Source organism: Salvelinus namaycush, chromosome 6 (genome assembly GCF_016432855.1).
Source record: "Salvelinus namaycush isolate Seneca chromosome 6, SaNama_1.0, whole genome shotgun sequence".
NCBI lineage: Eukaryota > Metazoa > Chordata > Actinopteri > Salmoniformes > Salmonidae > Salvelinus > Salvelinus namaycush.
Window position 1 is genome coordinate 26342120 of NC_052312.1, and position 280380 is coordinate 26622499.

General features: G+C 42.1%; 2 protein-coding genes across 2 annotated transcripts; both read right to left on the minus strand.

The window, feature by feature from the left end:
* Positions 1-2503: 2503 nt before the first annotated feature.
* sepsecs (Sep (O-phosphoserine) tRNA:Sec (selenocysteine) tRNA synthase) lies at positions 2504-38855 on the minus strand. Its single transcript, XM_038996283.1, has 12 exons — positions 38777-38855; positions 38254-38378; positions 34279-34433; positions 34032-34150; positions 31197-31355; positions 27769-27922; positions 27423-27525; positions 25967-26096; positions 25073-25164; positions 8212-8305; positions 7278-7368; positions 2504-3287 (listed from the first exon to the last, which is right to left on the minus strand). The coding sequence occupies exons 2-12, from the start codon at positions 38365-38367 to the stop codon at positions 3044-3046; spliced, it is 1455 nt and encodes a 484-aa protein (XP_038852211.1). The 5' UTR covers positions 38368-38378; positions 38777-38855; the 3' UTR covers positions 2504-3043.
* Positions 38856-79605: 40750 nt separating this feature from the next.
* Positions 79606-231464, minus strand: LOC120049308 (sodium/potassium/calcium exchanger 2-like). The gene is made up of 13 exons (XM_038995558.1): positions 230562-231464; positions 181686-181695; positions 168958-168983; positions 159384-159401; positions 157242-157350; positions 137529-137543; positions 98639-98737; positions 91089-91174; positions 90179-90190; positions 83550-83684; positions 83127-83216; positions 81750-81916; positions 79606-79855 (listed from the first exon to the last, which is right to left on the minus strand). The coding sequence occupies exons 1-13, from the start codon at positions 231462-231464 to the stop codon at positions 79606-79608; spliced, it is 1920 nt and encodes a 639-aa protein (XP_038851486.1).
* Between the last annotated feature and the right edge of the window lie 48916 nt (positions 231465-280380).

The window sequence follows — 280380 nt, forward strand, 5'->3', positions numbered from 1 at the left end:
GCTCAATGGGATTGAGATCCGGGCTCTTCGCTGGCCATGGCAGAACACTGACATTCCTGTCTTGCAGGAAATCACGCACAGAACAAGCAGTATGGCTGGTGGCATTGTCATGCTGGAGGGTCATGTCAGGATGAGCCTGCAGGAAGGGTACCACTTGAGGGAGGATGTCTTCCCTGTTACGCACAGCGCTGAGATTGCCTGCAATGACAACAAGCTCAGTCCGATGATGCTGTGACACACCGCCCCAGATCATGACGGACCCATCACCTCCAAATCGATCCCGCTCCAGAGTACAGGCCTCGGTCTAACGCTCATTCCTTCAACGATAAACGTGAATCCGACCATCATTATTCACTCGTTAGTGAAGAGCACTTTTTGCCAGTCCTGTCTGGTCCGGCGACGGTGGGCTTGTGCCCATAGGCAACGATGTTGCCGGTGATGTCTGGTGAGGACTTGCCTTACAACACGCCTACAAGCCCTCAGTCCAGCCTCTCTCAGCCTATTGCGGCGGGATTGTGCGTTCCTGTTGTAACTCAGGCAGTTGCTGTTGCAATCCTGTACCTGTCCCGCAGGTGTGATGTTCGGATCCTGTGCAGTTGTTGTTACACGTGGTCTGCCACTGCGAGGATGATCAGCTGTCCGTCCTGTCTCCCTGTAGCACTGTCTTAGGCGTCTCACAGTACTGACATTGCAATATATTGCCCTGGCCACATCTGCAGTCCTCATGCCTCCATGTAGCATGCCTAAGGCATGTTCACACAGATGAGCAGGGACCCTGGGCATCTTTCTTTTGGTGTTTTTCAGAGTCAGTAGATAGGCCTTTTGAGTGTCCTAAGTTTTCATAACTGTGACCTTAATTGCCTACCGTCTGTAAGCTGTTTGTGTCTTAACGACCGTTCCACAGGTGCATGTTCATTAATTGTTTATGATTTATTGAACAAGCACGGGAAACAGTGTTTAAACCCTTTACAATGAAGATCTGTGAAGTAATTTGGATTTTTACGAATTTTCTTTGAAAGACAGGGTCCTGAAAAAGGGACGTTTCTTTTTTTGCTGAGTTTATATATACAAAAGTATGTGGACACCCCTTCAAATGTGTGGATTCAGCTATTTCAGCTACACCCGTTGCTGACAGATGTATAAAATCGAGCACACAGCCATGTAATCTCCATAGACAAACATTGGCAATAGATTGGCCTTATAGTACCGTCATAGCATGCCACCTTTTCAAGAAGTCAGTGTGTCAAATTTCTGCCCTGCCAGAGCTGCACCGGTCAAGTGTAAGTGCTGTTATTGTGAAGTGGAAACGTCTAGGAGCAACAGTGGCTCAGCCGCGAAGTGGTAGGCCACACAAGTTCACAGAACGGGACCGCCGAGTGCTCAAGTGTGTAGTGCATAAAAAACATCTGTCCTCGGTTGCAACACTCACTACCGAGTTCCAAACGGCCTCTGGAAGCAACATCAGCACAATAACTGTTCGTCTGGTTTTCATGGCCGAGCAGCCGTACACAAGCCTAAGATCACCAAATGCAATGCCAAGCGTCAGCTGGAGTGGTGAAAAGCTTTGGAGCAGTGGAAACGCCTTCTCTGGAGTGATGAATCAAGCTTCTCCGTCTGGCAGTCTGACTGATGAATCTGGGTTTGGCGGAAGCCAGGAGAACACTGCCTGCCCCAATGCAAGTGCCAACTGTAAAGTTTGGTGGAGGAGGAATAATGGTCTGGGGCTGTTTTTCATGGTTCGGGCTAGGTCTCTTAGTTCCAGTGAAGGGAAATCTTAATGCTACAGCATACAATGACATTCTAGATGATTCTGTGCTTCCAACTTTGTGGCAACAGTTTGGGGAAGGCCCTTTCCTGTTTCAGCATGACAATGCCCCCGTGCACAAAGCAAGGTCCATACATAAATGGTTTGTCTAGATCAGTTTGGAAGAACTTGACTGGCCTGCACAAAACCTTGACCTCAACCCCATTGAACACCTACGGAATGAATTGGAATGCCGACTGCGAGCCAGGCCTAATCACTCAACATCAGTGCCCGACCTCACTAATGCTCGTGGCTGAATGGAAGCAAGTCCCTTCAGCAATGTTCCAACATCTAGTGGAAAGTCTTCCCAGAAAAGTGCAGGCTGTTATAGCAGAAAAGGGGGACCAACTCCATATTAATGCCCATGATTTTGGAATGAGATGTTCGACAAGCAGGTATCCACATATTTTTGGTTATTTAGTGTAAGTATTCACACCTGAGTCGATATGTTAGAATCACTTTTGGCAGCGATTACAGCTGTGAGTCTTTCTGGGTAAGTATTTAGGCTTGCCCTAACAAAGGGGTTAAACTTATTGGCTCAACCCTTTCATTTTTTATTACATTTGTAAAAAAATGTCTAAAAATATAATTCCACTTTGACATTATGGGGTGTTGTGTGTAGACCAGTGACAAAAAATGTACATCCATATTAAATCCATGCTGTAACAAGATAATGTGGAAAAAGTCAAGAGGTGTGAATACTTTCTGAAGGTACTGTATATAGACCACACTATTGCCTCAATGTCCTTATGATCAGTGGTGTCTTCAATGAATACAACCAATTCATACAAACATTGGATAACATCAGTGTAAATCTGTACAAGCAAATAGCATTAGTCACACAGAACTTGTTTTCCACAGTGCCGCTGGAATGCAGTATTGTCATGTGTTAATAATAATAATGGTGACATTTTAGAAGACCTATACTTCCATGGACCAACAATCTTTATTTCAGGTTTATGCTCATATACAGTGTCTTCACACCACAGGTGTCACATTTATTTCCTCCTGAACTTACTTAGATATGCCACAGCAAGAGGTGTGAAGACCTACGCAATTAATAAATCTTTGTTTTTTTATTAATTTGAGACGATTTCTGTAATTGTAATCCTTCTTAAGATTCAAATTTAAGGCAGCAAAATGTGACAACTGAAAGCAAGGGGTTTGAAGATTTTCACTAGGCATAAAATGTTACTATCTGAAAAAGTACATGAGCACTTTTTCCCTACATCTTTTTATTCACTCTCCAGCATGGTCCTCCAGGCCTGTGAGAGGCACTGGTAAACCACTTATTGCACTGCTTTCCTTCTTGAGGCTCTTCAGGCACTTGTCCAGTCTTTTGATGCACAGTGTCACGTCATTCCGTGTGATGCCAACAGCCGAGGCAGCGTTGAGATAGGGGTGTGGGTACGCCTCCGAGTGGGACATGAAGCCACAGAACATGTGACCGCTCACCATCTGTTTGTTACCAAGGGCAACCACCCTGAAAACAGACATTACCATTACCACACCTTCTGCATGCAGCAATCGTCTTGAAACAAGCAAGTTTAAAAAGCTGCTTGGAAGAAACGCCCACAAAAGAGAAAGAGATAGCAAATTTATCCCATACTACAAAATTGCTTCCTATTTGAACAAACATGCAAAGCTAATTAATTTCTGAAAAGGGGAAAATGTTATTTCAGCTGTACTAGGCTATACAATTATTGTATGAGAGATTCATTTCTTTGAAACATTGAAAATGAATGTGTTCACTTCCAGGAAAATAGGGGGTAACCCTGTGGTAACAGGAGAAGATGCTTTGACACTTGGAAGAAAAAAAACATCACAGCTGAAAGACCAAATTAATCATTTATGAGGATGTTTAAAAATATGTCCACCTTCCTTTTGTCTTCCTTGCTTCATCACAAACTATTAGGTGGGACCAGAAGAAAAAAGAAAATGCATAAAAAGTTGCAATTGAATGTACTCTTGATAAACAACTTAATTCCTCCTTATCCAGGAACTGTATTCTAAACACATACAGTTGAAGTTGGAAGTTTACATATACTTGTTTAAATGACTCCAACGTAAGTGTATCAACCACTCCACAAATTTCTTCTTAACAAACTATAGTTTTGGCAAGTCGGATAGGACATCTACTTTGTGCATGACAGAAGTAATTTTTCCAACAATTGTTTAGACAGACAGATTATTTGATTTATAATTCACTGTATCACAATTCCAGTGGGTCAGAAGTTTACATACACTAAGTTGACTGTGCCTTTAAACGGCTTGGAAAATTCCAGAAAATGATGTCATGGCTTTAGAAGCTTCTGATAGGCTAATTGACATAATTTGAGTCAATTGTAGGTGTACCTGTGAATGTATTTCAAGGCCTACCTTCAAACTCATTGCCTCTTTGCTTGATATCATGGGAAAATCAAAAGAAATCATCCAAGACCTCAGAAAAATAATTGTAGACCTCCACAAGTCTGGTTCATCCTTGGGAGCAATTTACAAACGCCTGAAGGTACCACGTTCATATGTACAAACAATAGTACGCAAGTATAAACACCATGGGACCACGCAGCCGTCATACCACTCAGGAAAGAGACGCGTTCTGTCTTCTAGAGATGAACGTACTTGTGCGAAAAGTGCAAATCAATCCCAGAACAACAGCAAAGGACCTCGTGAAGATGCTGGAGGAAACAGGTACAAAAGTATCTATATCCACAGTAAAACGAGTCCTATATCGACATAACCTGAAAGGCCGCTCAGCAAGGAAGAAACCACTGCTCCAAAACCGCCATAAAAAAAAGCCAGACTATGGTTTGCAACTGCACATGGGGAAAAATATCGTACTTTTTGGAGAAATGTTCTCTGGTCTGATGAAACAAAAATAGAACTGTTTGGCCATAATGACCATCGTTGTGTTTAGAGGAAAAAGGGGGAGGCTTGCAAGCCGAAGACCACCATCCCAACCGTGAAGCACGAGGGTGGCAGCATCATGTGGGGGTGCTTTGTTGCAGGAGGGTCTGGTGCACTTCACAAAATAGATGGAATCATGGAGAAAATGATGTGGATATATTGAGGCAACATCTCAAGACATCAGTCAGGAAGTTAAAGCTTGGTCGTAAATGGGTCTTCCAAGCATACTTCCAAAGTTATGGTAGGGAATTTTTACTAGGATTAAATATCATGAATTGTGAAAAACTGAGTTTAAATGTATTTGGCTAAGGTGTATCTAAACTTCCGACATCAACTGTATCAATCAGGTTTCAGACAGGGACATAGTACCATCTCAGCTGCTTTCTTTGTTGATAATGTTACTGAATGCTCTTTAGATAAAAAAAACTAAAACATAATTGTACTGTGGATTTTACTGCGTAGATTGTCCTCTAGTGGACTTGATCGAAATGCATGTGCATGGTACAAATAACTACCTTACGGATAGATCTTAATGTATAGTTGCTGCCATTTACTTTATGTTTGTATTCTTATATTATTTCATTATATCTTATTGTTGTTGCATTGTCGAGAAGGAACTTGCATGTATACCATGCACACTCCATATGACTAATAACATTTGAAACTTCACTATTCCTAGAGGCCACAAAAGGTGTTCCTCAGGGGTCCATTTTAGGGACAGTTCTGTTCACGTTATATATTACCGATATTGGTTCCTTAATGAAGAACTGTAAGCAACACTTTTATGCTGATGACACTGTGCTTCACTCTTCTGCCCCCTCTGTAAACCAGGATATATTTTACAAAGCTCTCCTGCAGAAACTACCATACTACCTCACATCGCTCATGACATACAGAATAAATACCTCACTCGCGCCCATGAATGGCAATTTTTTTAAACCCTTTTGTCCCTACTGACCTAGGTAAACCGGCTTTTAGTTTTTACATGCCAATAACTGGAATGTATTCAAAAATACCCTAAAATCAGACTCCCAAGTGTTTTTTGATCACTTCAAGACATTAGTAAGAGACATGTTGAGGATTGTATTTTCTTTATTAATTTACAAATATGGCTGTTGTCTTGGTTTATTTGGACTGTTCTATCTACCAGTACTTGTTATTTATATTAATTTTGTATGTTGTATTTTAAACTTGACAAAGTCTGGAAAACGGCACAAGTCCTCCCCCTACACAAAGATCCTTCTGACTTGGATAACTACCGTCCAATTTCCCTCGCTATCTTGCCTTGCCAACTCTCAGCTTATAACTTTTTAACCTTCTCATTCTATTCTTAATGAGCACCAATCTGGGTTTAGCACTGTTTCAGCAGCTACACTTGTCTTAAATTATGTGCTATATTACTTCAACCATAAAAATCATTGTGCAGCCTTATTTATTGACCTGTCAAAGGCGTTTGATACAGTTGACCATTTCATACTTGTTCAATGGTTGTCTGAAATAGGCCTAGATCAGACATCTTGCAATTGGTTCAAAAACAATCTAATGGACAGGACACAATGTGTGCTTACTGATGGTATCAAATGCAGTTTCCTCAATATTACTAAAGGTGTGCCGCAGGGGTTGATTTTGGGCCCTGTTCTCTTCGCTATTTATATAAATAATATTAGTCTATCTGTTAAAACCTGTAACATTAATCTCTATGCGGATGATAGTTATTTACTCCTGTGCCCACTCAGTACAGCAGGCCATTCATGACCGTCATGGTTTTGACTCAATTGTTGTTGTTTTTTTTAAATCGCATACTAATCTTAAACTAGTTCTAAATCCTAATAAAACCACATTTATGTTGTCTCTAGGTCTTGTAATATTGACCCTGAGGACATGTGTATTTGCACATTAAAGGGAGCCCAAATTGAGTAAGTTCTCCATTATAAGTACTTCGGTAATTGGATTTACGATAAACTCTCTTTAAAAAAAAAACTTGTAAAATCTGACAAAAAAAGCAGAGAATTAAGATTGGTTTCTTTTATAGAAATAAATCCTGCCTCACTTTGGAAAGTAGAAGGAAGATTGTTCAAGCAATGCTTCTCCCAGTACTTGATTATGGTGATATAATCTGTTTTAAAACCTTTAGACTTAAGTCTATCACTCAGCACTGCGTTTTATCACTGGGGACAATTTTCTTACACATCACTGCATTTTGTATAGTTCTGTTGGCTGGGAGTCTCTGACTACCAGAAGGGCCCAGCACTGGCTACTTTTTGTATACAAAGAGGTTCTTCAGAGACTCCCCCCACTACCTCAACTCACATATTAAATTGTCCCACTGGTCTCCACTGAGCTGGGGAAAAATACTTTTCGTTTGGCACAGCGGTCTAAGGCACTGCATGTCAGTGCTAGAGGCGCTACAGACTACAGACCCTAGTTCGATTCCAGGCTGTATCACAACCGGCCGTGATTGGGAGTCCCATAGGGCGGCACACAATTGGCCCAGCGTCACCCCGGTTAGGGTTTGGCCGGGGTAGGACATCATTGTAAATAAGAATTTGCCTAGTTAAATAATTACCTGGCCCCCGACACCTGCCTGGTGAACAGCATGGAGCCCAGTTCAGTCACAGACTTGTCGCTCTGTGTCTGGAGGCCATCCAGAGACATGGCTACATGAAAACATGCACAAACAAAACGTCAGTTCAACATTGGAATTTCGAAATGTACATCTTTTACTTTGTCATAAGTCCCCAATTTTACAGACATAGAAGCAATATTCACCCAGCATGTGTCGAGCAGAAAAGTGCTGTGACATGCATACGCTAGCTTGTTTGAACTTTACCGGAGTTAAAGCTTTAGATTAGTTGCAAGCTTACAAGGACTGACTATGGAGAGAAAATAGCTACTAATACACATTTTGAAATATATTACCTTTCACTCTACACACTAAGTTGTAATGTGGAATGAAATTTGCATTGGGGTCAATCAAGCATGTTTAGATTTCGGACGTAGACAGCATTCGTAGAAACTTTCACACCACACAAATTTTGCTCCAATATTCTCATAGGATGCCCCAAACTAAGAATATCGTACGAACATTAAATTTCAGGCGAATATTATGTAATGTGAAAGCAACTTTACTCTGATTTAAGAATTGCAATACCTCAGATCCAGTAATTTAGGGCTAATCTAAAGATCTCTGGAGGAATCTCTGGGCTAATTTCTAATCTCTGGATTAGCCCTAAATTACTGGATCTGAGGTATTGCAATTCTTAAGTGTGATAAGGGTTGTGTAAGAGGCATCTTAACCACTGCTATGGAGTTGTGTGCGCTGTATCTTGCCCAGTGATATGGGGTTGTGTGCGCTGTATCTTGCCCAGTGATATGGGGTTGTGTGCGCTGTATCTTGCCCAGTGATATGGGGTTGTGTGCGCTGTATCTTACCCAGTGATATGGGGTTGTGTGCGCTGTATCTTACCCAGTGATATGGGGTTGTGTGCGCTGTATCTTACCCAGTGATATGGGGTTGTGTGGAGTGTGCAGCAGTCTCTCCCCATGAGCCGCAGCAAGCCTTTTCAGCTCCTGTGCCAGGTAGGTGTACATCTCCTTCAGACCATGCAAACAGAGATAGATATAAATAGCATTACGCTCCCACTCTCTCCCTCAGCCTTATTTTAGCAGAGGGCTGTTTATCTAGCAGTTTTCCTCCACGTAGACCAGTGTTTCTCAACCTCTGGTCTGTGACCACGGTCCCTGGGATGATGCAGACCAGTCCCTCAGATGGTTAAAAGACTGATTTAGTCAGTTCTCAAGTGCTAGTTTTCACTCATTTTAACTCCCGTTCCCAAACTGTGCTAGCATTATAACAATAATACATTTATTTTATATAGCGCTTTTCATTACAAACAGAATCTAAGTTACGTAAAAATAAATACACTAATATACATTTGGGGATCTATGCACCCCGATTAAGACAGTTTAGCTGTCAAAACATTGTTGAATAGATTAATGCATCGGATCTACTAGTGTGCAGCATCGGATCTACTAGTGTGCAGCTTTTCCTTTCTTTATAATGCACGTTCAGTCTTGCCTGGTCTGACATTAAAGACACAATCCAGCTATTTTTTTTACGTTTCCTGTTGAAAAACAATATCCCAAGTATGCAGTGCCTTCGGAAAGTATTCAGACCCCTTGACTTATTCCACATTTTGTTACGTTATTTTGTCCCTACTGCCTCTGATCTGGCGGACTCACTAAACACATATGCTTCGTTTGCAAATTATGTCTTCGTGTTGGAGTGTTCCCCTAGCTATCCATAAATTAACAAAAACAAACTAATTGTGCAGTTCGGTTAATATAAGCAATTTGAAATAATTTATCATTTTACTTTTAAAAGTATATTTTCGCAATTGCATTTACTTTTGATACTAAAGTATATTTAAAAGCAAATACTTGTTTACTCAAGTCTGACAATTGGGTACTTTTTCCACCACTGGTAGTGGCCAGACAGAAGCCACTCCACAGTAAAAGGCACGACAGCCCGCTTAGAGTTTACCAAAAGGCACCTAAAGGACTCTCAGACCATGAGAAACAAGATTGAACTCTTTGGAATGAATAGTGGTGGCAGGATCATGCTGTGGGGATGTTTATCAGCAGCGGGGACTGAGAGACTAGTAAGGATCGAGGGAAAGATGAATGGAGAGATCCTTGATGAAAACCTGCTCCAGAGTGCTCAGGACCTCACAACAGGACTGCGACCCTAAGCACACAGCCTAGACAACGCAGGAGTGGATTTGGGACAAGTGGGTGAATGTCCTTGAGTGGCCCAGCCAAAGCCCGGACTTGAACCCGATCGAACATCTCTGGAGAGACCTGAATATTGCTGTGCAGTGACGCTCCCCATCCAATCTGACAGAGATTGAGAGAATCTGCAGAGAAGAATGGGAGAAACCTCCCAAATACAGGTGTGCCAGGCTTGTAGCGTCATACCCAAGAAGACTCAAAGCTGTAATCGCTACCACAGGTGCTTCAACAAATTACTGAGTAAAGGGTCTGAATACTTATGTAAATGTATTATTTCAGTTTATTTTTAATACATTTGCAAAAATGTGTCATTATGTGGTAATTGTGTATAGATTGATGAGGGAAAAAACAATTTAATCTATTTTAGAATAAGGCTGTAACATAACAAAATGTGGAAAAAGTCAAGGGTTCTGAATACCTTCCGAATGCACTGTATAAGGTCCCACAGTTGACAATGTACGTCAGAGCAAAAACCAAGCCATGAGGTTGAAGGAATTGTCTGTAGAGCTCAGAGACAAAATTAAGAACACCATCAATCTTATACTTTTTAACTATTTGGTATTTTACCTTGCAACATCATTGGAACATCATTCCACCTGCCAATCAACATTGTCTCTCAAAGTTTGGTTGTGGCTGGCTAATCCCTTGTTGTACAGGCAAGCAAGCGATTGTGAGAATGAATTTCATATTATGGAAAAGTTAATGCCTACTTACATGTTTGCATCAATTGCCCGACTCCTTTAAAGTAGTGTAATGATTATATATTGCATTTGCATACGTGATGAATGATGATCGCTGGCAATTAACTGCAGTGATGGATAATTAACACATATCATGGAATACCTGTGTGTACGTCTATAAGGACAAATGGCATGGAATTATATGATATGGATGGTTGAAACAACAGAAAGGTAGGGTGATGTATTTTCATCTGAAAAGTGGGTGAAATTTGGAAGTATACATTTCTCAAGCACATCAAAGTTATCTTTGTTGTGTTGAGATTCACGCCCGGTAAAAACCCTAGGCTATTGCGCAATCTATTCCAGAATTCTAACTAAATACACCAGCGACACCATTTAGGAGATACAGATTGTGAGCATAGTGTTTCTGATCGGTTTGACAATTGTCTTCTAATGTATTTGTCTGGCTAAAATGCAATTTTTTGCACACATTTTGTGCTTGATTTTCAGATAAATTTAGCCTATTGAAAGAGTGAAATGAAAAAATGACAAGGTCAAATAGATCTAACTTATGATGCGTGGATTTGATAGCTTTATTCAATGTATTTTAGCACATGCCTCACTAGGCTACATGACATGAACGAGCGAGTGTCTTGTGCACTAAATGATGCCAGGTAAAAATGTACGGATTCTGTGCCTTTCACCTTTGGGAGAGGACTGCAGATGTTTTATTATGTATGTATGAACCATACATTTATACTTTGAGTCCAAAATAGGATGTAAATAACAGGGTTGTTTGCAATCCTCTGGAACACCTCTAAAAGGCTAGGATCTGATAAAAAACAACAACATTTAAACAAGGCAGAGAATAGTAGATATCCAAGATTTGAAGTTGGCAGTAGTAAACGTGGTGGTCATCCAGTATGTCGAATTTCTATTTTCTTGATCAAAGAAAATAGAGTTGTAACAAATAGTATGAAATTAATTTGTGAGAATGTTTTATCCGCGTTTGAGTTGAAAGTGTACTCTTTTGCTTTAGGATTATGTGTTCGCCATGCATGAATGAGGTTGTAATCAGAGAGTATATGCTGGAGAGCCTTGGTTGCGTGTGGAATGCAGTTGGTCTTATTCGATTTGTCTCGCATGTCCAAAATGGCATTCATGTCTTTCCCAATAACCAGATTAAATTCAGTTAATTCTAACAATATGCTGTTCAGAGAATCAAAATTATATGAATTCGGAGTGTACACACTAGTAAAAGGTCATTTTCTTTACATTATGGATACATTTAAGGATAGTGATTCTGCCTTCTTGGTCTTCGCCTTAACCCAAGATGGTGATTGAGTTTATGTATAATTATGATTACACCTTCCGTTTGGTTTGGGGCTTATGAAAAAGCTGTGGTGTGTTTCTTGGAGCATTACTATATCAATATGGTTCTTGCTAGGATATGAAGACAGCTGGAACGTTTATTAGGAACATTTTGGCCTTTCAAATTCCAAGAGAATAGCATTAGCATTGTTTTTCATAAAGGAACGTTATATTAATTATATAATTGTTATCTTTAGTGTTGATAAGCCCATGGATGTGTAACAAAAAGCAGGGCCCAGGGGAAACATACCTAGTTTAAATAAAGGTTAAAAAAATGGGTAAGTCAGTTAAGAACAAATTCTTATTTGACAATGACGGCCTACCACGACCAAACCCTCCCCTAACCCGGATGATGCTGGGCCTATTGTGCGCCTACAGCTACAGTATCCTATTTGACTGTTTAGGCTTGCATATCTGTTGTTATATTGACTTTTTCAGGGTTTTTTCTTCATTACCCACCCCGACTTATCCAGGTCTGCTAACTAAACTGTAAAGGTCTGACATTTGTTTTGTTATTTTGTTTTTGGTTTATTTTGTAATAACTGCTAAGAGACTCCATTACAGGGAGGGGTCTTCTGGGTGGGGAACGACCAATGGAATAATTTTAATTTAACTTTGAATTTAACTTAGATTTAAGAATTTGTTCTTAACTGACTAGTTAAATAAAGGTTAAATAAATATAAAAGGAGCAATAGCTCTTAATCCATTGTAATTTACTATAAGCAATATGGTTCATGTGACAAAGATACATTTGCCCTCCATTTTTATTAAGCACTTAACATTAGAACCGTCAAAAGCTTAATTTCAATAAAAACCTTGAACCCACCTGTCCCTGACTCTTCCTAAATATGTGTATTTTACACTCTAGCAGCGCTTTGAGACAAATATCATATAACACAAAAACGTTGAGCATTTCATCCTCAAAGCGGCATGAAGTTGGACGGTTCTGACTTAGGTATTTGTAGTTGTCCACATATTCTAGGTGTCTGGTTAGACTGCAAAGTCTCCTTCCAGACTCACATTAAGCATGTCCTATCCCAAAATAAATCTAGAATTGGCTTTCTATTTCACAACAAAGCTCCCTTCACTCATGCTACCAAACATACCCTCGTAAAACTGACTATCCTACCGATCCTTGACTTTTGCGATGTCATCTACAAAATAGCCTCCAACACTCTACTCAGCAAATTGGATGTAGTCTATCACAGTGCCATCCGTTTGTCACCAAAGCCCCATGTGGTCCCGTGTGGCTCAGTTGGTAGAGCATGGCGCTTGCAACGCCAGGGTTGTGGGTTCGATTCCCACGGGGGGCCAGTACAAAAAAAGTATGAATGTATGTACTTGTAAGTCGCTCTGGATAAGAGCGTCTGCTAAATGACTTAAATGTAAATGTAAAATGTAATATACTACCCACCACTGCGACCTGTATGCTCTCGTTGGCTGGCCCTCGCTTCATATTCGTCGCCAAACCCACTGGCCCCAGGTCATCTATAAGTCTCTGCTAGGTATAGCTCTGCCTTATCTCATCTCCCGTCTTTCCTTACAGTTCTCTGCTGCCAATGACTGGAACGAACTGCAAAAATCACTGAAGCTGGAGACATATCTCCCTCACTAACTTTAAGCAGGTTACCAATCACTGCACCTGTATACAGCCCATCTGTAAATAGCCCACCAAACTACCTCATCCCAATATATATATTTTTTTTTAAACTCTTTTGCACCCCAGTATCTCTACTTGCACATCATCATCTGCAAATCTATCACTCCAGTGTTAATGCTAAATTGTAATTACTTTGCCACTATGGCCTATTTATTGCATTACCTCCCTAATTTTACTACATTTGCACACACTGTATACAGATTTTTCTATTGTGTTATTGACCCCATGTTTGTTTATCCCATGTGTAACTCGTGTTGTTTTTGTCGAACTGCTTTGCTTTATCTGGGCCAGGTCGCAGTTGTAAATGAGAACTTGTTCTCAACTGGCCTACCTGGTTAAATAAAAGGTGAAATACAATTTTAAAATGTAAAAAACAAATTGCCAAGAGAGGTTATCTATTTTTTTCGTGGCTGTTTATTTACCACCACAGATGGGCGCTGGCACTAAGACTGCACTGAGTCTGCTGTGTAAGGAAATAAGCAAACAGGAAACCGCACACCTAGAGGCGGCGCTCCTTGTGGCCAGGGACTTTAATGCAGGGAAACTTAAATCAGTGTTAGCAAATTTCTATAAGCATGTTAAATGTGCAACCAGAGGGGGAAAAAATCTATATCACCTTTACTCCACACACAGAGACGCGTACAAAGCTCTCCCTCGCCCTCCACTTGCCAAATCTGACCATAATTATATCCTCCTGATTCCTGCTTGAATGAAAGCAGCAAGCACCAGTGACTCGGGTCTATAAAAAAAAGTGGTCAGATGAAGCAGATGCTAAACCATAGGACTGTTTTGGAATGGCATTGAGGAGTACATCACATCAGTCAATGGCTTCATCAATAAGTGCATCGAGGACATCGTCCCCACAGTCACTGTACGTACATACCCCAACCAGAAGCCATGGATTACAGGCAAACATTCGCACTGAGCTAAAGGGTAGAGCTGCCGCTTTCAAGGTGAGGGACTAACCCGGAAGCTTATTAGAAATCCTGATATGCCCGACAAATCATCAAGCAGGCAAAGCGCCAATACAGGACTAAGACTGAATCGCACTACACTGGCACCGACACTCGTTGAATGTGGTAGAGCCTGCAAACTATTACAGACTACAAAGGGAAGCACAGCCGCAAGCTACCCAGTGACACAAGCCTACCAGACGAGCTAAATCACTTCTATGCTCGCTTCGAGACAAGCAACACTGAGGCATGCATTTGAGCAACAGCTGTTCCGGACGACTGTGTGATTACACTCTCCATAGCCGTCATGAGTAAGACCTTTAAACAGGTCAACATTCACAAGGCCGCTGGGCCAGACGGATTACCAGGACGTGTGCTCCGGGCATGTGCTGACCAACTGGCAGATGTCTTCACTGACATTTTCAATCTGTTCCTGATTGAGTCTGTAATATCAACATGCTTCAAGCAGACCACCATAGTCCCTGTGCCCAAGAACACTAAGGGAACCTGCCTAAATGACTACAGACCCGTAGCACTCACATCCGTAGCCATCGAGTGCTTCGAAAGGCTGGTAATGGCTCACATTAACACCATTATCCCAGAAACCCTAGACCTACTCCAATTTGCATACCGCTCAAACAGATCCACAGATGATGCAATCTCTATTGCACTCCACACTGCCCTTTCCCACCTGGACAAAAGAAACACCTACGTGAGGAATGCTATTCATTGACTACAGCTCGGCGTTCAACACCATAGTGCCCTCAAAGCTCATCACTATGCTAAGGATCCTGGGACTAAACACATCCCTCTGAAACTGGATCCTGGACTTCCTGACGGGCCGCCCCCAGGTGGTAAGAGTAGGTAGCAACACATCTGCCACGCTGATCCTCAACACTGGAGCCCCTCAGGGATGCAAGCTCAGTCCCCTCCTGTACTTCCTGTTCACCTACAACTGCATGGCCAGGCACGACTCCAACACCATCATTAAGTTTGCAGACCACACAACAGTGGTAGGCCTGATCACCGACAACGACGAGACAGCCTATAGAGAGGAGGTCAGAATAACAACCTATCCCTCAATGTAATCAAGACAAAAGGAGATGATTGTGGACTACAGGAAAAAGAGGACTTAGCACGCCCCCATTCTCATCAACGGGGCTGTAGTGGAGAAGGTTGAGAGCTTTAAGTACCTTGGTGTCCACCTCAACAAACTAGAATGGTCCAAACACACCAAGACACTCGTGAAGAGGGCACGGCAAAACCTATTCCCCCTCTGGAGACTGAAAATATTTGGCATAGGTCCTGAGATCCTCAAAAGGTTCTGCAGCTACAACATCGAGACCATCCTGACTAGTTGAATAACTGCCTGGTATGGCAACTGCACGGCCTCCGACCGCAAGGCACAACATAGGGTAGTGCGTACGGCCCAGTACATTACTGGGGCTAAGCTGCCTGCCATCCAGGACCTCTATACCAGGTGGTGTCAGAGGAAGGTCCTAAACATTGTCAAAGACCCCACCCACCCCAGTCATAGACTGTTCTCTCTACTACCACCGCATGGCAAGCGGTACCGGAGCACCAAGTCTAGGACCAAAAGGCTTCTCAACAGCTTTTACCCCCAAGCCATAAGACTCCTGAACAGGTAATAAAATGGCTACCCGGACTATTTGCACTGTGTCCCACCCACCCCCTCTTTTATGCTGCTGCTACTCTCTGTTTATCATCTATTCATATTCACTTTAAATTATACCTACATGTACATATTACCTCAATTAGCCCGACTAACCGGTGCCCCTGCATGTTGACTCTGTACCAGTACCACATGTATATAGCCTCGCTACTGTTATTTTCCCTGTCATTTTACTGTCTTTATTTAATTATCTATTGTTTACCTAATACCTATTTTTTCCTTAGAAATCGCACAGTTGGTTGGGGCTTGTAAGTAAGCATTTCACTGTGAAGTCTACACCTGTTGTATTCGGAGCACGTGACAAATACACTTTGATTTGATGATGTTTGGCAAAACAGGTTCATTAGAAACCTTGGAATCTGCTCTTTTTGATAGGGTATAGCAATCAAAACGTCTGGCCTGCATGGACCTCTGTAGGATGATATGGAAGAAGAGCTTACTTGGAAAGCTCCATTCTTTTCTTTGTCAATGCACACAGCGCTGGTCATCAGTCTCTTCATTCTCAATTTTACAATTGATAATATTGACATTTAATCTCGTCTTTAGGCCGCATCTATTATAATACAGTTCCAGTCAAAGGTTTGGACACACCTACTCATTCAAGAGTTTCTCTTTATTTTTACTATTTTCTACATTGTAGAATAATAGTGAAGAAATCAAAACTATGAAATAGCACATATGGAATCATGAAGTAACCAAAAAAGTGTCAAAGATTATTCAAAGTAGCCACCCTTTGCCTTGACAGTTTTGCACACTTGGCATTCTCTCAACCATTTTCACCGGGAATACTTTTCTAGCAGTCTTGAAAGAGTTCCCACATATGCTGAGAACTTACTGGCTGCTTTTCCTTCACTCTGCGGTCCAACTCATCCCAAACCATCTCAATTGGGTTGAGGTCGGGTGATTTTGGAGGCCAGGTCATCTGATGGAGCACTCCATCACTCTCCTTCTTGGTCAAACTGCCCTTACACAGCCTCGAGGTGTGTTGGGTCATTGTCCTGTTGAAAAACAAATGATAGTCCCACTAAGATGGGATGGTATATCGCTGCAGGATGCTGTGGTAACCATGCTGGTTAAGTGTGCCTTGAATTCTAAATAGATCACAGACAGTGTCACCAGCAAAGCACACCATCACACCTCCTCCTCCATGCTTCACGGTGGGAACCACACATGCGGAGATCATCCGTTCACCTACTCTGCATCTCACAAAGACACGGCGGTTGGAACCAAAAACCTAATTTGGATTCATCAGACCAAAAGGACAGATTTGCACCGGTCTAATGTCCATTGCTCATGTTTCTTGGCCCAAGCAAGTCTCTTCTTATTGGTATCCTTTAGTAGTGGTTTCATTGCATCAATTCGACCATGAAGGCCTGATTCACTTAGTCTCCTGTGAACAGTTGATTTTGCCATATGGCTTGACCACAGAAGGCTGGTGGCACCTTAATTGGAGAGAACGGGCTCGTGGTAATGACTGAAGCGGTATAAGTGGCATGGTATTAAATACATCAAACACATGGTTTCCAGGTGTTTCATGCCATTCGCAACGTTCCGGCCATTATTATGAGCCGTTCTCCCTTCAGCAGCCTCCTGTGGCCTTGACCTCTTTCTCCCCTCTCCCTCCAGATGAAATCCTGCAACTAGTGATGTCTGGCCGCCCGACAACCTGCCCACTTGACTACATCCCCTCCTCCCTTTCCAAACCATCTCTGGAGACCTTCTCCCATTCCTCACTTCGCTCCAACTCATCCCTTGATCACTGGCTACGTCCCTTCTGACTTCAAGTTGGCCCCTCATCAAGAAACCAACTCGACCCCTGACGTCAAACTACAGACCGGTATACCTTCTTTCTTTTCTTTCCAAAACAATTGAATGTGCTGTCTCTGACCAACTCTCTAGTTCTCTCTCAGAACAATCTTTTTGACCCTAACTAGTCCCACTTCAAGGCAGATCACTCAATTGAGACTCCTCTCCTCTGTGTCACAAAGGCTCTCTGCACTGCCAAAGCTGACACTCTCTCCTCTGTTCTTATCCTCCTAGCTCTATCAACTGCTTTCGACACCGTGAACCATCGGATCCTCCTCTCCACCCTCTCAGGGTTGGGTGTCTCAGGCTCTGCACACTCCTGGATTGTATCCTACCTGGCAGGTCATTCCTACCAGGTGGCTTGTAGAGGATCTGTGTCTGCACCACTTGCTCTCTCTACTGGTGTCCCCCAGGGCTCGGTTCTAGACGCTCTCCTCTTTCCACAAAGTCACTCGGCCCTTCATATCCTCACATGGTCTCTCCTATCATTGCTATGCGGATGACACTTAACTATTTTTCTCCTCCCCCCCCTTCTGACACCCAGGTGGCGACACGCATCTGTGTGCCTGGCAGACATCTCAGCTTGCCCAGGACCTAACCATCACAGTTGACGACTCCATGGTGTCCCCCTCAGAGTGCAAAGAAACTTGGTGTGACCCTGAACAATACCCTGTCGTTCTCTGCAAACTTCAAAGCAGTGACTTGTTCCTTCAGGTTCATGCTCTACAACATCCGTAGAGTAAGACCTTTCCTCACACAGGAAGCAGCGTAGGTCCTAATCCAGGTACTTGTCATCGCCCGTCTAAACTACTGGGCTGGGCTCCCCGCTTGTGCCATCAAACCCCTGCAATTTGTCTAGAATGCTGCATCCCGCCTGGTGTTCAACCTTCCTAAGTTCTTCCATGACAACCTGCTCCTCTGCACACTCCACTGGCTTCCAGTCGAAGCTTGCATCATCTTCAAGACCCTGGTGCTTGCCGAGGGAGCAGCAAGGGGAACTGCACACCCTTACCTTCTGGCTATGCTCAAACCCTACATCCCAGCCCAAGCACTCCATTCTGCCACCTCTGGTCTCTTGGCCCTCCCACCCCTATTGGAGGGCAGCTCCCGCTCAGCCCAGTCAAAGCTCTTCTCTGTCCTGGCACCCCAATGGAGGAAGAAACTTCCCCCTAAAGTCAGGACAGCGGAGTCCCTGCCCATCTTTCGAAAACATCTGAAACCCTACCTCATTGAAGAGTATCTTAAATAACTCTCACAGTGCATCCAACGCACAGCTCATCACCATCTAACACCATCCCTACCGTGAAGCATAGTGGTGGCAGCAACATGCCATGGCAATGCTTTTCAGTGGCAGGGACTGGGAGACTGGTAAGGATAGAGGGTACAATGAATGGAGCCAAGTACAGGCAAATCCTTGATGAGAACCTGCTTCAGAATGCAAACAACCTTAGACTGGGGGCGAAGATGTGTGTTCCAACAGGACAATGACCCCAAGCATACAGCCAAAGCAATGCTAGAATGGCTCCAGAACAAGAATGTGAAAGTCATTGAGTGCCCCAGACAAAGCCCAGACTTGAAACCCATTGAAAATCTGTGGAAAGTCTTGAAGATTGCTGTTCACTGCTGATCCTCACCTAACTTAACAGTGCTTGAGAAAATATGCAATGATGAATGGGAGAAAATCCCCAAATCCAGATGTGCAAAGCTGATACAGACATAACAGCTTTGAGTCGTCTTGGGTATCACCGCCAAAAGGTGCTTCTACAAAGTATTGACTTAGGGGTGTGAATACTTATGTAAATAAGATATGGCTGTATTGAATTTTCAATAAATTTGCAGAAATGTCAAAAAACATGTTTTCACTTCGTCATTGTGGGGTGTGTGTGTGTAGATGGGTGTAATCTATTTAATCAATTTTAAATTCAGTCAAGGGTTATGAATACTTTCTGAAGGCACTGTACTTCCTCCAAGTTAGCTAACCGCTGCAGCTAGTATTGACATAATTAAGTCACTATAGATTAGTTTCTATGAAACAGCTGCCTGTGTTAGCCAATAATGTCTATCTGCAGACTGCGGTTACTACATGCCGCACCCACTGCCATTGAGGCTACTAGCGCCGTCTCTGGCCCACACTCCAAGCACAGTAGGTGGCAGTAATGCACCAACGTTGAATGCCAACTGCCGAAAAACCCCACAGAAGGAGGAGGCTGCTAGCTAGCTACACCGGTATACAGTGTCCTTTGCCCCCACCAGCTGAGCACTGCTTTCCCACAGTTCTGTTAATGTTACGGCGAGGGAAGTAGCTAGCTATAGCACGATGCTTGGCATTGCGCATGGTGATCTTAGGCTTGTGTGCGTCTCCTCGGCCATAGAAACCCATTTCATGAAGCTCCCAACGAACAGTTCTTGTGCTGACGTTGCTTCCAGAGGCAGTTTGGAATTCGGTAGTGAGTGTTGCAACCATGGACAGACAATTTTTACACTCTACGGGGTTCAGCATTCAGCAGTCCCATTCTATGAGCTTGTGTGGCCTACCACTTCGTGGCTGCACTTACCACGTCACAATAACAGCACTTACAGTTGACCGGGGCAGTACTACCAGGGCAGAAAGCTCATCAGTACAGGCCATTCTACTACCAATGTTTGTCTATGTAGAATGCATGGCTGTGTGCTCTATTTTATACACCTGTCAGAAACGGGTGTGGCTGAAATAGCCGACTCCACAAATGTGTAGGGGTGTCCATATACTTTTGGCCATGTAGTGTCACTAGCAGCCTCAATGGCAGTGGGCACAGCATGTAGTAAGTGACGTGCGTACTGGGCGCAGCAAGTTGTGGGCACGGCATGTAGTAAACAAGGTCTGCAGATTGACCCTTCTCGTGTTCACTGCCGAGTTAGTTAGCTAAGGACACTGGACTATGTTGTGCTAGCTAGCGAATATGCTAACATTAGCTAGCTAAACATTTGGCTACGGACTGGCGCTGGCAGTATGGGACTATGGCGAGTGAATTAAATTGTTTCTTCATCATCTTGCTAGGTAGTTATCTAGCTGTGGCCATCTGGCTAGTATGAACAAGGGTGTTCTACAAAATAGCAACATTAGCTAGTTAACATTTGAATATAGACCATTAACTAAGCCAGTAATCTGTATATAATGACGAGATGCTCATGTCTCTGCCCTAACAATGGGAGTCGTTGTCCCAAAGGCAGGAAGGCAGGCAACAAGCTTAGGTCCAAAATAAGCCCACATAAACGCATTGGGCATATTTTGTACAGATTTTGGCGAGAATGAAACTTCTCACTTTGCCTCTTCCTCTCTGACTAAGAAACACACGCAGACATGCATTGCCAAACGACGCTACTCACTCCTTCTGGTTTGGAGTATATTAACAATGACTTCAAGGTCTTTGCTGTATGAACACAAAAGAGATTGACTGCTGAGACTCAGGGGGTGCTAAGTATTGTTGGCAGGCAAACGTTTGATAATCTTCCTGGTGTGTCTGATCTTTTATGGTAACGCCTACAGTCTCTGTACTGCCCAATCATATTCATTTATAAAAAGCATTCCAATTACAGCTATGTAGCTGCAAATACACTACCCTATTCTCGGTCACGGCAATAATGCTCCAAAAGACTGGTAATAAAGACATGGTGATAAAAGGGCCTCGAGAGTGGCGCAGCGGTCTAAGGCACTGCATCGCAGTTTTGTGGCTTCACTACATCCTGGGGTTCGATCACAACCGGCCGTGACCAGGAGTCCCATAGGGCGGTGCACAATTGGCCCAGCGTCGTCCGGGTTAGGGGAGGGTTTGGCCGGGGGGCTTTACTTGGCTCATCACGCTCTAGCGACTCCTTGTGGTGGGCCGTGCACCTGCAGGCTGACTTTGGTCGTCAGTTGAACGGTGTTTCCTCTGACAAATTTGTGCGGCTGGCTTCCGGGTTAAGCGAGCAGTGTGTCAAGAAGTAGTGCGGCTTGGCAGGGTCCTGTTTCGGAGGCGCATGTCTCTCGACCTTCGCCTCTCCCGAGTTCGCACGGGAGTTGCAGCGATGGGACAAGACTAACTACCAATTGGATATCACGAAACTAGGGAGAAAAAGGGGTAAATAAGATATTTTGTCAGAGTGAGTCTCATCCAAAACGGAGTTTTGCGAGACTTGTGGTCATGACTGTGTAACAATGTAAATGAAGGTTGGGTTGGTTTCAATCCTGCCCACATGCTGACAGGTGGCAGCACACAAGTAACCAATTCACAGTGCAGCTACACACGACCCGACCATAATACTTCTGGTAAATACGGGTATACTTTGGATATCCCTATGGTGCTAGTTTGGGACAAATCGGTAAATTACACAATGTACATGGGACAATATATTAAAATTCAATAGCTACAAATCTCAATGACTTAACCTTAAACCAACTATACATTTTATAAATTGATATAGAAATATTGAAACATTTAATGAGAAAATTTTCATGTTGCACACCTTTTAGTTTTCTCATTTACATTTTGTAACTTATTGATTGTCCCCAACTAGCCCAGGAGATCCAAAGTCAAACCAACCACTAGCAGGCTGAAGGTAATTGCAACAAAAGTACACCTTCACTTGAGGTTTACAAAATCCCTCTGGTGGCTGAGTTGACCCATTTTAAGAAATGCCATTGACTTGTGGAGAAAAAGTTTAACGTCTTTGATAGGCTGATGAGGAAGTTGTTACAAGAACTGCCACCTGGTGATGTTAGCATAGGGCTAACGTGTGCCAGGTTTTCTGATGGGGTCAGCTACAACATAGCGTTCTATCCCGTGACACTATGCAGACTAATTGGCTAATGCTTAAAGTTAACCTTAATCTTTTTCTAATGTTGTCAAGATGTTTTTTTGAATGTCTTTTCACACCAAATGCTAACCAAGATTGTTGAATCAGCAAAGTCAGCCAACCACTGGGAATGGTGCGGAACACAAACCCTGGGACTGTGGGCGATGGTCTGTTTTTGACCAATCATTAGTCCTGTGTGTCCCCTACTTTACAGTTCTCACTTCCTTAGCTAAATGTATACCAGCTCTTAATGAGAAAGAGTCCTTTTATGACATAAATTATTCAAAGCTGTTGAATCGCAAGGGTATGTTATGAAATCAGTAAGCTGCAGATGGTATTAACAGGCGTGTTCAACATTGCAGCCGACTTTGAAGGAGAGTCCAGACTGACTGATCTACAAAACATCTTGCATCGTAACTACACATTATTATTTGTAGATCAGTCAGTCAGTCACAATTTATCCATGATACGGCTTTGATTAGTTCTAACACGTCCATAATCTGGTTCAGACATAAAAAAATGTATGATCAGGATCAATTGAAATCAATAAACTCTGGCAGTGCCGGGTCATGTGGTGGCAAGAGGTATTTCCTGGGAGGATTTGAGCAAACATTAATCTGATAGCATTTTGGTCATTGTATGGCATACCATAGGAATCAACCTTTCATGGTGACACAGAAGAACCATGTTTGAAGTAACCAAATACTGTCTGGGGACACCAGCGCACCATTTCCAGTGCAAAATACAAGAGCTAAACTCAGCAAAAAAAGAAACGTCCTCTCACTGTCAACTGCATTTATTTTAAGCAAACTTAACATGATTAAAATATTTGTATGAACATAAGATTCAACAACTGAGACAAACTGAACAAGTTCCACAGACATGTGACTAACAGAAATTGAATAATGTGTCCGTGAACAAAGGGGGAGTTCAAAAGTAACAGTCAGTATCTGGTGTGGCCACCAGCTGCATTAAGTACTGCAGTGCATCTGCTCCTCATGGGCTGCACCAGATTTGCCAGTTCTTGCTGTGAGATGTTACTCCACTCTTCCACCAAGGTACCTGCAAGTTCCTGGACATTTCTGGGGGGAATGCCCTCACCCTCCGATCCAACAGGTCCCAGACGTGCTCAATGGATTGAGATCCGGGCTCTTCGCTGGCCATGGCCGAACACTGACATTCTGTCTTGCAAGAAATCACACACAGAACAAGCAATATAGCTGGTGGCATTGTCATGTTAGAGGGTCATGTCAGGATGAGCCTGCAGGAAGGGTACCACATGAGGGAGGAGGATGTCTTCCCTGCAACACACAGCGATGGGATTGCCTGCAATGACAACAAGCTCAGTCCGATGATGCTGTGACATACCGCCCCAGATCATGACGGACCCTCCACCTCCAAATCGATCCCGCTCCAGAGTACAGGCCTCGGTGTAATGCTCATTCCTTCGACGATAAATGCAAATCCGACCATCACCCCTGGTGAGACAAAACTGTGACGCGTCAGTGAAGAACACTTTTTGCCAATCCTGTCTGGTCCAGCGACGGTGGGTTTGTGCCCATAGGCGACGTTGTTGCCGGTGATGTCTGGTGAGGACTTGCCTTACAACAGGCCTACAAGCCCTCAGTCCAGCTTCTCTCAGCCTATTGCGGACAGTCTGAGCACTGATGGAGGGATTGTGCGTTCCTGGTGTAACTCGGGCAGTTGTTGTTGCCATCCTGTACCTGTCCTGCAGTTGTGAGGCAGTTGCAGGTGTTACACGTGGTCTGCCACTGCGAGGACGATCAGCTGTCTGTCCTGTCTCCCTGTAGCGCTGTCTTAGGCGTCTCACAGTACAGACATTGCAATTTATTGCCCTGGCCACATAAGCAGTCCTCATGCCTCCTTGTAGCATGCCTAAGGCACGTTCACGTAGATGAGCAGGGATCCTGGGCATCTTTCTTTTGGTGTTTTTCAGAGACAGTAGAAAGGCCTCTTTAGTGTCCTAAGTTTTCATAACTGTGACCTTAATTGCCCACCGTCTGTAATCTGTTAGTGTCTTAACGACCGTTCCACAAATGCATGTTATTTAATTGTTTATAATTCATTGAACAAGCATGGGAAACAGTGTTTAAACCCTTTACAATGGAGATCTGTGAAGTTATTTCGATTTTTACGAATTATCTTTTAAAGACGGTCCTGAAAAAGGGACGTTTCTTTTTTTGCTGAGTTTATTTTTTATCCCTTTTGCAAGTCTGATTTTCCACATATATTGCCTAGGATTGTCTGGGAATGTTGTAGTACATAATACGTTTTAGTATACTGTATTGTTAGCTCTATTTTAGTAAATGGAACCAACAGGGACTATTTTGGAAACTCCTCTCCTTCACTTGAATGGATTTCTCCTTGCTGTCGCCCTCCCCCTCTACTTAAATTGTATTTTTTTCTCTGGAGTTTACATGTAGAGAACACACAGTGCTGACAATCAGCCAAAAAACGGAGAGCGGCCGACTTACACCCTTGTTGTACTAAGATGTTTCCCTAAATTAAAATACATGCTAATCAGTTTCACTTTATTTCCTAAACTGAATGAATATTGAATTGGGCCCCAACCTTCTGCTCTGCCAGGAGTTTCCTGTAGCCGCTGGCTCCCAGGGTGAGCAGGGTGATGAGCACATCTAGGGAGGGTGAGGCTGATGCGCGACCTGGAAACGGAGGGAAGTCAGTGTCATACTAAAGGGGACAGACAAACACTTTCGAATCTGAATCCTTCCTAGGATTGTATCGATATCGGTATCAATATCAATTCCTCTCAACGATTTGGTTCCTTAATGGTTCCAATTGATACAATAATTTAAATAAGCTCATTATTATGGCTTTGAATGGTTAAAATCTAACTACAATTCAGGGAGAACTTTATTATAGCTAAATGGAAGGAATGTGCTCAAGTCTATATTCTTGCATAAACAGAAAAAGGGTGCTTGAAGTTAACAGTCGATCACAAAGAAAAAAAAGAGGATAAGCACTCACTTGATATAGTTGGAAATGGAAGTCTGTTTCTTTATTCTACTCTCATCTTTTAGGCAACATAACCTACTACAACACATACTAGCCACATGCAGATCTTTATTATAGCCTAGCACAAGCATACCTGATTTCATGACATGTTGATTATTTTAAAAACTGGTGAGTTACTTCTGGGCTGGAATACAATACTGCACAACAAGTAGCTCCCCAGGATTGGAGTTGGATCGAGACCGTGAGCTCCCAAAATTAATGAACTTTCAATATTCCAGAGGGGAAACAGAATTTGTCACCAACATCAGACAGACGTATATATAATACACACAGAAATACAACCACTGATGGCTGGCAGAAGAATTACACTACATGAGCCTCACATGATAACAAACTAGTAACTCATCCAGATAATGGCAACTTTACACAAAAAGGTTGCAGCCCTGGTTCAAACGAATATGGCCCTTAGGAATCTTAAACAGCACTAACCTGGATACATTCTGCTGATCTCCTGAATGAAAGACTCATCGAAACCAGCAATTATGGCACCACCTACTGGAACCATGAAGTTTTTGTCCAGGCTTTGTACAAAGGCATCGATTCTTCCAACACGAGCACCCTAATGAGATTATAGAAATAACCAAACTTTGCTATGTATAAAAATAATATACAGTGCATTTGGAAAGTATTCAAACCCCATCCTTTTTTCCACATTTTGTTACATTACAGCCTTATTCTAAAATGTATTACATAATTTGATTCCCTCAGTAATCTACACACAATACCCCATCATGACAAAGCAAAAACAGTTTTTTATTTATTTATGCAAAGTATTCAGACCCTTTGTCATGTGACTCGAAATTGAGCTCAGGTGCATCCTGTTTCCATTGATCATCCTTAAGATGTTCTTGGAGTCCACCTGTGGTAAATTCAAGTGATTGGAAATGATTTGGAAAGGCACACACCTGTCTATATAAGGTCCCACGGTTGACAGTTCATGTCAAAGCAAAAACCAAGCCATGAGGTCAAAGGAATTGTCTGTAAAGCTCCGAGACAGGATTGTGTGGAGGCACAGATCTGGGGAAGGGTACCAAAAAATTTCTGCAGCATTGAAGGTCCCTAAGCAAACAGCAGTGGCTTCGGGACAAGTCTCTGAATGTATGTCTCTGATGCTCCAGATACTCAACTAGTCTAAAGGAAAGTTGTATTGCTTCTTTAAATCAGAACAACAGTTTCCAGCTGTGCTAACATAATTGCAAAAGGGTTTTCTAATAATCAATTAGCCTTTTAAAATGATAAACTTGGATTAGCTAACACAACGTGCCATTGGAACACAGGAGTGACAGTTGCTAATAAATGGGCCTCTGTACGCCTATTCCGTAAAAAAAAATCTGCCGTTTCCATCTACAATAGTCATTTACAACATTAATGTCTACGCTGTATTTCAGATCAATTTGGTGTTATTTTAATGGACAAAATGTTTTACTTTTCTTTCAAAAACAAGGACATTTCTAAGTGACCCCAAACTTTTGGGACGGGGTGGCAAGTAGCCTTGTGGTTAGAGCATTGGGCCAGTAACCGAAAGGTTGCTAGATCGAAACCCCGAGCTGACAAGAAAAAAAATCTGTCGTTCTGCCCCTGAACAAGGCAGTTAACCCACTGTTCCTAGGCCGTCATTGTAAATAAGAATTTGTTCTTAACTGACTTGCCTAGTTAAATAAAGGTTACATTTTTTTAAAACAGCAGTGTATGTAAATGTGATATCAGTTTTTTATTCTTCATCAATGCGAGAGAAATTTTTTAACATTTGCAAAAATTTCAAAAAATGTCAATTTGGGAGATTGTGTAGAGTAAGGCTGTAACGTAACAAATGTTGAAAAAAATCAAGGGGTCTGAATACTTCCCGAATATATATATTTTGGGGGGGGGGTTTATGAGTTGGTACCTGCTGAATAAGGTGCATACACTTGGATGACTGCACTCCATAAGCATTGTTGACAATATGGGGGATATCATATTTGGCAGACATAGTGGCTAGCTCCTCCAATCTGCAACAGAGAAAAGTCATCAAATAATGCCCTCGTACTCTTGACCTAACATACACTGGAGTAATGTAGAAGTATGTTTGTCAATAATGTCATGAATTAGATATAATAAACAACATGCAGATTACACAAATAACATTTGTTTCCAGTTATACCATTTATTGTAGCACATGATAATTGGACATGCACATCTGCCTTTCACAGCTCTACTGAACCATGATTGGATGGCTTGAGGACAAGGCATACCTGTCGGGAACACGTGGGGCAAAGCAAGAAGTAGTGGAGTGGACGCAAAGGATGTTCTCTGCTCCCAGTTCTTGCACCTTACGTTCCACAGCTTCCATATCTGTTCTCAGCTCATCACCCTCCAAAATGTTCTCAACCACCACTGGTTCAAACCCTGTCCATGGTTACAAGGAGCAAGAGAGTTGTCAATGTTGGGGTTGGACAAGAGTTGCCTCATGGTGAACTACACTGGGGCAGTGCAAAAACAGTAGGTTTTTAGCTGCCACAGTGGATGCATAAATTGAGCAAGAGGAGCAAGATACTTGATCAAGCATTCACAGGCGTGAGCTGTGAGTAGGGTTGCAAAGGGTCGGAAACTTTCCGAAAATTTTCCATGGGAAGTTAAGCCCGGGAACTTTGCTTAAATTCATCAAAAAAGTTTGCTTATAATAGTGAACCTTTTTAGTGGGATATACATAAGGCAATTCTGATTCTCAATATCTTGCACACTAATGAGACGCTATTGAGCTCACACTACTACACTGTCTGAGCCAAGGACTACATACTTACATACTTTCTGGTTTTGATTACAATACTGGGTGGGGTGAATATATTGTATATGACATACATGATTCTTTGTTAACTAGTATATAGTAGCCTACAGTAATGTGTTTAAATCATTTCTAACTTGTTAACAATTTCTGCTAGTTCGTTTTTGATACCATGTGGGTTTTTAGCTTGCTTGAGCCTGCTAACTGAGGAGTGTTAATTCACCTGCTTCCATACATGTTTCATTTTAAAACATTTATCAAACAAAGGAAATCTAACTGCTTAACTGTTAATCTGTACATGGAATTGTATTTGGGGTTTTTTACTCATTTTTTTCTATTTTTTACAGGAAAATGTCACGGGCACTATCTGATGTGTGGAGACATTTCACTGCAGCTAATGTAGAATGAAAAGCTGTGTACATTTGCAAATACTGTGCCAAATCATATGTGAAGAAAGCAACAAAGATGCAAAATCAACTGGCCAAGTGCATAAAGTTCCCTCAGCGCTCACAACCTCTGACAAAAGTCCCTCTACTTCTACTCGAGGTGAAAATGATGAATCAGACACCTTATCGATAGCAACAGCTCATGGTCCTCCTGGAATCATAAGTTTTTTTGACTCAATGGAAGAACATAGTCAGAGAAATGCTGATGAATGTCTTGCTCGGGCTGTGATTGCAACTGGTTCACCTCTGATGCTCACAGGCAATGTGTATTAGAAGAGATTTCTGAATGTTCTTCGCCCAGCATACACCCCTCCAACCAGACATGCTTTATCTACTAATTTGCTGGATGCAGAGTTCAACAGAGTTCAAGTGAAGGTCAAGCAAATCATAGAGAAAGCAGACTGTATTGCAATCATCTCTGATGAGTGGTCAAATGTTTGTGGGCAAGGAATAATTAACTACGTCATCTCCACCCCTCAACCAGTATTCTACAAGAGCACAGACACAAGGGACAACAGACACATCGGTCTCTACATTGCAGATGAGCTGAAGGCTGTCATCAATGACCTTGGACCACAGAAGGTATTTGCACTGGTGACAGACAATGCTGCGAACATGAAGGCTGCTTGGTCTAATGTGGAGGAGTCCTACCCTCACATCACACCCATTGGCTGTGTTGCTCATGCATTGAATCTGCTCCTCAAGGACATCATGGCACTGAAAACAATGCATACACTACAAGAGAGCCAAGGAAATGGTTAGGTATGTGAAGAGTCATCAAGTTACAGTAGCAATCTTCCTCACCAAGCAAAGTGAGAAGAATAAGAGCACCACATTGAAGCTGCCCAGCAACACCCGTTGGGATGGTGTTGTAATCATGTTTGACATTTTTTTCCCCGTTGGGATAGTGTTGTAATCATGTTTGACATGTCTCCTGGAGGGGAAGGAGTCTCTCCAAGAAAAGCCATATCACAGTCGGTCGATATGTACAGCCCCATTAAGAGGATCCTCCTGGATGATGTATTGTGGGAGAGAGTGGTAAGCAGCCTGAAACTCTTGAAACCTATAGCAGTAGCCATTGCACGGATTGAGGGAGACAATGCCATCCTGTCTGATGTTCAGACTCTGCTTCTGAATGTAAGAGAAGAAATCCATACTGCCCTGCCCACTTCACTATTGCTCCAAGCAGAGGAAATACATCAAAAAGCGTGAAGACTTCTGCCTGAAGCCCATACACAACGCAGTGTACATGTTGGACCCCAAGTATGCTGGCAAGAGCATCCTGTCTGGTGCAGAGATCAACAAGGTCTATGGTGTCATCACTACCGTGTCTCGCCACCTTGGCCTGGATGAGGGCAAGGTTCTTGGCAGTCTGGCGAAGTACACTTCCAAGCAAGGGCTTTGGGATGGAGATGCAATATGGCAGTCGTGCCAACATCTCATCAGCCACCTAGTGGAAGGGACTTTGTGGATCTGAGGCTCTTTCCCATGTTGCCTCCATCATCCTCCAATTCCCACCAACATCAGTTGCCTCAGAGCGCAACTAGTCCATGTTTGGAAACACACACACCAAAGCACACAACAGGCTGACCAATACAAGGGTTGAAAAATTGGTGCCCACCCGGGCAAATTTGAGGCTTTTTGAGCCTGACAAGGAGCCATCCTCAACAAGGTTAGAAAATGACAGTGAAGATGAGGCCTCAGAGTCTGATGTTCAAGAAGTGGACATTGAGGTGGTCCAGGGAGAAGACATGGAAGCCTGAGAGGAAGACAACCAAAGCTTTAGTTTCTAGACTATCATTTTACAGCTTTATGTTGAAAATGTTTTTGGGAGATGAGATGGATCATTGGGGATCATTCAATATTCTCTTTCTTTTGTTGTTCAGTGAAATTATCCCATGTGAAGAGTCAACTTTTATTTATATTGGAAGGATTTAATAATTCGCAATTATGTCTACTTATAAGGTAAAAGGTTTATGTTTCTGTCTCCATATGATATGGTAAATATATCCAATGCAAAAAACATCTACATTTAAATGGTATTAATATTAATTTGCATATATTTCCATTAATAACCCATTAATTCCCATATATTCCCACGGAAAGTTTCCACCTCTGAATATTTCCCAAAATGTGCAACCCTAGCCGTGAGACTTATTCTTGAAAAAAGAAACCAAGAGTAATTTTGTGCTGAGCAGGGCGAGCCTCTCATTGACCCATGCTGCTCATGCCCAGGTTTCATTGTAATTAATGGGAGCATGTCACACTCTGCAAAAGTTAGACCCTACAAGCAGCTCTTAGAAAAGAGAAGTCATTTTTTCAAACCCAACTGAACTGATAGGTAAATCTATTGCAAGAATAACAAATCAGAGCATGAATGTAGAGTACAATAAACTCTTGATGGATAGTTTTAAGAGCAGAACATACTTTTATGTTAATGTTAGTGCCTAACCTGCAGTGATCATGGCTTTGAAACAGGACTTCTGGTCAATGCGGGGCCAGATGATGTAGCGCCCCTTTGGTCTCTTGTGGCGAAGTGTTAGGAAGCACAGTGTCAGGCTCATCCCTGTTGCCATTGGAACTACGAAACAACTGGCCACACTTCGCACACCTGCAAACACACACAATTAAGTGATAATGCCCGAGAAGCCGGTGTTGAGGATATATTGGCATGGATTATTTTTGTTGGCCGCCAAACCGTGCCAATATATCCTCCAAACACTGGCTTTGAGGGCATTATTACTTTAATACAACAGGTCTCCAACATATTCAAACAATGATTGACATAACATTATTTTGATGAATTTATTGATACTATTTCATACTTCCACAAGATATAGTCCTGACACAAATCTAGGGTTGCTACCCATGCCGGCTGGTTGTTCGTTCTAGTAGGTTACCAGAGACGAGACAGTCGTTAAGCAACCCAGTCATTCGTTCTAAATTTTCCGTTGCCATGATGGCTGACAACGTTCTTATCCCTTGCTTGCTAGCTAGCCAACTTTGGCTATGACAGTCACGTCAAACAAAACAGCCAGAACAACAGCAAAGGTGCTGCATTCACGTTTAAGCGGTTTTCTATAGATTTTTGGGGGATACCTCCATAACAATGAGCTAATGTGAGATTTTGCCTGGCATAGAATATTTGCTCTCTTAGATCGAGGGAAAGATGAACGGACCAACGTACAGGGAGATCCTTGATGAAAACCTGCTCCGGACATCAGAATGGGGCAAAGTTCACCTTCCAACAGGACAATGACCCTAAGCACACAGCCACAATAATGCATGAGTGGCTTCGGGACAAGTCTCTGAATGTCCTTCAGTGGCCCAGCCAGAGCCCGGACATCTCTGGAGACCTGAAAATAGCTGTGCAGTGACGCTCCCCATCCAACCTGACAGAGCTTGAGAGGATCTTTATTTTATTTAACTGAGGATATGCCGAGAATGGGAAAAACTCCCCAAATAAAGCTGTGCCAAGCTTGTAGCGTCATACCCAAGAAGACTTGAGGCTGTAATCGCTACCAAAGTTGCTTCCACAAAGTAATGAGTAAAGTTTCTGAATACTGTTTTTGCTTTGTCATTATGGGTGGTATGATGTCTAAATTGATGGGGGAAAAAACGATATCATCCATTTTAGAATAAGGCTGTAACGTAACAATGTGGAAAAAGTCAAGGGGTCTGAATACTTTCCGAATGCACTGTAGGTGCAGATAAAATAAAATATTCTATAGATATTTCAAATCGATACTGCAATTTTATTGCGATTTGATGTTCCAAACATATTGATCTGTATATGTCTGCTGCAGCAAGTCATGGAAATAAAAGTGCTGAAAACATGTTTGCTCACTACTTAAAAAGAAGATGGAGAACAAGCTATAGGACGCTAAAGAGGCCTTTCTACTGACTCTGAAAAACACCAAAAGAGAGATGCCCAGGGTCCCTGCTTATCTGCGTGAACGTGCCTTAGGCATGCTGTAAAGATGCATGAGGACTGCAGATGTGGCCAGGGCAATAAATTGCAATGTCCGTACTGTGAGACGCCTAAGACAGCGCTACAGGGAGACAGGATGGACATCTGATCGTCCTCGCAGTGGCAGACCAAGTGTAACAACACCTGCACAGGATCGGTACATCCGAACATGACACCTGCAGGACAGGTACAAGATGGCAACAACAACTGCCCGAGTTACACCAGGAACGCACAATCCCTCCATCAGTGCTCAGACTGTCCCCAATAGGCTGAGAGAGGCTGGACTGAGGGCTTGTAGGCCTGTTGTAAGGCAGGTCCTCACCAGACATCACTGGCAACAACGTTGCCTATGGGCACAAACCCACCATCGCTGGACCAGATAGGACTGGCAAAAAGTGCTCTTCACTGACGAGTCACGGCTTTGTCTCACCAGGGGTGATGGTCGGATTTGCATTTATCGTCGAAGGAATGAGCGTTACACCAAGGCCTGTACTCTGGAGCGGGATTGATTTGGAGGTGATGGGTCCGTCATGGTCTGGGGCGGTGTGTCACAGCATCATCGGACTGAGCTTGTTGTCATTGCAGGCAATCTCAGCGCTGTGTGTTACAGGGAAGACATCCTCCTCCCTCAAGTGGTACCCTTACCACAGGCTCATCCTGACATGACCCTCCAGCATGCACCAGCCATACTGCTTGTTCTGTGCGTGATTTCCTGCAAGACAGGAATGTCAGTGTTCTGCCATGGCCAGCAAAGAGCCTGGATCTCAATCCCATTGAGCACGTCTGGGACCTGTTGGATCAGAGGGTGAGGGCTAGGGCTAGGGCCATTTCCCCCAGAAATGTCCGGGAGTTTGCAGGTGCCTTGGTGGAAGAGTGGGGCAACATCTCACAGCAAGAACTAGCAAATCTGGTGCAGTCCATGAGGAGATGCACTGCAGTACTTAATGCAGCTGGTGGCCACACCAGATACTGACTGTTACTTTTGAGTTTGACCCCACCTTTGTTCAGGGACACATTATTCCATTCCTGTTAGTCACACGTCTGTGGATCTTGTTCAGTTTATGTCTCAGTTGCTTAATCTTGTTATGTTGATACAAATGTTTACACATGTTAAGTCTGCTGAAAATAAACACAGTTGACAGTGCCGAGTTTATAATAATCATACTATTAAAAAATAAATAAACAAATAGATACTTGGGAGTGAAAGTATCGATATAATATTGTCTACAATAATATTGTGATATGTTGGCTTACTATCGATCCCCCCCCCCCCCCCATCAATTTATCAGTAGGCTGAATGGAAACTTAGTTACACACCTGAAAGTTTTAAAATGTCCAGCACAACTGAATTAGTCAGCTTGTTCAGCAGACTGGAACCTGTAGCCTTGGGTTGAATTGCAGCAATGTCACCAGATCGTCCTATCCCATGGATTAACCTGTGTAAAGCAATAAACACAGATCTCATGATCATGACATGTATGACAAAACTGAAGGCTACTTGGAATTTAGCAAAGCTAAAGTAAATTTGTCTATTTTGAAAATGCTACAAGTAACAGCTGATAACCTGTAATGTCGTCGGGCCACCAGACTAGAGGCCACTCTGCCCTCCCTCTCGCCAACGCCACAATTTCCCAAGAAGTTGTTGCTGTCCATCACAGCCAGTTCATTCAGGAAGAGTTCTATTGTGCTCTCGCTCCATCCCTCCTCAGGACATTTGCCCTATAAGGTAGTGAGGATACGCAACAAGGTACATGCTTCAGCCACAACACCTGAATTATGTAGGCTAAATAGAACTGTATACAAATGTATGTGTAGTATCCATCTAAGTTATGGTTGTTGTGCACTCCATCTCCATTCACATCATGGATGTTATCATTAGTCCAAACTGTTGCGTTATGCAATAAAAATGAGTTTATTGGATACATTTAGATAGGTCCCTCATTTGTTTCTGTTTGGTTTCATTACGTCTTGCAACGGAAATCGTTTAAGAACCAAACGGCAGTAAAAAGAATGAAACGGGGAGGGACCTACCTGAATTTGTCCAATACTAGTAGTGCCATCGAACATTCAAGCTGCTGTACATACTATGGAGCTGTAGTCTAGAGGACCCAGTTAAATAGTGTTTGAGAGGATTTTTAAACACTCTACATTTTTTGACAAATAGGTGTAATTGTTGCAATAGCTTGTGAGTGGACAACATATACTATCATCCTAAATTGACATGTTAGATTTTTTTTGTCAGATTATTTTACATTGGCTAATTTCCCTAACGTGGACAGTTTGTGTTACTACCTTACGCAAGCTTGCATTTGTACCACATGAATTGAGTGGAATTACACATCCTTTTAACCTCAGATTGGGGATGTTAATATAAAAAGTTTATAGTCATCAAGATGATACTAAATCGATTGCTTTAAACAGATTCATATATTTAGTTTGGTACCGTTTATTTTATTATACGCGCCGGTCCATCTAACCTAAATGGCAAATTCAAATCAGGTACACAAACAAATACACAGATGACAGTGAAGCTATTACTCAAATGAAAGCCAACCCCATGCCACTATGTAGAACTACCTGTAAGGTGATGATTCGTTGACATTATCCAGTCAAAAAAAAGTGTTTGGTTTCCTTTTTCGCATTGGCCATCTACTATATACATTGGCACAAAGAGAATAGTTGAGATTACTACAGGTTCTCATCAAAGGGATTGGATGCGCGTGTTAAAGAAACACACCTCTAGATTATAATGGAGCGGAATGGACAGCACGTTCTCCGCTGAGTTTATAAATCTGTAAAAACAGCGGCACAGTAGCACTGTTTTATATAAATTGTTGTCAACAAAATTAGGTTGCTGTTACTCCCGTCTCGATTGCAGAATGAAGACTTGACAACATGTTCAAAAAAATTGTTTAACCACACTTGCAATAGTCCCCTCATTTGGTGATTGCCATTTAGGCTGTGCCAATGAAAAAGGCAGCAGACAGACCTACAGTCTGTTTTAGCAGGGACTTTTTCTAGCATGACCTGATTTGAAAATCTTTTTGTAAAAATGTTTTTTTTGTAGTGATTCATATGTTGATGATGTAAAGAATATTTGCTGGTCTGTGGTGTGTAATGAGGAGCAGCCCAAACGCTGCACTTGACGCATTTATGAAACTACTTATTCCAGTTACTAATAAGCACACACCCAATTAAGAAAATGACTGTAAAACTGTTAAATCCCCTTGGATTGATGAGAAATTTAAAATGGTATGGTTGAGAGGGATGAGGCAAAAGGGATGAGGCAAAAGGCAAATGGCAGCCCAACTGATTGGCAAACGTACTGCAAATTAAGAAATCATGTGACTAAACTAAATAAAAATAAACTACACTATGAAACAAAGATAAATCATATAAAGAATGATAGTAAAAGCTTTGGGGAACCTTAAATAAATAAAAAGCCAACTCAGCTCCTTCATTCATTGAATTAGATGGCTCATTCATCACAAAGCCCACTGATATTGCAAACTACTTTAATGACTTTTTCATTGGCAAGATAAGCAAACTTAGGGATGACATGCCAGCAACAAACGCTGACACTACACATCTAAGTATATTGGACCAAATTATGAAAGACAATAATTGTACTTCTGAATTCCATAATGTCAGTGTGGAAGAGGTGAAAAAAGTATTGTTGTCTAGCAACAATGACAATCTGGATGGAAAATGACTGAGGATAATAGCAGACAATATTGCCACATCTTCAATTTAAGCTTACTAGAGAGCGTGAGCCCTCGGGCCTGGAGGGAAGTTAAAGTAATTCAGCTACCCAAGAAGGGTAAAGCCCCGTTTACTGGCTCAAATAGCCGACCAATCAGCCTGTTACCAACCCATCGTAAACTTCTGGAAAAAATTGTGTTTGACCAGATACAATGCTATTCAGAATTTCAGCATGACTGATGATTGGCTGAGAGAAATTGATGATAAAATGATTGTGGGGGATGTCTTGTTAGACTTCAGTGCAGCTTATGACATTATCGATCATAGTCTGCTGCTGGAAAAACGTATGTGTTATGGCTTTACACCCCCTGCTATAATGTGGATAAAGAGTTACTGTCTAACAGAACACAGAGGGTGTTCTTTAATGGAAGCCTCTCAAATATAATCCAGTTGGAATCAGGAATTCCCTAGGGTAGCTGTTTAAGCCCCTTGCTTTTTTCAAATTTTACTAACGACATGCCACTGACTGAGTAAAGCCAGAGTGTCTATGTATACGGATGACTCAACACCATACACGTCAACTGAAATGACTGCAACACTCAAAGAGCTGCAGTTAGTTTCAGAGTGGGTGGCAAGGAATAAATTCAAACTAAAAGTATGTATTTGGAACAAAACAAGCCCTAAACCTCAACTAAATATTGTAATAAATAATGTGGAAATTGAGCAAGTTGAGATGACTAAACTGCTTGGAGTAACACTAGATTGTAAACTGTCATGGCCAAAACATATTGATGCAGTAGTAGCTAAGATGGGGAGAAGTCTGTCTATAATAAAGCGATGCTCTGCCTTCTTAACAGCACTATCAACAAGGCAGGTCCTACAGGCCCTAGTTTTGTCGCAACTTGACTACTGTTCAGTTAGCTTGAGGTAGTCACATCATATATGTACTTGGGAGTATTGCTGGATGGTACACTGTCCATCTCTCAGCACATATCAAAGCTGCAGGCTAAAGTTAAATCTAGACTTGGTTTCCTCTATCGTAATCACTCCTCTTTCACCCCAGCTGCCAAACTAACCCTGATTCAGATTACCATCACCTGCTCTTCACAGTCCCCAAATCCAGAACAGACTATGGGAGGCACACAGTATTACATAGAGCCATGACTACATGGAACTCTATTCCACATCAAGTAACTGACGCAAGCAGTAAAATTAGATTTAAAAAACAGAAAAAAACACCTTATGGAACAGCGGGGACTGTGAAGCAACACAAACATTGGCACAGACACACAATGATAACATACGCACTATACATACACATGGATTTAGTACTGTAAATATGTGGTAGTAGTGGAGTAGGGACCTGAGGGCACACAGTGTGTTGTGAAATCTGTGAAGATATTGTTATGTTTTTGAAATTGTATAAACTGCCTTAATTTTGCTGTACCCCAGGAAGAGTATGGGGATCCATAAAATATACAAATAGAAACACCAATCGGAGGTAAAAAGGATGTGTAATTCCCCCCAATTCGATGTGGTCAAAACGTCCGTTTGTGTAATTTAGTGTCCACATCATGGAAAGTAGAGTAATATACATTAATTAGATATGGTAAAATAATTAAATATCTTAATTTAGGATGATAGTAAATTAAGCAAATTCACACATTTGTTCAATAATCACATACGTCTTAGTATTAACCATTTAAATAGTTTTTTAAAAATGCTCTTAAACAGAATTTAACTAGGCGCTCTAGACTAGGTCGTCAATAGGGTCTGTGCAGCAGGCTGAACGTCGTCCCTATTCAGAGAATTCTAAGGTCTGTAAATCGGATCATACCTGTTCCAAAAGCAGTCTAATCAGTTGCTCATGACTGCGACGTGCCTGTGACCCCTGGCGAATGTATGATGGCGACACAATCTTCTCACTTATGGAAAAGTTTTCACTATTCATCTCAACAATTGCTGTCAAATAGATGGGTAGATTAACATATGCAATTCGTCAGTATAAACTTGTACTTTAGCGAACGTGTTCCTCACGAAACTCAAGTACAAAGTACAACCTGCTTCTAACGTTATGCGACGACTAGCTTCGTCGCGCAACTAGCCATTTAAATGACCATTTACATTAACAATTTAGACTTTACTTTTATGTTACAGATGGCTATCTGTAAGTCAAACTTATTCATATAAATGGTAACTTAAATGGCTAGTAGCGGGACGAAGCTATGCGACGACTAATCCAGAATCTGAGTGTAGTGTGTAGGCTAGAACGACGAATCCAAGTGACGCTCAGCACCGTTATTGAAAATCTTGATTTGGCAACTGGTTATTGTAGCGTTTATCTTTTTAATCTGCCTTACCTTTCTTTCTATTTTCCCTGTCACGAACCAGTCGCTAGAGATCTCCTTCTCTGTCAGCAACACTAAAAAGAAAGTACTTCCGGGTCACAGAATTTCGTTAACGTCCTAAATAAAGTCCCACGTAATAGTAAAAAACATTTATTGTCGGAACATTAACAATGATTCGTATTTGTTCATATTTAAGTGACATTTGCCTTACATGTGATATTTAAAACATGTTCCAATGTCAAATAAATGGCCACAATGCGAATCACTGTATATGGAATACATTGGTTTATAGAGCAAAAACGATTATTGGTGCTTCAGTAAAAGAAATTATATTTAAATATCAATATCGAATCGAAAAAATGCTACTGATATGGACATAGATTTTCCATATCGGTGCCCATCACTAATTTAATGGATTTATTTGATGACAGATTGAAATGACAATGTCAGACCACAAATGTTTTACTGACAAATTTGATGAAATATTTAATTGAAACAAATGAATGTATCCTAGAGTGAGTTTGACCATGAACTTTAACTGACACATTTTACAAAATTGGTGACTTTATCCATAGCCTGGTTGACATTCATTATGTTTAAATTGTAAATAAATGTTTTTTTTGTTTTTTTTACATAAGCCAATATGCCATGTATAGGCCTACAGTGTATTGTATTGTCTCATCGTTGCAACTCCCGTACAGAATCGGGAGAGGCAAAGGTCGAGAGCCATGCGTCCTCCGAAATACAACCCAACCATTCTTGACACAATACCCACTTAACAGAGAAGCACCAATGTGTCGGAGACCGTGTCAGCTAGTGCACAATGGGACAAGGACATCCCTGCCGGCCGAACCCTCCCCTAACCTGGACAATGCTGGGCTGATTGTGTACCACCCCATGGGTCGCCACCAGCTGCGACAGAGCCTGAACTCGAAACCAGTAACTCTCGTGGCACAGCTAGCCCTGCGATGCAGTGCCTTACACCGAACCCAAACCGGCTGCGTGCATTAATTTATTTTGTTCCCCTACACCAAACACGATCTACGACACACAGGTTAAAATAGCAAAACAAACACGATCTACGACACACAGGTTAAAATAGCAAAACAAACTCTGAACCAATGACATTCATTTGGGGACAGGTAGAAAAGCATTAAACATGTATGGCAATTTAGCTAGTTAGCTTGCACTTAATAGCTAATTTGTCATATTTAGCTAGCTTGCTGTTGCTAGCTAATTTGTCAAGGGATATAAACATTGAGTTGTTATTTTACCTGAAATGCACAAACTCATCTACTCCGCCAATTAATCCACACATAAAACGGCCAACCGAATCGTTTCTAGTCATTTCTCCTCCTTCCAGGCTTTTTCATCTTTGGACTTATATGGTGATTGGCATCTACACTTTCATAGTATTACCACGGCTACCGGCAAAACAGTTCGTCTTTCAATCACTCACGTGGGTATAACCAATGAGGAGATGGCACGTGAGTACCTGCTTCTATAAACCAATGAGGAGATGGGAGAGGCAGGACTTGCAGCACGATCTGCGTCAGAAATAGAAAGGAGTTCTATTTTAGCCCTTGGCAACACAGACACTCGTTGGCGCACGTGAGTAGTGTGGGTGCAATAATTTAATAACATGGATTTCAACATTTATTTTGCCACGCTCGCGCACGCGACGTGTCCGGTCTGGTCAGCATGTTAGACCACTGCGCCACTCAGGAGGTCCAAGTCAAATCAAATTCAAATCAAATGTATTTATATAGCCCTTCTTACATCAGCTGATATCTCAAAGTGCTGTACAGAAACCCAGCCTAAAACCCCAAACAGCAAGCAATGCATGTGTAGAAGCACGGTGGCTAGGAAAAACTCCCTAGAAAGGCCAAAACCTAGGAAGAAACCTAGAGAGGAACCAGGCTATGAGCGGTGGCCAGTCCTCTTCTGGCTGTGCCGGGTGGAGATTATAACAGAACATGGCCAAGATGTTCAAATGTTCATAAATGACCAGCATGGTCAAATAATAATAATCACAGTAGTTGTACAGGGTGCAGCAAGTCAGCACCTCAGGAGTAAATGTCAGTTGGCTTTTCATAGCCGATCAGTAAGAGTATCTCTACCGCTCCTGCGGTCTCTAGAGAGTTGAAAACAGCAGGTCTGGGACAGGTAGCACGTCCGGTGAACAGGTCAGGGTTCCATAGCCGCAGCAGAACAGTTGAAACTGGAGCAGCAGCACGGCCAGGTGGACTGGGGACAGCAAGGAGTCATCATGCCAGGTAGTCCTGAGGCATGGTCCTAGGGCTCAGGTCCTCCGAGAGAGAGAAAGAAAAAGAGAAAGAGAGAATTAGAGAGAGCAAACTTAAATTCACACAGGACACCGGATAAGACAGGAGAAGTACTCCAGATATAACAAACTGACCCTAGCCCCCCGACACATAAACTACTGCAGCATAAATACTGGAGGCTGAGACAGGAGGGGTCAGGAGACACTGTGGCCCCATCCGATGATACCACCAGACAGGGCCAAACAGGAAGGATATAACCCCACCCACTTTGCCAAAGCACAGCCCCCACACCACTAGAGGGATATCTTCAACCACCAACTTACCATCCTGAGACAAGGCCGAATATAGCCCACAAAGATCTCCGCCACGGCACAACCCAAGGGGGGGTGCCAACCCAGACAGGAAGATCACGTCAGTGACTCAACCCACTCAAGTGACGCACCCCTCTTAGGGACGGCATGAAAGAGCACCAGTAAGCCAGTGACTCAGCCCCTGTAATAGGGTTAGAGGCAGAGAATCCCAGTGGAGAGAGGGGAACCGGCCAGGCAGAGACAGCAAGGGCGGTTCGTTGCTCCAGAGCCTTTCCGTTCACCTTCACACTCCTGGGCCAGACTACACTCAATCATATGACCCACTGAAGAGATGAGTCTTCAGTAAAGACTTAAAAGTTGAGACCGAGTCTGCATCTCTCACATGGGTAGGCAGACCATTCCATAAAAATGGAGATCTATAGGAGAAAGCCCTGCCTCCAGCTGTTTGCTTAGAAATTCTAGGGACAATTAGGAGATCTGCGTCTTGTGACCATAGCGTACGTGTAGGTATGTACGGCAGGACCAAATCGTAAAGATAGGTAGGAGCAAGCCCATGTAATGCTTTGTAGGTTAGCAGTAAAACCTTGAAATCAGCCCTTGCCTTAACAGGAAGCCAGTGTAGGGAGGCTAGCACTGGAGTAATATGATCCAATTTTTTGGTTCTAGGCAGGATTCGAGCAGCCGTATTTAGCACTAACTGAAGTGTATTTAGTGCTTTATCCGGGTAGCCGGAAAGTAGAGCATTGCAGTAGTCTAACCTAGAAGTAACAAAAGCATGGATTAATTTTTGCTCCGTCATTTTTGGACAGAAAGTTTCAGATTCTTGCAATGTTACGTAGATGGAAAAAAGCTGTCCTTGAAACAGTCTTGATATGTTCGTCAAAAGAGAGATCAGGGTCCAGAGTAACGCCGAGGTCCTTCACAGTTTTATTTGAGACGACTTTACAACCATCAAGATTAATTGTCAGATTCAACAGAAGATCTCTTTGTTTTGTTTCTTGGGACCTAGAACAAGCATCCCTGTTTTGTCCGAGTTTAAAAGTAGAACGTTTTCAGCCATCCACTTCCTTATGTCTGAAACACAGGCTTCTAGCGAGGGCAATTTTGGGGCTTCACCATGTGTCATTGAAATGTACAGCTGTGTGTAATCCGCATAGCAGTGAAAGTTAACATTATGTTTTTGAATGACATCCCCAAGAGGTAAAATATATAGTGAAAACAATAGTGGTCCTAAAACGGAACCTCGAGGAACACCGAAATGTACAGTTGATTTGTCAGAGGACAAACCATTCACAGAGACAAACTGATATCTTCCCAACAGATAAGATTTAAACCAGGCCAGAACTTGTCCGTGTAGACCAATTTTGGTTTCCAATCTCTCCAAAAGAATGTGGTGATCGATGGTATCAAAAGCAGCACTAAGGTCTAGGGGCACGAGGACAGATGCAGAGCCTCGGTCTGACGCCATTAAAAGGTCACTTACCACCTTCACAAGTGCAGTCTCAGTGCTATGATGGGGTCTAAAACCAAACTGAAGCATTTCGTATACATTGTTTGTCTTCAGGAAGGCAGAGAGTTGTGGCACAACAGCTTTTTCTAAAATTTTTGAGAGGAATGGAAGATTCGATATAGGCCAATAGTTTTTTATATTTTCTGGGTCAAGGTTTGGCTTTTTCAAGAGAGGCTTTATTACTGCCACTTTTAGTGAGTTTGGTACACATCCGGTGGATAGAGAGCCGTTTATTATGTTCAACATAGGAGGGCCAAGCACAGGAAGCAGCTCTTTCAGTAGTTTTGTTGGAATAGGGTCCAGTATGGAGCTTGAAGGTTTAGAGGCCATGATTATTTTCATCATTGTGTCAAGAGATATAGTACTAAAACACTTGAGTGTCTCTCTTGATCCTAGGTCCTGGCAGCAGTGAGGGCTCTTCGATACTGCACGGTACTGTCTTTCCTAGCTAGTCGGAAGACTTCCAGTTTGGTGTGGCGCCATTTCCGTTCCAATTTTCTGGAAGCTTGCTTCAGAGCTCGGGTATTTTCTGTATACTAGGGAGCTAGTTTCTTATGACAAATGTTTAAAATTTTTACGGGTGCAACTGCATCTAGGGTATTGCGCAAGGTTAAATTCAGTTCCTCAGTTAGGTGGTTAACTGATTTTTGTCCTCTGACGTCCTTGGGTAGGCAGAGGGAGTCTGGAAGGGCATCAAGGAATCTTTGTGTTGTCTGAGAATTTATAGCACGACTTTTGATGCTCCTTGGTTGGGGACTGAGCAGATTATTTGTTGCGATTGCAAACGTAATAAAATGGTGGTCCGATAGTCCAGGATTATGATGAAAAACATTAAGATCTACAACATTTATTCCATGGGACAAAACTAGGTCCAGAGTATGACTGTGGCAGTGAGTAGGTCCAGAGACATGTTGGACAAAACCCACTGAGTCGATGATGGCTCCGAAAGCCTTTTGGAGTGGGTCTGTGGACTTTTCCATGTGAATATTAAAATCACCAAAAATTGGAATATTATCTGCTATGACTACAAGGTCCGATAGGAATTCAGGGAACTCAGTGAGGAACGCTGTATATGGCCCAGGAGGCCTGTAAACAGTAGCTATAAAAAGTGATTGAGTAGGCTGCATAGATTTCATGACTAGAAGCTCAAAAGACGAAAACTTCATTTTTTGGGGTGTAAATTGAAATGTGCTATCGTAAATGTTAGCAACACCTCCGCCTTTGCGGGATGCACGGGGGATATGGTCACTAGTGTAACCAGGAGGTGAGGCCTCATTTAACATAGTAAATTCATCAGGCTTAAGCCATGTTTCAGTCAGGCCAATCACATCAAGATTATGATCAGTGATTAGTTCATTGACTATAAATGCCTTTGAAGTGAGGGATCTAACATTAAGTAGCCCTATTTTGAGATGTGAGGTATCACGATCTCTTTCAATAATGGCAGGAATGGAGGAGGTCTTTATCCTAGTGAGATTGCTAAGGCGAACACCGCCATGTTTAGTTTTGCCCAACCTAGGTCGAGGCACAGACACGGTCTCAATGGGGATAGCTGAGCTGACTACACTGACTGTGCTAGTGGCAGACTCCACTAAGCTGGCAGGCTGGCTAACAGCTGGCTAACAGCCTGCTGCTGCCTGGCCTGCACCCTATTTCATTGTGGAGCTAGAGGAGTTAGAGCCCTGTCTATGTTGGTAGATAAGATGCAAGTGTATTGCATGAATGAAGTGGATGGAGAAGAAAGTGTTTCTGGGTATTTAGACCTCAGTCCGCCATGACATAACACCATTTATAAATTCCACAGACCCTACTGAGTATTCACAACAATACAAGCTTAATTTCCTCAGTCTGCTGTATCGGTCAAGCTTAAAACCTTGTAAAACCAGTAGGATCTGCAGAATCTATTTAGTGTAATTTCATGGGGGACTGAGGTTAATATGGCCAGCAACACTTTCTACTCCACCCACTCAGAAAGAAGTGGTAGATATTTTAAAAAGTTCTCATTGGTAGGCCTATTTGCACCCAATGTAATGGGCAAAGTAAAAGGCCAGCATTATTCAGAGCCCCCGTGAAATGACACCATAATATAGATTCCACAGACCCTACGGAGTACTCCCCACCCCACTTTTACATTGGCACAAATAATTGTTTATCCTATAGTGTCCAGGCACCCCATTTTAAGCTGTTTGACCACAGTAAAAGGCCAGCAACACTTTGTATTATTCAGAGCCCCATGAAATGACACCATATACTGAGTATTCCCAACCCAACTTTTACATCAACACATAATAGTTTTTTCTCTATAAGCCAATATGTAATGTATTGGTCTACACTGTATTGGATTGGGACAAATGGAATGGGTGGAGTAGAAAGAGCTGCTGGGTATTTAGACCATAGTCCCTCAAGAAATAGCACCATATATCAATAGGGTCTGTAGAATATTATGTTCTTTACATTCATTACCTTAAGCTCCAACCATTTCTCAATGTGCTCCACCTTATATAAAGTAGTAACTTTGGTAACATTATGTACTATGCAAAGCTGCAAAAATTATTGATTCCGTATCATACACATACCGTTCTACCGCATAATTTTATTTTGAAGGCAAAATCAGAAAACCGAAAAGTCTTAATGTTGCTGCCGTGATGTTAATATTGCTGCTGTAATGCTAATTTCTTCTCTCACATTTTTTATAATTCTTAGGCATTTTCTTCTGAGTTTATCAGCAGGTGGGGACTGGGAGCCCAGAAATACAAAATAGCGCTCCCGGCTGCATAAAGTTATACTACAGGGTACAAACCAGTAATAAGGCCACACCAAGCGTTTATACAGTGGTTCCTCCTTTAAAAGTTGCGAGTTTACACCGCGGGACTCAAAGGTACATAGCGTCACGGCTTCATTGCTCCAGACCACCACAAAGGGAAGTTAGAGTACTCATTATGCATTTGGGCCCAAGGTTTTTATATGACCAATCATATCGAGTGGTTCCAATGACGAATTTGACGCGGCCACCCATCCCTGGTGACTTCAGCAAAGAAGGCTGACAAAACATTACGGGGAAGTTAATTTAAGTAATTATAACGTCATAACGAGTCAATCAAAAAATGTAGAATTGAGAGGAATATGTTAGTTAATGTAGAGACAAACGATGGTGTATATTTTTTTGTCATAAAGTTAATTTACGAAATTCGCTATTTAGCAAGCTTATTTTCAGCCATATCCAATACCAGGTGTATCAAACTCATTCGTTATAGCAAGCAGGGAGCAGGTTTCGAACCCTCAACATTCTAGCCCAAAGTCCAGCACGCTATCGACTGTGCCCAAATGTATTAATTGGGGTTGGGGCCGATTGTGGCTAAAAACACTTTATCAATTGGAATCTTTAACGTGGAAAGAGGAAAAAGTATTATTATTATTAATTAATTTAGAATTATATAAAAGCCCCTTAGATATTCTCACAGAGCCTAACGGAAAATGCCCCTTAGATATTAATATAGAGTCCTCCAATTCTCTAAATGTAATCACTGGTGGAGTGTCACATCATATTTTTTTTATATATTTTTTTTTAGATATACTGTTAAAAATTGTGTAGGTCTTATTTATTTAAAGAGCATATTGAAGTTAGAAGCAAAAGCCTACAACTAGTTTAGGACTGTTTCGCGCTGCTGTTCTGAGACAAGCACTACACAGGGATTCTTTACCTAAATAGCCCAGTACTGCACTGCCGGACATCACGTTGTACAGCGCCTTATTTTCGTTCCATCCTAACAGAAACCCGGAGGGTTTTTCATTTTTCATGGAATAGAAACACCATAATATTAATCTAATTAATTAAGCAAGTACCAGTAAAAAGTTTGGACACCTACTCATTCCAGGATTTTTCTTTATTTTTACTATTTTCTACATTGTAGAATAATAATGAAGACATCACACCGGTCTCCCACATTCGTAGTACAGACATGGCCTGCTCTCCCTTATGTAAGGAATTGGGCACTTTCCCATGTTTACTACAGTATTTATTGTAGACTGCACTGTTGCCTAATAAACAAATAAACACATTTCGGTAAAATAATGATAAAAAATACTCTTTCAAAATGCAGATGTTGATTTAGTTATGGATCCATAACGAATTACTACGGGAATAAATATCACTGATTTACAGAAATATTGGAACACAGTTGTTTAATGAAGGCAAACAATTTAGAATCATTCGATCCTGTAGCCTACTCCCGACGTCACGTTGTACAGTGCCATAGAAACCCCCAGGGTTTCGTTTTTTGTTTTTCTCTGAATAGAAACACCATAATATTAATCAAAATAATTAAGCCATATTTCTTAAAATCAATCCCATATTTTAATTTATTTTATTTTACCGTTATTTTACCAGATAAGTTGACTGAGAACACATTCTCATTTACAGCAACGACCTGGGGAATAGTTACAGTGGAGAGGAGGGGGATGAATGAGCCAGTCTTTACTTGATAGCTACCTACACAAATTGCTAGTGTTAATAAATGAAGTGTTAATAAGATAAAAATTAATTTAAAAGATTTCAAAGCAATACAAATAAAACTGGATATGATTAGGTGACCGTATACTATGTTATTACAAAAAAAGTTTTAAATTCTCTGGTAAGGCCAATACGGAATACTATCAAATGTTTCTCAAAGATGCCCTCTGGTGGTCAAACTAGCAATAGCTTGCAGTAACAGAAGAAATGGCTGAGAATTAAATGACGTGCCACAGAATGCTGAGGCAGCAAGCAAGGTGTGCCGCAGTATGACGCAACTTTTAAAGGAGGAACCACTGTACATGCACACTGCCAAAACAGTACACAGTTAGTCTTTCACCCTCCTATATAACTTGAATAACTTGAAACAGTCTAACCAGGTCTTGTATCTTGAAATTGCCTATGGGGGCCATAGACTGACTTACAGTGCCTTCAGAAAGTATTCACACCCCTTGACATGTTCCACATTTTTTGTCTTGCAGCATGAATTTAAAGTGGATTGAATTGAGAGTTTGTGTCACTGGCCTGCACACAATACCCCATAATGTCAAAATGGAATTGTGTTTTTGGAAATGCCGACAAATTAATTTAAAATAAAATGCTGAAATGTCTTGAGCCAATAAGTATTCAACTCCTTTGTTATCACATGCATAAATAAGTTTAGGAGTAAAAATGTGCTTAACAAGTCACATAACAATGTTGGCAATAGTGTTTCACCTCATCTCTGTACCCCAGACATATAATTATCTGTAAGGTCCCTCAATCAAGCAGTGAATTTCAAAAGCAGATTCAACCACAAAGACCAGGGAGGTTTTCCAATGCCTCTCAAAGGGCACCTATTGATAGATGGGTAAGGGAAAAAAAGCAGACATTGAATATCCCTTTGAGCATGGTGAAGTTATTAACTACACTTTGGATGGTGTATCAATACATCCAGTCAATGCTAAGATACAGGCGTCCTTCCTAACGCAGTTGCCGAAGAGGAAGGAAACCACTTAGGGATTTCATCATGAGGCCAATGGTGACTTTAAAACAGTTACAGAGTTGAATGGCTGTGATAGGAGAAAACTGAGGATGGATCAACAACATTGTAGTTAGGCTACAATACTAACCTAAATGACAGAGTAAAAATAAGTTAGCCTGTGCAGAAAAAAAATATTCCAAAACGTTGAGAAAAAAAATATTTAATCCATTTTGAATTCAGGCCGTAACACACAAGGGGTATGAATACTTTCTGAAGGCATAGGGAAAATGTGAAAATGTAGGCGCGCATCTCCTCCTACAACATTTAAGCTATCACCAAACCACTGAGATGTTCAGACTGACCATCAGATTGCTCGGCAAAGGCTTTTTGATACTATTTATACTTTTTAAACTATAACCATTTTAAATCCGCCTAAATTGAAGGAAAAAGGAAACCGCACACTGCTCTTGATAGTATCACCGATATTTAATAAGCTTACGTATTGGCCTCACGGCCTTCGTCAGAACTTTTGTGATTTTTTGAAATTTGCACCCTTATGTAGAAATCCGCCTAAATTAACATGGGTTTAAATGAAAATCATAGAAATACAGTGATAGCTATTCAAAATGCTCCTGCTTCTTGGCCAATTAATTGCAATACCAACTACAATATTCAGGCTATAAATGTGCATAAATTAACCACCAACAGTAACTCTTGAACTGTTCAAGCTAGAGACGCAAAACCACATTTCTCATGTCCCATCCTCAAATTATTAAAAACTTTTATCAATTATAACGATATACATTTGTATAAATTAGCATAAAATTACCCACCAACAGTAACTCTTGAACCACTTAAGCTAGAGACACCTGTAACGTTGACGCAGGGAGTCAGGAAACAGGTGCAATTAGTGAGTTTAATAATAATGATTGTAGAGCGATGCAAAACAAGAGCAATTTCTGACAAGGAACAGGCCAGTGCGGATGGCAAAGGTGTAATTCTCGGATGATGTTGGGATCTAGAATGTCATCCACTGGAACCCAGCACCGCTCCTCTGGACCGTACCCCTCCCAGTCCACCAGGTACTGGAGCCGAACCGCACAACGTCGGAAGTCCAGGAGTGATCTGACGGCATAAGCGGAGCTCCCCTTGATGTCCGAGGGAGGCGGAGGGGTGTCGTGGAGGACGGCATCAGCCGGCGACCAGCAACCACCGACCTGAGGAGGGAAACATGAAAAGATGGTGAGATCCGGTAGTTAGTGCGGAGTTGTAATCTGTAAATTACCTTGTTGACCCTCCGGAGAACCTTGAACAGCCCCACAAACCGGGGACTCAGCTTCTTACAGAGCAGGCGGAGCGGGAGGTTCCTGGTTGTGTGAAATGGGATTGTAACAGGATTACCTAGGCAACGTTATAAAATATATAATATTCTGTCTATTTGCGTGTTTATATGCTTCGCTATGCCAAGTCCCTCACATGCACACAATGTTCCTACGCTTCAATATACCAAGTCCCTCATGTGTACACGCTTCTTCAATGGCCCCCAAGACACCATCCCACCACTGCCACCAATGTAGGGATTTTAGTGAAAGGCGACAGTACTATTCTCCTTGAAGGTCTCAAACCCGGGTCTCCCAGTCCGTTTTAGGAATGTAAAACTGAAATATTAAAGGAAGGTTCAGGACGGCAGCTCAATTCCCTTCAATAAAAAAAAAAAATATCCTATGCCAATTGTGCTGTCCTATTGTCAATCTATTATTTGTTTCAAAAGAGTGGGCCGTGAACCAGGTCTGGGTCAAATACTATGCCAAATACTTTTAAATACTTGAGGTGCTGGTGATTTAGTTTGGAATTTGCACTTTTTCGACTTTTCCATTGTACCAGGCAAACCAAGCACAGTTTATGTATTTGAAATTATTTGACAAAATCTATTTGATTCCTCTACTGTGTGAGCTGTCCCATACTTTTGTAATGTGAACTTTATGTCACAAGAGGGCGTACTTACCCATGATAACTGAAGCATTTAGCCACAAACTAAATCCATGGGCCATCCATAGGGATTAAAGGTATGTGTGAAGACTGGGGTGAAAGCAGGCTCATCAACCACATTTGATGATTAAATTAATTGACCATTGCCATCAAATTTGAGATCCATGGCCTTCCTTTCTTTAAATAAAGCACCAGGCTAGGGCCTAATTTAGAAACTAGACTTCTTTAATCCAAATATTATTTGAGAAAGATATTATATGTAAACCCAGCAGGTGGAGCCATCAAATTTTAAATCCGCTTTTAGAGGCATGCGTTATTTATGGAAAATTTGTCAAGCTCTCAAAACCATAAACATTTCATAATACTGCTCAATACCAGAGGCAGAAAAGCAACCTCACAGCATTAACAAACCTCCCATATTTAATCAACCCAGTCGCTCAAATGGCGTGTATATCACACAGAAATACTTTTCAAACAGTGTGGAATACACACGTCAAAATCACCTTTCACTTGCCCACGGTATGCACTTTACTCCTCATCCACTAGAATAGGATAGGAAAAGACTGTCTAAACTGCATTAGGAACGTCGCCCACACTCTGATATTCCCGATGGGTTCCGGAAATTTTTCTGCGGCCAAACGGGGCTTTCCCTGATGAGTTCCGAAATGTAACAAAGCCTGGATTGCAAGGTTAGCCAAGCACAAATGAGCAAATGCTTACTTTACAGTTTATAACCATATATGATCATTATTAGAATTTTAAGACACAGTTGCAGCATAATGAGTTGATCGTTTCTCAAAATATTTTGTTGGTTCAGCTTGGTTACAATCTTATTTACCACATACTTTACCACTGGAAAGCAGCACCAAACGAATTAGCTAGCTAGGTGCTAGGTGACTAGCTAGCTTGAAGGAGAAGCACATAAACACTGGTCCAAGATCGGTTCTACAGATCAAGAGAACCCTGATAGTGGTTGAGTGTATTAATATGCAGATCTCAGATCTCTTATTAGAGCTTGCAACATTGCTAGCATGTGCTTGCTAGGTAAATGTCTAACTTGTCCTAATACCAGCCAGGCATAAAAGTACAATCTGGGATTTGGGAACAAATAAAGGTACAATCTGGCATCTGGGAGTCATTCCTATTCTTGATGTAGCCTCATTTACCCTTTGATTCTTGAAGAATATAACTGGTAATTGTCACGTTCCTGACCTGTTTTCTGTTATTTTGTATGTGTTTAGTTGGTCAGGGCGTGAGTTGGTGTGGGCATTCTATGTTTTGTGTTTCTATGTTTAGGTCACTTGTAATTAGCCTTATATGGTTCTCAATCAGGGACAGGTGTTTTACGTTTCCTCTGATTGAGAACCATATAAAGGTTGGCTGTTCACACTGTTTGTTTGTGGGTGATTGTCTTCCGTGTCTGTGTATGTTGCACCACACGGGACTGTTTCGGTTTGTTCGTTCGTTAGTTGTAGTCTGTACCTGTTCGTGCGTTCTTCATGTTATGTGTAAGTTCTCATGTTTTAGGTCAGTCTACGTCGTTTTGTTGTTTTGTAATTTTCCAAGTGTTTTTCGTGTTCGTCTTCGTCTTTCAATAAATTCATTATGTATTCACAACCCGCTGCATTTTGGTCCTCCGATCCTTCTCTCCTCTCCTCGTCCGAGGAGGAGGAAGAACTAGACTGTCGTTACAGAACCACCCACCAACCTAGGACCAAGCGGCGTGGGAGAGCGCAACAAAGAAACCAGGACTCGTGGACATGGGAGGAAATATTGGACGGAAAAGGACCCTGGGCTCAGACAGGGGAATATCGCCGCTCTGTTGAAGAGAGGGAGGCAGCTAAAGCCCAGGAGCGGTGGTATGAGGAGGCAGCAAGGAGACGTGGCTGGAAACCCGAAAAGCCTGTGAGTAATCCCCAAAAATTTCTTGGGGGGGGGCTTAAAGGGAGAGTGGCGAAGTCAGGTAGGAGACCTGCGCCCACTCCCTGTACTTACCGTGGAGAGCGAGAGTACGGGCAGACACCGTGTTACGCAGTAGAGCGCATGGTGTCTCCTGTACGTGTGCATAGCCCGGTTCGGTACATTCCAGCTCCACGTATCGGCCGGGCTAGATTGAGCGTTGAGCCGGATGTCATGAAGCCGGCCCAACGCATCTGGCCACCAGTGCGTCTCCTCGGGCCGGCTTACATGGCACCAGCCTTACGCATGGTGTCCCCGGTTCGCCTACATAGCCCGGTGCGGGTTATTCCACCTCCCCGCACTGGTCGGGCGATGGGGAGCATACAACCAGGTAAGGTTGGGCAGGCTCAGTGCTCAAGGGAGCCAGTACGCCTGCATGGTCCGGTATTTCCGGCGCCACCTCCCCGCTCCAGGCCAGTACCACCAGTGCCTACACCCCGCACCAGGCTTCCAGTGCGTCTCCAGAGCCCTGTTCCTCCTCCACGCACTCTCCCTATGGTGCGTGACTCCAGCCCAGTACCACCAGTCCCGGCACCACGCACCAAGCCTCCTGTGCGTCTCCAGAGCCCTGTACGCACTGTTCCTTCTCCCCGTACTCGCCCTGATGTGCGTGCCCTCAGCCCGGTACCACCAGTGCCGGTACCACGCACCAGGCCTATAGTACGCCTTGAGAGTCCAGTGTGCCCTGTTGTTGTTCCCCGCACTAGCCTTGAGGTGCGTGTCTTTAGCCCGGTACCTCCAGTTCCGGTACCACGCACCAGGCCTACAGTGCGTCTCAGCCGGCCAGAGTCTGCCGTCTGCCCAGCGGCGCCTGAACTGCCCGTCTGCCCAACGGCGCCTGAACTGTCCGTCTGCCCAACGCCGTCTGAACTGTCCGTCTGCCAAGCGCCGCATGAACTGCCCGTCTGTATTGAGCCTTCAAAGCCGCCCGGCGGTACTGAGCCTTCAAAGCCGCCCGTCTGCCATGAGCCTACAGAGCCGTCCGCCAGACAGGAGCCGCTAGAGCCTTCCACCAGACAGGAGCCGCTAGAGCCTTCCGCCAGACAGGAGCCGCTAGAGCCTTCCGCCAGACAGGAGCAGCCAAAGCCTTCCGCCAGACAGGATCAGCCAGAGCCTTCCGCCAGACAGGATCAGCCAGAGCCTTCCGCCAGACAGGATCAGCCAGAGCCTTCCGCCAGACAGGATCAGCCAGAGCCGTCAGCGAGCCATGACCAGCCAGAGCCGTCAGCGAGCCATGACCAGCCAGAGCCGTCAGCGAGCCATGACCAGCCAGAGCCGTCAGCGAGCCATGACCAGCCAGAGCCGTCAGCGAGCCATGACCAGCCAGAGCCGTCAGCGAGCCATGACCAGCCAGAGCCGTCAGCGAGCCATGATCAGCCAGAGCCGTCATCCAGCCATGACCAGCCAGAGCCGTCATCCAGCCATGACCAGCCAGAGCCGTCATCCAGCATTAAGCCATCATCCAGCCAGGATCCGCCAGAGCCAGCCAGCCAGGATCCGCCAGAGCCAGCCAGCCAGGATCCGCCAGAGCCAGCCAGCCAGGATCCGCCAGAGCCAGCCAGCCAGGATCCGCCAGTCATTCTGGTGTTGCCCCTCATTCTGGTACTGCCCCTCATTCTGGTACTGCCCCTCATTCTGGTACTGCCCCTCAGTCCGGTGCTGCCCCTTAGTCCGGTGCTGCCCCTTAGTCCGGTGGGATTAATTTGGAGGGTGGCCATTGGGAGGAGGCTACAAAAGCGGGGTTTGACTAAGGTGGGATGGGGACCACGCCCAGAGCCTGAGCCGCCACCGTGGACAGATGCCCACCCAGACCCTCCCCTAGACTTTTGGTGGTGCGTCCGGAGTTCGCACCTTGAGGGGGGGGTTATGTCACGTTCCTGACCTGTTTTCTGTTATTTTGTATGTGTTTAGTTGGTCAGGGCGTGAGTTGGGGTGGGCATTCTATGTTTTGTGTTTCTATGTTTAGGTCACTTGTAATTAGCCTTATATGGTTCTCAATCAGGGACAGGTGTTTTACGTTTCCTCTGATTGAGAACCATATAAAGGTTGGCTGTTTTTCTGTTTGTTGTGGTGGTGTTATTTGTATAGTGGATTTCAGTCCTATTCATGTTGGACAGTATTTTGACGCGCCCGTTGTTTGTGTGGCGTCGCCGCTTCTGAGAATTATTTCTGGGAGAAATAATAAAATCCACTTGATCAAGATTACCCTGCTCTCTGCACCTGACTCCTTCATTTCCACCATCGGAATTGTGACAGTAATTACCATCAGAGGCAAGCACAGTTGTCTTATTCTTTATCACGAATGCTCAAATTGTATGGTATTACTCCATTGTTTAAAAACAACAAGAACTAACACGATTTATGATTTATGTGGGTCATAATTTGTTAAACTTTTATAGTGCATTTCATTACAGAGACAATTTCAAAGCGCTTGTAAAGTAGAAAAAAGTAATTAAAAAATAAATACAGGGTACAACAACAGTAGATAGATCAGCGAATAGAGGTGAATACTTTTTGAGAGCTTCTTAAAGCCATCAGCAGATGATCTGCCACAGTCATGAGAGAACCTTGAAGTTCATAGATGGTCAGTGGAGAAGGTAGTCAGCATGTCCAAGGGCAGGCAGACAGGTAGCTCGATGTCATCAAGCCATCCCCGCCATCTGCAGCTTCTCTATAGCGTTACTAAGATTAAGTTTGAGCTCCCCACAGAATACAACCCGCTCCTTACTTTGGAAGTATCCTAAGCAATGGATAAGCTGGCCCACTGCCTACTCGGCATGCAAAGCCTGTTGGTGAAAAACAACCCAAACACCAGCTAGCATTAAGTGGCAGTTCTAACTGCATCTAGAGCACTGTCAATTAATTAAACGTTGGAGTGTACTGTAGTGGGGTCAGGTTTTTCACAGTGTTGGGGTGATCTGCTCATTAAATGTTGCTTTGTATGGGGATTTGATGGCTTTATATCCATACAGTTAAAGAAGGCAGCATTGCCACTTCACTTTCCATCTGACGTATACACACTACCATACACACTACCCTAAGGTATCTGGAGGCCATTGTTTGTAACAACTTAAGTAATAAGTGTTGAAGAATACACAGTGAATCCATTAGATCTACTGTATTAGATAACATAACCGCTTATGGTGTTCATTTTCAATATTGTTTCCTTCCGCAGGATGGAACCATGTTTCCTTCCGCAGGATGGAACCATGTTTCCGAAGAGGAGGAGACGAGAGATGAGGCAACAGGAGAGATGGAGAGAGGAGGCAGGAGGAGTGCAGAGAGAGGGAGATGCAGGAGAGATGGAAAAAGAGGAGGCAGGAGGAGAGCAGAGAGAGGAGACGGCAGGAGAGATGGAGAGAGAAGAAGCAGGAGAAGAGAATAGACGAGAAGGGGCAGAGATAGCAGTGGCAGGACAAGAGGGTGAAGAAGAAAAGTCAAAAGAGGACCAGAGGGCTTCCAAGAAAGAAATATACTCTGTACTTTGTGACTGAAAGTAAACAAATATTTTTACAAAACCATTTGGCAAGTCATTTGTTAGTGTGGGTCTACTTTTAGAATATCAGCCACAGCCAGTGTGCTCTTAGTCAGACCCCAAAACAAAAGTTACTTTCAATTATCCTGCCTTCTCCCTTATGGGTGTTAGTTCCCTCCCACTATGCTTAAAAAGCATTGGATTGGTACAAAAGGTTTGCTACTTTTTTGAAGTGCTGCTTTTAGTGGCCGGTGTAGTAGTTGTTTCAACTGTGGCTGACAAGTGAAGGATACAGTGTAGCTTCCTAATTACACGATCTAATTGTTTTGAATTACTGAATGGGAGTGAATTAGTGCATAGGGAAAATGATAGCCTTTAAATTCAAACTGAACCATGCAGGTGCATTAGCCTATGCACACATACCGTGATCCCATTGAAATCATAGGCCTAGGCTATGTCTATATCTGTCACGCTCGTGAGGAGAGACGGACCAAGGTGCAGCGTGATTGGAGTTCCACATCTTTATTTTAGTGAAACTTAAACAAAACAAGAAACGAACAACGAAACGTGACCGTCATGGTGCACAAAAACACTCACACAAACAATATCCCACAAAGCAGGTGGGAGATAGGGCTTCCTAAATATGATCCCCAATTAGAAGCAATGATTACCAGCTGCCTCTAATTGGGAACCATACAAACCAGCCAAATAGAAAATAAATGACTAGAACACCCTCCTAGTCACGCTCTGACTTAAACACCATAGAGAACCGAGGGCTCTCTATGGTCAGGGAGTGACAGTACGCCCCCCCCCCCCCCCCCAAAAGGTGCGGACTCCGGCCGCATAACCTGAAACCAAATGGGGAGGTTAGGGGGGGTGACTAGTGTCGGTGGCGGCTCTGGTGCGGGTCTTGGCCCCCGCCCCGACCACGGATCCGGCCATGGAGCTAGGTTGGACGCCGTGCCTGGACTGGGCACCGGCGCAGCGGAAGGCTCCGCCCATGGAGCTGGGTTGGCCGCTGTGCCTGGACTGAGCACCGGCACAGAGGAAGACTCCGGCCATGGAGCTGGACTGGACACCGTGCCTGGACTGGGCGCCGGCGCAGAGGAAGGCTCCTGCCAGGGAGCGGGACTGGACACCGTGCCTGGACTGGTCACCGGCGCATAGGAAGGCTTCGGCCTTGGAGCGGGACTGGATGCCATGCCTGGACTGAGCACCGGTGCAGAGGAAGGCTCCTGCCAGGGAGCGGGACTGGACGCCGTGCCTGGACTGGGCACCGGCGCAGAGGAAGGCTCCGGCCTTGGAGCGGGACTGGACACCGTGCCTGGACTGGTCACCGGCGCAGAGGAAGACTTCGGCCTTGGAGCGGGACTGGACGCCGTGCCTGGACTGGGCACCGGCGCAGAGGAAGGCTCCTGCCAGGGAGAGGGACTGGACACCGTGCCTGGACTGGGCACCGGCGCAGAGGAAGGCTCCTGCCTTGGAGCGGGACTGGATGCCGTGCCTGGACTGGGCAGCGGCGCAGAGGAAGGCTCCTGCCATGGAGCGGGACTGGGCACCGGCGCAGAGGAAGGCTCCGGCCTAGGAGCGGGACTGGGGAGGCGCACTGGAGGCCTGGTGCGGGGAGCCGGCACAGGTGGCACCGGACTGGTGACACGCACTTCAGGGCGGGTGCGGGGAGCCGGCAGCGGACGTACCGGGCTGGGGAGACGCACTGGAGGCCTGGTGCGTGGAGGCGGCACAGGTGGCACCGGACTGGTGACACGCACTTCAGGGCGTGTGCGAGGAGCCGGCACAGGTGGCACTGGACTGCTGACAGGCTCTTCAGGTCGAATGTTGAGCAGAACACACTTGACCAACATCTCTAGCCTCTCTCTCTCCCCCAACTTCTCCATCGCCTCCCTGACGGTCTCTGGCTCTTCCCACTGCTCAGCCGCCAGCTCCATGTGCCCCCCCCCCCCCCCCACAAAATAATCTTGGGGTTTCTGTGGCAGCGGACTGAAGACACGCTCTTCATGGCGAGTGCGAGGCACCGGCACAGGACATACCGGGCTGGGGAGGCGCACTGGTGGCCTGGTGCGTGGGGCCGGCACAGATGGTACCGCGCGCCTGCGCTGCCGCATACTCCTCGCCAAAACTTCTCTCCGGTATCCCTCGTTGAACTCCTCCAGAGTTTGCCATTCGGGCTCTGGCACTCCCCGCTGCTCAGTCAACCACCCCATGTGCCCCCCCCCCCCCAAAAAAGATCTTGGGGTTTCTGTGGCCGCGGCCCCCGGCGCCGTCGCTGTCCCTCCTGATCTTTATGCGACTCTCGCCAAGGAAGGGTCTCGCATCCACTCCTGATCTCCTCCCATGTCCAACTCACCTTCTCCTCCATGGCACGCTGCTTGGTCCTTGCTTGGTGGGATATTCTGTCACGCTCGTGAGGAGAGACGGACCAAGGCGCAGCATGATTGGAGTTCCACATCTTTATTTTAGTGAAACTTAAACAAATCAAGATACGAACAACGAAACGCGACCGTCGTGGAGCACAAGAACAAACAAACAATATCCCACAAGGCAGATGGGAGATAGGGCTTCCTAAATATGATCCCCAATTAGAGACAACGATTACCAGCTGCCTCTAATTGGGAACCATACAAACCAGAACCGATGGCTCTCTATGGTCAGGGCGTGACAATATTGGAAATTGATGGACAATGATGCACTGAATTCATTATCACGCAGATGGCAGTGCCATGATTTGTGTTTTACCTTTTAATCATGTTTGCCAAGAACAAGTCGGGCTCAAGAGATGGACACACGTTCTTCATCATGTGCATAAATTGCCTATAGGCCTATGCAATATGATGCACAAAAGCCTACCAGAGAGAATAAATGTAAGTTCATACTGTTCACTTATTTGCATGTATTTTACATAGGCTATCTTAACATACTGTATAGACCTAGGTCAGTCAGCCTATTTATGGGTATGTAGCCTAGACCTATAGTCCAATGAACATAGCTATGAAGATGTGCGATTGGAGCGTTATGCCTGTCTCTGCATTTGAAAGTTGGCAAGATAAAAATCTTGACTGTTTCCCCTGTTACAATTTAACAAAACAATGTAGGCTAAAAAGTATACCGTTTTTACTAATAGGCTAGGCCAAAATGTAAAGTGGACTAGCGGTGGTTGTAAATTGTTGCTGTTATGGAGTCGCCAATACGGCTTTTATGGAGCTGCACCAATAATGCTGCACCAATAATGCCGCCAATGCAGCAAAACGTGAGCCTGTGCACAGTCAACTTAGAACTGGGCACACGGCTTGAGCTGAGGAGTGGAAGTACCCCGGATACAAAACTAACGCAATCATTGCAAAACCTGTACCCTGGTTGGTAGTAACAATAAGGTCAGGGCCCATTTGAGGGTATGCCCTAGTTGTACTGTCAATGGGATGCTGGTCAACCATGTCCCTTGGTTGGACCCTCAAAGAAAGACACATTACCAATGATAGTTTTGAAATGCCACCTCGGGATTATACTTACTTACTTTGTGTGTCCTCTGTAATGGTGGACATTAGACTTTTGACAGTTTGGACCTATTCCCTCAGGTACTGGCAGTGCTGTCCTATCTCCTTCAGAAGAATTTGCTTCTCCTCTGTCAGACGCATGACCAATATAACATGGTCAAACACTTTCTTTGTTTGGCTGTCGACAGTCCCTGCAATGGTATATTGATGAAAAACATAATATTAAGCCCTTTAATTTTATAGCATTTTAAACAGATCATCACTGACATTTTAGCACTTCACACTCTGAACCTGTGTGAGAGTACAGAGTATGATGTTTTGTTAATTGCTTAGCCCAATGGCTCGTACAGAGACATGCTATACATTTACATTAAAGATGCACTATGCAGAAATCACACCGCCATTTCCTGCTTGCTAAAATTTGAATAGTTTGCCTAATATCAGTTTGTGACAAAACAAGCAGTCATTGTGTAGAGAATCATTCTACCATCTATACTGAACAAAAATATAAACGTAATATTTCAAAGATTTTACTGAGTTACAGTTCATATAAGGAATTGTGTTGTGTGACAAAACTGCACATTTTAAAGTGGCATTTTATTGTCCCCAGCACCTGTGTAATAATCATGCTGTTTAATCAGCTTCTTGATATGCCACACCTGACAAGTGGATGGGTTACCTTGGCAAAGGAGAAATGCTCACTAAGAGGGATGTAAACACATTTTTGAGAAAATAAGCTTTTGGTGCATATGGAACATTACTGGGATTTTCTATTTCAGCTCATGAAACATGGGACCAATACTTTACATGTTGCGTTTATACAGATCTACAGCTTCTTAGACTTGCTTTCAATGGGAATGAAAGATCTATAACTCAGATTTATATGCGACTCCGGGATACTGGCCTTCTAGGCAGAGTTCCTCTGTCCAGTGTCTGTGTTCTTTTTCCCATTTTAATCTTTTATTTTTATTGGCCAGTCTGAGATATGGCTTTTTCTTTGCAACTCTGCCTAGTAGGAAAGCATCCCTGAGTCGCCTCTTCACTGTTGACGTTCAGACTGGTGTTTTGCGGGTACTATTTAATGAAGCTGCCAGATGAGTACTTGTGAGGCGTCTGTTCCTCAATCTAGACAATCTAATCAATCAAATGTATTTATAAAGCCGTTCTTACATCAGCTGATGTCACAAAGTGATGTACAGAAACCCCAAACAGCAAGCAATGCAGGTGTAGAAGCATGGTGGCTAGGAAACCCCCCCTAGAAAGGCCACAACCTAGGAAGAAACCTAGAGAGGAACCAGGATATGAGGGGTGGCCAGTCCTCTTCTGGCTGTGTCGGGTAGAGATTATAACAGAACATGGCCAAGATGTTCAAATGTTCATAGATGACCAGCAGGGTCAAATAATAATAATCACAGTGGTTGTCGAGGGTGCAACAGGTCAGCACCTCAGGAGTAAATGTCAGTTGGCTTTTCATAATCGATCAGTAAGAGTATCTCTACCGCTCCTGCTGTCTCTAGAGTTGAAAACAGCAGGTCTGGGACAGGTAGCACGTCCGGTGAACAGGTCAGGGTTCCATAGCTGCAGGCAGAACAGTTGAAACTGGAGCAGCAGCACGGCCAGGTGGACTGGAGACAGCAAGGAGTCATCAGACCAGGTAGTCCTGAGGCATGGTCGTAGGGCTCAGGTCCTCCGAGAGAGAGAAAGATAGAGAAAGAGAGTGAGAATTAGAGAGAGCATACTTAAATTCACACAGGACACCAGATAAGACAGGAGAAATACTCCAGATATAACAGACTGACCCTAGCCCCCCGACACATAAACTATTGCAGCATAAATACTGGAGGCTGAGACAGGAGTGGTCGGGAGACACTGTAGCCCCGTCCGACAATACCCCCGGACAGGGCCAAACAGGCAGGATATAACCCCACCCACTTTGCCAAAGCACAGCCCCCACACCACTAGAGGGATATCTTCAACCACCAACTTACCATCCTGAGACAAGGCCGAGTATAGACCACGAAGATCTCCACCACGGCACAACCCAAGGGGGGGCGCCAACCTGGACAGGAAGATCACATCAGTGACTCAACCCATTCAAGTGACGCACCCCTCCTAGGGACTGCATGGAAGAGCACCAGTAAGCCAGTGACTCAGCCCCTGTAATAGAGTTAGAGGCAGAGAATCCCAGTGGAGAGAGGGGAACCGGCCATGCGGAGACAGCAAGGGTGGTTCGTTGCTCCAGTGCCTTTCCGTTCACCTTCACACTCCTGGGCCAAACTACACTCAATCATAGGACCTACTGAAGAGATGAGTCTTCAATAAAGACTTAAAGGTTGAGAACGAGTCTGAGTCTCTCACATGGGTAGGCAGACCATTCCATAAAAATGGAGCTCTATAGGAGAAAGCCCTACCTCCAGCTGTTTGCTTAGAAATTCTAGGGACAGTAAGGAGGCCTGCGTCTTGTGACCGTAGCGTACGTGCAGGAATGTGTGGCAGGACCAAATCGGAAAGATAGGTAGGAGCAAGCCCATGTAATGCTTTGTAGGTTAGCAGTAAAACCTTGAAATCAGCCCTTGCCATAACGGGAAGCCAGTGTAGAGAGGCTAGCACTGAAGTAGAGAGGCTAACACTGGAGTAATATGATCACATTTTTGGTTCTAGTCAAGATTCTAGCAGCCGTGTTTAGCACTAACTGAAGTTTATTTAGTGCTTTATCCGGGTAGCCAGAAAGTAGGTCATTGCAGTAATCTAACCTAGAAGTGACAAAAGCATGGAGAAATCTTTCTGCACACTTTTTGGACAGAAAATTTCTGATTTTTGCAATGTTACGTAGATGGAAAAAAGCTTTCCTTGAAACAGTCTTGATATGTTCGTCAAAAGAGAGATCAGGGTCCAGAGTAACGCCGAGGTCCTTCACAGTTTTATTTGAGACGACTGTACAACCATCAAGGTTAATTGTCAGATTCAACAGAAGATCTCTTTCTTTCTTGGGACCTAGAACAAGCATCTCTGTTTTATCTGAGTTTAAAAGTAGAACATTTGCAGGCATCCACTTCCTTATGTCTGAAACACAAGCTTCCAGGGAGGGCAATTTTGGGGCTTCACCATGTTTCATCGAAATGTACAGCTGTGTGTTATCTGCATTTTAGGGGTGCGACTGCATCTTGGCTATTGCGCAAGGTTAAATTCAGTTCCTCAGTTAGGTGGTTAACTGATTTTTGTACTCTGACGTCCTTGGGTAGGCGGAGGGAGTCTGGAAGGGCATCTAGGAATCTTTGGGTTGTCCGAGAATTTATAGCACGACTTTTGATGATCCTTGGTTGGGTCTGAGCAGATTATTTGTTGCGATTGCAAACGTAATAAAATGGTGGTCCGATAGTCCAGGATTATGAGGAAAACACTAAGATCCACACCATTTATTTCCCGGGACAAAACTAGGTCCAGAGTATGACTGTGGCAGTGAGTAGGTCCGGAGACATGTTGGACAAAACCCACTGAGTCGATGATGGCTCCGAAATCCTTTTGGAGTGGGTCTGTGGACTTTTCCATGTGAATATTAAAGTCACCAAAAATTTGAATATTAGAAAGAAGTAGAAAATAATAATAGAAAAAAGTTGAGCGAGGGAAAAACCAAAAATATAAACGGTAATTAAAAAGTAAAAACCTTAAAGTTGGCAGGTAGCAAAGTAAGGTGAGCAACAAAACGCACAGCAGCACACGATACACAGCAGAGAGACTTCTGAAGGTTTCAATGACAGCTGATGTACTTGTCCTCTTGCTCAGTTGTTCCCCGGGGCCTCCCACTCCTCTTTCTATTCTGGTTAGGGCCAGTTTGCGCTGTCCTGTGACGGGAGTAGTACACAGCGTTGTACGAGATCTTCAGTTTCTTGGCAATTTCTCGCATGGAATAGCCTTCATTTCTCAGAACAAGAATAGACTGATGAGTTTCAGAAGAAAGGTCTTTGTTTCTGGCCATTTTGAGCCTGTAATCGAATCCACAAATGCTGATGCTCCAGATACTCAACTAGTCGAAAGGCCAGTTTTATTGCTTCTTTAATCAGAACAACAGTTTTCAGCTGTGCTAACATAATTGCAAAAGGGTTTTCTAATGATCAATTAGCCTTTTAAAATGATAAACTACAAGCTTCAAGTTCCTCGGCGTACACATCACTGAAAATCTCAAATGGCCCACCCACAAAGGCAACTGCACCACCCGCAACCCCAGGGCTCTCCAGAGGGTGGTGCGGTCTGCCAACGCATCACCGGGGGCACAATGCCTGCCCTCCAGGACACCTACAGCACCCGATGTCACAGGAAGGCCAAAAAGATCATCAACGACCTGTTCACCCCGCTACCTTCCAGAAGGCGAGGTCAGTACAGGTGCATCAAAGCTGGGACCGAGAGACAAGCAGCTTCTCTCTCAAGGCCATCAAATAGCCATAACGAGCCGGCTACCACCCAGTTGCTCAACCCTGCACCTTAGAGGCTACTGCCCCATTTACATAGACGCGGAATCACTGGTCTCTTTAATAATGTTTAGATACTGCTTTACTCATTTCATATGTATATACTGTATTCTATTCTACTGTATTTTAGTCAATGCCACTCCGACATTGCTCATCCTAATATTTAAATATTTCTTAATTCCATTATTTAATTTTTCGATGTGTGTGTATTGTTGTGAATTGTTAGATACTACTGCACTGTTGGAGCTAGGAACACAAGCATTTCACTACACCCACAATAACATCTGTTAAATATGTGTATGTGACCAATAAAATTTGATTTGATAACCTTCCTGAAAGATTCATAAAGGATAGTGCTTGTGCCACTGCTAAAATGATAGCGCATATTGTAAACCTTTCTATTAGTAGTGGTACAATTCTCAGTTCCGTTCCACAAGAAGAGCAGTAAAAACAAATGTGGGAAACTACAGGCCTGTGTCGATCCTCAGCACCTTATCCAAAGTCATTGAGAGATTTGTTTTTAATCAACTTGAGGGATACCTTCTCAAGCACAAACTTCTTTATGAACTCCAATCTGGCTTTAGAACAGCTCATTCCACTGATACTTGCCGTATCCACCTTTTTGACCACATCAAGCAGGAACGTGAAGAGGGGAACTATACAGGTATGGTCATGTTAGACTTGCACAAAGCTTTTGACACTGTGCACCATGATATTCTCCTGATGAAACTGAAATGCATGGGTCTAAATGATGAAGCAGTGAATTGGTTTAGGTCTTATCTGACCAACAGAACACAAGTATGTAATGTTGGTGATGTTCTGTCAGAGGTCAAAGAAATATCCTGTGGAGTACCGCAGGGATACATTTTAGAGCCTCTCTTATTTCTTAAATACTTCAATGATATGCCAGATACAGTAAAGTGCAAACTCCTGCTTTATGCTGATGACTTAGCCATATTGGTATCAGGGAAGGATACAGTTTACATAGAGGAGACCCTGAGTAAGGAATTGCATTTTCTTAGAGATTTGTTGACTGACAACAAATTGTTACTACATTTGGGAAAAACTGAATCGATTTTGTTTGGAACAAAATGTAGACAAGAGAAAGCTAAACTGTACAGGAAATGAAATTGAATTAAAAAAAAGTGCAACTTATCTTGTGTCCCTAAATGATGATTCCCTGTCTGGAGACTTGATTGCTGCAAAACGTATTTCTAAAATGCTGAACAAATTGAAATGTTTATATCGTAACACAAGATATTTTAACATTAAATGTAAGAAACTGATTTGTCTTAACCTTGATTCATTGTCATTTGGATTATTCCTGCTCTTCATGGTATAGTGGGCTATCAAAAAACCTGAAAAAGACAATGCAGGTCATGCAAAGTAAAGTTATCAGGTATATGCTTAATGCCCCCCCTAGGACCCACATAGCGGTACAGGAGTTACGGGAGGTGGGCTTGTTGCCTGTGGAGTCCAGAGTGGACCAACTTAAACTTAATCATATTTTTTATATCTTAAATGATCGTGCCCCAGGTTATATGAAAAACTGTATTTATATGGTTTATAACTAACACATTTATAATACCAGAGGCAGTATTATGTCTTGTAAAATCCCAAGAGTAAACAGTACTGCGAGGAGCACGTTGTTCTATGAAGGCATTCTATGGAATAGCTTCCCCTTGGAGATCAAGCAAAGAAAAAGTAGAAATAGCTTTAGAAAGCAGACAAAGTAAGAGAAACCATTCCACTGCCCCTTGTGCTCCCCCGAGAATTGCAGTGAATATTGCCACTTTCTAAGTAGGATGTCCATATAAATAAATATATGTAATTTTGTCTTTCCTTTTAATCATTATACAGTGGCAAGAAATATTATGTGAACCCTTTGGAATTACCTGGACTTCTGCATAAATTGGTCATAAAATTTGATCTGATCTTCATCAGAAACAACAATAGACAAACAGTATACTTAAACTAATAACACACAAACAATTATATGTTTTCATGTCTTTATTGAACACACCGTTTAAACATTCACAGTGCAGGGTGGGAAAAGAATGTGAACCCTTGGATTTAATATTTAAACTTTTATTTAACTAGGCAAGTCAGTTAAGAACAAATTCTTATTTACAATTGACGGCCTACCCCAGCCAAACCCAGGCGACGCTGGGCCAATTGTGCACTGCTCTGTTGGACTCCCAATCACGGCCGGATGCGATTCAGCCTGGATTCAAACCAGGGACTGTAGTGATGCCTCTTGCACTGAGATGCAGGGCCTTAGACTGCTGCGCCACTCGGAAGCCCTACCCTCCTTTGGCAGCAAAACCTCAACCAAACGTTTTCTGTAGTTGTGGATCAGACCTGCACAACGGTCAGGAGGAATTTTGGACCATTCCTCTTTACAAAACTGTTTCAATTCAGCAATATTCTTGGGATGTCTGGTGTGAATCGTTCTCTTGAGGTCATGCCACAGCATCTCTATCAGGTTGAGGTCAGGACTAGGCCACTCCAGAAGGCGTATTTTCTTCTGTTGAAGCCATTCTGTTGTTGATTTACTTCTGTGTTTTGGGTCATTGTCCTGTTACATCACCCTACTTATGTTGAGCTTCAATTGGCGGACAGATAGCCTTACATTCTCCTGCAAAATGTCTTGATAAACTTGGGAATTGATTTTTCCGTCGATGATAGCAAGTTGTCCAGGCCCTGAGGCAGTAAAGCAGCTCCACACCATGATGTTCCCTTCACCATACTTTACATTTGGAATGAGGTTTTGACATTGTTGTGCTGTGACTTTTTTCTCCAACTTAGTGTTGTGTGTTCCTTCCAAACAACTCAACTTTAGTTTAATCTGTCCACAGAATATTTTGCCAGTAGCGCTGTGGAACATCTAGATGCTCTTTGGCAAACTTCAGACGTGCAGCAATGGTTTTTTTGGACAGCAGTGGCTTCTTCTGTGGTGTCCTCCCATGAACACCATTCTTGTTTAGTGTTTTACATATCGTAGACTCGTCAACAGAGCTGTTAGCATGTTCCAGAGATTTCTGTAAGTCTTTAACTGACACTCTATTCTTCTTAACCTCATTGAGCATTCTGCACTGTGCTCTTGCAGTCATCTTTGCAGGACGGCCACTCCTACGGAGAGTAGAGTGGTTCCTCCTTTAAAAGTTGCGAGCTTGCACCGCGGGACTTAGAGGTACCCAGCGTCACGGCTTCATTGCTCCAGACCACCACAAGGGGGAGAGAGCACTCATTATGCATTTGGGTCCCAAGTAACATAGCTAGTGATGCGGTAGCACAAAAAAGGGCTTTGATGACACCTCCTCCACGGGATCCGCCCACACCTCCACCAATGGCTCCGACCAATGGCTCCGACATGAGATACCTCATGTCCAAGCACCCTCCCCAGAGGAGGAAGAAGGCGAGTCATCAACCAAACAGGAGGAAACCAGACCAGTAGTAGAATTTGATTGGGTTAACTTGATGCAAGACTTAGGTTTAGATGACGCATAGACACTGTCACTAGCAATAATTTCATAGTGACATTTCACGCTGACAGTGTCAGCTTGCCACATCCTGTCACAGTATCAAAATGTAATGCAGCGCTCAGGCTGACCTGGTCCCGAGAAAGAGTATATAAGAAGCATGCCTTCATTGGAGAGGGCATGTGCTACTTGACTTATCACTGACAGACTGCTCGTGATACTTCAAACTATCATCAACCTAAAAGGTAATATCTGACTTTCATACTCTAGAACAATTGTATCTTTTGACTGCTGATTCTTGGACGAGACATACTGAGACAACTACCCTATACACTCCTATTGCTTAATACATCCACCCCCTAACCGGAGTTGATAAATAGCATCAGTGGTGTTACAAAGGGTCTTGATCTCGAAAGCAGTCTCTCAACTAATCAGTTAAAAATAGTCCTCGTACAACTTCTAGTAGGAGAAACAGATACTGAGTGATTGGACAAACCTATAGAGAAATTGTGAGTTGAAGAACATACTCTTTGGGAACCAACCAGGTCAGGTAATTAACCGGGTCAGGTAATTACGCTAAGGTAATTAACCGCTTGTTGTAATACATAGATAAGGCATTAATAGTTTAAGTGTTTTGATGATTGTTGATGTTATAGATTAAGGACCAAAAAGAAACTGAAATAACATGTACAACTGTGTGAATTGCAAACATTGAATAAAAAGCAGAAACTAGACCCAAAACCCTAGGGGAGAGAACACCTCTGACACTCCCGAGTTGGGGTTAAAGTCTAGTTTCTACACAAAAGACAATTTAAGGGATCATTTATATTGTAAAAGCAAAAGTTACTCTGTATTAATATTCAAGCAGTATTAACCGACGGGTATAGGCATTACATCGTAGAGGAAAGCGTGTGTCTAGATACAAGAGTATAAAAGGTAAAGGTACAACAAGTAAGAGGTACTCTAAGTCTGATTGATATTATCTAAGATCCCGAAACAATAAACACTAAAGGCAATTCTCCGAACTAAGGGCAGGAATAAACAAACCAGGTCAGTCCGGCGGACCTGTGAATCATCTGTTTGCCGGATGATATAAGAACTCGAGTGATACGACTTGCGTCACTCTTGACGGGGGAACCTGTAAGGTCAACTCAAAATTCCCTACCGCGACACTAGCTAACTATTTACTTGCTTATTGTGTAGTGGAGGATAAAAATAACTGTATGCCTATGGATGTGTAGCTAGCTGCAGTATGTAGCCGATCTGTGTATGGACCCTGAAACATTAGGTTCTGAACTAATATTCATACCAATCTATGAACCTCAGCTATCATAGTTGTTGTATCAACTTCAAGTCTGAATGGCATTAATGAAGCCAATGGATAGAGTAGAATATGATAACTTTATTGTGCCAAGGATGCAAGTCCTATATACATATGTACTGTAGTTATTGTAGCCTGTACATTGAATATATTCACTGATCATGTACTCTTCCTTGGCAAATAAAGGTGTGGTTCAGGTATGAATCTTTGAGACATTCTTTTTCAGTCATATCAAACTCCATTATCCATTATTTGAATTATTACAATGATTACACATTGTAACTATGCAATAGACTAAAAACATGATTGATTTGTAATTTATATATACAGAAAAAAAACTATGCATATCTAACTCCCTTCATCTGCATTAATCTGAGGACACTGGATAGTATTTCAATGAGATACTTAATTTCAACCAGTGGAGAATGTGAAACGCTTTATTGAAAGAAGTTCATTATCCAGGTGTTATAAATACATAAATGCATTATAATTATGATTATTGTAATATTATAAATACAAGTTCAATCAGTACTTCAATGCACACATGGTATGCATTATAAAACGAGGAAGAAAGACGAGGTAGGGAGAGAGGTGTAGAAGACAGAAAGGGAAAGAGGTAAGAACAGCGGCAGACAGCATATGATTCATGAATTACAGTGCTACCAAAATATTCTCTCAGTTCATCACAATTGCAGTGTCTCCTAACCAGCCTTGGGCCCCCAGTTGGCCCGAAGGTTATCTTAAGAGTGGGTGAGGTGGCGATGACGGGACTGGCTCTCACATCAAAACATACCTGCAGACGAGAAAGCATGATTAAGCCTTGTTTCTTTTATTCTAACAGTCAGTCATCTTATATCAGGAGGTGAAATGCAAAACTGACCTTGGATCATTAACTCTGGGACTACTACATCTCTGTCTGTATTTCAATACAAAGAATCTCTTTAATAAGACTTCCCGTTGACCCGACCAAGTGACATCTCATCTATGATCATGCTGTGCCCTCTGTGACAGCCCGTTCAGATGAGGGAGGGGTTCAACAAAACAGCTGATATAACCTAGAGGATTTAGGGGGAAGGGGGAGAGGGATGAAAAAGTGTCTGGACACTTTTGCCAGCAATAAAGCTTCCACGGCAGGTTCCTTAGACAGTGAATCTGGCAATATCTACATTTTCGACCACTTGGTCAGTTCGCTCTCTGAAAGTAAAGAAAACAGCTTATTTTTTATAAATATGAAAACAATTACTGAGATATGATCGTTCAATCTAAATATCATTTTTAGGATACATCAATACAGCCCAGTGCTGCTTACCTGAGATGCCATCTTTGTAGGTGTCTGCTTTGACTTCCTTTGTGTTGGAAAAAAGTTGCTTTCAGAACATTTTTTTTTTTTTTAAAGACACAAATGTACCTCCATAGCATATAACAATTTGCCTGTGAATAACCACACCTTCATACAAACGTGCTACTGTATGCAGAATTATTGACGCACACCCGAAGTGCTGCCATATCCTGCCAGCACGCCCACAAGCGAGCCACTCAGGAGCAGAATGATGATGCATGGAAGAGGGAAAGGAATGAGATGGTTACAGCAATTTGTTGCAAATTGGGGAGGAGGACTAATAGCTGAACAATAGACTATTCAATAGACTAACAATAGACTATAGCAAATTGATGCAATCGAACGTTCGCAGAGCCTGTTTTCCATAAAAAATGTATCCCTTTTTATTTGACCACTACAATCTGTTTTTCGGATGAAACTGGAAAAAAACTACTTGTGTAGAAAGTAAACATGCGGATGTTTACTTTCTACACAAGTAGTTTTTTTCCAGTTTCATCTCGCCTACCTCAATGGTGTCAACTGTGCTTATGTCTGCGTAATGAAAAAGTAGGGAAACATTTTTTACTTATATTTTTGGTCTAGCGATCGATGACAAACGAGTTCGCTGCCCAGACTTACATAATTACAAAGAGGAGATTCTCCTGATTAAAATGGTGCCCGTGTAACAGTTTTGCTTCCGTCCCTCTCCTCGCCCCTACCTGGGCACAAACCAGGAACCCTCTGCACACATAGACAACAGTCACCCTCGAAGCTTCATTACCCATCGCTACCCATTAAAATCAATCACATATACTATGTTATTACAAAAAATGTTTTAAATTCTCTGGTAATGCCAATACTGAATACTATCAAATACTTCTCAAAGATGCCCTCTGATGGTCAAACTAGCAATAACTTGCAGTAACAGAAGAAATGGCTGAGAATTAAGTGACGTGCCACAGAATGGCTAGCTGAAAATCAAATAAAATTGTATTGGTCACATACACATGGTTAGCAGATGTTAATGCAAGTGTAGCAAAATGCTTATGCTTCTAGTTTCGACCATGCAATAATATCTAACAAGTAATCTAACAATTTCACAACAACAAATTAATGAATAAGAATATGCACATATAGATATATGGATGAGCGATGGCCGAACGGCATAGGCCAGATGCAGTAGATGGTATAGAGTACAGTATATACATATGAGATGAGTAATGTAGGGAATGTAAACATTATATAAAGTGGCATTGTTTAAAGTGAATAGTGATACATTTATTACATCCAATTTTTTATTATTAAAGTGGCTAGAGATTTGAGTCAGTATGTTGGCAGCAGCCACTCAATGTTAGTGATAGCTGTTTAACAGTCTGATGGCCTTGAGATAGAAGCTGTTTTTCAGTCTCTCGGTCCCAGCTTTGATGTACCTGTATTGACCTCGCCTTCTGGATGATAGCAGGGTGAACAGGCAGTGGCTCGGGTGGTTGTTGTCCTTGATGATCTTTTTGGCCTTCCTGTGACATCGGGTGGTGTAGGTGTCCTGGAGGGCAGGTAGTTTGCCCCCGGTGATGCGTTGTGCAGACCTCACTACCATCTGGAGAGCCTTGCGGTTGTGGGCGAAGCAGTTGCTGTACCAGGTGGTGATACAGCCCGACAGGATGCTCTCGATTGTGCATCTGTAAAAGTTTATGAGTGTTTTTGGTGACAAGCCAAATTTCTTCAGCCTCCTGAGGTTGAAGAGGCGCTGCTGCGCCTTCTCCACCACGCTGTCTGTGTGGGTGGACCATTTCAGTTTGTCCGTGATGTGTACGTCGAGGAACTTAAAACTTTCCACCTTCTCCACTACTGTCCCGTCGATGTGGATAGGGGGGTGCTCCCTCTGCTGTTTCCTGAAGTCCACGATCATCTCCTTTGTTTTGTTGACGTTAAGTGTGAGGTTATGTTCCTAACACCACACTCCGAGGGCCCTCACCTCCTCCCTGTAGGCCGTCTCGTTGTTGTTGGTAATCAAGCCTACCACTGTAGTGTCATCTGCAAACTTGATGATTGAGTTGGAGGTGTGCATGGCCACGCAGTCATGGATGAACAGGGAGTACAGGAGAGGGCTGAGAACGCACCCTTGTGGGGCCCCAGTGTTAAGGATCAGCAGGGTGGAGATGTTGTTTCCTACCCTCACCACTTGGGGGCGTCCCATCAGAAAGTCCAGGACCCAGTTGCACAGAGTGGGGTCGAGTGGGGCATGCTTATTCAAGATGGTGAGGAAAGCACTTTTAAAGAATAACCAGGCATCCTCTACTGTTGGAATGAGGTCAATATCCTTCCAGGATACCCGGGCCAGGTCGATTAGAAAGGCCTGCTCGCTGAAGTGTTTTAGGGAGCGTTTAACAGTGATGAGGGGTGGTCGTTTGACCGCAGACCCATTACGCACGCAGGCAGTGATCGCTGAGATTCTGGTTGAAGACAGCAGAGGTGTACTTGGAGGGCAGTTTGGTTAGGATGAAATCTATTAGGGTGCCCGTGTTTACGGATTTGGGGTTTTACCTGGTAGGTTCATTGATAATTTGTGTGAGATTGAGGGCATCAAGCTTAGATTGTAGGATTGCTCTTGCTACTTGTGATTCTCTGATCTACCTCTACGCAGACGACACCATTTTGTATACTTCTGGCCCTTCTTTGGACACTGTGTTAACTAACCTCCAGACGAGCTTCAATGCCATACAACTCTCCTTCCGTGGCCTCCAACTTCTCCTAATTGCAAGTAAAACTAAATGCATGCTCTTCAACCGATCGCTGCCCACACCTGCCCGCCCGTCCAGCATCACTACTCTGGACTGTTCTGACTTAGAATATGTGGACAACTACAAATACCTCGGTGTCTGGTTAGACTGTAAACTCTCCTTCCAGACTCACATTAAGCATGTCCAATCCAAAATTAAGTCTAGAATTGGCTTCCTATTTCGCAACAAAGCATCCTTCACTCATGCTGCCAAACATACCCTCTTAAAATTGACTATCCTACCGATCCTTGACTTCGGCGATGTCATTTACAAAATAGCCTCCAACACTCTTCTCAGCAAATTGGATGCAGTCTATCACAGTGCCATCCGTTTTGTCACCAAAGCCCCATATACTACCCACCACTGCGACCTGTACGCTCTCGTTGGCTGGCCTTTTCTTCATATTCATCGCCAAACCCACTGGCTCCAGGTCATCTACAAGTCTTTGCTAGGTAAAGCCCCGCCTTATCACAGCTCACTGGTCACCATAGTAGCACCCACCCGTAGCACGCACTCCAGCAGGTATATCTCACTGGACACCCCCAAAGCCAATTCCTCCTTGGGCCGCCTTTCCTTCCAGTTCTCCAGTTCCAGTTCTCTTGCAGTTCGTTCCAGTCCAATGACTGGAACGAACTGCAAAAATCACTGAACCTGGAGACTCATATCTCCCTCACTAATTTTAATCACCAGCTGTCAGAGCAGCTCACAGATCACAGCCCATCTGTAAACAGCCCATCCAACTACCTCATCCCCCATACTGTTATTTATTTGATTTATTTTGCTCCTTTGCACCCCAGTATCTCTGCTTGCACACTCATCTTCTGCACATCTATCACTCCAGTGTTTAATTGCTATATTGTAATTATTTCGTGACTATGGCCTATTTATTGCCTTACCTCCCATAATCCTTCCTCATTTGCACACACTGTATATAGACTTTTTTTCTATTGTATTATTGACTGCATGTTTGTATATTCCATGTGTAACTCTGTGTTGTTTTTTGTGTCGCACTGCTTTGCTTCATCTTCCCCAGGCCGCAGTTGTAAATGAGAACTTGTTCTCAACTAGCCTACCTGGTTAAATAAAGGTGATTATTTTATTTTTTTAAACAAATGCTGCCGCAGTATGACGCAACTTTTGAAGGAAGAACCATTGTAGAAACAGTGCTGATGTCACGACTTCCGCCGAAGTCGGCCCTTCTCCTTGTTCGGGTGGTGTTCGGCGGTCGACGTCACCGGCTTTCTAGTCACTACCGATCCATTTTTCAGTTTCGTTTTGTTTTGTCTGTATTACACACACCTGGTTTCAATTCCCCTATCATGTTCCCTATTTAACCCTCTGGCATACATTTCTGTTCTGTCCGTGATTGTTTGTTTCGTTAGTGGTTGTTGTTGGTGCATGTGTGTTTGTTATATTCCCTAGGAGGAATTTTTGCTTGTATTTTGAGTAAACGCCGTTGTTTTGCTCAACACCTGTGTCCTGCGCTTGACTCCGCTACATCTCTGCACACAATCCCTGACAGCTGAACTTTCTCCATTTATAGACAATTTGTTTTACCGTGGACTGATAAACATCAAGGCTTTTTAGAGATACTTTTGTATCCCTTTCCAGCTTTATGCAAGTCAACAATTCTTAATCTTGGGTCTTCTGAGATCTCTTTTGTTCGAGGCATGGTTCACATCAGGCAATGCTTCTTGTGAATAGCAAACAACATTTTTGTGAGTGTTTTTTTATAGGGCAGGGCAGCTCTAACCAACATCTCCAATCTCGTCTCAATGATTGTACTCCAGGTTAGCTGTCTCCTCACTCCAATTAGCTTTTGGAGAAGTCATTAGCCTAGGGGTTCACTGTCACGTTAGCTAGGAGTGGTGGGTGTGGAGTCAAGCGCAGAGAGCAAAGTTCCAAATGAGAATGTTTATTCCAAATATGGGTCAAGCCAAAAACCACAGGCACAAATGACCACAAAGACAGGAACGAAAACAAACCGTATAGGAATAAAACACGAACATCCACTGACAGAAAAATATACAAGCCCGCACAAAAGCAGGCGGGCCTTGAAGGCTTAAATAGCCCTGAATTAACGACAGACAAGAAACAGGTGAAAACAATCAAGACAAAACCAACAGAAAAGGGAAAAGGAATCGGTGGCAGCTAGTAGACCGGTGACGACGACCGCCGAGCGCCGCCTGAACAGGGAGAGGGCTTCACCTTCGGTGGAAGTCGTGACATTCACATACTTTTTCCAACCTACACTGTGAATGTTTAAATGATGTATTCAATTTGGACAAGAAAATTACAATAATGTGTGTGTTTTTAGTTGAAGCGGACTGTGTTTGTTTGTTTTTGTGACTTAGATGAAGATCAGATCAAATTGTGTGACCAATTTATGCAGAAATACAGATAATTCCAAAGGGTTCACATACTTTTTCTTGCCACTGTATGTGTTATTGTTTTTACCATAGAGGACCACTTTGGAAACAAGTGATTTAATTAATGCTTTTAAGTGATATCCTCTGGGTCCACATTGTACATTTTGTTGTATATCGCTGTTCCCCAAAATAAAATCTATTCAATTCAATAAAATTAAGTGGAATTACACATCCTTTTACCTGGTGATGTTAGTATAAAAGTTTATAGTCATCACGATGACATCAGATTAATTGCTTAAAACAGATCAATATCTTTGGCTTTGTACCATTGACTTTGTCACATGCTCCGGGATGCGCAGGGGGACCTGTCATATGCCGTATGCCTTAACCGCCAGACCATCTCTAGGGACCCATTTATGAACTTTGAGTGGTTATATTTCTGCAGCCCTATCCCTCAGCTGTTTACCAAAACAAGTGGCAGGGTGGCAGTTTTGTTGTTTTTCTAATCCCAGACTGCAGCTTTAACATAATGGAAAATAAAACAAAACTTCAAGTTTGAATAATTTCCTTGTTACCTTTATTCATTGTATTAGATACTTTGTGTTTTACAGTAGTTTCCATAGTAGTTTTACACATCTAGATTATATGGTTAATTGTCTGTATATATGTACACCTTAAATAAATCTTACATTAACACCAATAAAATAAAAACATTTACAGTGCAAAAATGTGTATTAGTGGTTGACTCATACCCTATAATCTGCAATCAATGTCAGTCTCACATGCTAAACTGGTTGTTTTTGCATTTTTTGCATTCATGCTTGCACACAATATACCATGTAACTTTGGAAACAGTGCCTCTGCTCATACGATATTATTTGACAGTACCTTCGACACCAGACATAAATGTCACTGAGGGAATCTGGAAAAGTGAGGCTGAATGAAAAGTACAAGTGCACTATGAAATGGCAGTTTCACTAAGGTTGGGGAAGTGTGATCTCAAGAAATCAACCCCCACCTAAGAGAAAAAGGGTAAGAACAAGTGGTTTGGTGAGGTAAGACTAATGAGAGTGTGGGTGGGAGGGATTCGATGACAGAATATGCCTGACACATTCATGTACTGTATTTTAGCCACACGAACACAGTTCTCCTTTTCTCTGGATCGTACTACAGGATAAGGCAATGGGCACTATATAGTGAAGATTTAAAAAAAGGTGTGTGTGGAAAACATCTGTTATCTGTTGTCTTAGCTTTCTAACTTGTGTTTTCATGTGTGTGCGTGCGTGCAGGGAAGAGGAAATGGTTCCTTGGCAGTGACAGCCCAATCTGCCCCTTGACTTTTGCACCTACACTTTAAAGACAGGTAGAGTTAAAAGGAAAAAAAAACTAGTGGTATAAATAGTAGTGGTAATAGACAAATAAATATCAGGAGGCAATGTGGTATCTAAAGCCCTAATTTTTATACCAGCAAAACAATACACAAACGTGGTGTACACACAGGTGAAGTATCCAACCAATCAATCATGATATTAGTGAATCCTTGAAGTGTGAGGGTGACTTCATATTTGATTGTTTAAAAAACATACTATGATAATATGAGAACAAGTTTACTATATCAATATTCTGAAAGATAAAAATTTTCTTACCACTGAAACATACTCTTTTTTAACACAATACAAACCTGAACCAAGGAGTTTTGTTCTAGATTGGTTCAAGTAAGGAATCTTATAAAGGCATATTTTCTATTTACATGTATTTTCTATGTATTTTCTTATTTTTGCGTTATGCATAAGGTTAACGTACAGTACATAATTCCATTTCATGTGTGCCGCCCATGGGTAACCAGCCCAAATTCCTCACATGCATTTTTCCTCATACATTCACATTATTTAGTAATTCATATTTTACAGTCAATTCTTGCTAATATACAGAGAGAGAACTGAGGTAATGCAGGTGTGTCTGGCCAGTTTAGATGTCTGAAAATGAGCCACATAGAGACATTTTGGAGGATTTCAGGATAAATAGTTTTTAAATGTATAGGTATAGAGGTCGCAACAAGTACAGCAGTCAAATGGATGGAAATGCAATTATTAATGACACATACCAGGGTTTGGGCCGATTCTGAATTTCTGGATTTATTAAATTACATTTCCATTTGAATTTCATAGAATTTTAATCAATTCAATTCCACTTAATTCAATTCAAATTCTTCTTCCTGTGGGGTGTGGCCAATACAATTCTGGAATTGAATTGGACTGTGTGATCCAATGTTAACACTCCTAGCAGAAAGCATACATGTACAACCCTGACGGTCATTGATTTAACCCCCCCCCCCCCCCCATTAACCTTGCTGACTTCCCTCCTCCTTGCCTGTGTTCCCTATCTAATTCTTCACTGTCTAAATAAAGATTCAGAAGATACTTATGGATAATGGAATTCCACTCTCCTTTAAAACATTTTTTGAATCAGAATTGACCCCAACCCTGACACATACAGTATACAGTATATTGCTGTTAGTTTTGTGATGTCAATGTTCCATGTACTGTAGTTTATGGGTGACTGTGAAAATGACTGCATGAGATTTGCTAACTATATAGATAATTTTAGATTTCTATAATAATACATTTACATTTGCTGCAAAATACTGGTAACCTCCATTCATTTGTTATTACTGTATACCTTTTTGTTAATCAAATGTCAATTTTTACAATGAGTATACAGACTTCCCACATGCAGACAAAAGCACCCTTCAATTGAAAATAAATTGCACAAGGTTGATAGACATTAACCATACACATTGTTGTAATTTTGTACATAGAAGCCTAACACTCTTGCGTCAAAGAAATATTGAAATGCTAAATATTTGATAATTCATAATTTTTTGGGGTAGTGATAATTCTGGCAGGTATAACAAGAAAATGTATCATGCATTTTACTGCTCCTATAAACTTCTCTAGGAGCCTGCATATTAAAGTCTTAATTTCAAGAGTGTGCTAAACGTTCACTAATCTAAGTATAGCATTTTATGACTATTTCAAACATCGAGTGCCAGTTATCTTATCTACTACCGTATTTTGACTTTACATATTGGTTATGAGTGTCCTATCGGAGTCTACACATGCTTTGCTTATTCAGAGTGAAGAATATTTGAAGCTAATATATAGTTTGAGAGGCTGCAGATAAGGCCAATTCAATCAAGTGCAGATTTTTACTATTTTACTTTTTTTAACTACCCTGTGGTTTCACTCATAATTTTTACACTGTGTGTCAGAGTTGTTAAATGTTTGAAAATAGACACAACCCCAATCTCTTGGCGTTATTCCAAATTGAGGTCTGAAAAAATGATTCATACAAAAGTATCAGCTTCATTCGCTTATCTCAATTTTGAATCGTATCTGTAGTCTTTGTATATTGATGTGCAACCACATCTGTCCTTATATTCCAGCTTAAACATTGAGTCATATATGTTACGTTTTTTCATTTGTCTGCAATTGATTGAATTGGGTTTCAAGTTAAACATTTCCAGTAGAGTTTACCTTTCCAATTGGTGTGTGAAGCATGGCAAGCTCTGTACAATATGAACTCTTATGTCCAATGGCGGGTGGAGAAGTGGATAAGATCATAAGTAGGCCTATCAAGACCCAGGAAGAGGCTAGATCCAATGCCTAGAGTACATGTTACTGCTACAGTACAACTGGGCTACTACTATTTTAGTAATTAGAGCTAGTGTGTCAATCCAAAAATAATACATGAATCTTCTGAACAGACATGGTGAGCAATGACATCCAGAAGGGGAGATGGAATATTTGAACTTCAGTCTTTTGGACAAAGCAAAAGATACATTTGCAAAAATCAGTTCCTATCTCTAGCTCTGCATTCAAAACTGTTTGGACAGCTTCGTATTTTGATGCTCTGTCACTAAGTACACAAGAGAGGAGATAATCATGGCTCCAAACCATATTTTAGTCTTGTGTGAATCCACACATTGTGTGGAGTATCAGCAACATCCCTTCATCATCATCAAACTCACTATACAACAAACACTGGAGTGACAAGTCGAGTGAAGTCATCCGGTCAGTCAGTGAAACCAGTTAAAGAGTGTCATCCAAAGTCTTATTCAAAAAGGTTTCTCACAATCTGTCCTGAAGCAGAAAGTATTATTGTTGCACCTCTGGTGTTTCATGCCAGGCTCAGCCACCACAGCTTTGTCAGAAGTCTCTTGTGTACTTCCTTCAGCCTCCTCAATCTACTGAGTAGTCCACTGATCTAGTAAAACAAGTGACATGCATAAGACGGCATAGTTGCTCCTCTACCTGGCTAATACACCCCCATCCCAAAAAACTACATCCCCCGGTCATCTACAACCCCCGCCCCAAAATAATAATCATATTTTGTATTATTATTATTATCATTATGATGATGATTATTATTATTATCTACTTCCGCTCAGGTTTAGCCGTCCAGTGAATCAGCCGAGCCAAATCATGCGCCCTTATTCTGAAAGTTTTTTTGAGTGCATTTCCTCTATCCCATCCCCATGCTTCTTGTATCCTGTAGAAGGAGTGAACATTTTGTGGCAGGAGTGGAGGGGTCTCAGATGGATATAGGGCAGGCGATGATCTTGTCTTCCAGCATAACGCTGAGCACCAGGAAAACTAAGTAGAGCACGAACATGATGAAGCCCAGCAGCTTGCTCATCCGCCACTTGCAGGCAGCAATCGAGATGATGACGAAGATGAGCATGAGAAAGAGCAGCACAATGGCGCAGAACAGCCCGTTAGAGCTCACCGCCACAGGCCGCATGTTGTTGATAATGGACCAGAGGAGCCATGGGAACGGCAGGCTGAAACACACAAAATAAACAAACACACGTGTTACATGGTCTTCAGCCATACTTAAAGTTTATCTTTCAGCATCACATACATCTGTGTAATAAATCTAGATAATAGGTATTGTTCAGTTTAGACCTGAGAATGGACGCCTCTGGGTTGTAATGAATAAAGTCCCTTTGCAAAATGTCCATAGTGGGAACTTCCATGTCACCACCGATGGGCAAACCGTATTCAATCGAATAAATTAGAGAATACAACAGTTCAATTAAGTTCAATTAACTTTTACATCCTATTATAAAGTATCTGGTGTCTACCAAGCATTTATCATAAATCTGGTAATAATTGTTATCAAAATGATGTTATCAAAAAAGTGTGGTTTTAATTAATCCCAATGAAACCGAAAGCTACTTATTGGATAAGAACAAAGTAATACTGTATGACTGTTACTATGTAATATGTAAAAACATCCCCCAGCACTGCAAAAATGCTAATAAGAATAATCTAATAATAAACAATGTTCAAAATGTGAAAGGAACATATATTAAAATAAATTAGTACTGTAAAACTTAAAGCTGCAAAAAGTAACTTTTTGGGCAACCCAACCAAATTCACATAGAAGTGTGATATAGATCTGTCATTGTCATCGAAAGCAAGTCTAAGAACGGTATATCTGTTCTATGTGCACTATTTATATGCTTTCCGTGCTTAAGTTACATTTTTGCGTCTTTTACTTTCGGTTTTGTACACCAGCTTGAAACAGCTGAAAATACAATATTTTTGGTTATGGAAAATATATTTCACAGCGGTTTAGATGGAACAATTATTCTCTACACAATACTTGCTTGTTTTGTCACATAAATTGAAATTAGGCAAACTATTCAAATTTTTGAATAGTGCATCTTTAAATTAAAGGCAGTGTCTCAAATATCCATTGGTATCTTTTTAATAGTCAGGCAACAGCGTTAATTTCAGCAAATAAACAGCTGTTTCAAATAAACGGCAGTTCTTGATGAATTGTATACAAGGTTACCATAAATTACCATGAATTGTTTACAAGGTTTAATGTTTGATTTGTTACATTAAATAATTCAGTAATGACAAAAATAAATTATGTCAATCATCAGTTTTTATTGCCAGTCAACAATTTTGGCGGGTACAGACCCCTAGAAATGGTGAAAGCAAGAACTGCCGAAAGGAGAATAATTGTCACGTTCTGACCATAGTTCTTGTGTGTTTTGTTTGTTTTAGTGTTGGTCAGGACGTGAGCTGGGTGGGCATTCTATGTTGTGTGTCTAGTTTGTCTGTTTCTATGTTTGGCCTAATATGGTTCTCAATCAGAGGCAGGTGTTTTGTGTTGTCTCTGATTGGGAATCATATATAGGTGGCTTGTTTTGTGTTGGGGTTTGTGGGTGGTTGTTTCCTGTCTTTGTGCTTTCTCTGCACCAGATAGGGCTGTATCGGTTTGCCACATTTTGTTATTTTGTATTTGTAAGTGTTCACTGTTTATCGTCTTAATTAAACATGTTGAGCACTGGTGTTGGTCCAATCCCTGCTACACCTCTTCTCGTGAGGAGGAGGAAGGCTGCCGTTACAATAATTATGATTATGTTCTGTAAATTAATTAAATATATTTTTAAATAGAGGCACATTAAGACAAAATAAATGTGAGATAAATGATAACACATTAGTGCAGGAAATCAAAACATTTATTACAATGCTGGAAGTAAAAGCTGTAACTAAACAATTAACTATGCAAATGAGCTAAATCGGTGTGCATTAAAAGCCTGTCTCTAATAAGTGCCTGTTGTGTTCAGTGATTTAAGCAAATAAATACCCTTGCTATTAATTGCAAGTTTATGATAATTCGAAATTAGAGTGATCACAGTACTGATGACAAAAGCGTACCCAACAGTGATGTCAAAGATGTTGGAGCCCACAGAGCTGGACACGGCCATATCCCCCAGCCCCTTCCGTGCAACAATGACACTGGTGATTAGGTCAGGGATGGAGGTACCAGCTGCTAATATAGTCAAGCCCATAATCTCTTCTGTAATCCCAATGGTCTCTCCAACCTGTAAAGAGTAAACAGAAAAAAATGGGGTAAATAAATATTTTAAGTGGAGGTGAGGTTTAAGGAATTAAACAGTCAGCTATACTTTGACATATTTTGGGGTTTTCTTTTTTCATATTCTGCTGAAATCCCTGTATTCAGGGACTCTGACTATTTAATGTTGTCTAGCTTTGATTGAGAGGTGTAGTTACACAGGCCAAAGAGCGGAAGGCTGCTGATAACAATATCACAGTGTTCTAACCCTCTGAATATCCCTCTCCTTTTCTAACTACCTATACGTCCTGCCACTTGCTTGTGAACATGTTTGTGTTCTGTTCTGTGTGAGGTGGTTTAGGGTCTTAACAAAAGGAAACATGATTTCACTAAATGTATACTGGACAAAAATACAAATGCAACAATTTCAAGATTTTACTGAATTGAAGTTAATATAAGGAAATCAGTCAATTGAAATAATCTAATCTATGGATTTCACATGACTGGGCAGGGGCGCACTCATGGGTGGGCCTGGGAGGGCATTTGCCCACCCACTTGGGAGCCAGGCCCAACCAATCAGAATTAGTTTTTCCTCCACAAAAAGGCTTTATTACAGACAGAAATACTGTCAGCTGTCTAGGTGGCTGGTCTCAGACGATCCCGTAGGTAAAGAAGACGGATGTGGAGGGCTGGCGTGGTTACATGTGGTTTGCGGTTTTTAGTCTGGTTGGACATACTGCCGAATTCTCTAAAATGACGTTGGAGGCGCCTTATGGTAGAGAAATGAACATTCAATTATCTTGCAACAACTCTGGTGGGCATTCCTGCAGTCAGCATGCCATTTGCACACTCCCTCAACTTGAGACATTTGTGGCATTGTGTTGTGTGACAAAGGTGCACCTGTGTAATGATCATGCTGTTTAATCAGCTTCTCGATATGCCACACCTGTCAGATGGATGGAGAATATTTGTTTCTTTTTTTTTATAATTTGAGAGAAATAAGCTTTTTTTGCAAATGGAACATTTCTGGTATATTTTATTTCAGCTCATGAAACCAACACTTTACATGTTGCGTTTATATCTTTGTTCAGTATAGTACTGTTCCAATCTCAAATTTTTCAGCAACTATGGTGGATGCAAAACTAGGCCAGCTCAGTACAGCTTGGTTTGGCTTGGCTCAGTAGTGTGAAAAACCCTTAATGGTTAAATTAATTTAGCCCCCAGTGCACCCCACGTACCTGGTGAGCCCACCACACCATTAAGTAGGAGAATCCAGCAATCCAACAGATAGAACCCAGAAATGAGATGGGAAAGAACTTCTTTGCAGTCTGTTAGACAAAGGAGGAAAAGGCTATGATTACTCTAAAGGCGTAAATGACAAATGAAGCCTCAATATTATTGTTCTACAGGTATCTAAAGCAAACAACACATCACACTTATTATTGACCAGTTATAGCTAAATAAGTATAGACAGATACACTTCATACTAAACATGAGTCGTTCTATGTTTGCGTCCCAAATGCACCCTATTCCCTATACTACTTTTGAGCAGGGCCCATAGTGTGTAGAGCACTATATAGGGAATAGGGTTCCATTTGGGCCTATTTCTCTATCTGACAAACTGGAACAGTAAGAGATAGAAATGGAGGGGAATCACTTACTGGTTTTCTGACATCAGGCAGTGTAAGCCATAGAGGGAAGACGATGGGCATGATGATGAGGTAGGTGAAACGCTTGCGCATGGTATCTGGCCAAGACAGGCTCAGAGGCTGGTCCTCTTCCTCCTCATCCTCAGCCTAAGAAAAGAGAGCAAGTGTGGAAAAGAGAGGCTTTCAGTATCGATACAGTTTCAAAATAAAATACAGCACTCGTACATCTGAGTTCTCGTTGCAGGTGCGTCGGAATAATGCAATAACTTCAAAGAAAAGAGAAACCTGCAGTATTGATACAGTTAAATGTGAAATTGGTTTGGAGAAATTGGGAGATCTGTGATCAAAATGTGGTGCAGTCAGGGTCAGCCAGGCCTTTCTGGGGAAAAAAATATGAATACTATGATGATGATAAATAATAATGACAACTAAGGCCTTAGGAAATGATTATAGAGTTGGTTGGCATTCCCTCACTCTCTGTGACCTTGAGATAGGGGCATTTGATGACAGTGGTTTGGAAGATTGCTCCAAGCCTGGATGAGCCTGACACTCTACTCATGTGCTCATACATGGCGCATGATCAAATGTCTGGACTGCTGGACCTTCAGTTTGGTCATCAGAATGCCAAACAAGTGAGATACCTCAACTTCTAAAGATAAGGGTCTGCATCGCTGTGTAGGTGACATGGAAGTAAGCAGTGGCTCACTTTAACACGGAAATCTGTCTCACCGCATGACATTAATCCAAGCAGGCCTCTTCTGGCCAAAATTACAGACCCAGTTGCCTGATATATTGCATTATTGTCACAATATTGAAGCTGATGGGAGACATTTTCCTCTCCATAAAACACGCGGAACAAGCTTAAGAACCTGAGCAATGACGAGTTAGGTATTTTCGTCTCATCTGCAGGTGCATCTGCACAGATCTTGACAACATCTAGCCTACACCAACAAAGGTGGAGCAGAAAATGTTCTGTGTACTTGCGGTACTAGCAAAAGGGATTCCAGACTTATGGAGCCTGTTGGAGTAATTTTCAAATATGAAATTATAGTTTTGACTTTTATAGGTCATTGATTTTGTACTGTAGCTAACTAGCCATTTTTACAAAGTTCGCAATAAGTGATTGTAATGACAGTCCACCAGAACAGAGAGAGCAAGATGTAGTCTGCATTTAAGCTGATCACACAGTAAAAAAAAAAGTATAAATAATGTCATGATATACTGTAGATTATACATAATATATAACATTATGAATGCATTAATTTGAGCTAACTTACCTATCTGGGTATGTGATTTTCGTATTTTATTGTACAACTATAATCAGCAAATTGGAGTTAAAGGACATAGCCATACAAATTAAATAACATTTTATTGGTTACATACACGTGTTTAGCAGATGTCATTGCGGGTGAAGGGAAATGCTTGTGCTTCTAGTTCCGACAGTGCAGCAATATCTAACAAGTAATATCTAACAATTTCACGACAAATACCTAATACACACAAATCTAAGTAAAGGAATGTAATTAAGAATTTATAAATGTATGGATGGCCAATGATTTCAAGTCTGTGTACAGTATATAGGCAGCAGCAGTGAAGGCTATTTAACAGTCTGATGGCCTTGAGATCTAACCTGTTATTCAGTCTCTCGGGTCCCAGCTTTAAAGTGTACCTGAAAGTGTACCTGTACACTTTCTGGATGATAGCGGGGTGAACAGGCAGTGGCTCGGGTGGTTGTTGTCCTTGATGATCTTTTTGGCCTTCCTGTGACATCGGGTGGTGTAGGTGTCCTGGAGGGCAGGTAGTTTGCCCCCGGTGATGCGTTGTGCAGACCACACTACCCTCTGGAGAGCCCTACAGTTGTGGGCGGTACAGTTGCCGTACCAGGCGGTGATACAGCCCGACAGGAAAGCTCTCAATTGTGCATCTGTAAAAGTTTGTGAGGGTTTTAGGTGACAAGCCCAATTTCTTCAGCCTCCTGAGGTTGAAGACGCACTGTTGCGCCTTCTTCACCACACTGCCTGTGTGGGTGGACCATTTTACTTTGTCAGTGATATGTCAGTGATATGTACCATACAGTAATGGGTGAACAGGGAGTACAGGAGGGGGCTAAGCACGCACCCTTGTGGGGCCCTAGTGTTGAGGATCAGCGAAGCGAGATGTTGTTTCCTACCTTCACCACCTGGGGGCGGCCCATCAGGAAGTCCAGGATCCAGTTGCACAGGGCGGGGTTCAGACCCAGGGGCTCGAGCTTAATGATGAGCTTGGAGGGTACTATGGTGTTGAATGCTGAGCTATAGTCAATGAACAGCCTTCTTACATAGGTATTCCTTTTGTCCAGATGGGATAGGATCCAGTGTGATGGTGATTGTGATGGCGATTGCATCGTGTTCGCAATTGCATTGTCTGTGGACCTATTGGGGCAGCAAGGAAATTGAAGTGGGGTCTAGGGTGACAGGTAAGGTGGAGGGGATATGATCCTTGACTAGCCTCTCAAAGCACTTCATGATGACAGAAGTGACTGCTATGGGGCGATAGTAATTTCGTTCCGTTACCTTGGCCTTCTTGGGTACAGGAACAATGGTGGCCATCTTGGAGCATGTGGGGACAGCAGACTTGGATATGGAGATATTGAATATGTCCGTAAACACACCCGCCAGCTAGGGATAGGGATGCCGTCTGGGCCGGTAGCCTTGCGAGGGTTGACACGTTTAAATGTCTTACTCACGTCGGCCACGGAGAAGGAGAGCCCACAATCCTTGGTAGCTGGCAATGTCTGTGGCACTGTGCTATCCACAAAGCAGGCAAAGAATGTGTTTAGCTTGTCCGGAAGCAAAACGTCGGTGTCCGCGACATGGCTGGTTTTCCTTTTGTGGTGTGTGATTGTCTGTAGACCCTGCCACATATGTTTTGTGTCTGAGCCATTGAATTGTGACTCCACTTTGTCTCTATACTGACGTTTTGCCTGTTTGATTGCCTTGCGGAGGGAATGACTACTCTGTTTGTATTCTGCTGTATTCCCAGTCACCTTGCCGTTAAATGTGGTGGATCACGCTTTCAGTTTTACGCAAATGCTGCCATCTATTCACGGTTTCTGATTAGGGCAGGTTTTAATAGTCACAGTGGGTAAAACATCTCCTATACATTTCTTGATAAACTCAGTAACCGTCTCAGTGTACACGTCAATATTATTCTCGGAAGCTACCCGGAACATATCCCAGCATGTGTGATCAAAACAATCTTGAAGCGTCGATTCTAATTGGTCAGACCAGCGTTGAATAGTCCCCAGCATGGGTACTTCCTGTTTGAGTTTCTGCCTATAGGAAGGGAGGAGCAAAATGGAGTCGTGGTCAGATTTTCCAAAAGGAGGGCGGGAGTGGGCCTTGTATGCATCCCGGAAGTTGGAGTAACAATGGTTGAGTGTTTTTACAGTGTGAGTACTACAGTCGATATGCTGATAGAATTTATGTAGCCTTTTCCTCAAATTTGCTTTGTTGAAATCCCCAGCTACAATAAATGCAGCCTCAGGAAATATGGTTTCCAGTTTGCATAAAGTCCAGTGAAGTTCCTTGAGGGCCGTCGTGGTATCGGCTTGAGGGGGATATACACAGCTGTGACAATAACCCTAAAAAATGTAATGGGAGATAATACGGTCGGTATTTGATTGTAAGGTATTCGAGTTTGGGTGAACAAAAGGATTTGAGTTCCTGTATGCTATTACAATTACACCATGAGTCGTTAATTATGAAACATAGACTCCCGCCCTTCTTCTTCCCAGAGAGATGTTTATTCCTGTTGGCACGATGAACTGAGAATCCAGATGGCTGGACCGACTACGACAGTATATTCCGAGAGAGGCCTGTTTCTGTGAAAGAGTATGTTACAACAGATTGTATTTTTATTAATTTATTTCACAGGACAGTCAGGAATGAGAGAGGGCGATAGATAGACCTACATGTAGAGCAGCAGACAGATGCATTGTAAAAAGTAACTGCCTAACTCATTAAAGAAATTGAGTAGTGGCTACTCAAACATCTCCAATGGTCACTAGAACTCAAATCATAAAAGTGGTAACTCAGATGTCAATAAGATTTCTTATCACTGAATGTTTTTCATTACTATTAGCAAATATTAGGTTATTGACTAAATATAACTTTATTTGTGCTCTGCTAATCTAAAGTTATTGAGTTGTTGCAAGTTATGATTATTTAATATTTTACAGTCAATCTAACATTTATTAAATAAGTTGTTTTTACTTGATTACATTATGTTTCACATCTTTACTTTAAAAAAATAAAGTTGTAGTCAGACATTGATATTTGAGTAAAAAACACTTGATTTATTTGTGTTGTGCTGATATAGAATTATTATGATTTTGCAAGCTATGAATAGTGCCATGTTGCTCCGTTTTTGAAAGGATTGCGGGTAATTATTATTTTTTGGACTATATGATACTTTTACACAATGTATGAATGTTTAAATAAAGAAAAGTATATTTCTAAAATCGTATTAAGCGGTTTGTTGTACTATGATGTGTAAAGGATCACGATGAACGGATATTAAAACCAGGGTAAATTGACGTTCAATAATGAGACAACTCAGACAAGCCATTCCTACCATCAACAAGGTCACTCCGCTCTAAATGACAAAGGCTATTGCAGCATTCTGCAATGCTTACAGCTCTACATCCAAATATTGCTAGAGGAATGATCATTGTGCTCAACAATGCTTGCCAAGGTGGGTTAAAATGACAAATCGTCAAATCCATAAAAGAATGTTAAACATTAAGACATGACCACTAAAAATTACTAATCAGAACTACTTCCTACTAACGCTTGAAAAAATAATAATTTAAAGGCCCAGTGCAGTTAAAAACGTGATTTGCCTGTGTTTTATATAATACCGTGAAATTGTGAAAATGTTGATAATGCTCTTTTAGTGTAAGAGCTGTTTGAAAAGACAGCCTGACATTTTTGCCTGTTTTGGTAAATGAGTTTATAGACCAAAAGTCCCAAACCTCTCTGCCAATAACAGCTAGTTTTCTGTTTTCCCCTCCCCACAGACAGTCATATCAATATTCTTGCTTGAGAAATTGCTCTTTGGTAAGAAGCTATTTTAGTTTATTATTTACCATTTAAATTTAAAACAATCAACTGTAAGGTACTTAATTGGTATTAATTTAAGTAAATGGGACCCTACATTTTTATGTTCCCGAGAATAAATATTAAGTAACTTCAATTGATATAGTTCAGAATACATAATGCAATTTAGTGTAAAAAAAAACACAAAACAGCTAAGTATTTACAACTTAAAAAGATAACCAAATTGGTGGTGATGTCAGCATATTACTTTAAGTATTGAACACTGCAATACTTTGAGTTGGGTTACTTGAATGGTTCTGGGCAACAGGTTTCCACCCCAAAAATTAATAAGCAGAACTAATGACCTTTTACAGTGTGGGAAGAGGTGAGACTAAATTCGTACGTACATCACCAAGGGGGATATGTGATCTGGTGTCGGCAGCGCTACCACTAGACCAGACTCCTGCACTCTCGGAATATTGTTATTGGAAATAAACTGTGAACGTAAAAGTTATAGATATATTTTTAATCAACCAGTTAAAGGTGACATTTATGACTGTAGCTGGTATATAAAAACATCTCTATCGTGAATTATGAATTAAGTATTTATTAAGGATCCCAATTAGCTGCTGCCTCTTTCTGGGGTCCAGCAACATTAAGGCAGTTATAAGGTACCATATTAATTTAAAATAAGGAAAGAGCACAAACAAACCCTTTTGAGAGTGGAAAGCAGTCTCAGATTCCCTTGTATCCAATTAAAGAGGAGGACCAGGACCCCATTTGGGACTGCTGGAGAACAGGTCCTCACACGCCAATCAATGTAGAACGCACCAAGAACTATTGCTGTCAGCCAAGTCTGTCCCTTACTCCCTTGCTCTGTGGACAATGATGTATGCAAAAAAACATCAGAGAGGATTGTTTTCAAACCTAGGGGTATGATATCCTGTTCTAATGAGACCAAATGTTCATTCGTTGGGTTTGAAATGTAAAAAAGGTCAAGATGAAGTACCTACGCAGCATATTAAGCGGGTTGGAGCACGATAGAAGATGGACCTGATGACAGCTCAGCCTGCTTAATCTGCCATGACCGTTGGCGCTGACAGAGACTTGCTTGTAACCTTGGCGATGAAACAGCAGTAAAACAAAAGGGCTATTCTCTTCCTCCCTCTCCACATCCAGATGATGGTATTGTTATCAATAGCATGGCGTACACAACCGTGCTATAATCAGGCGAACCAATATATTCTGATGCCATTTTTTGGTTTCCACTTCTGGTCTTTGGAGGTGATATATAATATATATTATAAACTGCGTGGTTCAAGCCCTGAATGCTGATTGGCTGACAGCAATGGTATATCAGACTGTATACCACGCGTATGACAAAACATTTATTGTTATTGCTCTAATTACATTGGTAACCAGTTTATAAAAGCAATAAGGCACATCTGGGGTTTGTGATACTGTATATGGCCAATGTACCACGGCTAAGGGCTGTGTTCAGGCACTTCGCGTTGCGTCGTGCTTAAGAACAGCCCTTAGCGCGGTATATTGGCCATATACCACACCCCCTCGGGCCTTATTGCTTAAGTATATATATGTATATATATATGCCATTTAGCAGACGCTTTTTTCCAAAGTGCTTAAAGTGGGCTTAATCTGTGCTTAAACATTACATTTTATTAATGGTTGGAGACAGGCACAGGAATTCGTAATAGGGGGGTTTAATACTCCACCCAAAATATACAACATGCCATGAAAAGGCACGGGGACGAAGCCCAAAACAAACATGTATACAAAAACACAAGGAGGTAACCCAAACAAAAGAGCGTGGTTAAACCTCTAATATATACCTGCAATACACTACACGGGGCGAGACCCGTAACAACAAATGCACAACAATACACGGGCCGAGACCCGTAATTACAAGTGCACAATACACGCAGCTTGAAAGCCGAAATAACAATGCACAGGTACTCACAGACCAATGGACATGGGAACAATAACCGACAAGACAATGGTGCACAGAGGGCACATATATACAATTACTAATCAGGGGAATTGGAATCAGGTGTGTGTAATGAGGCAGTGCAATGACGCCTAGAGGCCGGTGACATAGACCTCCGGAACTGGTGCACGGAATGAGCAGCAGTACCGGGGGAATCCGTGATATGAGCAAGCAGCATGTGAGTGAAGACCCTATCTGAAGTGTCGTTTTATGCTTCACATGAAAGCAACATTTAAGTTGGTCTGTAACCTACGGTAATTCTGTTTTTTTCCCATTTAATTATTGTTCAGGTCCGGCATTCCATAACTCTAAGGTTCATATCTTTGAGTTTCTAATGTATCTGACTAGTACCTTAGTAAATATGTGCACAAGTGGAGGGATGGGAATTGTTGAGTTGTGTGCCCACTTGTTTGCGGTCGGGTCTATGTTGGTTTGTGTGTGTGTGTGCCCCTAAAATGGGTTTCTTACCGGAGCTTCCCCTTCTTGTCCTGCAGTACCATTCATTGGTGGTGTGACTTCCACCTCGACATTTGAGCTGTTTGGAAGATTTTTATCTGCATATCATAAAAGAGAAAACACGGAGAGCAATTAATGTAATTGTGGTATAGATGGGTTGCAAATTGACTCACAATATTGTAATGAAGATTCTCTTTAGGCACTGCGCCCTCCTCTGAATGTTCTACTCAATTAATTCTGAATTGGCGCTGATGAAGATTTAGTCTAAAGTGCATTATAGTGTCTTGGAAACACGATGACATTTCAAATAGAGACAAATATTTAATAGAAAACCTTTTGTCATCATTGTGATGCAGTATAACATGCAGTATAACTCTAGCTAGCTAGCTAAGATTGAGGAGACAGCACCACATTTTTACTAGCTATAGTTTGCATTGCTAGCTATTTGTAAAGAACCTTGCCATCTGTCTAAAGTACTTTTTTTTTGTCATGGCAAAGTTGTTTCCTACTAATTATTTGCATACTTTAGACACGTCATCATATTTCAAGGCCACTATAGTGTAATTTAGACGAAACGGTCACTAATCAATGTTGACAATGACTGGCTGTCACTCGACTTCGAGCAAAGCTATTGCTGAGGCGTCTGTAGAACTTTCATAACAATGGCATGACCAAGTGACGGAGATGCAACCCATGAATACAGGTAGGAAAAAAGCCAATTCAGTGTAACAAGTTAATCAAATACAGAGTAATATTCGTAAAACAACACTGTAAAATGCTGCTATGATTAATCAAGAGATTTAGTCATTAAGAAATGACTAGCTATAATTGCACATCCATCAATCAAACTATCTACGGTATCCGATGATGATTGCCCTCAGAAAATAAACATTGTACACACTACTTTACGCAAACTTATTTTTTACCACAAACAACAAAACTTTTCTCCCCCCTCACAAAGTGTTGACATGAAAGAAAGGTAAAAAAACAAAACAATACTCAGCTCTGTAGAGCTTCTGCAGGTGTACATGATCTTTTCAAGACACGGATTGAGGAACACTGCATTAGGACATCCAACCTTCACATCTTTCACAGTCATGCCTTACAGCTTCAAACAGTGGCTGCATATATTGGTTTTGGGCTTTTCAAAGCACAATATGTCCCCATAAGCATTGCTAGCAGCACCAAAAATGCTAAGCGATGAGATGCTGGACCTAGGGTGTCTGTGAGTGTGTGTTCCTGTAGTGCAGCTCCCCCTATCTTGTAAGAGGGCTACCTTATGTCGAACTTCATTTAGGGCCCTATTCATTTAAGGCCAGATTTACTTACACTATTCATTAAAATACAAAATGCCGAAAGCTATAAAATCGGGTTGACTATAACATAATTGACATGGAAATTTGTTTAATCCAAGTGTGGTTGTGACATAGCAGGATATTGCCAGGGAGGTAAAGTGATCTGATACTCCTATTGTCTAACAAATGACTTCCCTGGCCCTTTTGGAAGGGATCCTATACACTATTAACTAAACCATAGAACATATTCAAATGAATGATACATTTGATATGTCAATTTGATATACTAGTGGCATATTACATTCTGAGTAAATAAGACATTACACTACACATTTGTATATTAATTACATTTGACATTTTTTGGGACTACAGTACAATATTTTTTAAAGTAGAAACTCGTTTAACCAGCAACATGGACTTCTAATCTTAAATTGATACTTATCATGAATTTGGGTTCTGTTAAGATGTTAATATGTTAATGTAGCACTGTTAGCCTAATTTTGTCTCAGTAATAAATATCCATGTCCCTCTTTGATTTTGTTTGTATGGGAACATTATACACATGAAAGCTCTTTCTATGGCCCCTCTGAGTATCTTTTGGACCATTGCGTCAGAGCTCTTTGAAGTGAAAACACACATGAAATGCACTTGGCAGTGGCTCAATTGAACAAAACATTGCTCTAAGACAACAGTCACAATTGATTTGGCACTTCTAAATGCCATGCTTGCTTGGCTTTAGAACCGAGGCCTCATTAACCCAAAAGATAGCATATTTTTGATCATATCTCAAAGGTGGTTTATTCAATCCTCCCAATTTTTCAGGACTTTGTCAGTCAACTTGTCCCTAATATCAGTCAACTTGTTCCTAATAACTACACAAATATTTTAGATTTTCTGCATCAATATGGACTTATAAAAAAATATTTTGACCCCAGCCAAAAAACATAAAATTCCGCTTTTAGTAATTTGATAAATAGCCAGGACCTTTCTTTGAATCCAGGTTTCTTTTTAGGCATAATGCCAGGTTATACATATCATTGTGGACCTGCGTCAGTGATTTGGACCATAGACATTTCACCTACCAAGATAGAGCTCCCCAATACTCGCCTAAGATTCTAACTTTTCTATACAGATGTGCTATCTTAATTTGATCACTCTGCTGTTGTAGAGAATGTTCATGTGCAGCAGGAAATGCAAATTCTAGTGTATTCAAGGTTTAAAAAGGCTTCTAAAGTTAGTTAATTCCACTTTAAAATCTAAGACTTGATTTATCCTAACACAAATGTACAGTGGTTGCTCAACTAAAAGTTATGTGATTATGCTGCGGGACTTAGATGTAATTTGTGGTTTAGTACCGTACCCCGTGTCACTACTTCATTGCTCCAGACCAGCGCAAGGGGGAGTTAGAGCACTGATTATGCTTTTGAGTCCCAAGGTGCTACTGTCTCTAACTGACAATGAATGGGCAACATAAACCAAATAGAAACTGATAATTGTGCACGACTTTCATTTAACTGAATGATGAGGATGAAGGAGGTGATTGAATTTACAACAATACTCTAAGAATTGCGATTCCTCTGTCCTGTACGCGCACACCTGGAAAAATACACTTATTTTTTTGTTTCTACTCATCAGTATTACTTACTAAAACTGTTTTTTATTCTAAGAGAAACTTAGACTACAATTAGGGTGTGGAAATGTTAGGATTATTTTGCTCTTACTTTAGTACTGTAGGCTACTCCCGACCAGTTACCTTGTACAGCGCCTAAATGGTGCAGCGGTCTAAGACACTGCATTGCAGTGCAAACTGTGTTGCTAAAGATGCTGGTTCAATACCCGTGCTGGTTGTGACCGGGAGACCTATGAGGTGACATTATTTATTTGGTTTCTCCCCCTCTAAAAACAGAAATAAATAATTCTAAAAAACAAACTAGTTTAATTTATATATTTGTAACAATGTCTCACCCCATGTTCAAGAATGGCCTTTTTCTCGCTCACTTTAGGTTATTTGAAAATGAAATAATCTCGAAAATATCATTAGTTTTTAAACAGGCCATAGAAAGTTGTTGCAATTTCAGTTTAATCCACCAGAAAAGACAGAACAAATAATAAACCTAATATTGTGGTTAAACTCAAATATAATTAGTATATTTGAGTTTAACCACAATATTTGTTGTATTATTTGTTCTGTAAAAAAACCTTTTATTAATTGGAACCTTTAACAAGTGGAAGGGAGAAAAACTATTATAATTATTATTAACCCTGTTTTCCACAAGCATAGCAGGCTGAGAATTCCGCAAACAACGTTTCTAGGATGGGAATTAACAGCACAATATATATTGGTCATATTGGTCATGGTTCCTGAGTGGCACTGTGGTCTAAGGCACTGCAACTCAGTGCAAGAGGCATCACTACAGTCCCTGGTTCAAATCCAGGTAGTATCACATCTGACTGTGATTGGGAGTCCCATAGGGTGATGTGCAATTATTATGAATTAGTTTAGAAATATATAAAAGCCCCTTAGATATTCTCACAGATCAGATTTGACCTAACGAAAAATGCCTCTTAGATATAAATTTCGAATTGTCCAATCCTCTAAATGTAATTATTGGCGGAGATTCCCCAGCTAGCACAGTGAATCTGGGCCGATTCCGGCTGAGAGTCGGGGCACTCGGCTGAGAGTCAGACTCGTCTTCGGCAGTATTACTTATGGCTGGGATGTGGGGATTGAGCTCAGGCCGATTCCGGTGTAAATTATCTGGCCCAAATGTATTACTTGGGGCTCGGGCCGATTCCGGTGACAGTTATCTAGCCCAAATGTATTACTTGGGGCTTGGGACGATTGGGGCTACTCTCTGGCAGATGATTACACGGGCTGCTTTATATAATTAACATTTCATTATTTATTTTTCCATATTTTCTCATTGTTTCTGTGATCAAAAAATACAATTAGCATTTAAATGAAATTCTTTAAGAGTCCTGTGTAGTATTTTAGTATTTTGATATTTTGTGCAAGGTAGTTGATAAGCATTAAAAACTTTGTGGATGGAGCCTCCTGAGGTTCGCAGCAGTCTAAGACACTGCATCGCAGTGCAAACTGCGTTGCTACAGATGCTAGTTCGAGACCCATGCCGGCCACGACCGGGAGACCAATGAGGCGACACACAATTGGCCCAGCATCGTCCGAGTTAGGGAAGGGTTTGGCCAGCCGGGATGTCCTTGTCCCATCGTGCTGTAGCGACTCCTGTGGCGGGCCAGGCGCATGCACGCTGACACGGTCACCAGGTGTATTGTCATGCCCTGACCTTAGAGAGCCTTTCTATTTCTCTATTTGGTTAGGTCAGGGTGTGATTTGGGTGGGCAATCTAATTTTCCTATTTCTTTGTTTGGCTTGGTATGGTTCCCAATCAGAGGCAGCTGTGTATCGTTGTCTCTGATTGGGGATCATACTTAGGCAGCCTTTTTTCCCACCTTAGGTTGTGGGATCTTGATTTTGTTAGTTGCTGTATAGCCTGCAGAACTTTACATTCGTTTTGTATTTTTTTGGTTTTTGGTGTTCATTTTAAATAAAAGTAAGATGTTCGCCTACCACGCTGCACCTTGGTCTCATTCCAACAACGGACGTAACATGTATGGTGTTTCCTCTAACACGGAACCCAAACCAGCTGTGCGCGTGCGCCATCGTGCGCTATCGTGCATAAATGTATTTTGCCCCCCCACACCAAACGCGATCACGACACGCAGGTTAAAATATCAAAACAATCTCTGAACCAATGACATTAATTTGGGGACAGGTCGAAAAGCATTAAGTATGGCAATTTAGCTAGTTAGCTTGCACTTGCTAGCTAACGTTAATTTGTCCTATTTAGCTAGCTTGCTGTTGCTAGCTAATTTGTCCTGGGATATAAACATTGAGTTGTTATTTTATCTGAAATGCACAAGGACCTCTACTTCGACAATTAATCCACACATAAAACGGCCAACCGAATCGTTTCTAATCATCGCTCCTCATTCTAGACTTTTTCATCGCTTAACTTATATGGTGATCGCATCTAAACTTTCATAGTATCACCACGGCTACCGGCAAAACAGTTCGTCTTTCAATCACCCACGTGGGTATAACCAATGAGAAGATGGCATGTGGGTACCTGCTTCTATAAACCAATGAGGAGATGGGAGAGGCAGGACTTGCAGCGCGATCTGCGTCAGAAATAGGAATGAGTTCTATTTTAGCCCTTGGCGTCGCAGACGCTCGTTGGCGCGCGCGAGCAGTGTGGGTGCAATAATTGAATAACATGGATTTCTACATTTATTTTGCGACGCTCGCGCACACGACGTGTCCGGTCTGGTCAGCATGTAACACAAAATGTTTTTTTGTGGATGGGTATAATTTGTATGTATAAAATGTATAATAGTAATATTTAAAATTACTAAATTGGGTAATTTTATATTTATTTAAATAAAAATTTGCATCGGCCAGATGCCGGCAAAGTCGGCTGAATTCCGGTAGACGGAAATGGCCCGATGTACTTGGGCCGATTCTGGGCAGTCAATCAATTTGATACCGAGACTGACACCTGAGGCCGGGCCGATTCAATCAGTTCCGGCCCCCCAGAAGAGGGCCACTTCTGGGCCAATTCCTCATTGCTAGCTGGGTCACGTCATTGAAAAAATATTTTGTGATATACTGTAGGCCTACCGTAGGCGACATGAGTCTCACTAGTGTTGAGTAACGTGCTGTTTAAAGTGTTGTAGGTCTTTTTTATTTAGGATTTGAAGCAATAGACTACCCGCGTATGGTCAACTATTTCAGCACCGTTTCACGCCGCTCTGAGACAAGCATGGGGACTGGTCTTGATAAATCAATGAGATGTCTATTTTCACTGAATCTCCATTTGGGTATGGGTTAGACTACAATTAGAGTGTGGAAATGTTATGCTCTAAGTACTGTAGCCTACTCCCGACCGTCACGTTGAACAGTGCCATATTTTCCGTTCCATCCTCACAGAAACCCTGAGGGTTTTGTTTTTTGTTTTTCTTGGAATAGAAACACCATAATATTAATCAAATTAATTAAGCAACATTTCTTCAAATCAATCCCATATACTATGTTCTTACAAAAAAGCTTTTAAATTCTCTAGTACAGCCAGTATTGAATGCTCAAAGATGCCATCTGGTGGTCAAACTTGCACTAACTAGCATTAATGGTAACAATGGCTGACAATTAAATAACGTCCCATAGAATTCTGCGGCAGCCTGCAAGCTGTGCTGCAGTATGACTTAACTTGTAAAGGAAGAACAACTGTATCAACCCCTACAAAAATGTCCATTAATTATAATTCACATAATATTTCACATTTCCTGTTGCTGCAGGATTATTTTCTTGCTGTGAGAAACTGGTCAAATGAAGACAACATATCTGTATCAAGTAGCCCATGACTGTGTACAAAAATGTATATTTGTGCATATGCGAACAAAACAATGGCAATGGTATTTGCGTTTCACAAAAGCTAGTGAGCTGTTTTAGAAAATGCAGGAGAGCAGGCAAAACCTCAAGGAGGTAGCAATCCAGCATCAGGGGTTATGTGAGTAGAGTGTAGGAATGTTAGATTAGTCTGTTAATTTAAGATAAATTAAACTGAAGTTGGTGGTTACTACTGGTTACAGACACAGAGCATGACAAAATGTTCACCATGTTTTTTGTTTTCGTCAGAGCCCGGAGTTGGCGTATTGAGATTGGATGTATCAAGTTACAACTGGCACTCCTTCGACAGAGTGATAATCACTAGATGGGCATGCTAGTAAGGACAGGCATAATGACTTCTGGACTTCTGTACTTTGTAACATGAACTTCTAATGAACTTCTGTACTTTGTAACATGGCCAAATAGTGATGATCTCTGCCTGTGTGGTTATTGGAGATTATTGAATAGCTTCGACCTGCATTTCATCAGATTGCAGATTTTTCAGAACCTGTTATATAATAACAAATATCTAACAATTACATGGTTTCAAAACAATATAGAGCATTGAAGGGATTTATTTCAATATTTAGCCAACTGCCAAACATACAAATGTTAAGCCAACTGCTGTCTGTTTAGCCAACTTCCAAACATACAAATATTTGTGAGAGTTTGTGTATGTGTGTGAGAGAGAAATACATAGAAAAGAAAAAGAGATCACTCTTCAACTTGTTTGTGTTTCTGATATCATTCACTTGTGTTAACACATGGGACTACACTATACCCCCAGAGTAGAGACCACTCACCTGACCGGCTGGCTACTCCATTAGCCTTCTCGCTGTCCTCTACTTGGCATTTCTTTTTGGCAATCTTATGAAGGATGGATGCCTTTTCTCTGAATTTTCCTGCAACATAACCATCATGGAGTTAACTACAGTAGGGGACGTAAGCCCTGTGTCACCTTCACAGGTCCATTGCCTGGACTCAGGGCTCCTCTGCCTTTCTCATGGTTCCAGACCTATCTAAGTTCAAAGGAAAAGAACAGAAGCAAGTTTTCATATCACTATTCAAATTACAGTTTGAAGTCAATGTCATATAATGTACTAATGAGCCAGCAATGTCCTAGATGCATGCCAGTGGGAGAGAACACTTTATGAAGCATAATCGGTCACACCCAATCTATGGCCAGGTCTACTAAGCCTTTATGCTAGTTGAACCTAAATTTGTACACTTTTATTTTCTGGGGGCATAGCATTTAGTCTAAAAGATAGAACAAAACAGTTACATACAATTTAAGAGACTGATTAAGATATTGCACTTGATAATATCCATTTCAGAAAAACATTTTGTTACTAATCTTTCGTGGACAGACTATGTAACATATGGTATCGTAATGTCTCTCAAAAGACTGTGGGATGCAACAATAAACGAGCAACAGTTGTTCCAGTGCGATGGTTGTTCATCACTGATTAGTTGTACAAGTGACGATTTAGCATGTGTGAGCTTCTTTAAAAATGTTACCCATAGACTTCAGAGAAACTTGAAGAGCGAGGGGGGTGGAGCTATCGCCCTTCTTCCGCTCCTCGTTCTAGTATCTTTTCTCATACATCTCCCCTTAGAACATATTTGAGTAGCTGCCGCAAGATATTCCTTCGGGGTTGCCGACTGCCAACTTTCCACCAGGCAAATTCTTAATAAATGTGGCTTGATGAGGTCTATCTATGATCATTAGGAACCTCTTCTTGTCACTGTATTCACATACAATGTACCAAAATATTGTTATACAAAAGACAGTAATGGCATAAACAGAATGCAAAAATAATGACATTCAACATAGAGGTCAACATTTCCTTACTTGACTACTTTAAATAAGAAGGATGTAGATCAGATCATATTGGACAATTTAATAAAGATGGTAACCAACATCATCTGTTTTAAATTGGTGGCTAGCTTACACTACCGGTCAAAAGTTTTAGAACACCTACTCATTCAAGGGTTTTTCTCGATTTTTTTACTATTTTCTACATTGTAGAATAATAGTGAAGACATCAAAACTATGAAATAACAAATATGGAATCCTGTAGTAACCAAGAAAGTGTTAAACAAATCAAAATATATTTTATATTTGAGATTCTTGAAATCGCCACCCTTTCCCTTGATGACAACTTTGCACACTCTTGGCATTCTCTCAACCAGCTTAATAAGGTAGTCACCTGGAATGCATTTCAATTAACAGGTGTGCCTTGTTAAAAGTTAATTTGTGGAATTTCTTTCCTTCTTAATGCTTTTGAGCCAATCAGTTGTGTTGTGACAAGGTATGGGGGTATACATAAGTCCATATTATGGCAAGAACAGCTCAAATAAGCAAAGATAAATGACAGTCCATCATTACTTTAAGACGTTAACATTTCTTCAAGTGCAGTCACAAAAACCATCAAGCGCTATGATGAAACTGGCTCTCATGAGGACCGCCACAGGAATGGAAGACCCAGAGGATAAGTTCATTTGAGTTACTAGCCTCAGAAATAGCAGCCCAAATAAATGCTTCACAGAGTTCAAGTAACAGACACATCTCAACATCAACTTTTCAGAGGAGACTGTGTGAATCAGGCCTTCATGGTCTAATTGTTGCAAAGAAACCACCACTAAAGGACACCAATAATAAGAAGAGACTTGCTTGGGTCAAGAAACATGAGCAATCGACATTAGACGGGTGGAAATTTGTCCTTTGGTCTGATGAGTCCAAATTGGAAATTTTTGGTTCCAACCGCGATGTCTTTGTGAGACGTGGTGTGGGTGAACGGATGATCTCCGCATGTGTATTTCCCACCGTAAAGCATGGAGGAGGAGATGTTATGGTGTGGGGGTGCTTTGCTGTCTGTGATTTATTTAGAATTCAAGTAACACTTAACCAGCATGGCTACCACAGCATTCTGCAGGCGACACGACATCCCATCTTGTTTGGGCTTAGAGGGACTAATTAATTTGTTTTTCAACAGGACAATGTCCCAACACACCTCCAGGCTGTGTAAGGGCTATTTTAACAGGTAGGGGAGTGATGGAGTGCTGCATCAGATGACCTGGCCTCCACAATCACTCAACCTCAACCCAATTGAGATGGTTTAGTATGAGTCGGACCGCAGAGTGAAGGAAAAGCAGCCAACAAGTGCTCAGCATATTTGGGAACTCCTTCAAGACTGTTGGAAAAGCATGAAGCTGGTGAAGCTGGTTGACAAAATGCCAAGAGTGTGCAAAGCTGTCATCAAGGCTAAGGGTGGCTATTTGAAGAATCTCAAATATAAAATATACACTACCGTTCCAAAGTTTGGGGTCACATCCTTGTTTTTGAAAGAAAAGCTATTTTTTTGTCCATTAAAATAACATCACATTTATCAGAAATACAGTGTAGACATTGTTAATGTTGTAAATGTTGTTAATGTTGTTAATGTTGTAAATGACTACTGTAGCTGGAAACGGCAGATTTTTAAAATGGAAAATCTACATAGAGGGCCCATTATCAGCAACCATCACCCCAATGGCACGTTGTGTTAGTTAATCCAAGTTTATAATTTTAAAAGGCTAATTGATCATTAGAAAACCCTTTTGCAATTATATTAGCACAGCTGAAAACTGTGTTCTGGTTAAAGGAGCAATACAACTGGCCTTCCTTAGACTAGTTGAGTATCTGGAGCATCAGCATTTGTGGGTTCGATTACAGGCTCAAAATGGCAAGAAACAAAGACCTTTCTTCTGAAACTCGTCAGTCTATTCTTGTTCTGAGAAATGAAGGTTATTCAATGCTAGAAATTGCCAAGAAACTGAAAATCTCTTACAATGCTTTGTACTACTCCCTTCACAGAACAGCGCAAACTGTCTCTAAGCAGAATAGAAAGAGGAGTGGGAGGCCCAGGTGCACAACTGAGCAAGAGGACAAGTACATTAGAGTGTCTAGTTTGAGAAACAGACACCTCACAAGTCCTCAACTGGCAGCTTCATTAAATAGTAGCCCCAGTCTCAACGTCAACAGTGAAGTTGCGACTCTAGGATGCTGGCCTTCTAGGCAGAGTTGCAAAGAAAAAGCCATATCTCCGACTGGCCAATAAAATTAAACGATTAAGATGGGCAAAAGAATACAGACACTGGACAGAGGAAGATTGGAAAAAAGTGTTATGGACAGACGAATCTAAGTTTGAGGTGTTCGGATCACAAATTAGAACATTCGTAAGACACAGAAAAAATTAAAAGATGCTGGAGAAGTGCTTGACACCATCTGTCAAGCATGGTGAAGGCAATGTGATGGGGGTGCTTTGGTGGTGGTAAAGTGGGAGATTTGTTCAGGGTAAAAGGTATCTTGAAGAAGGAAGGCTATCACTCCATTTTGAGACGCTATGCCATATCCTGTGGACGGTGCTTAATTGGAGACAATTTCCCCCTACAACAGGACAATGACCCAAAGCACAGCTCCAAACTATCCAAGAACTATTTAGGGAAGAAGCAGTCAGCTGGTATTCTGTCTATAATGGAGTGGCCAGCACAGTCACCGTATCTCAACCCTATTGAGCTGTTGTGGGAGCAGCTTGACCGTATGGTACGTAAGAAGTGCCCATCAAGCCATTCCAAATTGTGGGAGGTGCTTCGGGGAGCATGGGGTGAAATCTCTTCAGATTACCTCAACAAATTGACAACTAGAATGCCAAAGGTCTGCAAGGCTGTAACTGCTGCAAATTGAGGATTATTTGACGAAAGCAAAGTTTGAAGGACACAATGATTATTTCAATTAAAAATCATTATTTATAACCTTGTCAACATCTTGACTATATTTCCTATTCATTTTGCAACTATTTTCATATATGTTTTCATGGAAAACAAGGACATTTCTAAGTGACCCCAAACTTTTGAATGGTAGTGTATTTGGATTTATTTCACACTTTTTTGGTTACTACATGATTCCATATATGTTATTTCATAGTTTTGATGTCTTCACTATTATTCTACAATGTAGAAAATAGTACAAATAAAGACAAACCCTTGAATGAGTGGGTGTTCTAAAACTTTTGACCGGTAGTGTATGTAAGCAGCAACGGTTGTCAAAATTGATAAAAGGTCAACAATACAGTTCTGATAAATGTAGCAGCTGCATAATGGTGTAAGATACTCAACGCTTTTAGAATTTTAAAAATCCATCAAATAATGTCTGAATATCACCTTGATGTGTTTAAGCCCCGTCCAAAGGTCGGCTTTGAAATAGATGCATATCAAAAACCACATGTTCCATTGTTGCCATTTTGAATGGACTGCCATGTGTGTTGATAACAGACTTTTTGGCGCAATAATACATTCACAGTGAAAATGTGCTTTGCACAAGAAACAGTTTGAATGTCCATGGCTTTTCTTTAGAAATAACTTACATAGAAATAAGATATACACCCTCTTGATATTCATAATGGTGCTCGCACAGGAAAATTAAACTTCAACATTTCAACATCATCTAATCACCTATGCTTATTCTAATACAGTGACAACTAAAAGATACCAAAAATTATTTAGTCCAATCAATGTAAACTAAATATGATGTGGCTGTCCATGCTACTGATTTCTGTGTGTGTGCATGTAAGTTCATGCAAGTAAAAAAAACATGTTGACTCACCCTACTTGTAGAGTAACGCCATTGCCATCCTCCTCTTTCATGTTGCCTAAAACGGTCTATGACTCTGTCATACATTACACGCTTTTAGTTTTTGTTGTCCTAGGCTACCTGGCGAAGATGCTTGATCGGTAGCCTAACTTCCTTTCATGGGCAATGATGCGCCAGGCCAGCAAGTTAACATTAGCATACTACATCTAGCTACATGTTGAACTTCCATCCTCTCAGGCTACGGGCACAATGAATGAATGTATGGTTGGATCAGAACCGCCGCTATAATTATTGGTCAGTATGGAGAATTAAGTAAAACCATAAGTCAATATCCCTATCTCCATTGTGAGAGAAAAATTACGTATTTACCTGATTAATTTGATATTAATTGTTAACAATTAATACGTAACAAAAAGTAAGACATTTCTGTTCTACTAATGCTGTGTTTTATGGTCTCCACTCTAGGTCCCTGAAGCTAATCTGGGTGTATGGTCAAGAATGGGTTTTACTAGAGATAGCTTAGGTTTAGAACGATCCCTCATTGTCTTATAATCATCCTGGCATCTGGGAAACTTAGCCAGGGTGGGGTTAAGACAACACCACCCGTGCAGATAACGACAGGATGAACCCAGAGTGGCTTATGTTGCCCCAATCTGCTTCGGAGGGGTGGAACCAGCCATGACTAAGCATTCTTGGTGTCAGCTATATAAAGAACTCTGCATTTCTGTGAAGGTTAGACTGCTCAGCCCAACAGTCAAGAGTGTTGGGTTGACTAGTCTCATTATTGCAATAATTAATCAATATTAAATAAAGATAATTGTTTGAAGAAATGGCAAAGTCTCTCATTATGAATTTCCACGACACCATCCATGGCTAATTTAGAAAGGGCTGATTTTAGCTAGCTAGCCACCAGAGGACAACAACACAACGAGATGTAACAATTCAAGATTTTTTCTGTTCATGACGTTTGGCTATTGATGTGATATGATTGGTCTGAAGCCAAATTCAAACTGGCTTCCCTTTACACGTTGTTTTTGGTGCTCAAAGACCAGTCACAGTTGAGCTCACTCAGTTTAGATCACCGCTGATTGGCTAGAAAATTCATACGAGCACCAGGTTAATTTTGACCTGTACATCAACAAAGCTGCGGTATATTAGCAGGTGTAAAAGCTGAGTTTGCTGGAAATCCCCATTATTGCATGAGAATAAATGTATGCTTAATCCGAAAATGTGGTCAGAGGCGCAGTATGGATGGTGTGACGCAATTGTGGAGCCTCCAGAGGCACGCAGAGGCCAAATTGAGCTCCGTACCGCATCGCCATGCACCTCTGAAATGTGGTAACAATACGGAGGGCTCCGTATAGCTCTGCATTGACATGATTGGTTGACGGAAGGTGAGGTTGGGAGACCCTGTATAAACACAAACTCACTTCCTTGAAAACTTCCTTCAGAACAGCTCTGGCAGTAGTCCAGGCAGTGGTGCTGTGTGGCTCAGTCGATAGAGCGTGTTTTTTGCAACACCAAATGTTGTGGGTTCGAATCCTGCTGGGGCAACCCATACGTAAAATGTATGCACACGTGACTATAGTGCGCTTTGTATAAAAGTGTCTGCAAAATGGCATATACAGCGCATTCGGAAAGTATTCAAACCCCTTGACTTTTTCCACATTTTGTTACGTTACAGCCTTACTCTAAAATGTGTTCTAATCGTTTTTTCCCTGATCAATCTACACACAATAACCCGATAATGACAAAGCATTTTGCAAATGTATAAAAATAAACTGAAATATCACATTTACTTAAGTATTCAGACCCTTTACTCAGTAATATGTTCAAGCACCTTTGGCAGTGATTACAGCCTCTGGAGCAGGTTTTCATCAAGGATCTCTCTGTACTTTGCTCCATTCAGCTTTCCCACGATCCTGACTAATCTCCCAGTCCCTGCTGCTGAAAAACATCCCACAGCCATGATGCTTCACCATAGGGATGGTGACAGGTTTCTTCCAGACATGACGCTTGGCATTCAGGCCAAAGAATTCAAGCTTGGTTTCATCAGACCAGAGAATCTTGTTTCTCATGGTCTGAGAGTCCTTTAGGTGCCTTTTGGCAAACTCCAAGCGGGCTGTCATGTGCCTTTTACTGAGAAGTGGCTTCCGTCGAGCCACTCTACCATAAAGGCCTGATTGGTGGAGTGCTGCAGATATGGTTGTCCTTCTGGAAGGTTATCCCATCTCCACAGATGAACTCTGGAGCTCTGTCAGAGTGACCATCGGGTTCTTGGTCACCTCCCTGACCAAGGCCATTCTCCCCCGGTTGCTCAGTTTGGCCGGTCGGCCAGCTCTAGGAAGAGTCTTGGTGGTTCCAAACTTCTTCCATTTAAGAATGATGGAGGCCACTGTGGTCTTGGGGACCATCAATGCTGCATAAATGTTTTGGTACCCTTCCCCAGATCTCTGCCTCGACACAATCCTGTCTCGGAGCTCTACAGGCAACTCCTTTGACCTCATGGCTTGGTTTTTGTTCTGACATGCACTGTCAACTGTAGGACCTTATATAGACAGTTGTGTGCCTTTTCAAATCATGTCCAATCAATTGAATTTACCACAAGTGGACTCAAATCAAGTTTTAGAAACATCTCTAGGATGATCAATGGAAACAGGATGCACCTGAGCCCAATTTCGAGTCTCATAGCAAAGAGTCTGAATGTAAATAAGGTATTTCTGTTTTTTATTTTTAATATATTTGCAAACATATCTAAAAACCTGTTTTTGCTTTGTCATTAAGGGGTATTGTGTGTAGGGGTCAGAACTACATCACACGTGTTACTGAAGTGGTCGTGAATGCATATATGGGCATGCTGCATACATGTGCGCTTGTTATGGGCATGCTGCATGAAAGTCAGTGCACGCATGTTGGTCATACTTTCAATCAGGCTAGTGCATTTCAATCAACATGAAAGCTTCCAAGGTCAGCTAATTCGTCAGGACTGCTGTGGTGAGTCATCGAGATGTACCTTGTCACCATGTGTGACTTTCCAGCGAAATCATTAACTGTCCAACAGCAACCCAGTGCCACAGAGCTCTCCACCCTCTTTCTCTTTCCGCTGTCTGTAGCAATCAACATCCTTGCTCGGCACACACACTCGTTAATACATTCTGACACACTGATATGGATCACACACCCTCCGCGTCTGCTGCCTCTAGCCCGACTCACCATTGGAGGACAGCCCTTTCCCAGTTATCATTATTACATTATCTCTCTTTGGCTACTCGGTTTTCTGACAGTGACGCCTGTTATGCAATTCCTGGGTGGATGAGTCACTCCACTTTGCCAAAATCAGTGACGTAAATCTTACTTGCATACACGGTTCCGTTCTCATTGCAGATTGTGGGGATTCTGAGAGTGTGTGGAGGCATGGCCGATTTTGCGTCTCCAAGATGAAAGAGAGAAAGGACTGATGTGATGTTCCAATGTTTTTTGGGGGAGTCTGTGTGTGTCCTTGCGTATGTTCTTCCAAGCATGTTTGTGTATATCTGTTAACGTGGAAAAGAGTCAGATACCCATACCAATCTTCTATGGTCAATGACAAGGCCCTGGGGCTGAAAGTAACCCCAAACCAGGACAGTGCATATCCACTCACAAGCAGATCTGTAGCTGGAAAATAACTTAGCACGGCCCTTCTGCCTGCTAAATTACAGTTTTTAACCAGAAGATCTAAAAAGAGTGGGTGAAAAATCTCTTACAAACTTTTCAATAACTGTATGGTTGATACTACACATATTAACTTCAGCTTGCCACATTTTTTATATTATTAGACAAACAAAACACAATTATACACGTTAACAAATGCTATCAATCAAGAAACACTAAAACAAACAAGAGTTAAATACCTCTGAGCACGAAGAACAAGAAAATATAATGTAGATGTCCAAACAAAGGGCATTGGAAAATGATTTGCATCAAACAAGCAAAAGCATACATAACAATCACAAAATAATGAAGCATAAGTCAAAGTAATTTGAAAATGCCTGAAGGTACCACATTCAATAGGTACAAACAATAGTACGCAAGTATAAACACCATGGGACCCCGCAGCCGTCATACCGCTCAGGAAGGAGACGCATTCTGTCTCCTAGAGATGAACGTACTTTGGTGCGAAAAGTGCAAATCAATCCCAGAACAACAGCAAAGGACCTTGTGAAGATTCTGGAGGAAACAGGTACAAAAGTATCTATATCCACAGTAAAACGAGTCCTATCCTGAAACCTGAAAGGCCGCTCAGCAAGGAAGAGATGCCCACCCTCTCCGAGTTGGGCATCTCCGGCGCGGCCCACGCTTGGATTGCGTCCTACCTGACAGGTCGCTCCTACCAGGTGGCGTGGCGAGAATCTGTCTCCGCACCACGTGCTCTCACCACTGGTGTCCCCCAGGGCTCTGTTCTAGGCCCTCTCCTATTCTTGCTATACACCAAGTCACTTGGCTCTGTCATATCCTCACATGGTCTCTCCTATCATTGCTATGCAGACGACACACAATTAATCTTCTCCTTTCCCCCTTCTGATAACCTGGTGGCGAATCGCATCTCTGCATGTCTGGCAGACATATCAGTGTGGATGACGGATCACCACCTCAAGCTGAACCTCGGCAAGACGGAGCTGCTCTTCCTCCCGGGGAAGGACTGCCCGTTCCATGATCTCGCCATCACGGTTGACAACTCCATTGTGTCCTCCTCCCAGAGTGCTAAGAACCTTGGCGTGATCCTGGACAACACCCTGTCGTTCTCAACTAACATCAAGGCGGTGACCCGTTCCTGTAGGTTCATGCTCTACAACATTCGCAGAGTACGACCCTGCCTCACACAGGAAGCGGCGCAGGTCCTAATCCAGGCACTTGTCATCTCCCATCTGGATTACTGCAACTCGCTGTTGGCTGGGCTCCCTGCCTGTGCCATTAAACCCCTACAACTCATCCAGAACGCCGCAGCCCGTCTGGTGTTCAACCTTCCCAAGTTCTCTCACGTCACCCCGCTCCTCCGCTCTCTCCACTGGCTTCCAGTTGAAGCTCGCATCCGCTACAAGACCATGGTGCTTGCCTACGGAGCTGTGAGGGGAACGGCACCTCCGTACCTTCAGGCTCTGATCAGGCCCTACACCCAAACAAGGGCACTGCGTTCATCCACCTCTGGCCTGCTCGCCTCCCTACCTCTGAGGAAGTACAGTTCCCGCTCAGCCCAGTCAAAACTGTTCGCTGCTCTGGCACCCCAATGGTGGAACAAACTCCCTCACAACGCCAGGTCAGCGGAGTCAATCACCACCTTCCGGAGACACCTGAAACCCCACCTCTTTAAGGAATACCTAGGATAGGATAAAGTAATCCTTCTAATCCCCCCCCCCCCTTAAAATATTTAGATGCACTATTGTAAAGTGGTTGTTCCACTGGATATCATAAGGTGAATGCACCAATTTGTAAGTCGCTCTGGATAAGAGTGTCTGCTAAATGACTTAAATGTAATGTAAATGTAAGAAGCCACTGCTCCAAAACTGCCATTAAAAAAAGACAGACTACAGTTTGCAACTGCACATGGGGACAAAGATCGTACTTTTTGGAGAAATGTCCTCTGGTCTGATGCACTTCACAAAATAGATGGCATCATGAGGAAGCAAAATTATGTGGATATATTGAAGCAACATCTCAAGACTTCAGTCAGGAAGTTAAAGCTTGGTCGCAATTGGGTCTTCCAAATAGACAATGACCCCAAGCATACTTCCATGCTCGCGCATGCTTTTTCAGTTCTGCCCATACATTTTCTATAGGATTGAGGTCAGGGCTTTGTGATGGCCACTCCAAAACCTTGACTTTGTTGTCCTTAAGCCATTTTGCCACAACTTTGGAAGTATGCTTGGGGTCATTGTCCATTTGGAAGACTCATTTGCGACCAAGCTTTAACTTCCCGACTGATGTCTTGAGATGTTGTTTCTTTAAAATATCCTTGAAATACATCCACAAACACACCTCCAATTGACTCAAATGATGTCAATTAGCCTATCAGAAGCTTCTAAAGCCATGCCATCATTTTCTGGAATTTTCCAAGCTGTTTAAAGGCCCAGTCTACTTAGTGTATGTAAACTGACCCACTGGAACTGTGATACAGTGAATTATAAGTGAAATAATCTGTCTTTAAACAATTGTTGGAAGAATTACTTGTGTCATGCACAAAGTAGATGTCCTAACCGACTTGTGGAAACTATAGTTTGTTAACAAGAAATTTGTGGAGTGGTTGAAACATGTGATTTAATGACTCCTACCTAAGTGTATGTAAACTTCCGACTTCAACTGTATATATATATATATATATATATATATATATATATATACACACAGCAAAGATCAGTTCTCTTTTCTGTAGTGATGAGTACTGAAAAGGGCATTTACAATGAGCATTTGCTTTTTTGAGATCAATCTAGTGAAGTGTTTTGATTCTTATGTATATAGAGAAGAGACACTCTTTTTGATGAATTAGCCAGGAATTAAAAGCTGCAGACACTGCTCAACTGGAAAATCCAGTGTTGAGGACACTGCAATAAATAGAATCTGACACATCAGGATGCTTTGTCTGGAAAATCGTGCTTCTTTCCCTTACTGAAAGTATTCTATCTTACCCAGTCATCAGAATGAATGAGTCAGCTGTCTAAACATATCTGTAACACGTGTAACTATGAGAAACCAAAATAAAACTAAATAAATTACATTTTGGAATGCATATTCAAATGTGCAGGAGGAACCTTTACTAGAAAGGTTCCTATCCAACTGGTGCTGAGTGGATGAGATGGACACTCATCCAAATCAAGAGTTGTATTTGTGTATCTGTGTTTAAAAGTGTTTTGAGAGGCTTCTATAATTTGAAAAGGTTCTGTGGAAATGAGACCTTATGAGTCCATTTGAGTCCTACTTCCAGGAAGTGGAGAGGTGCAGGTGATGGAGTTGTGAAAACAAGGCAGCAGCTAAGTTATATCTGGGTCTATTAAGGCTGGGAAAAGGGAGCTCAGTGTTAAGTTCAAGTTGATAACCTCCCTAATGGTGTTGTCATCCACTGTTGCCACTTACGGAGAAATATACCTTAACAAAATCACCCCCATGTTTGTTTGCCCTTTGTTACAGGACATAATAACTTTCAGCTGTTTATCAAATGGCTTTTTGTCCTTGTGGCATGACCTCTCTGCTGCAGTCTTTTTTTTTTGCGTCATGAAAATTAGTCTGTACTGGAGCAGAAGGCTTTTAACATTGATTCTTTCAGCCACGAGTTGGGGGGGGGGGGGGGGGGGGGGTTACATAACTTTGTCAAGGCCCAATTATTCATCTAACTATTTATGTGTGGGGTAGTAAAGGCCTGGGAGCACTGAATGGCTGTAGCAGCAAGACTCTGCAGTTTTCCTAAAACAAGTATGCGTGGATGGTGGACACTGAACAGGGCTGGGCAGGGGGCACTGATTCAGCTGTGTGATAAATTAGTTCTGGGTCATAACACAGTACAGGTGCGACAACAACCACACACTATGACCGGATACACGCCAGACATGGGCCACAAATGCAATGACTAAGGGTAGTTGCAGACACCATACAGTGGCCAAGGTTAAGAAGACTTTGCCACATTTGACATGGGATTTATATTTAGCATGATTCATGAAAGTTGCATTACTATTGATCTTTCTGGTAGAATATAAAATATTTTATGTGGAATATAGAGTATATAGAACATGTAATCAAATAGTGATCTGTTATATCCCTTTACTCAATTTTGTTTTTATAACCAATTGATTGTTTGTAAAAAATTGCATATTAACAGTTCGAATCAAATCTAGCAGAAAAACCACTCTTTGTTGAAACATTCATTATTTGATTGCGTGACAAGATGTAGTTTTGGTGTATGTGTGTGTGTTGAGTAATGAACCATTCATGGTAAACTAGACAGCCTTGTCCGGTCTGTTCAGCAATGGTCAATGCCATATAGCAATGATAACAGCAACAACATGTCCACACCCCAATGCAGCAACTATCTAGTCTCCTTTTACTATATAATGGGGTATTAAAAAGAAACCAATGAGGAGCCTGTCACTTTATGACCCTATCGCCAGTGGCAGACCATCACTGAAGGAAGGGCTTGTACCGCATACCTACTCAAACTTCTGTTTGGCCTTTGTCCCTCCAAGATAAAGCACCAAATTGTATTGTATTAGGTCATTTATTTTGTCTACTATCATCTTTGAATTTGTGACTAACCAAAGTTGTTGATTTCTAAAGAAATATTCGCTACTCAGCTGCTTCCCAAGTCGTTTCACAGCATGCAGTACCAGCATAGCGTCGCTGTTCTCCATCATATGCTCTGCCAGAGCGTGCTCTGTGATGTATAGCCAACACTGTCATTCACATTGTGTTGCAATGATAACATGACTTATATATTGGCACCCTTGCACTTTTCTTAATTATTTTCCTATTTCTTCTCAAATAAGTAGAACAATATATATATATATACACATATTTGGTCACAACACCTTGTTTTTGATTTTCAACATTGCAGAACCAATTATATCTTTTCATTAAGAAAATAAAAACAAATGGCATGAACAAAAGTATTGGCACCCCGGAGCTAGTACTTGGTTGCAAAGCCCTTGGACAAGACAACTGCAGACAAATGCTTCTTGTAGCCATCAACGAGCCTGTTGAACCTTTCTACTGGAATTTGGCCCACTTTTTAGCAGCCAACTGCTGTTTTCAGATCTCACCATAGCTTTTGGATGTGATTCAGATCTGACTCTTTGCTGGCCACCCAAGAATGGTCAAGCAACTCTTCTTGAACCATTCCTTGGTGCTTTTTGATGTTTGTTGGGGTCGTTGTTCTGCTGGAAGACCCACAACCTTCTATGGAGACCCAGTTTTTGGACACTGAGTTGAAAATTGGACTGCATAACACCTGATAATCTGCTGATTTCATGATGCATTGTGCACATTCAAGGCCCCTTGTACCAGAGGCAGCAAAGCAACCCCACAGCATTATCAAACCTCCCCCATCTTTGATTGTAAGAAGGGTGTTATTTTCATTGAATGCTTAATTCGTTAGTCAGTAAACACAGCGCTGATTGATATTGCCAAAGTGCTTAATTTTGTTTCACTGGTCCACAGAACATTTCCCCCAGGATTTATCTCTGTAGAAGGTTGTGGGTCTTCCAGCAGGACAACAACCCCAAACACACATGTTCTGGTATTTTCTTGAGTGGCCAGCGAAGAGTCCAGGGCTTGGAACATAGACTTACGAGTGTTTTAACGATGGATCTTTCTTACAACGGACAAAGATGTAACATGCGTTTCCCAAAACATCTCATATAGAGATAATACAAATTCACAAAATCACTGATTTGGCACATCATTGCGCACATTTCAGGCTACATATCATGAAGTATATGGAAACAAATTACAAACAGTAGCCTACAAGTAGCAAAATAGAACTCAATTGATTGAACATGAAATATAGCCTACTGTTTATATTTGAAGGCAGTGATCTCGGTTTTCATTTTAATCATATTTTTATAACTTTGTATTTGTACTCAACTTTGTTCTGGAGTTATAGGCAGTCACAGAGAGCCTGATAAACAATGTGATTAAATGTTTAGTGGAGACCTTCTATGGATAAAGGGATGCAGGAGGGGGGGGGGGGGGAGCATCTAACGATGCACTTAGCTGTTCTATGAGTGTTAGATTATGAGTGTCACGTTCTGACCTTTATTTCCTTTGTTGTGTCTTTATTTAGTATGGTCAGGGCGTGAGTTGGGGTGGGCAGTCTAGTTTTGTATTTCTATGTTTTTCCTATTTCTGTGTTTGGCCTGATATGGTTCTCAATCAGAGGTAGGTGTTTTGTGTTGTCTCTGATTGGGAACCATATTTAGGTAGCCTGTTTTGTGTTGGGTTTTGTGGGTGGTTGTCTTCAGTCTTTGTGTGTCTGCACCAGATAGAACTGTTTCGGTTTTCACGTTTGTTTGTTTTGTATTTTGGAAGTGTTCAGTTTATTGTCTTTTATTAAACATGATGAACACTAATCACGCTGCGCTTTGGTCCTCTCCTTCTTCCACAGAAGAAAACCGTTATAATGAGCATTTTCAAGTGCAACGTTAATAATTATGTTTTTGGGAAACAGCTCTGAGATTTAACAACGCTCCTACAAAAGTTCTAACGATAAACTTAGCCTTAAGATGCTTTTGAGAAACCAAAATCTGAATTTAAATAGCCAGACTGCTAAATAGTAAATTAATGGTACCCAAACTATCTTGTTGGATTCTAGCTTGAAATATACTTACCATACTAGAAGTTATTGATTACACGTACAATGAATGTATATGGTGGGGTCAATAGAGGGTGGATAAGAACTAAGGGTATGAAAAATTAATGAGTGAGAATAAAGGCAATCACTGGATGCAGTCACTGATAAGGTTGGATAGCCGTGGATTAGGGAGGAGTGAAGAATTCGGGCCGAGGTCAGATGAAGTGAGAAGGAATAGTCCTATTACACACACACCACTTACATTCCTGCATAGCAACAGAGATGTACTGGATGATTAGATTTGCAAGGAGTTGCCTCCTCCCAGTAGGAGGGTGAGGGAATTAACTTGATTTTAGCTTTTACCATAACCTAACAATCTGCACTGACTCTATCTTGCACTGACCCTAAGCACACTCACTAGCCTTTATACACTGAGTGTACAAAACATTAGGGACACCTGCTCTTTCCATGATATAGACTCAGGTGAATGAGTCTTATTGATGTCACTTGTTAAGTCCACTTCAGTCAGTGTAGATGAAGGGGAAGAGACAATTTAAAGAAGGATTTCTCAGCCTTGAGATAATTGAGACATGGATTGTGTATGTGCCATTCAGAGGGTGAATCGGCAAGACAAAATTTTAAGTAGTAGGTGCCAGGCGCACCGGTTTGTTTCAAGAACTGCAACACTGCTGGGTTTTTCACACTCAACAGTTTCCTGTGTGTTTCAAGAATGGTCAATCACCCAAAGGACATCCAGCCAAGTTGACACAACTGTCGAAAGCATTTTTTCTTTCCAAGATGGCATAGCAGTTCAGACGTCATTTTGTCCTCGTATTGTCGTGTCCTGTATATATATATATTTACACCTTTCTTCGCATATCTTTTATATATTTTATTATCCAAGAACTCAACTACAAAAAGCTTTCCTGCAACCCGCCTCACCAATTACAGAAAAAACAAGTATTATTTACCTCAAATCTGAAAATTCACAATTGAAGCTAGCCAGAAGCTAACCAGAAGCTAGCCAGAAGCTAACCAGAAGCTAGCCAGAAGCTAACCAGAAGCTAGCCAGAAGCTAGCCAGAAGCTAACCAGAAGCTAGCCAGAAGCTAACCAGAAGCTAGCCAGAAGCTAACCAGAAACTAGCCAGAAGCTAACCTGAAACTACCCAGAAGTTAGCCGGTTTACTGGCTAACGTTAGTATTTCAGCTACCCACGTTTTGTGGTCATCAGCTATTCCTTTAGCTCGATAATCTATCGGCACTTTTGTACAACGCGACTCAGACCAGAACATACCGGACCTATTTTTCTCAATATCCCCGGATTTCAACCGCAAGCTCTGGACATTTACACCTTGATTTCGCAGCTAGCTAGCTGCAAACCGTGTGACTATTGGCTTACGTCGATCCCGGAGCAAACTTAAATTATTCCGGAGCTAGCCAGCTGAAGAGTTCCATCAGCCATTCCTGGGCTACAATCACCTATCCGGACCCGTTTTTTTTTTTTACTACAAATGCGGAGCCCCACCGGGCCTTCACGACTGACTACCAACGTTATCTGCCCAAGGGAGTTATCCAACTGGCACCTCCGTCGCGACGTTACCTGAACGCTCATCTGGGGCCCGCTAATCGTTAGCTGTCTTATCGGCTGCTATCTGAATAAGTATATCGGACAATTTTTCTTGGGTCACTATATCTATTTTGCCAATTGGATTGATCCCCTCTACCACACGGAACCCCACTAATCTACCGACGGAAACGCACGAGGTGACTAAAAATAGACCTCCATCCTATGCTATCTTGCTACCGATAGCCAGCTACCCGGCCAGCTGTCTGGATCGCCGTGACCCCAACCAACCTCTACTCACTGGACCCTTATGATCACTCGATTAAGCATGCCTCTCCTTAATGTAAATATGCCTTGTCCATTGCTGTTCTGGTTAGTGTTTATTGGCTTATTTCATTGTAGAGCCTCTAGCCCTGCTCACTATACCATATCCAACCTTTCAGTTCCACCACCCACATATGCGATGACATCACCTGGTTTCAATGATGTTTCTAGAGACAATATCTCTCTCATCATCACTCAATACCTAGGTTTACCTCCACTGTATTCACATCCTACCATACCTTTGTCTGTACATTATTCCTTGAAGCTATTTTATCGCCCCCAGAAACTTCCTTTTACTCTCTGTTCTAGACGACCAATTGTCATAGCTTTAGGCCGTACCCTTATCCTACTCCTCCTCTGTTCCTCTGGTGATGTAGAGGTGAATCCAGGCCCTGCAGTACCTAGCTCCACTCCTATTCCCCAGGTGCTCTCTTTTGATGACTTCTGTAACCGTAATAGCCTTGGTTTCATGCATGTTAACATTAGAAGCCTCCTCCCTAAGTTTGTTTTGTTCACTGCTTTAGCACACTCTGCCAACCCAGATGTTTTAGCCGTGTCTGAATCCTGGCTTAGGAAGACCACCAAAAATTCTGACATTTTCATCCCTAACTACAAGATTTTCAGACAAGATAGAACGGCCAAAGGGGGCGGTGTTGCAATCTACTGCAAAGATTGCCTGCAGAGTTCTGTTTTACTATCCAGGTCTGTTCCCAAACAATTTGAACTTCTACTTTTAAAAATCCACCTCTCTAAAAACAAGTCTCTCACCGTTGCCGCCTGCTATAGACCACCCTCTGCCCCCAGCTGTGCTCTGGACACCATATGTGAACTGATTGCCCCCCATCTATCTTCAGAGCTCGTGCTGCTAGGCGACCTAAATTGGAACATGCTTAACACCCCAGCCATCCTACAATCTAAGCTTGATGCCCTCAATCTCACACAAATTATCAATGAACCTACCAGGTACCACCCCAATTCCGTAAACACGGGTACCCTCATAGATATCATCCTAACCAACTTGCCCTCCAAATACACCTCTGCTGTTTTCAACCAAGATCTCAGCGATCACTGCCTCATTGCCTGCATCCGTAATGGGTCAGCGGTCAAACGACCTCCACTCATCACTGTCAAACGCTCCCTGAAACACTTCAGTGAGCAGGCCTTTCTAATCGACCTGGCCGAGGTATCCTGGAAGGATATTGATCTCATCCCGTCAGTAGAGGATGCCTGGATATTTTTTTTAAATGCCTTCCTCACCATCTTGAATAAGCATGCCCCATTCAAGAAATTTAGAACCAGGAACAGATATAGCCCTTGGTTCTCTCCTGACCTGACTGCCCTTAACCAACAGAAAAACATCCTATGGCGTTCTGCATTAGCATCGAACAGCCCCCGTGATATGCAACTTTTCAGGGAAGCTAGAAACCAATATACACAGGCAGTTAGAAAAGCCAAGGCTAGCTTTTTCAAGCAGAAATTTGCTTCCTGCAACACAAACTCAAAAAAGTTCTGGGACACTGTAAAGTCCATGGAGAATAAGAACACCTCCTCCCAGCTTCCAACTGCACTGAAGATAGGAAACACTGTCACCACCGACAAATCCACTATAATTGAGAATTTCAATAAGCATTTTTCTACGGCTGGCCATGCTTTCCACCTGGCTACCCCTACCCCGGTCAACAGCACTGCCCTCCCCTCTGCTACTCGCCCACGCCTTCCCCATTTCTCTTTCTCCCAAATACAGTCAGCTGATGTTCTGAAAGAGCTGCAAAATCTGGACCCTTACAAATCAGCCGGGCTAGATAATCTGGACCCTTTCTTTCTAAAACTATCTGCTGAAATTGTTGCCACCCCTATTACTAGCCTTTTCAACCTCTCTTTCGTGTCGTCTGAGATTCCCAAAGATTGGAAAGCAGCTGCGGTTATCCCCCTCTTCAAAGGGGGGGACACTCTTGACCCAAACAGCTACAGACCTATATCTATCCTACCCTGCCTTTCTAAGGTCTTCGAAAGCCAAGTCAACAAACAGATTACCGACCATTTCGAATCCCACCATACCTTCTCCGCTATGCAATCTGGTTTCAGTGCTGGTCATGGGTGTACCTCAGCCACGCTCAAGGTCATAAACAATATCTTAACCGCCATCGATAGGAAACAATACTGTGCAGCCGTATTCATTGACCTGGCCAAGGCTTTTGACTCTGTCAATCACCACATCCTCATCGGCAGACTCGACAGCCTTGGTTTCTCTAATGATTGCCTCGCCTGGTTCACCAACTACTTCTCTGATCGAGTTCAGTGTGCCAAATCGGAGGGTCTGTTGTCCGGACCTCTGGCAGTCTCTATGGGGGTGCCACAGGGTTCAATTCTTGGACCGACTCTCTTCTCTGTATACATCAATGATGTCGCTCTTGCTGCTGGTGAGTCTCTGATCCACCTCTACGCAGACGACACTATTCTGTATACTTCTGGCCCTTCTTTTGACACTGTGTTAACAACCCTCCAGGCGAGCTTCAATGCCATACAACTCTCCTTCCGTGGCCTCCAATTGCTCTTAAATACAAGTAAAACTAAATGCATGCTCTTCAACCGATCGCTGCCTGCACCTGCCCGCCTGTCCAACATCACTACTCTGGACGGTTCTGACTTAGAATATGTGGACAACTACAAATACCTAGGTGTCTGGTTAGACTGTAAACTCTCCTTCCAGACTCACATCAAACATCTCCAATCCAAAGTTAAATCTAGAATTGGCTTCCTATTCCGCAACAAAGCATCCTTCACTCATGCTGCCAAACATACCCTTGTAAAACTGACCATCCTACCAATCCTCGACTTCGGTGATGTCATTTACAAAATAGCCTCCAAAACCCTACTCAATAAATTGGATGCAGTCTATCACAGTGCCATCCGTTTTGTCACCAAAGCCCCATATACTACCCACCACTGCGACCTGTACACTCTCGTTGGCTGGCCCTCGCTTCATACTCGTCGCCAAACCCACTGGCTCCAGGTCATCTACAAAACCCTGCTAGGTAAAGTCCCCCCTTATCTCAGCTCGCTGGTCACCATAGCAGCACCTACCTGTAGCACGCGCTCCAGCAGGTATATCTCTCTGGTCACCCCCAAAACCAATTCTTCCTTTGGCCGCCTCTCCTTCCAGTTCTCTGCTGCCAATGACTGGAACGAACTACAAAAATCTCTGAAACTGGAAACACTTATCTCCCTCACTAGCTTTAAGCACCTGCTGTCAGAGCAGCTCATAGATTACTGCACCTGTACATAGCCCTTCTATAATTTAGCCCAAACAACTACCTCTTTACCTACTGTATTTATTTATTTTGCTCCTTTGCACCCCATTATTTCTATCTCTACTTTGCACTTTCTTCCACTGCAAACCAACCATTCCAGTGTTTTTTACTTGCTATATTGTATTTACTTTGCCACCTTGGCCTTTTTTTATATTTTTATTTATATATATATTTTGTTTGCCTTCACCTCCCTTATCTCACCTCACTTGCTCACATTGTATATAGACTTATTTTTCACTGTATTATTGACTGTATGTTTGTTTTACTCCATGTGTAACTATGTGTTGTTGTATGTGTCGAACTGCTTTGCTTTATCTTGGCCAGGTCGCAATTGTAAATGAGAACGTGTTCTCAATTTGCCTACCTGGTTAAATAAAGGTGAAATTAAAAAAAATTAAAACAAAAATTGTAGTCAACATGGTCCAGCATCCCTGTGAAACGCTTTCGACAGCTTGTAGAGTCCATGACCTGATGAACTGAGGCTGTTCACTCAACATTTGCTGATTCTACTCTGTTCTTTATTTTACTTTATTATAATCTATCCGGATGCCTAGTCACTTTACCCTGCCTTCATGTACAGTGCCTTGCAAAAGTATTCACCCCCTTGGTGTTTTTTCTGTTTTGTTGCATTACAACCTGTAATTTAAATGGATTTTTATTTGGATTTCATGTAATGGACATACACAAAATAGTCCAAATTGGTGAAGTGAAATTAAAAAAATAACTAAAAATGTAAATAAATAAATAAATGGAAAAGTGGTGCTTGCATATGTATTCACCCCCTTTGTAATGAAGCCCCTAAATAAGATCTGGTGCAACCAATTACCTTCAGAAGTCACATAATTAGTTAAATAATGTCCACCTGTGTGCAATCTAAGTGTCACATGATCTGTCACATGATCTCATTATATATACACCTGTTCTGAAAGGCCCCAGAGTCTGCAACACCACTAAGCAAGGTGCACAACCAAGCAAGTGGCACTATGAAGACCAAGGAGCTCTCCAAACAGGTCATGTGGTATGACTTAAAGATTGCTGTACACCAGCGGAACCCACCCAACTTGAAGGAGCTAGAGCAGTTTTGCCTTGAAGAATGGGCATAAATCACAGTGGCTAGATGTGCCAAGCTGAATTTTATGGTATTTTATGGTACTCCGTGGGATGGAGAAGTACAGATCAGGGTTGTGTTATGAAAAAATATCCGAAACTTAGAACATCCCAAGGAGTACCATAACATTCATTATTAAAAAATAGAAAGAATATGGCGCCACAACAAACCTGCCAAGAGAGGGCCGCCCACCAAAACTCACCGACCAGGCAAGGAGGGCATTAATCAGAGAGGCAGCAAAGAGGCCAAAGATAACCCTGAAGGAGATGCAAAGCTCCACAGCGGTGATTGGAGTATCTGTCCATAGGACCACTTTAAGCCATACACTCCATAGAGCTGGGCTTTATGGAAGAGTGGTCAGAAAAAAGCCATTGCTTAAAGAAACAAATAAGCAAACACGTTTGGTGTTCACCAAAAGGCATGTGGGAGACTCCCCAAACACATGGAAGAAGGTACTCTGGTCAGATGAGACTAAAATTTAGCTTTTTGGCCATCAAGGAAAATGCTATGTCTGGCGCAAACCCAACACCTCTCATCACCGCGAGAACAACATGTTTTTCATCGGGAGGGACTGGGAAACTGGTCAGAATTGAAGGAATGATGGATGGCGCTAAATACAGGGAAACCTGTTTCAGTCTTCTAGAGATTTGAGACTGGGACGGAGGTTCACCTTCCAGCAGGACAATGAACCTAAGCATACTGCTAACGCAACACTCGAGTGGTTTAAGGCAAAACATTTAAATGTCTTGGAATTGCCTAGTCAAAGCTCAGACCTCAATCCAATTGAGAATCTGTGGTATGACTTAAAGATTGCTGTACACCAGTGGAACCCACCCAACTTGAAGGAGCTGGAGCAGTTTTGCCTTGAAGAATGGGCAAAAATCACAGTTAAGCTTACAGAGACATACCCCACGAGACTTGCAGCTGTAATTGCTGCAAAGGGTGGCTCTACAAAGTATTGACTGGGGGGGTGAATAGTTATGCACGCTCAAGTTTTCCTTTTTTAATCTTATTTCTTGTTTGTTTCAAAATAAAACATATTTTGCATCTTCAAAGTGGTAGGCATGTTGTGTAAATCAAATGATACAAAACCCCAAAAATCTATTTTAATTACTGGTTGTAAGGCAACAAAATAGGAAAAATGCCAAGGGGGTGAATACTTTCGCAAGACACTGTACATATCCAACTCAAGTACCTCGTACCTCTGCACATTGATCTGGTACTGGTACTCCCTGTATATAGCTCTTTTCATGTCTATTTTATTTTAATCCTTGTCTTAGTTAATAAATAATAATACAAAATTAAATAGTAAGTTATTGGGAAAGGTTCATAAGCAAGGATTTCAATGTAAAGTCTGCACTACACCAGTTGTTTTCGGCCCATGTGATAAATGGTTAAAACATGGTTAAAACTATAATGTTGATTTCATGGATGGTCAGTCCTTGCATCCGTAGCTCTGTCTATGAATTTGAGTGGTTACATCTTGTCGTGATGTGAGTTTTTTCCTATATTGTAATTAAATGCATTTACATTTTTATTCCTAGCCCCCGTCCCCGCAGGAGGCCTTTTGCCTTCCCAGTGTGTCCCATGTTCAGGGCAGAATTAAAATGGCAAGCTAAATCGAGATGGGGCACACACATTTAGTTTGATTCAGCCCAAAAAATAGCACAGTAAGCACAGTAAGATCTCAACTATGAATGCTCAACAAAACTCCCCTGATGACAAGACTGTGCCCTGATCAGAGGTCAGACTATCAAGTTATAGTCTGGTTATGGACTCACATGCTGACCACACCGGTTGCATTGCGTGCGCGAGCGTGGCAAAATAAATGTACACATATACAGTGGGGCAAAAAAGTATTTAGTCAGCCACCAATTGTGCAAGTTCTCCCACTTAAAAAGATGAGAGGCCTGTAATTTTCATCATAGGTACACTTCAACTATGACAGACAAAATGAGGAAAAAAAATCCAGAAAATCACATTGTAGGATTTTTAATGAAATTATTTGCAAATTATGGTGGAAAATAAGTATTTGGTCACCTACAAACAAGCAAGATTTCTGGCTCTCACAGACCTTCTTTAAGAGGCTCCTCTGTCCTCCACTCGTTACCTGTATTAATGGCACCTGTTTGAACTTGTTATCAGTATAAAAGACACCTGTCCACAACCTCAAACAGTCACACTCCAAACTCCACTATGGCCAAGACCAAAGAGCTGTCAAAGGACACCCGAAACAAAATTGTAGACCTGCACCAGGCTGGGAAGACTGAATCCGCAATAGGTAAGCAGCTTGGTTTGAAGAAATAAACTGTGGGAGCAATTATTAGGAAATGGAAGACATACAAGACCACTGATAATCTCCCTCGATCTGGGGCTCCACGCAAGATCTCACCCCGTGGGGTCAAAATGATCACAAGAACGGTGAGCAAAAATCCCAGAACCACACGGGGGGACCTAGTGAATGACCTGCAGAGAGCTGGGACCAAAGTAACAAAGCCTACCATCAGTAACACACTACGCCGCCAGGGACTCAAATCTTGCAGTGCCAGACGTGTCCCCCTGCTTAAGCCAGTACATGTCCAGGCCCGTCTGAAGTTTGCTAGAGAGCATTTGGATGATCCAGAAGAAAATTGGGAGAATGTCATATGGTCAGATGAAACCAAAATATAACTTTTTGGTAAAAACTCAACTCGTCGTGTTTGGAGGACAAAGAATGCTGAGTTGCATCCAAAGAACACCATACCTACTGTGAAGCATGGGGGTGGAAACATCATGCTTTGGGGCTGTTTTTCTGCAAAGGGACCAGGACGACTGATCCGTGTAAAGGAAAGAATGAATGGGGCCATGTAGCGTGAGATTTTGAGTGAAAACCTCCTTCCATCAGCAAGGGCATTGAAGATGAAACGTGGCTGGGTCTTTCAGCATGACAATGATCCCAAACACACCGCCCGGGCAACGAAGGAGTGGCTTCGTAAGAAGCATTTCAAGGTCCTGGAGTGGCCTAGCCAGTCTCCAGATCTCAACCCCATAGAAAATCTTTGGAGGGAGTTGAAAGTCCGTGTTGCCCAGCAACAGCCCCAAAACATCACTGCTCTAGAGGAGATCTGCATGGAGGAATGGGCCAAAATACCAGCAACAGTGTGTGAAAACCTTGTGAAGAGGTTCAGAAAACGTTTGACCTCTGTCATTACCAACAAAGGGTATATAACAAAGTATTGAGATAAACTTTTGTTATTGACCAAATACTTATTTTCCACCATTATTTGCAAATAAATTAATTAACAATCCTACAATGTGATTTTCTGGATTTTTTTCTTCTCATTTTGTCTGTCATAGTTGAAGTGTACCTATGATGAAAATTACAGGCCTCTCTCATCTTTTTAAGTGGGAGAACTTGCACAATTGGTGGCTGACTAAATACTTTTTTGCCCCACTGTATGTTATTCAATCATTGCACCCACACTGCTCACAAGTGTCTGCGTTGCCAGGCGCTAAAATAGAAGTTAGATCTATTTGTGTCTCTCCCATCTCCTCATTGGCTATTAGAAGCATGTACCCACGTGCCATCTCCTCATTGGTTAAACCCATGTGGGTGATTGAAAGATGAACTGAGGTCGGTTATGGTAATACACCTTATTATGAAAGTCAGTTGCCAATCGCCATATGAAGTCCAAAGAAGAAAAGGCCTGGAAGGAGGAGAGATGACTAGAAACGATTCGGTTGACCGTTTTATATGTGGAATAATTGTCGGAGTAGAGGACCTTGTGCATTTCAGGTAAAATAACAACTCAATGTATATATCCCAGGACAAATTAGCTAGCAACAGCAAGCTAGCTATCTAAATAGGACAAATTAGTTAGCAACTGCAAGCTAGCTAATGCTTTTCGACCTGTCCCTAAATTAATATAATTGGTTCAGAGTTTGTTTTGATATTTTAACCTGCGTGTCGTGATCGCGTTTGGTGTCCGTTTTGTGCACCAAAACGGACAGTGGCTGAAAGACCCAGCCACGTTTCATCTTCAATGCTCAAGCACACAACCACTATGTTCAATGTAAACAACCCTCCCCCTCCCTCCCGGTTACCTGCAGTTACATTTTTGGTGGAGCTCCTAAGTGAGATTGTTTTTAGCTGAACACTGATGGAAAAATAGATAGAATGTGCTGACAGTTGTGGTGTGTAATAATAGCACAGGGGGCTGGCCAGATTTGAATTCAATAAAACAGGTTGGGCACAATACAATTTAGGAACCCCCCCCAAAAAGACAAAACTCTATAATGACCAAATTACCCATATGTGTAAGTAAGATATTCATTGTTACATTGGAAATTACTGTTTTCTTACAAGTATGTGGAACATTTTCACATCTCTAAGCACAGAAAATACAAACAGGTCATCAAAATGGCTCATGCTTCAAAACTCTAAGCACATATTCAATTGACTGAGTACAACAAATAAATTCTAAAAGTCACTGGTTCACTGCACCAAATCAATCTTTCTCCCAAGTGGCGCAACGGTCTAAGGCACTGCATCTCAGTGCAATAGGTGTCACTACAGTCCCTGGTTCAAATCCAGGCTGTATCACATCCGGCTGGGATTGTGAGTCCCATAGAATGGCGCACAATTTACCCAAGTGGCGCAACGGTCTAAGGCACTGCATCTCAGTGCAATAGGTCTCACTACAGTCCCTGGTTCAAATCCAGGCTGTATCACATCTGGCTGTGATTGGGAGTCCCATAGAATGGCGCACAATTGGCCCAGTGTCGTTATCTGGATTTGCCTGGTGTAGGCTGTCATTGTAAATAATAATTTGTTCTTAAATGACTTCCCTATTTAAATAAAGGTTACATTTAAAAATAATAAATACAAATTGGATACATAAGTATCTGCTTTTCAAATGCAATATTCACATGAATTTTGATATGATTTTCTTGTCATTTGTGAACAATACATGTAACTATAACTCAATCAAACTGCTCAAAACAGAACCAAAGTTATGTAGTGCCTAGATAACTTATATATTTTGATAAATGCTTAACACTGTAAAATTCTATATTACAAAGGTCAAAACAATCTTGTATTTTTCTGTTAACCTTCATTTAGCCTATATTTTAAATAATATATGGATGTGGCTGTAAATACTACATCATCCTCATTCTCCATCAGCCAGTGTGCTTCAGTAAGATGAAGGACCATAGGAAAGAGTCACTCTATGTACTACCTTTCGGTTACTGGCCCAACCTCTTAACCGCTAGGCTACCACTGATCTATACTTTTTTGTGCATAATGTTTCATATGAAACCTATGACCGAAAAGAGCTTCTGGACATCAGAACAGCGATCACTAACCTTGATTTAGATTAAGATTTATACATCAACGGGTCGGCGGCGCAGGATACTGCTCACCCCGGACCAGACCTTAATCCCCGACACTCAGAAGAGAACGAGACGGCCCCGTCGGGGCACCCTGATGTAATTGTGGCGGCAAGTAAATAAACCGCCTCTACCCTCTGTTGTATTGGAGAATGTACAATCACTGGAGAACAAACTGGACAAGCTCCATTCAATACTATCCTGTTAATGGGTACTGAAGAACTGTATTATCCTATGTTTCTATGAAACTTGACTGAACAAAGACATGGATAATATAAGCAGATTTTTTTATGCATCGGCATGACAGAACGGCAGCATCGGGAAAGCTCAAGGGGGTGGTGTGTGTCACTTTGTTAACAGCTGGTGAGCAAATTTTAATATTAAGGCAGTATCAAGGTTCTGCTCGCCTGAGTTAGAATACCTCATGATAAGGTGTACACCATACTATTTTCCAAGATCATTTGTATCTATAATTTTCGTAGCTGTCTATTTACCACCACAAACTGAAGAGCTGTAAAGAGCCATAAGCAAACAAGAAAATGCTCATCCAGAGACGGCGCTCCTAGTGGCTGGTGATTTTAATGCAGGAAAACTGAAATCCGTTTGAACAAATTGATACCAGCATGTCACCTGTGCAACTTGAGGCGAACAAACTCTAGATCACCTTTACTCCACACCACATCAGTCATCAGCTTCATTAATAAGTGCATTTATGACATCATCCCCATAGTGACCGTACGTACAGTTGAAGTCAGAAGTTTACATACACCTTAGCCAAATACATTTAAACTCAGTTTTTCACAATTCCTGACATTTAATCCTAGTAAACATTCCCTGTCTTAGGTCAGTTAGGTCACCACTTTTTTTTAAGAATGTGAAATGTCAGAATAACAGTAGAGAGAAGGATTTATTTGATTTATTTCTTTCATCATATTCCCAGTGGGTCAGAAGTTTACATACACTCAACTAGTATTTGGTAGCATTGCCTTTAAATTGTTTAACTTGGGTCAAAAGTTTTAGGGTAGCCTTCCACAAGCTTCCCACAATAAGTTGGGTGAATTTTGGCCCATTCTACCTGACAGAGCTGGTGTAACTGAGTCAGGTTTGTAAGGCCTCCTTGCTCACACACGCATTTTCAGTTCTGCCCACACACTTTCTATAGGATTGAGGCCAGGGCTTGTGATGGCCACTCCAATACCTTGACTTTGTTGTCCTTAAGTCATTTTGCCACAACTTTGGAAGTATGCTTGGGGTCATTGTCCATTTGGAAGACCCATTTGCGACCAAGCTTTAACTTCCTGACTGATGTCTTGAGATGTTGCTTCAATATATCCACATCATTTTGCCTCCTCCTGATGCCATCTGTTTTGTGAAGTGCACCAGTCCCTTCTGCAGCAAAGCACCCTCACAACATGATGCTGCCACCCCCGTGCTTCATGGTTGGGATGGTGTTCTTTGGCTTAGAAACCTCCCCCTTTTTCGACCAAACAAAACAATGGTCATTATGGCCAACCAGTTATATTTTTGTTTCATCAGACCAGAGGACATTTCTCCAAAAAGTACGATCTTTGTCCCCATGTGCAGCTGTAAACCGTAGTCTGGCTTTTTATGGCGGTTTAGGAGTTTGTGGCTTCTTTCGTTTTGAGCAGCATTTCAGGTTATGTCGATATAGGACTCGTTTAACTGTGAATATAGATACTTTTGTACCTGTTTTCTCCAGCATCTTCACAGGGTCCTTTGCTGTTGTTCTGGGATTGATTTGCACTTTTCGCACCAAAGTACGTTCATCTCTAGGAGACAGAAGGTGTCTCCTTCCTGAGCGGTATGACACCTGCGTGGTCCCATGGTGTTTATACTTGCGTACTATTGTTTGTACATATGAACGTGGTACCTTCAGGCGTTTGGAAATTGCTCCCAAGGATGAACCAGACTTGTGGAGATCTTGGCTGATTTCTTCAGATTTTCCCATGATGTCAAGCAAAGAGGCACTGAGTTTGAAGATAGGCCTTGAAATACATCCACAGGTACACCTCCAATTGACTCAAATTATGTCAATTAGCCTATCAGAAGCTTCTAAAGCCATGACATCATTTTCTGGAATTTTCCAAGCTGAATAACTTCTTTATGATAGGGGGCAGCATTTTCACTTTTGGATGAATTGCGTGCCCATAGTGAACTGCCTCCTACTCTGTCCCAGATGCTAATATATGCATATTTTTACTATTGGATATAAAACACTCTGAAGTTTCTAAAACTGTTTGAATGATGTCTGTGAGTATAACAGAACTCATATGTCAGGCAAAAACCTGAGAAATATTCCAAACAGGAAGTGAGAATTCTGAGGCTGGTCGATGTTCAACTCATCGCCTTTTCAATTCCCTGTAAGATATGGATCTGTTTGCACTTCCTACGCCTTCCACTAGATGTCAACAGTCTGTAGAACGTGGAATGAAGCCTCTGCTGTGATGTTGAGCCGGATGGGAGGTGTTTCAGTCAGTGGTCTGGCAGAATGCCAGTTCCTGGTCATGCACATTACACATGATATCGCCTTGCGTTCCATTTCTTCTAGAGACACGAAGGAATTCTCCGGTTGGAACGTTATTGGATAGTTATGATAACAACATCCTGAAGATTGATTTTCTACTTAGTTTGACCAGTTTATTCAACCTGTTATATAACTTTATGAAGTTTTCGTCCGGGTTCGCCTGTATCTGCGCGAGCGTTTGGACATGTGCACTAAACATGCTAGCAAAAGAAGCTACTTAGACATAAGTAATGGACATTATCGAACAAAACAATGATTTATTGTGGAACTAGGATTCCTGGGAGTGCTTTCTGATGAAGATCATAAAAGGTAAGGGAATATTTATGATGTAATTTCGTATTTCTGTTGACTCCAACATGGCGGAGAAATGTTGTTTTTATCTGAGCGCCGTCTCAGATTATTGCATGGTGTGCTTTTTACGTAAAGTTTTTTTGAAATCTGACAGCGGTTGCATTAAGAACAAGTGTATCTTTAATTCTATGTAAAATATGTGTCTTTCATCAAAGTTTATGATGAGTATTTCTGTTATTTGACGTGGCTCTCTGCAATTTCTCAGGATATTTTGGAGGCATTTCTGAACATGGCGCTAATGTAAACCGAGATTTGTGGATATAAATGTGCACATTATCGAACAAAACATAAATATATTGTGTAACATGATGTCCTATGAGTGTCATCTGATGAAGATCATCAAAGGTTATTGAGGTTATCTGCTTTTTGTGACTACTATATCTTTTGCTGGGAAAATGGCTGTGTTTTTCTGTGGCTATGTACTGAGCTAACATAATTGTTTGGTGTGCTTTCCCTGTAAATCCTTTTTGAAATCAGACATGTTGGCTGGATTCACAACATGTGTAGCTTTAATTTGGTGTCTTTCATGTGTGATTTCATGAAAGATAGATTTTTATAGTAATATAGTTGAATTTGGCGCGCTACATTTTTTCTGGCTTTTGGCCAAGTGGGACGCTACCGTCCCACATATCCCAGAGAAGTTAAAGGCACAGTCAACTTAGTGTATGTAAACTTCTGACCCACTGGAATTGTGATACAGTGAATTATAAGTGAAATAATCTGTCTGTAAACAATTGTTGGAAAAATGACTTGTGTCATGCACAAAGTAGCAAAACTAATAGTTTGTTAACACGACATTTGTGGAGTGGGTGAAAAACTAGTTTTAATGACTCCAACCTAAGTATATGTAAACTTCCAACTTCAACTCTACATAACCCAACCAGAAGCCATGGATTACAAGCAACATCTGCACTGATCTAAAGCTCCAACACTATCATTAAGTTTGCCGACAAGACGTGGTAGGTAGGGCTGATCACCGACAACGATGAGACAGCCTATAGGGAGGAGGTCAGAGACCTGGCAGTGTGGTGCCAAGACAACAATCTTTCCTTCAACGTCAGCAAGACAAAGGAGCTGAACGTGGACTACAGGAAACAGAGGGGCAAGCTCCCACCCTGCCATCCAGGACCTCTATACCAGGCGGTGTCAGACCCTAAATATTGTCAAAAACTCCAGCCACCCAAGTGAAGACTGTTGTCTCTGCTACCGCACAGCAAGTGGTATTGATGCACCAAGTCTGGAACCAACAGGACCCTGAACATATTCTACCCCCAAAACATATGCCTGCTACATAGTCCTATTTGGTTAACTATTGAATTAACTATCTGCATTGACCCTTTTTGCAGTAACTTGTTTGACTCATCACATACGTTGCTGCTACTGTTTACTATCTGTAACTTTATTCCTAGTTATATGTACAGTCGTGGCCAAAAGTCTTGAGAATGACACAAATATTAATTTTCCCAAAGTCTGCTGCCTCAGTTTGTTTGATGGCAATTTGCATATACTCCAGAATGTTATGAAGAGTGATCAGATGAATTGAAAATAATTGCAAAATCCCTATTTGCCATGCAAATGAACTGAATCCCCCAAAAACATTTCCACTGCATTACAGCCCTGCCACTAAAGGACCAGCTGACATCATGTCAGTGATTCTCTCGTTAACACAGGTGTGAGTGTTGACGAGGACAAGGCTGGAGATCACTCTGTCATGCTGATTGAGTTCGAATAACAGACTGGAAGCTTCAAAAGGAGGGTGGTGCTTGGAATCATTGTTCTTCCTCTGTCAACCATGGTTACCTGAAAGGAAACACGTGCCGTCATCATTGCTTTGCACAAAAAGGGCTTCACAGGCAAGGATATTGCTGCCAGTAAGATTGCACCTAAATCAACCATTTATCGGATCTTCAAGAACTTCAAGGAGAGCAGTTCAATTGTTGTGAAGAAGGCTTCAGGGCGCCCAAGAAAGTCCAGCAAGTGCCAGGACCGTCTCCTAAAGTTGATTCAGCTGCGGGATCAGGGCACCACCAGTACAGAGCTTGCTAAGGAATGGCAGCAGGCAGGTGTGAGTGCATCTGCACGCACAGTGAGGCGAAGACTTTTGGAGGATGGCCTGGTGTCAAGAAGGGCAGCAAAGAAGCCACTTCTCTCCAGGAAAAATATCAGGGACAGACTGATATTCTGCAAAAGGTACAGGGATTGGACTGCTGAGGACTGGGTTAAAGTCATTTTCTCTGATGAATCCCCTTTCCGATTGTTTGGGGCATCCGGAAAAAAGCTTGTCCGGAGAAGACAAGGTGAGTGCTACCATCAGTCCTGTGTCATGCCAACAGTAAACCATCCTGAGACCATTCATGTGTGGGGTTGCTTCTCAGCCAAGGGAGTGGGTTCACTCACAATTTTGCCTAAGAACACAGCCATGAATAAAGAATGGTACCAACACATTCTCCGAGAGCAACTTCTCCCAACCATCCAGGAACAGTTTGGTGACAAACAATGCCATTTCCACCATGATAAGGCAAAAGTGATAACTAAGTGGCTCGGGGAACAAAACATCGATATTTTGGGTCCATGGCCAGGAAACTCCCCAGACCTTAATCCCATTGAGAACTTGTGGTCAATCCTCAAGAGGCGGGTGGACAAACAAAAACCCACAAATTCTGACAAACTCCAAGCATTGATTATGCAAGAATGGGCTGCCGTCAGTCAGGATGTGGCCCAGAAGTTAATTGACAGCATGCCAGGGCGGATTGCAGAGGTCTTGAAAAAGAAGGGTCAACACTGCAAATATTGACTTTTTGCATCAACTTCATGTAATTGTCAATAAAAGCCTTTGCCACTTATGAAATGCTTGTAATTATACTTCAGTATTCCATAGTAACATCTGACAAAAATATGTAAAGACACTGAAGCAGCAAACTTTGTGAAAATTCATATTTGTGTCGTTCTCAAAACTTTTGGCAACGACTGTACATATCTACCACAATTACCTCGTACCCATGCACATCGACTCGGTGCTGGTACCCCTTGTATATAGTCAAGTTATCGTTACTCATTGTGTATCTATCATTATTTATCATTATGTGTTTTACTTTTCTATTATTTCTCTATTTTCCTTCTCTCTGCATTGTTGGGAATTGCCCGTAAGTAAGCATTTCACTGTTAGTCCACTCCTATTGTTTATGAAACATGTGACATTTGATTAGATTTTCCATTTGATACAAATTATCTGATAAATTATAGCCAAATGTAGTCAAATACTGTATGGAAAATTATTTTTTATCATCTACTGTCTGTCTATTCAGCATTTCAAAAAGAACAGTTTGAAATTTGTATCTTGGATTTTTTCAATTGCTTTGGTGCAATTTTCACAAGTATGTGGTAAATTTCCACAATGCTTACTTAGTACAAAACTCAAAACAGATCATCAAAAACATAGTTGTTTAAAAACTACAAACACACAAAATCACTTTTTAACTAACCTTAAGAAATGTTTAGGTTCATTCCACCAATTCGGTGGCTTTTGTGAAGTGTAACTTCGTAAAAAAAAAACGTTTTTATTTCACTTAATTTTAACATTTATCACAAAGAGCACATTTTCAACTTCATAAAAAACAAGTTTTCCCATCTCAAGATGTTAAATAAAAAAATACTAGTGCATATTAAGTGCCAAATAAAGTAACAGGGTTGACCATAACAGTGTTGACGATGTAATCATAAATCAGCCATAAGTCCCCTTGTGACATGGGAATAGAAGATTGTTGTGTGCAACAGGGAGTGGCAATTAAATGCAAGCTTCACATTTCTTTTTATTGTTAAAACATGCCTAGGCTGTCAATCTATCGGTAACAGGGTTGATGTGTTACGCTCAACCTGCTCAGTTTTCCACCACAAAACACCAGAAAATGTAAAAAAAGAGTAGAACCAGCTCACTTGCACTATGATTTCACTTGTAGATGTCCATGTTCCTTTTGAAAACAATATTTAAAAAGTAATAGTTTCACCATATTAAAACGAGAATTCAGTTCACGTAACCTTAAAATGATAACAATAATCTTCAGAAATAACTTTCAACGCAACAAAATAACTAGGGCTTTATATTGACATTTTGGGGTTAAGTGGGTTAAACAATCTTCTTAGAGGGGATACAGGGTTGATGGAGGGACATGATGAATTTTGACACTGTAGCAAGACTTTATTCATATAAAACATCGAATTTATTGAATTATCCATGGCTGGATTTAGACAGGCAGCCCAATTCTGATATTTTTTTCACAAATTGGTCTTTTGACCAATCAGATCAGCTGGTCAAAAGACAAATAAGTGGAAAAATATCTGAATTGGGCTGCCTGTGTAAACGCAGCCCATGTGGTCTATATTAAAGGGCACTTCATTTAACATAACAGGCTTTTAAAATTCAATATTGATGCACAATTTCTACTGACATATCAAAGGGACGCAAAAGGCATTTAATCTAGAATTACGTTTCACATTGCAATACATGTTCATATAAAGTAATTGCTTTTCACAATGCAATGCTCACATTTACTTTTGACATGATTGTCTTCTCATTTGTTAAAATACATTTGACTATTACTTAATCTGACTGCTCTTAATTGATAATCACTTAACCATTTGGTAAACCTATAGATTTTAAACTGGTTTGTCTACAACAGATTTTGAGAATTACATAATGAAAATGTATGTTTGTAAAGTATAAACATATGAAGTATGGATGATGTATATTGTAATGTACTATTATGATGGCATGTACTGCATGTAATGCATCCACTATACAGTAAATATGTATCCAAAATGACATTGCTGAGGTCTTTTTGATGTAATAGTTTCACACGGCTTTACAAACATTTTATTGGCCAAAACAGTACTGTAAAACGGTAATATATGTCATTTACATAGCAGGCATTTTTATCCAAAGTGACAAAAGTGAGTCCATACATTTTTGTATGTGACCCCAGTGGGAATAGAACCCACAACTCTATTGTTGCTAGTGCCATGCTCTTACTAACAGAGCCTCACAGGACAGCTACAATGTGTAAGTACAATACTGTAAAATACAATACATGATTACAATACAGGTGGAAGGTGTATGATCGCCACCCCAATGAGCGTGCCACCCTCCTCCAGGCCATGGATGAGGAATGCAATGGCATCAATCCAGACCTACAGTATATCAGGCTTGGATTCACCATGCCAAAAGGTTTTTCCCCAGGTGATTGAACAATGAGGACATTTACTGCAATGTCGATGAGAACCTATGGTCAAATGCAGGCTTGATATACAAATTAGTGCCTACTAAATGTTATGTTTCCTTAATTCATTAAATTTGTTAATTGATTACAGTACACTCATTTTGTGATTATATCTGAACAATAGATTTATTTTTTGCATCAATGATTGGGAAAGATGTTTTCAATGCCTACACCATTGATAATACATGGGATAGAAATGATGAAAATTTTCAGTGAAATTATGGAAATCTTCAGTGAAAGTATGTTGCCTAATGTGAAAAAATGAATGTTCTGTAAATTACAGTACTGTAGCATACAACATTCAAAGGGCAATTTTGAAACATGTATCTTACTTTTTTTAAATATTTGATTAATTGGTTGTTAAAACGACTAAATTCAGAAGATATTGTTTTGGTGATTAAATCAATGTCCTCATGGTATTTCACAGTAATCTTATATTTTGGATCAATGGGTGTGTGGTGAAAAATGTCTCCAAACAAAATGAATGCACAATAATAGGTTTGGAATACAAGACTTGACGCGTTACAAGTGTTACCAGTTTGGAGTTTTTTGTACTGAGAGTTTTGAAAAATCACCACATACTTTTGAAAATAGCACTAAAGCGATTGATAAAAAATGTAAATGGTAGTTAAAATGACTAAGTGGTGAGCCTATCATTATCGGATGTATTGGTGGATAAACTAAATGTTCTCATGGTATTTCACAGAAAACGTACATTTTGCATGAATAACTCAGGGGTGAAAGATGTGTTCAAGTCCAACTCAATGCACAATCAAAGGTTATGAACATAAGTGTTATCTGTTTAGAGTTTTGTATTTAGAGTTGGGAAAAAGTAAACACCAACATAAAGTGACTGAATAGGGTGTTGGGCCACTACGAGCCAGAACAGCTTCAATGCAACTTGGCATAGATTGTACTGGAACTCTATTAGAGGGATGCGACACCATTCTTTTATGAGAAATGTCATAATTTGGTGTTTTGTTAATGGTGGTGAAAAAGCTGTCTCAGTTGCCGCTCCAGAATCTCCCATAAGTGTTCAATTCAGTTGAGTTCTGGTGACTGAGATGGCCATGGAATATGGTTTACACCATTTTCATGCTCATCAAACCATTGTGATCACTCACACCCTGTGGATGGTGCATTGTCATACTATGGGACATAGCCATGGTAACCAAAATAATGGCCTGATAAGAAGCATTCCGATACATGACCCAAAGCATAATGGGATGTTAATTGCTTAATTAACTCAGGTACCACACCTGTTATTTATTCAAGTGTTTCCATTATTTTGGCAGTTACTTGTAGATTCTAGTGTTAAGGTATCAAAGTGGAAAGCAACTGTGCTAACACACCACAGATACAGTGGGTAATGATCGGCCACCAGGGTTGGGTAGGTTACTTTTTAAATGTAATCCGTTAGAGTTACTAGGTACCTGTCCAAAATTGTAATCAGTAACGTTACTTTTGAATTACCCAAACTCAGTAAACGTAATCTGATGACTTTTAGTCCATTTTTGTTCACTTTCCCCTTAAGAGGCATTAGAAGAAGACGAAAAGGATCCATGAAACGCATTTGGTGTGTCATCATAGTGGATTCTGACTTGTCATCAGACTCGCTCAGGTGGAACAAACTTAGACTTGCGCCTTTTTGCAATGCTGAATTTAATGTCAATTGAGAAACAGATATGCGTTACAATGTATTTTTTCTCAAACATCCTTTTTTTTAATTTAATTTAATTTTTTAAGTATTTGTAATCTGATTTTCATATTTTTGCTTACGTTACGTAAGGGATTACAACAATTTTAATTAAATATTATTACATGTAACTGTTTATATGTAATCAGTAACTGATTATATGTAATCAGTTACTCCCCAACCCTGTCGGACACTATCTGTTTTCGGTCGATCGTTGGTCCTGTGTCCTCTATGTCTTTTTCTGTGTGTCAAAGTACAAAACATGTACTCAGCTCTTTCAGTGTTTGGCCCCAATGTATCTCCCAGGCCCATGCATGCAAGATAGTTAGTATAATATGTATTGTTACAATGGTTAGCTTACAAGGGGTAAAAAAGAGGGGAGATGGAAAGGATAATGGAGAAAACAAAAATGGTTACAGAGGTATACATTCACATAAAATAGTAAAAATATGTCTGCATAGAAACTTATATTTGGACATTCATTGACATACCTGTACAGTGCCTTAAGAAAGTATTCCACATTTTGTTGTGTTTCAGCCTGAATTCAAAATTGATTAAATACTTTAAACATTATCACACAATACCCCATAATGACAAAGTAAAAACATGTTTTTTCAAATTTTTGCAAATGTATTGAAAATAAAATACAGAAATATCTCATTCACATAAGTATTCACACCCTTGAGTCAATACTTTGTAGAAGCACATTTTTGCAGCGATTACAGCTGTGAGTCTTTCTGGGTAAGTCTCTAAGAGCTTTACACACCTGGATTGTGCAACATTTGACCATTATTCTGTAAAAAATTATTCAAGCTCTGTCAAATTGGTTGTTGATCATTGCTAGATAACCATTTTTAGGTCTTGCCACAGTACATTTAAGTCAAAACTGTAACTAGGCAACTCAGGAACATTCACTGTCTTCTCGGTAAGCAACTCCAGTGTATATTTGGCTTTGTGCTTTAGGTTATGAAAAGTGAATTAATCTCCCAGTGCCTGGTGGAAAGCAGACTGAACCAGGTTTTGGTCTTGGATTTTGCCTGTGCTTAGCTCCATTCTGTATTTTTTATCCTGAAAAACTCTCCAGTACTTAATGCTTACAAGCAAACCCATAACATGATGCTTGAGAATATGCAGAGTGGTACTCAGTAATGTGTTGTATTGGATTTGCTCCAAAGATAATACTTTGTATTCAGTACAAAAAGTGAATTGCTTTGCCACATTTTTTGCAGTATTACTTTACTGCATGGTTACAACAGGATGCATGTTTTGGAATATTTTTATTCTGTACAGGCTTCCTTCTTTTCATCTGTCAATTCGGTTAGTATTGTGGAGTAACTACAATGTTGTTGATCCATCCTCAGTTTTCTCCTATCACAGCCATTAAACTCACCATTGGCCTCATGGTGAGATCCCTGAGCGGTTTCCTTTCTCTCCGGCAACTGAGTTAGAAAGGACGCCTGTATCTTTGTGGTGACTGGATGTATTGATACACTATCCAAAGTGTAATTCATAAATCCACCATGCTCAAAGGGATATGCAATGTATGTTTAAAAAAATATATACAGTACCAGTCAAAAGTTTGGACACACCTACTCATTCCAGGGTTTTTCTTTATTTTTACTATTTTCTACATTGTAGAATAATAGTGAAGACATCACAACTATGAAATAACACATATGGAATCATGTAGTAACCAAAAAGTGTGTTAAACAAATTAAAATATATTTTATATTTGAGATGCTTCAAAGTAGCTACCCTTTGCCTTGATGACAGCTTTGCACACTCTTGGAAATTAATGAGTATGTGTATCTAAACTTTTGACTGGTACTGTATATTCGTATCTACCAATAGGTGCCCTTCTTTGCGAGGCATTGGAAAACCTCCCTGGTCTTTGTGGTTGAATCTATGTTTGAAATTCACTGCTCGACTGAGGGACCTTACAGATAATTGGTAAAAATGTCGACTTTGACATGATGGGGTATTGTGTGTAGCCCAGTGACAAATAAACAAAATGTTTTGCATTTGAATTCAAGCTGTAACGCAACAAAATGTGGAATAAGTCAAGGGGTGTTTATGCTTTCTGAAAGCAATGTAACTGCAATCAGGGAGCGGTACAATCTAAGAGGAAAGTTTGGCAAAAAGTCCCTTCCAAGCTGTGGAGATGATAATGAACAGCATTTTGGCAAAGATAATTAGAAAAGTAACTCACCAGAATCAGCAAATTCTGAGGAGACAGAGGAAGAAAAAGAGATACAGAGAGATAGAAAGGGAGAGGGAAAAGATCAACCAGATTATGTACAAGTAGATAAAACATGATAAAACATTGGACCTTAAAGCTGAGATCCGCATAAGGTGAAACAGTGCCACTGGTCGCCCCAGGTGCATTTTTTATAGTTTTTGTTTTGTTTATGAAACGGAGAAGAGCATCCAGCATCGTGGTAAAAAAAAAAATACTATATACTAGGCTGTTCTAATGAATTTTATCATTATTTGTGATACACCTGGTTTTATGGTGTTTGAGTCCACACAACATGTCACCCTGTCACCTACAGTAGAACCTGATGAACAACATGGGGGGGAAATTAAGCCACCGACATGCTTTTTTGTCCTACCAGATCCACGATGAGAAGGTTCTAGCTAGTGTATCCCTCTGCCCTTCAACTCTTGTTGGATGTAGATGTCCGGTTTATCATGTCCCAGGCTCCCATGACTGTTATGATTATTTATTTACAAGTTAATTACAATTTACTTTTTGCTTCAGCGCCATCTGTACCTGATAGAGAAGATCTAGTTTCACGTGCGGAAGTAAGCCGTCTGTCACGAGAGACATATTGGGAGGGAGACTAGAGCAGACCCAGAAGTTCTAACCAAATGCAAATTTTTGCACCCCAGGACGGTCCATTGACTTTGTGCTGTTATAATTTATGCTAGCAGTTCCCCCTCATAGCAAATAGCTGCCAGAACAATCCAAGCAATGTTCACATGGCCTAAATGCGCATGTGGAGGTGGAGCTGCTGTTTCTGGCAGTCACTGAGGGGAAGAGTAGTAAGTAACTGAATAGCTTGTTTTGAACCATATATTTCTTTTAACAGGAAAATGTACACATTTAATGCACTTTATGTGCATGTGACTAATGAACTCAATCTAATATAATAATTTAAAACATGAATGATCTAATATATATAGTGCCTTCAGAAAGTATTCATACCCCTTGACTTATTCCAAATTTGTGACCTGTTTCAGGAAACTAGGCGTATGTCGTGGGTCATTACTTCACAGGAGAGCCGTTTGAATGTAAACTTTTTTTTGTACCAAAATGTGTTTTTTGGCAGAAATGCCTTCCGCCTGACTGATGTGCCCAAAGTAAACTGCCTGTTACTCAGGTCCAGACACCAGGATATGCATATAATTGGTACCATTGGATAGAAATCCCTTTGAAGTTTGTAGAAATGTTAAAATAATGTATGAGACTATAACACAATTGATATGGTAGGAGAAAATCCAAAGAAAAACCAACCAGAATTTTATTTTTGGGAGATCCCATGCTCTTACAATGGAAAGCTATGGGTCCTATGCAATTCCAGCTCCCAGATTGCAATTCATATGGCTTCCACTAGATGTCAGCAGTCTTTGTTCAAGGTTTCAGGCTTGGTTCTTCCAAAATGAGGAAGAATTTTGAGTTTTGGTATAGGGAGTCAGAGTTGGAAATCAGTCTGTGGGCGCGCAACAAAGATGACGCGCACTTGCTAATTTTACTTTTTTATTGAACATACTTCTTTCCATATGAAATATTATGGTTTAATTACATTTTAGGGTACCTGAGTATTAGGGGAAAAATAACGTTCCCATTGTAAGCTGCCTATTTCTCAGGTCCGGATGCTAGAATATGCATATAATTGACAGAGTAGGATAGAAAACACTCTAAAATTTTCAAAACTGTTAAAATATTGTCTGTGTGCATAACATAACTGATTTTGCAGGCAAAAACCTGAGGAAATCCAACCCGGAAGTGCCTTTTATTTGGAAAAATCCCTGTTTCATTGCCTGCCTATCCTCCATTTAAAGGGGTGACAACCAGATTCCTTTTCCAATGGCTTCCACAGGTTGTGAACAGGCTTTAGACATAGTTTCAGGCTTTTATTTTGAAAAATGAGCGAGATTTATCAAAACGCGTCAGGTGTCCTTTGATTGGTTCATGCGCACGAGAGTTGTAGCTCAACATTTTCTTTCTCTGTAGTATTGAATAGTTTACCGTCCGGTTGAAATATTATCGATTATGTATGTTAAAAACAACCTGAGGATTGATTATAAAAAACGTTTGACATGTTAATAAGAACATTACGGATACGTTTTGGAATTTTCGTCTGCCCTTCAGGACCGGCACGAGACTGTGGTTTTCTGAACATAACGCGCAAACCAAATGGAGGTTTTTGGTTATAAAACTAATCTTTATCGAACAAAAATAAAAAAAATTGTGTAACTGGGAGTCTCGTGAGTGCAAACATCCGAAGATGTCAAAGGTAAGCGATTCATTTTATTGCTTTTCTGACTTTCGTGACCAAGCTAATTTGCGGCTAGCTGTTCGTAATGTTTTGTCTAGTGATCGATAAACTCACAAACGCTTGGATTGCTTTCGCTGTAAAGCATATTTTCAAAATCTGACACGATAGGTGGATTAACAACAACCTATGCTGTGTTTTGGTATATTTCACTTGTGATTTCATGAAAATAAATATTTTTTGTATTATTTTTTTATTTGGCGCTCTGCAATTCAGCGGTTGTTTGCGAAAATGATCCCGTAAAAGGGATCCGTGCGCCAAGAGGTTAACTTGTTTTAACAATGTTTAGCGGTAGCTTTTTGGATTCCTTTGTCTGCATGTTGAACTCAAATCGATGGCGCCAACTAAACAGACTTTTTGGCATATAAAGAAGGATTTTATCTAACAAAATGACCATGCATGTTGTAGCTGGGACCCTTTGGATTGCAAATCAGAGGAAGATTTTCAAAAAGTAAGTGATTATTTAATCGCTATTTGTGATTTTATGAAGCCTGTGCTGGTTGAAAAATATGTTGTGGGGCGCCGTCCTCAAACAATCGCATGGTATGCTTTCGCTGTAAAGCCTATTGTAAATCGAACAATGCAGTTAGATTAACAAGAATTTTAACCGATATAAGACACTTGTATGTACCCAGATGTTAAATATCCATAATTTTTATGATTATTTATTTCAATTGCATGCCCTCCAATTTCACCGGAAATTGTCGACAGGTGTCCCACTGACGGGACGCCTAGCCCTATTAAGAGGGTGTGAACGATGCTGAAGGACTCTCCAATAGTAGTACCAATCATTCAAAGGCCATGTTCTCAAAAGTGAGTTTACAAGTTTATCAACTTTCAAAGCAAAATGACTTTCCCATTGTTCCTCAACTGTAGTGTATCATATACCATTTTGTAGCTCTGAGTCTCTACTTTTATCCAATGTAAAAAACACAATTTCAAATTTTGCTACATCAGACCGATCGTCACATTTTGTTGTGTTACAGCCTGAATTCAAAATGGATTTAAAAAAAATAATGTTTACCCATCTACACACAATATCCCATAATGACAAAGGGAAAACATATGGTTAGAAATTCTAGCAAATTGAAATAGAGAAATATGTAATTTAGATAATAATGAGAACCCTGAGTCAATAGTTTGTAGAAACACCTTTCTGGGTAAGTCTCTAAGAGCTTTCCACACCTGGATTGTGCAACATTTGCACGTTATTATTTTCAATATTCTTCAAGCTCGATCAAATTGGTTGTTGATCATTGCTAGACAACCATTTTCAAGTCTTGCCATAGATTTTCAAGCTGATTTAAGTCAAAACTCTAACTCGGCCACTGCAACTCCAGTGTAGATTTGGCCTTGTGGTTTAGGTTATTGACCTGCTGAAAGGTCAATTATTCTCTCAGTGTCTGGTGGAAAGTAGACTGAACCAGGTTTCCCTCTAGGAGTTTGCCTGTGCTATGCTCCATTACGTTTCTTTTTTAACCTGAAAAACTCCCCAGTCCTTACTAATTACAAGCATACCAATAACATGAAGCAGCCACCACTATGTTTGAAAATATGCAGAGTTGTTCTCAGTAATGTGTTGTTTTGGATTTGCCCCAAATATGCAGAGTTGTACTCAGTAATGTGTTGTATTGGATTTGCCCTAAATATACTGTAACACTTTGTATTCAGGACAAAAAGTTAATTGCTTTACCACATTTTTTGCAGATTTACTTTAGTGCCTTGTTGCAAACAGGATGCATGTTTAGGAATCGTTTTATTCTGTACAGGCTTCCTTTTTTTCACTCTGTCAATTCGGTAAGTATTGTGGAGTAACTATAATGTTTTTGATCCATTGTCAGAACAGAAATTACAAGATGATGTTATAATACTGTTATTGCATTAAATGGTTGTTTATTACTCTATTGTGTCTGTATGAACTGAAAGTGGGCCTCTAGGAGATTTAACACTGATAGTGGATTTACGATGGATTGGTGATAAACCTAACAAGACTGCATTCCAATGCATGATTAGTGTCTGTGTGCCTGACTGGAAGGTACTAGGGTGAGATGGCTCGGGGCCAGAGCCTGGTTTCCACACAATGAGAAGTTTTTACAGCAGATACTGTCTACTGTGAATTATAAGTATATTTCGTACAAATCTTAACCTTGTGACCCATTCCATGCATCTGATGTTTGTCATGTAGACTGAAGGGGGTGTATCTTGGCTATAAAAGACCTTTGTACCATTGTCTCGGGGCTCTCAACGAATCATCTGAGGGTGATTCGTCGACCAGCCATCATTATTGCAGAGCACTCAATCGATTCACTTTATATGTGTGTGTTGTACTGAGCTGCTCCCTTAATAATAAGTGAATACATATTAAGTTTAAGTATAACTCTGACTTGTGTGATAATTTCTTTACTATCAAATGAGGAGAGACAAACTTAACTACCACACCATCCTCAATTTTCTCCTATCACAGTCATTAAACTCGGTAACGGTTTAAAGTCACCATTGGCCTCATGGTGAAATCCGTGTGTGGTACCCTTCCTCTCTGGCAACTGAGTTGGGAAGGACCCCTGTATCTTTGTAGTGACTGTGTGTATTAATACACCATACAAAGTGTAATTAATAACTTCACCATGCTCTAAGGGATATTCAATGTCTGCTTTATTTTTTTACTCATCTACCAATTATAGGTGCCCTTCCTTGCGAAGCATTGGAAAACATCCCTGGCCTTTGTGGTTGAATCTGTGTTTAATATTCACTGCTCGACTGAGGGACCTTACAGATAATTGTATGTGTGGGGTACAAAGATGAGTCTATGCAACTTATTATGTTGCATTTGTTAAGCAAATTTGTACTCCTGAACTTATTTAGGCTTGCCATAACAAGGGGTTGAATACTTATTTACTCAAGACATTTCAGTTCTTAATTTTGATTTGTAATAAATAAAAAAACATCATTCCCCTTCCACATTATGGGGTATTGTGTGTAGGCCAGTGACAACAAATCTCGATTGAATCCATTTTAAATTCAGGCTGTAACACAACAAAATGAGGGAAAAGTAAAGCTGTGTGAATACATTCTGAAGGCACTGTATATATTTTAGATACAAATATATACACTGCTCAAAAAAATAAAGGGAACACTAAAATAACACATCCTAGATCTGAATGAATGAAATATTCATATTAAATACTTTTTTCTTTACATAGGTGAATGTGCTGACAACAAAATCACACAAAAATTATCAATGGAAATCAAATTTATCAACCCATGGAGGTCTGGATTTGGAGTCACGGTCAAAATTAAAGTGGAAAACCACACTACAGGCTGATCCAACTTTGATGTAATGTCCTTAAAACAAGTCAAAATGAGGCTCAGTAGTGTGTGTGGCCTCCACGTGCCTGTATGACTTCCCTACAACGCCTGGGCATGCTCCTGATGAGGTGGCGGATGGTCTCCTGAGGGATCTCCTCCCAGACCTGGACTAAAGCAGCCACCAACTCCTGGACAGTCTATGGTGCAACGTGGCGTTGGTGGATGGAGCGAGACATGATGTCCCAGATGTGCTCAATTGGATTCAGGTCTGGGGAACGGGCGGGCCAGTCCATAGCATCAATGCCTTCCTCTTGCAGGAACTGCTGACACACTCCAGCCACATGAGGTCTAGCATTGTCTTGCATTAGGAGGAACCCAGGGCCAACCGCACCAGCATATGGTCTCACAAGGGGTCTGAGGATCTCATCTCGGTACCTAATGGCAGTCAGGCTACCTCTGGCGAGCACATGGAGGGCTGTGCGGCCCCCAAAGAAATGCCACCCCACACCATGACTGACCCACCGCCAAATCGGTCATTCTGAAGGATGTTGCAGGCAGCATAACGTTCTCCACTGCGTCTCCAGACTCTGTCACGTCTGTCACGTGCTCAGTGTGAACCTGCTTTCATCTGTGAAGAGCACAGGGCGCCAGTGGCGAATTTGCCAATCTTGGTGTTCTCTGGCAAATGCCAAACGTCCTGCACGGTGTTGGGCTGTAAGCACAACCCCCACCTGTGGACGTCGGGCCCTCATACTACCACCCTCATGGAGTCTGTTTCTGACCGTTTGAGCAGACACATGCACATTTGTGGCCTGCTGGAGGTCATTTTGCAGGGCTCTGGCAGTGCTCCACCTGCTCCTCCTTGCACAAAGGCGGAGGCAGCGGTCCTGCTGCTGGGTTGTTGCTCTCCTACGGCCTCCTCCACATCTCCTGATGTACTGGCCTGTCTCCTGGTAGCGCCTCCATGCTCTGGACACTACGCTGACAGACACAGCAAACCTTCTTGCCACAGCTCGCATTGATGTGCCATCCTGGATGAGCTGCACTACCTGAGCCACTTGTGTGGGTTGTAGACTCCGTCTCATGCTACCACTAGAGTGAAAGCACCGCCAGCATTCAAAAGTGACCAAAACATCAGCCAGGAAGCATAGGAACTGAGAAGTGGTCTGTGGTCACCACCTGCAGAACCACTCCTTTATTGGGGGTGTCTTGCTAATTGCCTATAATTTCCATCTTTTGTCTATTCCATTTGCACAACAGCATGTGAAATTTATTGTCAATCAGTGTTGCTTCCTAAGTGGACAGTTTGATTTCACAAAAGTGTGATTGACTTGGAGTTACATTGTGTTGTTTAAGTGTTCCCTTTATTTTTTTGAGCAGTGTATATATATTTTTTTTTTTACCAATCACGTGTTTGTTTGTTTTTATCACAAGTAGTGTGCCTCCACTAATGCCCTAATGGGTTGGCCGCTGCTGTTAAAAATTTTGCTTAGGAGAAGGCCCAGATGCAGACAGTTTCGAAGTAACAAAAGTTTATTACAAAAACTGGAGGGCACGCAAACGACAGGCAAAGGGCAGGCAGAGGTCAGTAAATGCAGAGCATAGTCCGAAAGGTACAGAACGGCAGGCAGGCTCAGGGTCAGGGCAAGCAGAATGGTCAAAACCGGGAGAACTAGAGAAAACCAGGAGCCCGGGAATAATGCTGGTAGGCTTGATGACACAAAACGAACTGGCAACAAACAGAGAACACAGGTATAACACTGGGGAAGATGGGCAACACCTGGAGAGGGGTGGAGACAAGCACAAAGACAGATGAAACAGATCAGGGTGTGACATACACACAATACCACAATGTCAAAGTGGAATTATGTTTTTCAAAATTTGTACAAATGTATAAAAATGTAAAGCTGTAATGCCTTAAGTCAATAAGTATTTAACACCTTTGTTATGGCAAGCCTTAAATAAGTTCAAGAGTAAAAATGTGCTTAACAAGTCACAAAATAAGTTGCATGGACTCACTCTGTGTGCAATAACAGAGTTTAACATGATTTTTTAATGACTACCTCATATTTGTACCCCACTCAATTTGTGGTTGAATCTCGAGCAGATTCAACCACAAAGACTTTCGAACACAGATTCAACCACAAAGACCAGGGCTTGCAAATATATATAAAAAAAGCAGACATTGAATATCCCTGAGCTTGGTGAAGTAAGTTATTAATTACACATGGTGGATGGTGTATCGATGCACGCAGTCACTACAAAGATAGAGCTGTCCTTCCTAATCAGTTGCCAGAGAGGAAGGAAACCACTCAGGGATTTCACCATGAGGTTGATGGTGACTTTAAAACAGTTACAGAGTTTAATGGCTGTGATAGGAGAAAACTGAGGATGGATCAACAACATTGTAGTTACTCCACAATACTAATCGAATTGACAAAATGAAAAGAAGGAAGCCTGTACAGAATAAAAAATATTCCAAAACATGCAACCTGTTTGGAACAAGGCCCTAAAGTAATACTGAAAAAAATGTGGCAAAGCAATTCACTTTTTGTCCTGAATGCAAAGTGTTCCGTTTGTGGCAAATCCAATACAACACATAAATGAGTACCACTCTCCATATTTTCAAACATAGTGGTGGCTGCATCACGCTATTGGTATGCTTCTAATCGTCAGGGAGTGGGGAGTTAAGGTTAAAAAATAAACTGAATGGAGCTAAGCACAGGCAAAATCCTATAGGAAAATCTCGTTCAGTCTGCTTTCCATCAGACACTGGGAGATGAATTCATCTTTCAGCAGGACAATAACCTAAAACACAAGGCTAAATCTTCACTGGAGTTGCTTACCAAGATGACAATGAATGTTCCTGAGTGGCCGAGTTACAGTTTGGACTTAAATCTACTTGAAAATCTACGGCATGACCTGAAAATGGTTGTCTAGCAATGATCAACAACCAATTGTATAGAGCTTGAAGAATTTTGAAAAGAATAATGAGAAAATGTTGCACAAAGCTCTTAGAGACTTATCCAAAAATAATCACAGCTGTAATCGCTGCAAAAGGTATTTCTACAAAGTATTGACTCAGGGGTGTGAATAAGATATGTCTGTATTTAATTTTCAAAACATTTGCAAAAATTTGTATTAACATGTTTTCACTTTTCATTATAAGGTATTGTGTGATGGGCAAGAAATGTTTTTATCAGTTTTGAATTCAGGCTGTAGCACCACAAAATGTGGAAATAAGTCAAGGGGTATGAATACTTTCTGAAGGCACTGTATTTGTTGATGGTGTTAAGTCTGGTTTCCTTGACATTACAAATGTCACGCCCTGACCTTAGTATTATTTGTTTTCTTTATTATTTTGGTTAGGTCAGGGTGTGACAAGGGGTGGTTTGTTTAGTTTTGTCTTGTCTAGGGTTTTTTGTATGTCTATGGGTTTTTGACTAGTCTAGGTAGTTATATGTCTATGGTTGCCTAGATTGGTTCTCAATTAGAGGCAGCTGTTTATCGTTGTCTCTTATTGGGAACCATATTTAGGCAGCCATATTCCTTGAGCATTTCGTGGGTGATTGTCTATGTGTTAGTTGCCTGTGTCTGCACTTTTCATATATAGCTTCACGTTCGTTTTGTTGTTTTGTAAGTTTGTTTAAGTGTTCTTTGTTTCATTAAATGAGAAGATGTATTCATCTCACGCTGCGCCTTGGTCTCATCCATACAACGAACGTGACAGAATCACCCACCAAACAAGGACCAAGCAGCGTGAATGGGAAGAACAGCGCTTGGTGGAAAAATGGACCCGGGAGAAGGATGAGTGGGTAACAACCTGGGAGGAGATAGAGAGGTGGTCGATCGATCCAGAGAGAGTGCCAGTGCCCGCCTGGGATTCTATGGAACAGTGCGAGGAGGGATACAGGAGAATGGAGGAACGGCAACGATATAAGGGCACACGGCTAGCACGGAAGCCCGAGAGGCAGCCCCAATAATTTTTGGGGTGGGGGCATACGAGGAGATTGGCTAAGTCAGGTAGGAGACCTGAGCCAACTCCTCGTGCTTACCGTGGGGAGCGTGTTACTGGTCAGGCACCGTGTTATGCGGTGGAACGCACGGTGTCTCCAGTGCGCATTTCTAGCCCGGTGCGCTCTATTTCAGCTCCTCGCATTGGCCGGGCTAGAATGGGCATCCAGCCAGGTAGGAGAGTGCCGGCTCAGCGCTCCTGGTCTCCAGTGTACCTCCTTGGACCAGGATATCCTGCGCCGGCTCTACGTACTGTGAGTCTGCACAGCCCTGTGCGTCCTGTGCCAGCGCCCTGCATTTGCAGGGCAAGTATAAACATCCAGCCAGGACGGGTTGTGTCAGCTCTACACTCCAGACCTCCAGTACGCCTCCACAGCCCAGTACGTCCTGTGCCTGCTCCCCGCACTCGCCCTGAGGTGTGTTTCCCCAGCCCAGTACCACCAGTGCCAACACCACGCACCAGGCTTCCTGTGCGTCTCCAGAGCCCTGTACGCCCTGTTCCTCCTCCCCGCACTTGCCCTGAGGTGCGTGTCCCCAGCCCGGTACCACCAGTTCCGGCACCACGCACCAGGCCTATAGTGCGCCTCGGCAGTCCAGTACGCCCTGTTCCTCCTCCCCGCACTCGCCCTGAGGTGCGTGTCCTCAGCCCGGTACCACCAGTTCTGGCACCACGCACCAGGCCTACAGTGCGCCTCGTCTGTCCTGAGCCGCCTGAGCCGCCCTTCAGTCAGGAGCCGCCTGAGCCGCCCTTCAGTCAGGAGCCGCCTGAGCCGCCCTTCAGTCAGGAGCCGCCTGAGCCGCCCTTCAGTCCAGAGGCGCCTTTCAGTCCGGAGCTGCCCTTCAGTCCGGAGTTGCCCCTCAGTCCGGAGCTGCCCCTCAGTCCGGAGCTGCCCCTCAGTCCGGAGCTGCCCCTCAGTCCGGAGGCGCCCCTCAGTCCAGAAGCGCCCCCCAGTCCAGAAGCGCCCCCCAGTCCAGTGGGGCCCTTTATTAGGGTCCCCAGCCCAAGGTCGGTGGTGAGGTTTCCCGCTCCAGAGACATTATATAAGTGGGCCGAGTCAGAAGTGGAGCGGGGTCCACGTCCCTCACCAGAACCGCCACCGCGGAGTTATACCCACCCAGACCCTTCCATATAGGCTTAGGTGTGCGGCCGTGAGTCCGCATCTTTTGGGGGGGGGGGGGGATGGTACTGTCACGCCCTGACCTTAGTATTATTTGTTTTCTTTATAATTTTGGTTAGGTCAGGGTGTGACAAGGGGTGGTTTGTTTAGTTTTTGTCTTGTCTAGGGGTTTTTGTATGTCTATGGGTTTTTATCTGGTCTAGGTAGTTATATGACTATGGTTGCCTAGATTGGTTCTCAATTAGAGGCAGCTGTTTATCGTTGTCTCTGATTGGGAACCATATTTAGGCAGCCATATTCCTTGAGCATTTCGTGGGTGATTGTCTATGTGTTAGTTGCCTGTGTCTGAACTTTTCATATATAGCTTCACGTTCGTTTTGTTGTTTTGTAAGTTTGTTTAAGTGTTCTTTGTTTCATTAAATGAGAAGATGTATTCATCTCACGCTGCGCCTTGGTCTCATCCATACAACGAACGTGACAACAAAGGGTGTCCAACAGGTCGATTTTAGGTCCTGTGCTATTTAATGTCTATATAAACAATATTATTCTCTCTGCAAATTGTTTTACCATTCACTTGCATGCAGTTGTTGTATATGCTATTGCCCCCACGGTTGAGCAGGCTCTTTCTGAGCTTCAATCTGTCTTTACTTCCCTGCAGAAAGCCTTTGTTGAACTGAAACTGGTTCTCAATGCATGTAAAACCAAGTATATGCTATTTTCTAAATCACATAAAAATCTTTCTGATTATTTATGCATACGTACATTGAATGGTGCACTCATTGATCATGTCCCTGAGTATACATATCTGGGCTTTTCTACAAAAAAACATGTTGATGAGTTAGTTAAGAAAATTAAAATAGGCTTCCTATGCAGGAGCAGATCATGCCTTTCATTAAATAGCAGAAAGAAAACAATTTAGTCAACATTTATTCTGGTTATTGACTATGGCGATATCATCTATATCAGTGGTCGCCAACCGGTCGATCGGCCATCTTTCTAGAGCTCTGACTTTTCGACCTGAAGATCACTGATGTCGTGCTTTGACCTCGTTGACCATCAGATGCAGGTACCATCAGTCCAGTAAAATTAAAAAGCAAATTAACCCAGGCTCAGGGATGGCTAACGTTGGAGATCCCTTCGACCTCCACTGAATTGGGTAGATCTGCTTTAATTTTTCTGCACCTCATGTGGAACAATCTCCAAAACACCCTGAAATTGGAGGAATTGGTGCCGATAGGTCTGTTAGGGGACTTTTTTTTATTGATGAACGTATTTGTTTTTATGATTGTATCGTGTGTATGATTGTTTTGTGTGTATTTTTGTGTATATTTAAGTGCTTTTATTGAATAGATGTGTATATTTTTGTATCTACAGGGCTCACCTGTAAAAGAGACCTTGGTCTCAGCTTGACTTCCCTGTAAAAAATTATAATAATGAAAAAAAAACAGACTTTACTTGAGCTCACAAGCCACACATGTGTTTTCCTTACTGATGCCCCATTGATTTGAGATAGCCAGCAGCTATAGGAAAATAACTGCAATCTAATCCATGGCCAAGACCAATCCTAAACAGAGAATGCCTAAAGCCTTATAAACTGCAAAAAGTTCAATTACATACAGCTAAACCAGCAGGTGTCTTATATGACTCCATCCTCCCCTGCAGATATGAGATAACAGGAAATTAAGACCTCATCTCACAGGGGGGAAGTGAGGTGCCCACAGTTAAAATACCTCGTTTTTTTTTAGACACCATGACTCACAGAGGGTACTGCAGTCAGTGGTGGTTGGTGGAACTTTAAATTGGAGGATGGGCTCATAGTAAAGTCTGGAATGGGATGAATGGAATGTATAAATATAAAGTATAAATCAAATCACATTGTATGTGTCACATGTGCAGAATACAACAGGTGCTTTACAGTGAAATGCTTACTTACAAGCCCTTTCCCATCGATGCAGAGTTAAAAATAAGAACAATTTAAATAATAAGACAAGAGGAATAAAACACACAAGAATGACGCTATATACAGGGAGTAACCAGCACCATTTAAATTTGCAAGGGTCTAAGGTAGTTGAGGAAGATGTGTGTGTGTGTGTGTGTGTGGTGTCAGTATGTGCATATGTCTGTTATGTGCGTGTGCGTATGTAGTGTATGAGTGTGTGTGGGTTTGTGTAAGTGTGTGAGTGTGCATAGAGTCAGTGATCCAAAATGGGGTCAATGCAGATAGTCTGGGTAACCATTTGATTAACTATTTACCAGTTTTATGGCTTGGGGATAGAAGCGGTCTCGGAGTCTGTTGGTCCAAGACCCGATGCTCAGGTGCTGCTTGCCAGATGGTAGCAGAGAGAACAGTCTATGGCTTGGGTGGCTGAAGTCTTTGGCAATTTATCGCGTGATATAGAGGACCTAGATGGCAGAGAGCTCGGCCCTAGTGATGTACTGGGCCGCCTGCACCACCCTCTGTAGTGCTTTGAGGATGAGAGTGGTGCAGTTGCCATACAAAGCGGTGATGCAGACAGTCAAGATTCACTCAATGGTGAAGCTGAATAACTTTTTGAGGATCGGAGGGCCCATGCTAAATCTTTTCAGCCTCCTAAGGGGGAAGAGACACTATTGTGCCCTCTTCACGTCTGTGCAGTGTGTGTGTGGACCATGTTAAAACTTCATAGGGACAGGGGGCAGCATTTCCACTTTGAACAAATTGCGTGCCCAAACGGAATTTACTCCTACTCTGTCCCAGAAGGTAATACATGCATATTATTATTACTATTGTATAGAAAACACTCTGAAGTTTCTAAAACTGTTTGAATTATGTCTGTAAGTAGAACAGAACTCATTTGGCAGACAAATGAGATTGTGCTCTGAGCGCCGTTCTCAGATTATTCTTTTTCCGTAAAGTTTATTTTGAAATCTGACACAGCGGTTGCATAGAGGATAAGTTTATCTTTAATTTTGTGAATAACACTTGCATCTTTTATCAATGTTTATTATGAGTATTTCTGCAAAAATCACCGGATGTTTTGGAATCAAAACTTTACTGCACGTAACGCGCCAATGTAAACTGAGATTTTTTAAATATATATATATGCACATTATCGAACAAAACATAAATGTATTGTGTAACATGATGTCATATGACTCATCTGATGAAGATGTTCAAAGGTTAGTGATTAATTTTATCTCTATTTGTGGGTTTTGTGAAAGCTATCTTTGCTGTGAAAAAATGTCTGTGCTTTTTTGGATTTGGTGGTGAGCTAACATAAATATATGTTGTGTTTTCGCTGTAAAACATTTTTTTTAAATCGGACACGTTGGCTGGATTCAGAAGATGTTTATCTTTCATTTGCTGTATTAAACTTGTTAATGTGTGAAAGTTAAATATTTCAGAAAAATATTTTAGAATTTCGCGCGCTGCCTTTTCAGCGGAATGTTGTGGGTGTTCCGCTAGCGGAACCCCTGGGCGAGAAAGGTTAAACCCTTTGTGATGTCCCCATGTTGAGGGTCAGCGTAATGGAGGTGTTGTTGCCTGCACTCACCACCTGGAGGCGGCCTGTCGGGAAGTCCAAGATCCAGTTGCAGAGGGAGGTGTTCAGTCCCAGGGTCCGAGCTTGCTGATGATAATGCCTAGCTGTAGTCAATGAACAGTGTTCTTACATAGGTATTCCTCTTGTCCAGGTGGGATAGACCAGTGTGAAGTGCAGTTGAGATTGTGTCATCTGTGGATCTGTTGGGGCGCTATATGAATTATTGTGGGTCCAGGGTGTCTGGGGTGATGGTGTTGGTGTGCGCCATGACCAGTCTTTCAAAGTACTTTGTGATTACAGATGTGAGTGCTATGAGACGATAGCCATTTGTGACTGACCGGCTCAAATCTGTCTTATGTTGCAAAATTTGAAATGGTGTTTTTCACATTGGATAAACGTAGAGACTCAGAGATAGAAAATGGTATATCATACACTACAGATGAGGAACAATGGGAAAATAATTCTGCTTTGAAAGTTGATAAACTTGTAAACTCACTTTTGAGTAAATGGCCTTTGAATGTTTTGGTTCTACTACTGGAGAGTATTTCTTTGTCTACACCCATTCAGCATCGTTCACACCCTCTTAAGCTTTAGCCACTCCCATATCTTTACTTCTTATGGCTGCAGGGGCAGTATTGAGTAGCTTGGATGAAAGGTGCACAGAGGTGCCCAGAGTAAACGGCCTGCTCCTCAGTCATAGTTGCTAATATATGCATATATTAGTATTGGATAGAACACACTCTGAGGTTTCTAAAACTGTTTGAATTATGTATGTGAGTATAACAGAACTCATATGGCAGGCAAAAACCTGAGAAGAAATCCAACCAGGAAGTGAGAAATCTAAGGTTGGACGATTTTCAACTCATCGCCTATTGAAAACACAGTAGGATATGGATCTGTTTGCACTTCCTACGGCTTCCACTAGATGTTAACAGTCTGTAGAACCTTGAATGAAGCCTCTACTGTGATGTGGAGCTGGATGAGAGGGGAATTAGTCAGTGGTCTGGCAGAGAGCCAGGTCCTGGTCACGCGCATTCCACATGATATCGACTTGCGTTCCATTACTTCTATAGACAAAGGAATTCTCCGGTTGGAACGTTATTGAATATTTATGATAACAACATCCTAAAGATTGATTCTATACTTAGTTTGACAAGTTTATTCGTTTTCGTCCGACGTTCGGCTGGACCTGCATGAGCGTTTGGATTTGTGTACTAAACGAGCTAACAAAAGTAGCTACTTGGACATAAATGATGGACATTACCGAACAAAACAAACATTTCTTGTGGAAGTGGGAGTCCTGGGAGTGCATTCCGACGAAGATCAGCAAAGGGAAGTGAAGATTTATAATGCTTTTAATGAGTTTTGTTGACTGCACAATTTGGCGGGTAACTGTATGGCTTCCTTTTGTGGCTGAACGCTGTTCTCAGATTATTGAATATTGTGCTTTTGTCGTAAAGATTTTTAAAATCTGACACAGCAGTTGCATTAAGAACAAGTGTATCTTTAATTCTATGTAAAACATGTATCTTTCATCAGAGTTTATGATGAGTATTTATGTTATTTGACGTGGCTCTCTGCAATTTCTCCGGATATTTTGGAAGCATTTCTGAACATGGCGCCAATGTAAACTGAGGTTTTTGGATATAAATATGAACTTAATCGAACAAAACATATATGTATTGTGTAACATGAAGTCCTATGAGTGTCATCTAATGAAGATCATCAAAGGTTAGTGATTAATTTTATCTCTATTTCTGCTTTTTGTGACTCCTGTCTTTGGCTGTAAAAATAGCTGCGTTTTTCTGTGATTTTGCGGTGACCTAACATAATCGTTTGTGGTGCTTTCGCTGTAAAGCCTATTTGAAATCGGACACTTTGGTGGGATTAACAACAAGATTACCTATAAAATGGTATAAGACACATGTATGTTTGAGGAATTTTAATTATGAGATTTCTGTTGTTTGAATTTGGCGCCCTGCACTTTCACTGGCTGTTGTCATATCATCCCATTAACGGGATTGCAGCCATAAGAAGTTTTAAGGTTTGATCCGTGCATTCTGTACTAACAGCAGTCAAGCACCCAAGCTAACTTGTTAGCTACTTCCGGACACAAATGAGAGAACAGGTCACTGAACATTACTTGCCGTGGCAGAGCTGGTTAGGCTGTTATGTTATCCAGAGCATTGGTGACTTTAACTGTCTGTCAGATTGTCCGTTCATAAATTCAGAGCGTTTCGCTTTTGGAGCGTTCAGAGCGCACACTGGACACTCTGCCCGATGAGTAGGGTTGATCCGAACGTTCTGACCTCACAACGACAGTCAAGCCTGCAAGCTAACTGGCTAACATTGACTAGCTTGCTAGCTACTTCCAGACACAAATAAGACAACACCCCACTCTGACCATTTTCCTCACCCTAGCAGAGCTGGTTAGGCTGTTTTCATGTTATCCAGAGTGTTGGTGACTGTAACTGTGCTGCTGGCAACAATTTAATTACACTTTTTTGCCGAAGTTAACTGACACCGGCCATATTCAATAGGTGTTGAGCATTCGTAAATTCATCAGTTATTCTGCACTCTGGCACACTCAGGCAGGTTACCCTGGAGTTCTTGTGAACAATAACAATTAGGGTTAGTTTGAAACGTGTTGGGATTACAGACTGGGACAAGAAGAGGTTGAAAATGTCTGTGAAGAAACTTGCCAGCTGGTCTGCGCATGCTCTGACAATGCGCCCTGGTATTCTGTCTGGCCCAGCGGCCTTGCGAGTAATAACATACTTAAAAGTCTTACTCACATGGGTCATGGAGAGCGAGATCACACAGTCGTCCAGAACAGCAAAAACTCTCCTGCATGACTCAGTGTTGTTTACCTCAAAGCGAGCATGGAAGGCATTTATTTTGCCTGAGAGGCCTGCGTCACTGGGCAAGTCACGGCTGGGTTTCCCTTTGTAATCCGTAATCTTCTACAAGCCCTTCCACATCCGACGAGCGTCAGAGCCGGTGTAGTAGGATTCCATTTTAACCCTATATTTTCATGTTTGATGGTTCGTTGAAAGTCGTAGCAGGATTTCTTGTATGTGTCCCATTAATGTAAAGCAGTAGCTCTATCTAGCGTGGATACTGCCTGTAATCCATGGTTTCTGGTTTGGTACATACGTATGGTCACTGTGGGGACGACATCGTCAATGTACTTATTGATGAAGCCTGTGACGGATGTAGTAAACCCCTCAATGCTATCGGATGAATCCCATATTCCAGTCGGTACTAGTTTAACAGTCTTGTAGCCTCGTGTCCGGTTCATCGGACCAATTCTGTACTGAGTGCTTCACTGGGACTTCCTGTTATAGGTAGGGGCCCTAGCCACAGGTTATATGGTATAGGGCCCTAGGTTGGGTAGGGTCCCCAACCACAGGTTATATCGTATAAGGCACAGGTTTAACAAAGAGATTTGGTGGTTAGATAATGTGGATGCCTGGGAAAGTTATTTACAGCTCTCAGAGCAATAACCCATCCAACAACAAATGTTCCCTCAATGACATTAGGTCATTAACTAATGTTTTCATTGGAATGTTCAACCTGATGTGCAAGGAATGTTTCCAAGAGACCATTCCCTTAATGTCAAATTAAACTTACCAAGAAGGTGGTTACCATGTTCTCAGAATTTCCAATTTCATGGGAACATTGCAAGAACATTAGTGTCCAGTTTTCTGTGGGTTAGGAGAATATTCCATCAACGTCCCACCAAACATACACAGAACATGGTTGCCATGTTCTCAGAACAAAAGATATTCATGTTCTAGACACTGTCACGGAACCCTCCAGAACTGTCAACACGCACACATGTCCCCTATTCCCACTTATTAGTATTTGTATATATGTGCCCTTTGGCTTCCAAGGTCTTGTCGATTATTGGTCCAATGTTCGTGTGAGTACCTGTGCTGTGTGTTTTGGTTTTCGTGCCATTTTCGATTGCTCAGATGATTACGGGTATCGCCCCATGTGTTTATCATCGTGCGCTTAAGTTATTTATTCGAGGTACTTCTCGCTCTTTTGTTTGGGTTTCTACCCTGTGTTCTGTTGCGTGTTTGTTTGGTCTTTGTCCCTGTGCCTTTACACGTCACGTCGTAATTTGGGAATAAAAACCCCTATTATAAAAACCCTGTCTCCTGAATCACTTCATACCAACGTGACAGAATAATCGACCATTAAGGGAGACAGCGGGAATGCCCCGTCCGACGACGCTGCGACTGGTCCGTCGCCGCAACATCGCAGCTGCAACTGGGCCGTCCGACCTCGCCACAATGGGTCCATCCGACAACGCCACTTCAGCAGCCAACAACTGGCCTGTCCGACGATGACGCAACTTCGGCAGCTGCATCGGGTCCTGATCAACCCGCACTGCGTTCCTGTGATCGTCCTCAAGGCCGGTGTCGTTGCGCTGCTTATGCAGCGCGTCGGGGGGATACTGTCATGGATCCCTCCGGAACTTTCACGCACACCTGTCCCCTATTCCCACTAATTAGTATTTGTATATATGTGCCTTTTGTTCACCATAGTGCTGTCGATTATTGTTACAATGTCTGTTAGTGCTTGTGAGTACCTGTGCTGTGTGTTTTGGGCTTTCGTGCCCATGTGGATTGCGCAGACGATTTACGAGTCTTGTGCGCGTGTGTATTTATTCGAGGTACTCCTCGCTCTTTTGTTTGGGTTTCGACCCTGTGTATTTGTATAGTGTTTGTTTCGACCCTGTGTTTTTTTATAGTGTCTTCGTCCCCATGCCTTTACATGGCACGCCATAATTTGGGTACAATAAAAAAATAACTATTACGCATTCCTGCGTCTGTCTCCCGATCCTTCATGCCAATGTGACAGACACGTTTCATGGGAACGTTGCAAGACCATTCATGTGTCCAGTTTTCTGTGTTTTAAGAGAATATTCCCTCAACTTCCCACCAAACATACACAGAACATGGTTACCATGTTCTCAGAATATAGGATATCAAGGTTCTAGACATGTATCATGGAAACGTTGCAGGAACATTTGTGCCCAGTTTTCTGTGGGATGTTGATTGAAGCCTAGCCCTTTCTAGGCTTTATGATGTGTTCCTCATTTCTTTGATAAATAGCTCATGAAGAAGACGATTCTATCAGAATCCATCTAATAGCAAAAACATCCAGTATGTGCAACAACTATCTTCATTGAATGTTGGCCGAGTGGCAGAGAAACGTTAACCTAAAAATGACCAGGATTATGAGCACCAGTTTGCCTCTTAACCTTCCTGTCTCTGTATGGAAGTGGAACCAGGCAAAGATAAACAAAAGCATTCCATGTTGTGTTGCGTAAACACTAGAAAAACAGGGGTAGAGAAACAGTGACCGTTTTGTGTGTTGGATAACTGCTTACCTTCACTGAGAGGGTCCAGTGTGTGGATCATAAGCTGGAAGATACTGTTTCTCATCAGGCTGTTGTGCAGGGAGGCTGAGCTACCACCTCTCTGAAGCCGGGGCCTAGCCTGCAAGAGGAGCACAATGCTGTCACACAAACAATGGCACCATTACACAACTCTTTCTAGTCCTTGGCGGTTCCCCTAAGGAAATACCTGAAGGACACTGTAACACTGTGGTGTTAGCTGTATTTCTCATACAAAATAATGCAGTATCATCATTTTCAAAGCAAAATGCTGAGTGCTGGCCCTCTTCTAAGGTCATTATCTGTATCAGGTCTAAAGTTTTATTGTCCCTGTAGTGGAAATTCCCTGCCCTGGAATTTCCCCTTAATCTAACAGTCAAGATGTTGAGAGACCTGGGTTTAGATCCTGCCTGTGACAATGGCACCCAACTGTAGGACGGTGTCTAATCGGGGATGAGGTCAAAAGGGGGTGAATCTAGTGAACATCAATAGCCCTGCCTGTGACTTCAAAATCAGTGTCACCCTGGGCCCAAGAGGGAATTTCCCCTTGGTCTAACAGTCAAGATGTTTGTTTTTCCTGTGAGAGCCCCAGGTTCAGATCCCACCTGTGACATCCCATTGGTTTAAAAAATGTATGTTGCCTTTAATTGTGTCTTCAGGTGAAACAATGTGCAAGTCCTTTCCATGAAACCAGTCAAATATCTAAGTGACATGTTACTACCTGCTCTCCAGGACACCTACACCACCCGATGTCACAGGAAGGCCAAAAAGATCATCAAGGACAACAACCACCCGAGCCACTGCCTGGTCACCCCGCTATCATCCAGAAGGCGAGGTCAATACAGGTGCATCAAAGCTGGGACCGAGAGACTGAAAAACAGCTTCCATCTCAAGGCCATCAGACTGTTAAACAGCCATCACTAACATTGAGTGGCTGCTGCCAACATACTGACTCAATCTCTAGCCACTTTAATGAAAAAAAATTGGATGTAATAAATGTATCACTATTCACTTTGTATAATGTTTACATACCCTACACTACTGATCTCATATGTATATACTGTACTCTATACCATCTACTGCATCTTGCAAATGCCGTCCGGCCATCGCTCATCCATATATATTTTTATGTACATATTCTTATTCATTCCTTTACACTTGTGTGTATAAGGTAGTTGTTGTGAAATTGTTAGATTACTTGTTAGATATTACTGCATGGTCGGAACTAGAAGCACTAGCATTTCGCTACACTAACATTAACATCTGCTAACCATGTGTATGTGACAAATCAAATTTGATTTGAACTCAAATATCATGCCCAAATCATATCAACGTAACTTCAACCCAATTCATTGAACTACTGTACACAATCTCATTCAGAGATGACATGGGCATTTAAAGCATGCTAACAGGGGACATTTTACTTTTTAAGGAGTTTTGATAAGAAAATGCTAATACTAGTGGTTGGTGGCAGTGACTAGTTTAACCACTAGGCTACCTGGGTTTGAGCGGGCGGGGGGGGACAGACTGTCTGCACTTTGTGAAAGGCCATAAGGATGGCGAGGTACTGTATATTTTCTAAACTTGTTTAATGGGAGCTTTGCAAGACCATACGTGTCCAGTTTTCTGTGTTTTAAGAGAATATTCCCTCAACTTCCCAGCAAACATACACTTTTTTGGTTACTACATGATTCCATATGTGTTATTTCATAGTTTTGATGTCTTCACTATTATTCTAAAATGTAGAAAATAGTAAAAATAAAGAAAAACCCTAGAGGGAGTAGGTGTGTCCAAACCTTTGACTGGTACTGTATAGGTATATATACTGTATATTTGAAAGGAACTATAGCAAAACACTCACTGATCAATAACTTTGTTTTTTTGCATTTTGGATGTATAAACTGTTCTGCAAGCGTTTGAAACTGGAGGCGTCATTGCATGCTAACTCACTAGTGACCTACTGAGAGAGTAATTTTAGAATTGCAAGGACAGACAGAGCTACTACAGGCACACACGGAGGTTGGATCTAGAAAACAGAGAATGCATGGTTCTTGAGTATAGTAGGGAAGGAGAGAAAGAAGTTAGACTAGCTACAGAGACACAAACACAAACATAGACAAGCCAGACAGGACCTACCGACAGCTTGCTCTCATCCTCTGGTGCCCCGGGACTCACAGCCTTCATATCCAAGAAAAGAGAGAAGAAAGAGGGAGAAAGAGAAAGAGCACATAGATGTGAAGCATGTCTTACAAACCAGAGATAGACAGATGAAAAGACAGTAGAGAGACATTCCATTGTCGTATTGATGATGATGTGACATAGACGGATTCAAGAGACTGACACCACCGCTGTGCTGTGTTTACTGTATGTCACTCACTATCTAGCAGACCAAGATAGGCTTATGATAAAAAATGTTCTTCTCATCAGGTTTTTGAGATTCATCAGCCACATGGAAAACCATTCTATTCACAGACCATTTAACTCTGCAGGAACCCAACCGACTCAAACAAACAGAGGAAAAGCTAAACCTAGCATTCATGTAAATGTTCACGTTTTATATCTAAACTAGTACATGTAAAGAAATTACAAGTGTCAACTCCCTCTATCCGGAAGATATTAAAGACTTGCATATTAAACCTACTTATGTGGAATTCCAGTAACTTCAAAGATTGAATTATGTCTCTCAATTGTGTTATTTCTCTTGTTATTTATCCTGTATTGTTTCCTTTGTCTCCACCAATGACATCAGCTTCATCCTAAGCCATGACAAGAATAACTTCTTTGGAGCCTTTTTGTCATCCACATCGATACCTCAGATGCCAACCCAGGCCGGGATTCAAACAAACGCAGATAAACAACCTTTGCATTGCGATCCTGAAGAAAATAACATTTGGAAGTAGGCTTTGAGATATTAAGTTAACGCCTGATGTTACACATACAGTTGAAGTCGGAAGTTTACATACACCTTAGCCAAATACATTTAAACTCAGTTTTTCACAATTTCTGACATGTAATCCTAGTAACAATTCCCTGTCTTAGGTCAGTTAGGATCACAACTTTATTTCAAGATTGTGAAATGTGAGAATAATAGTAGAGAGAGTGATTTATTTCAGCTTTTATTTCTTTCATCACATTCCCAGTGGGTCAGAAGTTTACATACACTCAATTAGTATTTGGCATCATTGCCTTTAAATTGTTTAACTTGGGTCAAACATTTTGGGTAGCCTTCCACAAGCTTCCCACAATAAGTTGGGTGAATTTTGGCCCATTCCTCCTGACAGAGCTGGTGTAACTGACTCAGGTTTGTAAGGCCTCCTTGCTCGCACACACTTTTTCAGTTCTGCCCTCAAATTTTCTATAGGATTGAGGCCAGGGCTTTGTGATGGCCACTCCAATACCTTGACTTTGTTGTCCTTAAGCCATTTTGCCACAACTTTGGAAGTATGCTTGGGGTCATTGTCCATTTGGAAGACCCATTTGCGACCAAGCTTTAACATCCTGACTGATGTCTTGAGATGTTGCTTCAACATATCCACATAATTTTGCTTCCTCCTGATGCCATCTGTTTTGTGAAGTGCACCGGTCCCTCCTGCAGCAAAGCACCCCCACAACATGATGCTGCCACCCCCGTGCTTCACGGTTGGGATGGTGTTCTTCAGCTTGCACGCGTCCCCCTTTTTCCTCCAAACACAATGATGGTCATTATGGCCAAAGAGTTCTATTTTTTATTTCATTACACCAAAGGACATTTCTCCAAAAAGTACGATCTTTGTCCCCATGTGCAGTTGCAAACTGTAGTCTTGCTTTTTTATGCCGGTTTTGGAGCAGTGGCTTCTTCCTTGCTGAGCGGCCTTTCAGGTTATGTCGATATAGGACTCGTTTTACTGTGGATATAGATACTTTTGTTCCTGTTTCCTCCAGCATCTTCACAAGGTCCTTTGCTGTTGTTCTGGGATTGATTTGCACTTTTCGCACCAAAGTACGTTCATCTCTAGGAGACAGAATGCGTCTTCTTCCTGAGTGGTATGACGGCTGCGTGGTCCCATGGTGTTTGTACAGATGAACGTGGTGTCACGCCCTGATCTCAGAGATCCTTTTTATGTCTCTATTTTGGTTTGGTCAGGGTGTGAGTTGGGGTGGGTATTCTATGTTCTATTATTTGTATTTCTATGTTTTGGCCGGGTAGGGTTCTCAATCAGGGACAGCTGTCTATCGTTGTCTCTGATTGAGAACCATACTTAGGTAGCCCTTTTTCCCACCTGTCTTTGTGGGAAGTTGACTTTGTTTATGGCACTTAGCCTTTAGCTACACGGTTTGTTTTGTAGTGTTTATTGTTTTGTTTCGGCGTCTTTTCTAACAAAAATAAAATGTACGCTCACCACGCTGCACCTTGGTCCACTTCATTCAACAGCCGTGACACATGGTACCTTCAGGCATTTGAAAATTGCTCCCAAGGATGAACCAGACTTGTGGAGGTCTACAATTCTTTTTTCTGAGTTCTTGGCTGATTTATTTTGATTTTCCCATGATGTCAAGCAAAGAGGTAGACATTGAAATACATCCACAGCTACACCTCCAATTGACTCAAATTATGTCAATTAGCCTATCAGAAGCTTCTAACGCCATGACATCATTTTCTGGAATTTTCCAAGCTGTTTAAAGGCACAGTCAACTTAGTGTATGTAAACTTCTGACCCACTAGAATTGTGATATATTGAATTATATGTGAAATAATCTGTCTGTAAACAATAGTTGTAAAAATTACTTCTGTCATGCACAAAGTAGATGTCCTAACCGACTTGCCAGAACTATAATTTGTAAACAAGAAATTTAACGAGTTTTAATGATTCCAACCTATGTGTACAGTGGGGAGAACAAGTATTTGATACACTGCCGATTTTTGCAGGTTTTCCTACTTACAAAGAATGTAGAGGTCGGTAATTTTTATCATAGGTAAACTTCAACTGTGAGAGACGGAATCTAAAAATCAAAAATCCAGAAAATCACATTGTATGATTTTTAAGTAATTCATTTGCATCTCCACTACAACTGGAGGTAACAGTGTTTTTAAACACCTGGTATCATGTCTGTACACGATCAAAAAATAAACTAACACCTTTCTCTTCTAGAGGAGATCCTAATAAAAACGTTTGACACAATCTGGTTGCCAACCTTTGTAATTACCACACTGGAAATCGTCACTCTGTTCTGCTCCTCTGAAACAATCTCGTACATTGTCAAAAAGGTGAGTTCCTGAAATTCAATGTGTGAAAAATGCTCATTGGATGTCCAGAGACGCCTGAGTACATTTTCAAAGAAAAACATTCATTTTTGCTGAAGTATAACCTCTGTATGCCCCACCATCTCCAACATTGTGATTTTGGGAAAATGTAACATCCATGTTGACTCATCCAAGTCCACTATGGCTGCTGTCTTCCCTAACTTGCTGGACTGTCAAAACCTTGTGCAACATGTTAATATCCCCACACACAACCGTGGACACACATCGGACCTCATTATCACTGGCGATGACTTGGATGTCCTCAAACTTGGCATATCTGACCACAAGGCTGTGACACTGTCTCTGACTGTGCCCACTCCTCTCCACTGCCCAAAGAGGACAATTAAATTCCGCAACCTAAGGAAATTCAACCCATCCCTCTTCCTGGAACACATACAGCCCACATTTGAGTCTGACTGCACTAAGCTGGCCCTCTGCGACAGGGTCAACCTGTATAACAGCACTCTGAGTACTACCCTGAACATCCTTGCTCCCCCCCAAAAACTTGAAAAGTAACCTTCTAACACTCTTCACCCTGGTTCACTGAAGAACTGCTGTGAATTAAGACTCATGGCCGTAAGCTTTAGAGGCGTTGGAGGAAGGATGGCCTCACTGTTCATCTACTGGCCTACAAAGACCACCAAGCAAGCTGCTATGCTGCACGATCAGCTTTTATTTTTTGTCACCATCCTCACCTGCTGATCGGGGAAGTACCATCACTCTTCAAAACAGCCGCAGTCACGCCCTTACTGAAGAAACCCAACCTTGACCAGGACATCCTATCCAACTACAGACCCATCTCCAACCTCCCTTTTCTATCAAATCCTCAGAGACTATAACATCAACTACGCTGACGATACTGAAGTATATAGTAACACCAAACCAGGCACCATCTCAGCCCTAGGAAAACTTGGCAGCTGCCTTATGACATCAGAGTATGGATGAAAGAAAACTTCCTCCAGCAGAACAGCAGTAAGACTGAGGCTATGCTTATTGGGGCACCCAAGCAGGTTGCCAGTGCTGGAAACATCTGCCCTACAACTGACGGTCAAGCCATCCATCTGTCCTCTGTCATCTCCAACCTGGGAGTCAAGTTTGATTCTTCTCTGTCCTTTGATGCCCATATAAAACACATCTGCAAAAACAAATTTTTCCCTCTGCAAAACATCTCCCGGCTCAAACAATCGCTCTCCTAGCCAGATGCAGAAAAACTTGTCTACGCCTTCATCTTCTCCTGGATCGACTACGGCAATGCTCTGTTCAGGGGCCTTCCAGACAAATCACTTCAGAGGCTACAACTTTTTCAGAATAGTGCTGCCAGAGACCTGACCAGGACCAAGAAGTCAGCCCACATCACCCCCATCCTTGCTGGAGTTCCTGGCTACCTGTCAACTTTAGAATTGACTTTAAAATCCTTCTTCTAGTGTTTAAAGCGTTGACTGGATTGAGTCCTACCTACATCAGCCACCTCATTTCTATCAATGAGCCACCTCACAGGCCTTAAAACACATTTCTACAGACTATCTTTCTTATATTCCTCATCTTAAAAGTGTCACAGGTCAGGGTTTCTTCCTGGAGTGTACTACCTGTGGTTGCCACTGGAGAGCACCCGTGGGTTTCCTCCAGTATCCAGGTGACCCTGATTGGGCTTATTGGGATCACCTTCTGGATGACCATTTTAGGTTCCTCTGTGGACTGGGCCAGTTGCTCAGGTCTCATGTTTTGTTCAGTGTTGTCGTGTGCTCTTGCTTTGTTGTTTTGCTATGTAGACCTTAAGTAAATATTCTGGATTTACCCTTACCTCTGCCTGCTGTGTTTCTCTGCGCCTGGGTCCAAGTTCGTACTAGCACTATTGTCACGGAAAGTCATTTTTGGATGTATTATTGCTATTTCCTGCCTTGATTATAAATGTATGATGTTTATATTGTATTATTTAATTCATTATTTAAATGTTTGCCTATGTACAGCTTTGAGAACACTAATGAAAAGCGCTATACAAATTAAATGTTTTATTATTAGATTTAGTGCAAGGTGTTCACAATGCAGAAATACACATTGTTGAAACTGTGTGGTTGGCACCCCTTTCTGCCTGATGTTACATACAGTGTATATGTAACTTTGCATAACTATTGCTAGGAGTGTTTAAAAAATAATCTCCAGAAATATGTTATTTGCGGTCTCCTTGGGTAGTCGTAATCACTGCTTAATTTTCATGCAAGGAAAACTGGGTCTGGGTTTCTGAGGGTTAAGGCTGCTTCTGCGGTTCCATCCAGACCGAAAACATTCTACAAGTCAAGTGCAGTGCCATGTCGGTTGTCCCCATAGGAGAAACCTTTGAATAACTATTTTTGGTTCCAGGTAGAACCCTTTAAACAGAGGGTTCTACCTGGAACGAAAAAGGGTTCTACCTGGAACCAAAAAGGGTTCTCCTATGAGGACAGCCGAGGAACCCTTTTTTCTAAGAACGTACACATCTCGTTACATACACAGTACATACACTGCACTGTGCTTACACATTCTATCAGTTGCATACTAAGAGAAGCTCTGCGCTTATATATTGCTGTATTTGATTGACATGGGAAATAAGTAAATAAATAGTGATTTGACAGCAGGTATTTTGCCATGGTCCAGCCACTGTGTACATGGTCTGGTTGGCTTATTGTGATTTATTCTCTGCTTGAGATTAGGTAAAGCCCCTGGGCACAGTGAGTCACATCTCCCATGAGTAGGGCCCTGTGTTTTGGAAAATTTCATAAGGCAGTGTGCTTTTACCCGTATTTCCAGTAATATCCCGCTAGTGTCGCTGCAGGTAGAAAATCCTATAAAATGTTCTGTAATTGACACAAGGTATCTCCAATCAAAACAAAGATGAATCATTAATCAAGTGGTGTTAGCCATTTAGAATGTATAGGCCTGAACCAATCCAATTACTCATGAACCAAATTCTCAGCCAATTGTTCTAAGGTTACTACAGGTTTACAAATACACTCAGTGGCCAGTACATACAGTGAGTCACGTGGCCGTGGCTTACTATATAAAGCAGGCAGACAGGCATCGAGGCTTTCAGTTACGGTTTGACTGAATGAGAGAATGGGCAAAACGAGTGACCTAAGCGACTTTGAGCATGGAATGATTGTCGTGCCAGGCACGCCGGTTCCAATAGCTCAGAAACAGCCGGCCTCTCCTGGTCTTCACACGCACGACAGTGTCCAGGGTTTACCGAGAATGGTGCACAATCACATCCAGTCAGCTGCAGTCCTATGGGTGAAAACAGCTCTTTGATGAGAGAGGTCGAAAGAGAATGGCAAGAATCGTGCAAGCTAACAGCTGGGCCACAAACAGGCAAATAACGGTGCAGTACAGCATCTCGGAACGTACAACTTGCCGGTCCTTGTCACGGATGGGCTATTGCAGCACACGACCACACCGGGCTCAACTCCTATCAGCTCTCCCTCCCGGAGGACCTGAGCCCTACGATCATGCCTCAGGACTACCTAGCCTGGTGACTCCTGGCTGTCCCTAGTCCACCTGGTCATGCTGCTGCTCCAGTTGGAACTGTTCTGACTGTGGCTAAGGAACCTGTTCACCGGACGTGCTACCTTGTCCCGGACCTGCTGTTTTCGACTCTCTCTCGCTCTACCGCACCTGCTGTCTCGACCTCTGAAGGCTCGGCTATGAAAAGACAACTGACATTTCTCCTGAGGTGCTGACCTGTTACAACCACTGACTATCATTTGACCTGCTGGTCATCTATGCTATCTATCCTAGCTACCCTGCTTCTACATCTGCATTGCTTGCTGTTTGGGGTTTTAGGCTGGGTTTCTGTATAGCACTTTGACATCTGCTGATGTAAAAAGGGCTTCATAAATACATTTGATTGACTAAAATAAGAAGTGGGTTTCCAGGGGGCATGTGACCACCAACAGTGGACAATTGAGTAGTGGAAAAACATTGCCTGGTCTGACGAATCCTGGTCTCTGTTGCATCATGCTCATGGCAGAGTCAGGATTTGGCATAAGCAGCATGAGTCCATGGCCCCATCCTGCCTTATGTGAAATGGTGTGGCGAATGTTTTCCTGGCACATGTTAGGTCCCTTGATACCAATTGAGCAACGTTTGAACGCCCCACCCTGTAGAATCCATGCCCCGAATAATTCAGGTCAGGTTGTTCTGGAGGAAAAGGGGGGTCCGTCCCGGTACTAGATGGGTGTACCTAATAAACAAACTCATTTTCATTTTCAGAGTACATGTCACTGTTTCTCATAGAATGTTTCACACAGAGCACCATTCCTTCCACAGGTGGCCAGTTTGGGAAATATTTGAGTATATCCACTTCTCCAGGCACCACTACAGCCCTGGAGGTAGCAGAAGTGCATAGGGGATCAAACCTGCCACAGGGGAAAGTATATGGTTCCAGAGGCGATAGTGTTACCCACTCAACCAGACTCCGGTCCAACACCTGAACATTTTATCTATCAAAAGGACCTGGAGCTCCCTTTTAGTCCAGATTTATCAGGACTAAACCGCTAAAACCTTCTTCCGCCATTCCATATCTTTTGAATAATCCCTGATTTGTAATAAATCCATTTAAATTCTTTGTACCTTTCTTAAAGGCAACCCAGAGAGGCAGATAGAACAGGAAAATGTCAGATAATCTGCTTCTCCCATTAAACCAGTGTTAAATATCATGACTAATAATCGCAGGGAGATTAGCACGTCTTCTGGAGTCACTGTGCGTGCTAATCCCAATATCTCTGGTTCCACTTCTTATGTAATGTCACATCAGGATCATTCCAGGAAATGGATCATGGAAACATGAAAGTAAAAGTATTATGTGTAAAACAGACCTCCTGTCCACAACTATCCGTTAAATGGGGACTGAACTCAATCATTTCGCCTCGCTTTTCATTAAGAAATGCTATGAGTTTGAAGTGGGTGTGTAATGTTCTCTACCATTTTGTGTTCCTTGAAATATCTCAAACAGCCACCTGAGCGTGAAGAATAGCTTAGCAATCGCGTGATGCATCATGACAACTTGACTTTATGACCAAAATTATACTATTTACACTTTGTAGTCAATTTTGGCAATAAAATACGTTTCTCACTAATATCGATGCCACATAGGCCATTTTCAACCATAGAAGTTGTTTCTTTGGCTTAGCTCCTCTTAAAAAGTACTGAAAGTAGAGGATTCATAGTGATCTGAATTCCACATCTACTCAATGGCTTTTTAATATCCTCTTTCTCTACGCAAATGTATTGGAATAAACTTTGTAGTTGCCAAGAATATTGTATTTTTAAGAAACATATTTGTTATGCAAGTGTCAATCATCTTATAGCAAATTACATGGTTGATGAGAAATTGATGTCAAAGTAACATGGTTGAAGAGACAATTGCCAGAAGTGACTATAAAAGTGACATAACAGGGTTGAGGATTTAATCTTAAATCAGCCATAACTCCTCATGTGACAAGGGGACGGGGAATGAAAGCTTGTTGCGTGCAACGGGGGAGGGGGGATTGAATGCAAGCTTAACAACAATATTTGTACTTGTTAAAACATTTCTAGCCGATCTATCAATGGGTTATGCTCGATGCATTCCGTTTTCCACCATATAACACTAGAAAATGTCCGAAAAGAGTAGAAGCAGCTCCCCTGTTTTTGCACTTTGATTTGACTTTTATATATTGAATGTTTTTTTGTTTTTTGAATTTAATTTTACTATATTAAAACGGAAGTTCAGTTCAAGTTACAGGGCTGACCTTAAACCTGGGGGACAAATTTCAATTAATCACTAATCATATTAAATAACTAAATCTCCAGACTTTCCCAAACAAACTAAATAACTAGGGCTTCGCAATAATGGTGACGACTTTGGGAAATCCTTGGGTTAAGTGGATTAAAATCTTCATAGAATTTGGATAAAATATTAAGTGGGACAACGCCAACATTGGGATTTGGTTTACAGTAGTTAGAGCATACTGTAAATGTATGTAATCCAAGTGTTATATGTAGTGTTTTAACACAATTTACACACAATGTCTGACGGACATAAAAGAATGTGGAATGGCCTAGATAACTACTTAAGCTAATTAGTCATTTTAGTATTCAAGATGATTAGAAAAAGGTCTGCAACATTGGAATATCTCAGAATTGTCTGAAATGTTTTGAATAATACCTGGAACTGGAAGTAGGGCCTAAGTGCAAAAATCAACGCTCTTACTGCACACAAACTACCTCTAGTTAGGGACTAATTTAGACCTGGCACACCAGGTGGGTACAATTAATTATCAGATAGAACAGAAAACTAGCAGGCTCCGGACCTCGTAGGACTAGAGTTGAATAACCCTGCTCTAGAGGTTTCGAGAAAATACCCTCGGCTAGAACTTTTACTGTAATGTAAACTTGCAGACTTGTCACTTCTCCTACGCCACTGCCGGAGGTCGCAGGGCGAGCTTTGCTTGAGAGTCACCCCCTCTGAGGCATTGGCTGTAAACAGAATTGTCTCGTGCAGCCAAATGCTCCTACAGTAAAAATCTTAATAGCAGAGCAATGTTTTTGAAACAGCTGAAAAGTATAGATATTTTCCTTATATTTGAGACTTGTTTTATTGAATCTTTATCTGAAATCAGTGGTGGAAAAAGTACCCAATTGTCCTACTTAAGTAAAGGTACTGTAAATAAACAGTGCCAATCAAAAATATTTTTACTATTTTCTACATTGTAGAATAAAAGTAAAGATATCAAAACTATGTAGCAACCAAAAAAGTGTTAAAGAAAAATATATGCAGCCACCCTTTGCCTTGATGACAGCGTTGCGCACTCTTGGCATTCTCTCAACCAGCTTCACATTAAATGCTTTTCCAGCAGTCTTGAAGGAGTTCCCACATATGCTGAGCACTTGTTGGCTGCTTTTCCTTCACTCTGCGGTCCAACTCATCCTAAACCATCTCAATTGGGTTGAGGTAGTGTGATTGTGGAGGCCAGGTCATCTGATGCAGCACTCCATCACTCTCCTTCTTGGTCAAATAGCACTAACAGTGGTTCCTCCTTTAAAAATTGCAGCACACCTTGCAGGCTGCCGCATAATTCTATGGAGCATTATTTAATTGTCAGCCATTGTTACCATTAATGCTAGTTAGTGCTAGTTTGACCACCAGAGGGCATCTTTGAGAAGTATTTGATAGCCTTCAATAGTGGCTGTACTAGAGAATTTAAAACCTTTTTTGTAAGAACATCGTATATGAGATTAATTTTAAGAATTTTTTCTTAATTAATTTGATTAATATTATGGTGTTTCCGTTAGGATGAAAAAAAAAACACAGGGTTTCCGTTAGGATGGAATGGAAAATATGGCACTGTACAACTTGATGGTCGGGAGTAGGCTACAGTACTAAGAGCATAACATTTCCATACCCTAATTGTAGTCTAACCAATACCCAAACGGAGATTCAGTGAAAATAAAAATCTCATTGATTTATCAAGACCAGTCCCCATGCTTGTCTCAGAGCAGTGCGAAACATTGCTGAAATAGTTGACCACAGCGGGTAGGCTATTGCTTAAAATCCTATTGCTTCTAACTTCAGTATGCTTTTTAAATAAATAAGACCTACACCACTTTTAACAGCACATTACTCAACACTAGTGATACCTACTGTAGATCTACAGTATATAATTCTATATACTATAATTCTATATACTTTTTTTCAAGGACGTGACTCTCCACCAATAATTCCATTTTGAGGATTGGAGAATTCTAAATTAATTTCTAAGGGGCATTTTTCATTAGGGCAAATCTGATCTGTGAGAATATCTAAGGGGCTTTTATATAATTCTAAATTAATGAATAATAATAATAATAATCGCTTTGTTTAAAAAATAACAATATTTTGGGGGTTATTTTGTTTTCATTCAACCTAGAGTGAGCGAGAAAAAAAACATTCTTGAACACGGGGTGAGACATTCTCACTAATTTGTAAATAAAGCCAGTTTGTTATTGTTGTTGTCTTAGGTCTCTCTTTATGTAGTGTTGTGTTGTCTCTCTTTTCGGGATGTGTGTTTTGTCTTATATTTTTCATTTAATTTATTTATGTTTTTAATCCCAGTCCCCAACCCCGCAGGAGGCCTTTTGCCTTTTGGTAGGCCGTCATTGTAAATAAGAATTTGTTCTTAACTGACTTGCCTAGTTAAATAAAAAATACAAATAAAAGTATTTATTTTAATCCAAAGCCATGAATGAGTGAGTCACTCAGCTTTACGTAGGTGCCGAGGATATATGACTGTGCCAAAAACTTGATTATTTAGCAGACATCACTTGATTATATTCAGTCAACACATACATCTTAAGAATATCATGGAATATAATTGAACAATTTAATTTCTCCATGCTTGTCTCAGAGCAGCGTGAAACAGTGGTGAAATAGTTGACCATAGTGGGTAGGCTATATATAACGATATTTTTGAGCCAATTGTGCACCGCCCTCTGGTACTCCCAATCACAGTCAGATGTGATACAGCCTGGTTTTGAACCAGGGACTTTTGCACTGAGATGCACTGCCTTAGACCACTGCGCCACTTGGGAGCAATGACCAATATGACTAATATATATTGTCCTGCTAATAGCCCATCCTAGAAACGTTGTTTGCAGAATTCACAGCCTGCTACGCTTGTGATAAACATGGTTAATAATAATAATACTTTTTCCCCCTTCCACATGTTAAAGGTTCCAATTGAAAAAAGTTTTTTTTTATCAACTAGTATATTTGAGTTTAACCACAATATTTGTTGTATTATTTGTATTCTCTTTCTTGTGGATTAAACTGAAATTGCAAGCAATCACGGCCGGTTGTGAAACAGCCAAACAAACTAAGAAATACATTTGAAAATAGAATTCTCCCCCTACCCTCCTTCTAGGCAAGTCTATTGTCCAGCTAATAGCCCTCCTAAAAGCCATAATGGCGATGTACAACATGACTGTGTGTGTGTTTTAAAGAGTATTTTTCAGTAAGCAACTATTTGTTTACTAGCCTACTTTGTTCCAATATTTCTGTCATTGTGATATTTATTCCCATAGTAATTCGTTATGGATCCATAACTAAATAAATATCTGCATTTTGAAAGAGTATTTTTATCATTATTTTATTAACGAAAGCATACAGATGCTGATTACGAAATACAGTACTGTACAGTATATGCTTTATCTGACATTTTGTGGTTGCATGAGGTTGCCCACACGCACTTTATACATTTGGATAATAAAGCATTTAGAAGATAGAAGCCGCCTGCATGTGTTTATTAGGCTACTGTGCAGTCTGACAAGTAAACATAGCCTACAGTACATACTGTAGTAAACATGGTAAAGTGTTAATTCCTTACATAAGGGAGAGCAGGCCATGTCCAGACATTCTCGGTGACCTCAAGTACTCATTAACTCTGTCTTTAATGCTTTTTTGGGTTGCATCAGTCATGGACAGAAACTTCTGAGACACAGTATTAATGATGAACACCCAGAGGTTCATTGGTAAGCCACATTTGCCTCGGGATCCATCCCAGTTGGTATTCTGTGTCCACTCATGGTATATCTCTTCAGTTACACATCCTTGGGACAGCAGAACAGCATAACGTTTCAGAAGGCCCTTGCTGTGCCTGGTGAGCAGTTGGACAAGTTTTGTTGTCAGAAGAGGAATGGAAATGTCAGGGTGAACCGACGACCTGTCGAAACCGCCAAGTATGTTGCTCTGCCTGTCGGAGGTGGAGTTCCAGAGCTCACAGGTGTGCCTGGTATGGATTGTGACTCCATCTCGTTCCTCGCACTCTTCAATACGTCATTCTCTGCCTGACTCTCTGCCAATGACGAGTGACTCTCTGCCAATACTGCCTGGCTCTGGACCAATGCATCAGCTGTCGCCCGTATCTCTTCCCTCAGATAATGTTTCTCTTTCTGCTGGTCTGCCTTCAATGACTCAATCTCGGTCTTCAAAGTTTGAATCTGATCCATGTGCACCTTCATCAGATAACCGGAATGGTACCGCCCTGAGCCCCCATCGATTACAGTCTTTATTGTAACCACAATGTCACAAATAATTTGTATCTACAATTCCAATTACCTTTAGAGTTAGGGATTTACAAATGTGCGCTTTTCATGTCCTTTTTCGTTAAATCCAGTTCGGATTTAAGTATACATTTTGATTGACGCCTTTAGTGAGAGGTCTAATGCTATAATATTTAATCATTTCTGCCCTCCGAATTCATATCTAATGGGCATTTTTCGCGCCATTATTTTTACATTGTTTTAGTTTGAACGTGCAGACAGTCACTGAGAACAGCGGGAACGTTTCCCTAGTCAGCGCCATTATTAGTGCAATGCCCCTTAAAGTGTTGCTCTGTGCTACCCAGTGGGGCAGGGGTCCATCCCCCCTCCCCTTCCTTCCCCATGGGCTAGGTCCGTCTTCTGTGCGCTGCTCTGCGGCCCATCCCGTGCCCCCTGCACTCGTGCCATAAACCCGGTGCGCCCATCGCTATCTCAGTGGATAAAGCTGGAGAACTGCAAGGTAATCCCATTGTGCGCCACTCGGGATACATGACCAATATGACCAAAATATAATGTCCTACTGACAGCCCATCCTGGAAATGTTGTTAGCAGAATTCACAACCTGCTACGCTTGTAAAAAACAGGATTAATAATATATCTGTGAGAATATCTAATATATAAAAATAATAGCTTTGTTTAAAAATATAAATATTTTGGAGATTTATTTTTCAAATAACGTAAAGTGAGAGAAAAATGCCATTCTTGAACATGGGGTGAGACATTGTTACTAAATTGTAAATAAAGCCAGTTTATTTCTGTTTTTAGAGGGAGAGAAACCAAAAGCTTACAGTCGCCTCATGGGTCGACCCAGTCACGGACAGCACAGGTATTGAATCAGCATCTGTAGCAATGCAGATGCAATGCAGTGTCTTAGACCACTGCACCACTTGGTAGCTGCACAACATCACCGGTCGGGAGTAGGCTACAGTACTACAGTATATACTAACATTTCCACACCCTAATTGTAGTCTAAGTGTCTCTTAGAATAAAAACGTTAGTGTAACAACAGTAGAAAGTAAGTACGTAATACTGAAGTTGTGCACAATTATCAGTTTCTATTTGGTTTATGTCACCCATTCATTGCCAGAGACACAGTAGCGCCTTGGGACCCAAAAGCATAATCAGTGCTCTAACACCCCTTGCGCTGGTCTGTAGCAATGAAGTAGTGACACAGGGTACCATACTAAACCACAAATTACATCTAAGTTCTGCAGCATAAACGCAAAACTTTTAGTTGAGAAACCACTGTACACAGCCCGTTGGGTCATTATCCTGTTGAAAAACAAATGATAGTCCCAACTTAAGCAGAAACCCGATGGGATGGCGTATAACTGCAGAATGCTGTGGTAGCCATGCTGGTTAAGTGTGCCTTGAATTCTAAATAAATCACAGACAGTGTAACCAGCAAAGCACCATCACACCTCCTCCTCCATGCTTCATTGTGGGAACCACACATGCGGAGATCATCCGCTCACCTACTCTACGTCTCACAAAGACACGGCGGTTAAAACCAAAAATCTCAAGTTTGGACTCATCAGTCCAAAGGACAGATTTCCACCGGTCTAATGTCCATTGCTTGTGTTTCTTGGCCCAAGCAAGTCTCTTATTGGTGTCCTTTAGTAGTGGTTTCTTTGCAGCAATATGACCATGAAGGCCTGATTAACGCAGTCTACTCTGAACAGCTGATGTTGAGATATGTCTGTTACTTAAACTCTGTGAAGCATTTATTTGGGCTGTAATTTCTGAGGCTGGTACTCTAATAAACATATCCTCTGCAGCAGAGGTAACTCTGGGTCTTCCTTTCCTGTGGCGGTTCTCATGAGATCCAGTTTCATCATAGCACTTGAGGGTTTTTGCGACTGCACTTGGTGCGACTGCACTTGATGGTTTTTGTGACTGCACATTTTCTGTATTGACTGACCTTCATGTCTTAAAGTAATGATGGACATTCGTTTCTCTTTGCTTATTTGAGCTGCTCTTGCCATAATATGGACTTGGTCTTTCACCAAATAAGGCTATCTTCTGTATACCACCGCTACCTTGTCACAACACAACTGATTGGCTCAAACGCATTAAAAAGGAAAGAAATTCCACAAATTAACTTTTAACAAGGAACAGCTGTTAATCGAAATGCATTCCAGGTGACAACCTCATGAAGCTGGTTGAGAGAATGCCAAGAGTGTGCAAAGCTGTCATCAAGGCAAAGGGTGGCTAATTTGAAGAATCTCAAATATATTGTGGACTACAGGAAAGGGAGGACCGAGCACGCCCCCATTCTCATCTACGGGGCTGTAGTGGAACAGGTTGAGAGCTTCAAGTTCCTTGGTGTTCACATCACCAACAAACTATCATGGTCCAAACACACTAAGACAGTCGTGAAGAGGGCACGACAAAACCTATTCCCCCTCAGGAGACTGAAAAGATTTGTCATGGGTCCTGAGATCCTCAAAAGGATCTACAGCTGCACCATCGAGATCATCCTTACTGGTTGCATCACTGCCTGGTATGGCAACTGCTCGGACTCTGACCGCAAGGCACTACAGAGGGTAGTGCGTAAAGCCCAGTACATCACTGAGGCCAAGCTGCCTGCCATCCAGGACCTCTATATCAGGCGGTATCAGAGGAAGGCCCTAAAAATTGTCAAAGACCCCAGCTACCCTAGTCATAGACTGTCCTCTCTGCTACCGCACGGCAAGTGGTACCGGAGTGCCAAGTCGAGGTCCAAAAGGCTTCTTAACAGCTTCTACCCTCAAACAATAAGACTCCTGAACAGCTAATCAAATGGCTACACAGACCCCTCTTTTACACTGCTGCTTCTATTTTCTACTTAACAATTTTTTTTTTCTTAACTTCTTAAAGTATTGTTGGTTAAGGGCTTGTAAGTAAGCATTTCACTGTAAGATCTACACCTGTTGTATTTGGAGCATGTGACAAATAAAATTAGATGAAAAAAAAGTATAATTATGGCAACAGCCTGTTCAATTCTGAAATTGTTGCCGTAGCAACAAAAAAAGTCAACGGTGTAGTTGGAGCCACGGACATTTGCTCAGCAAGCAGCTGTTCAACACCCCTGTGAATTACCCACATTTTCAGTCACAATTTGCTTTACCACATATTGATAAAAAGTACACCTGGTTTGTTCGAAGGTAACTTTGAAAGAAAATCTGGTGGATTCTTGTTCAATTTCATTTCCATTTCCACCAATTGAGATTCTGGCTCTTTTTCTAAAAACATTTGTAATTTTTTATATTTCTTATTCTTACTAGTACATTCAATAAAGTTGCATTTTTAACATTTAAAATTTTTAATATTTGTTTATTTGTAACCATTCAGAAAATGTGGACATTCCTGAATTAATTAGTGAATCAAAGTTATTGTGTTATAAAACCAAAGTGGTATCATCAGCAAAGAGAATGGGAAGTACGGTAGAAGATACAGCAGCAAGGTCATTGATATGGATTAGGAAAAACAAAGGTCCAATTATCAAACACTTTGGGACGCCACAGGATATCTTGGCCCTGGTAGATGCACAGCCGTTGCATAAACAAATTGTTCTCTATCATAAACATAACTATATTACCAATTATATTTATTATCATGAAAACCATAATAATACAATTTAAAAAGTAATATTTCATGATCAACCGTGTCAAACGCTTTGGATGAATCTAAAAAGATGCCAAGAGAGTATTTATTAATGTTAAGGTCTGTAAATATTTCCTCCACAAGTTGCAAAAGAGCCATGTCGTGGAGTAGATTTTACGAAAACAATATTGGTGCTCATATAGAATACAGTGTTGATTTAAATGTTTCAACATTATACACCAATATTTCTAGGATTTTAGAAAACATAGTACAGATATTGGGCGATAATTTGTAAAAGATATTGGATCCCCAGATTTATAGAGGCGGATAACTTTGGCAATTTTAAAATCTTTAGAAACAATACCAGTTTGCATAGATTAGGTGAAGATATACAGTACCAGTCAAAAGTTTGGACACAGCTACTTATTCAAGGGAAAAACATTATTCCATGAAGCTGGTTGAGAGAATGCCAAGAGTGTGCAAAGCTGTCATCAGGGCAAAGGGTGGGTACTTTGAAGAATCTAATATATTAAATATATTTTGGTTTTGGTTTTTGGTTACGACATAATTCCATATGTCTTATTTCATAGTTTTGATATCTTCACTATTATTCTACAATGTAGAACATTGGCTACATTTTAAAAATAAAGAAAAACCCTTAAATTAGAACAGTGCCTTCGGAAAGTATTCAGACCCCTTGACTTTTTTCACATTTTGTTATGTTAACAGCTGTATTCTAACACATCGATATATAGCCTAATAAGCAACTAATTCTAAAACACAGAAATATTGTCATTTTATCAATCAGAAATTACAGTCCCTGCCGCTGAAAAACATCCCAACAGCATGATGCTGCTACCACCATGCTTCACCGTAGGGATGGTGCCAGGTTTCCTCCAGATGTGATGCTTGGCAAACAGTTTAATCTTGGTTTAATTAGACCAGAGAATCTTGTTTCTAATGGTCTGTGAGTCTTTAGGTGCCTTTTGGCAAACTCCAAGAGCGCTGTCATGTGCCTTTTACTGAGGAGTGGCTTCTGTCTGGCCTCTCCACCATAAAGGCCTGATTGGTGGAGTGCTGCAGAGATGGTTGTCTGCAGCACTCCACCAATCAGATGAACAGATGAACTCTGGAGCTCTGTCATAGTGACCATCGGGTTCTTGGTCACCTTCCTGACCAAGTCCCTTCTGCCCGGATTGCTCAATTTGGCTGGGCGCCCAGCTCTAGGAAGAGTCTTGGTGGTTCCAAAATTATTCCATTTAAGAATGATGGAGGCCACTGTGTTCCTGGGGACCTACAATACTGCAGACATTTTTTGGTACCCTTCCCCAGATCTGTGCCTCGACACAATCCTGTCTCGGAGCTCTATGGACAATTCCTTCGACCTCATGGCTTGGTTTTTGCTCTGACATACACTGCCAACTGTGGGAACTTATAAAGACAGGTGTGTGCCTTTCCAAATCATGTCCAATCAATTGAATTGACCACAGGTAGACTCCAATCAAGTTGTAGAAACATCTCAAGGATGATCAATAAAAACAGGATGCACCTGAGCTCATTTTCTTTGTCTCATACCAAAGGGTCTCAATACTTATGTAAATAAGGTTTCAGTTTTTTAAAATAGTTTTGCAAACATTTCTAAAAACCTGTTTTTGCGTTGTCATTAAGGTTTTAATAAATTTTTGTTTAAGTCTGTAACGTAACAAAATGTGGAAAAAGTCAAGGGATCTGAATACTTTCCGAAGGCACTGTAGGCAACTATAAATGACAAAACCTGCCATTTTCAACCGTATACAAGATGACCGGGGCTGTGAGTGGAAAGGTCTACATCTCGTAGATCGATCAAACTTTCGCCGTACTTCACTTCATTGTCAAATTAGACATACAGTACAAGTCAACAAACGCGATCACAGGGATGGCTAAATCTAGAGGTCCCGTTGATCTCTACGTTATTAGGTAAATCTGCGTTTTTTTTGTGCCCTGTGTATGCAATGATCTGCAGAGCTCTCTGCACCTTGATGCTCTGTTAACTCTAAGGCAGTTCAGGTTGTGAATGGAAGACCTCCTTGTTGAGGAATGGGATTGCTTTTCTTACAATATTTACAAGAAATGTATGTTTTTATTACATTGTATTTGTAAATGTTGTATAATTTGTGCACATGTAGGGCTCCCTAGCCAGAGAGGCCTTGGTCTCAATGGGATTTCCCTGATAAAATAAAGGTTAAATAACATTTTATAAAAAAAACAAATTACCAATACTGTATGTACATTTGAAGTCGGAAGTTTACATACACTTAGGTTTTCAACCTCTCCACAAATTTCTTGTTAACAAACTATAGTTTTGGCAAGTTGGTTAGGACATCTGCTTTTTGCATGACACAAGTATTTTTTCCAACAATTGTTTACAGACAGATTATTTCACCTTTAATTCGCTGTATCACAATTCCAGTGGGTCAGAAGTTTACATACACTATGTTGACTGTGTCTTTAAACAGCTTGGAAAATTCCAGAAAATTATGTCATGGCTTTAGAAGCTTCTGATAGGCTAATTGACATCATTTGAGTCAATTGGAGGTGTACCTGTGGATGTATTTCAAGGCCTACCTTCAAACTCAGTGCCTCTTTGCTTGACATCATGGGAAAATCATGGGGAAATCAGCCAAAACCTCAGAAAAAGAATTGTAGACCTCCACAAGTCTGGTTCATCCTTGAAAGCAATTTCCAAATGCCTGTCTCACAGCAGTCGGTTGGTGATGCTTCTATTGTACAACATTACAATAGAAGGATGCCCGCGCCCCGTAGACCTCCCGGGTGGCGCAGTGGTCTAGGGCACTGCATCGCAGTGCTAGCTGCGCCACCAGAGTCTCTGGGTTCGCACCCAGGCTGGGCTGGGTTCGCGCCCAGGCTCTGTCGCAGCCGGCCACAACCGGGAGGTCCGTGGGGCGACGCACAATTGGCATAGCGTTGTCCGGGTTAGGGAGGGTTTGGCCGGTAGGGATATCCTTGTCTCAGTATGTAAAAATGTAATAAAATGTATGCACTCTACTGTAGGTCGCTCTGGATAAGAGCGTCTGCTAAATGACTAAAATGTAAAATGTAAATGTAAATAGCCAGCAGTTGACCAGTACGTGCGTACAGTGCGGCAGTATGTCACAGGCTGTCAGTCACCCCTTTGAGAACTGTCTGTCTAGATGCACCGATTCAACATTAATTTGTTGAGCAGCAAAACTGAGCTGTTTTTCGCCTCTGCCATACGGCTTCTTAGATTTACCTAGAGAAGATAATAATAATGATCTTCAAGGAAGGAGGGGGGGAAGGAACAACAAGTCAAGAAGCCAGCCACTTGCAAATTAGTACCCCTTCATTTTTCTAACAAGCAGAACTAATTACAGGAGCTGCCAAATCATTGATTTCCCACAAGGCAATGTTCCACATGCCCAACAAAACTGAGCCAAAATTGCTCTCCCTGAAACAGGCTGCTCTTGTTGGTGGGAGGCAAGTGGAGAAATAATGCTGTGTCATTTTCACAAATGCATGCATAAAGCAAACATATTTATTGATCAGTATGAACTGCATTATTACAATATTACCAAGCTCACAGGCAATAAATTCTGCTGCAAAACCTACTTCCCCCTGAGGGATAGTAACACTTATTAGTACTACAACTACTACTACTATTACCACTGTTGCTGCGGCTAATACTACAACAACTTCAAAAGAGATTGAGCTACATGGGAATGACAGTGATTTCAATACATAAACAAAGTCAATGGGAGAGAAGAAAACAAGTGTGACCACAGTAGTTCTCCTAAGATTTAGTGTATTATGTGTAACATAAACTGAAACGCTAACCCTCTCTCACAGCAGTCGGTTGGTGCTGCTTCTATTGTACAACATTACAATAGAAGGATGCCCGCGCCCCGCAGAGATCATTGCGGCGGGGTCAGGATGTTTCATGCTGCAGGCGGGAGCGGGTGGTCAGACAGACAACTTTGGGATGAAAATATTTTTGTTGTCCTGCAGATTATTTAGAAACGGTCATCTTTCTGCTTTGTATGTGTTAGCCTACCTATTGTACTAAAAGTACGGATTTTAGACATTATTCACACAAGGAATCCGCTGCTTAAACTTTAGTAGCCTACCTCTCCTCTCCTAGTTGGGCGTGCGAGTTCAAGTGCGCCTATGTGTGGTCTCATTGAAATAGAGTTGGCTGCCTACATGGGCGGAGAATCCCGTGGCATTTAACTTAAATATGAAATTAAATATGTTTAGACTGTAGTTTACAAGTGTCTGTAAATAAATATTGATAATGGAAAGAAGTGGAGGGCGCTCAACCAACGTGAGTCGAGGTGCAATCAACATTTTTATCATCAGTGAAAAAGAAAAGGCACAACGCGCATAGGTTAGGCTACTATAGTGAGCAAGCATTGTGCCTTTTCATTTTCAATAAGTATTGATTACCCATTTATTTGTTTCTGCCTGCAAATCGTCCTCCTAAAAGATGGGCAAAATTATATATGCAAAATGTAGCAAGTGTCGCTGTCATAATTTTTGCTGCTTCAAGTTAAGTAGCCATACATGTGAGATCAGGTGCGTGTGGTCTCAAATAAATAGAGTAGGCTATAGCCTATGCTTGGATGGAAAAGCACGGGGCAGTTATCTTTCCAAAGAAATGTACTTCCTAATTAAGCAATAAGCCCGAGGGGGTGTGGTATATGCCCAATATACCACGGCTAAGGGCTGTTCTGTGCACGACGCAACACGGAGGGCCTGGAAGCAGCCCTTAACAATGGTATATTGGCAATGTACCACAAACACCCAAGGTGGCTTATTGCTTTTATAAACTGGTTACCAAAATAAATAGAGCAGCAGTTTTGTCATACCCGTGGTATATGGTCTGATATACCACGGCTTTCAGGCAATCAGCATTCAAGGCTCGAACCAACCAGTCAATAAATATGATTAGGCTATAGTTTACTACATTGCCTAGAAATAAGTATTGATCACCAATATTTCTCCGTCTGAAAATCTTCCCACTCCTAAAAAGTAAGCTATAAAAATAGCTCAAGAGAAAGTGCAAGTCTCTCCAACTGCTTTCTTCAAACCACATTTTGCATATAGCCCAGTAATACAGATAACATAATATAACGGGACACGTGCTAAACTTTTTTTGTAACACATTGTTTATTGCCCCTAGGGCGCAAAATTGCTGGGACCATGGCTGGCAAGTGAGCTGCGTCACATACGCCTAAAATAACATTGTGGAACTGCGGTTGCGTTTGGGACCAGCTGCTGGTGCAGACGGGAGTGGGATGAAGAAATCAGTCCTGCTCAGACCTCTACATTACAGCACAAAGTCCCCTCGGGATGAACACTGAGGATACCAGTGCCCTTCAAGCGATGCTTTTACAGTGGCTACATTAGCTTTCAAAATAGCCAGTATCGATTGAGCTTCCAGTTTCTCCTTTGTCTCAGTTCTTCACCTTGAGTATCCTTGCCACGTGTGACGTTGAAGCTTGAAAAAGTACCAAGGCCAGCAGAATTGCTTTACATGTGTCCAAGAGGCAAGTGCAACCAAATAGGGATGGATGGATGTTATGACCTATTTGACATGGGAGGGGCCCATTTCATTCTAAATAAAATTATCAAAGAGAGAATTGCTCCTCTGTATTGCATTGTATCGTCTTGTGTCTTAGACCTGATGAAGATTAAACATTTTGAGGCTATTCTGAGATGAGGTGCTCAAATAGGCATCTGTATCAGCCTGGTCCTGTGTTTGGATATACATTGTGATACCATGACAACCAGAACACCTGCACAATTAAAGCTAAATTATTGTGTAGACACAGAATTGAATAGAGCATTATAAATTGTTTATGAAGGAGAACTGGCTGCAATCCAGGATTTCTCCAGTCTAGTTATTGCTAGACCTGCAAACAGCTAAACGTATCATTTCAAGGCGTTGATACAATGCTATTGAAATTATACTGTGAACCATTTTTACGATTATCGAAGTATCTAACAATATCCTGAAAGCGAGACAAATGTTTCAAAGATACTGAAAACCATCTGCACACCTCAGTCCTCAGGGCCTAAAACAACAGTGGGACAAACAATGGTCAAATCAATTGAAAAGGCCACTTCAGAACACATGCTCATTAAGCATCAAAGGGAGAGAAGCGGCTCACAGTCTATTCAGATTTTCTTCTCTGCAAGAGCCTGGAGTCCGGCAGACCATCCTTATGGTTGCCTTACGGGCCAAATGGTTTGAACTGTTTAAACAGTCCTCGCATTGCCTTAATAAGGACCATGTAGCATTTAAACAGATCAACTCTTGCATGGAGGGAAATTGTATAGGCAGTAAAATAGCTTTCCCAATGGGGCAGGGGCTGCTGTCTAAGGTGCTTTTTTTTGTGTTGCTTGTAAATCGTTGTATTTTTTTGTATTTGCATTTATTAGGGATCCCCATTAGCCCCATTCCCCATTAGATCCCCAAGACAGTAGCTACTCTTCCTAGGGTCCAAACACACCAAAGCACCCACATTCCATATAAAACAAAAGATAAAACAGTGAACTATGTTTGTACTGAATGAGCTAAAGATAAAACAATACATCATATAACATCCCTACACCACCACATATCCACAACACAAAATGTTCAATACCACCATACAACAATATCACAATTTGTGAGCATGCATGTTTCTGTACTTTTGCATGTCTCTTCAGAGTCCCCTCTGTTCCATAAGGTGTATCTTTACCTGCTTTTTAAATCTGAATCTACTGCTTGCATCAGTTACCTGATGTGGAATAGAGTTCCATGTAGTCATGGCTCTATGTAGTACTGTGCGCCTCCCATAGTCTGTTCTGGACTTGGGGACTGTGAAGAGACCTCCGGTGTCATGTCTTGTGGGGTATGCATGGGTGTCCGAGCTGTGTGCTAGTATTTTAATCAGACAGATTGGTACATTCAGCTTGTCAACACCTCTTACAAAAACAAGTAATGATGAAGTCAATCTCTCCTCCACTTTGAGACATGAGAGATTGACATGCATGTCATCAACGTTAGCTCTCCATGCACTTTTAAGGGCCAGCCATGCTGCCCTGTTCTGAGCCAACTGCAATTGTCCTAAGTCCCTCTTTGTGGCACCTGACCACACTACTGAACAGTAGTATAGGTGCGACAAAACCAGGGCCTGTAGGACCAGCCTTGTTGATAGTGTTGTTAAGAAGGCAGAGCAGCACCTTTTTATGGACATACTTCTCCCCATCTTAGCTACTGTTGTATCAATATGTTTTGACCATGACAGTTTACAATCCAGGGTTACTCCAAGCAGTTTAGTCACCTCAACTTGCTCAATTTCCACATTATTCATTACAAGATGTAAACTCAGCAAAAAAAGAAACGTCCTCTCACTGTCAACTGCGTTTATTTTCAGCAAACTTAACATGTGTAAATATATGTATGAACATAAGTTTCAACAACTGAGACATAAACTGAACAAGTTCCACAGACATGTGACTAACAGAAATGGAATAATGTGTCCCTGAACAAAAGGGGGGGGGGGGGGGGGTCTAAATCAAAAGTAACAGCCAGTATCTGGTGTGGCCACCAGCTGCATTAAGTACTGCAGTTTATCTCCTCCTCATGGACTGCACCAGATTTGCCAGTTCTTGCTGTGAGATGTTACCCCACTCTTCCACCAAGAGACCTGCAAGTTCCCGGACATTTCTGGGGGAATGGCCCTAGCCCTCACCCGCCGATACAACAGGTCCCAGACGTGCTCAATGGGATTGAGATCCGGGCTCTTCGCTGGCCATGGCAGAACACTAACATTCTTGTCTTGCAGGAAATCATGCACAGAACGAGCAGTATGGCTGGTGGCATTGTCATGCTGGAGGGTCATGTCAGGATGAGCATGCAGGAAGGGTACCACATGAGGGAGGAGGATGTCTTCCCTGTAATGCACAGCGTTGAGATTGCCTGCAATGACAACAAGCTCAGTCCGATGATGATGTGACACACCGCCCCAGACCATGACGGACCCTCCACCTCCAAATCAATCCCACTCCAGAGGTCAGGCCTCGGTGTAACACTCATTCCTTCGACGATAAACGCGAATCCGACCATCACCCCTGGTGTGACAAAACCGGGACTCGTCAGTGAAGAGCACTTTTTGCCAGTCCTGACTGGTCCAGCGACGGTGGGTTTTTGCCTAAACAGCTACCCTGGGGAATTCCTGATTCTACCTGGATTAAATTTGAGAGGCTTCCATTAAAGAACACCCTCTGTGTGCTGTTAGACAAGTAACTCTTTATCCACATTATAGCAGGGGGTGTATAGCCAGAACACATACGTTTTTCTAGCAGCAGACTATGATCGATAATGTCAAAAACTGCACTGAAGTCTAACAACAGCCCCCACAATCATTATCAGCCCCCACAATCATTATCATACATTTCTCTCAGCCAATCATCAGTCATTTGTGTAAGTGTCCTTCCCTATATGCGTGCTGAAAGTCTGTTGTCAATTTGTTTACTGTGAAATAGTATTGTGTCGCTTATTTGGGCCAGTAAAGGGGGCTTTACTATTATTGAGTAGTGGAATGACCTGAGTGCACACACTTTCTAGTGGGCTTAAATTGAAGATGTGGCAAATAGGAGTGGCAATATTGTCTCTTATTATCCTCAGTAATTTTCCATCTAGATTTTCAGACTCTGCTGGCTTGTCATTGTTGATAGACAACAATACTTTTTTCACCTCTTCCACACTGACTTTAAGGAATTCAAAAGTACAATTATTGTCTTTCATAATTTGGTCAGATATACTTGGATGTATAGTGTCACTGTTTGTTGCTGGCATGTCATCCCTAAGTTTGCTTATCTTGCCAATGAAAAGGTAATTAAAGTAGTTGGCAATATCAGTGGGTTTTGTGATAAATGAGCCATCTGATTCAATGAATGATGGAGCCGAGTAGGCTTTTCCCCCCAAAATGTCATTTATGTCACACCCTGATCTGTTTCACCTGTCTTTGTGCTTGTCTTCACCCCCCTCCAGGTGTCGACCATCTTCCCCATTATCCCCAGTGTATTTATACCTGTGTTCTCTGTTTGACTGTTGCCAGTTCGTTTTGTTCATCAAGCCTACCAGCGTTTTCCATTGCTCGTGTCTGTTTCTAGTTCCTATTTTTCCCGGTTTTGACCATTCTGCCTCCCCTGACCCTGAGCCTGCCTGCCGTTCTGTACCTTGTCACTTCACACTGGATTTTGTGATTTTGTTTTGCCTGCTTCTGTTCTAGTAATAAACTTTTGTTACTTTGACGTGACAATTTAAGGTGCTCCAAAGCTTTTTACTATCATTCTTTATATAATTTATCTTTGTTTCATAGTGTAGTTACTTTTTATTTAGCTTAGTCATGTGATTTCTTAATTTGCAGTACGTTTGCCAATCAGTTGGGCTGCCATACTTATTTGCCATACCTTTTTCCTCATCCCTCTCAACCATACAATTTTTCAATTCCTCATCAATCCAAGGGGATTAACAGTTTTTACAGTCATTTTCTTAATGGTGTCATGCCTTGATCTGTTTCACCTGTCTTTGTGCTTGTCTCCACCCCCCTCCAGGTGTTGCCCATCTTCCCCATTACCACCTGGGTATTTATACCTGTGTTTTCTGTCTGTCTGTTGCCAGTGCATCTTGTTTGTCAAGCTTACCAGCATTTGTCCTGTCAGCTCCTTTCTTTTTCCCTGCCTCTTTTTTTCTCGTCCTCCTGGTTTTTGACCCTTGCCTGTCCTGACCTTGTACCCTCCTGCCTGACTACCCTGCCCGTCCCAGAACCTGAGCCTGCCTGCCGTCCTGTACCTTTGTCCCATCTCTGGATTACTGAATTACCCTGACCCTGAGCATGCCTGCCTTGACCTGCCGTTGGCCTGCCCCTGGTGTTACATTAAACATTGTTACTGCACACGGTCTGCACTTGGGTCTCACCTTGATTCCTGATAGTACGAACTGGCCATGACTGACCCAGCAGACCCGGGCCAGCTGCGCGACGCCATCTCCTCCCAAGGAGCCGCCATCGGGAGGCACGAGGAACTGCTTCGTGGCCTTATAGAGGTGGTCTAAACGTTGGCTGAACGCCATGACCGGCCATTGAACAGTTTGCTAGAGCAATTCTGTGGTTGTCTGGGAGGCAGCCTACCACGGTGGTAGCCCCACAGCTCCTCAGCTGCTAGCAGCGCCGTCTCATCGGCCACTCCACCTTCTCGGGAGCCCCGTGTACCCCCCCACCAACGCTTCAATTGAGAGTCGAGCACCTGTCGGGCATTTCTAGCTCAATATGACCTCATTTTCGTGCTTCAGCCCTCCTCCTTCTCTCGGATCGCTCCAAGGTAGCCTATCTCATCACGTTGATGTCCAGGAGGGCTCTCACCTGGGCTACTGCTGTATGGGAACAGCAGCCGGCCATATGCGTTAGTCTGGAGGGGTTCGTGGAAGAGGTGAAGAAGTTTTTTTCCGCCCCGTTCTCCAGGAGAGAAGCTGCCCGGAAGCTTTGGCAGGACTCCTGTAGTGTGGCTGACCATGCAGTGGATTTCCGCACGTTGGCAGCAGAGAGCGCTTGAAACCAGGAAGCACTGTTCAATATGTTCCTGCATGACGTCTCGGAGGAGGTCAAGGACGAGCTTGCTGCTCGGGAGTTACCTATGGATCTCGATTCCCACATCGCTTTGACCATCCGCATCGATGGGCGACTATGGGAACAACGGAGGGAGAGGAAATTCAAATTCGTTCCCATGGGATTCCACGGTACCTCTGAGTCATCCCAGAAGTCCCCGACCATCCCGTTGCTGAGAGAACCCGAGGCTTCCCAACCTGCCCCGAGATTCGCTGAGTCGCCGCTTCCCGAGCATATGCAAATAGGTAGAGCTGGGTTATCGCCAGCGGAACGGCAATACAGGATCAACACGTAGAGGCGTCTGTATTGAAGGACTCTTGGTCATTTTGTGTCCTCTTGTCCTTAAAAGAGATCAGGCTCACTGGTAGGAGCGAGAATTCTGGTGGGCCATATGGAGAACTTTCCTGCTTCCCTTGCTCGCACCCCTGTTCCTGCCTTTCTGTTGTGGGGTAGCCAGTCTAAATCTCTCCGGGTCCTCATTGACTCTGGAGCCGATGAGAGTTTTTTGGATGCTACCCTGGCTTCCGAGCATATGAATCACTACAACACTTATTGTATGACCTCTTATACACTATATTAGGCCCAGTCTTTGAAACTTTGGTTTTCCTAGATATGGCTATTATATTGTGATCACTATATCCTATGGATTTGGATACTGCTTTAAAGGAAATGTCTGCAGCATTAGCAAAGATGTGATCAATGCATATTGATGATTTCATTCCTGTGCTGTTTGTAAATACCCTAGTAGGTTGACTAACAACCTGAAACAGTTTGCAGGCACTGATTACACTTTGAAGTTTTTTCTTGATAGGGCAGCTTGATGAGAGGAAGTCGATATTTAAATCACCCAGAAAATATACTTATCTGTTGATATCATATACATTATCAAGCATTTCACACATATTATCCAGATACTGACTGTTAGCACTTGGTGGTCTATAGCAATAATTGGATTTAGGTGAATGTGGTTCTTTATATAGACCGCAACACCGCCCCGTTGGAATTTCTGTCTTTTCGGTAGTCAGAATATGAATATCATCTGTTACAAGCAGTTATTAACTTCATGGACCTTCTCAGGCTGCATATGTTAATATGAAATATTTTTAGCACTTTTCTGGGTTGCTTGATTATTTTTAATGAATTACTGGGAAGCTTATCAGAAGTAGACTTGCTCATGTTATTTATATTGGAGCTGATAGTGCAGGGTGAGCTGCACAAAGTGGTCTTCCTACTAGGGCACACCTAGTGTTAACAGTGTAACTCTGGTTCATAGGCTCATGATTACTGTATACAATAGCTGTAGGATCAACAGAGGTATTCAGGTCAATTAGTGGGACATAAATTAAGTTACTTACATTGTGTCTGCCAACGCCCCTAGGATAATGTACATGTGATGCAGCATTATGAAGACTCATTGTCACAATGGTAGGGATTAACTGAGCCCGTCTTGGGTCATTGATAAGTCATTGCTTCAACGCAGACTTGAAATATGTGGACAGTCCTCTAGGACTCTGTCCTTGTCTATCAATGTTTTGTTACAGTACTTGTCATGTTTTGTGTTTTTTTGTGGACCCCAGGAAGAATAGCTTCTGCTTCGGCAACATCTAATGAGGATCCGAATAAATTTATGATTAACGAGACGTGGTGTGATCATAACAACATACAGGAACTCAAGTCCTTTTGTTCAAAAGACCTAGAATTCCTTACAATCAAATGCCGACCGCATTATCTACCAAGAGAATTCTCTTCGATTATAATCACAGTCGTGTATATCCCCCCCAAGCAGACACATCGACGGCCCTGAAAGAACTTCATTGGACTCTATGTAAACAGGAAACCACATATCCTGAGACTGCATTTATTGTAGCTGGGGATTTTAACAAGGCTAATCTGAAAACAAGGCTCCCTAAATTTTATCAGCATATCGAACGCGCGACCCGGGCTGGCAAAACCCTGGATCATTGTTACTCTAACTTCCGTGACGCATACAAAGCCCTCCCCCGCCCTCCTTTCGGAAAATCTGACCACGACTTAATTTTGTTGCTCCCAGCCTATAGACAGAAACTAAAACAGGAAACGCCCATGCTCAGGTCTGTTCAACGCTGGTCCGACCAATCGGATTCCACGCTTCAAGATTGCTTCAATCACGTGGACTGGGATATGTTCCGCATAGCGTCGGACAATAACATTGATGAATACGCTGATTCGGTGAGCTAGTTTATTAGTAAGTGCATCGGTGATGTTGTACCCACAGTGACAATTAAAACCTTCCCCAACCAGAAACCGTGGATTGATGGCAGCATTCGTGCAAAACTGAAAGCGCAAACCACTGCTTTTAATCAGGGCAAGGCGACCGGAAACATGACCGAATACAAACAGTGTAGCTATTCCCTCCGCAAGGCAATCAAACAAGCTAAGCGTCAGTATAGAGACAAAGTAGAGTTGCAATTCAACAGCTCAGACACGAGAGGTATGTGGCAGGGTCTACAGTCAATCATGGACTACAAAAAGAAAACCAGCCCCGTCGTGGACCACGATGTCTTGCTCCCAGACAAACTAAACAACTTTTTTGCTCGCTTTGAGGACAATACAGTGCCACTGACACGGTCGGCTACCAAAACCTGCGGGCTCTCCTTCACTGCAGCCAACGTGAGTAAAACATTTAATTGTGTTAACCCTCGCAAGGCTGCTGGCAAAGACGGCATCCCTAGCCAAGTCCTCAGAGCAATTGGCAGACCAGCTGGCTGGTGTGTTACGGACATATTCAATCGCTCCCTATCCCAGTCTGCTGTCCCCACATGCTTCAAGATGGCCACCATTGTTCCTGTACCAAAGAAGGCAACGATAACTGAACTAAATGACTACCGCCCCAAAGCACTCATCATGTAGTGCTTTGAGAGACTAGTCAAGGATCATATCACCTCCACCTTACCGGCCACCCTAGACCCACTTCAGTTTGCATACCGCCACAACAGGTCCACAGACGATGCAATCGCCATCACACTGCACACTGTAATAATACAAGCAAAGCCAGGCTGCCTGTTGTTACCAAGATTCAAAAGAGTTGCAGGCGCCTTGATGCTGTGTTGAACCTCCTCAGCAGTCTCTCGTTCCACTCCCCACATAATTTGCTTGCAAGATCCCTCTCAAATGCCAGTTGAATCAGCTGTGTTTCCTCCTGTGCAACATGCTTCGTCTGTGCTCACTGAATAAGTTTTTCAATGTTGAAAAATAGTTCTCGCAAGTTGCCGTGGATGCTCCAATGTTAATCCCAGCTTCAATGCCATCATCACAGTAGGCATTGCTGTTAGAGGCCCGGAGTATCTATCCACAATGCTCTGCCTTTGTCCATTTTCCTTCTGAAGAAAGAAGTCTGAAGAAACTGGCGTGCAACAGTAAACTCAGCTTCCACAAAGTCCCCTGAAATTAAGTCTAGCAGTGGTTTCACCTTTTCCACACCCATAAAGGTTTCATTATCTGGGTGCAAGGCACACTGGGCCTCAACAAGTTGGTTGTTTCGTTCGTTAAATTTCTCCCAGTACAGCATCTATCCAGATTGCTGAAAAACAGTCTCCCTCTCATTATCCTCTTCTTGCTGGCCCATTGTTGTTTCAACCACATATTCTTTCAGATTACTACTCACTACTCTTTTCCGTTTACTTGGAGCGGGGGTGTCCGTGTGCTTGTATTTCTCCCATAACTCATCATACTTACTGTCATGTCGCAGTTTTTCCACGCAATTGTGGGCACTGCAGACACCTCGGATGCCAGTGTACAGATCAGTTGCTTCAGCCTGAAGTAACTTGTTATATTTTATAATGACACTCAACGTGGCCAGATGACCAGTCCATCGCTGCTCAAGCAGCCGTTTCAGTTTCTCTCCCGTATATTGCGCAGCCACAGTTGGTTTCCTGAAAAACTTGTAAAGGGAATTACATACATTAAAAAAGTAATCCAATGCACACTCAGAGGACATAGCGTGCACTATGACTAAATGCAGCTGGTGGTTAAAGCAATGCACATACGGCACTTCCCGATTTAGCTTGTCCTGCACTACCTTTTCCCCCATGTTTACCAGACATCACACTGGCCCCATCATAACATTGACTGAGAATCTTCTCAGTGCTAAGGCCAAAATGTGTTAGCTCTGACAGGACCAAGTTAGTCAGCGATAAAGCATCACATTCTTTACTCGTTGCCATTAACAGTAGCTGCTCACAAACACGGTTGTTTTTGCCCACGTTACAGAGTACAATTGAAACATTCTCGCACCCGGTTAGGTCTTTAGTCCCATACCATTTAAGTGTGTATCATGAATCACCTACTTCCTTCACAATGTCCTCTGTGACTACCTCACTCATGAGTCCAATTATTTTGTTCTGGATGTCATGAGATGTGTTTGTGGCATTGCAGGGTATTGTGCTAAAAGCACTAGCAAGTTCCTTGTCTTTCCTGAGCGTATAATCTAACATAGCCAGGAATAGTCCACCGCCCCCCTCCCGTCTTGCATCCAAAGTTCCCCTGAGAGGAAGGTTGTTGACAGCAAGAAATTACACAATCGATGACACATATGATTTCTTGCAAGCTGTGCAGAATTCACAAGTGTTGAAATCTCTGCTCCCTGTGCATTCCTAGATTGTCTTTCTGGCCAAAGAACCATACATTTCAAATGTTCTTTGCTTGATGCGTGCCTCCCCAGGCCCTTGTTGCTATCAATGGCATGTCACCAGTTATTATATCCAGTTTGGGTGAATGCCTTATTGGCATTAGCATTGAAGCCGATGTTAAATTTTCGACATGGACAGCAGAAAGCTGCATCTGCCTTGCAGGAATATTTTAGCCACTCTCTGCCTTTGAACCACACGCTACAAAATGCCCATTTTCTCCCACAGTACTGGCGTGTTGGGTATTTCCCCAGACAAACCTGCACTGGCTCCTCATCACCGAGGGTGTCAGGCACTAACGGAGGCGTCGGTTGTTGTAATATCCTGGCGGTGCCGCTGCTAGGTTCGGTCTTGGCAGCTGCAGGCCCCTCCTCGGGTTGGTTACCTCCTATGTCACCAGGCTGCTGGTGAATAGCGTCGGCTCAGCGGTCTTGGCCTCTGTGGCAGGCTTCTCCCCCTCCCCGCCACTTTGATCCGATGCTGCCGTTGTGCCCTGGCGAAGCCACTTTCTAATATCCATCAGGCTATCAGCTACCTACCTAACTGTTAACAGCTAAATTCCATCCAGCAGCATGGTGAAATTTTTATTTCATTGTACTTAACTAACAAATTGACCCAGCCCTTCTACTGTGAAGGCCAATCAAAATGTTATTTTTTTCAACTGGTAAAATGTGTATGACGTACGTATGATGCGTGCAAGGGAGTTGCATGAATGAAGCATACACAACAAATCGGTTGGGTCATGACGGCAGATTGTGGAACAGATTAGGGATAAAAAACTGAGGGGGCACAATATTCCAACTAAGGGGGCATTGTGGCTTGGGCCTGCTGGACGGGTTCCGAAATTAAATTAATTTCTAAACTACATTAACTCTTGAGTACAATCAATTTCCTTCACAAAGGAAAATAACATCAACTCTATACATTTCTTAGATGTACTTGTTAAAGGGACAATCACTAAGTACTACAGTCTACAAAAAACCTACAGATAAAAATACTATATTGACAGCTGATAGTTATCCCCATCTCCCCATAAAAAGAGGTTTACCAGTAAGCCAATTTCATAGACTGCATCACATCTGTGACACAGAGAAAGGACACGATAGAAAATCAAATTCTCTCCTTGAGCGTTTTCGCTTGAGAGGATACCCCAATAAGCTCAAAAACAAGTTTAAAGCTTGAACAGAAGCAAGTTACTTAATAAAATCCCAACAAAAACAGAATAAATAGTTTTCTGTAAACTATATACTTACTTTCAATGATAGCCGTAATGGCATCAAGTCTATTGTCAATAAACACTGGCACATTATCATCAGACTCCTCTTTAAATTCTGCTTCTTTTTTTTCTTCACCTATGAACGAGAAATCTATCAAAGATATTGGTTAAATTGATGTGGTCAGGATGCTTCCCATGTAGATCTTGTACCTTTTGTAGCACCATAAGGAAATTCTAACTTTGTATGCCCTCAGACTTCTAGGACCTGTGAGATAAAGTCATGTTTAACGTGCACTTCTAAAGGAGTTATTTATATGTTACAGTGTTCTTGAGCCCCTCTTTCAGTGTCTGCACAGCCCACTCCGCTAATCCATTCGAGGCCAGCAGAAACGGAGAGCTGCGAACATGGCGAATCCCGTTTCTCTGCATGAATTCTTGAAACAAGTCACAGGTGAAGGTTGTCACATTGTCTGACACAAGAGAATCAGGCAGACCAAATCCACTATTAGACGTCAAGATATTACCTCGCCAGGTGCGAGACACTTTTAAAAAGTATTTCTATTCATGAATTGCGTTGCGTCGCGATCGAAAAAGTTTTCTACGACGTCGAGGAGGTGACTATGACAACAAATTACTCCAAAGATAAGCCATGTTGACATATAAATTTGAGCCAGATCCTGCTGGAACAGAATCCGGCACCTCTCAGTTTTGGACTGTTTTGCTGGAACCCATTTGCCAGGATCTGGTACCTCTCGTGGCACGACTAATTATTGCAATGTAAAAATTCTAATAAAGCAATCAGGGTTAATTCAAGTTGACTACTCTGTAATTCTCCTGGCTTCCCCCTAAAAAATCTAATGTGAAAACGTGACTGATATTGCAATAATTGGTTTGTGTATGGCCTGCCCGGGTTAATGGTTTGCACAACATTGTAGCCTACTGAATATAGACCAACGCGTGGCTATTGCTGTAGTGAGAGAGAGAAGCAAACCTGTATCTCTCACAGAACTAGAATGAGATTCAATTTATGATCTCTTTCTCTGCTCTGATAGCCATGAGCCTGCAACTCTCATCTCTCGAGCATTGCACTTCATCATTTGTTTCCTTATAAATGCTGCAGCACCCCTGATAAATTGAAATACATTTGCGCAAGTTATAGAATTACTGCTGTCTGTTCAGAAATAAATTAAATAATTCTGAATACTACAATAGAAGTAGGCCTATAATTTAGCATATCAACAGCGTATTTAAGAAATCAATAGCTTATTTTAGAAAATTGCCTAGCTGTGGATTGTGTCTATCCCAATCACAAGGCATACCTACAGTTGGGAACATGCAGCAAATCTGTCAGTGAACAGCATGCATCCAAAATAGGTATTTCACAATATTTCAAATGTACTGAATAAAAATAAAGGCAACATGCAACAATTTCTAAGATTTTATTTACTGAGTTACTGTTCATATAAGGAAATCAGTCACTTGAAATAAATACATTAGGCCCTAATCTATGGATTTCACATGACTGAGTCCGGTTGGATGTACTGCCAAATTCTCTAAAATGACGGAGGCAGCTTATGGTAGAGAAATCTCTCGCAACAGCTCTGGTGGACATTCGTGCAGTCAGCATGCCAATTGCACGCTCCCTCAAAACTTGAGACATCTGTGGCATTGTGTTGTTTGACAAAAATTGATATTTTAGAGTGACATTGCATTGTGCCCAGCACAAGGTGCACCTGTGTAATGATCATGCTGTTTAATCACCTTCTTGATATGCCACACCTGTCAGGTGGATGGATTATCTTGGTAAAGGAGAAATTCTCACTAACAGGGATGTAAACAAATTTGTACAAAACATTTGAGAGAAATAAGCTTTTTGTGCGTATGGAACATTTCTGGGATCTTTTATTTCAGCTCATGGGACCAACACTTTACATGTTGCATTTATATTTTTGTTCAGTGTACAATCGCAGGAAAACACAGGTTGGAAAGACTAATCTGTCTGTAGGCTACCAAGTTATCAACTTCCAAATAGGCCTATTGAGCGAACAACATTGTTTTGCAAAGTAAAACAAGAGAGAGATAAGCTTTTGGCACAAGCGTATCGGCCATTGGCGGTGAGTGAACTCCACACCATTGGGTGAGTCAGTGAAAACGGAAAGCTTTTTTAGGAATAGCATTTCCTTCTCATATTATACAATATGTGTGTCTCCACACACCTAGCCCTAGGTTATTGATGAATTCAAGACAAGGTTGTTCTTATTGATCTCAGTGTCAAAGTAGCCTGTAATTTAAAACATTTGTGAAGTATTAAAAAAAAGATTCTGCTAAAGTCTCCAGTCATCTAGCATGATGTAGAATTGCATGAAATGCGTTTATAAAGGCCACATTTTTCCCAGAACCTAGGTTACAAAAAGAATTTCCCCATGTGTGCAACTTCTGCAAGCGCCTCTACTCTACTGCTCTATGCCAGTACACAAAAGCGATGATAATGCATGCAATGATTTATTATAAAAGGTGATTGTAAAGGTGGTTCCAGTACCTCAGAGCCTCCCAGGGCACCCCACCTCTTGGGCTCACTTTTTGTTCCAGCCCCTCCCAATTAACAAATTAAGCACTGGAAGCACAAACATTAAGCAACACACACACACACACACACACACACACACACACACACACACACACACACACACACACACACACACACACACACACACACACACACACACACACACTTCTAAGATGGGAATTCAACTGGATTTAGCAAAAATATTACTGACTAGCATCTCCTGAATACCTTGCATTAGCTTTTTATAAGTGGGACTTAAACAACATCAACACCAGTACCCATATGTTTAAATCTGCAGGAGGGAACTGCAGTGCTCTGTGCTTGCACACAATCCTGTTTGTAACTAATCTTTGAAGTGCATCCTGATGGTGGATATTGCCTCTGTGCCTCTATTTATAGATTGGTAATGCATTGGAGGTTGCACCTTCCATCTCTGCACCAACATCTGCCTCAGCACACCGGCTTATCAAACATGGAGGACACAGCCATCTAATATTGTGGATGGGCACGGAATCCTACAGATTTTTTTCACCCTTATTTGCCTATTTCCTATGTACCTTCCATCTTATTCATAAAAGCTTTGATGTTTCTTGCCCTACATGCGCTAATGATTTTTTGTCCCCACTCAACTTGCCTTTACTTTTTAATGCAGCGTTTCGGGACCCCAAGGGGTGCACATTTTGTTTTTGCCCTAACACTACACTCAAAGCTTGATGATTATTTGAATCAGCTGTGTAGTGCAAGAGCAAAAACCAAAACGTGCATCCCTTGAGGTCCAGAGGCTTTGAACGGCATTTTAGCCAATCAGATTGCAGATTTTCTCCAAGCCTGTCTATATTTTAATTTGAGAGAAGTCATTTTTATATTTTATCAAGATTTCCACATATTGCAAATTGCCTGACTTTATATATGACATATCGTTTTCCATGTCTTGTTGGAAGAAATGCTATATCCTTCATTTATATAAAAAAAATCATAGTATTTCAATTAACCTAGCTAGTTAAGCTAACTAACTAGATTGTAGGACTTAATATAATTTTCCATTTTAAATCAATGGATGAATCCTAATGTTGTTTTAGAACAAAAGTTATCTGATAAAGACAAAATCAATTGTCCTACTGTAATATGTGCAATCCATATGCAGCTACTTTTACCAGCCTTCATCATCATGTAAAGCCCAGTTTCACGGTCAATTTAAATCATGCACCAACATGTCTTAATATAAACATTGTGACATAAAATGTATGTGCTGTATTGTTTAGACTTTTGGTATATCAACCTTCACACAAAAAGGTCAGGCTTACCAACTTTCCAAAACGGTACTCTCTGTCTTTCATAAAACCATCATGAGCAAAGTGCTAGCTAATCTACCAGAACCAGTATTTGTTTGCATATTTCTGAGTGTAACATTTAACTCTTTATGACAATACAAACATCATAAGGCCTTTCTTTGAGGTCCTAGTTACACCCTAATGCAGGGGTTTGAAACTCAGGCCACATCAGGCCTTCAACTCACATTACGCTGGCTTGCAAAGTGATGTGCAATTCCTATCCAGCTAGTGTGAGGATATCCAACAATTGGAACTTTTAATCACCCACAACCTACATTGAGAATGATTGCCAGGGTAGGGAAGACTGATTATTGAAGCTACCTAAATCATATAAACTGGAACAGCCATCCTAGTAACGGTTGCAACAAGTCCAACTACTGACAGATTGGATTAGTTTAGAAACATTTTATTTATGTTTGTGCAGCATAAGATTAATCAACCAATCAATGTTCATGGAAAAAACACAGGCATTTAGACAAACAATTCTGAAAACCTATGTGCAATAGAGCATGCTGGAAAACATGATAATGATTGGTATGGTTTTGAGCAAACATACATTTGTAGCTTGTTCAAATTCAACATACAATTATTAGGCAACCAGCTGCAATAGGATTGTGAATTTGCTCAACATTTGGGCATATAGCTGGACCTTCCAAAGACAAACATGAATTTGTAATTCAACTCAACAAGTTGTTATACATTCAGCTCACTGTGAGCAAAGTTTGTTAAGTGAACAAATGTTCACATATTAGCTCAATTTCTTGTCCTTCTGAAGTCCAACCAACTCACAGAATAATACTGATTAAGCAATTGGTTAAGTTGGCTTTTTTTTTGCAAAGACACTCTTTTAAAGAGAGTTGTTATTGACAATATTGATGGATGCCACAACATGACAACAAGGTATGACATTCTACAAATATGACTGTAACAACTGCAACTAAAACCCTGAATACAAGCTACGACTTTCACTATTTTAGTCTCTAGTTTTGCAGAAACTATAGTTATGGGATATTTACACACAATGTTTTTATATGAGGGTGGTTAATGTATCGCCAAGCAATGTCCATATGAAATGTATAGTCAGTCAGGTGTTGTGAGAAATGCAGCAAGGAATGGAAAAAGTAAGAAGTGAGCAATAAAAAATATGGCATTGAGAATCACAAAGACTAGTCCTTGAAAACATGGGAATACATGGTCTTGTAAAGCTGCCAATATTTAATTGGTACATTGGGCAATGTAAAGTGGAATTAACATTCTGCCATGTTTCTTTCACATATCTAGTCATTCCATATCTCTGAAAACCAAGGGACAAGGGTAATGGGCTAGTGACCAAAATTAAAACTATGAACTTGCCAACATATCACATCGCTATGCTTGGCAGAGAAGATGGTCAAGCATTGATTGACTTGTAGAGTAGGGGCACATTCTAAAAATGTGGGCCTGGAATACTAATAATGGGGAGGATGTGGATCAGTGATTGCCTCGAGGTGGTCTCTGCATCTGCTGCCTCACCAATGGGAGTGAAGGACAAGGAGAGAAAGGTAGATAGGAGGAAATTATACTGTAGTTCCACAGGAACACTCAAACTAGATAGTGCAGCTGGCTTGTAAGCCACTGACATGTCTTGCCATGAGGCCAATGAGGCTAGCCATAAAATGACCTTGGACTGTGATATTATCATGCTTTGGTCAAGTGCCTGTTCCACATTCTATCACGTGTGTGCACTTGTGTCAGTAGTAATGTATGAGGTAGTGGTAGTATCTGGAATGTGTACTCTGATATGTGTGAAATGTCCTTTTTTGATGCCATTTACCCACAATGTGTATGGTGGGTGACCCCATGAGCCACAGTCAGACCTCTGCGGGGGCAAAAGTCAACCATGTCCCCTTAAACTGCACAGCTATCAGATTAAGGGGATTAATTGAAAGAGATGACCTTGAAAGTTTTAACTCAGCCTGTTGAGCTATGACCCCTACGGCTAGTGTTGCCAAGCCTTGACATCTGGGTCAAAACAATTACTGACTTGTGCTGCTGCCTATTCATAGACCATTGAGTGCAAAATAGAAACCCCTCTTAATCAAGCAAACCCTTGGATCTAATGAGTGGGGTTGGCTTGCTATAGATGTGTTACTGTACATGTGCCTACAGTAGCAAAATAAAATATTCAACTAACAACAGCCTTTCTACACTTTATGCATATTCCTGTTTTCTAAGCTGACATTACTGCTGTAACCAGATGGGATAATACTGGTTAATAGTGCATTTATAATTAGCATAATCACAGGCTCATTATATACAACTCGAGCACAGTTCCCAACTCCACCTTAACATGACTGGCGACATGACTTCTAGGTCTCAGGAAGGCGATGCATTGAGCCATATGCTACATCCACATCCCTTTGATCTCCTTCTCCAGCAGCAACCCCAGCAGCTGGGTAATCCAAGCCATGGTGTTACGAATCCCTTTGGCCCGACAGTCTAGGGGGGATGGTAATGGGACCCGTAACACAACTCGTGCAAATTATAGTAGTGAAAACGTAACAGTGAGAACAAATAACACAGACAACTTAATTACCGTCAAACACTAAATGTTTATTTATAAACACACGGTAAGTGGGGGGGGGAAGCAGGAAAAGGGGCTGAGCGGGACCCAAGGAATGAAAGAATAATAATTCAAAAACACCCCTAAGCTAGACTAGCCTACTTCACAAACAGCTAACTAACTAACCAAAAATACAGGGGGTGGTCCGCCCAGTTCCATTGTTTTATATCAGGTTGCATCACTCCTATGCGGCCCTCCCTCAACCGACCTGTCTTGTAGGTCGATGAACTCATATTCAAAATGGAATATTAGAAAGCACCCGCCATAGAACATTTTTACGTAGTTCCTAATTTCTGAAATTACCGTGCTCTCGTATGACTCTCTATGAAACAGGCAGAGAAGCTACCTAAATTACTACGCACGTTGTGACAGTAATTTTATAATTTGCAATTTTGAGAAAATAAAACAAAATGGTGGCTCTATACTTTAATATACTATTTATATTTTTGACAACTTTTACTCCACATACTGAAGAAAATATGAACTTGGGCCGTAGGCAGACCTGGCTCTCACAGGAAACTTAAATGCTTTTTGTCAATTTGTCAACTCCGGATAATTTCTGGTCACAACTTGCAGACTTGTTTACGTGCTGCTTTGCGTTTTGTTGCTAACCTTACTTTGCTACCTGACAACTTTATGGTTTTTACTTTTTAATTAAAGTTTATATTTTTAGTTTTTCCCTCAATCAACTTTTTTTCATTCAACTTTTTCACTCCGGATGCTTTATCTGGACATGGTTCGTCAGGACTTCCAACAGCCGAAGCTAAGTAGTAACATTAACATGATGGCTTCTAATTGCAGTCGCTGTACTCATAATATACAGGAGAACGATAGCTGTACAGCAAGCCCAGCTTCAGACGCAATCGTTAGGCAAGGGTAATTTCGGTGTAGGAAAGGATGAAACAGTGTCTGTGCTACCAGTAAGTACAGATAGTAGTATAAATCCCCTCGCACGGTCCCCGCAGCCGGACAGCTTTCTCATGGCTTCTGGAGGGAAATGCTGTAGGAATGCTCAACCAGTGTCGCTCATTCAGCCGACAGAAACTTTCAACCGGTTCTCCCCATTAAGCAGCGAGTCGGAGTCAGAGGCCGACCCTTCTCTGGTCTCTACTCCTCCCGTTAGCTCTGACAAATTGAAAACCCTAGTCCATTACCCGCAGTATTAGACTTAAAACGAATCATCCAGCTATCATACACTGTTTACCAGGGGGCGGGGCTACCGACGTTAAGGCTAATCTGAAAATGGTGAGTGTAGAGGTAAAGGGATATTGTTATCCATGTCGGCACCAACGATGTTAGGATGAAACAGTCAGAGGTCACCAAGCGCAACATAGCTTAAGCGTGTAAATCAGCTAGAAAGATGTGTCGGCATCAAGTAATTATCTCTGGCCCCCTCCCAGTTGATGAGCTCTACAGCAGAGTCTCACAACTCAATCGCTGGTTGAAAACTGTTTTCTGCCCCTCCCAAAAGATAGAATTTGTAGATAATTGGCCCTCTTTCTGAGACTCACCCACAAACAGGACCAAGCCTGGCCTGTTGAGGAGTGACGGACTCCATCCTAGCTGGAGGGGTGCTCTCATCTTATCTACGAACATAGACAGGGCTCTAACTCCCTTAGCTCCACAATGAAATAGGGTCCAGGCCAGGCAGCAGGCTGTTAGCCAGCTTGCCAGCTTAGTGGAGTCTGCCACTAGCACAGTCAGTGTAGTCAGCTCAGCTATCCCCATTGAGACCGTGTCTGTGCCTCGACCTAGGTTGGGCAAAACTAAACATGGCAGTGTTCGCCTTAGCCATCTCACTAGAATAAAGACCTCCTCCATTCCTGCCATTATTGAAAGAGATCGTGATACCTCACATCTCAAAATAGGGCTACTTAATCTTAGATCCCTCACTTCCAAGGCAGTTATAGTCAATGAACTAATCACTGATCATAATCTTGATGTGATTGGCCTGACTGAAACATGGATTAAGCCTGATGAATTTACTGTTTTAAATGAGGCATCACCTCCGGGTTACACTAATGACCATATCCCCCGCGCATCCCGAAAAGGCGGAGGTGTTGCTAACATTTACAATAGCACATTTCAATTTACGAAAAAAAACGACGTTTTCGTCTTTTGAGCTTCTAGTCATGAAATCTATGCAGCCTACTCAGTCATTTTTTATAGCTACTATTTACAGGTCACCTGGGCCATATAGAGTGTTCCTAACTGAGTTCCCTGAATTCCTATCGGACCTTGTAGTCATAGCAGATAATATTCACATTTTTCACATTCACATGGAAAAGTCCACAGACCAACTCCAAAAGGCTTTCGGAGCCATCATCGACTCAGTTTTTGTCCAACATGTCTCCGGACCTACTCAATGCCACAGTCATACTAGGGACCTAGTTTTGTCCCATGGAATAAATGTTGTGGATCTTAATGTTTTTCCTCATAATCCTGGACTATCGGACCACCATTTTATTAAGTTTGCAATCGCAACAAATAATCTGCTCAGACCCCAACCAAGGACCATAAAAGGTTGTGCTATAAATTCTCAGACAACCCAAAGATTCCTTGATGCCCTTCCAGACTCCCTCTGCCTACCCAAGGACATCAGAGGACAAAAATCAGTTAACCACCTAACTGAGGAACTCAATTTAACCTTGCGCAATACTCTAGATGCAGTTGCACCCCTAAAAACAAAAAACCTTTGTCATAAGAAACTAGCTCCCTGGTATACAGAAAATACCCGAGCTCTGAAGCAAGCTTCCAGAAAATTGGAACGGAAATGGCGCCACACCAAACTGGAAGTCTTCCGACTAGCTTGGAAAGACAGTACCGTGCAGTATCGAAGAGCCCTCACTGCTGCTCGATCATCCTATTTTTTCCAACTTAATTGAGGAAAATAAGAGCAATCTGAAATGTATTTTTGATACTGTCGCAAAGCTAACTAAAAAGCAACATTCCCCAAGAGAGGATGGCTTTCACTTCAGCTTTAATAAATTCATGAACTTCTTTGAGGAAAAGATCATGATCATTAGAAAGCAAATTACGGACTCCTCTTTAAATCTGCGTATTCCTTCAAAGCTCAGTTGTCCTGAGTCTGCACAACTCTGCCAGGACCTAGGATCCAGGGAGACACTCAAGTGTTTTAGTACTATATCTCCTGACATAATGATGAAAATAATCATGGCCTCTAAACCTTCAAGCTGCATACTGGACTCTATTCCAACTAAAATACTGAAAGAGCTGCTTCATGTGCTTGGCCCTCCTATGTTGAACATAATAAACGGCTCTTTATCCACCGGATGTGTACCAAACTCACTAAGAGTGGCAGTAATAAAGCCTCTCTTGAAAAAGCCAAACCTTGAACCAGAAAATATAAAAAACGATCGGCCTATATCGAATCTCCCATTCCTCTCAAAAAAAATTGAAAAAGCTGTTGCGCAGCAACTCACTGCCTTCCTGAAGACAAACAATGTATACGAAATGCTTCAGTCTGGTTTTAGACCCCATCATAGCACTAAGACTGCACTTGTGAAGGTGGTAAATGACCTTTTAATGAGGTCAGACCGAGGCTCTGCATCTGTACTCGTGCTCCTAGACCTTAGTGCTGCTTTTGATACCATCGATCACCACATTCTTTTGGAGAGATTGGAAACCAAAATTGGTCTTCACGGACAAGTTCTGGCCTGGTTTAGATCTTATCTGTTGGAAAGATATTAGTTTGTCTCTGTGAATGGTTTGTCCTCTGACAAATCAACTGTACATTTCGGTGTTCCTCAAGGTTCCGTTTTAGGACCACTATTGTTTTCACTATATATTTTGACCTCTTTGGGATGTTATTCGAAAACATAATGTTAACCTTCACTGCTATGCGGATGAAACACTGTACATTTTAATGAAACATAGTGAAGCACCAAAATTGCCCTCGCTGGAAGCCTGTGTTTCAGACATAAGGAAGTGGATGGTGAACTTTCTACTTTTAAACTCGGAAAAAACAGAGATACTTGTCCTAGGTCCCAAGAAACAAAGAGATCTTCTGTTGAATCTGACAATTAATCTTGATGGTTGTACAGTCGTCTCAAATAAAACTGTGAAGGACCTCGGCGTTACTCTGGACCCTGATCTCTCTTTTGACGAACATATCAAGACTGTTTCAAGGACAGCTTTTTCCATTTACGTAACATTGCAAAAATCAGACATTTTCTGTCCAAAAATGATGCAGAAAAATTAATCCATGCTTTTGTCACTTCTAGGTTAGACTACTGCAATGCTCTACTTTCTGGCTACCCGGATAAAGCACTAAATAAACTTCAGTTAGTGCTAAATACGGCTGCTAGAATCCTGACTAGAACCAAAAATTTGATCATATTACTCCAGTGCTAGCCTCCCTACACTGGCTTCCTGTTAAGCGATGGCTGATTTCAAGGTTTCACTGCTAACCTACAAAGCATTACATGGGCTTGCTCCTACCTATCTTTCCAATTTGGTCCTACCGTACATACCTACACGTACGCTACTGTCACAAGACGCAGGCCTCCTAATTGTCCCTAGAATTTCTAAGCAAACAGCTGGAGGCAGGGCTTTCTCCTATAGAACTCCATTTTTATGGAATGGTCTGCCTACCCATGTGAGAGACGCAGACTCGGTCTAAACTTTTAAGTCTTTACTGAAGACTCATCTCTTCAGTAGGTCCTATGATTGAGTGTAGTCTGGCCCAGGAGTGTAAAGTCGAACGGAAAGGCACTGGAGCAACGCACCGCCCTTGCTGTCTCTGCCTGGCCTGTTCCCCTCTCTCCACTGGGATTCTCTGCCTCTAACCCTATTATAGGGGCTGAGTCACTGGCTTACTGGTGCTCTTCCAGGCCGTCCCTAGGAGGGGTGCATAGGAGGGGTTGAGTCACTGACGTGGTCTTCCTGTCTGGGTTGGCGCCCCCCTTGGGTTGTGCCGTGGCGGAGATCTTTGTGGGCTATACTTGGCCTTGTCTCAGGATGGTAATTTGGTGGTTGAAGGTATCCCTCTAGTGGTGTGGGGGCTGTGCTTTGGCAAAGTGGGTGGGGTTATATCCTGCTTGTTTGGCCCTGTCCGGCGGTATCATCGGATGGGGCCACAGTGTCTCCTGACTCCTCCTGTCTCAGCCTCCAGTATTTATGCTGCAGTAGTTTATGTGTCGGGGGCTAGGGTCAGTCTGTTATAACTGGAATATTTCTCCTGTCTTATCCAGTGTCCTGTTTGAATTTAAGTATGCTCTAATTCTCTCTTTCTCACTTTCTTTCTTTCTCTCTCTCGGAGGACCTGAGCCCTAGGGCCATGCCTCAGGACTACCTGGCATGACGACTCCTTGCTGTCCCCAGTCCACCTGGCCGTGCTGCTGCTCCAGTTTCAACTGTTCTGCCTGCGGCTATGGAACCCTGACCTGTTCACTGGGATTACTACTATTTGACCATGCTGGTCATTTATGAACATTTGAACATCTTGGCCATGTTCTGTTATAATCTCCACCCGGCACAGCCAGAAGAGGACTGGCCACCCCTCATAGCCTGGTTCCTCTCTAGGTTTCTTCCTAGGTTTTGGCCTTTCAAGGGAGTTTTTCCTAGCCACCGTGCTTCTACACATGCATTGCTTGCTGTTTGGGGTTTTAGGCTGGGTTTCTGTACAGCGCTTTGATATATCAGCTGATGTAAGAAGGGCTATATAAATACATTTGATTTGATTTGATTTACTCCCATACATTTTCCTTGACAACCAAAATGACTCATTACATTTCAAATGCTCAGGCAGGACAACAATATGGTCCAATTAACACACCCATCAATATAACGTGTTGTCATACGGACTCACTAAACACAAATACTGCGTAGGTTAATGTTGTGACTAAACAAAATAAAAAGAAAAGCTTTGGGGCACCTTAAATGACATTTTGGGGAAAAAAGCCAACTCGGCTCCTTCATTCATTGAATCAGATGGCTCATTCATAACAAAGCCCACTGATATTGCAAACTACATTAATGACTTTTCCTTTGGCAAGATAAGCACAAATCAAATCAATGTTTATTTGTCACGTGCGCCGAATACAACAGGTGCAGTAGACCTTACAGTGAAATGCTTACTTACTTTTTTGCTCTAACCAATAGTGCAAAAAAGGTATTAGGTGAACAATATGAAAGTAAAGAAATAAAACAACAGTAAAAAGACAGGCTACATACAGTAGCGAGGCTATAAAAGTAGCGAGGCTACATACAGACACTGGTTAGTCAGGCTGATTGAGGTAGTATGTACATGTAGATATGGTTGAAGTGACTATGCATATATGATGAACAAAGAGTAGCAGTAGCATAAAAGAGGGGTTGGCGGGTGGTGGGTGGCAGGTGGCGGGACACAATGCAGATAGCCTGGTTAGCCAATCTGCGGGAGCACTGGTTGGTCGGCCCAATTGAGGTAGTATGTACATGAATGTATAGTTAAAGTGACTATGCATATATGATAAACAGAGAGTAGCACCAGCGTAAAAGAAGGGTGTCACGCCCTGACCATAGTTTGCATTGCATGTTTCTATGTTTTGTTTGGTCAGGGTGTGATCTGAGTGGGCATTCTATGTTGTTTGTCTAGTTTGTCTATTTCTATGTGTTTGGCCTGATATGGTTCTCAATCAGAGGCAGGTGTTTGTCGTTGTCTCTGATTGGGAGCCATATTTAGGTAGCCTGTTTTGTATTGTGGGTTGTGGGTGATTGGGTGTTCGTGTGTTCCTGTGTTTAGTGTTCACTATTTTCGGGACTGTTGCGTCTTCGTTTATTTTGTCAGTTTATTGTTTTTGTTCTTTATTGAAAGTATTCTAATAAATATGAATACTCACCACGCTGCGTATTGGTCCGATATCTCCTACTCCTCCTCAGACGAGGAGGACGAAGAACGTGACAAAGGGGGGGACACACAATGAAAATAGTCCAGGTATCCATTTGAATACCTGTTCAGGAGTCTTATGGCTTGGGGGTAAAAACTGTTGAGAAGCCTTTTTGTCCGAGACTTGGCACTCCGGTACCACTTACCATGCGGTAGTAGAGAGAACAGTCTAAGGACTGGGGTGGCTGGGGTCTTTGACAATTTTTAGGGCCTTCCTCTGACATCGCCTGGTGTAGAGGTCCTGGATGGCAGGCAGCTTAGCCCCAGTGATGTACTGGGCCGTATGCACTACCCTCTGTAGTGCCTTGCGGTCAGAGGCCGAGCAATTGCTGTACCAGGCAGTGATACAACCAGTCAGGATGCTCTCGATGTTGCAGCTGTAGAACCTTTTGAGGATCTCAGGACCCATACCAAATCTTTTTAGTTTCCTGAGGGGGAATAGGCTTTGTCGTGCCCTCTTCACAACTGTCTTGGTGTGTTTGGACCATTCCACACTTAGGGATGACATGCCAGCAACAAACACTGACACTACACATCCAAGTATATCGGACCAAATTATGAAAGACAAGAATTGTACTTTTGAATTCTGTAAAGTCAGTGAAGAAGAGGTGAAAAAATGATTGTCGTCTATCAACAATGACAAGCCACCGGGGTCTGACAATCTAGATGGAAAATTACTGAGGATAATAGACGACGATAATGCCACTCTTATTTGTCACATCTTCAATTTAAGGAGGGAAGCTGGAGGGCCTGGAGGGAAGCTAAAGTCATTCTGCTTCCCAAGAATAGTAAAGTCCTTTACTGGCTCAAATTGCTGACCAATCAGCCTGTTACCAACCCTTGGTAAACTTCTGGAAAAAAATGTGTTTGACCAGATACAATGCTATTTTACAGAAAACAAATTAACAACAGAATGTCAGCATGCTTATAGGGACACTCAACAAGCACAGCACTTACACAAATGACTAATGATTGGCTGAGAGAAAGGTATGATAAAATGATTGTTGGGGCTGTCTTGTTAGACTTCAGTGGAGCTTTTGACATTATCGATCATAGTCTGCTGCTGGAAAAACGTATGTGTTATGGCTTTACACCGCCTGCTATAATGTGGTTGAAGAGTTACTTGTCTAACAGAACAGAGAGGGTGTTCTTTAATGGAAGCCTCTCAAAAATAATCCAGTTAGAATTAGGAATTCCCCAGGGTAGCTGTTTAGACCCCTTCTTTTTTTCAATGTTTACTAAGGACATGCCACAAACTTTGAGTAAAGCCAGTGTCTATGTATGCGGATGACTCAACACTATACATGTCAGCTAATACAGCGACTGAAATGACTGCAACACTCAACAAAGAGCTGCAGTTAGTTTCAGAGTGGGTGGCAAGGAATAAGTTAGCCCAAATATTTCTAAAACTAAAAGTATTGTATTTGGAACAAAACACTCACTTAACCCTAAACCTCAACTAAATCTTGTAAAAAATAATGTGGAAATTGAGCAAGTTGAGATGACTAAATTGCTTGGAGTAACCCTAGATTGTAAACTGTCATGGTCAAAACATATTGATGCAGTAGTAGCTAAGATGAGGAGAAGTCTGTCTACAATACAGCGATGCTCTGCTTTCTTAACAACACTATCAACAAGGCAGGTCCTACAGGCCCTAGTTTTATCATACCTTGACTACTGTTCAGTCGTGTGGTCAGGTGCCACAAAAAAGGACTTAGGAAAATTGCAATTGGCTCAGAACAGGGCAGCCCGGCTGGCCCTTGGATGTACACAGAGAAGCTAATATTAATAATATGCATGTCAAACTCTCCTGACTCAAAGTGGAGGAGAGATTGACTTCATCACTACTTTTATTTATAAGAGGTATTGACATGTTGAATGCACCGAGCTGTCTGTCTAAACTACTGGCACACAGCTCGGACACCCATGCATACCCCACAAGACATGCCACAAGAGGTCTCTTCATAGTCCCCAAGTCCAGAACAGACTATGGGAGGCACACAGTACTACATAGAGCCATGACTACATGGAACTCTATTCCACATCAAGTAACTGACGCAAGCAGTAAAATTAGATTTTTTAAAAACAGATTTAAAAAAACGTATGGAACAGCAGGGACTGTGAAGCAACACAAACATTGGCACAGACACACACTCACACACGATAATATATGCACTATACATACACATGGATTTAGTACTGTAGATATGTGGTAGTGGTGGAGTAGGGGCCTGAGGGCACACAGTGTGTTGTGAAATCTGTATATGTTTTAAAATTGTATGAACTGCCTTAATGTTGCCAGACCCCAGGAAGAGTAGCTGCTGAATGGGGATGACTACATGGAACTCTATTCCACATCAAGTAACTGACGCAAGCAGTAAAATTAGATTTTTTAAAAACAGATTTAAAAAAACGTATGGAACAGCAGGGACTGTGAAGCAACACAAACATTGGCACAGACACACACTCACACACGATAATATATGCACTATACATACACATGGATTTAGTACTGTAGATATGTGGTAGTGGTGGAGTAGGGGCCTGAGGGCACACAGTGTGTTGTGAAATCTGTATATGTTTTAAAATTGTATGAACTGCCTTAATGTTGCCAGACCCCAGGAAGAGTAGCTGCTGAATGGGGATCCATAACACATACAAATACAAATGTCTGAGTGTTGGAGTGTGACCCAGGCCGTCTGTAAATTAAATAAAAACTAGCTAATCATGCAGTCTGGTTTGCTTAAAATAAGGAATTTGTTGTCTAGCATTTACTTTTTACTTTTGACAATTTAGTACTTTTTCCACCAATGTACTTAAGTACATTTAAAACCACATACCTTTTGACTTTTACTCAAGTAGTATTTTACTGGGCGACTTTTACTTGAGTCATTTTCTATTCAGGCATCTTTACTTTTACGCATATGACAATTTAACACTTTTTCTACCACTGTTCCTGCAAAAATGATGTGCAAGCACGTCAGTGACTTGATCAGTTGCTTAGCTGACTTGTGGATACTGACATAGCTTACTAGCTTAGTAGCTATATCTTTACTGACATACATGCATGCATAGCTTGTTTAATTACCCTGACGTTGTAGACATGCTGTTCCAAAATTAAGAGGGACCGGTATCAGAAATCAGTCCTGTTATCTAATGAGGTTGTGCATCAGGGTATGTATTGTCATGAGAACGTTCAGATAAATGGTTTAACTGAATTCCTGTCTCATCATTACTGAATTGTTATAAAGATGTGGTTATGAAACTCACGAGACATAACAAAAGATAGGCGACGAGTAAGTCACTATTCTGGCCCCCCAAAAAATATATAATAATGTTTAAAACTGTTATTTTCTGTGGTACAGTCTAGGCTAATGTTAGCACAGTGTATTGCTAGCAGAGACAAGTGCATATCCGACCTAGCTAAAAGAGATTTAGCATCGTCAAGGATGGCAGAAAAGGATTTGAGGCAGGCGTCAGAGTGGGAAAACAATGTGGTTTCAAAGGGAGGAATATGAATATACAGTGTGTAAAGGAAAGGACATTTATTCAACTGTGAAGACGTAACTTTGGAATTAACTGCTTAATAAGCAATCTTGAGGTGAAATGTCAGTGAGTGAAGTGAATGAAGATCACGTGACTGAGGAAAATATTCCCTTGCTAGAGGGGCAGCCAGCCCATACGGAGATTGACAATGGGGCAGCTGTATCTCGTGTCAGACTGAGTCTACAAAAAGGCATTGAAACACTTTCCACTTCAGCCAGCACACACAGGTGAATCAGTCATCGTGAGAGGCCTCACTGAGGTCACAGTTCAGTTAAATGAACAAACTGAAAAGCTGATACTCTACATCATGAAAGGAGACTATCCATCACTACTGGGACGTTCGTAGCTAGAGAAAATCACACTGGACTGGCCATCATTGTGTACAATGACACATGGAGACACAGGCCTACCCGCCATCTTAAAGAAACATGGAGGAGTCTTTAATGGAGAGCTGGGTAGCATGAAAGTTAGCTTAGCAGTAAGCAATGGAGACGGTCAGCGTGAGTGAATGGGCTACACCCATCATTCCAGTCCTTAAAAGAAGTATGGTGGAATCAGGATATGTGGAGACTTTAAGCAGTATCTGCTACCATACATCAACAACCTTTTCGTGGGCTTAGCTGGGGGTCAAAAGTTCAGCAAAATCTACCTCTACCTCGTACTTGCAGATGCACATGGATGAAAAGTCAAAGGAGCTGCTGACCGCCATGACACAGACAGGTACTGTCGTCTACCGTTTGGAATCACAAGTGCGCCAACACTGTTGCAGAGGGCGATGGACCAAATCTTGAGTCGATTTCCAGGAGTACAATGCTACCTGGATAACATCCTCCAGAACTTGGATGTGACCTTAAAGAGATTGAAGGACTATGGACAGCAAGTTTGTAAGGACTTGCAGTCTGTAGTTGAATACCTCGGATACATAATTGATAATACGGCTTTCATAAGTCTTCTGTCCAAGGTCAAGGCTATCTTGGACGCTCCAGCTCCTCAGAACGTCAGTTAACTACGTTCTTTCTGGTGGTTACTGAATGATTTTGAACGCTTTATCCTGTGCTTAGCAACAAAACTGAAGCCACTGCATCAGTTGCTTTGTCAGGACAAAACATGGAAATGGACAGAACAATGCGAGGAAACTTTGTGAGGAACACCAAGTAAACACTGCTGAAATTTGAGGCACTAACGTATTTCGACCTGTCGTTGCCCATCCAACTGGCGTGTGGAGCTAGTCCATATGGTGTGGGAGCAGTCATGTCCCATATTATGCCTTCCGGTCAAGAGAAGCCGATCGCTTTCGCATCGAAGACATTGAACAATCTGAAAGTAACTACGTACACACAGAACGGGAATTCCTAGGCATCAATTTTGGAGTGCGTAAGTTTCACCTGTATCAGTATGATTATCATCCACTAATGAGCATCTTTGGTCCGCATACTGGGATTCTGTCACTTGCTGCAAGCAGAATGAAAAGGTGGTCTTTGTTGTTCTCAGCACAAACCTATGACATCAAGTACCGCAAGTCAGAACCGCACTGCAACACAGATGGCCTTTCCAAAGTGCCACTACCTGCGGTCAAGCCAAAGTCAGCCGAAGTAGACATCTTCTCTGTCAGATGAGTGGAAGTGATATCTGAAGTGATGTACATCATCATCAAAGGTAGAGCCAAAGGAATTGCTCTGGAACTGAGACCTTACCTTTCGAGGAGAACTGAGCTGTCGATACAGTCCGGTTGTCTGCTGTGGGGGAGGAGAGTTATCATTCCGCCTTCACAGAGGAAACCAGTGTTGCAACAGCTACACCTAAGGTCATTGTGGAATTGTTCGCAAGAAGGAAATCGCACAAAGCCACTTCTGGTGGCCTGAACTAGACGGAAGCATTGAGGAGAAAGCAAAAACATGTTCCTCATGATTGTCAGAAGGTTCGCAATGTACCTCAACTTGCACCTCAATCTGTGGGATTGGCCGGAGGTGGAGTGGAAACGTATACACATCGACTTAGCAGGTCCAATCGAAAACAAAATGTTTCTGGTGGTCGTGGATACTCATGGCATGTGGGCAGAGATTGCCATCCTCATGAGGTCTACTACTGCTGAGAAGAACATTGAGAAGCTTGGGTAAATGTTTAGTCGGTTCAGATCGCCACTCCAAATTGTTAGTGACAAAGGACCTCAGCTAGTGTCCCAAGAAATGGCGACGTTCCTACTGGTGAATTATTGATGTTTAATCCGTTCCTACGGATTATCCATCAACCAACGGGCTGGTGGAGAGGTTCGTACCGACCATAAAACATGCCTTAAAACTGTCTCAGGGTCAAGGGACACTGCACCAACGCTTGAACAGCTTCCTGCTATCCTACAGGAACACACCTCCTGCAACCACCAAGGCCTGCATCGCTACTCATGAAGAGACAGATACGTACAAGCTTCAACCTACTCAAACCTCAGAACACAAAGGAGAGTCAAGTCAAACGTTGTGAACTGAGTCAAAGGACAGCACTTTCAATCATGGAGAAACTGTCTTAGCTAGGAACTACCTCAACGGACCAAAGTGGGTTCCTGCTACAGTCATCGCTCATACTGGTCCTATGTCCTACACTGTCCAGACTGCAGAGGACACCATCTGGAAAAGGGACACAGAAAAACTACTATTGAGTAAAGCAACACAGACAGAACCACCAGTATTGAATGGTCCAGAACTGTTACTGGGTGACACCCTGACTCAGCCGTCATCACCTAGGGGCTCACCACGGAATTATAAGCAAATCTTGTCTGCTAAATGAACTAGTGTAGCCCAAAGCCATTTGGCATAGCCACATCAAGACATCTCAGAGTATGCTATTCTTTTCTTCTGAAATAGACTACATTTTCTTCATATGATGCTTCTTTAGACCTATCTAAAATAAATTATGGATTTATTGTGAAGGTATAGGCAATATTACATGGATTTATTATACTTTTTAAAATGGCTTGTAGGCAATGTGTGGAAGCCAGGAGATGCTAAATGTGTTTGTTATTTTGTGGTCAATTATCGTGAGACAGACCAGTTATTTGCTTGACAATCACCAGCTGATGAAATTTCGTGACCGCCACAGCCCTAGGCAGGGCTGCAGTTTTGTTGTTTTTTTCAAATCCCAGAATGTAACTTTAACGAAGCATTCATAAACCCTTTAGTTTAAAAGACCTGCATAGATGCTTCACAAATCAACAATAAACCAAGGTCATACTATATAAGGGTGATATCATCCGGTCATTAAATCTGGTGCTTTGCAGATTGTGACAATCTTTTTGCCACTCTTTATAGTATGACATTTTACTTAAAAAAATTATGTAAATATTTGATGTAGGCCGTATAAAGGGCTTATGAAAACTTTGTATATTATTAAGATTTACTTCTTACTGAATCTGAAAATTAGTCCGAGATGTATTTTAGATGTTCTTTTTACCATTTTTTTATCTCCAAGTTCGTAATATCGAATTGGTAGTTAGTCTTGTCCCATCGCTGCAACTCCCGTACGGACTAGGGAGAGGCGAAGTTTGAGAGCCAAGCGTCCTCCGAAACACGACGCAACATTTTAAGTAAGTATTTTATGCCCTATTGTGTAAAGTGAGGAAGTCCAGTGTTCATTTAACACCACAATTTTGTTTGTTTGTTTCTATGTCTTCCCTCTTTCTAGAACACAATGACATTCTGTCACTTTGCATCTGGCAAAGAGTGCACATTGCTGTAGGTCTGGGACATGAAATGGAGAAAACTGGCGGCCGTTGTCGATTACTAGATGAGTCAGATATGCAACTCAATTTAACCCTGGGGGTAGTGCATAACACCATCAATACTTCAAACTGAAACTGTCTGTCCCCACTTACGTTTCGTGCTTGCCTCTGGAAAGCCCTCCATTAGTCATCAGTTGGGCCCCCTGCAGTGTATTAACCAACTAAAGGTTCTATTCACACGTACTGTATCAGTATTATTGGCAGCTCACTGGGTGACAGTATACTGTTTCCTTGCTTCATCCAGTGGTGGGCCGTCAGGGCCTGCAAGGCCTTCTCTGCTGGCCTAAACATCATCAGAATATAATTTTTTTTTAAATATATTTTCCCACAAATATGTATTAAATTATTCCCCAGAGTAAGAGTTATACTCTTCATTTCATAGCTTTCCTCTTGGTTGCACTGCTTCTAGCCCCAGGTTGAGATTTGGAGGGCTGGTCTTTACGTTAGATCTTTTATCCAATCATATTCAGCCATCATGTGTTGCCAGGGGTCTAAAATCTGCCCTCAGGCCTTCAGAATCAACAGTGCGGGCGCTTGTCGCTTATAGTGAATGGAAATGAAAATTTAGTGTCAACCAATCAGCTTTAGAGTTGGCTATTGTACGCCTGCTGGCTGGCTCCAGTGTTACACAGGAGCCAGCTAGCAGGCGTAGTGCGTGCACGTCTTTTGATTGGATTACCAATATTGAGAGGCAGGTCCTATGGAGATCTAGGAAACTGAATTTGATAAACGAATTAATTCGTGTACTACTAAGCTGTTTTTTCAACCCACAATGGCGGAAGGAGGAGAAGATATCGATTTGGTCGAGGATATAATTATAACGCCATTCTCAAGACGAACTTTTCAAGAAAAGTTAGACATTGTAAGGAGAGGTCGCCCGACGCCACAAAGCCTGTCACAAGCGGGAAAGGGCTTCGTTCGCTCGCCACTTTCAAAGTTTCAACTACGAGCGCTGTCAATGGCTCCTTGGCTCCGAGAAGCACTGCAAACTGTACTGCTGGGAATGCCTATTATTTGCAAGTGATCGATTTGGTGTTTGGAGCCACACTGGCTTTGCAAACTTGAGTTGTCTAACCAAGGCAGCAACGAGACACCAAAGTACGGCTGGGCACTAACAAGCAATGGTGCTTTTGAAAACTTTTGGGGACACCGGAGTGGATCTACAGCTCAAAGAACACGCGCGCAGGGCAACGGAGCTGCACAATGAAAAGGTGAAGGGAAATATTGAAAAGACTCATTGATTGTGTCATGTTTTTGGGTAAACACTGTTTACCCAAAAATGTCAATTTGTCAATTTCAAGGTGACGCAACGCCTGGTTATACTGCGTTTCTGTCTAAATGTATAGTGTCTAGAGCCATGGCATCATAATGAGGTGGATTAATTCGGGTGGGACTGTGTAATACCTCACTGAAGGCCCAGGCCCCAGGCCCACGGCACGCCACTGGCTTCATCAAATGTATTCCATGATACAGCATCAATCCAATTAACAAAACATAGATGTGCTGTACATTTTAATGGCTTTAAAATTGAAACCACTTGTGTGCCAGTAGGTGTACTCCCGTCTGGACACTCTGGTATTGAATGTAAAGTAGATTGATGAACGTTTGAGGAAAGCAATAGTAAATCAAGGGCTCGAGTTGCATAGGAGATAAAAAAAAATTGGACATTGAATGCTTTTTCTAGGCCTTTGTGAGCACATTTCAATCTTAAAAAATATATATATATATATAATATTTTTTATTCACAATGAATGAAAAATTACATGTAAAGACATTGTACATTTTTCCCCTTTTTGTCCCACTTTGACCTCCCCTAGAATGCCTCCAAACACATTTACAAAGAAAGGCAAAGTCATTGAGTTACATATCAGAAAACAAAACATAAGTATACAACAATGCTACTTCAATACAAGCAAAAATGTAATAGCTTAACTATTTTAGGTGATTTGGTGATCCTATAGCAGTAATCTCAATGGGTGGAGGTGGGGCCAAGAGTACTAATCTGGGGGAAGTGTTTGGAGCTGTTCAAAATAGGATATCATCGGGACCCAGGTGGAATAAAATTAGTTGGTTGACCCTCGAATGGTATACTTCATTTTCTCTAATTTTAGGAACAGCATCAGAGCTTTGAGCCAAAGAGAGGCTAAGGGAGGATTGATAGATTTCCAATCCAATAAAATCCTTCTGCGGGCCAACAGGGAGGCAAAAGCAATGGCATCCAGCTGTCTATTGGTCAAAGAACGATTGTTGTTTGGTACTCCAAAAATAGCCATTTCTGCACTAGGCTGCAACTTTATATCAAATGCTTCAGAAAGGGTTTTAAATATAGCGGACCAAGAGCATGTGGGTCAAGTCCGCCAAGGAGCCTTTACACCTGTCACATGTACCATCAATATTTGGGTAGAATTAGGATAATCTGGCCTTGCTGAAATGGATACGGTGAAGTACCTTAAACTGTATAAGGCTGAGCCGGGCACAAGAGGAACTTCCATTTACCCTAAGTAAGGGACCATTCCAGACATCATGTCACGATCGTCTTCGGGTGAAAGAGAGGACCAAGGCGCAGCGTGATATAAATACATCATGTATTTATTTAAGAAAGACGAATAACACTAAAACAACAAACAGACGACCGTGAAACTATACAAACAAATAAGTGCAGACACTGGCAACTTACACATAGACAATCACCCACAACCTACCTAATGACTATGGCTGCCTAAATATGGCTCTCAATCAGAGACAACGATAGACAGCTGTCTCTAATTGAGAACCAATCTAGGCAACCATAGACTTACATAAACACCTACAATGAACACAACCCCATGAACTCTACAAACACCCCCTAGACAATACAAACACCCTAGACGAGACAAAAACACACAAACATCCCCCATGTCACACCCTGACCTAACTAAAACAATAAAGAAAAAAAAGATAACTAAGGCCAGGACGTGACACATCATCAGTGATCTCTCCACCAAGGTTCCTTTCCTACTCAGATCGGATTTTATTGAGTGACAGGTTATCAAGGGACATGATTATCTAAAAAATACGGGATATGAGTCCCTTTAGTTGAAAAGGTGTTTTCAAAAGGGCATCCAGACCTGATCCGGGTGATAGAATTGGAAAGGTTGGGCTTTGAGTGTGAATAAACTGGCGGATTTGGAAATACCCATATAAACTTGAATGGGGTAGATTACATTTGATAGTGAGGTCTTCGAAATTCGCAAAGGTGCAAAGGTGCAAAAAACAAGTACAGAAATCTGGACAATACATTCATCTTGATAGAATTCTCTTTAACAGCTAAAGTAAAATGGAGAATACCCCATCTCTGAAAGTCCAGCTTAAGTTTGTTAATTAGGGGAGTAAAGTTCTCATCATGGAGGGAGGTACGGGTGATATTGATCCCTAAATATTTAAAGCCAGTCTTGGACATACGAAATGGAATAGTATCCCGTGGAATTTGTAATGCTAATTCATTAATAGGAAAGCATTCACTTTTTGAGAAATTCAATTTATAGCCCGAAAACACACCAAACCTACGCATTACTTCCACTACCTCAGGGACACACACTCGGGGTCTGAGATATACAAAAGCAAGACATCTGCATACAAGGTAAACTTGTGTTCCAGTCCCCATCTGTAGATACCATGTGTTGAGGGTGTGGCCTTCAGTTTAATAGAAAAGGGTTATATTGCCAGGGCAAATAACAGAGGTGACATTGGACATCCCTGGCGTGTGGCCCTTGATAATGGGAAATACTGTGAACAAAGTTTGTTTGTAAATACTGATGCCTTGGGTGGTGAGTACAACAGTCGGACCCAGGAAATGAAGTTTGCACCAAAGCCACATTTTCCCAGTACAGAGAATAAATATTCCAATTCTACCCTGTCAATGCCTTCTACGCATCTACAGAGATAACTGCTTCAGGAATGTCCAAAGGCGCAGGAGAGTGTATGACATTAAGCAGATGCCGAATGTCATTATTTTATAGTATGAAAAACACAATTGAACAAAGATGAATAAAATATAAATACTTTCTCCAAACAATGAGGGAGTCCGCACATGCAGCTATTCTGTGTTGAATGGTTAACAAAAAAATTGGTATTCATATATGCTTATTTTAGAGTTATTAATGTAACTTTAGTTGTTTTTCAAACATTGGGCTATATGTTAAGATTTTTAATACATTGTTAGGCTGCATGATGAGACTCTAATGATGATTTGAAAAAAGTCGCTTGAAGGGCATAAGAACTGCTTTCATTTTTGCGCAGGCTGTACACACTCTAATAGTCTCTCATTCACAATTTGACAAGCACTTGATAATGCTTTGAATTGGTGATGCACCGATATTACATTTTTGTCCGATACCGATATCCAATAGTTTCCGTGCCCAAAGAAAACGACACCGATAACCGATATTTACCTTTTTGGCGACCTTTTAAGCATTCTAGTACAGTTAAAAACACACACACATGGACACAGCGGTCTAAGGCACTGCATCTCAGTGCAAGAGGCGCCACTACAGTCCCTGGTTCGAATCCAAGCTGTAGCACATCCGGCTGTGGTTGGGAGTCCCATAGGCCGTCATTGTAAATAAGAATGATGCTCGTAAAGTTGTTTCGCGCACCTATAGTGCTGGTTATAAAAAAAGCTAGCGCATGGATGCAAACAATGTTATTTTCCAAAAACATATCGAAATGACATCTTTTTCAGTAGCTATAGTTAGCTAGCTAGGTCTTTTTCACAGGCTAAGTTAAGACAGACACATCGGGGAGCGTTCTTATCCAATTTCGAGGTGCATATTGAAGATATTGGATGAACTGTTCACATTTACTTTTTGTCAGCCAACAAGATGAGTAGACCTAACGAACAGCAAAAGCACAAACCTATGTCAATCTACTATCTCCCATAGTACAAAAGTCGACCAATTCTATTCTGCGTGAGAGAAAAAATATTCCAAACAGTCTGGGGACAGTTGTGGCATGGAATAGATTCCAAATTAATACAACCACTAGCATCAGACATTTTTTTAATGCAATGTGGCTGACGCAACAAATCAGAATGTTTAGCTTAAAATGCTAATAAACTATTAGGCTATTTCGTCACTTTATAAGCGCAGCAATGCACACATGGTAGTAGGCTATAAGCGCGAATGTTCCATTAGTGGAAAACACCATTATCAAATGTGACCGCAAATGCAATTATGCATGTAATGCTTTTATTATAAAAGTGAATTTTTATGGTGAAAATTATCTTCCCCAAAAATGAAACTCACAGACTGCTTATATATGCCAGTGAGGCTCTACACCCCTTGTAAAGTGGATTAATGTGCTTAAGTTATTTGGACACTTTAGTTATGATGCAAACCTTATGAAAACATATAGGGCTATGGGCTAAGCTACATGAGGTGCGTGACTATGATTCGAACAAGTCGCAAAAACAAGACACTGTTTCTTATGCTGGGCATCATTCACAAGTGATAGGCTAATATTGTCACCCATCAGACTATTCTTGATTTAATCTTGTCTTTACATATACTAAATAATATGTGTGAAATTTGTTTTGATTTAGACCATTATCATGCACCTGTATCTAAACAGGGGCAGCGGGGAAAAAATGCATGTCATCTATGCACTTAAATAGTGAATGGAGGATGCTTTTCCTTGTGGTTTATATTTACTCCTGTTGTAAATATAAGCAATGTGCTAAATTTTTGGAAAGTTAAAAAAATTAATATAGTAGGCCTAGCCTATAGAAAGCTCACGGGATCCTCCTCTTTTTATTAGTAGCCATCACTCTGTTTTCTGCCGCAATTGCATAGCCTATAGAAATATTGCGCAACATGAGCTCATGGGCTCTCATGAAGTGTTTTATTAGATTTTCGAATACATTTGCATTGATGTCAGAGTGATTAGAGGGACAATAGAGTGGTGAGTTCCAGGCAGTTAGCAAGTTCGGTAGGCTACTAATGACCAGCAGCAGCATCAGAGCTTGGAGAAGCCTAATTACCATGACTAAACGGTCATGTGGAATTTGACTGCCTTCATGACTCATGACTGCTGGTGAGGCGGAATACAGTCACCGCAACAGCCCTTAAGATGGGACAAAAGGGAATGATACACCCTCTCAAATTCATAGACAGCTCTAGATGCAAGGACTGTCAGTCCATGACATCAACATGATAGTTTTAAACATATGTAAAACCTTATATTTTAAGTTATGATAAAGACATTTGCCCTAAGGTCATGAGGAAGTTATAACATTTTCAAGAATCAAATGGTTAAATATCACGAATTGAAATTGGACAGATTCCTGGATCCCAAGCTGTGACCAAAAGCACTAATTCCTTCAAACCTTGATGCCTACAACAGGGTGAAGTCAATTCCAATTGAATGCAGTCAATTCAGTGCCTCGCTTGACGTTTTTATCCAAGTTTTCTGTTGGACTGCCCAATGTAAATTTAGCTAAACCCATTGCATTCAACTAACCATGTCCAATGCATCGCTTTCATTGAAAACTAAGACTGATGATTCAAAATTTTCACTGGTTTTGAAATACCCATAGATTAGTTACGATTAGTTACGAATGCTCAGTTTATAAGATCAACCATAGCACTCCCAGGTTCTTCTGCTCTTACACTCTCTGTGGCACACAATGTTCTCATTAGCATCCAGCTTTTTCCAAACCTCATGATCACAGCACAAGTCGCCTCGCCTGAGCCTGTCTCATCGCCATGGCGATGGCAGAATGCCAATCACCAACTGAAGGCTCAGTTCTGTCTGAGTTTTCACCATGTGCCCCCCTCCTGCTCTCCCTGTTTGTTTTATGCTTATGGCAGCACTGTGTGAGACAGTATGGAGACAACACACTGTCATGCTATTGCTTCAGGGATTACTCACCCCATTCCTCACCCTATTATTACCAGATGTTCGTGTTACTGCATGTCAAAGGTAATTGACCTTGTGCTACAAGAGAGGATGCCTTAATCCTTCCCCACTAGATATTTGTCTAGTTACTGGGCTAAGGCCTACAGTCCTACCTCTGATAAATGCTTGAGGGGATTTATGCTCTTATGCAAATGTTGTTTAAAAGGATGTCTAAGACAAAGACAAAGTTCAGTAAGACTTTACATAAGGAATACAAGCACAATCATATCAGCGCGAAGTAAAGTTCCAGAAGCTTCTGGCATGTGCAGATCACATTCTGAGCATGTGTGGATCATTTACATTTAACATTTAAGTCATTTAGCAGACGCTCTTATCCAGAGCGACTTACATTTTAACCTTTATTTAACTAGGCAAGTCAGTTAAGAACAAACTCTTATTTTCAATGACGGCCTAGGAACAGTGGGTTAACTGCCTTGTTCAGGGGCAGAACGACAGATTTGTACCTTGTCAGCTCGGGGATTTGAACTTGAAACCTTTCGGTTACTAGCCCAACACTCTAACCACTAGGCTACCCTGCCGCCCGGATCATGTTCTTTGCATGCTACTCAGGATAATGGTGCTTGTTTAATTAAGTTAGATCAATGTCTGCAAGATCACATATGATAGTATTCTACATAACTACATAACAGAACCTAATATAATAGTTTAGTTACTGTAAGACAAAAACACACCGCATTTTTCACTCATGTGGCCTAAACTCAACAGTGCGCCACTAGGCAAAATACAGAGACTACAGTTTGTTGGCACCATCTGCTCTAAAAATTGTTTATTGTACATAATTGAAAACAACACTGTATAACTCGAGAAGATCTCGAGCATATCCCCATGAAACTGACTGAGATCAAATGGTTGGTATGCAGATGCCGCATAGAAACTAAACTATGCTATTAGTGCCCTCCACTAATATTGGCACCCTTGGTAAATATGAGCAAAAATGTCTTTGCTGTTTATCCTCTTGGTCTCTCATTCAAAATATTCACAAAAACGAACCTTGAATTGAAGTAAAATGATCGAAAGAAATAAAGGACCGTGTTCCACAATTTTTGGCACCCCTAGAAATTCTTATGAATAAAATCTAACTGAAGTATATTCTCATTCATATTGTACGTTCTTAATTTAACGTGAGCGATTAGGAACACTTAAGTAGTAATTCATGACATCCTGTTTCACTGGGGTATAAATATGAGGTGACACACAGGCCGAGTTCCCATAGTCATCCATCACTATGGGAAAGACACGAGAATTCCAGTAATGATGTGAGACAAAAGGTTGTTGAGCTGCACAAATCAGGAAATGGCTATAAGAAAATAGCTCAATGGTTGAAAATGCCCATTTCCACTATCAGGGCAATAATTAAGAAGTCTAAAGCAACTGGAGATGTTAACAATCGGCCTGGAAGAGGACGTGTGTCTATATTGACCCCACGCACAGTGAGGAGGATGGTTAGAGTGGCCAAAAAATCTCCAAGCATCCCAGCTGGAGAATTGCAGACGTTAGTTGGGTCTTGGGGTCAGAAAGTCTCCAAAACTATGATCAGACGCCACCTACATAACCACAAGTTGTTTGGGAGGGTTGCCATAAAAAAGCCTTTACAACAAACTGTGTAATGGTAATGCTGTTTAATCAGCTTCTTGATATGCCACACCTGTCAGGAGGATGGATTATCGTGGCAAAGGAGAAATGCTCACTAACAGGGATGTAAATAAATCTGTGCAAAACATTTTAGAGAAAGAAGCTTTTTGTACATATGGAAAATTTTACACTCTACATGTTGTGCTTATCTTTTTGCTTGGTGATACACACACACACACACACACACACACACACACACACACACACACACACACACACACACACACACACACACACACACACACACACACACACAACCGTTCAAAAGTTTGGGGTCACTTAGAAATGTCCTTGTTTTTTTGAAAGAAAAGCAAAAACAATGGTCCATTAAAATAGCATCAAATTAATCAGAAACACTGTGTAGACATTGTTAATGCTGTAAATGACTATTGTAGCTGGAAACGGCTGATTTTTTATGGAATATCTACATAGGCGTACAGAGGCCCATTATCAGCAACCATCACTCCTGTGTTCCAATGGCACGTTGTGTTAGCTAATCCAAGTTTATCATTTTTAAAGGCTAATTGATCATTAGAAAACCCTTTTGCAATTATGCTAGCACAGCTGAAAACTGTTGTTCTAATTAAAGAAGCAATAAAACTGGCCTTCTTTAGACTAGTTGAGTATCTGGAGCATCAGCATTTATGGGTTCGATTACAGGCTCGAAATGGCCAGAAACAAAGACCTTTCTTCTGAAACTCGCCAATCTATTCTTGTTCTGAGAAATTAAGGCTATTTCATTCGAGAAATTGCCAAGAAACGGAAGATCTGGTACAACGCTGTGTACTACTCCCTTCACAGAACTGCGCAAACTGGCTCTAACCAGAATAGAAAGAGGAGTGGGAGGCCCAGGTGCACAACTGAGCAAGAAGACAAGTACATTAGAGTGTCTAGTTTGAGAAACAGATGCCTAACAAGTCCTCAACTGGCAGCTTCATTAAATAGTACCCGCAAAACACCAGTCTCAACGTCAACAGTGAAGAGGTGACTCCGAGATGCTGGCCTTCTAGGCAGAGTTGCAAAGAAAAAGCCATATCTCAGACTTGCCAATAAAAAGAAAGGATTAAGATGGGCAAAAGAACACAGTAACTGGACAGAGGAACTCTGCCTAGAAGGCCAGCACCCCGGAGTCGCCTCTTCACTATTGACGTGTTTTGCGGGTACTATTTAATGAAGCTCCCAGTTGAGGAATTGAATTTAAAATGGGTTGAATTGTGATATTTCTTGTCACCTGCCCACTACATGTTAAAGTGGAATTATGTTTTCCTGAGTATTTACAGATGAATTACAAATGAAAAACTGAAATATGTTTGAGTAAATAAGCATTCAGCCCCTCTGTTATGGAAAGTCTAAGATCAGTGCTTAACAAGTCATATAATAAGTTGCATGGACTCACTCTGTGTGCATATAAAATATATGTTTGGGGAAAATCCAATACAACACATTACTGAGTACCACACTCCATATTTTAAAGCTTAGTGGTGGCTGCATCATTATGGGTATGCTTGTAATCATTAAGAACTGAGGAGTATTTTTGTTAAAAAAATTAATGGAATGGTGCTAAGCACAAGCAAAATCCTAAAGGAAAAAATTGTTCAGTCTGCTTCTACCACACATTGGAAGATTAATTCACTTTTCAGCAGGACGATAACCTAAAACACAAAGCCAAATCTACACTGGAGTTGACAGTGAATGTTCGTGAGTGGCTGAGTTACAGTTTTGACTTAAACCTACTTGAAAATCGATGGCAAGACCTGAAAATGGTTATCTACCAATAATCAACAACCAATTTGATAGAGCTTGAAGAATTTTTAAAAGAATAATGGTCACAATCCAGGTGTAGAAAGCTCATAGAGACTTAACCAGAAAGAATTACAGCTGTATAGCCTGCCAAAGGTGCTTCTACAAAGTATTGACTCAGGGGTGTGAATACTTACAGTACAAGTCAAAAGTTTGCACACACTTTTTCTTTATTTGTACTATTTTCTACATTGTAGAATAATAGTGAAGTCGTCAAAACTATGAAATAACACATATGGAATCATGTAGTAACCAAAAAAGTGTTAAACAAATCAAAATATATTTTAGATTTTTTCTACAATGTAGAAAATAGTTTTAACAAATGGAATGAGTAGGTGTGTACAAACGTTTGACTGGTACTCTATGTATGTAAATGAGATATTACTGTATTTAATTTTCATTTTACTGTAAAACATTTCCATTATGGGGTACTGTGTACAGATGGGTGACATTACAAAAAAATATTTGATCCATTTCGAATGCAGGGTGTAACACAACAAAATGTGGAATAAGTCAAGGGGTATGAATACTTTCTGAAGGCACTGTATACATAATTCTGCAAAGAATAAGAACTCTCAAGTGTAAAATCATTGACATAAAGATATTTAGTGATAATGTCAGAATCTAACAGCTCAGCGTCCAACACAATTTGGTCTGTAGCTAACAGGGCAGTGGTGGAGGCATTCCTCAGCCGGCCATGATAGGAGAGACTCAAATATTCCATAAGTGATAATTGAGCTGTGGGGATGAGAAAAGAGACAAGCATGGTTGGTCGACTCATCTGTGTATCCACCTTTTTGGACTTGTTTTTCTGTTATTTTCTCCAGTTCGTCTCATGCATTGCATCTCAAGGTCAACTGAATCTCCTCTTTGCTCTGGCACTCCCTGTTGCATTCTTATTAGGTTTATTTCACTCACTAGTAGCAGCCAGAAGCCAAAATACATCACTATAGACACAACACACTCATTTTCAATACCTTATATTTTAAAAGCTTTACTAGATTCTCACTTGGGAATGAACATATCAAGCACCTAGCCAACCTTGAATGTATGTGAATTCTAGAGTCTATTTGATGTTTGATTCCCAGTATTGTGTTGTGTGACCTCCAATGAAATATCCTTTATCTACTTAAAGTAAATCCTGATGTATTTAAAGCTTTACAGTACAGCTTTCTGGGATCATATCTCAAAAACAAATTTTCATCTCGTGTCACAAAGTAACCTAAATCCATCCGGATAACCTCAACAACAGTATCAAATTGCAATGGAATATATTCCCTTTGCCCTCCAGTGTCATTGAAGATAGCATTCTATGCTCTGTGAAGTCAATGGATTCCTATAGATATACATGTATCACAAGGAAGATACCAGTCATCATTTGTGAATAAACGAAAAATATTTTACAGCATAATTTAACCTGAGGGAGTATTTCAAGATTCTTTGAATTTCTTAATGAGAGCAACTGAAAGACAGATGGAGTAAGACCATTGTACCACAGTGGCAATTTTGTGTACAGAAACTGTTTCTCCTTGCAATGAGGCAATCATACTAATAATCATACTTTAAGGACTGAGATCTAACATCTTTTGGATATCTTCATTTTTATATATATTTAAACCCTTATATATATTTAAACCCATTTCAAAACAGACCTTCCTTTGACATTGTCAAATTAAATTTGGTTTGTAGAGTTTCTGTATATTTCAAGGGATTGTTTGTCAAACCGGGACACAATTTGTCCAGCTTAACCTAGAATGACACTGTCATTTTTATTAATCCCACAGAGGAATAATGTGAGGCAGCTTGGGTGACACAGGCCAATGCCATTTCAACAGAAGAAAACTAAGTCTGAAAATATCTGAGAAACTTTGATTTGTAGTGTAATGTCACTAGTGGAATGAAGAAAAAAACTGCTTTATTTTGTTGTATAAAAATATTAAATAAATGGTGACTATGTTGGGCAATTTGTGTGAAAATAAATTCAAAAATGTACATGAAATGTGTTTTCATCAGACATTGTACAAAGAAAACAAACAAACAATCTCCATTTTCCATTTCCCTTTTTTTATTAGTAGGATATATTTTTGACGTTGGTACCAACATTTATGTGATTACTACAGTGTGCATTTCTAGGATATACAATGCCTTCAGAAAGTATTCATATCCCTTGACTTATTCCACATTTTGTTGTGCTACAGCCTAAATTCAAAATTGATTAAAATAATAAGAATAATTCTCACCCATCTACACACAACACACCATATTGGCAAACTGAAAACAATAAGCCATAATGGCAAGCCATTTTCAAGTCTTGCCATAGATGTTATGTCAAATCTGTAACTAGGTACTAAGGAACATTCAATGCATCTTGATACTGTAAGCAACTCCAGCATATATTTGACTTTGTTTTTTAGGTTAAAGTACTGCTGAAAGGTGAATTTGTCTGCCTGTGTCTGCTGTAAATGCTTTGCTCTATTTCATTTATTTTTATCCTAAAAAATTCCCAGTCCTTGCCGATGACAAGCATACATACCCATAACATGATGCAGCCACCACCATGCTGGTACTCAGTGATGTGTTGTATTGGATTTAACCCAAACATAACACTTTGTATTCAGGACAGAAAGTTAATTTCTTTGCCAATTTCTTTTTTCAGTTTTACATTAGTGCCTTATTGTAAACAGGAAGCATGTTTAGGATTTTTTTTATTCTGTACAGGCTTCCTCCTTTTCACTTTTCATTTAGGTAAGTATTGTGGAGTAACTACAATGTTGTTGATCCATCCTCAGTTTTACTCCCATCACTGCCATTAAACTCTGTAACTGTTTTAAAGTCACCATCAACCTCATGGTGAAATCCCTAAGCGGTTTCCTTCCTCTCCAGCAACTGAGTTAGGAAGGATGCCTGTATCATTGTAGTGACTGGGTGTAGTGATAGGGCAGAAATGTACAGATAACTGTATTGATACACCATCCAAAGTGTAATTAATAGGTTCACCATGCTCCAAGGTATATTAAATGTCTGCTTCTTTTTTTTTTTTACCCATCTACTAATATGTGCCCTTCTTTACGAGGCATTGGAAAACCTCTCTGCTCTTTGTGGTTGAATCTGTGTTTGAAATTCACTGCTCGACTGAGGAACCTTACAGATAACTGTATGTGTGGGGTACAGAGATAAGGTAGTCGTTCAAAAATAATGTTTTATTTCCCAAAGAGTGAGTGATTTGTTAAGAAATATTTACTCCTGAACTTACACAATATATACAAAAGTATGTGGACACCCCTTCAAATTTGTGGATTTGGCTATTTCAGCCACACCGTTGCTGACAGGTGTATAAAATTGAGTAAACAGCAATGCAATCTCCATAGACAAACATTGGCAGTAGAATTGTCCATACTGAAGAGCTCAGTGACTTTCAACATGGCACCGTCATAGGATGCCACCTTTCCAACAAGTCAGTTCGTCAAATTTCTGCCCTGCTAGAGCTGCCCTGGTCAACTGTAAGTGCTGTTATTGTGAAGTCGAAATGTCTAGGAGCAACAATGGCTCAGCTGCAAAGTGGTAGGCCACACAAGCTCACAGAACGGAACCGCCGAGTGCTGAAGCGCGTAGGGCGTAAAAATCTAGTGTCCTCGGTTGCAACACTCCCTACCGAGTTCCAAACTGCCTCTGGAAGCAACGTCAGCACCAGAACTGTCTGGGTTTTCATGGCTGAGCAGCCACACACAAGCCTAACATCACCATGTGCAAAGCCAAGCGTCGGCTGGAGTGGTGTAAAACTCACTGCCATTGGACTCTGGAGCAGTGAAAACGTGTTCTCTGGAGTGATGAATCACGCTTGACCATCTGGCATTCTGATGGACAAATCTGGGTTTGGCGGATGCCAGGGGAGCCAACTGTAAACTTTGTTGGAAGAGGAATAATGGTCTGGGGCTGTTTTCATGGTTTGGGCTAGGCCCCTTAGTTCCAGTGAAGGGAAATCTTAACGCTAATGACATTCTAGTCAATTCTGCGCTTCCAACTTTGGCAACAGTTTGGGGAAGGACCTTTCCTGTTTCAGCATGACAATTTCCCCGTGCACAAAGCGAGGTCCATACAGAAATAGTTTGTCGATCGTTGTGGAAGAACTTGACTGGCCTGCACAGAGCCCCAACGTCAACCCCATCGAACACCATTGGGATGAATTGGAACACTGACTGCGAGCCAGGCCTAATCACCCAACATCAGTGCCCGACCTCACTTATGCTCTTGTGGCTGAATGGAAGCAAGTCTCACAGGTGTGTTCCATTATCTAGTGGAAAGCCTTCCCAAAAGAGTGGAGGCTGTTATAGCAACAAAGGGAGGGGACCAACTCCATATTAATGCCCAGGATTTTGCAATGAGATGTTCGACGAGCAGGTGTCCACATAACTTTGGTCATGTAGTGTATTTAGACTTGCCATAACAAAACGGTTGAATACTTATTGACTCCGAACATTTTAGCTTTCATTTTTAATGACACTGAACAAAAATATAAACACAATTTTCAAGATTTTACTGAGTTACAGTTCATCTAAGTGGCCTGTGTTGTCCCACTCCTCTTCAGTGGCTGTGCGAAGTTCCTGGAAATTGGTGGGAACTGGAACACGCTGTTGTACATGTCGATCCAGAGCATCTCAGACATACTCAATGGGTTATATCTCTGGTGAGTATGCAGGCCATGGAAGAACTGGGACATTGTCCGCTTCCAGGACGCCATACACGCTGTCTGCCATCTGCCCGGTACAGTTGAAACCGGGATTCATCCTTGAAGTGTAGACTTCTCCAGTGGCCATCAAAGGCCAGACTGCAGTCAGGTCAAGACTCTGGTGAGGACGACCAGCTTGGTTATGAGCTTGGTTTCTGACACTTTTTGCAGAAATTCTTCGGTTGTGCAAACCCACTTTCATCAACTGTCCGGGTGGCTGGTCTCAGACGATCCCGCAGGTGAAGAAGCCAGAATTGGAAGTCCTGGGCTGGCATAGTTACACGTGGTCTGCAGTTGTGAGGCCAGTTGGACGTACTGCGAAATTCTCTAAAAACGACATTGGAGGCAGCTTATAGATAAATGAACATTCAATTATCTGGCAACAGCTCTGGTGGACATTCCTGCAGTTGGCATGCCAATTCCACGCTCCCTAAAAATTCTAGACATCTGTGACATTGTATTTTGTGACAAAACTGCAAAAAAAATTGTGGCCTTTTATTGTCCCCAGCACAAGGTGCACCTGTGTAATGATCATGCTGTTTAAACTGCTACTTGATATGCCACACCTGTAAAGTGGATGGATTATCTTGGCAAAGGAGAAAGGGATGTAAACAAATTTCTGCACACATTTAGAGAGAAATACTATTTTTGTACATATTCAACATTTCTGGGATCTTTTATTTCAGCTCATGAAACATGGGACCAACACTTTACATTTTCCGTTTATATTTTCAGTGTAACTTGTAATAATTTAGAAAAACCTAATTCCACTGTGACATTATGTGACAGAAAATCTCAATTTAAACCATTTTAAACTCAGGCTGCAGCATAACAAAATGTGGAAAAAGTCATTGGAACCTAAATTGATTGAGAAATTCATCAAAAGCCATATGTTGGCCTTGTTCAGGCTACCTTTAAAACAATCTATAGTGTAGTAGAGGGCTTAGTGTGTTGGAGTATTGTTGTAATTTCAAAACTTGCATTTTGAGGTTTGAGGATTTGTTTTTACTTGCACCATGCATGCACCGTGCATGTCCACCAAATCACCTGTAGAGGGAGTTCTGGGAGCTCTGACTGCATTTTCACAATAATTTATTGGTTGTACTCATAAAATAGGCCGTCATTGTAAATAAGAATTTGTTCTTATCTAACTTGCCTAGTTAAATAAAGGTTAAATAAAATAAAACAATCATCACATTTTTCATTTCAGAGCACAGGGTAAGCATTCAAAGCATTTAAACGACACCTGCAGTCTATAGGTCATAGGCCTAACCAAGTCCAAAATTGAATAAATATTGAAAACAAATTGAAATCTAGTCAGTCAGTCAATTCAGGTCAGTCAGTCAATTCAGGAAGTAACCTGATATTCTAATAGAAAAAAGGGTATCACTTCCTCAATTGACTGATTTATTATGAATTGATCCATCCCTTCATAGGCTGTGTGTGTGAGCATGTGCGTGTGTGTAGTGGGTTGGTGGCTGGGGATGGGGCTCCCGAGTGGCGTAGCGGTCTAAGGCACTGCATCTCAGTGCTAGAGGCGTCACAACAGACCCTGGTTTGATTCCAAGCTGTATTACAACCAGCCGTGATTTGGAGTCCCATAGGGTGGCGCACATTTGGCCCAGCATCATCCGCGTTAGTGTTTGGCAGGGGTAGGCAGTCATTGTAAATAAGAATTTGTTCTTAACTTACTTGCCTAGTTAAATTAAGGTTAAACATTTTTTTAATTAAATGGGGGGGAGGGGTGTTTTATCCCATAAAAGGTCAAGTCTATCCGTTACCTGGTAACGTCACAGAGCCAACTTTTTATTGTTGCATTTGTCTATTGTTCTTTTGTACAATACTGTGATCTGAGATTCTAACCGCTAGATTCAAATGGTCACATTCATTTGAAAGATAGAGAGGCAGAGGAAATGGTGATGAAGCTCTGTCGGGAAAGAGAGATAAAGAAAAATAGGGAAATAGATTAACAGACTCACCTTGGGCTGCACTTCCACCTCCACCACTTGATTCTTGTTCATGCAGCCTTTCACGAAGCCCTCCACGTTGCTGTTGAACTTCATAAAGATCACATAGGCGGCATAGGCTGAAAGTAGCACAATACTTTCCCAATAGGAGATGTAGTTATCCAGGAAGAAACAGATGAGCATGATCAGGTCCATGATGTAGAAGGAGACGTCACGGAAGAGGGGCCACCAGGTCAGATTGAGGATCTCCCTGGAGAAGATGGCGCACATTCCAATGACAAAGAGAATGTTGAAGACAGCTGAGCCCACAATGGTCCCGATGCCCACATTGCTGTGGGAGACGAATACACCAATGACTGAAGTGAAGAGCTCCGGCGCCGACCCGCCTGCCGCCATGAAGGTGGCCCCCGCCACATCATCAGAGATGGCCAGCTTCTCTGTGATGACTGTCAGAGCGGGCACAAAGAACTCATCACACACAATGGCTAAAGAGATGAACATGTACAGCATCCCAAACATGTGGAGCACCACAGCGCCCTGGCGCCTCTCCTCCAGGGTGAACAGGTCCGTGGGGTAGTCCCCCTGGCTCTCGTTGCCGTCTGCCGAAGACCTCATTGCCACGGGAATGTCGGCTGAGACATTGGGGTCCCTCTGGTGCTGTGTGGAAAGTAGAGTCCTGTGTGGAGTTGGGCCAGACTGAAGGATGGCCTCCTGGGGCCGGAGCGGCTCTGAGTAGGTCCCTGAGCTCCAGGTCAAGGCACTGAAGGAAAAGGAGATAGCGCTTATGGCTACCAGGCTGAATACAAAACCCAGGATTCGTATGGGCCTCATCTTTCTGCGCAGGTTCTGGTGGCGGTGCCTATTACATGTTGCACCCAGAAAGGGCCTTTGCACCACCATATCCAAGCAGGGCTGGTCCAAACCCATCTCTGTGGTGTGTGTGTGTGTGTGTGTGTGTGTGTGTGTGTGTGTGTGTGTGTGTGTGTGTGTGTGTGTGTGTGTGTGTGTGTGTGTGTGTGTGTGTGTGTGTGTGTGTGTGTGTGTGTGTGTGTGTGTGTGTGTGTGTCTTCACTGTCAATGGTTTGGTCCTGCCTTAGGCTTCAAACAACATGGGAGGATTCCAGAAGCTTTCCAGGGTCCGGCTTGCCCATTGATGTCTTCATATTAGCCTCTAAAAACAAGATTTTGATAGAAATGAAAGAGAAAAAGAAAAGGAGGAAGCGTCAACATGTAGAACTCACACACAGCAACAAACTATTAGCTGTCACATGCCTACCTCAATTCTGTAGTGATTTTAACACCCCAACGTAGTCCTGACCAGTGGTTATCCAGTTATCCATACATGGGTTCAGAGGCAATAGTTATATCCAACTTTATCTTTTCAGAACTAAGCATATAACATTGGGGGAAAAATCTGCAAATGTTTGAATTCATAACATACTAGGGTTCATAATATAATATTTATAAAAATAAATCAACCCTACTAATGGCATGGTATCCAGGTAAAATTTATGCAAATAGCAGAATTCCACAAAATTATAGGCTTACTCGCAATGTGATACACCAAATGACCTTGAAATAAAACGAACTTCAGTGATACCTTTATAAAGGTTATAGTTACAGACTAGCCCACTATACAATTGGATTGCGGTGTTGAAACCAGATCATCTATGTTATGTATTAGGGTTGTACCATTTGCACCTCCATACCGTAGTTGTGATGCAGAGCATTATGGCTAATGTGTGTTGAGATGATCACATTCTGGATAAATGGTTGAACTGAACATAATTACAAAGAGGAAATTCTCCTGATTAAAATGGTGCCCGATTTGATTTTTTTTTTAAAATATACACATTGTGAGATATTTGGCGAAATAGACAGGCATGCCTTTCCATAGGAAAACAACGTGGGGATCTCAGCGTTCCAAGGGCAAAAAGTATTTTGGGGCTAGCATTTGATGACAACCAAGCTCGCTGCCCAGACTTACATAATTAGAAAGAGGAGATTGTCATGATTAAAATGACGTCCGAATAATCTAAATATACACATTGCGAGATATTTGGCCTATAGGAAACAATGGGACGAACTCCATTATTTGTTGTTGTTAACATTTTAACTATAAACAACGTGAGCAGGTCTCATTGCCAACAATAGCGAAGCAGGCATTGTGACGTAGAACAATAGGCTGGGAATAGAATGTTCGGAAGGCGAGTTGGTGCCACGGTGGTCAATAGAACTAATAGGAGCTGGCAGTGTGAAAAATGCCCTAAAATAAGGCCTGTTTTTTTTGTGACTACTTCAAAACAACGGCAAGCAGCTGGGAAATATGGTCATACGGCGGATGCAATGAACTCGTTTTTATCAGAAAAAAGCGTTGTTAAAAATTTCATGTGTCCAGCATACAATTGAGAAATTAAAAATAATGTCTGGAACTGTTGAACAGTTTAATGAAAGTACTGAGCAGTGGAGCTCCATATACTGTACGTACAGAGCGGTTAGAATATTTTGTTATTGCAAATTACATTCTATAGATTTCTAACCATTTTGCGACCGATATTCAAGTGAATATAAAAAAATTAAAACGCATAAAGAAAATCTGCGCATTTTCCCACCAGTGGTGTGTTTCCTCCAAACAGACTTGTTGTGGATAAAAATCACTGCATTGTGACATAAGCGGAAAAATACATTTTGTGTGCACTAAGTTTTCATGTACCAAATAAAAATCTAAAGTTCAATACGTTTCCATTGCATTTTCAACTCTACCGATAGTTTTGTCACAACAACAGTTGCATTAAATAGCAAGTGTGCCTACTATGGTCTTGGCACGTGCGCTCTAGCCAACAGCTCGCAGATACAGTTCGAGTAGGTTGAAATCGGGACATACATGTTGGTGTAGACATGGAATGCGGAGCCTGTGGTAAAAAGGACCACATTGAACGAGCCTGCAGAAATAAAAATAGCTCGGAGCATGGAGGGCACTTCCCAAATGCGTACTCCGTTTGTACATATTTTGAAGCATGCATCGATGCAAGCTTCAACGGAAAGTTTGCAAAGAAATATGACGCAATCACATACAAATTACGCAAATGGTGCCATTATTTGAGCTGAAGCGAGAGCAAATACACTGAAATGTTGCCTATTCACATCTCATATGTTGCCTGACTACAATATTTTACCTTGATATGTTAATAAATACAGTTGAAGTAGGAAGGTTACATACACTTAGGTTGGAGTCATTAAAACTATTTTTCCAACCCCTCCACAAATTTCTTGTATATATACTATAGTTTTGGCAAGTTGGTTAGGACATCTACTTTGTGCATGACACAAGTCATTTTTCAAACAATTGTTTACAGACAGATTATTTCACTTATAATTCACTGTATCACAATTCCAGTGGGTCAGAAGTTTACATACACTAAGTTGACCATGCCTTTAAACAGCTTTGAAAATACCAGAAAATTATGTCATGCCTTTAGAAGCTTCTGATAGGCGAATTGACATAATTTGAGTCAATTGGAGGTGTACCTGTGGATGTATTTCAAGGCACTATCTTCAAACTCAGTGCCTCTTTGCTTGACATCATGGGAAAATCAAAAGAAATCAGCCAAGACCTCAGAAAAAAATTTGTAGACCTCCACAAGTCTGGTTCATCCTTGGGAGCAATTTCCAAACGCCTGAAGGTACCACGTTCATCTGTACAAACAATAGTACGCAAGTATGAACACCATGGGACCACGCAGCCGTCATACCACTCAGGAAGGAGACACGTTCTGTCTCCTAGAGAAGTGCAAATCAATCCCAGAACAACAGCAAAGGACCTAAAACTAGTCCTATAGAGACATAATCTGAAAGGCCACTCAGCAAGAAAGAAGCCACTGTTCCAGAACCGCCATAAAAAAGCAGATTACGGTTAAAGCAGACTACGGTTTGCAACAGCACATGGGGACAAAGATGGTACATTTTGGAGAAATGTCCTCTGGTCTGATGAAACAAAAAAACAACTGTTTGGCCATAATGACCATCATTATGTTTGGAGGAAAAAGGGGGAGGCTTGCAAGCCAAAGAACACCATCCCAACCGTGAAGCACGGGGGTGGCAGCTTTGCTGTAGGAGGGACTGGTGCACATCACAAAATAGATGGCGTCATGAGGAAAGAAAATTATGTGGATATATTGAAGCAACATCTCAAGATATCAGTCAGGAAGTTAAAGCTTGGTCGCAAATGGGTCTTCCAAATGGACAATGACCCCAAGCATACTTCCAAAGTTGTGGCAAAATGGCTTAAGGACAACAAAGTCAAGGTATTGGAGTGGCCATCACAAAGCCCTGACCTCAATCCTATAGAACATTTGTGGGGAGAACTGAAAAAGCGTGTGTGAGCAAGGAGGCCTACAAACCTGACTCAGTTACACCAGCTCTGTCTGGAGGAATGGGCCAAAATTCACCCAACTTATTGTGGGAAGCTTGTGGAAGGCTACCCAAATTGTTTGACCCAAGTTAAACAATTTAAAGGCAATGCTACCAAATACTAATTGAGTTTAGGTAAACTTCTGACCCAATGGGAATGTGATGAAAGAAATAAAAGCTGAAATAAATCATTCCCCTTACTATTATTCTGACATTTCACATTCTTAAAATAAAGTGGTGATCCTAACTGACCTAAGACAGGGAATTGTTACTTGGATTAAATGTCAGGAATTGTGAAAAACTGAGTTTAAATTTATTTGGCTGAGGTGTATGTAAACTTCCGACTTCAACTGTACATGCTGTGTTAATTTTGGCATGGTTACCTGGCTACAATACCCACTGTAGTGTGAGTACGTATGTCGTAAAGTCAATAGAGCTAACTGGCTAGCTACTACTGTTAGCTAGCCAGATAGTCACAAAGAATTGTTAGCTAGCTACCCACAAAGAATTGACATCTATCTACCTTGGATAAAATTGGTTTTAGGTCATTTTAGCTTGTTATACTATCTGGCTAGCTACATGATTATGATTCACATATAGCTAGCTCATAGTTATGAAGTAAACCGTTTGCTTTGTGTGTATCTTATGTCTCTATTGCCATTTTGCTGGCTAGAAGAAGAACGGTTCAGTGAATGGGTAAGTCAATCGGGCTAACTGGCTAGACATGAAGAATTCTTAGCTAGCCACCCACAAAGAATTGACATCTACCTTGCATAACATCAGCTTTAGATAATTTTTGCCTGTTAACTAGATAGTTTACGATTCACATATGAACAAAAAAAGAAACGTCCCTTTTTCAGGACCCTGTTGTAAAAATCCAAATAACTTCAGAGATCTTCATTGTAAAGGGGTTAAACACTGTTTCCCATGCTTGTTCAATGAAGCATAAACAATGAATATGCACCTGTGGAACAGTCGTTAAGACACTAACAGCTTACAGGCGGTAGGCAATTAAGGTCACAGTTATGAAAACTTAGGACACTAAAGAGGCCTTTCTACTGACTCTGAAAAACACCAAAAGAAAGATGCCCAGGGTCCCTGCTCATCTGCATGAACGTGCCTTAGGCATGCTGCAATGAGGCATGAGGACTGCAGATGTGGCCAGGGCAATAAATTGCAATGTCCGTACTGTGAAACGCCTAAGACAGTGCTACAGGGAGACAGGACGGATAGCCGATCGTCCTCGCAGTGGCAGACCACGTGTAACAACACCTGCACAGGATCGGTACATCCGAACATCACACCTGCGGGACTGGTACAGGATGGCAACAACAACTGCCCGAGTTACACCAGGAACGCACAATCCCTCCATCAGTGCTCAGACTGTCCGCAATAGGCTGAGAGAGGCTGGACTGAGGGCTTGTAGGCCTGTTGTGAGGCAGGTCCTCACCAGACATCACCGGCAACAACATCGCCTATGGGCACAAACCCACCGTCGCTGGACCAGACTGGACTGGCGATTTTGTCTTACATGGGGTGATGGTCGGATTCGCGTTTATCGTCAAAGGAATGAGCGTTACACTAAGGCCTGTACTCTGGAGCAGGATCGATTTGGAGGTGGAGGGTGTGTCATGGTCTGGGAAGATGTGTCACAGCATCATCGGACTGAGCTTGTTGTCATTGCAGGCAATCTCAACGCTGTGCATTACAGGGAAGACATCCTCCTCCCTCATGTGGTACCCTTCCTGCAGGCTCATCCTGACATGAACCTCCAGCATGACAATGCCACCAGCCATACTGCTCGTTCTGTGCATGATTTCCTGCAAGACAGGAATGTCAGTGTTCTGCCATGGCCAGCGAAGAGCCTGGATTTCAATCCCATTGAGCCCGTCTGGGACTTGTTGGATCGGAGGGTGAGGGCTAGGACCATTCCCCCAAAAAATATCCGGGAACTTGCAGGTGCCCTGGTGGAAGAGTGGGGTAACATCTCACAGCAAGAACTGGCAAATCTGGTGCAGTCCATGAGGAGGAGATGCACTGCAGTACTTAATGCAGCTACCAGATACTGACTGTTTCTTTTGATTTTGACCCCCCCCCCCCCCCCCCCCCTTTGTTCAGGGACACATTATTATATTTCTGTTAGTCCCATGTCTGTCTGTGGAACTTGTTCAGTTTATGTCTCAGTTGTTGAATCGTGTTATGTTCATACAAATATTTACACATGTTAAGTTTGCTGAAAATAAACGCAGTAGACAGTGAGAGGACGTATCTTTTTTTGGCTTAGATTATCTAGCTGATAATAAAGTATAATGTTTGCTTTCTTGTTTCGTCTCTATTGAGGCATTGTCCTGGCTGGAAGAAGGGTCAGTGAATGGGGAGATGCAGCGTGAGGTAATACAGTAGGGGGAGTGCTTGTCAAATTAAATAATTTATGCGTTCTCCACACTCTCGTCCTCACAAGAACGTACTCAAGAGAACGTCCTCGAAGAATGCACTTGGAGCATGAGAGTGTGGCGCACGGTAGTATACATATTCAGAAACACACACAGTTAACCCTGTGTTGTCCGCTGAGCAGTATCTGCTACCACACATCGACAACCTTTTTGCAGGCTTAGCTGAGGGTCAAAAGTTGAGCAAAATCGACTTCTGGAAATCCTGCTCGCAGATGTATGTGTATGAAAAGTAAAAAGAGCTGCTGACCGTCGTGACACACAAGTGGATCTTCAGATACTGTCGTCAACCGTTTGGTAGTGCACCCGCGCTGTTCCAGAGGGCGATGAGTCAGATCTTGAGTGGATTGCCAGGAGTGCAATGCTACCTGGATGACATCCTCATCACTGGAAAAGATGAAGAGGACCATCATCAGAACTTGGATGCAACCTTACAGAGATTGAAGAACTACGGCCTGCGAGTTCTTAAGGTCAAATGTGCATTCTTCCAATCATCAGTTGAATATAGGGGTGTGAACATTTAAACGTTTAAACGAGATTGGGATCCTTAACTTTAAGAAAAATCTATAACTTCACCCAACAAAATTAAAATCACAGTGCAGTTATCACAAAACATATTATTTTCTGTGTTATAGCCTAACTATATATACTATGGGCTTTTGAGACCTGGGAAAGTTGTATAATTTAAATAATACCAGAGAGGTGAACTTTAGGAACAGGCGAACTTTAGGCTACTTTGGTGAATTTGCGAGGCATGCAAGACGAGACATTGCAAGGTTCAGATTACCAAAACATATGCGCACCATGTTTTTTTCTGCCTACAACATCCTCTCTCTCCCTCGCGCTGGCTCGCCTGTGGCATATTCATTACACCAATTCCATTGCAAAAAGTTTAGGAACAGAAGCAAACATAACAAAACTGGGAGGGATCTACCTGAATTTGTCTAATAGAAACTCTTGTTTTAGTTGCAAACTGTTTGGACTAATGATTGCAACCCTGCTCTCTCTCTTTGTGAGTGTGTGTTCATTATTCGGTGTGTTGCGTGTAAAATATCTTAGCCTAATCATTGATGATAGGCCTTGCTTTACTGAAGTTGTGAGACATTGCAAGCCAAGAAATTGTAAGATACAGTATTCCATTGTGATAGATAGGCCGAGTGCACGGTTCTGACTGTCTGCCTGGTGGCCAACCTGCCTATACTGTGCCCCTCCCCTCTCTCTCTGTCCCTCGCTAGCTCGCTATGAAAGATGCAAGTGTTTGTGTTCTTGGAAGTACGGAAACTAATCAGTCTCCTCCATTCCAAAAACACTTAACTTCTTATTGCTGGGGGCAGTATTGAGTAGCTTGGATGAATAAGGTGCCCAGAGGTGCCCAGAGTAAACTGCCTGCTACTCAGTCCCAGTTGCTAATATATGCATATTATTAGTATATTTGGATAGAAAACACTCTGAAGTTTCTAAAACTGTTTGAATGATGTCTGTGAGTATAACATAACTCATATGGCAGGCAAAAACCTGAGAAAAAATCAAACCAGGAAGTGGGAAATCTGAGGTTGGTCGTTTTTCAACTCATTCCCTATTGAAGATACAGTGGGATATTGGTCATGTTGCACTTCCTAAGGCTTCCACTAGATGTCAACAGTCTTTAGAACATTGTTTGATGCTTCTAATGTGATGGGGGGCCGAATGAGAGGGGATTGAGTAAGGTCTCTCCCAGAGTGCCACGAGGTCACATGCGTGTTCATGTGAAAGTTAGCTTGAGTTCCATTGCATTTCTGAAGACAAAGGAATTCTCCGGTTGGAACATTATTGAAGATTTATGTTAAAAACATCCTAAAGATTGATTCTATACTTCGTTTGACATGTTTCTACGGACTGTATCGGAACTTTTTGACTTTTCGTCTGCTCCTAGTGGACGCGCTTCGTGAATTTGGATTTGTTTACCAAACGCGCTAACAAAAGGAGCAATTTGGACATCAATGATGGACATTATCGAACAAAACAAACATTTCTTGTGGAACTGGGATTCCTGGGAGTGCATTCTGATGAAGATCATCAAAGGTAAGTGAATATTTATAATGTTATTTCTGACTTCTGTTGACTGCACAATATGGCGGATATCTTTTTGGCTTGTTTGGGCTCTGAGCGCTGTACTGAGATTATTGCATGGTTGGCTTTTTCCGTAAAGCTTTTTTGAAATCTGACACAGCGGTTGCATTAAGGAGAAGTGTATCTAAAGTTCCATGTATAACACTTGTATCTTTTATCAATGTTTATTATGAGTATTTCTGTAAATTGATGTGGCTCTCTGCAAAATCACAGGATGTTTTTGGAACTACTGAACATAACGCGCCAATGTAAACTGAGATTTTTTTATATGAACTTTATCGAACAAAACATACATGTATTGTGTAACATGAAGTCCTATGAGTGTCATCTGATGAAGATCATCAAAGGTTAGTGATTAATTCTATCTATATTTCTGATTTTTGTGACTCCTGTCTTTGGCTGGAAAAATGGCTGTGTTTTTCTGTGACTTGGCTCTGACCTCTCATAATCGTTTGTGGTGCTTTCGCCAAAAAGCCTATTTGAAATCGGACACTGTGGTGGTATTAACAAGAAGTGTATCTTTAAAATAGTGTGAAATCCTTGTATGTTTGAGGAATTTTAATTACGAGATTTCTGTTGTTTGAATTTGGCGCCCTGCACCTTCCCTGGCTGTTGTCATATCGATCCTGTTAGCGCGATCTCAGCCCTAAGTTAATCTTAAGAGTCGATAACAAGCAGAATTGAATCTTGACACTCAGAAATGTGACACCGGGAATCGATATGCAAGAAATCGAGGAATAAATTATTTTCGGCATTGTCGCTAACAGTTGGAGAAATGTGGCAATAGGGTGACAAGTTAAATGATAAGGAAGTGAAAACTTTGAGAGGTGGAATTGAGGTACAATAATGGTAGTACATGTGCAATGCTTAATTAACCATCTGAAAGGGACCCAAACCGTGTGTGAAACCAAAATCATTGCTGGCAGCATCACAGCTGTATTGTGAATTCACGTAGAATTGTATGAATTTGTATTATCTTTTTAACGGAAAACCGATATTAAAAAATTGCTGTTTAAACGTTAAGAAAATTTGTCCATTTGTCACATCCCTAGTTGAATACCTCAGACAAGTCGTCGATGCTACGGGCCTTCACAAGGCTCTGTCTAAGGTCAAGGCCATCTTGGACGTCCCAGCTCCTCAGAAAGTCAGTGTTCTTTCCTGGGGTTACTGAATTACTATGTACACTTTTATATGTAGTATGCATCAGTTGCTTTGTTAGGACAAAACATGGAAATGGACAGAACAATGCTAGGAAGCATTCGTGAAAACCAAGCAAACATTCCTGAAATGAGGCACTTAAAACACTTTGACCGGTCATTGCCAATACAACTAGCTTGTGATCCTAGTCCATATGGTGTGGGAGCAGTCATTACTAGGGATGGGTACCGAAACCCGATATTAAACAGGCCCCGGGGATAAATTATGAAAGACCGTAGTATCGATAAGCTCCGACGTTATCGGTTATGTTTTCAGTACTGGAGAAATTAAGAAAATACATTTCCTATTTATTATTACTACATAAACATTATCTTGCACATTTTACCTCATCAACTGTTTCTAATTTGCAATAGGATGAAAACATTTGTCTATGATGCATTTTCGCTATTCCCAATCCAGATCTCTCTCGCGTGGAGCCTGTGTCTCTCACACGCTACAGCACACACACACACACACACACACACACACACACACACACACACACACACACACACACACACACACACACACACACACACACACACACACACACACACACACACACACACGAAAGAGCCTGCTCTTAATTAGTGACGATGGCAGAGAGAACTAAACGTTCAAAAGTGTGGTAACACTTCACCAGAGTCGATGCTGACAATGCTCGTTGCCACAAGTGCAACAAGCCTTTTGCTTGTAAGGGCGGAAACACGAGCAATCTGTCCAAACATCTATCGAAAGTGCATCATGTACAGGCAAAGAAATGCACAATTTTTGACTGCCTAGCTCGTAGTTTATCTCTCATTGCCCAATCTACATTAGGTATGTATGCTAGCAGCCTAGAGCCCACACACAGAGTTAACTAAATTATGCGAACATGGGTTCACGATCAAAAGTAATCATTAGCCAGCTAATTGTTTAGCTATGGGTGTGTTCATAAATTCAAACACACATTTAAAGATTTTGCCACTTTTTTGTTAATGTTGCAGCCACAATGAAGCAACCCACTCCTCCCTCTAATACCGCTGGTCCAAGCCAAAGACAAGCCCAAAGCCCCTTCATACTGGCAGCTAGTGGGAGGATGACTGAGGAGAGGGTGAATGAGTGCCACCTAGCCTTAACCAAGTTCATAGTGAAAGGCCTACACCCCTTTGCAACAGTGGAGTCCAAGGGCTTTAGGTAACAGTCTGTCAGTATATTGTTGTATTCATTTTTAGGATATAGTAGTATAAAAGGCTTATATGTTAGTCCCATCACTCCACAATACAATACACAACAACACAATAATTGAATAATGATAGTTTTCATGTGTTGAATTATCTTTTTTTTTACTGTAGGGAGATGAGCAAGGCACTCAACACCAAATATACCCCTCCGTCCAGGAGTTACCTCAGTGACACAATAATTCCTACCTGGTATGGTATAGAAAAGGCCAATGTGATCACTGAGCTGAAGGATGTGCCAAAGCTGGCCATCACATCAGACGGGTGGACCAGCCTCTGTCAGGACCACTATCTCACTGTTACAGTGCACTACACAAGCCAGGGCAGTGTAAAACAGAAGGTCCTCCATACCAGGGCAGTGTACAAATCGCAAACTGGCGAAGTAGTGGCAGAGCAAGATTGTAGCTGTGACTGTTGATAATGCTTGCAATATGAATGTTGCCATCAAAATAGGATGCTTTGCACACACATTGAATCTGGCAGCGAAGAAAATCGACAATATTACTTCCATTGACAAATGGGCAGCCCGAATCAGAGCAGTGGTCGTGGGGTTCAAGAGATCCTCGACAGTCTTGAAGGAAAAGCAGCAGCTCCTTGGTAAGAAGCCAGTTCAATCTATTAAAGTATTATTTTGAAATTCCCACATTTAACAATTTAATTCAATATTCAAGTGTGCGGTAATTAAATGCATGTTGTTTTTTGTTGTCGTTTCAGGCCATCCGCAACACTTACTTATCCTTCAGATGGAACTCGCTCTATCTAATGATAGAGAAATTCATGGATCAGTATCCAGTGATTCAAGCAGCAGCCTTGGACCCACGATTGCGAAAAGCAATGACCAAGGACAACCTTCCATAAGGCTGAGGAGTTTGACAATCCTCTATACATCCACACTGTGTGTGCCATGTGAAAAGAATGCCACCTGTGGACAGATCATACCCATCCTCCAAAAACTGGATGAGCACTTCACTGTGAAGCATGAAGATACAACGTTTGTGACAACCATCAAAGTGAAGGTGTGGGAGAATCTCTCCGAGTGCCATCAGGATGAGGACATTCAAGCCATCCTGCATAAGACCACAGCAATGGACCCCAGAATTAAAGGGAGGCCGGTGAGTGACGCCACCTGGGATAGGCTGAGGAAGGCAACTGTTGAGGCCAATGTGACAGGAGCAACACCAGGGCTGTCAGAGGAGCAGGAGCAGACAGGCACAGAGCACCAGCAACAGGAGGAGTCTGAAGGAAAGGAAATGGAGGAGACAGTCCCTCTGTTGTACAAAACAAGGAGTGCCTTGGAGGAGCTGTTCTCAGAGGAGTACAGGGAGTTGAGGTTGACGATCCAACAGGACACCTCGCCCCTCAGCGAGCGTGTTGACCTAGAGGTCGAGCTCTACAAAGGCCTGCCTCCCATCCCCATGGCTGAAGATCCTGTGACGGTGAGAGAAGAGAGCTACTCTGTCTCTCCTCACAAACATTGCAACAAGCTACCTCTGTGCTCAAGCCTCCTCCACCCCTAGCGAGAGGGTATTTTCGACTGCAGGGGAACATAATAAGCCAGGAGAGGTCCCAACTTCTGCCAGAGAAGGCAAATATGTTGATCTTTCTCCAGAAGAACTGCTAAGGACTGTTAGTTCTTTTGCAGACTACCTGCATACCCCACCCATTTTGCTCTACATGTATAACACTGTACTTTCTTTTGCAGGAAAATATTGTTTATTTCATTTGTTTTACATTTCCATCATCACAACATTAGAGTCTATAATAGTGATTTGTTCAAAACATTGCTGTTTCTTTAACTGTAAATAATTGTTATTTTATTTATTTTACATTTCAGAAAATAAAGCAATGTTAACCTCTCTTGAGCCTATGGGGGGTGCTATTTCGACTTTGGAAAAATGTGTTCCCAAATTAAACTGCCTCGTACTCAATTCTTGCTCGTACAATATGCATATTATTATTACTATTGGATAGAAAACACTCTCTAGTTTCTAAAACCGTTTGAATTATTTCTCTGAGTGAAACAGAACTCATTCTGCAGCACTTTTCCTATCAGGGAATGAGATTTCAGAAATCGAGGTCCCTGTTCTGAGGTCAGTTTATAAGTCCCCATGTAAGCCATCGGGCTACATGCACTGCATACGTCTTCCTCTAGATGTCAGTAAGCGGGGAGAATTTGAATGGAGTGGATTGCGCAATCTGGGACCTTATATAAGACCCTGGAGCGGAAGTACCGTCCTTTTCAACGTTGCGCCTGGCGAGGTAGGGACATCAGAGTGGCCTCCTGCCAAGCTTTCGTTTTGCCAGTTCTATATCTCCGGTCATGTTTTTATTCGTTATAGTTGTTAAAGACATCATAAGGTAGTTAATTTAAACCGACTTATAGCAATTTATATCAGTTTATTGCGATTTTCTGGCATTTCTTTGTGACGCGCTTTCAAGAGTTGGACACCTTTCCGGCACATGCCGAAAGTTAGCGGCTATTTCGACAGGACAAGAGGACAGCTTTCAACCAAAAGACGATTGTTCTGGACAAAGGACACCTTTCCCAAGATTCTGATGGGAGATCATCAAAAAGTAAGAACTATTTATGCTGATAAATCGTTGTTCTGTTGAAAAATGTTAAATGCATAAGCCGCCATTAATTTCAGTGTAGCCTTGCTTTAGCGCACGATGTATTGCGCAATAACGTTAATTTTAAAAATGTTACAAAGCGATTGCATTAAGAACTAATTTGTCTTTCATTTGCTGTTCACCCTGTATTTTTTAGTCAAGTTTATGATTATTTATTGATTAGAATAGGTGACTCTCCAAGATGGCGCCCGACATTTTCTGGGCAGATTGGCAACTTTTCTCATTGTATAACCACGATTTGTGCCGCTAAATATGCACATTTTCGAAAAAACTCTATATGCATTGTGTAATATGATGTTACAGGACTGTCATCTGAAGAATTCTGAGAAGGTTAGTGAAAAAATTTATATATTTTGGTGGTGAATACGTTATCGCTATGTTTGGCTGGAATCAATGCTGTTGTGTGGTTTGCTACTGTGCTAAGTTAATATAACGCTATATTGTGTTTTCGCTGTAAAACACTTAGAAAATCTGAAATATTGTCTGGATTCACAAGATCTGTGTCTTTCAATTGCTGTACGCTGTGTATTTTTAAGAAATGTTTTATGATGAGTAATTAGGTAATACACGTTGCTCTCTGTAGTTATTCTAGTCGAGTTGTGATGGTGGCTGCAATGGTAAACTATGATTTATACCTGAAATATGCAAATTTTTCTAACAAAACATATGCTATACAATAAATATGTTATCAGACTGTCATCTGATGAATTTGTTTCTTGGTTAGTGGCTATTTATATCTTTATTTGGTCGAATTTGTGATAGCTACTGATGGAGTAAAAAACTGGTGGAGTAAAAAAAATGGTGTCTTTTGCTAACGTGGTTAGCTAATAGATTTACATATTGTGTCTTCCCTGTAAAACATTTTAAAAATCAGAAATGATGTCTGGATTCAAAAGATGTGTATCTTTCATCTGGTGTCTTGGACTTGTGATTTAATGATATTTAGATGCTAGTATTTACTTGTGACGCTATGCTAGGCTATGCTAGTCAGCTTTTTTACTGGTGGGGGTGCTCCCGGATCCGGGTTTGGGAGGAACTAGAAGTTAATTCTGTTCTTAATTTGGTTCGGTTTTTTTTTCGTAAAAAATTGCAAAAAGAAACGATAAGAATACCGTTAAAGTACCGGATAGATAAGCAGTATCGGTAAGAGTAGTAATACCGTTAAAATCCTAACGATACCCATTCCTAGTCATTACCATATCATGCCTTCAGATGAAGAGAAGCCGATCGCTTTCGCATCGAGGATATTGAACAAATAACTATGCACAGATAGAACGGGAAACCCTAGGCATCGTTTTTGGAGTGCGTAAGTTTCACCAGTGTCTGTACGGGAGGAAGTTCACCCTTCTTATAGATCATCGTCTGCTGACGAGCATCTTTGGACCGCATACAGGGATTACATCACTTACTGTAAGCAGAATGCAAAGATGGGTTTTGTTGTTGTCAGCACACACCTACGATATCAAGTACTGCAAGTCTGAACTATATTACAACAGTCACGCCAAGTAGACATTTTTTACATCAGAGAAGTGGAAAATGCACCAGTCACTTCAACACAAGTGCGCAGAAACACCAGAAGCGACTCATCATCAAAGGCAGAGCTGCAGGGGATGCCACGGAACTGAAACTTTACCTTTCCAGGAGAACTGAGCTGTCAGTACAGTCCGGTTGTCTGCTGTGGGGGAGGAGAGTTATCATTCCGCCTTTGCTGAGGAAACCCCCTTGTAACGGTCGTCTTGTGGTGAATGAGCAGACCAAGGCGCAGCGGGTGATGAATACATAATGAAAATTTATTAACAGAACGACGAAACACGAAAACTCTTTAACAAACTACAAAACAAATAAACGACGTAGACTGACCTAAAACATGAGAACTTACAAATACACGAAGAACGCACGAACAGGTACAGACTACAAACAAACGCTACAGTCCCGTGTGGTACGAACATACATACAGACACGGAAGACAATCACCCACAAACAAACAGTGAGAACAGCCTACCTTAATATGGTTCTCAATCAGAGGAAACGTCAAACACCTGCCTCTAATTGAGAACCATATCAGGCAACACATTAAACCCAACATAGAAACACAATACATAGAATGCCCACCCCAACTCACGCCCTGACCAACTAAACACATACAAAAACAAGAGAAAACAGGTCAGGAACGTGACATAACCCCCCCCTCAAGGTGCGAACTCCGGGCGCACCACCAAAAGTCTAGGGGAGGGTCTGGGTGGGCATCTGTCCACGGTGGCGGCTCAGGCTCTGGGCGTGGTCCCCATCCCACCATAGTCAATCCCCGCTTTTGTAGCCTCCTCCCAATGACCACCCTCCAAATTAACCCCACTGGATTAAGGGGCAGCACCGGACTAAGGGGCAGCACCGGAATGAGGGGAAGCTCCGGACTAAGGGGCAGCTCCGGACTGAGGGACGGCAGCTCCGGACTGAGGGACGGCAGCTCCGGACTGAGGGACGGCTGCTCATGGCTGGCTGACGGCTCTGGCTGCTCATGGCTGGCTGACGGCTCTCGCTGCTCATGGCTGGCTGACGGCTCTGGCTGCTCATGGCTGGCTGACGGCTCTGGCTGCTCATGGCTGGCTGACGGCTCTGGCTGCTCATGGCTGGCTGACGGCTCTGGCTGCTCATGGCTGGCTGACGGCTCTGGCTGCTCATGGCTGGCTGACGGCTCTGGCGGCTCCTGTCTGGCGGACGGCTCTAGCGGCTCCTGTCTGGCGGACGGCTCTAGCGGCTCCTGTCTGGCGGACGGCTCTGAAGGCTCGGGACAGACGGGCGGCTCTGAAGGCTCGGGACAGACGGGCGGCTCTGAAGGCTCGGGACAGACGGGCGGCTTTGACGGTGCTTGGCAGACGGGCAGCTCTGACAGTGCTTGGCAGACGGGCAGCTCTGACGGTGCTTGGCAGACGGGCAGCTCTGACGGTGCTTGGCAGACGGGCAGCTCTGACGGTGCTTGGCAGACGGGCAGCTCTGACGGCGTTGGGCAGACGGCCGACTCTGACCTGCTGAGGCGCACAGTAGGCCTGGTGCGTGGTGCCGGAACTGGTGGTACCGGACTGGAGACACGCACCTCAAGGCTAGTGCGGGGAGCAGGAACAGGGCATACTGGACCCTGGAGACGCACATTAGGCCTAGTGCGTGGTGCCGGAACTGGTGGTACCGGGCTGGGGACACGCATCTCAGGGCTAGTGCGGGGAGCAGCAACAGGACGTACAGGACTCTGGAGACGCACAGGAGGCTTGGTGCGTAGTGCCGGAACTGGTGGTACCGGGCTGGAGACACGCACCATAGGGCTAGTGCGTGGAGGAGGAACAGGGCTCTGGAGACGCACAGGAAGCCTGGTGCGTGGTGTAGGCACTGGTGGTACTGGGCTGGGGCGGGGAGGTGGCGCCGGAAATACCGGACCGTGCAGGCGTACTGGCTCCCTTGAGCACTGAGCCTGCCCAACCTTACCTGGTTGTATGCTCCCCATCGCCCGACCAGTGCGGGGAGGTGGAATAACCCGCACCGGGCTATGTAGGCGAACCGGGGACACCATGCGTAAGGCTGGTGCCATGTAAGCCGGCCCGAGGAGACGCACTGGAGACCAGACGCGTTGAGCCGGCTTCATGGCACCTGGCTCAATACTCAATCTAGCCCGGCCGATACGAGGAGCTGGTATGTACCGCACCGGGCTATGCACACGTACAGGAGACACCATGCGCTCTACTGCGTAACACGGTGTCTGCCCGTACTCTCGCTCTCCACGGTAAGTACAGGGAGTAGGCGCAGGTCTCCTACCTGACTTCGCCACACTCCCTTTTAGCCCCCCCCAAGAAATTTTTGGGCTTGACTCACAGGCTTCCGTGCTAGTCGCGTACCCTCATAACGCCGGTTCCTCTCTCCGGTTGCTTCTGCTCTCCTAATCGCCTCCAGCTGTTCCCATGGGAGGCGATCCTTTCCAGCCAGGATCTCCTCCCATGTGTAGCAACCCTTGCCGTCCAAAACATCCTCCCATGTCCATTCCTCCTTCGTGCGCTGTTGCTTTCTCCCGTTACACCGCTGCTTGATCCTTTGTTGGTGGGTGATTCTGTAACGGTCGTCTTGTGGTGAATGAGCGGACCAAGGCGCAGCGGGTGATGAATACATAATGAAAATGTATTAACAGAACGACGAAACACAAAAACTCTTTAACAAACTACAAAACAAATAAACGACGTAGGCTGACCTAAAACATGAGAACTTACAAATACACGAAGAACGCACGAACAGGTACAGACTACAAACAAACGCTACAGTCCCGTGTGGTACGAACATACATACAGACACGGAAGACAATCACCCACAAACAAACAGTGAGAACAGCCTACCTTAATATGGTTCTCAATCAGAGGAAACGTCAAACACCTGCCTCTAATTGAGAACCATATCAGGCAACACATTAAACCCAACATAGAAACACAATACATAGAATGCCCACCCCAACTCACGCCCTGACCAACTAAACACATACAAAAACAAGAGAAAACAGGTCAGGAACGTGACACCCCTTTGCAACAGCTACACTCAAGTCATTGTGGAATGGTTCGCATGATGGAAATCACACAAAGCTACTTCTGGTGGCCAGGGGCGGACTTGGTGATTTGGAGGCCCAGGCAGAGGCCAGTCTTTTTGGCCAGACAGCATCAAATACATGGGCTACACATACTGTACATGTCCTCTGATTCTGTCTTGATGACGATGGCAGTATTATCAGCAGAACCTGTCTTTTTACTAAAGAAATGCATTAATTTACTGAATTTTAACAGACAAATTACATTTGAAAAGAACCTCATTGCTGCATCTGGAATAGTTCATTATTATGACCCAGTCCATGGGTGATTAATGACACTTGTTTCTACTATTATCAGGGTTGGGGAGTAACAGATTACATGTAAAGGGCCTCATTGAGGATTACATGTAATCTGTTACATGGAACAGATTACAAAAAAAACTGTAACCCGTTTTACATCACCAGCAAAAATAGTGTAATCAGATTACAGAAACTTTTTAAAAACGAAATGATTACTTGTAGGATTACTTAAAAATGCAGAAACTATGTTTTTGGAGACCTTTCAGTTTTCTCAATGATATTCAAATTGGCATTGAAAAAAAGGCGCAAGTTTAAAGGGCTACTTAGGGATTTTAGCAATGAGGCCCTTTATCTACTTCAGAGACCACTATGATGACACACCAAATGCGTTTGATGGATCGGAAGAAAAGAGCAGGAATGGGCTTTTGTAGGCTACAGTCCAAGCTACAGTGCCTTCAGAAAGTATTCATACCCTCTCCACATTTCGTTGTGTTACTGCCTGAATTCAAAATGGATTAAAAATATGTTTTTTTCTCAACCATCTATACATAATACCCTACAATGACAAATTGAAAACATGTTATTAGAAATTTCAACACATTTCTTGAACATTAATTACAGAAATATCTCATTTACAAAAGTTTTCACACTCCTGAGTCAATACTTTGTAGAAGCACCTTTCGCAGCGATTACAGCTGTGAGTCTTTCTAGGTAAGTCTCTAAGAGCTTTCCACAGCTGAATTGTGCAACATTTGCCCATTATTCTTTTCAAAATTCTTCAAGCTCTGTCAAATTGGTTGTTGATCATTGCTAGACAACCATTTCCAGGTTTTGCCATAGATTTTCAAGTAGATTTAAAACAAAACTGTAACTCGGACCCTCAGGAACATTCACGGACTTCACGGTAAGCAACTCCAGTGTGTTTTAGGTTATTGTCCTGCTGAAAGGTGAATTCATCTCCCAGTGTCTGGTGGAAAGCAGGCTAAACCAGGTTTTTCTCTAGGATTTTGCCTGTGCTTAGCACCATTCAATACTTTTTTCTCCTGGAAAAACTCCCCAGTCCTTAACGATTACAAGCATACCCATAACATGATGCAGCCACCACTAAGCTTTTATTTATTTTTTTACCCATCTACAGTACCAATAGGTGCCTTTCTTTGCTAGGCATTGGAAAACCTTCCTGGTCTTTGTGGTTGAATCTGTGTTTGAAATTCACTGCTTGACTGAGGGACCTTACAGATAATTGTATGTGTGGGGTACAGAGATGAGGTAGTCATTCTAAAATCATGTTAAACACTATTATTGCACACAGCGTGAGTCCATGAAACATATTATGTGACTTGTTAGGCAAATTTGTACTCCTGAACTTATTTAGGCTTGCCATAACAAAGTGGTTGAATACTTATTGACTCAAGGCATTACAGCTTTTCATTTTTAATTAATTTGTAAAGATTTCAAAAAACATAATTCCATTTTGACATTATGGGGTATTGTGTGTAGGCCCGTGACAAAACAACTCCATTTAATACATTTTTATTCAGGCTGTAACAGAACAAAATGTGGAAAAAGTCAAGGGGTGTGAATACTTTCTGAAGGTCTTCCAATTGTGCAACTGCTGTTAGCATCCAAATATTATCCAACTTGAATAAATGCTTGGAGGTAAGGACGACAGCAGTGGTGTAGCCTACAGGCGATACGGGTATCACTTATTATTGATAACTAGGCTACATAGCGCATTGACGTGAATCACACTCCTGCTCTCTGATTTAGCTATTTGCACCTTATAGATTGTGGATGTTGTGGATGGCTGTTAATTTTTTTACCCAATAATGGTTGAATTGAAGAAGTTTAAACTGCTTGTCAATCATTGTTTTTGCTACCAGGGGTGTATTCATGACGGAAAAACCTTTACTGTTTACGAACCAAACAGAAGCTAACAGAGCAAAAGGAGAGTTTATATTAGACAAATTCAGGTAGGTCCCTTCCCGTTTCATTCTGTTTAAGAAATGTTTTGCAACAGAATCAGAAAAATGAATACTCCCCCCAGTGGACAGCCAGTGAAAAATGAACTCTAGCAACAGCCGCATAGTGCGTATCCCAGCCTATGGAATAAAAGTCTGAGTTCCTCCCTTCTAAACTCCCCCATAGTATTGCGCTCCATACTGTATGATTTTATTGCTTAATCTAATTTGTGCTTATTAAAAAAAAAATCCATAGACCTAACGGACAGATGCTCAAACTCCAACTCACACTTTGTTAGACTTAAACAGCTGCAAATTATTGAGATATCAAAGTGTCACCAACAAAAATGTAAACAACAGGCCTATAGCAAATGCAGCATTTGGAATACATTTTTCACATGCAATTAGCACTTTTCGGTAGTGCTCAAAGCATGCCATTCCAAGAGCAGTATTTTTTTCCCCACTCGAAGCAATGAACCTAATCAGTCCTCCGAGACAACAAAATCATAAACAACAGAGTCGGCTAATTAGTCCTTAGTTTTGGGGTTATGCTCAGATAAAACATGTTGGCTAATCTATATTTCCAAGTCCTATTCTTAAAAATCTAGGGGTATTAAATTAATTGGAATTGGATCTGAGCGATTTCGGTTAGATGGGCCATCTGTTTAGGGTTAGCAGTATGGTTAAGGTTCGGGTTAAGGTTAGGTTTAAGAGCAGATTTTATGACTTTGTGGCTGTGCCAGCTACTAACCTGCACCTCTTAAGTGGAAAGTAATCATATTACGTTACTGAGTTTGGGTAATTTAAAAGTTATGTTGGTAATTACAATTTTGGACAGGTAACTAGTAACTCTAACGGATTACATTTAGAAAGTAACCAGCCCAAGCCTGACTATTATGAGAAAAACTTGGATTATATTAATATTGATATGAAATATATGTATATGCATGGAAATAAATGATTGATCTATTATGAATTTGGCTGTATGGATTCAAAAACTTTTTGGGGGGGCTTTTTTGTCAACAATGCGGCCTCATTAACATGGGCACAGTGGCCAGGCAAACCCCCCTCGAGTGGAGCAGGGTGGGCCTCATAAAAAAAAGATTACCAGTATTATTATTTTTTTTAACTATGCCCAGCTCACGAGGCCTCTTGATCATGTGAGGCCTAAAGCAATTGCCCCTCCTGCCTAATGGTAAGTCTGCCACTGCTGGTGGCCTGGACTGGATGGAAGCATTGAAGAGAAAGCAAAAACATGTTCCTCATGTCAGAAGGGTCACAACATACCTCAACTTGCACCTTTTTATCCGTGGGGTTGGTCAGGGGAGGCGTGGCAACGCATACACCAACTTCACAGGTCCATTAGAAGACAGAATGTTTCTCATGGTCGTGCAACCTCATGGCAAAAGGTTGCCATCATGAGGTCTACTACTGCTGACAAAAACATCAAGAAGCTTGGCGAAGTGTTTAGTCGGTTCGGTTCACCACTCATTGGCAACAACAGAATGCAGCTAGTGTCCCAAGAAATCGCCATGTTCCTACATGTGAATGGCATACAACACAACAGGTCCGCGCCGTATCATTCATCTACCAAAGGGCTGGCACAAAGGTTCGTACAGACGATGAAACATGCCTTGAAAGCGTCTCATGGTCAAAGGAGACTGCACCAATGCTTGAACAGCTTCCTGCTATCCTACAGGAACACACCTCACGCAACCACCAAGGCTTCACCTGTATCGCGACTCATGAAGCGAGAGCTACGCACAAGCTTCGACCTACTCAAACCTCAGAACCAAAAGGAGACTGTAGAGTTAAGTCAAACGTTGTGAACTGAGAGCAAAGGACAGAGCTGGAGAAACTGTCTTAGCTAGGAACTGCCTCAAAGAACCAAAGTGGGTTCCTGCTTTGGTCATTGCTCAGACTGGTCCTGTGTCCTACACTGTCCAGACTGCAGAGGACATCATCTGTCAAAGGCACACATATCAGTTACTGTTGAGTAAAGCAACATCGACAGATCCACCAGTCATGAGTGGTCCAGAACTGTTATTAAGTGACACCCTGACTCAGCAGTCGTCAGCTTGGAGCTCACAGTCACATTCTCAGGACACTTACTCAGCCACACCCACAAAAGCACACAACAAGACTGCGACACAGGCTACTCACATGCCTACACCTGTGTCAACGCCACAGTCCAAGGAGGTTGTTGAGAGTCAGGTTGACCGCATTACCATATGAGAAAGAGGCTGGCACCTAGATGCTTGGACTTGTTTGTTTTGTATTAGGGTTGTACCATTAGCACCTCCATATTTGTGCTGCAGAGCATCATGGATAATATGCGTGTTGAGACGATCATTTTCTAGATAAATTATTGTCAGAATGTTACATTTTTTGCTGCGTCGATTTTTTTCGTGACGCAAACGTGGTTAACTAACAGACTCTACTTGCGTCAGAATCTTTATTTTTACAGAAAAATAACAAACATTGCTGGAAATGTACGTTTAAGTCAGTCAGTAACGTTAGGCTATTGGCGTTTAAATGAAATAGCCTGAATGCAAACATACTGGCCTTGTCTTGCGTACGCCTATAGCCTGCATCGTGCAATGAAATAGCAGCATTTTATCTCTTCATTTATACTAGGACCAGCAAACAGCTGTTGCAACGTGCGCCTCTGTCCTTCAATAAAATCGCCCTGCCGGTTAACAATAGCGCTCCAAAGCTGCGTAATTATTAGGCTGTTCGGTTAACATCATCTGTGTAAAATGTATGCGTAAACGCTTATTAACATTGACAAATGTGTGAGTCATTATGAATGTCTTACCTTATATAGAGGTACATAGAACGGCACGTTATCGCACCAGGTCGAAATTCAGTATCCTCTCTCGTGTCCTTGTGCTCTCATTGAGCAAATGTGATGTTACTATCCTATCCGACGATTGATGAGGAGCCCCGACAAACTGGTTGCAAGCTGCGCTCACCTCAGCATCATCCCTCCCATATCACAGAGAAATCCGAAAGTACCTTGCTAATGAAAGAGAAGAGACTGGAACCCAATGTTGGGTCGGTCTAACCACGTGAATAGGGAGGCTATAGCCTACAATATCAGACGGACAAACCATTTGCCTGGTTGACTGGTAGACTACCTACAGTGTAAACCGTCAAATGATACCATATACCACGGAAATACTAGACTTGGATGGAGTTGCCGTGGTTAGAGCAATGGCACCATTTCAACTACACAGATAGGGCTGACATAGATGGATGGATTTGTTTGAAATAACTTCAATGATGTTACTTAGTGGTCTGCACGTGATCCTTCATATATTGATATGAAGGTCACCCTTACGAAAAAAGATTGCAGTCAGAGTGCAGTACTACTGCAAATACTGCGTCCAAAATAACTATTTTTACTGCAGTGATTTTGCAGTGTAACTGCAGTTAGAGTGCAGTAGTAATTCTGCAATTAATGCGTCCAAAATACCCCAATCAACTGCAGTTACTGCACTTTTACTGCAGTTTCAAACTGCAATCTTTTTTTGTATGGCCAATGAAGGGTAGTCACCAAATGGAGCTAAAGCAGAGCCTTATTCACAAAGCAGAGTAAGAGCTATTATCTGTTTTTCCTTTTATCATAATGAATAAGACGGGGGACTTGATCCTAAATCAACACTTTGTGGATATGGGCACAGATGGTTTAGAATATGTGAGTCATCAATGAGTTGAAGTGTTTTGAAATTACATCAATTGATGTGGTATAGCCTACCACATTGGGTAATCTGGATATTATTAATCTGAAACTAGGTTGAAACATCAGGGCATTTTGGGACATGAGATCCATAAAGGAATGCACTGCAGTCATGACTTCAAGGTCAAACAGTGTGTGGGATTTGGTGTTGTAGGATTTGTCTGTTGCTCAGCTCTCAGTTGACGTTACATCCATCTCTACAAACCTGCTTCCCATGTTTACTTTCAGTTCCTCTTACATCAAAACCCCCAGCAGGATTTAGCATTAGCAGACCATCCAAACAAGCCGTGTTAGATAAAGACAGCAATCTCTGCACAGCATGACAAAGTATGTGTGACACTAATGCCCTCGTGGTAGATAATATATCACAATTCACTGACCTAATTGATTACCCTCCCTTCCCACCTGCAATTAACCAAAAATGGGCACAGAGACAGACAGTAACTTGTCTGCATTCCTGTTATCAATATCCACTTACCATTGAAAGACAGATGCGTTCATGCACAATTCACACCGATTGACCCACCCACGGTGTAAGAAGCTCAGACCTACAAATTGAAATGGACGGCTTGCTTTCTCCCCTCAAAGCCTTGTCTACTATTCCAAACAACATATTGTGCACATCCATAGTGGCTTGTTATTTATTTTTTATTCATGCATAGCCTACTAAATACACAACTCTTTTCACATTAACAAAAAAACACCTTTCATAAAGAGAATGCAAATTAAAGAACACTTCAGTAAAATGTTCTATGAAGCTCATATCTATATCAAATCAAATTGTATTTGTCACATGTGCTAAATACAACAAGTGTAAACTTTACCGTAATAATGCTTACGAGCCCTTTCCCAAAAATATAGTTAAAAAGTAAGAAAATTAACAAATAGATCAAAAGATTGTTCATCATCTACTGTATAATGATAATAACGATTGTACATGTTCACGAGCGGCTATAACATACAGTTATGTTATGCATTACATTATATGTAGCATAAGGCATTATGACAATACATTATGAACAGGGTACTCATAGGAGGTGTTACCAAACTATAATTCAACAGTATGACTAACGAGAGTATTGGACTTCATTTGATCAGGTCAAAATGGTGACATGACTGTTCCATGCCCATACTCCTGATACCAGGAGAGATTGAGACTGACGAAAAATCCAAAACAGAGGCTTAAATGCAAAAATAGATACGATCGCGGAATATTCCACTACAGGAAGCACATTTTGTATTTTTGTATTTGTATTTATTAATAAAGGATCCCCATTAGCTACTGCCAAGGCAGCAGCTACTATTCCTGGGGTCCAGCAACATTAAGGCAGTTATATACAATTTAAAATATTACATGACATTACATTTCATAACAATATATCCAATACATTTAGTGTGTTCTCTCAGGCCACTACTCCAGTATCACATATTTACTATACAACATCCATGTGTACATGTGTGTAGAGTGCGTGTAACGTCCTGACCAGAGTTCTTATGTGTTTTGCTTGTTTAGTGTTGGTCAGGACGTGAGCTGGGTGGGAATTCTATGTTGTGTGTCTAGTTAGTCTGTTTCTGTGTCCAGCCTAATATGGTTCTCAATCAGAGACAGCTGTCAATCGTTGTCCCTGATTGAGAATCATATATAGGTGGCTTGTTTTGTGTTGGGGATTGTGGGTGGTTGTTTCTTGTCTTTGTGTTTTGTCTGCACCAGCTAGGACTGTGACGGTTAGTTTGTTTTGTCATTTTGTATAGTGTCTTGTTTTGTGTTAATTAAATAATGGAAAATTACCACGCTGCACATTGGTCCTCAGATCCTTCTCGCCTCTCCTCGTCTGAGGAGGACGACGACTTAGACTGCCGTTACAGAACCACCCACCAACAAAGGATCAAGCAGCGGGGTAACGGGCAGCAGCGACAGCAGCGGCCAATTACACAGGACTCCTGGACATGGGAGGACATTTTGGAGGGAAAAGGACCCTGGGCTAAGGTTGGAGAGAATCGCCGCTCTCGGGAGGAGAAGGAGGCAGCTAAAGCCCAGGAGCGGTGGTATGAGGAGGCAGCACGTAAGCGAGGCTGGAAGCCGGAGAGTCAAGCCCAAAAATGTCTTGGGGGGGGGGGGGCTAAAAGGGAGTGTAGCTGGGTCAAGTAGTAGACTTGAGCCAACTCCCCTTGCTTACCGTAAGGAGCCGGTCAGGGCGGAATTGGAGGTGAGCAACGCAGAGACAGTGAAGGAGTTAATGGGGAAATTGGAGGAGAGAGTTATGAGAGAGGTGCTGGTTTGGTGCATGAGGCACGACATCCGCCCGACTGAACGTGTCGGAGAGTTGATGTCACCGGGAACAGCTCTCCAGACTCGTCCTGAGGTGCGTGCTAGCCGTCTGGTTAAGACTGTGCCAGCCTCACGCACCAGGCCTCCTGTGCGCCTTCCTAGCCCTGCACGTCCTCTGCCAGCTCGCCGCTACAGCTCTCCCAGCCGTGCTTCCAGTGGAGAGAGAGAGCGTCGTCCCGGGCAGGCACCGTGTTATGCGGTGGAGCGCACAGTGTCCCCGGTGCGTGTGCTTAGCCCGGTGCGCAAGATCTCAGTTCCCCACATCTGCCGGGCTAGGGTGAAGATCCAGCCAGGGCGGATGGTGCCAGCCCTGCTCTCAAGACCTCCAGTACGTCTCCAGAGCCCTGTTCCTCCTCCACACACTCTCCCTATGGTGCGTGTCTCCAGCCCAGTACCACCAGTTCCGGCACCACGCACCAAGCCTCCTGTGCATCTCCAGAGCCCTGTACGCACTGTTCCTTCTCCCCGCACTCGCTCTGAGGTGCGTGCCCTCAGTCCGGTACCACCAGTTCCGGCACCACGCACCAGGCCTATAGTGCGCTTTGAGAAACCAGTGTGCCCTGTTCCTGCTCCCCGCACTAGCCTTGAGGTGCGTGTCTCCAGTCCAGTACCATCAGTGCCGACACCACGCACCAAGCCTCCTGTGCGTCTCCAGAGCCCTGTGCGCACTGTTCTTTCTCCCCGCACTCGCCCTGAGGTGCGTGCCCTCAGTCCGGTACCACCAGTTCCGGCACCACGCACCAGGCCTATAGTGCGCTTTGAGAAACCAGTGTGCCCTGTTCCTGCTCCCCGCACTAGCCTTGAGGTGCGTGTCTCCAGTCCGGTACCACCAGTTCCGGCACCACGCACCAGGCCTACTGTGCGCCTCAGCAGGTCAGAGTCGGCCGTCTGCCCAACGCCGCCTGCACTGCTCGTCTGCCCAACGCCGCCTGCACTGCTCGTCTGCCCAGCGCCGTCTGAGCTGCCTGCACTGCTCGTCTGCCCAGCGACGTCTGAGCTGCCTGCCTGCCCAGCACCATCTGAGCCATCTGTCTGCCCAGCGCCATCTGAGCCATCTGTCTGCCCAGCGCCATCTGAGCCATCCGTCTGCCCAGCGCCATCTGAGCCATCCGTCTGCCCAGCGCCATCTGAGCCATCCGTCTGCCCAGCGCCATCTGAGCCATCCGTCTGCCCAGCGCCATCTGAGCCATCCGTCTGCCACGAGCCTTCAGAGCCGCCCGTCTGTCCCGAGCCTTCAGAGCCGCCCGCCAGTCAGGAGCCGCTAGAGCCGTCCGTCAGTCAGGAGCTGCCAGAGCCGCCAGCCAGTCAGGAGCTGCCAGAGCCGCCAACCAGTCAGGAGCTGCCAGAGCCGCCAGCCAGTCAGGAGCTGCCAGAGCCGCCAGCCAGTCAGGAGCTGCCAGAGCCGCCAGCCAGTCAGGAGCTGCCAGAGCCGCCAGCCAGTCAGGAGCTGCCAGAGCCGCCAGCCAGTCAGGAGCTGCCAGAGCCGCCAGCCAGTCAGGAGCTGCGAGAGCCGCCAGCTAGTCAGGAGCTGCCAGAGCCGCCAGCCAGTCAGGAGCTGCCAGAGCCGCCAGCCAGTCAAGAGCCGCCCTCCAGTCATGAGCCGCCCTCCAGTCATGAGCCGCCTTCCAGTCATGAGCCGCCTTCCAGTCATGAGCTGCCCTACAGTCATGAGCTGCCCTACAGTCATGAGCTGCCCTACAGTCATGAGCTGCCCTACAGTCATGAGCTGCCCTCCAGTCATGAGCTGCCCTCCAGTCATGAGCTGCCCTCCAGTCATGAGCTGCCCTCCAGTCATGAGCTGCCCTCCAGTCATGAGCTGCCCTCCAGTCATGAGCTGCCACTCAGTCCGGAGCTGCCACTCAGTCCGGAGCTGCCATTCGTCCTGAGCTGCCTCTCTGTCCGGAGCTACCTCTCTGTCCTGAGCTACCTCTCTGTCCTGAGCTACCTCCTAAATCATGTGGGGGCCTTGGGGAGGATTCTTAGGCCAAGGTCGTGGGCGAGGGTCGCCACTCAAAGGACGCTAAGGAGGGGGACAAAGACAGTGGTGGAGTGGTGTCCTCGTCCTGCGCCGGAGCCGCCACCGCGGACAGATGCCCACCCAGACCCTCCTCTTGAGTTTTAGGGGTGCGTTCGGAGTCCGCACCTCAGGAGGGGGGTACTGTAACGTCCTGACCAGAGTTCTTATGTGTTTTGCTTGTTTAGTGTTGGTCAGGACGTGAGCTGGGTGGGAATTCTATGTTGTGTGTCTAGTTAGTCTGTTTCTGTGTCCAGCCTAATATGGTTCTCAATCAGAGACAGCTGTCAATCGTTGTCCCTGATTGAGAATCATATATAGGTGGCTTGTTTTGTGTTGGGGATTGTGGGTGGTTGTTTCTTGTCTTTGTGTTTTGTCTGCACCAGCTAGGACTGTGACGGTTAGTTTGTTTTGTCATTTTGTATAGTGTCTTGTTTTGTGTTAATTAAATAATGGAAAATTACCACGCTGCACATTGGTCCTCAGATCCTTCTCGCCTCTCCTCGTCTGAGGAGGAGGACGACTTAGACTGCCGTTACAGTGCGTGTCTTTTCATGTGTATGTGTGTCTATTTACAGTCCCCGCTGTTCAATAAGGATTATTTTATCTGTTTTTTAAAATATGATTCTACTGCTTGCATCAGTTACCTGATGCGGAATAGAGTTCCATGCCTCTATGTAGTACTGTGCCTTCCATAGTCTGTTCTTGACTTGGGGATTGTGAAGAGACCTTTGGTGGCATGTCTTGTGGGGTATGCATGTGTATCCGAGCTGTGTGCTAGTAGTTTAAATAGACACCTCGGTGCATTCAGCTTGTCAACACCTTCTTACAAAAACAAGTAGTGATGAAGTCAATCTCTCCTCCACTTTGAGCCATCAGAGATTTACATGCATATTATTAATGTTAGTGTACATTTAAGGGCCAGCCGTGCTGCCCTGTTCTGAGCCAATTGTAATTCTCTGAGGTCCCTCTTTGTGCCACCTGACCACACGACTAATCAGTAGTCCAGGTGCGACAAAACTAAAGCCTGTTGGACCTGCCTTGTTGATTGTGTTGTTAAAATGGCAGAGCAGCACTTTATTATGGACCGACTTCTCCCATCTTAGCTACTGTTGTATCAACATGTTTTCACCATGATAGTTTACAATCCAGGGTTAGTCGAAGCAGTTTAGTCACCTCAACTTGCTCAATTTCCAATTTTTTTATGACAAAATGTAGTTGAGATTTATGGTTTAGTGAATGATTTGTCCCAAATACAATGCTTTAAGTTTGTGAAATATTTAGGACACCCTTAATTTATTCCTTGCCACCCATTCTGAAACTAAATGTACCTCTTTGTTAAGTGTTGCAGTGATTTCACTCGCTGTAGTAGCTGACGTGTATAGTGTTGAGTCATCCGCTTACATAGACACACTGGCTTTACTCAAGGCCAGTGGCATGTCATTAAAGATTGAAAAAAGTAAGGGGTCTAGGCAGCTGCCCTGGGGAATTTCTGATTCTACCTGGATTATGTTGGAGAGGCTTCCATTAAAGAACACCCTCTGTGTTCTGTTAGACAGTTAACTCTTTATCCACAATATAGCAGGTGGTGTAAAGCCATAACACATACATTTTTCCAGCAGCAGACTATGATCAATAATGTCAAAAGCTGCACTGAAGTGTAACAAAACAGCTCCCACAGTCTTTTTATCATACCTTTCTCTCACCCAATCATCAGTCATTTGTGTAAGTGCCGTGCTTGTTGAATGTCCTTCACTATAAGCATGCTGAACGTCTGTTAGCACTGTATCTGGTCAAACACAATTTTTCCCAAAGGTTTACTAAGGGTTGGTAACAGGCTGATTGGTCGGCTATTTGAGCCAGTAAAGGGGGCTTTACTATTTACTAAATTACTTTAGCTTCCCTCCAGGCCTGAGGGCACACACTTTCTAATAGGCTTAGATTGAAGATATGGCTAATAGGAGTGGCAATATCGTCCGCTAATATCCTCAGTAATTTTTCATCCAAGTTGTCAGACCCCAGTGGCTTGTCATTGTTGATAGACAACACTTCTTCCTCACTCACTTTACGGAATTCAAAATTACAATGCTTGTCTTTCATAATTTGATCAGTTGTACTTGGATGTGTGGTGGCAGCATTTATTGCTGGCAAATCATGCCTAATTTGATAATCTGGCTAATAAAAAAAAATGACAAAGGTGCAGTTTTCAAAGAATTGTATAACTTCTCAACATGGTGACCCTACTTTACTCAAAGGTGCAATCTGCAGTTCAAACAACAACAAAGCAGACACCTTGCCACTGTTTTTGTAAACAGCTGAGAAATGTGGCTGGAGTAATGTAAGGACTCTCAAATAGACAGAACTATGGATGCAAGGACATGAAATCAAAATAGTTTTATCTGTAGGCCAGTGCTCTGGACAGCAGACAATGCCATTTTTAAAGGTAATTCCCAATTTATCAGCGTTTACCGTGAATGTGTAAAGGACGTCATGCTGCTTGTTTAGTGAGTACTGCTTCCCCCTGATTCAGCTCATACCGAAGCTCGAACACAAGACTGCCTTCCTGAAAAGTCTTACTAGTCGCGTCACCAAAAAGCTAGCTATTCGGCAGTTCAAGTGGGGATACTTCAGGTTGAGTGGGTTTCACAGATCCTCATCTGTGCAAATGCAAAATCCACAATGCTGGAACATTGCCTTTAAAAGCTTTTTATTTTTTATTTAATCCTGGCTCATGATTTTAGGCTATACAGTGTTTGTTTAGGAGTACATGGTTCACAAACAATGGAGTACAACAAGCTTATTTTGGGAGTCCTGATGGAATACAACAGTTGAACTAAACTCATGAGGCATTAACAAGTTATATAAGAATCAATGGGTATTGTTGCGATCCTCGCTATATGAGCCACGTTACAATTCCTACCAAGTGTTAACCCTATTGGCACGATGTGTAGGATGTTGGCCTTTCACACCAGATACCCGGATTCACTTCCCTGCCCTGTCGTTTGCTACACTGGTGTCAGAAGAGGGATTGTGTTCATGAAGTGGGATTGCGGAACGTCGTAGCACGGGGATGTGCCTTCCCGTTCGGATTGGGAAGAGTAGGAAGAGTAGTCATCCTTGATTGGGAAGAATAGCGATCCTTGCTATATGAGCCACGTACGATTCCCACCAAGTGGGCAAACTCTATTGGCGTGATGCGTAGGGTGTTTGCCTTTCACGCCAGCACCCAGGTTCACTTCCTTTCCTGACGTTTGCTACATTATCATTAATTTAGAAACCCAAAAACGTATGTAGCAATCACAGATTGGCAATATGCAGTTCAAACAATAACAAAGTAGGCACCCCGCCAAAAAAAGCTGAGCGATGGGGCTGGACAAATGTAACCACTCTCAAATTTATAGACAGAACTATGGACGCAAGGAGTAAGGAGTTTTAATCCTTAATTGAGGCTATACATTGTTTGTTCACATTTACAATTTTTACAAACATTGGAGTTAAACAAGTTTATATATTGGGTTCTGATGGGGTATGACAGTTGAACTAAGCTCATAAAGCATTTCTAAGTTATGTTATTCAATAATGAATCAATGGGTATATATCATTCATTTAATGTCCAAAAATGAATGTATCAATCCCAGATTGCCCCAAATAAAAGATCCCGTTAAGTGTTTTATAATCATATTACAATATATCATTACAATTATTATTATTAGGGCTGTCAGAGTTAATCAATTAACTCAAGTTAACATTTTGTCATTTTAGTGAACACATTTTGTATTACCTTGAATAATCGCATTCACTGAAAGCGTTCAAAATACACTGAAAACATCCAAAATGCATCGTCTAAAATTAACAAAATCAAGATTTGAATATTCTTATAATACTTAAAAAAAATATATATCTTCAGTTACAGTTCAATTTAAGCAAATTCTGCATTTGCGATTAATCGTGATTATTCACAGCAAATCCTGCGATTAACTCGATTACATGTTTTTATTGTTTGACAGCCCTAATTATGAATGTTGCTCAGCTCATTATCAAAAACAGTAACAGGAGGTATACAATATGCATTCAGTAGACAAGTTATAACTAATGTTCCCTCTAAACTGTGCATGTGAGCGGGCGCACAGTAACGGAGACTGCCGGGCAGCTCCCTGTCACGCCCTGACCATAGTGAGCCATTGTTTCTCTATGGTGAAGTGGGTCAGTGCGTGACTGGGGGTGATCTAGTTTATTTATATCTATGTGGTGTTCTACGTTTATTTTTCTATGTTGGTGATGTGTTTGATTCCCAATTAGAGGCAGCTGGTAATCGTTGTCTCTAATTGGGGATCATATTTAAGTAGCTGTTTTTCCCACCTGTGTTTATGGGATATTGTTTTGAGTTAGTGCACGTAGCATCTCTGTACTCACGGTACGTTGTTAGTTTATTGTTTATTTGTTTTTGTCTTTGTCTTTGCTAAGTTTCACTTTATTCATTAAATTATGTGGAACTCAACATCCGCTGCGCCTTGGTCCGACATTTATTCCAACGAATGTGACACTCCCCCAGGACTGCTGCACAGAGTGCAGTAGAAATATCAGCCCATGAAGAGAAGCACGAGATTGAACATCACTTATCGTTCTAGAGTTTTCCCTGTTAGTTAACACTATCAATGTTTCCCTTTAATGTGGCAATTGTGGTTAAATCAACCCTATATTAGCAACTTTCAATGCAACATACTGAAACAAAACAAACTATACAAGAGATTTTGCTGTAGGCAGAACGCTTCGGAGTAGGATTCTGTAATAATGGTATGGGAATAATAATGCATTTTGTTTTGTAAAATCTCATGGAATGTAGGCCTACATTGAACACCACACATTGGCTGCTACTGTAGGCTGAATGATAGAACAGCTATTTCCATGTTTAAAATATTATGGGATGCATTTTCTCCATTGTTTTTTATGGTTGGACACTATATTATGATTAAATAGCCACAGTAGGCTACTTGGTCACTGTTAAAACTGTAACTTAAAGCGTGTACAGCCTCAGTGTTCACAGTAAACGTGCTGGAAGTTGCACAGAATTTTGAAGTTTGCGCTCAGCAGAATTTTTTTGAGGGAACATTGGTCATAACACCTTTATCAGTGTCGTAGTATCATCCATTACAACCTAAATGGCACATTTATTCAAAATCATTCATTAGGAGTTTTCATAATAATTCCCAGGAGTAATGATAGCCTGATGACAGACTTCAGCTATGGCCTACTACATTTTGACTGCATTTTAACCCGTTATGTGTCTGTTTAATTAATGCATTATCTATGGACTTAATATGAAGTGCTATCAATGATTCTTTATACATCTTGTGTGTAATATCATACATTTCTCCCTAGGAGAAACCAACGTGGTCTCCCAGGGACTTCTAATTCAACTTTGGTTTGAATGCTGTCCGATGCAAAAGCCCACTAGGCCACTAGTATATTTGCAAAGTGTTTCAGAGTTTAATTGCTTTGCTCGACCATTATGCATTGGCGCGCACTCCTCATAATGGATTGGGCAATGCCTCTCACAATCAGGCTCCCTAGCCATCCGACTCCAACGTTTTTTCCTGAGAATGTCTTCACCCATTAGACAAGTTAATTAAAATTCGTTTTTGATTGAAGGATGGGTAGATAAGTAGGCTATTTGATCAATCAGATGGTTGCAGAAGATTTACTGTGCTGGAAGGAGTTTTTTGTTCATCTGTCAGTATTGAAGTTTGTTGAATTTAGTGTGCTAAATTACATTTTGTCTCAGGAGGCTGAAAATGTTGTGTTTCTGAAGCAGCATGTGTATACTTATTGGAATATCGTTTTTGAAAGGCTGAACAGTTAATTTTTTTAAATTCATATACACTGAGTATACAAAAAATTATGAACTCTGTCCATGACATAGACTGACCAGGTGAATCCATGTGAAAGCTTTGATCCCTTATTGATGTCACTTGTTAAATCCACTTCAATCAATGTAGATGAAGGGGAGGAGACAGGTTAAATACGTTTTTTTAAGCCTTGAAACAATTGAGACATGGATTGTGTATGTGTTCCATTCAGAGAGTGAGTGGGCTAGACGAAAGATGTAAATGCCTTTTAATGGGGTATGGTAGTAGGTGCCAAGCGCACTGGCTTGAGTGTGTCAAGAACTGCAACGCTACTGGGTTTTTCATGCTCAACATTTTCCCATGTGTATCCGTTTTTAGTATGTGATCTCCGCGGGACTTGGCCATGACCTGGCCATGCTAGCTCCATGCTCATGCCACACTGGACCAATTCACGATAGATGGCCACAACCCTGTATGTAAGTGTCCGTGACTGAAGTACTTGTTAATTTCAGTCAGCTTTGTGGTCCTGAAGGTAGTGTAAATAACTAGATTTGTGTTTGAAATATCTGTCAAATGACAAATGTACACGTTGTACCTGAAATATGTTTCCACTAGAATATTGATTTGATGTTCTTGGAATGTTAAACAAGCCCAAAATATATATTTATAATAAGTAAGTAAATAAGTAATTTAACTATTCTATTCATCGCATTAAATGCAGAATTTAGTTGTTAAATTAGAAAACCTTTTCTCAAGGTCTGTCCCCTGACCCCCCTACTATGGTTTTCCCACTGAATCTAGACCATTTCCACTACTGGGTAACAATATCCATGCACCGTATGTGGTGAATATAACAGTAATATAACGTAACAATGGCCAATGGCCTGTGTGTGCAAAACACTTCCTGACTACAACCAACCCCTCTTCAAATGTGGCAATGATTTTGCCTATCAAATGAGATCCCGAGATTAAGTCAGCTCTTTTTCCACAATGGGCACCCAGCCTCCTCCTCATTGAGTGGCACATATCTGGCTGCATCTCCAGCATAAAAGTGATGACTGGTCACGGGACTTGTTTTGATTCGTCTGAAATCTGCACGAAACAAAACAACAGAATGATCCACCCCGGCCTTACCCCCCATACCACCCTTAGTTAGGGCCAGCAGCTAAATCCGTGCTTTTGTGTGCCACATAGTTGTGTGCATTTGTCAGCAATGGTAAAGGGGGATAGATGAAGGGGAGGGGTCTGTTAAGCTTTCCCAATGAAGAGAGAGAGAGCGATGCAACCACCAAAGCAAATTTAACCTCACTAAACACAATTATTGCCAAAGCTTTGTGGCTTGGTGGTCGAAACAGTAAAAGTGTAGGGTCAAACAAACAGGATTTCTTTCTGGGGGACTCTGGTATGGGATTAAATTATGACTGTAGGCAAATCCCCCTACTCAACCACAATACTGACCAAAGAGGCTTGGATAGGCCTGTAAGAGACCAGCTGTGCTTACTGGATGAACACCACATACTACAATTAACAGATTTGTTTTTATATATTTTTTTTTTTATGAATGTATATGCTGCCTTCTCCCTCTAACATACTGTATGTATCTTCCTGCACTTTAGCTGCCTGTTTAGGTGTATGATCGACGCCCACAGCTATTCACCAGAGATTTGAAGTTGGAACAGAGTGGGGAATGTTTGCTCAGTCTGAGATAGAGGTACAGTATACATATTTGGAATGGAGCAGCAAAACCAATGAGCAGAGAGGGGATGAAATGTGAATATTCATTTTTGTCATCCCGCTAAAGAGATTAGGGGAACGATAATCCACAGGAAGGTCTCTTACCGGTAAATCCTAGAGCTGATTAGACCGCAGCACAAGGGAAAGTGAGACATCAGCACTCATTTGCACCTCAAACATATCATCATGATGCACATAAAAGGGACAATAATTATCACTGCTAGGGGAGTTGTCATGTGCGACTCATACAGCCCAAAACACATTGAGATGATGATACAAGTTGTTTTTTACCCATTTTCAATGTAAAGAACAACTTATTATTGGATTGTATATCATGATAGTACAGTAATTATCTCATCACCGGGGGAAGGATATTTCAGTCAAAAGTGAAACAGAGGCATGTAAACATTGGTTCAGCCACAAAGACATTGAGCCACCTATCACCTCATGAGTTGAGTCAAAAGGTTGCAGGACTGATCCTTGGATCCATCCACACAGGAGTTTCTTCAGACAACTTTGCTCATCTCCTATTGCTACAGCGAACTGGATGGGACATAAACTCAGCAAAAAAAGAAACAGCCCTTTTTCAGGACCCTGTCTTTCAAAGATAATTCGTAAAAATCCAAATAACTTCACAGATCTTCATTGTAAAGGGTTTAAACACTGTTTACCATGCTTGTTCAATGAACTATAAACAATTAATGAACATGCACCTGTGGAACGGTCGTTAAGACACTAACAGCTTACAGACGGTAGGCAATTAAGGTCACAGTTATGAAAACTTAGGACACTAAAGAGACCTTTCTACTGACTCTGAAAAACACCACAAGAAAGATGCCCAGAGTCCATGCTCATCTGCGTGAACGTGCCTTAGGCATGCTGCAATGAGGCATGAGGACTGCAGATGTGGCCAGGGCAATAAATTGCAATGTCCGTACTGTGAGATGCCTAAGACAGCGCTACAGGGAGACAGGACGGACAGCTGATCGTCCTCGCAGTGGCAGACCACGGGTAACAACACCTGCACAGGATCGGTACATCCGAACGTCACACATGCGGGACAGGTAGGAGGATGGCAACAACAACTGCCCGAGTTACACCAGGAACGCACAATCCCTCCATCAGTGCACAGATTGTCCGCAATAGGCTGAGAGAGGCTGGCCATGGCAGAACACTGACATTCCTGTCTTGCAGGAAATCATGCACAGCACGAGCAGTATGGCTGGTGGCATTGTCATGCTGGAGGCTTGTAGGCCTTACAACAGGCCTACAAGCCTGTTGTAAGGCAGGTCCTCACCAGACATCACCGGCAACAACGTTGCCTATTGGCACAAACCCACCTTTGCTGGACCAGACAGGCCTGGCAAAAAGTGCTCTTCACTGACGAGTCAGCGTTTTGTCTCACCAGGGGTGATGGTCGGATTCGCGTTTATCGTCGAAGGAATGAGCGTTACACCGAGGCCTGTACTCTGGAGCGGGATCAATTTGGAGGGGGAGGGTCCGTCATGGTCTGGGGCGGTGTGTCACAGCATCATCGGACTCATATGGTACCCTTCCTGCAGGCTCATCCTGACATGACCCTCCAGCATGACAATGCCACCAGCCATACTGCTCGTGCTGTGCATGATTTCCTGCAAGACAGGAATGTCAGTGTTCTGCCATGGCCAGCGAAGAGCCCGGATCTCAATCCCATTGAGCACATCTGGGACCTGTTGTAATCGGAGGGTGAGGGCTAGGGCCATTCCCCCCAGAAATGTCCGGGAACTTGCAGGTGCCTTGGTGGAAGAGTGGGGTAACATCTCACAGCAAGAACGGGCAAATCTGGTGCATTCCACGAGGAGGAAATGCACTGCAGTACTTAATGTAGCTGGTGACCACACCAGATACTGACTGTTACTTTTGATTTTGACCCCCCCCCCCCCCCCCCCGGATTTGTTCAGGGACACATTATTCCATTTATGTTAGTCACATGTCTGTGGAACTTGTTCAATTTATGTCTCAGTTGTTGAATCCTGTTATGTTCATACAAATATTTACACATGTTAAGTTTGCTGAAAATAAACGCAGTTGACAGTGAGAGGGCGTTTCTTTTTTTGCTGAGTTTAGATAATTTATTCAGGCCAGTGGTTCCCAAGCTTTTTATAGTCCCTTACCCCTTCAAACATTCAACTTCCAGCTGCGTACCCCCTCTAGCACCAGGGTCAGCGCACTCTCAAATGTTGTTTTTTGCCATCATTGTAATCCTGCCACACACACACACACACTATACGATACATTTATTAAACATAAGAATGATTTTTGTCACAACCCGGCTCGTGGGAAGTGACAAAGAGCTCTTATAGGACCAGGGAACAAATATTAATATAATAATAATAATAATCAATAATTTTGCTCTTTATTTAACCATCTTACATATAAAACCTTATTTGTTCATCGAAAATTGTGAATAACTCACCACAGGTTAATGTGAAGGTTGTGCTTGAAAGGATGCTCATAACTCTGCAATGTTGGGTTGTATTGGAGAGAGTCTCAGTCTTAAATCATTTTCCACACACAGTCTGTGCCTGTATTTAGTTTTTATGCTGTGAGGGCCGAGAATCCACTCTCACATAGGTACATGGTTGCAAAGGGCATCATTGTCTTAACAGCGCGATTTGCCAAGGCAGGATAATCTGAGTGTAGCCCAATCCAGAAATCTGGCAGTAGCTTCTGATTAAATTCAATTTTCACAGAACAACTTCAAATCAAATCAAACTTTATTTGTCACATGCGCCGAATACAAAAAGTGTAGACCTTACCGTAAAATGCTTACTTACAGGCCCTTAACCAACAGTGCAGTTCAAGAAGAGATAAGAAAATATTTACCATGTAGACTAAAGTTAAAAACATGATTAAAAAGGAGCACAGGTTAGTTGAGGTAATTTGTATATGTAGGTAAGGGTAAAGTGACTGTGCATAGATAATAAACAGTGAGTAGCAGCAGTGTACAAAAGGAAGGGGGGGTCAATGTAAATTGTCCGGTGGCGATTTTATTAATTGTTCAGCAGTCTTATGGCTTGGGGGTAGATGCTGTTGAGGAGCCTTTTGGTCCTAGACTTGGCGCTCCGGTATCGCTTGCCATGCGGTAGCAGAGAAAACAGTCTATAACTTGGGTGACTGGAGTCTCTGACAATTTTATGGGCTTTCCTCTAACACCACCTCTTATATAGGTCCTGGACGGCAGGAAGCTTGGCCCCAGTGATGTACTGGGCCATTCGCACTACCCTCTGTAGCGCCTTATGGTCAGATGCCGAGCAGTTGCCATACCAGGCGGTGATGCAACCGGTCAGGATGCTCTCGATGGTGCAGCTGTAGAACCTTTTGAGAATCTGGGGATCCATGCCAAATCTTTTCAGTCTCCTGAGGGGAGAGGGGTTTTGTCGTGCCCTCTTCATGACTGTCTTGGTATGTTTGGACCATGATAGTTTGTTGGTGATGTGGACACCAAGGAACTTGAAACTCTCGACCTGCCTTTTCCTGTAGTCCACGATCAACTCCTTTGTCTTGCTCACATTGAGGGAGAGGTTGTTGTCCTGACACCACACTGCCAGTTCTCTGACCTCCTCCCTAAGGCCGTCTCATTGTTGTCAGTGATCAGGCCTACCACTGTTGTGTCGTCAGCAAACTTAATGATGGAGTTGGAGTCGTGTCTGGCCACACAGTCATGGGTGAACAGGGAGTACAGGAGGGAACTAAGTACACACCCCTAAAGGGCCCCAGTGTTAAGGATCAGCGTGGCAGACGTGTTGTTGCCTACTCTTACCACCTGGGGGCGGCCCGTCAGGAAGTCCAGGATCCAGCTGCAGAGGGAGGTGTTTAGTCCCAGAGTACTTAGCTTAATGATGAGCTTCGTGGCCACTATGATGTTGAATGCTGAGCTGTAGTCAATGAATAGCATTCTCACACAGGTGTTCCTTTTGTCCAGGTGAGAAAGGGCAGTGTGGAGTGCGATTAAGATTGCGTCATCTGTGGATCTGTTGGGGCGGTATGTGAATTGGAGTGGGTCCAGGGTGTCCGGGACGATGTTGTTAATGTGAGCCATGACCAGCCTTTCAAAGCACTTCATGGCTACCGACGTGAGTGCCACGGGGCGGTAATCATTTAGGCAGGTTACCTTTGCTTCCTTGGGCAAAGGAACTATGGTGGTCTGCTTGAAACATGTAGGTATTACAGACTCGGTCAGGGAGAGGTTGAAAATGTCAGTATAGACACTTGACAGTTGGTCCGCTCATGATTTAAGTACACGTCCTGGTAATCCGTCTGGCCCAGCGGCTTTGTGAATGTTGACCTGTTTAAAGGTTTTGTTCACATCGGCTACGAGAGCGTTATCACACAGTCATCCAGAATAGCTGGTGCTCTTGTGAATGCGTCAGTGTTGCTTGCCTCGAAGTGAGCATAAAAGACATTTAGCTCGTCTGGCTGGCTCGCGTCACTGGGCAGCTCGTGTCTGGGTTTCCCTTTGTAGTCCGCCCTTCCACATCCGACGAGCATCAGAGCCGGTGTAGTAGGATTCAATCTTAATCCTGTATTGACTTTGCTTGTTTGATGGTTCGTCTGAGGGCATAGCGAGATTTCTTATAAGCGTCCGGATTAGTGTCCTTAAAAGAGGCAGCTCTAGCCTTTAGCTCGAAGTGGATGTTGGCTGTAATCCATGGCTTCTGGTTGGGATAGGTACGTACAGTCACTGATGGGACGACGTCATCGATGCACTCATTGATGAAGCCGATGACTGAGGTGGTGTACTCCTCAATGCCATTGGATGAATCCCGGAGCATATTCCTGTCTGTGCTCGCAAAACAGTCCTGTAGTGTAGCATCCGTGTCATCTGACCACTTCCGTATTGAGCGAGTCACTGGTACTTCCTGCTTTAGTTTCTGCTTGTAATCAGGAATCAGGAGGATAGAATTATGGTCAGATTTGCCAAATGGAGGGCGGGGGAGAGCTTTGTATGCATCTCTCTGTGTGGAGTAAAGGTGGTCTAGGATTTTTTTTCCTCTGGTTGCACATGTGACATGCTGGTAAAAATGATTTAAGTTTCCCTGCATTAAAGTTCCCGGCCACTAGGAGCGCTGCTTCTGAGTGAGCATTTTCTTCTTTGCTTATAGCCTTATAGAGTTGGTTGAGAGCGGTCTTCGTGCCAGCTTCGTTCTGTGGTGGTAAATAGACGGCTACGAATAATATAGATGAGAACTCTCTTGGTAGATAGTGTGGTCTATAGCTTATCATAACGTACTTTACGTCAGGTGAGCAATACCTCGAGACTTCTTTAATATTAGATATTGCACACCAGCTGTTATTGACAAATACACACACACCCCCACCCCTCGTCTTGCCAGAGGTAACATCTTTGTTCTGCCGGTGCATGGAAAATCCCGCTAGCTCTATATTGTCTGTATCGTTGTTCAGCCACGTCTCGGTGAAACATAAGATATTTCAGTTTTTAATGTCCTGTTGGTAGGATAATCTTAATCGTAGGTCTTCAATTTTATTTTCCAATGATTGCACGTTAGCAAGAAGAACAGATGGCAGTGGGAGATTACTCGCTCGCCTACGGATTCTCAGAAGGCTGCCCGATCTGCAGACCCTTTTCCTGCGTCTTTTCTGTACACAAAAGGCGGTGATCTGGGCCTGTTCCAGTGAAAGCAGTATATCCTTCTCGTCGGACTCTTTAAAGGAGAAAGTTTCTTCCAGTCCGTGGTGAGTAATCGCTGTTCTGATGTCCAGAAGTTCTTTTCGGTCATAAGAGATGGTAGCAGCAACATTATGTACATAATAAGTTACAAAATAAGTTACACAAAACGCAAAAAAACTGTTCTTCGGCGCCAACTAACTTGTTGCAATTTTGATGAGGCTCTCTTGTTCAAATATCGTGGACTGGAGGCAGGGCCTGAAAGTTATAACGAATCCAGTTGTTTGTGTCATCCGTTTCGGGAAAGTACCTGTGTAATTGCGCACCCAACTCACTCAGGTGCTTCGCTATATCACATTTGACACTGTCCGTAAGCTTGAGTTCATTTGCACACAAACAATCATACAATGATGGAAAGACCTGTGTGTTGTCCTTGTTAATGCAGACAGAGAAGAGCTCCAACTTCTTAATCATAGCCTCAATTTTGTCCCGCACATTGAATATAGTTGTGGAGAGTCCCTGTAATCCTAGATTCAGATCATTCAGGTGAGAAAAAACATTACCCAGATAGGCCAGTTGTGTGAGAAACTCATCATCATGCATGCGGTCAAACAAGTGAAAATTATGGTCAGTAAAGAAAACTTTAAGCTCGTTGTCTCTCAATACCAACACGTCTTGACCACCAAAGTCCATTTGATGTCACAAAGATGTCCAGTACTTTAAAAATATAATCTCCTGTTGTCCTGGTTTCCAGTGGTTTGCAGAATAGGACGTCTTCCTTAATTGACCCCACAAAAACGTAACGGACATATACCAGGAGCTGTGCCAGGTCCGCCACGTCTGTTGACTCATCCAGCTGTAACGCATAGAATTCACTGGCTTGTATGCGAAGCAGTAATTGTTTCAAAACATCTCCTGCCATGTCACTGATGCGTCGTGAAATGGTGTTGTTTGATGAAGGCATTGTCTGTATAGTTTTTTGGGCCTTTTCCCCCAGTATTGCCCCAGCCATATCCGCGGCAGCAGGAAGAATTAAGTCCTCCACAATAGTATGGGGCTTGCCTGTCCTAGCCACTCGGTAGCTCACCATATGGACGCTTCTAGCCCCTTCTTATTAATGTTGTCTGTTGCTTTTATACATGTCTAACTACTTGAAAACCATCTTAATTCTCGCTCAAAAAACTCCTCTGGCTTATTTTTCAAATTGGCTTGTTTTGTTTCTAAATGTCTGCGCAAGAGTGAAGGTTTCATTGAGTTGTGAGATAGTACTTTTGCACATATAACACACTGTGGCTGCGGAAAGGCACTACTCCCAATATAAGTTAACCCCAAATCAATGTAGTTCATCATATTTGCGCCTCCTCGATGGTCCAACGTCCCTGTCTGTTGTTTGGTGCTTTCCCGGTTAAGGGGGCAATAGCTCTTCGGCTGCATCAGATTAATAACTGTCAGTGTCCATTCTAGCTGGGCTAACAACAAATGTAGAATTACTGATGCTAGCATTGGATGTGCTCGTGGAAGCAGAACAACTTGTGTCGTCGACAGGTGCAGGTGTAGTACTGCTTTTAGTAGCAGTGTAGTACTGCTTTTAGTAGCAGTACTACCAGTAGAGCTGGTATGTGTCTCTATGGACGGGCCTTATTAAATGGACTGTTTGAAAATGTGAAAAAATAAAATAGAAATGTAAATGTTCTTTTGACTTACCCCCGACGGCATTGCGCATACCCCTGGGGGTATATTTCGGAATCACTATAACAATTGCTGTTTCTGCCAGTTTATAGTTTCGCTCAGCACTCAATTGACCAACAAATGCTTTTTTCGAGTCTCTGCTCATCTACTTTCGCCTTCTACAGTGAATTGCCTCTATGGAAGTCTTTATATCCTAATATTACACCAGCATGCAGAAATGCTGAGGTCACTTTGAGCGTCCTACAAGATCACCCATATAATATGACAGGCATGCCAAAAAGTTGTCATATTATCAACACAATACAGGCCAGGGCCTTTTTACAGCAAAATCATAATGAATATGGATCAAATGCATTAGTTCACTTTCCATTTTGTTTATGCATGTTTTTTTTATCCATAGAATTGTATTTGAAGTAGAAACATGTTCTATACCCCTCAATACCTCATTTTATTATGGCATTGCATGGTTGGCCTTGTATGTTCTTGTTATGAGCCCAGTGTGGTATAATGTTTTGCTTCCTTGTCATTTTTATTATTTAAGTAGAAAACTGTTGTATAACTTTTATTTAACCTTTATTTAATCAAGCAAGTCAGTTAAGAACAAATTCTTATTTACAATGACTGCCTGGTAAGAGACAAGGAGCAATGTGTTCTCAAATTTCTTAAAAGAATAAAGCCCTCAATAAATGCAATTTTGTTGCATTTTTAAAATGTTACTTTTTAAACAAAAGATTAACTATGCCGCACAAAACTTCCATGAGCATGTTAACATATATTTTTTTACATGTACATGTTACATCCAAGACATATGTACTTGTATACATCTGAAGTTATTGTGTGACAGGCTTATTAAAAGTTAAAGTAATGTACTAAGCATGTTCAATGTAAAAAGTAAGGGGGAAATGTATACCCCACCAGAATAGCAACGTCTTATTGATTTAATTGTCTTATTTTATATTTCACATTTGCAGTCCATACTCAAAGCATAAATGCAAAATGCATTTTGTGACAATGTCAGTGACATTGTTACAAATAAGTGCACCAATATAGTTAATGACATCCATGTTTACACAGATCTGACTAAAATCAACCATTACAATAATGTATTAGTTATATATTCATAATATCACTCTAAAGCTTTCGTATTATATACAGATATACACTGAATGTACAAACATCGCTTTGAGTGTATCAAGAACTGAACAGTTTCCCATGTGTATCAAGAATGGTCTACCATCCAAAGGACATCCAGCCAACTTGACACAACTGTGGGAATTACTTGGAGTCAACATGGGCCAGCATCCCTGTGGAATGCTTTTGACACCTTGTAGAGTCCATGCCCCAAAATTGAGGCTGTTCTGTCCTGAGAATAAAATGGAGTGCAACTCAATAACAGGAAGCTGTTCCTAATATTTTGTACACTCAGTGTACAGTATCTTACATGGATGGACTAAAGCCATCAAACCCATCTCCATATTCTCCGTGGACATTATCTCTCATTGAAAAATCTGCTGTGGGAGCAGCACTGATACAGAGTGTGCACCGTATTATAAGGTTAATCTCCATCACCCCACACTACTATGGACCGACCTGCTGGGCCACAGACAGAAGAGAGGAAGTATGGGGCAGGAACTGGAAGTTCGTCCCTGTCGTGGACGATGTCATTGACTGAAAAATTAGGGAGAACCAGGCAAAAATAAAATGTTTCATGATCCAATGGTATTAGGGGGTGAAAGCAGAGCTCTAATCCTATTTTAATCGCAGTGGGATTTATTAAACAGAAGCAGCAGGTTTAAATCTCAGCAGATTACACGGCAGGCCTAAGGAGATGCCCAGTGAGTTTGTGTAATCAAGTGTACTTAAGGTAAAACAGTCCTGATGCAGTCCTCCTTTCTGTGGTCACCATTCAGACAAGACGGTCCAACCCTGGAACGAAGACAGTGAGTAAAACCTATTTGCTAAGAAGGGTTTTTGTCAATTAATTAATTCAACACATGGGAATGCATATAATTAAAAGCAATTATATCAATGAAAAAATGCCCATTATGATTTGTTTTCTTTACTTCATATAAACTTCCTGAGTTGAGTGTGTTTGTGGTACGCACAGTATTTACCCCAACTCCCTTTTGACCCAAACAGTCTTTTGACATGTCTGACATTGGGACCTGCTACAGATGGCTGGGTTTATTTGGAAACATGGGTGTGTAGGCTCTGTGCTCCTTGGGATCATGGCATGGATTACTGAGACTGTGTATTAAAGGTCCAATGCAGTCGTTTCTATCTCAATATCAAATATTTTCTGGGTAACAATTAAGTATCTTACTGTGATTGCTTTCAATTAAAATGTTCAAAAATAAACAAAAATATATTCTTAGCAAAGGGCAAATTCTCAAGCAAGAATTTTGCTAGGAATGTCTGGGAGTGGTCTGAGTGGGGAGGGGAAACTGAAATTAGCTGTTACCGGCGGACAGGTTTGGAACACTCATTTCTTATTGGTCTATTAACTAATTTACTGCATGGAGATGTCACCATGGAAGGCCAAAACTCCATCCCACCAAAACAGGCTGAAATGTCAGACAGTCTTCAAAACAGCTTTTACAGTAAAAGGGCAATATCATCATTTTCACAATTTCACGGTATTATTCCAACCTCAGCGTGGAATTATAAATAAAACACAGGATATCATGTTTTTGACTGCACTGGGCCTTTAAGTGAAATTAGTGCGCACAGCCCTATTGGACTAGTTGGACAGAGGAAATAGGTTAATCCAGGACTTGGTATGTCTGGATTTAATCAAATCAATCCTTTGACTCCTGAGTATTTTTATTTTTTTCTGCCTTGAGGCCTAACTAATGCTGGATTTGCAATAGGGAATATATTAAAGCCACAATCCTTAATTTGTGATTCAGCCAAACAGCAGCCCCACAACTTTTCCTGTGAAGCTGAGGCATGGGGCTGGAGAAATGTAACCAAAATACATAAATGGAGCCATAGATGCAAGGACTGACATTCCATGAGATCAACATGATAGTTCTAAACATTTTTCTGAGCTATAGGCTACCATAGGGTAGCATAGTACATACAGTTGAAGTCGGAAGTTTACATATACCTTAGCCAAATACATTTACTCAGATTTTCACAATTCCTGACATTTAATCCTTGTACAAAATCCCTGTTCTAGGTCAGTTAGGATCACCACTTTATTTTAAGAATGTTAAATGTCAGAATAATAGTAGAGAGTGATTTATTTCAGATTTTTTTTCTTTCATCACATTCCCATTGGGTCAGACGTTTACATACACTCAATTAGTATTTGGTAGCATTGCCTTTAAATTGTTTAACTTGGGTCATATGTTTTAGGTAGCCTTCCACAAGCTTCCCACAATAAGTTGGGTGAATTTTGGCCCATTCCTCCTGACAGAGCTGGTGTAACCAAGTCAGGTTTGTAGGCCTCCTTGCGCGCACACACTTTTTCAGTTCTGCCCACACATTTTCTATAGGATTGAGGTCAGGGCTTTGTGATGGCCACTCCAATACCTTGACTTTGACTTTGACCACAACTTTGGAAGTATGCTTTGTGTCATTGTCCATTTGGAAGACCCATTTGCAACCAAGCTTTAACTTCCTGAGTGATGTCTTGAGATGTTGCTTCAATATATCCACATATTTTTCCTCCCTCATGATGCCATCTATTTTGTGACGTGCACCAGTCTCTCCTGCAGCAAAACACAAAAAGTACGATTTTGTATGACTTTGTCCCCATGTGCAGTTTATGCCAAGTCCCCATGTCTTTTTTATGCCGGCTTTGGAGCAGTGGCTTCTTCCTTGCTTAGCAGCCTTTCAGGTTTTGTCGATATAGGACTCGTTTTACTGTGGATATAGATACTTTTGTACCTGTTTCCTCCAGCATCTTCACAAGGTCCTTTGCTGTTGTTCTGGGATTGATTTGCACTTTTCGCACCAAAGTATGTTAATCTCTAGGAGACAGAACGTGTCTCCTTCCTGAGCGGTATGACGGCTGTGTGGTCCCATGGTGTTTATACTTGCGTACTATTGTTTGTACAGATGAACATGGTACCTTCAGGCATTTGGAATTTGCTCCCAAGGATGAACCAGACCTGTGGAGGTCTACAAAAAAAAAAATCTGAGGTCTTGGCTGATTTATTTTGATTTTCCCATGATGTCAAGCAAAGAGGCAATACGTTTGAAGGTAGGCCTTGAAATACATCCACAGGTACACCTCCAATTGACTCAAATGATGTTAGCCTATCAGAAGCTTCTAAAGCCATGACATAATTTTCTGGAATTTTCCAAGCTGTTTAAAGGCACAGTCAACTTAGTGTATGTAAACTTCTGACCCACTGGAATTGTGATACAGTGAATTATAAGTGAAATTATCTGTCTGTAAACAATTGTTGGAAAAATGACTTGCCAAATCTATACTTTGTTAACAAGACATTTGTGAAGTGGTTGAAAAACGAGTTTTAATGACTCCAACTTAAATGTATGTAAACTTCCGACTTCAACTGTAGGCCTATACCATACCATGATGGATTGATTGATTCATTTAATTTTGGATAAAATAATTTGAAATGTTTAAAAACAGTTTAAGCCTTTACACTCATACCCATAAACGGCAGATTTTGGCCCTGCGCTTCACAATGCTGTATTGGTTATGAATGACAGCCGTTATGAACTTGAGCACCGCATGCGACAAATGTTGCCCGATCCCTCCCACTACTTGGGCAACTTCTGCAAATAGTTTGTTATCTGAGTGAGGGAAATGGTGTAAATTAAGAGGATTCTACAGCATGTATTTTGAAAGATGAGACGTTTAGGATTATAATAAATACCACTTTGATGTCATACAAGCAGCCTAACACCAGATGTACACTTCACATTTCCATGTCATATACAGTGTCAACGTTTATGATCACTATGTTTGATGTAGGTCTACAGTTACAAGATGACATTGCATCATATCCTGGGTTGTTCTGAACAGAATGAGCCTATGATGTTTATTGGGAACACGCACTTGAATGCACACAACTCCTTTCTATGCGCACCAAAATTACGATCTGTTTCCATGAATTGCCCTGTGAAAGCATAACTGTAAACTGTAATTTAGCTAGTCATGTTGGCAATTGAACAAGCTTTCAAATGATGCCCACTTGACCCAGATTGCAATTTATAATGGGACATTTTTGGATTGCGCAAACAACAACAGTAATTGTGTGATGGCGGGAATGCAGGGCTGTGTTTCAAACAAAATAACTAAAAGTGTGCTTGTTCTAGTGCCTCAACGGGACAGCTTGGAGAGTAAATGTAAAATCCACATATAAAATCAACAGTGTAATTGTAACGTTCGTTGTTAGGAGAAAGAGAGGAGGACCAAGATGCAGCGTGGTGAGTATTCATATTCCTTTTAATGACAACAGAATACTCGAACAAAACAACAAAATAACGATAAACGATAAATACACGAAACGAAACAGTCCTGTCTGGTGACATACACTAAGACACAGGAAACAGGAACAATCACCCACAACCCACAATGACAAAACAGGCTACCTAAATATGGCTCCCAATCAGAGACAACGAAAAACACCTGCCTCTGATTGAGAACCATATCAGGCCAAACACATAGAAACAGACAAACTAGACATACAACATAGAATGCCCACTCCTATCACACCCTGACCAAACAAAACATAGAAACATACAACGCAAACTATGGTCAGGGTGTGACAGTAATGTTTGGATTCAGTCTTGTGTCAGGTGAACTGTTGTGTCCTCAACGTTGGTCTAATAATTTCCCCATAGTCTCCTAACTGTTCCCTTTCGATTGCTACCTATCCATGTAGGCCAATTCCCACGAGTGTAAAGGGTTAAAAGTACAAGAAAGGGAACAGTTAGGAGGATGACAGATGAAAGCATACAAACACTTATTTCCAATGTGGTCCTAGGTGTAGGACAAAAACAGGACATAAC

Excerpts from the sequence above, each read along its gene's own strand:
- LOC120049308 (XM_038995558.1), bottom strand. The coding sequence starts at position 231,464 with ATGGGTTTGGACCAGCCCTGCTTGGATATGGTGGTGCAAAGGCCCTTT. Across the intron at positions 83,217-83,549 it reads TGCCTGATGTCAGAAAACCA|ACTGCAAAGAAGTTCTTTCC; the intron begins GTAAGTGATTCC and ends TTTGTCTAACAG. Across the intron at positions 79,856-81,749 it reads ATCTTTGACATCACTGTTGG|CCTGCCGTTCCCATGGCTCC; the intron begins GTACGCTTTTGT and ends TGTGTGTTTCAG.
- sepsecs (XM_038996283.1), bottom strand. The coding sequence starts at position 38,367 with ATGAATAGTGAAAACTTTTCCATAAGTGAGAAGATTGTGTCGCCATCA. Across the intron at positions 25,165-25,966 it reads GATCAGCAGAATGTATCCAG|GTCGCGCATCAGCCTCACCC; the intron begins GTTAGTGCTGTT and ends CTCCGTTTCCAG. Across the intron at positions 8,306-25,072 it reads AACTCCTGGCAGAGCAGAAG|GAGATGTACACCTACCTGGC; the intron begins GTTGGGGCCCAA and ends CATGGTCTGAAG.